The following is a 243,793-nucleotide window of genomic DNA, read 5'->3' as shown; positions in this document are numbered from 1 at the left end:
AATTAAATTCGACCGACTGATCGAACGTCAATTAAGAAAAACGAATATATCGAACGATTAACGCATACCATAGAGGTAACATTAATTGAGACAAGTTTCGTTATCCTGTTATTTCTGATCCTCGTTTAACTTTACGGTATTACGTTGAGACCGTAAACCATCGGGCAAAAATTCTACCGGCTTATTACATTTTCATAAATAAACCGCCGGCGTCGTGTAAACGGGCCCTGCGTATGCAAGACGATCAGTTTTATTTCACTTGTACGTGCACCGCGGTGACCAAAGTTTTCAGCGCAGAACTACATTCAAGTTGGCAGATTTACGACGCCCGCGAGAATTATATCGAGATCCTACACAACCTCTGCAACGTATTATCGAATTCGCGTTTTCGTGCATCAGAAATTTCTAATAAATCTCCATCGACAACGGCAACACGTGGAAAAGAAAAAGAAAAAGACTGATACGTTTCGCGCTGTTTTTAACTTAGAAATAACGTAAAGTTAAAAGAAAAAAATAGTAGTAACTTCTCCTTTTGTACTTGTGTTATTTGCACGATTTCTTTCTTTCGTTCGAGCTTTCCTTTCCTTAAAAGCAATCGGAAAAAGCAAACTTCCATCGAGGCGACAAAGAAAAGAACTCCGCAAAGAGATACGTAAACTCACCGATAATGTGGTGGTACTTCTCGACGAACTGTGCGGTACTTTGAATTCCCATGAGTGCCACGTCGATGTTGGAATACCAGGGTGCGGAATATCGTGGCTCCGACTCGACGCAACCAACACCTGACATCTGCTCGATCGTCACATAATTCCCGTACGGGATTTTACCACTGAACACTTTTCCGGCCACGGGGAACGCCGAGACCGTTTTAACGATCGGCGACTCGCTGTCTGACCACGCACCGGCTTCAACCACTTTCTCCACTGTATCTGAACCGAACCGGCGAGAGGAGGGGGGTTCACACCGCAAGAAAAAAAAAGAAAAAGATCACCTCTCGAAGAACACTTTCGATCTGGGGCGCGCGCGCGCCTCGATCGTTCCAAATAGATGCACTTGTGTCAGGATCGTAAACGAATAAGAAAGGAACCACGCGTGGAATACGCTTCACCGTCGTTGATTCTTGGCTTTCTCGATCGGCGATGCTTTTTTCAATCGGCCATCGTTCACCGCAGTTTCCTGTAATTCAAATACTTGTGGTCAGACACGATGCAACGCGATACTGCAGCGTGCATACGATTTAGACGACTTTCGACCGCCGAACGGTATTAAACCGTGAGGAATCGGAGCGAATCTATTACGGTGGCGGATAAAATTACCGGTAGATAAACGGAACCTATAAATTATCGCACGAGCCACCGATATCTCGAAGATGTGAAATAAAAATACGGAATCGTGTAGGATTTATCAAAGCTGAAGATTATACGAGAGTCCTAAAGGAGCACGCGCAGACTCGCGGCACAGCGAGAATAGAACAATATACAAACGAGCGGACACACGCTGTGGCGTGTTCCGTGAAATTGACCAAGGCTAACATACCGCTAACGATCAACGAAATCCTTTCAAACCGCACGAAATCTCTGGTCGTCTTCGTGTAATTCGAACGCTCCGTAAAAAATACGTTGGCGCGAATTGATATAAAGCGATTAATACGTCACGTGTGCGTCATAAACTTGACACAAATTGGAAAACTTGTTTTACGAATCATCTTTATGAGAAAGTCCTTAGTAGTTCTTTAAACGCTCGTTCAAATTAATCAGGTTAATTCGAGTCGCTCGAATCGAAGTAACTTTACTCCGACTTTGTATTCACGCGGCACAACTTGCCTTCAAATGCAATAGAATAGCGTACACGTGAAATTGACCGTGGTTTTAGATGCCAACATGGTAAATTAGAAATCAGATTACGTCTTTAAGATCGCTAGATTAGTAAGTTAATGAGTCGATGAATCTCGAGTCACGTTTTATAGGTGTTGTCTTTTTCCTTTTTCTTTCTTTTCTTCTTTTCTTCGGTAAACTTCGTTAACGAAATAATGTATCGTTACATCGAAAGATGGTTTTTCATATTTCCTTGAAAAACTACTGTCCTTTGGGTTGTGTCACGTTTAAAAATAAAGGTGCGATATATTCATCTAAACAAAGGAGACGCGGCGGGAGACGCATTTCGCGAAAAACACGCTTGCGCGTTTAATGAAGTGCTACTGGAAACATTGCCCCTTTGATCGCCCATTTGCATCGACCATGCCTTTGTGTACAAACTCGCGCCGCTCTAATATCGCCTCGCGTTAATGTACAAGTCGGAGGAGGCTTTCGCAAGAACCAGCCTTCCTCGTCTTTTGTGAATTTATCGTTTCACTTTCTCCTTATTTCCTGTCCGGTGTTGGGTAGTGCGACTCGTTCTTTCGCTATAAGCATTGTCTTAAAATAACGAAAACACCGTCGACCAAACACGTTCGACGAACGATACCGGTGGTCTGGCTTGCGAGAACGATTTTTCCAACATCTTCACTGCCAACTCAAATATTATGGAACTCCTCCGTTCGCCCGAACCTGCGACAAACTATTTGTATAATAGTAGTTTGCCGATTCTTTCTATTAGCAACGAAATTTCGTTTAAAGAAATTTCGCGTTCGGAAAAGGAGAATCGAGTCGGTGGAAATTCGTTTCGTTTTTACCAATGGAATTCGAATAGACGTATATCTACCATAACTTTTCTCAAGCAGAGCTCGCATTTGGATAAATAGACTCTCGATCGGTGTTATTCTCGCGCTAAACGAAATTCCGTTTCATGAAATTCCCAATGCGATTCTACTAGGTACGATCTCTTTCGACTGCAGTTCACATTCCGTTAAATAAATCACTAGATAAACCTTCGTCCGAATTAACAGTGTCCGGACAAGTAGAATTCTTACAGCAACGATCGTAGTACACCTTGGTCACTTTAAATCGAGTCACTTTCCCAACGATCTGTTCGAACTCGGTTCTATTCGAGACACTGATTACCTCCTATTTTTACTGTTGCGTTCGGTACGCGTTCGGTACGCGTTCGGTACGCGTTCGGTACGCGTTCGGTACGCGTTCCTTCGTAGCTGACACGGGAGTATCCTTTCAAGGAAATCACCTTCTCTGCAACCGTGTGTATCGTATGCACAGCGAGCACAGGTAGCCGCGTAACGCGACGCTCTGTCAAACGCGACTACGCGATACACCCGCGTACCCGTCAACTCTATAATAAATCATTCGCGTGGAACCCGTGCGAATCCGTGACGAGTATCGCCGCCGGACACGACCGACCGGCACCACGTGTCACCTGGCACACAAACACACGCTCGCTCGGATTTAACTTCCACTTGTATTTCGTTCTCTCTGTACCGTTGTACGAACCGTTTACCTTACCGTGTTCTTTATCGTACGGTAATTATCGTCGGCAGAGAAGCGAAATATCGGTTGGATAGAAGATGGAAGGGAAGATCGTTGCACTAGTAGCCGCGCGCGACACGTACAACAACGAGGACGCTCGCTCGGTTAACGCGTCCGGTTTTCTCTGAGCTCGCGCGCGAGTCGGAACAACGACGACAACTGGTACGGTGACGACAAATGGCCGGACGACGAAGACTACGACGACGACGACGACGACGACGACGACGACGACGACGACGACGGTTGTTGCGAGGACGGTGCACGATCAACGACTGCTGAAAAGGAGAGCGCGCACCGACTGGTTGGACCGATAGGCATTGGCAGAGCGCTGGGACTCTCGTGAGCTTATTTTAAAACCGCTGTCCTTCCAACTCGGGCGACCGTCCTGCGGCACACGCTCGTAAACGACGCGCACGAGCGCCGATATCGTGTAATCGGGCTTCTTGGCAGACCGTGGCAAGTGTCAACCGAGAACTGTCGCTGGTTTCCATGGAAGAAACTTCCCGGCCGCTAGCTGGAACGTTTTCTCCTTTTACCGCGCTCGTAGCGAGTAAAGGATGACGCGTTATAACGGAGCCCGTTATAACGGAGGGAGTTCAACCCTGAGGAACGATCGAGTTTCGCGAAAAAGGCTCGTTGGGTAGCGAAACGCGTGCTGACCACTGGCTTCCTTTTTCCTTTCTATTTTATTAACTTTGGATGTTTCTTTTCGTTGTTCGTGTAGGGAAGAAAAGCTCGCGTGTTTCGATCGATAATTTACGACGGGTTGGTATCGTTGACATTTCGTTTTTGCAAAATACCACGTGTTAGGTGTTCCGAACGTTGGATATGTACGTAGTTACTAGATCGATAATTAAAATGAAAATAATACTTTGCTTCCGTGGCCGAGTGTACGATTCTTTTCTATACGTAGTAATTTCATTTTAGAATTTGACGATGATTTCGTGTGTGATGTTATCCTATTATGCAATAGTCGTAGATAATTTGAAAGTTTGGCGTGTAATATCGATTGTTCGATAACAAGGTAGAATCAACGTGACTCGTATTCTTCTTTTCCGTTTTCGTTGGAAATTTATTTAGAAAAAGAACGTAATTATAAACGAAAGTTGTACGATGTTAGATGATCGTGTATTAAACCACGCTAAACGTTATATTGTAAAATGTAAAGGACATAAAAAATGTAAAATTGCTGGCAAATACAGCTTTCTAAAAAATTGTACGCAAAACTACGCATCGGACGTATCGTAGCGAACACGATATTCGTTAAACGATACACAATTGTTTATCGATCGTTCTATATCAATTGTTTCGACCAACGCGGTAGTCGATTGGAAATAAAACTAACGACCTACATCTACATGTTGCACGATAACGAGTCACTGGTCGAACCCTGTGCCGATTACTGTGTCATCGGGTTTCTTGGCAGACCTCGGATTCACGCGACGAAACGCGATGAGTGTCAAGATGACGATGGCCGCGTGATTCTACAAACTACGAGCGATTTCGGGATCGTTTACTTGCGACTAAAAGGCAATGAACGAAAGCCACCAAACTTCTTCTAGAGAAACAAGAACGTGATTCAACTGTTTTCACGAAAAATCGCTCATTTCGACAACAAAAAAAAAAGAAAAAAAAAGAAAGATCACGCTGTTTCAAATTTTGCGCATGAACAAAATTTCTCGTTTCTTTACTATTATGAAAAGACACGAAACACGGATCGCTATCGTTCACAAATATTTCCTTCATTCACGCAATTTTCCTACATCTTTTATATACTTATATACACTTTTATATACTTATATACTCTTTTATATACTTATATTCACCGATATGCATCAAAAAGAGTAAAAGATATTCGATCCACATAGATGAATGAAATCGATTCTTTTATTGAAATTGTAAAATCTATCTGTACGTTTAAGAGGAATGTACGGATATAAGTCGATCTGTTCGTAACATATTCGATTATTTCCTTTAGATCGATGCATCTATATCTATACTATCTATCTATCACCTACTACGATATTTCACCAGGCAATTGTATAACGTGTATACGTGTATATGTATATATACGTAAAGCATATATCAGACGACAAACGTTGGCCAATCAGAATAGCACAAGCAAGCAAGCATCGCGATTAAGCTCGGCTGTCTAGCGAGCAACATTAACGAGTGAATTTCATTCGTCATGGAAATACTTGCGTTACACATGGTGGTTGCATTTAAACGTCCATATTTAGAAACAGTCTAATTATAATGAGAATATAGAAATAGCGTTCTATAATGGAGTTTGCCGTTGGTACGCCCGCTGCGCGTTATCTCGTGTAAACTGGCAGCACGGTTAGGCGAGCTTTTTGGCAGACGTTAAGCGCGACGGAAGACGCGCGAAGCGTCAACCTGTCGGCGAATGCTAGAGGGATCGAAACGGAAAATGTCACGACTGTATAAATAACGAAACACCTCGTGTGTCTATACGCGTTGACGAAGAACGCACGAGCAAACCCGTTTTCCTTTTCCTTGCTTATCTTTTATTTTCCTTACTTTCCTGCGCGAAGGAATGCGATGGATTATCGTCAAGCATCATCGCGCTAACTAGCAGGTTGTTAACGAGGATTTTGGCAAGTCCGTTCGTAACGCGATCCCAGTCGATTTGTCGACAGACGCACGCCTAATTAAATTGAAAAATTGTGCGACTTTGCGTAGAATAAGCAGCGTTGCAGCCGTTAATTAAGCAAGTTGCACATTGTGTTTCGGGTATTTAACTCGTTCCCTTGGTGCTTTCGAAGCAACGATGCTGCGTTTTTCTGACGATAGTTCGTAGACGAAGGACGGAACAACGAGAAGTCGAACAAATCGAAGAATCGATTTTCCATTGGAAGGGAATCTTTCGACGCTCGGATAGTTCTCTATTAATCGAGTCTTCCGCTTTCAAACGTTTCTAAAACGATATCTTCGTGGCTGGAAAGTGGGCACAGCGCGAATAATAAGGTAATTTTATCGTCTTATTATCGAGGATTTAGTCTCTCGAGTATTACGACGAGTACCGAAATTTATATATATGATCCATAAATAGAAAACGCTGAAACAACTATAATAATAATAATTAATAATAATAATAATTTAATGTCCCGACAAACAAGGATTTAAGAAAGAGATAAACTTTATAGGAGACCCTAATATCGATAATTTAAAACGTACAGATTAAGCTCGGTTGTCTTTTCATGGTTCTTCAAAATTCATAGAATCTATCTAAAATTAAAAAGCCTAACTAACTGTCCAAGATAAATGATCGTCTCGTGGAAACGAGCCACGTTCGAAGATCGATCCTCCATTTTCTCTAACCAGAATCTTATTTCACGTGACTTTGATCATTGTTGAAATAATCGCGACACGCTGGGACAATAACCCTGGTTCCGCGAGAACACGTTATTCGTCGAACGATGTTCGTTCACCGAATAATGGTCCATTTGAAAGGAAGAGATTTCGAAAGGGAGTTTGCATACAGTCGCGCCTATGCTTGATCTTGGATGTTCCTCGAAATCCAAAAATGCTACACCGGCATCGAACTCGTATTCCAGGGATTTTGAACCGGCTTACATCGGTGTCCTCACACCAACCGAGTAGTGTTTCCTCGAACAAAGAAACTGAATCAGTTCGCTAGTCGCAAGAAAAGCGACGAAATTCGAAGATATTTTGTGAAACGGTGAACGTTCTAAACGATCGTGCGAAAAGCAAGAATCGTTCCTGAAAATTAACTTCCTCGATGAAGTTGGGATTACTTGGAAGAAAACCTTGATAATATTACGGAAACTAAAAATTCGAAATAGATTCTGAGAAGTATGCTTTGGTTAAGAAAAGATAATCAAGTTATATGGTAAAACGCGCGCGCGTATGTATGCGCGCGTGTGTATTAAATATCTAAATTACCAGCAAATAAATTGAAAGGTTGACAAACAAATTGTAAATATTATTATATCATATTATTTCATCGTATTTATCTGAAGCGCGATCTTCACGATCGTTCGTCAACACTTTCATAATGTTCCAGGAATCATTTCAGTTCGTTGTCCCAATAAGGGCAGTACGTGCCAAGAATATCTAACGCTACTTTCTACGGAGGCAGTTCTGCCATGTTAGCGTATCCTAGAATAATGTTGCCATAATGTAACTGAGACACCGGCCTTAAAAACCTGACTACCCTTTAGCTCTCCTTTCTTACCATTTTACTATATAAAGATATTTACGGAGCAAACGGTGATAAAAAGAATATGAAATGTCCGTGTGCAACGCAATTATTTGTAACACGATGTTTCGTTGTTGGGAAGAGAAACGCACGTTGGCAGTCGTTATTCGCGGGAAAAATTGAATCGAAGGGGAGAAGAGAGTTTGAAAGACCGACGTTTACGCGCATGAATCTCGAACATCTCGCGCGGTACTGAAAACGCGAAAGAAACACGGTTGAAAAACAGGAATCACGACGAATTAATTTGACGGCACGATCGCCCGTAACGATATCAAGTAGTCGTTTTACGTTCAGAGAAAAGGCTGCGGCTGATCCTCGGTGTTACTTTATGCCGAAATTTTGACCATCGGATCGCATTCTCGATTCTCTGGCGAGGCCCGGCGTCCCTCTAAATCAAATGATATTAAAGAAGCGTCGTGTTCAAACCCGACGACAAATTCGAGAACATCGGAGTAAACGTTTTACCGTGAGAAACAAACGTAATTCTTATCCTAAATAACGATAATAGCGGCGATTCGTCTTGACGATCCGTACGAGACGAAGAAAAGAGAGAGAGAGAGAGAGAGAGAGAGAGAGAGAGAGGGAGAGAGAGAGAGAGAAATTGAGAAACGCGAGAAATTAATAATCCAAAGTTCTGAAATTTATTTCTTACTCACTGTGTTATAGCTGATATTTACAAAACCATTATATAAAATATTTCTAATCTATTTTCTTAGTCCAATGTTATAATCTTTTGCCTTTATACCATTTACGCCAAGAATACATGGTATCGTCTGCCCTTTCAAGGATCACGATCAACCTAAAACTCTGTCGTGTCTATCGTTGATAGAAAAAGAGTAGCACGAACCGACTAACAAATTAAAAAGAAACAAAGAAGCATCGTGACTCGTAAAATCGCGATAGAAGCGTCCGAGTAAAAACGATCCGAGTCCAAGCCCGTAAACCAACCACGCTAAGGTGACTAACGAACGATTCTCCAATCTGACTAATCGACAAAATTTACCCACTAAACGTTTACGAAAACAAATTAGAGGAATAAGCAAGAGGCTGTAAGAGGAATAAATCGCTTAACTGCCCGGCACTGATAAAACCATCGCTGGAAGGAAGAAGGACGCGTAACGACGTCGTTAAGAAGGCTGAAGAAAAAGGGCGGCCTTGGCGTGCACAAGCTTTGCCACTGTGGCCGTAATTTCTCGCGCTTTGTACGAAAGGGGAATCGCGTCTGGTTCCGCGAACCTCCGTCGCGAATTCCCTTCTCCGGTGAGTCCCCTTCGAACGCGGATTATTTTTGCCGGTGGCGGCAGTGTCGCGCGGACACGATGCCGGTCGAAAGTCAAAACACGGGGGCCCACCCTATATCAAACGTTTAATTGGGTGCTACGTCGCCGGACAGGAATGCGAACGTCGGTATAAATTTAATGAGACTCGCCTGACTCCTCCCGTTACCCGTTGTCCGCGTGTAAAACGCGAATGATTTTTAATTTAACGCCGCACCCGCCCAATTTGTCTGCCTGGGGCAACGTGTACGAGCAGCGAAGTCTTCGATCGAGGGTGAAACGACACGACGAGAAGCTACGAGTTCCTTGAAATAAAAACGAATATGTTTCGAAACGAAACGAAAATACGAAGGCAGTCGATCGCGATTGTTTCCCACTCGGACGCGATTTTTTATTTAACGCAACAGCCGCGCAATCTGTCTTCGTAAAGAGCGAAATCTTTGACGAAATCCGGGATGATAGGACGGGCGACCGATGGTCAGCTGAAAAATACGAGCTGCGAAAAGCTGCGAGTTGATAAGTTTGCGAGGATCGTTTACTTCTTTGCAATTGCTCGTATCGATCTCTTTAGTATCATTCCCCTTCGAGTATATAAAAGATAATATTTGGTGGTTGGAAGGAGGACAGAGGCACTAATGCACTAATGAATGCTAATGGGTTTCGAGCTATTTCGATGGAGTTGGTCTGCTTCCTGCTGCGGAGAGATGAGTAGGCGACAGTCGACCAGACCACTATCCGTCTTGTTTCTATACGATTTTAGTTTTCCAATTGCACGGATTTCTGGAAGATGCGTCACGTCTGATTAACGACGCCCTCATACTTGGAATACGGTCCTTCTCTAGCGTACCACGACCTCCCGTCGATCCGCTCTGAATCACCCCTTTCGCTCTCGATATAGATACGAGAGGCAGTTATGTAAGCGAACTAACCCTTTATTTCGTCCGAAGAACCAATCTGTTTGTGATATCTGTTTACGGTATTAACGAAAAGTGTCGGAAAAATCTGTCGACAGGTTAATTTATCGAATAACATACATAGAGAAAGAAGAATGTACGAGATATTTAGTTTCATGGTAGAAGTTCGTTTTGGAAGTTCGATAGGAGCAAAGAATTCGTGGGAAGAATGCGAGAAAAGACACGAAACGGGGCGCTTCAGGGTCGAAAAGCCCCGGAGAACAAGTAGAAAATAATACAGGGATTAATTTGAAGCAAGCTGCAGCGAGTCTCTTTGTCAGCGAGTTCTTTCGAGTCAGACGGCGTTCTCCATGCCAGTCCATCGACTCTTTTTTCCCTTGTGCTTGAGTCACCACACCGTAGCACTCGGGAACGCGGCACTTCAAAAATCGAAGAAACGAAAAGCGAGTAACTTAATGGCGTCAGTAACGCCACGTTTCTCCGCGACTTCGTGTTCTCCACGTGCGCTTTTGGTCAGATCTTCGTTGTTGCCTGGTCGTCTTTATCCGACAGCGATAATTCTTTCCGCTAAGAAATTTACGGTTCGGCTCTTGTCAACGATTTTTATCGGCTATGTACGATTTTTATCGTTTATGTCGTCCCCCTGTTATTCTTTTACTTTTCACACCCTTTTCCTTCAGTCTGCCTTTTCGAGCTTGCAAACCGGGAAATTAAGCCACGGAACGAAGAAGCACGGTTAATTGGCGATAAATTATCAGTTGCTAGTGTCTGAATTTGATCTTTCTTTCGTACTAAAAACCTCTATTTCTACTACTTACTTGTAGTAAGGTTTTCGCTTTCGTGTTTGTAGGAAAGATTCTTTGTCGTCCAGAGACATCGTATTTCATATCTGTAATTACGTTTATGAGTTTCGTATCCGATTATCGCTACCTCTAATCGCCGAACTAAGCAAAAACGCTCGCGACTACACGGACAAGGTTGTCAAAGAAGAACAGAATCTAAGATCGAAAGGACTTGTAGCGATCGTTGAGAAAAGAAAAGAAGCTACAAAATCGATACGGATGTTGAAAGCGATACTTTTGCTGTAAAATGTACATTTTCAGGTCTCTGTAGGGACGCTTGAACGAGTATAATTCGACTCGTCGACCTGAATTACGCTTACGAACGTAACAGTTTGCGATGAGAAGGGGACACTTTCTTGTGAAAGAGGAAATAAAATCTGCTCTGTTAAACGCGTGTTCTTAAATTTCTTTGATGACCGAATCTAGATGAATATAAATAATACTCGGCCGGATCTTAAATTCCAAGATCACGAGACAAGATCGAGACGTTAAAGCACACGACTGCTGAGAGATCGATCGAGACCGAAAGTTTTCGTAAAACTTGGAATCGTGGCGTAATCAGAGGAAAAGTAGGAAGCGTTTGGAAGAAAATCAGAAGCACGGAGTGGCATTCGTAGGATCGTGTTCATCGTCGACCTCGAAGCGTATCGCATTGGCTAACTGTCGGTGTACGACGAACCGAAGAGTTAGTATTCGTTCGTCGACGAACAACGACGTCACGGTTCTATTCCTGGCCGCGTGGACGCAGCGATATCTTTAGAGCAACCATCGGTAGTACAGTCCGTTTCCGAGCTTTCCTTCCTACGGGACCGAACGTTTTGCCAAAAGATGAACGAAGACGACAAGGATGATTCGTTTCGACCGATTATTTCGTCGTCTGGGCGTTCGATAGCCTGTGACATCATCGTTTGACTAAATCGAAACAGGAGATGCATCGGATCCTCGGTCGTCCGAGGATCTAACGTTTGTTAAATTAACGTCGAATATTATTTCGGAGACGTTCTTCTAACTTAACGTCTCCTCGGAACCTATAGAAACATTGAAACATTAGAAAGCTGGATACATTCGTATAGGTGAAAAATAAGGCACGAGTCGTAAGAAAGATGCGAACCAATAGTTTTGTATTAATTCTTCGGATTAATTTACAACGAGAGTAATTTATACGGAGGCTAGGATCAAAGGAAAGCTTAAGGTATCCCGATGAGGCAAGTTGTATGTCACTGTCTGGGCAGAATGAGTGCCGTGATTCGAACGGAATCCATTCGTTCGTCTGTCCCCGGGACGGAGAAGACAGCGCGGATTCCGGAAGCAGAGTGACCGAACTTTCGAATTGATGTATCTCTAAATAAAGCGAGCACGACTTTGGTTGTACCGTCGATTGAAGTCGGTAGCCTGTGTCTAGAGTCTACATTGAACTATCTGTTGGTCTTGGAGCCGGGCCAATCGCGATAGAAAAGGTAGGGGTGAGAATAAGATTAATGCCGCGCAGCCGTCTCTAATGTACAAAATAATCGTAATTAAAGAGGAATTTGGTAAAAAGGAAAATATGGATATCGAGTATCTCACGTTGGAACGATATAAGAGAAAAGAAGACGAGAAGACGAGAAGAAAGTTCTCCGATAGAGTCGTCCGTAAGACGAAAGAACATCAAGAAGAATATCTTTCTTTCTTTTTTCTCTTTTCGATGTGATTCGGCCGGACTGAAATATTGACCTGGAAAATGGATAACTTCTATTGAAAGTGGCACTACGCCAAACACAATAATCTTAAACGAACGGTGCCATGTTGTGTGGCATCTTTGTTTGCGATTGCACGTAAACGCGTGAACAGTATCGTAGTCTACGACTATTTATTGGGCAAAGTTTATTTGCACAGCGGACGTTGCAACTTAAAATCGCACGCGCCGACACCGTTCTCCAGACGGGAGTTGTACGACCGCTGCGGCCGTTTGTTTGAACTGGCAAAATTAGTGAACTTTCGGGTCGCTAATTATGTTACGACTGTTACGACTGTTACGACGTTCGGGAACGATGAAAACGCCTGAATGTCGCCAATGGTTCCCCTTCGCTGCCAGAACTTTGCTGCTTAACCGATCAAATTCTGTCAACTTTGTCCGTAAATTTTCCGCCGATTAACATCGACCAAAACATGTACCATAAAACACTACGATGATTAAGATAAAACCATTAGTCAACGAAACGCACGCGCAGATACAAACGACGGAGTAACGTTGGATCATTCGATAATCTCTGAAAGAAATTCTAGTAAGCAAATATACGCAAGATATGGGGGTTAATCGTAGATATCGCGACTGAACGAAGATGTAAGTGAAACCGAACATCGTCACGATCAAACAATTATTCCGTATTAATACTATCTACGAATTTTGATCGTAATTGTTGATCGTAAATTTCAGCAATTGCCACTTGATTTTACCTTCGAAATTCGAACTAGTAAAGCAACGGATGATACTTTTTATGGGATGGCCTGGTACGAAAAGATTCGACGCGAAATTTAATTATAACACGCATGACTCACGAAATATATACCTTTCGTCGAAATTAGACTGATATGAAAAATGTGAGATATAAAAAGTCTATAATGAACCATCGATTCAAAAATAAAATCACCGCTGGAAAATAAGAGGTGAACGCGCTATGGCCCGATACCTTACGACGTATAAAAAGGATTACACGTGGCCCTCGACCAGGTACAAACGCAAGATAACTTCGCTAAGCGAATATGCTTCTTGCAAATGCCACGATCGTCCACGAGAGATAAAGCCGCTGGTACGTTGCGGGGACGATTATGACTGGAGTCGCACGGGTCCCATGGGGCGGCTTCTGGACCCAAAGCTTTATCCTGCAAAAACGGGACCGCATCCGGAAACCGAAGCCACGAGATTCGATCAACCAGCCACGTACATGAGAAAGGTAAACGCAATAATGGTGTAAATCGCCTTACGATCGCATTACGTCGAGACGCTCGTTTCAGTTGGAAGAGAAACATCCTAATCTCTATGGAGTTCTACAGAGTACTCCTATCGACGAAGTAATTAAACGCGTTGACGAAGATCGACTGAAGACAACGTACCAGTTGGATTATTCCGACAAAGGTGAGTTTTTTCGAGAACGCAACCAAGAATATACGCGTATAATTCCGCAGAACGTAATTGTCGGTCGAGATAAAAACGTAGAAACTGTGATCCAGCTGAAGAATTTGTAGAATATCTTGTAATTTGAAAGTCTATACCTGATACGTTCTATTTTATTTCCTACGAACGCGCCGTGCGTTACTTTCGGTGTTATCGGAAAACAAATTTTCTGAATCGTCGTTCGATGTTACAACAGCCGCGCCAATGGAGGATATCTCTACGGGGGCTCCCTGTGCTATCAGACAAGAAGAAGCAAAGGACATAGACTGTCGACCCTCTACTCGAGCTAAGCTATCGAAAGTATCTAGTGGAGACGACAGAGACAAAATAGGAAAGAGGCGGTCGAAGAGAGTGGCCGGGGCTGAAGACGAATCGCAGGAAACGCGATTACTTCCGTGGCGATCGGAATACCAAGATACTATCAGTAAACTAGGTCAATCGATTCTAAAATACAACATTCATCAAAAACACGATAGTGCACCAGCTTGGGCGGCAGCTGCCTTGTAGAAATTAATTGTATCGCTGTGTTCAATAAACGATATTCCATCCGGATCCAGTTCTCGATCCAGTTACGTTTAACGCGATCGCCAGAAAATACTCGCGAAAAAGAATTTATTTCCATTTTCCTATTCACTCCTATTGCCGATACGTGTAAAGGAGAGCGTTCTTATTTCACAGAAATACGTAATGTCCCTTTCCTCGCAGAAATAGATAATATCGAAATATTCGAAGACATTCAGAAATATCTAAAACCTTGAAGTTGCTCGAGGAACTCAGTCAGCCTGCTCGCAGTATGGAAGACGGACAAATTACGTAGAACTAGAAAATAATATAGTACATCAAATTCCGTGTAATAATGCACAAAAGCGCTATGCATCTCTCGACAACGTGTTTCGCAGAATAAATTAAAATAGCAACTTTCTCTTCGAATCGTGTTCGCAACGAACTATCCAACGAGTAATCTCCCTCCTCTAATAACCTACATCTGCTGTAACTTACGAATTTTCTTCGAAACTAATATTATCGTAATTATTTTTTCTTTTTTCATCGTATATTTCTTTACTTTTATCTCCTTTGTTTCTATTTACATTCTATTTACGTCTCTTGTTACATATATATTTATTTATTAATTCTACCGTGTAACATTATGTAACGCTATGATCGAAGGTACCTTCAAAGCGAAATGGACAATCATCGGGAAACATCGTCGCATAGAGAAATACACCATAATTTGCCACGTTATAGTACTTCGAACGCTTATCAAGAGGCTTACAACAGCGAGCACGATATCCGATTACCGGAAGAGAGATCTTCCGTGGAAAGTGTCTCCGAGATTGAGGAACCTGGCATTAATAAAAACAACGTATGATTAAACGGCGTTTATTTTAGCATCGTTGCGTATTTATAAATCGAATTATATGACGTAAGAACGCGAGACATTGTAAGTGCCAAAAATGAAATTTTTGGTATTGTACAGGCGAGTGGTTTTCCCTTCTGTTTATATTTATGTAATTAAGTAGAAATTGAACAGGAAATTAGATTTCTACGATTCTCGTGTGTTCTTGTTATCCCTGTGTTAAGCATGGACCAACGATTTTTAATCTGTTCGACCTATGAATCGAAAAGAAATTACGATTCGTTTAAACGAGCGGTGGGAATTTTTATTCGAAGCTTTCGTCCATTGCAATTTCACCAGGCGGAAAATTTGTTTGTATAGATATATAATCCATACCCGAAGGAACCGGTTTACGGCAAAGTGTTGCCAAAGAGTAACCACGCCACGCTTCGTGAGAGATACCAACGATTCAACGATTACTCGGAGCTGAATATGCCAGAGGCGGTAACCGCGATGCAAAAATTACAAAGGCTGAAGGAGCTGCAGATGAAACGAGACATTAGCGAAAGATACTACTCGCAAGAAATCAAACGATTGATCGGCGAATATTATTTCGGCCCGAGAGTTGCCTCACCGTCCTCCAAGTTCACCACCGGAACGTTGCAAAGTTCCAGTTTTCATCCATCTTCGGGAGGTCGGTTGAAAAACGTATGTAAAGTATCGTCGAGAGACAAACTACTATTTAGACATAAAATATTTTATACGTATAACATTTTACGTTACGAAACTCGTTGCTCGATGCTTAACTGCATCTGTTAACGTATCTGTTAACTATAAACCTCTATAATTATGAAATTAAAAACGAAGAGTAAAGACAATTTGTTCGAGATCGTGGATTTTAGTGTTTGTACATCTATATCCGAAAGGTTAATAAGTTAACAACGAAATCAAATGTCCACTGTAGTTAAGAGTATCTTTTAAATGTAGCGTTTAACGGAATGGAAATATTAAAATATATTTTAATTGTATTTAATCGATTAATATGTGATCGACTGCATTGTAATTGTCTGACGATTCAGAATCTCGAGCCATGTGGCACAATGACGACGATCACACGGTTGGACTGTGGGTGTATTCAGGAGACGACGAGGCCAATTTTTACGACGGCAAGGGGCCGCGTTCAAAGGAGGAAATGCAATCTATCTCAAGATGAGAAGCTTTTGAAGTTGACTTCGTTGAACCCCCAGGAACACTTGTTTTCGTCGTTAGAGCAACCCAAGGATACGTATCGCGCGAAAATGAAGAAACGGTTGTCCCTAGACTCGCGAATGTGCCCGAAGATCTCTCCTGCCGGCGATCAGGAGTTCGAGACGGAAAACGAGAAGAAAAACAAGGAACCGGAACAAAAGATATCCGAACATATTTCGAGAACAACGTCCCCTCAACGAAAATTTAGCGACACATCGGCGACTTCGTATTAAAATGCAAATTTATTTTCTACTTAAACGTACTGTATTTCGTGTATAATTAACAACGATATGTCGTCCTGATGCGTACTTTTATTAACGATGAAAATTGTCATATCGATTACTCTCGTTTCGGGCATCGTGAAATTACCTGAAAGTATTTAATAAACGTGAACTCTTCGAACTGAATCGTTTGTATCAAATATCAGATTGGTAGAACACGAGTCAGTTTCGATAAATCACCAGTGAATTATACAAAGCTTATTACGTCTACGAACATTTTGAAACGACTAAAACGACGAAATAATTCCCAAATTTCAAGATGAACGATTTAAGATTAACAACCGATTCCGTGATCGCGCACATTGGTATCACGTTTTTAAACGCTATATTACATTACGCGCTTTACAGAGCTGTCATTGCCACGATCATGCTGATCAAAGAAACGATTCTTTGGCTGTTCCGGAAGGTGATGAAATTTCGTAATACTAGAACCGACGAATCGATTCAGTCCCCATTGCCATGTAACGTTTAGTCGCTGTTTCTTTTTTTTTTCTTTTTCGCGAAGAAATTTCTGCCGAGACAAATTTTCCTTCGAAATCCGTTGATTTCGTCGATAAAAATGAAGATTAACCAGGTATGACGTAATTCAGAATCTTTTACGAAATATTCCCTTTAATTATAAATGTTTGTTTAAAAAGAATGTTAACCTCGACGAATGAAAAATTGTTGTTTCTCTATTTTTTCTTCTTTCATTTTTGACGAGTTAATTGTATTTTCGTAGGGCGAAGAAATATCGTACATTTAAACGAATATTCTTTCAACAGAGACCCATGTAAATCCTGATTGTATGCTCTAACTCGCGATTAAATTACCGGTATACACGATGAGCACCGCGTTGGAAAATTTTATCACGATCACTCATCGTGACTTTAATTGGCCGTATCCTGTACCTCTTATTACGAAACCGGCACAACCACCGAAGAGTACGGGAATTCGATTATACACCCCCAGAATCGATCCCGAGGATTGTTCGTGCGACGAACATGGCCAACAGAGTAATAAGGATAGGTAAAAGTAAAATGAAAATACAAAGTGATTTGTACAATATGAATATTCTGCACGCTGTATAATCCTTCGTTAAATTAAGACTCAAATTAATTAAATTAAAATCACGACTTTCGACGTCGTTATCCGTGACGAAGGAATGGCAATTTAAAGTAATACTTTCAAAAAATGCATCCAGATACAAATACCTGGCTGACAAGGAACGACAATTTCTGGACCAACTGAAGAAAGTGAACAGTGAAATGACGAATCTCACGAAGGCTATGCTAGACGCTAACTGCGAGCCAATGGACGAGACGATGAAGAGTATTTATAAAACGGATTACGCGAAGAGAGGTATGGACCGGCATCGAAGGAACGTGATATCGTGCAAATAACTCGTTCGAATGAATTCAGGATTGCCTATCAAAGTGTACAGACAGCTACAGGCTGCGGTCGACTCGTCGTACTGTTCACCTTTTCCGGCGGAAGTTACGAAAATAAAGGAGGGTTACAGAGATCCAACGAGATTTCGATACACCGCCATCGAAAGACCGCATATTCAGCCAGCCAAAACGATTAATTTGTTCCAAGGTATGAAATATTTTCGAATGTTCCCGTTCCTTTTAAATCTCCAAACATTGTAGATGAAACGGATATTATTAGAGGAAAAGTGTTATATTTTAATCTAAGAAAAGATATTTAATATTTTTGGCGTGAATATTAAATACCAGCGACTAGACGTATGCGTGTTTTATTATATTATATTATTGATCAATAACTGTTATAACAAAAAATGCTACTTCGTTTTGGCAGACGTTCCTGCTCGACAAAAGATTCCTAAATAAAATACAATTTTTACGAAGGAAAGATATTTTGTAGAATGTTATTAGGCTGCTGTTCACGAATGTTTCTACGATAACAGAAGTTAAACGATGAAAATTTAATATTAGGAAAATTCATTTGCAGTTCCAGAATCTTTCTCTATGTGGGAGACACCTTTCACCGGTCGCTCGGAATACATGGATACTATCAGCAAGATGGGTCTCAGTAACATAAAAAATCGACAACAATATCTGGAACCGCTACCTTCGTCAAGAAGAAGATTTGGGGACTGTAAATTATAAATTCGAATGATAAAAATTTCTCTCATCGACCAGACACTACCGATTTCTCAAATATTTTATTGTACAAATATTCGATTATATGAATACAATTGTTAATTATTCGCTCGCATTCTCGTGTTTCTAATGTATACGAAAAAAAAGATACGAATCCCTTAAATTTCCCCAAAAATTCAGCGTAAAAAAAAAGAGACATACGATTACTAGCATTTATTCGTTATTATAACCAATTAAGTTCAAACCGACGGAATCATATGTGTATAACCTAATTTTTTTGTATCTCGCGTTTTTCTTTCTACTTTTTTTTTTTCTTTTTTATTTTTTTTACCACTTCATAATGACAGATTTATGTGAATTTTTTTCTACGGAATATAGCCGCAACTTTGGGAAGAAAAAGCTACAACCAGCTGAGATGTAAGAAAAAAAGATGTATATTATCGAAATTACAAACAGATGGACAAATTCTATCTAGGAACAGGAATTATATATATTTTCAGAATATATCACAAAGATTATTTTACGGATCGTATAGAAGAAGGAGAAATCGATCCTCGTATAGCATCGATCCCTACGCGATTGGACGAAGCTGCTGAACAATTGGTTCGTAAACATATCCTCGACAGACTGCGATCTGTTTATCAAGTCACCTATAGACATCCTAGTAAGCTAATAACGTATAGAAATGACATAATAAATAGTCGATTTCTTGAAAAATTGGTACATGATGAAGTATAGAGGCTCCGCGCGATACGAGAGAAGTTGGGGAAGAGATCAAAGAAAAGGATCTGCAAAGTGAATTAGTAGCGTATATTCATGATTTATATTTCAATGCTCAAGATGAAAAAGTTCTTGCACCTCCAGTGACGGCAAAAAGAAGCGAGTACAAAGATTTTTAAATATAACTTCAACTTTAACTACTAAAATACATCTAAATATATTTAAATGTATATAGTGCTCGGCTATATAAGACCGAAACTATTGCACGGAGATCTTTCGATATACCAAGATACTTTCAGTCGTACAGGTGCGACAATAATTATAGAAGAACACGAGAAGAAAAAGGCAAGAACTTCCAAAAATGCAAAAATACCGAAAGATCCTTGCGCGGACCTTGATTATAAAAAATAAATAATTTAATTTTTCTACCTTTCTTTATATTTATATTAAATTTGTTCTACATTTACTACATACGCAACGTACACAGTGAAAATAGGCCTCTTACTGCTTTCATAAGTGACACAATTATTTGGAAACTTTTACATTGCACGAATAACCATAGAAAACACTTATCTATCGTTTGGTAATTAAAAGACTTGTGAAGTCATCGTTTACGCAATGTTACATATATGTAGGTATAGCAGAAAAAACTTACAAATGTAAAAAGTAATCGAATTCTTGTACCTCGATTTCTCTTCACTTGTCGAATATGAAACATCACAAAGGAATTTTTACGCAACCGAAACACGCAGACAAAGTATCTATAAATTATATTCTCCGCGAATATATTAATAATATTATTCACAGTAATTTTTAAATAAACTAAATGAGATTGTAAAGTCTTCGCTAAAGTCAGAGAAAATATTGCAGCAAAATTGGCAAACATCGTTTCCACGTAACCTCGATAGATGGCGCATCGATTTATCAAGGAATGACACTCATTTAATGGTATTAAATTTGGTTACATGAATTTCACCAATTATTCAGTACATATGTTTCACAAATGTTATTCACAAATGTTTAGAATGTAATCCAACTTAGAGAATAAGGTTCGATAAAATACTTCTGAAACTTCGTTAATACAATAATTGTAAAAAATATTGTTATTAATTACCAATAGCTTATTTTGTACAATTTGAAATATCAAGACGGGCATCTGCACAAGCAAACTAAGTTTCCTTAAGGCATGACGTGATATAGTCGGCTAGTGCACTACGTAGTAGATAATTACAAGAACCTAAAAATGCCGCGAGGTGTTATAATACATTTAATAATAAGCGTCTTTGGTATGATTTTTGCTATATCAGCATTTATTGTACTCTTTGTTGTGTATGGGAATTTCGACGTTGGATTTTGGTCTATCTTATCAGGTTAGCATCACGCGTTACATGATGAACATCTTATTATATAAATTATCTAATTTTGCAACCTTAAATATGGTTTAAAATTAATAGCAAACGATTTGAAAGTTCACCAGACAAATATTTTACAGTAATAACAAACCATATTCTTCGTTTATTACATACGAAATAAAAATTACCTCTTTATTGCTGTGCATATTTATCTTCTAATAATTATGGTTTTAATTATGGAACTATGCTTTTTCATTCAATAATTAGGCAATATTTTTCGTAATATTTGTAGGAATATTACCCTCTGCTCATTTTTTAAACATATTACAAATAGTAGAAATTATTACTTCAGAAATTTCATATTCTTAATAGTACATAAGAGTTATTCGTATGCTAAGAGATATTTCTATATAATAAATTTAACACAAAATTAATATAAATAAAATCTTGCTTTACTTCACGTATCACATAGGTATGTTAGCTGCGGTTTGTTTTCACCTGCATTGGCTTAAAGGAAAAGAAATTTTAGAAAGATGGCATACCACATCTACATTGAAAAATTTAAATGTCGTTGGTTTTGTCAGTACTGTAGCAGGAACTACTGCGCTAATTTGGTATCTCTTCCTCACATTTTATTACAAGATCCGTATGTATATTATTTAATCTCCAGTTAAAATACAGTTATATATATATATATATATATATATATATATATATATATACATGGCAAAGTAAATGTAAACACGTACACATATTTCTGATATTTTAGCCATTGTACCCATTGGGGAAAGTACAACGATATCAGCTATTTGGTCTATGATTTGTGGAAAGTGGGGAATTTTCTTGATGTACTATTCTCACAAATATGGATTAATTATCGCAATAAACTCTCCAGCCATATTAACAGAAGATAATGCTTAAGAATTTTTTATACAAATGAATATAACAATTTTTATATAGAGTATTTTTATTAAATGTATTTATAAAAAATGTTTTGTTTGCAAATATAAACTTATTTATAATAACATGACATAGAGATAAGTTACATTGTAAATATTATGTAAATATATTTACTGAAATATAATTTTATGATATAAAACGGATTTCTCAATTTTATGTATAGTATTTTATGCTACTTTCATGATACTTTATTTAAAAATTTGCAAAAAATTGGTCACAAAATAGTTATTTAAGTATCACAGTGTAGAAACATATAGTTTTTTTTTTTTAGACGCACAGTAAAAATATATACATCAAAAATATATAAAAATCATGAAAATCCATAAAAAAAATATTAATTTAATTTTAATGATATACTTCCTTTAATTTGAATAAATGCTTTGTAATCGTATTCGTGTACATAAAAAATAATTATGTTGATTAATTTTAAGTTGGTGTTAATTTATACAGAGGATAAGTTAATGTATACAGACTTACAATTGAAGATATCACACCAAGTATACCAATCGTTCCAGGGGTAAATTTGGTAAAACCTAGTGCTGTTAGAGGAATACACAAGTCACATCCATTTTTAATTGTATCCATTACAACATCTTTGTGATTTCTTAAATGACAGAGTAATTTATATCGTTTCCATAAATGATGCGAGAACTTCGATGTCCTCGTTAATACGCTGTCTCTTTCATGTTCAAAAATTTTTATGATTTCATAAATATCTCTTATTAGATTCATTATAATACCCATTAACCAATACTTATTAGATATTTTGCTCCATTTTTCAATATTAACCCTATATAATCCCACACGGCCGACCCAAATTATATGATCCGTTAATAAGAATAGAGCATTGGCAATTTTTGATAGTGTCAAAGTGGCTCTTATAGTTAGATCTGGATATTTCATCATTTTTAAAGCAGAATATAAACTGTCCAAACATCTCCCTAGGCGTAACACTATAAAGAAAATGGGAATAAACTGTTATTATCGATAGTAATTGTATTAAAATTATAAATATCGCTTTAAATACATTTTCTAAAGGAACTAAATGTATATTCTAAACTTCTTAAGACTTCTGCAGAATGTTGTGTACTACGAATATTCTGACCATAATACCAATAAGCTCTGCTTCCATATTGTAGCAATCTGTAAAAGTATTATTAAAAAGTAATTATATAATGTTAATATTATCTATTTACTTTTAATTGTACTAAATTTGTTAAATAAAATTAGTATATTCTTTTCTGTAGAAAATTAATATACAGGTTTTTATGAAATTTTTAATAACATGCATTTTTGAATATATTATGAGAAAAATAGTAGCATTAAACATAATGGTAAATAATAAAATTTAGGTTATGTAAAACGTACCATTAAATTTATATCAATTCAAAATAATTTAGATCGTATAATAAATATATATCAATTAAATCAATTATTCTTAATGCGGTTAAATATGTTTCAGAAGTAAATAAATTATATACCTGATAATTCTGTCTCTGCCTATTGTTTGCTCATTTAGCTTTATTACTATATCCATAATGAGCGATATATTTCAAAACGCAACGATTAATTGCAATAAATTTTTATATAAAAGTAATTTATGAGAGTTTCACCATAGTAACGTTTATTTGTAAGCACATATAAACAATTAATATAAACTATTAATATTCATATTGAATAACTTACTCTAAACGAATTGATACGTAAAATACCGTTTACTAATGATTATCAAAGAATCCACATTGACGATTATTTGCAACATAATGACGCTATGCATTTCCTGCTTCAGTCGCAATGTTTATCTCGTAATATACATAAATTGTACATAAATTATAGTATTAAATGAGCAACTCCCACTTCGAAAAATTAGGTATATATAATATTCTTATTTATACCACTAGCGCCATCGGATATTTAATTTAATTAACCCGCCATTTTCAAACATTTTAAATTCGATGTTCATAAAAGTATAAAATTAACGCTAACATTTAATCCAATCTCATTAACGGAAATCTCATTACTTAAGTAACCACTTTCGTGGAAATAAAGTCTGATGAAAGATGAAATAATTTTATTGTTATCGATGAATGGAGAATAATGTGGAAGTGTATTTATATTATAAAAGTGCGTGTAAAACGAACTGCAATCTTAAATATCACATAAAACGATGAAAATAGATGAAGACACAATTTATATTACAGTACTTGTACGTTTAAAAAGCTGAAAAGCTAGTTATCCCTAACTATGAATTAATAAATTACAAATTAATTTATTGTAGTTAAAGTCAGAGGAAAACACATACAAAATGATGATTATGATTGTCTTTCGTGAAATAGAAATTCGCACACATATGCTATACTAACTGACATCGCACGTCCCTTATGTCTGAATCCTGGTGTAAGTAAAAGGACACTCACTGTAACATTTAAGTAAAGCAAAGTTTACATTAACATACATTCATCTTACAAAATACAATATCAAATAAATTAATTAAAAAATTATTACCTGCAATATAAAATAGAAGCAAGTTATTAACTGTGCTTCCAATCCATATACAAAGAACAAGACAAAGTATTATGCCTGGATAATACTGCAGAAGATAAAAAATAGTTTAGAGCAATTTTTCTTGTAAATGCTGTACTTAATATTTGTTACATAAATATCTTCTAAAACAAAGATTCCTTTTATCTAGGATAGCTTCTTAACTCACCACATTGGGACGATCATTTCGTGTTTTTAACAACAATTTCCACAAACTTTGTAACTGTAAGATTGTTACAGATAAATTTTGACATATCTCATTTAACTTTTTCTCTTTCTGGCCTGTCCATTTGTTGACAGGACTCAGCAATGATAATACAACTGGTACAAGATAATCAACCAAAGCCAATATAAGAAGGGTTATAGATATTATTGTAAGTATAGCAGGTTCCAACATCCATATTAGACTACAAGCAAATTTTTATGAACATTGTAAAATATATATTAACATATAATTATTTACAAATATGTAACATATAAAAATAATCAATGACTGATATAGTAATACATATAGTATAGTATATATTAATATTTTATTCTAAAGTCAATGTTAAGAAACAATTAAAATGAGAAATAAGGAAAAAATGCATTTCTTTTATAGTATTAAAAAATAACACATAAAACAAATAACTTATGACAAAAAATATATATATGGTTATATGTTTTAAAATTTCTACTCACAAAAATGTTATGGTTGTAATTCCAAATATAAGGCCAGGGTACCAGGACCGTTCCCATAATAGAATGGAATTCAGTGGAAGTATTACTTCACGCCAACATTCCATTCTACGTTTTAATTGTTTCATATGCTTTTCCTGCAATGAGATTATGTTGTTTGAGGACAAAAATGAGCGTCACTGTCATTGATTTTTCTACCATAGTAAGACTACATGGTATAATACAAAAATCCGGCATTGATTAAACATTCAATAAAACGCATTGATCATACGTTAAATATTCAACCTTTAAAAGATGTGAAGTCTTACCCTTTCTATCGCTGCACTATCAGCCATCCTGGCTACTAAATAAAGTATTCAAATTCGCTGTGAAGAAACAGTATAATACGACAAAGACTTGAAACTACGCCGAAGTTATAGTACAATGCAACTACAATTTATTCACATCATCTAGGTTTATATTCCGTTTCATTCAAACATTTCTTTGTTCTTTAATTTGATTATCGTGATGTGCCCTCGGTGAAACTCAGAGACGCCGGATGCTTCTTGCTTGAAAACACACGAAATGACGAAGAATCGACTTCTAGTTTCGAGATTATTGTAACTCGCACGCGATTGGCTATCAGTTCAAAATGTTGGTTATTGCAGGCGATACTGTGCTGATGTTGTGACGTTAAAGATTTTCTAACAGTATACTTCAAACAATCGCGTCCTAAACGCGTTTAATTGAAACTTTATTCAAAATTTGCTAAATATGGCTGCTGTGAGTTCTGTAAGTACTCGATGATACGTATTAATTTCTGTCTGCGAACTTTAACAGCGGTACTTCTTGTTTATGTCCTGGTTAAGGGGACAGGTTTCTCTGAATATATCTTCGTTCTCAAATAAATAAATCATCTGTCACCGTCTATTATTTCAGATATCAAATGTCGAAAACTTATCTCCACAAATTATTCGACGTGTGGCTAAAGAAATGAGTGAATTAGCTGAACAACCACCCGAGGGTATTCGAGTTGTTTTAAACGAAGAAGATGTTACTGACATTCAAGCTATTATAGAAGGACCCTGTAAGATTAAAGTTCATTTAAAAAACTCTTCTTGCAAAATTTCAATGAAGTATTATGTACTATATAAAAAATCGCACAGTTATTGAAGTATAACCTATCCAAATGTCAGATTTACATGCACACCTAAATACATTTATGCATGTATACATACATACATACATACATACATACATACATACATACATACATACATACATATATATAGATATAGATATACATATAATTTTATTTCTATCAATTATAAGAGAAAATATTATTTGCATAATCAATTTGATAGATCAACAGAAATAATACTAATAAAGACCTATATATTCTATAATATAACTTTTAATATTCACATCTATTTAGATATAATTCAATGTCATTGAAAGTTTTTATTTAACATTACATATTTCACAAATTTATATACATGTAGGATATTTGTTTCATTAAAATTTATGGAGGTTTGTGTATATTATAATGTTTATAAGTTAAAAGTATAAATTTTCCTAATATTAGCGGGAACGCCATATGCTGGCGGTTTCTTCAGAGTAAAATTAGCTCTTGGCAAAGATTTTCCTCAAGGACCACCAAAGGCATTTTTCCTTACAAAAATTTTTCATCCAAATGTTGCAAAAAATGGAGAAATTTGTGTCAATACCTTAAAAAAGGATTGGAAATCAGATCTCGGAATTAAACATATATTACTAGTAAGCTATTAATTGGTATAACTGATACAAGAGATATTTAATGGATGTATTGAATTAACATATCTATTTTATATTTGCAGACTGTAAAATGTCTCTTAATAGTGCCAAATGCAGAATCTGCTTTAAATGAAGAAGCTGGTAAATTATTATTAGAAAGGTATGACGATTATTCCGAACGAGCAAAAATGATGACAGAAATACATGCACAGGTAAACCTGTTGTCATATACATATATTAAAATTGAGTTTCGCATACATAATAATAAATAATGAAAAATACATTTATGTTTTAGGGAGGCGGGAAAGGCAGCAAAGCAGGTCTGGATAGTTGCACATCCTCTGAAGTCGGAGGACCCCTCCCAAAAAAGCATGCAGGAGATAAAAAACTATCAGCAGAAAAGAAAAAGATATTGAAGGACAAGAAGAGGACACTCAAAAGATTATAAAAAAATCAACACAATTTATCTATCTTTTATAATTTAAAACACTGGTGTGGTAACATTGCCTCATATTGTACACAATTATTGCATAGTAAAAATTTATTATCTAAACTCGACTGATCTTATTATTAAGTATTTAGAAAATTAATAATTCTAGAAGCATTAAAAATGACTTCCTAAGATACAAACAAGTACAACTTTGTAGTGATCTACTTTACAATCAGGAGTGGAAAATAATATAGTCCACTCTGTGGTATCTATTAGCGAATATTTTTACATATGTACAAAATGATACCTCATGTGACTATTTAAATTAAATAAAAAGTGTTCTTCAAATAAAAGTTTTGTTTCTACTTTAATATTTGCAATTATGCACTAATTTTGTATACTTTTTAAATGAAATTTATTTCTGCAATACTTAAGAAAATTAAACATAAATCTTTGATTAGGTGAGAAATGAAGATGGTCATTTTCAAGAACATTATTCTTTATTAGGTAATGGCTCATCAGTTTCTTTGCTTCAGTCTTGTACCACTGCATTGGCATTCATATGCTGCATGAATAAAACCATGTACATTGCCTTACAAGCCCATTACTGCGCAGTAAAATATTTCATTAGTAGATGACTAGATGATAACAGTATGTCACAGCCTTATTCCACTAGAAGCTATTAGCTACATATAGTGGTGCGTACGTTTTGTTATTCATGGTAAAAAACAATTCATTAAACATAATTTACAAAGATCTGATGCTACTAAACATAGTGATACACGTATATCAGTATATAAACTATGTTCAAAGATAGGTTTTGAATATTTTAATAGTTAATTATTCATATGAACTAATTAGATTGTGGGCTAGAAGCACTTCTGTACTTAGATAAACAACAACTTGTAAAGATGAATTTTACTGTATTTTTCATCTGATAACCACACACGCACGATAGTACATACAAATCCATACAGTCTTTACATTATAACTTTTTATTATTATTTTTTTTTGTTCTTGTTACGATACCATAAAAAAATCTATTAACTCCTACAAATCATTTTTCTTAAGTGTCTGTAAAAATTGTACGCCAATTTTCAAAGAAACTGTCAAAAATAAAAAATACCCACTTAAAAAGAATTTCTTACAACATTTTGCTAATGATATATTTATACTTATTTTTATATATTCTCGTGAAAATTAGAGAAACACATTGTATTGTGTTAAGTCAGATCAGAACAAAATCTTAAGTGCGAAGATTTGTGACGTTGTTACTTTACTTCTTTCACATAAGCTTCCAGTTCTGCATCTAATTCTTCAGCCGTAGGAGTTTTCGTTACTTGCCGACTGCCGCCTCTGCCACCACGTCGACCAGTTCCACGACCTTTAAAAAAGTAAATATTAATGTACTTTTTGATAACTCACTCACCTCATTTTTAATATACACCGATTACATACCTCTGACGGATCCTGCTCCACGGCTACCCCTAAAGCGGGACTGAGGTCTCTGTGTAAAATTACTGCCGCTAAGTCTCGGTCCTCCTCGGATAGATGTGACTGGTATTTCAGAGGTAGCAACTTGTATGTTCATTTCACGACCTGCCGATGTATACCACATATTGCAATAATAGATGTGAATAGTTGTGCAAATCATAATTCACAATAACTTCTTTGAAATTTGTTTTTCTTTAATGTCATCCCATGTTGGAGTATTTATGGAAGGATAAAAGAGAAAATGCTCAAACTGTATGTTGCTAGGTATAAACTGGAGACCAGATTAATAAGTGATACTGAAACCCTAAATATAGGCGGAATTTTATAATTAAAAAGAGACATTCAAAGCAAAACTTATAGTACAGACACAAATTTAACTACACACCATCTAAGGGTACGCCATTATATTGTTTCATTGCTTTAATAGCATCTGCTCTTCTTTCAAATATAACATCTGCAGACCCTAATGATCGACCTGATCTATCGTAATGTACTGCTGCTGACTTTAAGGGGCCAAATTCACTAAATAATTCCTAGAACAAACAAATACATAGATTATTGCAATTTTATAGTAACTTTTTAAAAATGAAAAAGCTAAATGATTTTTATGAACTTGAGACTGAAAATTTATCTAATTTTTGAATTTGAAGTAATATTGGAGCACTAGAACTATCACACCAGTCAAAATGGCTGATTTGACAACTTTATTTAAAATTTCTATTTCGTGTTATATTTCTTCTCCGCAATGACGTAATGACTTTTACAGGGATAGCTAAAGGAATAATATAATGAACTTTAATTTTGTTTTATTCATTTAAAATAAAAGTAATTTTGTATCATGGCTACTTATACAAAATTGGAAAAAACGAAAAGGGCCTACCTGAAATGGTCGAATTTTATAATAAAACAAAATTTGGGGTAGATATAGCAGATTAAATGGCGAAAAAATATGGTATGAAGTCGGGATCAAGAAGACAGACACTTCAAGTATTTTTTAATATTTTAGATTTAGCTGGCATAAATGCCTGGATTTTATATAAGGAAACCACAGGTGAGCAGATATCCAGAAAAGATTTTATTTTTCAATTAGCAGATGAACTTTCCACTGACAATGAAAAATCATGGATAGAACAAAGAGCATCCGAGATCCACAATATGTCAAAGAACTTACCTTCTTATTCACACAAATGGCGTCAGATAGGGTACTGTAATAGTAATAAGACCACCGCCATTTGCAATCTTTGTAAAAAAATATGTATGCGGAAGGTACACGCGGAAGAACTTTTACGTTTGTAAGAAATATGACGAATGATAAGTTTTGTACTTAATAACTTAAGTTATATTTGTATTTTATTTATTCCGTTATGCTTATTATTATATTATACTTCTTATATTTACCAATGGAAATTTATTTTAACATTCTTGTTACCAAAGATCTTGGTACTAAATATCCTTCATTACTGTACTTATTGTTATTATATAGTTTTTATCTCAGAACATGGAGTTCCTTTTGCAAGGTAATAATAAATCAATAAATATAAAGATATTCTACTATTACGTATTTTTTAAAGACCGGTCATTTTGCCTGGTTTTGGTAGAGATAACTACATCTCAAATGTCGGTAGTTCCAGTGTGAAATAATAAAAAGTACCTGAATGTCTGAATCGGATACTCCAAAGTCTAGATTTGATACAAGGAGCTTGGTTGTCCCTGCGCTACCTATTGAACTTCGGCCAACCTTTTTTACTCCATCAAACATGTCGTGTTTCCAAGCACTGTTTACATCACCCTATGAATGAAAATTATTTATTACCGTACAAAATTTGTGGTATCTTGCAATACTTAAGGACATAGTATTAGTCGCATGTGTATTTTTATAAACTAAAAAATTTACTAAATCTATAACAATTACATCTAAAACTAAAAACATTTCATATATATATTTTTACTAAACATTTCACATTATTTTATATAATAAGCTATTCCATGCTATTCCATTAGCATTTGAATATGTAAAAAATACACATGGTCGTCTTTAAAATTAACGAACATCCCACCATAAAAGCGCGGACTTTTATCATTTCCGAAAAATTCTAAGTTGAATACTCCCTCGAAATACAGTATTCGTAAAGTATTCCTCATCTGAACAGTATAAGAATCACAGGAATCACGTTTCTATCTTACACAATTATTTTACCTTAAAATACGATCGTTAATCTATCTCATGATTAAACTGTTTCATACATAAGCACTTAAGGCGGAAGTAATACGATAGGTTCTCATATACGGTACACGTGACAAAATTAATATAACATTAATAATGACGATAATAATAGAAAGAAGAATAAATAATTTGATTTCTTACCCTTGTGTATGGAAGAGAATTTCTTGTAATGCCACCACGATTGCGTCCCCGCATGACGCCACCACCAACTCTTTGGGTTCTCCGTGCTCCTCTACGTGGTGAATTACCGGCACCTCTTCCACGTCTGCTACTGCCGCCGCGTGGTCTTGTTCCTTTATTTTGCTTGATAATATCGTCGAGACTCATGTCTATTTTATCAACCATCTTCATTTGTGCTGGATTTCGTATAATGACACTGCCACACGAAAATGAATGAAACCAACCTCTTTCGTCTTCGTAATGATGGCGACGAACGAAGACGAAACAATCGCGCACAGAAGCCTGGGTATAAATGACCGTAACTCACAGAACGATTTCTTAGAACCCCTACGTATTTGATTCGTCGATCAGAGCGCTCTCTATCGGGAAATCAATGAAATAAAATAACGGTTTTAATAAATACTTTTAATAAATATTGTCTTTTGTTATTAAAGTACGTATTTACATTTGTTACTTATACCTAGCATATAAGCGCATTTCTTTCTTAGAAAAGTGAATTTATATTTTAACATTTATATTTTTGTAGTTTATAAACAAAAATATATATAGATACAAATGTATCTCATTTTCCCCTATACATTACTATAATTCATAATGTTCTTCATTTATATCATTTTCCTCATTATCTTCGTCATCCTCATTAAGATCTGTAGAATTACATAGCTTCGAAACATTTGTGCATAATTGTTCTTTAATATCATTTTCTTTGCGAATAAATAGTGAAATCATAGAGTCTTCAAATTCTTCCACTATTCCCTCACACTGAAATAAAGCACATCAAAATAATAACTGATAAAATCTATTATGAAGTATAAATAAAAAGAGAAAACTTACATAATATTTTAAACTTTTATTTAAATCGCCATCCTGAATAATATCAACTTTGCTCATTTCAGGATTCATACTACCAGATGGACTCATTAAATTTAAGATCGTTAATTGACCATTTGATTTATATGTTGCTCTTACATAGTCTGACATTTTTTCACAAATATTATCTAGGATGTCAGATATATGTACCTCAGATTGTGCAAGTGGAATCTTTAAATAAAGGTATTTATGTAGAAATATGTTTTGATTATAATCCAAGAAATATAAAAATGTATTATTACCTTCTTATGAATAGCATTTCCTTGTGCATCTAATCTATAATTTCCTATCTCAATTTCTCTTGAAGGATCAATTTTTGCTAATTCTTCTTCAATTTCTTTTACTGTTGACCTACAAACTACAAATATTACAAATATTAACTTATTATAATCATTTTTTATATTCAAGGTAAATAGCTATAACTTACTATTAACACTTATTTTACATACCTAAACATTTTAAGAGCTTATTATCAATTTCCGCAGTTTTGACAAAACCATTTGTGAGAAAGAGGGAAAATGTTACTATTAGAATTTTCATCTATAATGAAAATATGCATTAATAAGTTGAATTGTTAAAACTAACATAAAGAAATGGAATTGTAAACATTTAATTTATACTTACATCGCATTTAATCAACATATTTAATAATATTTATCTATTTTTTAACGCTGAAGAAGACACGTGTGTATTACTTATAATTTTATACATACGTACTGATGTATACATGTTAACTATCGTATATATACTTAAATACTCCACAAAACACGAATAAGCTTTCATCACGTGTCACTTTGAGAGATACCAATATAAAAGAATATGGACTAAAGACACTATTAAATGCAAAAAGACACTATCGAATGCAACAACACAGTACATTATCGCAGTTTAAAACTGTAACAATGTAACCAGCTATAATCGATCTTCCAAAAATCAACTAATCTTCTAAACAAAATCATAAAACATAAATTTCAATAAATGTATGGAACAGTTTTAAAAACTTTTCATAGCTATCCTTATCTAAACTCATTTTATTTAAACAAATATATACAATATATATGGAAGCTGGCAGAAATAAGAAAATTTATTTATTGTCCCTGTAGTTTTCTAGGATAAAGTTAAATTTAAATTTTAAAAAAGCAAAGAATATTTTAATACTATATTAGCAGAATAAAATGTTTTTATTTTATACTCTAGAGAATTATACACATATATGCGTATATATGTACATATATATATATCAGTATACTAGTGTATATTGTATATGTACATATACATGTGTATGTATATCTATCCACCATAGCCTACGGATCACGGTCGTTGTCTCTACGGATCATCCCATTTGTTACTGCAATGTGAACACGTGCCATTCCTTAAAGTGGGAAGTCCATGTTGCTTTTTAAATTGAACAACCATGCTTCAATGTTTTATATAAAATTACGTTTATATTTCGAAGTCCTTACATAAATAGTGGCTATAATTTCACTCTTGTAATATTTATATCTATTAGTTAGTTATAAGTCTTCAAAAAATAGACAAAATGATTATGCGAAAATATTACAAATTTAATGACGATTACAATAAAAGAAAACATAAAAATGTATGAAACTTCAAGTTATTTATAGTACATGTTCTATTCAGTGGTTCATTATTGAACTATACGCGTCAAAAACTGATTTTCGCTAGTACTATACTACAAAATATAATTTTTAATGTGAGTTTTTCCAATCTGAAAATTGTTTAAAAAATAAAACTATAACATCGTATGATTTAGACAAAGATTAAGACAATCCTGCCTTAGTAACTTGTATATTACAATAATTTATAAGAAAATATGACTTAAGTTAAAAAAGATATAATTGTCAAAATGGAAATATGGTGGATTTCTCGAGTAATAGCTCATCATCCTTATACCATTCTAATGGCAATATTTATTTTTTCTTCAACATGTGTGATTGTTCCCTTAGCTATTAAAAAGTTTCCTGACTTCTCTGATCCTCAGTTAGTAAGTATATAAAATTAAGGTAGAAATATAATATATGTATAATGTTTTTATTAATTTATACCTCATTTATGCTGTTAAGGGTTTTGAGGCAAGAGGCACGATGTTAGCACAAAGACTTATTGCTTGGCAAAACTTATTAGAATCAAATAAGCCAAGCGGTCAATTGATCGATAATCCTTTGGAACATTATCATTATATGCAACAGGTATGTATGTCGAGCTTTGTATGTAATATATTATTTTAACTGTGTATAAGTTGCTTAGGATATTGCACGTAAAATATAAGCCATTGGATTTACAAACTAACACTACAATATTTCAGAACTTAAACGTAAGAACAAAACCCAAAAATAAGAGAAAAGGAAAGAAAAAGTATCAAAAACAAGTAACTGATAAAGAAGAAAAAGTAAATAAAGCTGAAATTAAAGATAAATGGGAAGAACTAATAGAGCTAAAAAATAAAAATGCGAGTCAAGACTATATTGAAAATGAGAAATTTTTTTGTAATCTACCATTACCTGGTTATGCACGCGTGGTTATTGGTAGAAAGTCTGAAGATTCAAACTTATGGTCAATGGAAGGTGTACTAGCGCAATGCTATATTGATGCAGAACTTAGATCAAACCCACACTTTCCTTCTTTATGTCAAACACAAATAGGACATAATAATATAGGACAAAAGTGTTGCAGAAGTTGGTCACCGGCAAATTACGTTGCACTTCTGTCTAATCGAAGTTCTTGCCTGGGTGTAACAGAAAACGATCTTAGCCGTGTAGAAACTCTTTTGAAACAATGTGTTTATTATTATAAAAATGGTCATCTAACATCAAATTGTGAAGAAGACTTAAATTGTCAGAAACATGTTCCAAGTGAATGCTATACGCACAATGCAGCCTATCACTTGTTGCATTACTTATTAGATATTGATTTTATTTCAGATCATGTAAGAGAAAACTTTTATATCATAGAAATTATTATGAAGAATAGAACAATTGTCAATAAAATGTTTCATATTTTGTTCTAGAGACAAGATCCTCAAAATAAACAAAACTCAACGTTGAAGTATGCAATGTTATTTTTACCGATTGCTACAAGCTCAGCAACTTTAGACTTTTATAAAGGACTTGGCGATAATGATCTATCCTATGGAAAATTTTGCGTGAAGGGCATGCAATTGGGTTTAAAAAGTACATTGTTTAACCAATTGTTAGTGTCAGATTCTATCTTACTGCTTGTTGGTTTCGCCTTTGTAACAGTTTGCATATGGGCATATACTGGTTCTTTTCTATTAACTGTCACAACCATTATTGCTGTAATTTTTAGTCTTGGCATTTCATATGCATTTTACACTTTAATTTTACATATCAAGTTTTTCCCATTCATGAATCTCTTGGCAATCGTCGTTGTTGTAGGTGAGAAACTAAAGAATATATGAAAATTGTTAAATTTACGATTTTTAGTAATAAAAGTTATTTAGCATACAATTTTATTTTTTTAAAGGAATAGGAGCAGATGATGCATTTATATATTGTAAAATTTGGGAGAAAGAAAAAGAAAAAAAGATATCAAATAATGGATTGGTCAGACTGGTGCAAGAAACAATGAAACATGCTGTTCCATCTATGTTTGTTACATCTTTAACTACTGCAGTAGCATTTTTTGCATCAGTTGTTAGTAACGTTACCGCTATAAATTGCTTTAGGTATGTGAAATAATTATTTAACTAATATTAAAATATTAAGGAAAGATAATATAAAAATAATAAAGGAATATGAACTTTACTAATCCCATAAATACAGTCTATTTTCAGGAATGACTGTTATTGCAAACTTCTTCTTAATGATTACTTGGCTGCCGGCATGTGTCGTTGTGTCGGAACGATTCAAACTAGGCGTTTTATCTCCTGCAAATTTTATAACACGAAAAATTATTCGACCTTTACGATTATTTGGAGATAAAATGACGATAGGTTTTAATACTATCCTTACAAGGGTAGTTATAAATTTTCGATGGTGCTGGTCGTTAAGTTTAGGTATTATAGCAATAGCATGTTGCATCATTGTTTTTCAATACCCTGGCTTACAGTTGCCGGATACTGCTGATTTCCAATTATTTGATAGTTCTCATCCATTTGAAAAATATGATTTAGTATATTCGCGAAAATTTTGGTTTGAAAAACATGGGATGGTATGTACAGAAAATTACAAAGTTTCTTTTAATGTATCTCTCACAAAAATTTTGAATAATTAATAATTGCAGATTGATAATGAAGATGTGTTACCATTAAGATTTGTATGGGGTATTAAACCAGTTGATAATGGCAATTATTTAGATCCTAGTTTAATTGGTACGCCGGAATGGGATGAATCTTTTGATGTATCTCATCCAGAATCACAAGTATGGCTTGAAAAATTTTGCCGCGATTTACGAGCTCAACCTTTCTATCGCGATACATTAGGACCTTTATTACCCAACTGTTTTATTGAATCGTTACATCATTGGATGCAAAGACGTTGCGAAGATCCCATTGATTCACATATTAATTATACACCGTGTTGTAAAAAAAGTGAATTTCCATATAATGCTAGCACTTTACAACGATGTGCGGTTGAAGCAAATGCAAAATTATATAGCACTCCATCGTATTTGTGGGTTCGTAATGGTGTTTCTGCTGGTTTAAAATTTTTGAATGAACCAAATCTTAAACAATTACAAGTATCAAATGAAACAAATTCTATAATAATGCCAACGCCTAAAATTAAAGCTCTAGTCGTCGAGTATGACAGCATATATAATTATAGCCTTTCATTTGCAAATATGGATCAGTTTTTTCATCAGGTAAAATAAAATCGTATTTCATAAGTATGTATATATATATATATATATATATATATATATGTCGAGTCATGATCCGAGTCACGATCCGAGTCCGGGCTCGAGTCGCTATCGCGGCGAGGGCTTGGGGTAGGTAATGATTCGTCACTGAAGTTATCCATCTTCGTACAGCACGGAAGTGCCTTTGTGCTGTGTAAGTGCCTCAACATTTGGTATTCATTGTCGGAAGGAACCGTTGGCATGTTTTACTGTCAGGTATTTACTGTCAGGTACCTCTATGGGTATTTCCTTTAATGAGGGTCATAACATCACTCCACACCTTTGTTAGACGAAGCGCTCGTCCCGTTGACCGCGGCTACGTTGGGCGACAGACTGTCGCCCCGAGCCAAAGCTCACTGTCACTAATCCCGGACAATTACAATCGGCTTGGGTGACTACGGTTGTTTAATTACAGCTATAGTAGACTAGCTTAGACTAGTATACTAGATAGTCTCCGACATATATATATATATATATATATATATTTGTTTTTTAATATTTCATATTTTTGGAAGCAATCATAATGCTTAGTTATTGATAAAACATTAATAAAAATTATATTTTTTACAGGTTGAAACATGGATGCAAAATCAGTTAAAAAAAGCTCCGTTAGGAATGCGCGGTGGTTGGTTCGTTAGTAGATTAGAATTTTATGAATTACAGAGAACATTGTACGAAGGAACGCTTTGGGCAATGGGCGTTTCATTGGTTCTAGCTCTCATAGTGTTAGCTTTAGTAACATTTAATCCTCTTATCAGTTTGTATGCAATTGTAACAATTGGAGCAGCAATTGTAGTAACAATTGCTGGTTTGATTCTTCTTGGTTGGAAATTAAATGTCCTAGAAAGTGTCGCAATATCTACAGCAATAGGTATTTTTTAATAATAGGTAATTTTAATCTTCATAATGTACATAACTGAACATATATTATTTTTAGGTTTGACTGTAGATTTTAGTTTACATTATGTAGTAAGTTACAGAGCATGTACTTCTAAAGAGAAAGAAGATAAAGTAAAAACGGCTCTTGCACAGATGGCTGGTCCAACTTTAATGGCTTCTCTCACAAGCGGTGCGGCTGGTGTTCTTATGTTACCTTCGTGTGTATTAGCATATATACAAATTGGAATCTTTTTGTTCCTTGTAATGAGTATAAGTTGGATATATGCTACATTTTTTTTATGTTCGGTATTAGCTGTAATAGGTCCATCGTCTCAGTTTGCTCAGTTTCAACATCCCAGGTAAATAACGCGTAGTTGTAATTCGCAAGTAATTTCGCAAGTATCAGTTTAAAATGTTTATATAATTTAACATTTCAAATTCATGCAGATTAAATCTATTATGGAAATATCTTCGCAAGAACAAGTCTGGAGATGTGCCTGAATCAAGTACAGATAATAGTGGAGCCAGAAGAAAGATTAAAGGAAGAGGAATGTGGTCAGAATCTACTTTAAGTACATCTAGTACAGTATGTCAATTCCACTGTAATGAAATAGAAACTTTCACAAGACCACCGCCATCACCATCGCTACCTCCATCACCATCATCAGCATTACTTCAGTAAGATGAAGATTAAGTGATAAGATGGGCATATTTTAGACAAAAGGGGAAAAAATAATTATGATATGATGTATACACTTCCGGATTTTAAACCGATGAATTTACTTGTTCATGTATAACTTATGTCCTATATAATCTATGATAATGTGTGTGACTAATGTGTCATTGGCTGTGTTCAAAATAGTTTTAGGATAATTATTTGTATATTTGCCTATCATTAACATTCAGTGGGCTTCCTATCAGTTACGCAAGAATATGCATATTGTATACATTGTGATACGAGTCAGGCTTTATGTGCCAAATATATCGCAGACTGTTTTATATTTTACGATCTATTTTAGTTTCGGTTTCTAAACAATTTTGAAATTGCTCTATATTCATAGATGTAGCTTTAATGTAATTGTTACGTCCGGTGACACTTTGCGTACCGCAATAATCCTAGGATTATTCCTTGCGGTCCGACTAATTCTATCGACCGCCCCGATCGAGGGATAGATTCTGGACTACGCAGAGTCACCGGACGTAACAGTAACTGATGATACCGATAGATTATTGTACTGTTAGACTTGCATTTACATATCTATGAATGCATTTAAACTTTAACTTTTTTATTAAAACTTTTCTATTACTCGTTTATATTTAATTTGACATAGATATAGATATCTTTTACATTTGAGTATTAATAGGTTTAGTTACCTTTTTTGATAACATTAAATTTATATATTACAAAATAATTTTTTAAAATAAATAGACTTTAATTCTACGAATAATTTAATATGTTAATTATTATACCAGTTTAAGGGAAAGAAATAAAAAAATGTTATTTCCGATATAGGTTTGTAAAATTCATAACAAAGTTTACATATAGAGACTGTTTAGTTTTCGAATAAAATATTACAATAAATTTAATGGAATGAATGAATTTATTACATATTAAAAAATAACGAGGTATCGATTCAGCTGTTTTACTGAATAATGCTTTCAACCTCATAAAAAGATGCGTATGTCTGCAATTAAATTTAAGAAAAAGTAACGAAATGTGGTATAGATATCACACATGATTTTGTTTCAAAATTATCTATATTTATAAACTGTATAAAGTATATACTAAAAAAAAAAAAAAAAAAGAAAAAAAAGACTGACGGGTTTTTATGATTTTTATCAGTAGATATTATTGAATATATAAGACAACATTTAAAACAACTTTTCTTTTCAGAAGCATTTATCTAGAAATATCCTTTGAGCTGTCATGTAGTACAGTTAGTACTATGTATAGCAGCAATATTTAATATTAAATGAATATTTATTATGTTTTTCGATAGCTTGATTAATTATTTTTATTAAGTTTGTAATATTGCAAATTATTGCATTTAACAGAAAATGAAGTTCATCACCTTATACACATTTCGTTATTTTAAAAAGGAAGCTACGAATTGACAGTTTATGTAGTGCAACATCATGCCTTCGAAAACATAAGAATTTATGCTCTTAAAAAACATTCATTTTTGTAATTACTGTATATGTGTTTATCAATTATTTAAATATTTGTAACTATCGTATGTTAGAAATATATATCGATATTAATCTAGAATGCACACTGGCAATCTTTCATCATATATCTACAATAAATATATATATATATATATATATATATATATATATATATATATATACTATATGGATATCTATGTTACAATATATTAGAGCGAGCTTGTTATGTATGTTAAATATTTCATGTTAATATTTATCCAGCATAAGCTGTGGTAAATATAAATTATAAAAAATTACATCTAAGTTTCACTATATCATATCTACATCTACAAAAACTTTTTTCTAGTATTTTAACTAACAATTATTTAGCATTTACAAGTATATTCCGAATAATTGTTATGTTTTATAAGAAATGTGTTGGACCGTTCGCGGAGAGACGCGATCGCGAGGAAGCGCGCCAACGAGAGTCGTAAATTTCCGTTACGATTATACGATCGACGCCACGAAATGATCGATCCCCTATTTCGTTTAGGTCGATAGAGGTGACTAGCGACGTTGACCGAGTTAAAAATGTAAAGCCAGTGAAAAAATGTTGACTGATCTGATGATGAGAAACCAGAGAAGTTCGGTGACGATGCTGTCGCAGAGGAGAACTCTTGTTGGGTGGTGATCGCCTCACCACTGGTCGCTTGCGGGTGGAAATCTATTATGGGAAAACGTTTCCCCCTTTTTACCTGATGAGGCAATAACCATGAGGAAATGCTTTGTTATACTACAGTTTCTTAGGATTATTACGGTCCGAGGGATGGAATTCAGCCCGTATTCAGGGACCTAACAAATGTTACTTTGAGAAATTAGAGATACAGATCTAAGAAAATTGCCTTTACTGACAAAATTTATAGAGTCAAAATGTATATGAATGTGCTACTATATTACTAGGTGTAATATCAAGTATTATTAATTTACATCATTATATAAATATATTTATTTGGAAAGAAGGGAGTAAAAAGAAAAATATCTAATTCAAACGTAATTACTAATGTACTGATACGAATGAGATACAGAATCTTTTACAATGTGCCATACTATTCCCGAGATATATATATATATATTTTAAATATTTATACGCGGCGACGACGTTTCAATACTATCGGACTTACAGGATCGGTTAAAGGTCGTTTTTTAATTTGCGGCAAACCAATTTTATATTTGTGAATTGGTTGAGCTTTATGAACCATTTGTCTTCTTAGTAATGCAATTTCTTCCTCCTCTTGCTTTTTCTTAGCAGCAATTGCCTATTATATATATATGTATATATATATATATATATTTCTTAGGATATATATACTATAATATTGAAAACAGAATATTATTTAATTACAAAATTACAGAATATTATTACCATTTGTATCATTTGCTCTTTTTGTTTGTTCTTCTCCTGCATATTTTCGTCAAAGCGTTTTCTTTCTTGCGCTCGAGTCGCTGTACGTAAAGGTGGAGATTTTGGTGGTGGTAATTTCTGTTTTGACAAATATGGTACAAATGGTGGTTTCTTCCACAGCTGGTTTATTTTAAAAGCAGAAAAATATATTTATTATTTGTTAGTGCGAAGTTTGATGTTGTTTATACTTACGTCGGTACTCCTCTTCGTTTTCTTATTGCAATTATTTGATTTTTCTACCCCCTTCGCTTTGTTCTCATCTTTCAATATCTAAGAATAATACAAAAGTATATATCCTTTTAATAGCCTGTAAGATTAAAGGGTGTGATTTTCATACCTTTTTAATATTTTCTTCTTTTCCCTCTTGCGTATTCTTTTTTTGCAAATTAAAAGTGAAGGGGTATACGACCCCGATTCTCTGCATCATTCTTGTTTTATTACATGCTTTGACGTTAGCTTTAGCCTCCTAAAATGTTAACCTCGATCTTTTACAGATCAATCATAATAATGACAATATCAGCTATGTAAATTGACATACCAGTTTGCCAGCATTATGAACCACATAGTTTTCTTTCTCTTTTTGCCCCTGAGAATCGTCACGATTTACGTATGTTCTTTCATGATTATCAAATGTTATATCGGATAAATAGAAATTGCTTAGAGATCTAAAAGATATTAAGTGACATTTTTTATTATCAGATGAGAAGGAAATAACTTAAATCTGATTTAAAGAAATTCACAATTGTAACCCTTACGCAGTCAACGTTTCATCGTCTACTACCATATTCGGATGTTTTGTGTTTGTATGACCCTGATTTGGCGTGCTTGTAGTTACAATTGCTTTGTCTGAAAATAATAAAGAGGAATGGACACCAGGATTCAAGAATTGTCCGATCTTTATAATTTTTATTTACTGAAAAACGAATCTCCTATATCCGATGGATTAAAAAAATCCACAAATTGCGGAGATTCAATCTCGTCCCAATTGTGATCCTTTCTCGAATCTCTATATTTTCTCCAACAATGTCCAGATCGATGGTTCGAATTGGTGTCATCAGTTTTCGGTTTTACGTTCTCCTGCCAAAATATCCAGAATGGTATTTTCGAATCATTCTTTGTGGCTCCTACCGGTGTTAATGTTTGTTCGAATGTTGCGTCCATTATTATCGAGTATGCCCGTATTATTCTTAATTCGAAGAGAAACCGTTACAAAATGAACTTTGTCAATAAGGGTCAACGATTATCGGTTTCGAAAATTCGATGTAAATGCTTCACTACCCGGCGAAGAATTCATTGAAAACATGCTTCATCTCGAAATCCGCTTTATATATACAAACTATATAAAGGTCAAATTGGATTTAATCTTCGAAGGGAAGGAAACACGCGACAATAACAATGCTTTAAATAGAATCTACCTGAAAACATAGAATAGGAACGTTACCTGAAAACATAAAGTAAGAAACTGAATTTTACGATCGACTCATCGATCTAATCTATCATAAAGATAATCTAGCTTTATCTTATATTGATACCTTGTATTGATTAAAATTCTACGATATCTGTTATATAAATTACTTCTCATTCGTTACGATGTAATATTAAATGAGACGAGTTGCGCGCGATCATTGATATTCTGTGCACGTGAACATTTCTATGGATACAAATGTTCACAACAAAGCGCGATTCATTGGTATTGTTTCATTGTTTAGCGAGTTTTCTAAACAGACTTTCCGATATGATCGATCTCTCCTCCATTCGAAAATTACAATTGCCACGGTGTTCATTTAGATTAATTCGAAGAAAGAATTCTTTCAGCTCAAGAAGACTCATCGGCGTATTAATAACGACATGACGATCTATCTATTATACGCTGCGCTATACTGCTACTGTACATAGAATGCGTATGGGTAAACGTTTAGACAGACCTACTAATAATGCATTTTGATTGAAGATAACGGTTTGTCGTAAACATTAAAAAAAAGAAAGGATTGTCGAACATGCACGGTTTACGGTAAGAAAAAATGATTCTCTCTTTCAATCCTTTCTATTCAACGTTAACTGAATCGCGATTAAACGTGATAGGTACATTCGTCTTTTTATTATTTCGTGCAATTTTTAGAGCTGGACATAACATTGGTGATCTTGGTACCAGTCGATGGTTGGAAGCGCTTTGGGAACCAGCAACCCGATTATACACTTTACCGAATGCGCTCGATATGCTAGATGTAAACGGCGATGGAGACGCTAGACTCGTCTGCGTCGATCTGGGGACCCTCGGTGTCAATTCGCCTAAAGTAATGAAACAGAATTTTCAAAGCTAAACAAATGTCGGAATTACGTTCCTCGATGTTCTAATATTTTATCTTTAGATAAGAGTTTATAAAGGAGGTGACCAGATAACAGAACACAACATGATAGATCCACCCTGTGGAGTGGTTGGATTTTACACAGAAAATGGAGAACCTCGATCGTCCGTACTGGCAGTGGGTGTTGGTTCTAGCGTCTACATCTTCAAAAACATGAGACCGTATTTTAAGTACTGTTTGCCACACATTGACGTACACCCGAAGGAACGGGAGGTACAGGCAATTCTCTGATTTCTTAGTGACCAATTGCGTCTCTGATTTTCAAAGTTGAAACAATAAATTTATTCGTAGATTTGGCATAAGGCTGGAATGGACGAGGAATTGAACGTGTTAACACTGGCCGACGAACTGGATTTATTGTTAAAGGAACTCGGAGCGGGATTTATCTCACCGCGAACGCTAAAATTCCTATCCATGGATCCGAATTTGAGGTCTAGCTTCGCGGAACAATACAGAAGAGTTCCACTGATTAAAAGTAATGCTTTGACCGCGATTTCTGTGATTCGAAGAGACTCATGGAACGATCCAGCGAGTAGTTGTCTCGTGCTGGGCACGGAATTCGGAGAAGTACTTATTTTGGATCCTCGGTACCACTTCCCTTTAAAAACGATTCTTATACGAATAATGAAAAATTATAAAATTAAACGCTCCTCGCTCGCCATTCTTTCGTTGTAGAACATTTTCTGTTATGGATAAACATTTGTTGGAATGGCCGCCGGTCGCTTTCGCGTGTACAGGTTTATGGACCGGCGATGGGAGTGTAGTAATTGTTGGAAGAGATGGTAAGATAGGCGCGATAAGAAGAGGAAGACCCGTGAAACTTTGGGAAAAATTAGCATCGCCGGCTGTAGCCATTTCAGCCCTTAATAACGGAAGCGTCGCGGTTACCATCATGGATAGCACTTTGATCGGCTTCTCTAGGAAGGTACGTAGAATATTTTTACTTCAGCCATGTATATCTTTACTCGAATCGTTACAAATAATAATAAATTATTGATACAGGGAATTAAAATTTGGCATGTTCGTGTTCCGGGTGCGATTTTGGATTCGGTGAGTTTACCAGTTCCGCAAATTGGCCTTTCTTTGCTCGCTGTGAGTACCGCTGGTTACGGCATCCGCGTGTACGACGGGAAACATCACGTGGACACGTTAAAAATCATGGAACCAGTTTCTGCGATGAAGGTAATTTACGAATAATTATTATTCCAAGTTGAATACTAATAAGATAGGAATATTTGGAAACAGTACGGTAAAATGGGTCAAGAAGAACGAACGATGGCGATGGTCACCGTGGGAGGTGGACTGTGTGTAAAAATTCTAAAACGGACTGCGGACTTCAATATTCACAACGCGATATCCAATTTACCGTCAACCGATAGCACCAAATTTTTAGTACCGAAGAAAACGCGATTGTTCGTTGAGCAAACGATACGAGAAAGGTCAGAAGCGAAGAAGATTCATTCTACTTTTCAGCAAGGTCTTCTTCGACTGAGATTGATGGTAGCCAAAAAATTAGTCGAATGTTTGAACGATAGTCAAGTCGCGGGACCACATCTGCTTACCATGGAAGCTACCGTTTTGGGATTGGGACCCAATTATCAGATTCGTATTTTATTGACGAACATATCCGACCAATTGTCCGATACGGACCTGTACATCGTTTGCAGAAGCGAAAACACGGAAGTGAAACCACGAGTGATGGACGTACCTTTGTTACCGAACGCCATTTCGATTCCTATGATGATCAATGCGATTTTGAAGAGTAACATTTCCGGAAGGATAGAGATTTTGTTGTGTAAGAAATCGAAGACGAAACCAGTAACTGTGACCACGGTAGTTTTACCTGCTGCCGAACAAGATATCGAAGTTTAATCTTCTAGAAAGTAGAAGTCTATGAAAAGATATTTTTTATGTGCTTTGTATAAAAATGTTCATATATTACGTTGTAGTATTATAATATATCGTTGTGTAAATATTGATTGGGAAATGTTGAAGAAAACTTTGTAACTGTATTATAAAAAGCCAAGAAAATGTTGCGCTAAGGATATTTCCTTCATTTTCTTTCTATCCTCTTGTTATCGTAATTATATTTTTGTCCATCTCATTTGTGTATTTTATATGTTGTTATTCCTCTCATTACATATTTCATCTGTGCTAAGATGAATACAATGTTTCTTCGAAATGTTTAAAATATCGTGGTGTTGGTGAGTCATCGGTGCATTACCTGTGCAAACATAATTAGTCGGACCGTAATAATCCTAAGGAACTGTCATAAACCTCAGCTTTTCTATTTTACAATTAAGGCCGTTAATTCAGTCATCTGTTTGACTTATATCTATACGTACCGTGCGTAACTATCTTGTCTACAAGTTGTTGGAATACAGTGCATTGTAATCTGTTATTCTCAGTGTTATGATCAATTCAACCACCTCTATTATCCTAATCGAAATAAGGGATCGATCATTTCGTGGCGTCGATTCTATAATCGTAACGGGAATTTACGATTCTCTTTGGCGCGCTTCCTCGCGATCGCGTCTCTTCGCCAACGATCCAACACATGGTATTTTCGTTAGACCGCCACAAAGGTCACTATCGCTCTGTTGCGCCAGCGCAGCTCCGCGTTCGTCGTCTCCATCGCTTTCCAAGCAACACCGCCTGCGCAAGCAGCTTCTGCTGTCAGACGAGGACAAGGAGTAAACGTTATCTCCGGGCGACTGCGCTAGGCAGTTACTATGGTGCTCATCTCGAGTACGGTTGTCCCATGTGCGCGCTTCACGGAAGTTTTTAACACCAACGAAACTGAAGTATTCATGCACTCTTAAGCATTGTGGTAGGTAGTATCACAAATTGTTGTGAATAAAGGTTTTCAATAAAACCAAGTTAGCATTCGTTTATGAGTTTACAGCTTGTATTCATTCCACCCTTTGCTATTTATATGTCGTCCACTACAGCTGATCGAAGGAAACCCATATAGACTAAACACGCAAACATTGCGGGCTAGCTAGTCGCGGTGATTTATCGTCTGTGCAAAATGTACAGTCAACACAGGAATGGGAAAATGATCGATAATTAATAAGAAGTGGATGGAAACATTCGATCGAAAAAAAATTTTCATCTTTCTATGATGTCAAAAAATATTATCATGCTTCCGATATGTTATATTCCAAGGCGATATCTCATGATTCTTCAATTTCACGTCTTTTTAATCTTATTACTTTTTCCAGGTAAATTTGAAAACAGATCTTTTCGTTTACAAAATTGATAATTTCGTTCCTATCTTTTATGTTTTAACGACTTATATCTTTTAACAGTTTATATTCCAACATGATACTACACTTTTTTCTTTTAAATAACGTTTACTTAAGCATGGAGAATGTTATAATTTTCATCTTTATGAAATGTATTTTATGTAAATAAATTTATATTTAACTTAGAACGTGCAAATAATTTATATTGACAGCTGAAGAATGTACTATGCCGGAAGCAAGTCAGGAAGGATCACTACATTCGTTCAAAAGTTATTCAGATATAGCCATGTTTCATTATACAGTTCCAAAAGAGGTGCTTAGAGCTACTTGGCAGTTTGCGGTATTTATGGATAGGCAAGATTGCCCAGAGAGAAAAGTACATATGTAAATATTTGTTTTTGCTATCGTGAACGTATAGGTATTCGTAATATGATATTTACTTTTACTATTATGATTTTCAGATACCTGCAATGGGGCAGTTACCCTGTGATATCTATAAATAATGATACATTTCCTAATGATATGTATCATAAGCGTAATCATACCATTAGAGTTTCTGCAATTACAACATTTGAGCTAAAAATCGCTGCGATTGTACCAGTTTATGGACCAGAAGCTGGAGATTGGTTTGTTGGAGCATATTTGTCTCACTGGGATGAAAAGGTTCAACAGCAGGTATATCTTGATTTTATCTATCTTCCAATGTTGTATTGTTTTATATTAATTCTAAAGTTTTATATACTTTAGGGACTTGGCCATAAATGCCACTATAGTATAGGTTCTATAGCTGTATGGACACAAACCAATAGTATTGAAAATATTCCTATTGGTTACCAACAAACATTAAGAACAAAAGAATCTACTTCTTACTACAAGTAAAGGGTATAACTATCATATCCAAACCATTGTAGAAATTGAGAATTACTAATATATTGTATTCTTATTTAGGATATATGTCCCGTCAGGAACATGGAATTTTCGTGTAGATATTTGGGGTTGCAATTTTACTGTGCATAAATCTCGTAATGTACATGAACTTTGTATTAAAAATATGGCACTAAAAGGGCGTTCTTTGCCCGTTTTCAATCACTCTCAATCATTTGAAACTGGAAACTTAACTATGCTGGGTTCATATACCTTTACAGAATCTTCCCCTTATGAAGATAGTTATTATTATTTAATGATTATTTCGGACAGTATTATTGAAGTAAATGTGAAGGTAGTCACTTCAGGTAAATTTACATTACTTGTGACTTTGTTTAGTTAACAGTTAATGTTAAACTTATAAATTATTTCTGCTCTATCTTATTCTTTTCAGAATGCCCGATTAAAATAACAGAAAAATCTTTTATAAGACAATATTTCGATGCACCTTCATTGTCTAATGCATTAGCTCAATTGAGCATGAAAGATTTAACAGAACATGACGAAGATAAACATAATGAATCATTTTCTAATGGAGATGTTACGAAAAATATATTTCGTATACCGGATGAATATTTTGAAGGTCCATGTTTCCCAAGATTTCAGTTTACTAGAATCAGGCACTCACAAATATTTTCAGGGATCTATTTACTAAAGGTATCGAGCATTTCATGAATATAAATATAACAAATAAATATGAAATATATTAATTATTAAATGTGTTTGTGTAAAAAACTGATCTTCAGAGCGAAGAATGGTTAACTTCTTGGATAATCTTGTCTGATGTGCATCCAGTAATAACGCAGTTTGATATTTTGCCATTAATTGATATTGGTGGTACGCTTGATATAAGTGCTCATTTGGAAATGGATAAAGTAAGCAATAATTACTGAAACTCTTGTATATAATTTCATAAACTATTCAATCTGTTATATATATCTTTCAGAGAGCAACAAGGCAATTAGTTACAGTTACACTTTGCGTTCAGCGTGGGCGAATTCCAGATAGAATTAACAATAATATTATATGTGAAAATTCCGAAATGTCAATAATCTTGTCTTCATTTGATAGACACGATGGAACACTATTGATTCCATATCCACAACCAGACACTTGGTATGTTAGTTTAGATGCAACGTGCTATTTTAATGGGTAAGATCATATTTTTGGAAATATAAATAGAAAATATTAAAATTAAAATCAAACTACAATTACAAAATGATATTATCCATTAAATAGAAAACCTGTAAATTGTGAAATGGAAATAATGTTAGTATCATTGAATATACGAACTAGGCAATGTGTATTTGATGGTAATTATCCATGTGGTCATCACGGAATTTGTGAAGAAGTTCATCGTGATATTCTTCATTACACAACATGCAAATGTTTTGAAGGTTTGATTACTAGTTAGAATAACTACTATTTATAATTTATGCATATATAGTTCTTTCTATTATACCGATATATATTTTATTACACAGGATACAAAGGATGGGGCTGCACTGATGCTACTAGCGCCAATCCAGAATCTTCTCTTCTTATAACAACATTGATACTAACTTTGAGTAATGGTTTCTTCATACCTGCTATATATTTAGCTGTTAAGCGCGGATTATATACCGAGGGATTAGTCTATTTGGCAACTATGCTTTTTTCATCTCTGTACCATGCTTGTGATCAACATGTTACGACTTATTGTATTGCTAAATATGAAGTACGTAAATTGTTTCATAACAATTGTATCATATCTTTTCTTTTATAAATAGTTTTATTAAATTTATTTCAGGTTTTGCAATACAGTGACTTTTTTTCAAGTATATTAGCATTTTGGGTAACACTTGTTGCAATGGCTGAAATACCGACTCGTTTTGTATCATTATGTCATATGTTTGGAGTTCTTATTATAGCTTTTGGTGTTGAATCCAATAAAACAAGTTTAACTAATATATTAGTACCATTGGGAATGGGCATTATGATCCCAGTAAGTAATTTAGAAGAAACATTTATAACAGCGTTATTTCTTTTGTTTTTCATATATTTCCAGATGGGGACATATGCTTATCGTTGTTTTCACTTGAGAAGGCTGAAGAAGCCTGAGAGGATCTCAAAGTTATTAGCAGGATTAACACTAGCTATTGTAGGTTTATTGCTCTTTTCTTTAGTCGAGACAGAAGCCAATTATCAGGTACGTACATTATAAATTAATATATATATTAACAAAGGTGAAAAATTGTCTCTATTATTATAAAAAGTATTTGTATTTTCTTTGTAGTATGTTCATAGTGCATGGCATATGATAATAGCGATCTCATTGATATTTCTTTTACCACCATCGCGGTTAGAACAAGTTGGTTCTTCGGGTACCAGCTCGTTTAGCGACGATAGTGAATTACTTGATTATAAGGACATACCGGGTAGTCCAATTTTTACGGTAACGAGTGGTGAGGAAAATCTGGTAATTGCATCAAATTGAAACTGCAGTAAAAATAGGTAGGGTAAAAACAAACCAAATACGTACTATTATTTAAGTTATCTGTGCCAAAAGAGTGTTCTAATTCTCTAAGCAAAAAGTAGATTATAGCATTATGATAATCAAAATTTAAAAAATGAATGCACATGTACTAGTATCGTGTATATGTACATAAAATATTTATGTATTTTATAATAGTTCCTAAGTAAAGATGCATAATTGATCATAGGGTAATCTATGCCAAAGTTTCCAATTTAACACAGCTCAATGTAATATACAACTAGTTTCAGCCGTAAAAGCTGAACAAACTTATAAATGGTGCTATTCTATTATTACGCTATGTTATTTTTAGAATATAACCAACAACACTAATATTTAACGAAATATTTTTTATATTTTTATTGTTGGAAGTTGTATCGTATCGTGTTAAAGAAGTCACAAAGAAAAGTTAACATCTATTCTTTCTAGGAAGTTACGTAAATCTAATAATATGTACCAGTAAAATATTGATGACGATTTATTGAGTTTATTACACCAGTAATAATTATATTTCTTCATGATCTTCTCTATAGCCATAGGTATGATTTTTAGAGGAAACTTGTTATAAAATTTATTATATACATAAATACACGATTATACATGTATTCTTATATTTGTTGATAGTACTTAATATGCTATTTTGTTTGCTATTTTGTTTTGTAAAATAATTTATTTCTCTCAGAAGCATTCTTATATGTATGTAATTTATGTATTTTATGTGCCTAATAGTACAGAAAAATATTAACTGCATAGATTACCCTATACATATTGTCACTGGCAAATTACATCCAAAAATACTCATTATATTTTATTTCTTATCGTTTAAATATGTTTTGTTATGTATAAAAAAATATAATATATATCGCGTGCATATTCTGTGTAACTACTATAACTTTGGGAAACATGAAAATGTAATGCAGTACATATGTATCTTAAGAACGTAGAAGAACATGTTATGTGTCCAATATTGTTACATCTATTTTTCACATTTAGTGTTTACACTTGTGTAAGGGACCACAGAATATGATAAAAGGTACTAATAGCATATTAGGAAATGAAAGTATGAATGTTGTGCCTAAATACGGGTAAATTATTCGGGAATAGTATTCAAATTTCAAAAATTAAATAATTGAGTAATTACAAGAGTTTTATCGCTTTTGATATTAAAATTTATGTGTAAAAACTGTAACAGTATTCAATTTGATTTATGTTCTAAATAAACATTTTTTTAGAAATTTTCAAATGGAAAGGTAGAATATAGTAAGTAAGAAATTGGGAATTGTTTTAGGCATTACATGAACGTCATATAATATTAAAAATTCCCAAAGTTAATTAGTTTTAATACAGAAGATACACTCATGCTGTCTATAAGTAAATTAAAAGTTTATATATATATATATATATATATGTTTCAATATTGTAATTTCATTCTTTTTTTGTGATATTCATTCATTTTATGTGATATTAATTGCAATATGTTATTCAAAAGATTTTTATAATAATGACTTAATAGAATATAATTTATTATCATTTTCAATTATGACTACAACCTGTATGAATTCAATTTGATATGGTAAATTACTAAAGCATAATATTTACTTTAGTTTACTGTTCAAATACCTCACAATGTGTAAAGTGCCATCTGAGATTTCTCTTTCATCCTATGCCAATTATATTACAAATTTTATTTTTACACTATTACAAAAAGGCAGGGTGATTGATAAGAAGGAATTCATATAATGCAAATCTTTGAAAGATCTATGTACTCTATATTACTCAAGATTTTAAACAAATAAAACACGTAGAATGAACTTTTATCCTGAAAAGTATCAACAATGTGAATTGTGTTATAAGTCTGTCACAAATTCAGAGTGAACATAAATAATATAATATTTCGTATCGAATAAAATATAAGAAGGTATATATTCCGTATTATGTCAGATAGATACTTAATTTTTTAATTTGATTTCCTATCATTTCTTTTAAGTCGAAAATAAAACGACATATATTTTGAAAAATTACGAGTACAGTACCCCGTCCAAAATTGTAGCAATATCATTATTTTGATAATGAAGTGACAGAAGAGGTTCTCGTTATACGAAACTTTTTGAATCAATCTTTTATTATCTTTTCTCTTAAAATGAAATTATTTTTACCTTCTACCACAGTTTTAATAACATAAAATTTCGCATTATATATATTGCGTTCCATTTGTATTGTAAATGTTAAACATCTTTCTTCTCTTGTCAATTACATCTACTACATGTTCATATCGTTGCAAAACACAGCTGAAATCATGCATAATACGTCCTGTTCAGAGATACGAATGTAGAGAAATCATGTTATAAAAAAGATGTTTAGCAGAAAGGAATAAGATATTTAAAGAAGGAAATCTATCATTTCAATAAATCTGTTTGAATAATCTAGATTGCTTTACTCACTTTCCAAAGTCGCAATCCCCTATCCAATCTAATGCATTTGTCATTATAGAATGCTGATTTCTTAAGTATTGTAAAATGCATAACAAAGTTACACCAACATCAGTCTCTTCCCTGGATCGATTAATCGCACTGATGTAACAGTATTCGATTTCGTTATTAAATATTTTCCATATCTAAGAATTTGTTTATTATTATTAATAACTACTATTGTAAATAACGTTTACTAGCGATCAATTAATACACACAGCATCGATATATACCTGTATCCATTTTTTTTGCAATAATTCTCGTAAATTCTCTCTTTTTTTAAATTTTTGTAAAACGTAAATAGCCTCGATACCTTCTTCTATATTCTTTACATTTTTAAATATATCATTAATTAAATTTACTACCATATTTTCTAATTGCAAATCCATATACCTAAATTGTTTGATCTTTATAAACCAAATGGATCCTGTAACATCGAACACGATGTCACGTGCCATTATAATTTCATTTAAGTTTTCGTAAAATAAAGATTCAATTTCCCGTAAATATGCTTCATACTCGGTTCCGTTTGGGCCTCCGATTAATCCTATTTTAACGTCTCTATTAAATCACATAAAAATGATTATTAATTTCTATCTTACTTTTTCTTTTTTCTTCTTCTTCTTCTTCTTTCAAATACCTTCCAAATACTATTAAAGCTTCACAAATTTCAATGACATCGTAGCATCTTTGTTTAAAAATATTAATTTTGCTAAAAACTTCTTGCTGGTTTATGTCCCATTTTCTGTTAAGATTGACACGACATGTAACATTTATCATGACCTGCAATAAGTGTTAATAATCTACCAATCAGCTGTTAATACAAGAAAGTATATTTTATAGAAAGCATACGTTATCATATATTGTTTTATAAACATTACAACAAAATATACATTTCTCTAGCATCTGTATTCCCATTTCGGGATTACTCCCAAGAGCAACGTCCAGTTTGATATATCTTTTACATTGCTCCATTATTTGTGAGCTTAATGCTCGACATAATATTTTTATATTACGCCTAGAAATGTTACTATATAGAAATATCACGTACGGAAATATTATTTTTCAACATAAGTCATTGTTCTTACTTCGTAGAATAGAATGACGATTCCGTCCAAATGAATAATATAAGAAGTAATGCTTCTGTCACAGAATTTTCGACATCTTCTGGAATGTTTAAATTTTTACAGAAACGAAGTAGAATATTTAAGTACATTAAATTCGACGACGCTTCCTCTAATCTTGCATCAATGTGGATAGTTAATTTCTCTAATTCACTCGCGCTTGGAGAATGCAAATTTTTCAAAATGTCGATGATTAATCGAACTTCCGTATTAAGAAGTTGAGTACACAAATGATTCAAATTTGAATCTACAAGGAATTCGAAACAGATACTTTTTATTAAGAAAAGATGTAGTGTAGCTGAAGATAGAAAAGTTAATTTAACTAATGAGAAACTGACGCTTTGCATTCCAATAGTCCACTTCATCTTGTATATTATTAATTTGTCTTCTCATCGACGTCATCGTTGCTCTACGTATCTGTCTGATCCAAAAGCAAACTACTTTCTCTAGCCTGTCGACTAACTTTCGTTTTCTTTCATCTTCTTCGGAAACGGCCGTTGTTTTATTTGTACCCAACAAAAAATAATTGCCTGTATCCGATTTTAAAAATGTCTGAAGAAGACGTTCTTTTGGTACGTATAAGATAGTTCTATCCATTGGTTTATAAACTTCCTCCATTAGATGTACGATAAACTCGTGTAAATTTAAAAATACGTCGTTTCTTAAAACTGTTCGTTATGGGAAATTGTAGCTCTAATATGGGTTATTTTTGTTCGAGATAATGAGGTAATGATAACAAATAGAAATAAACTTTTGAAACTTTGTAATTATTATACCACGTATACTATTCTACACGAACAAAATTAAAATAATAAAATTATAATATTTTATTTGGATACATGAAGCGTAATCTTCGCTGTGCAGCACAATCGGTGCATACATATTTTCCACAAATTTTAGGACATTACTCTTAATATTATTGTTAATACTGCCAAATGAAACGGTCTTTAAAAAATTTTCTGGGGTATAAATTTGCCATGATGATCTTAAGAAATATGTAAATCCCTTAGATGCATGTATCGGGATATCCAACATAGCATTTAATTCATCTTTATCGTAAAATGTAGTTAGCACTGTATATGACGGATTTTTAAAATATTCTTGAATTGTTTCATCGGAATGCTCGTTCCAACTTACGCCATTGCAAGAATATATCGTTAAATCTTTCACATATTTCACCTAAAAGCATATTCAAACGAAAACATTTAATCGTTTCAATGAAACCTACAAAAGTATTTCCACTTCTGTAACAGGATCTTAAAAGTCGCGCCGTAGATGGCATTACAGTAAATTTCTATCATTTAGACTGATAGGAATTTTTCATAATACTAAAGTGTGACTTCTAGTCTAATTCTTTTTCATTCAAACTATAAATCAGTTCTGCAGTAATGTTTCATTAGACTGATTTATTACAATTTTGTAATACTATATAAAATTCGATGCATAATTAATTTAGTATTACTTCTTAGATAGAACGAATCAAACGATAATAAATAATCGTAAGTCCACAATGTTTTTATCTGTACATATATATTAAGTAGATATTAAAAAAAAATATATTTTGCAATAAATTATCTTGTTATGGACTCTGATGACCCGATTTGGGCAACAAGCAAGTTTTAAAATTTCAAATTGCGTTGGTTTACGTTGGTGTTCTTACTAAAGCAATTAAATCTTTCTCGGAGAAAATAGGCTTTTCCGGTTCTGAGGGAACGACAAATTCTTCGCCTGCATCAGGTGATTCTACAATACAATTAAATATCTTAAATTATTTTCTCAATTACAGAGAACAGAGATTTAGATATCGTAACAGAAATTAGAATTATCATGCATATATTTAAAATTGTTTTGCACATTTCCTCAAAATATATTCAAATTTAGTAATTCGATTCAATATAACTAAATCTTAACTGATCGCTGATCTTTTATGATTTAGTCGAAATTTTAAGATGTATGTATTTAATTATCGTACCTTGGTGACCAAAATCTTCTTCATCGGTATCCATATCCAAAAATTCTCGATGAGTATCCATCATCTTATCCGATTTTTTTAAGATTTCAGATTTTCGTTCTTTCTTTACGATCATCTTTTTTTTTTTTTTTTTTGTTCTGTATAATATACGAAGATAAGTATATAAAAACAAATATAAATATTTGTATAGCTTCGGCACGATATTAGTTTTATCTTCTTATTGTTTGTTACATCGATATGTTTTCCGTTACTATACTATAAGACAATACAAGACGTACTATTCAAAGAATATTAATAGGATATTAATAAATAGGTGAAAAGTAAAAAAAATATACAATATTTATTAATGATAAATATTAAGAAAGATAAAAAATTGTTGTAACTATTTTATATTACATTTATCTTATTCTTAAACATTTATGGTGCGCGTTACAGTAAATTTGGAATATTAAGAAAGATTAACACAATGTCTCAGTCTGCCGGAGAAAAAATATTTGTTGGTCCATTTATTCACTCTAACGAACAGGGAGAACTGATTGTCGTCGACCGTGGTATGATACATGTTAAAAACGGCAAAGTATGTATCGGTTTATTTTTATTTATTTTTAATTTGCAATATCATTATTTATCATAATAAATTAAATATTACGCCTAATGTAAACCTTATATTTGTTAAATTATGTAATATACTTTTTTATGCTTAGATCTCTAATATAGTAATAAATCCGAACTTGGATGATATAAAAAACGAAAATGTTAGTGTTCTCAGCAATAGTCAATTTTTAGTACCAGGATTTATTGATTGTCACATTCATGCTGTTCAACTTCCTAATTTAGGAGTTGGATATGATAAACAACTTTTAGAATGGTTGGAGACTTATACTTTTCCTTTAGAAAAGAAATATACAGATGAAAAATTTGCTGAACAAGTATTTAATACAGTTGTGGTGAGTTCAATGTAACGTAATATCAAAATATTTTTTAGATTATATTTTATATAAATGATGATCGTATTATTTCTGAAATTATAGCAACAGACTATAAAGAGTGGTACAACAACAGCATGTTATTTTGCATCTCTCTATCCAAAAGCATCTATAATTCTTGGACAAGTAGCAGCTAATAAGGGTCAACGGGCATTCATTGGAAAAATAAGTATGAATGTAAAACGTAGTGATAATTATTATGAAACTACTGAACAATCTATAGAAAATATAAACAAATTTATAGAAGATTTGGCTAAATTAAATGTAAGGTTGTGAATATCATTTAAATTTATATTTTACTTCTTCTTTATAAAGATCAAATTGTTATTTATATGATAATTATTATAGAGTCCTCTAATAAAGCCAATTATAACACCAAGATTTGCCTTAAGCTGTGATATGACACTAATGAAAAAATTAGGAAAACTAGCAAAAGAAAAAAATCTTCATATACAGGTACTATATATGAGATATTTTTTATGTACAAAATATTCTATGTGTATGAATTGTTTTAACATACATGTAAAATATTTCAGACTCATGTATCAGAAAATCAAGATGAAGTAAAAGCTGTGAAGAATAACTTTCCTGAATATTCTTCTTATGCAGCTGTATATGATGCAGCTGGACTTCTTACGAATAAGGTATACAAAATAAATAATTACATATATACAAAATATAAGAAACTATAAACTGCTTATTTTCAGACAGTGTTAGCTCATGGGATATATCTTACAGATAATGAACTTGTATTATTAAATGAGCGTGATACGGCAATTATACACTGTCCTTCATCAAATACATGTTTAAAAAGTGGTCTTTGTGATATTCAAAGACTGAAAAGCAAACAGATTAAGATTGGTCTTGGCACTGGTATAAATTTATTATTTTTATTTAATAACTTTATAGTTATATGATAATTATACAGTTTACTTCAATAAATCAGTTTTTATTTTTAGATGTATCAGGCGGACAAAGTTGTAGTATTTTAGATGCAATGAGATCAGCTTTACAAGTATCGATCCATTTGTCCTTAATGAAGGATAATTATAAAGCAGTTAATTATAAAGATGTATTTCATATGGCTACATTAGGTGGTGCAGCAGGTAGTACTGTTCTTAGAATTAAATCAAAATTATTCACTGCATCAAGTTACCGAATCTCTAATACAATATTCCTTTAGCCCTCGCGATGGATAACCAAGTAGGGAATTTCGAAGTCGGTAAAGAATTCGATGCCCTTATTGTGGATACAGATGTAAGTGATGGACTTTTGAATAATTTGCAAAGTAGTACCTTGGAAGAACGATTTCAAAAATTCATTTATTCCGGAGATGATCGTAATATTATTGAAGTGTATATAAGTGGTTGTAAAGTTAAATAAGAATAATTCATATTCGTAATACTTACATATTTCATGTTTATTCCAATGTACAATAGTTTATATATAAGGTATATATGACAATGCAATTATAATCAGTGTAATTATGTATTTACTATATCTGTAAAGGAAATTATTTCTTGATAAGATAATATAAAAATAAATTATTCGAATGACTTAATAAATGAAATATCATGGTATATAAAGCTACCTTTATGTCGTTCCAGAAATACTTTTATGCTTCTTGCAGCTTGCTCAAATGCCTTTTCAAATCCAGCGCTGTCACTGTCCTATTATTTTAATCGAAAAATACTTAAATATTTAATAACAACAAAAATAATTTAACGATAATACGTTAACAATTCTTACAAATAACGGGTCTCTTATATTTAATTCTCCATTCGGATCATATTTTCCAAGAAGTTCAATTTTTGCTTGACTATCTTCCGGTTGCATTTGACAGAGGTCAAATACTATTCCACTATCCATTCCAAATATCCAATCGAATTTGTAGAAATCTTCCTTTGTTATCTGAAAACAGAAGGACACGTTTTATCTTGCATTTTAAATAAAACAATTTGTTATATATACCTGTCTCGCTATGTGAGTATAATCTGTAATGCCTCTTTTTTTGAGCGTAGACATAGTTCTAGGCTCTGGACCGTTACCTACGTGATACTGTAAAAGTGCAACGCTATTTACTTCCCAAACGTCAGAAAGATTTAACTTTTTTATTTCATCGTAAAATACTGCTTCTGCTATTGGAGAACGACAGCTGTTTCCTAAGAATTTTCAATACTGGTATAACGAAAGATGATACGCTTACAATATTACTCTGCACAGACAATTAACATTCTTAATATACCTAAACACACCATTAACACTTTTTTTTTTGGTGACATGTTGCTGTTTACTGATTTTAAATTAATTTTCACCTTTAAAAAAGGTATTCATACAATAGTGTCCTTAAGGTTATGTAAGAAACCTTGTAAAACGAGGTAAATACATATATATGTTTTTATCTTAAATAACCGTTGCTTGTACAAGTAAATATGTAGTTACACGAGTATTAAGTTAATAGAAATCAGAATCGGTATAAGTTACATGCATTAGTATGATATGAAACTAGAGAGTTATTTTATATATGAAAGACGATTGAGAATTTCTTTTAAAGAATACTTGTAAATGATAAGTAGTAACGAATCAATACTTTAATTCTGTAATGAATTTTTATTGTCTCTAAGAATTTATACACATATAATATTTTAATAATTTTAATTATACATATTAATAGCTTTTAAGTTTTATTCTGGTTTTAAAGTTTCATCTGGAAATAAGAAGCTTGCTATAATTATATTTCTTTAAATTTAATTTATAAATTATCACAAGTGCAATACATCTTTTGATAATACCTTTATGTTGTTGCAAGAAAGCTTTTATACACCGTGTACTCTGCTCATATGCCTTATAAAATCCATTATTGTTGTTCATCTGTAAATAAATCTGTTTTAATTTAGCTCTTGTTTTATAATAGAAAATTTTAAATTAACATTTCTTATTAAAATAATTATGTACATAGTAAGGATCTTTGATTATGATTTCTCCCTTTGGATCATACTTTCCAAGAAGTTCAATCTTAGCAGTACAATTCGCAGGTTTCATATAATTTAATTCTTCAATATTACTATTATCCATTCCAAATATCCAATTAAATGTGGTAAAATCATCCATCTTGACCTACAACGACAAAATAAATTAATACTAACATTAGACATTTTTTATATAACAATAAATTTACTCACTGTTCGTGCTCTATGAGAATAGTTAGTGATACCCTTTTCTCTTAGCGTAGCCATGGCTCTTGGATCTGGACATTTACCTATATGATATCCTATGATTGCCGCACTTTCTACTTCCCACGATTCGTTCAAGCCTAATGCATTTATTTCGTTGCTGAAAACTGCTTCTGCTATTGGTGAACGACAAATATTCCCTGTAAAATAAAAATAATGTTTTTTACTGTTATGGTATACGATTTTTTAAATTTATTATACACTCAAATATTTTAAAACATACCTAAACAAACCATAAGTACCCTTTTCTTTTGAACCATACTTTTTTTTTTTTTTTTTTTTTTTACATAAATATTAAATTATAAGGGATCAATAAGAATTTACAGCGGTTCTTAACCCTGTAGCTTACAGTATCGTGTGAAAGACGTAGTACGTCGTTGTTATTGATTTATTATTTACTCCAAGATAATAAATTTTCCGTGTTCAATGATCAATTGGTAATGAAATTTATCAAACATCTTGCAAAATAAAATTAGTTGTACGTTACACATGCACTTAAATATCAGAAGACATGTGCGATCTGCACAACTTTGAACGCTCGACGTGTGACCGATCTTGCTTATTGTTTATTGGAACCTAAATCGCAAGGCAAGGGGTTAATTTTTTTCAAATAATTACATTATCTATGAATAATAAAACTATAAATAATAGCCATAGAAAAATGTATTATTTTCCGGTCAGGTTTGCCAATTACGCATTATTCGAAAAGTGTACTATGTTCATCGAATATAGAGTGCGCCATCGCGATATCCTACCGGTGACTTTCCATGTAGCGGTTTGTTACATAGATTAATATCGGGCTTTCTTGATTACGGTTGCTGGCAGTGCTTGTTTAAGAAAAATAAGCCATGTGGTAGGAATGAAATAGGTTAAAATTCGTTTGAAAAAGCATTTTGTAAATATGTCATTCTTCATTCGAAATAAACAAGGTAGCGGAGGAATTAAAAGAAAGGTATAAAAAAATGTGTATATACTTAGAAATATTTGATTTTTGATATATAAAAATTATTCTGTGTCGCAAGATGCAATTGAATTTATTTGTAATGTACTACAAAGGATTACAAATTTATCATATTCTAGTTTAATGGTTATACTAAAACAAAGGGGAAGACAAAGAAGATAAATAAGCCTGTACCTGATGATAACGAAAGTATTGCCAGTACAGACGAAGAACTTGCAGAAGAAAATCAGAGGTGTTTATATATTTCCAAATTTAGATTTAATGATTTTATTTTTAACTGTTATTAATTATTATTTTGCATAGAAGAAACGAAGAATACGAAAGCGAGGAAGAAGAAGAAACTGCTCAGGAGAAGCGCGTAAGACTCGCAAAGAAATACCTTCAGCATATCGAAGAAGAAGGTAAATTATTATATGAAATGGTTCTTCTGTGTGTTCACTTTTTAACGCCAGTTTTGTAAATAAATATAGAAAGAGATAGAGCAGAATTTGAAGAAGGAGCAGTAGCAAGAAGATTACAAGAGGAATATTTAGAAGAAAAGGGAAGATTACGGAAGACTGTAGCTTCAAATTATATCAATCATGGAGAACCAATTGTTCTAAAATGTAAAGAACATAAAAGTTCAATTACCTGTTTGTGTCTCTCTAGCAATGGAAAATTTTTATATTCTGGTTCAAAGGATGGTAGTTTAGTTAAATGTATGTTACTTTTGATAAAACAACCATTGAATTACGAGAACAATTTTACTTAAGCGAATATTACATAATAGGGTGCTTAAAAGAAGGAGCAAAATTGAAAGCCGTTAAAGGAAAAAGGAAATCAGAGGCTGGAATGAAATGTGTACAATGTTTGGCAATTAGTACCGATGGTAAATTTTTGGTAAGATTATATAAACTTTCATTTATAATATATCTGCATTCACAAGTATATATAAATATCTATTTCTTACGATGAAAGGTAGCAGGAGATAGCGGTTGTAAACATATTCTAGTATTTTGTGGAGATACCTTAAATCACATAAAAAACTTGCAAGGTCATAGGGATAGCGTTACCAGCTTAGTCTTCCGTAGAGATACGCACACGTTGTATTCCGGTTCTAACGATAGAAGCGTAAAAGTATGGAATTTAGGTGATATGGCATACGTTGAATCTTTGTGAGTATATCATTATCGTTGTCATCATTTTAACGTAGCTTACTCTATTATAGTCGCATTTTATTACTTTCTTAGATTTGGACATCAAAATGGCGTTACATCGATCGACGCGCTTGCGCGTGAACGAGCTATAAGTAGCGGTGGTTTCGATGGGACGATACGAATTTGGAAAATCGTAGAAGAATCGCAACTTATATTCAATGGACATGGTGGTAGCATAGATACCGTAAAGCTTATAAACGAAGAACACTTTTTTAGTTGTGGAGACGACGGACAATTATGCGTTTGGGGTTGTTTAAAGAAAAAACCTTTGTGTTCGGTGCTAGACGCACACGGAAGAGATGAAAGCAATGATCAACCAATGTGGATTTCGAGTATAGCTACTTTACTCAATACAGATCTAGTTGCATCAGGTATTAAATACTGTTTTCTTTTTTAAATATGTGATTGGTTTGTCTCTATGAAAGAATGTTAATCGTTTATCGTAATTATGGAATATAGGATCGCGAAATGGTGTTATCAGATTATGGCAATGCGGCGATTCCTTTAGATCATTGAATCCGCTATTTGAGATACAACTAACAGGGTTCGTCAATGCGCTATGTTTCACTTCGGATGGGACTCAACTTATTGCTGGAATTGGTCAAGAACACAGACTTGGAAGATGGTGGCGGATATCAGAAGCAAAAAATTCCATAGTTATAATACCGTTAATTCAAACAAAAAATAAATAGTTTATAATATTAAGAAGAAACGAACAGTTGTAAATTGAATATGAATAGTTAGGTAAATAAAGATCGTATAATTTTTTACACGTTTTATCTCGACAAACTTCTTTCTATATTAAACAAAAAAAATATATTGTTTATTATTTCATAGTCGATGTTTGTCATTTATTTTTCACGTAACATTTGTCATCTGACTTTTTGTTATCTTCGAATATCTCATTTACAATGAAATCGAGTCGTAAACATGCGAATGAAATAAAAGAAATATTGGTCCACAGTACAAGTATTTATTTATTCTGTACAAAAGTTGAGTTATAAAATATTATGTCCCCATTTTAGGTCTTGTTCTTAGTCTTGTATACCATGCCGTCTTGAGTTCGTTCGTATAATAACAATGATCGCCGCAGAGGACATTAGCGTTTACAAGAATGAAGTGATTACCGCCATTGATTTATTCGCGTCTACTGACTACGAACCAGAAGAAAGAAACGAGCATCGATTTCGCCAGATCTCTTCCTCATTCATACGTAAATGCACCTGTCCTTGCACGAACCTCGGGCTCACCGTGTACATATACAAATCAAATCGACTTTTTTCCCCTTATATTCGCGTCAACAAACGAGTGTACAGCGATTGTACGCTACTTCTTGTATGCATTCTTGCAGGAATGTTTTTCAAACGAGTGCGACGACCTAGGCCTTTCGGTATGGTTTTCTTCCATCGTTTCGTCTCGCATTATTTAAATTTCTTTGTTCACTCTTACTTAGAACCTTATAACTGCAAGTATGCTTCTACGCGGATGACCGAAGCAGCATTGCTTCCCGCCCGATTAGTTTCTTCTCCATTGGCTCTACTTTCGCGAGAAGTCTATGTACTCCGACACGTGTTGCCTAAAATGCTTTCCTTTTCTCTCGTTTGTCTCGCGCTTCTTTTCTCGAGTTGCGCGATCCTTAAAGTTATGCGCGCTTCAAATCAGGCATCGCTTTCGTTCGATCTATCCGTTTTTCCTTCTCGTTTCTTCCGTTTTCTTCTTTCCGCGAGCTCACCCGATTGTTTCCATTTTCAGCGAATCAATGAAATTTACCAGTGGAATCGTTATCTCAAATTGTTATGCAGTTTAACGGTGAATAATTTTTCTATTCGTCTTACTTAGCTGCCTGAAAAGAAGGAAAGTGATGGCACAAAAATGGCACCTGTTAACGCTAACTTTCGAAACTTAATACTAAAACTTGTGATAAATATAGACCACAGTTTATCGTTGCATTCTTTCCCATTATAGAAGTGCCTTGGAGAAGCGCTTGGAGAAGAAATACGTGCGAGTGTATTTCTTTGGTGGTTAGAAGTAGAATGCGTGCGAACGTGTAAGACAAGACTTATTCAGCGTGACCGCAAACGAATATCGTAAACACCGGAAATCATCATACAGCACACTTACAAGCACACTTAACATTTTTTCGCATCGTTCTATATAATATAAATTCGTTCTATATAAACAATCGTACAACGATTTAGGCTCCAAATCTCGCGTATATCTCGACACGCCACAGAGGAACTGACTTTTCATTTTGCGAAAATTTTGCAGCGCAAAAATATTTCTCGTTTTCATGTGTAACACTCTCGCTTCGGATTTAGAATCGATAAATAGCTGTAAACAACGTGACGAGCGTACCTTGCAGATTCAAGTAGGGGAAACGATTCGTTCGAGCGCATCTTCTTTCTTTTCTTTTTTTCTGCCAAATACTCTGTTTTTTCAACGATTTATAAGTCCTGTCCTACGTGACGACAGTTTTGCACTTAAAACAATTGCATCGAGGGATCGCAGAAACTATTGTCAGTCGCGAGTCGCTTGGTAAGTCGAGAGATTCGTTGTCTGTGAAGCATACACGGCTGAAAGCCTTAGGCGAATCGAATGGGGGCTTGATTAATCGGATCGAATCGATCGAAAGGAAGTGGCATGGTCGCGTGCCCGTGAACAAGCAACGCGGCTCGAAACATAAGCATCGTTCTTTTCGGCATTGCGAATCGTCAGATTTCGTATATTACACGCCATCGCGATTTTTTCTATTATGTATACGCTATGTACATTTGATCTTGTAAAGCACATAACATCCGGATCGATAGTTAACTTTTCAGGTGAAATTATTATTTTATCAAATATAAAATATTCAGACTAATATATAACAGGTTTTTACAACTCCAAAGATGTGGTTCATATGTTACCGAGTAGTTTGAACGATTGAAATGTTCGAATAGAGACAAAATATCTTAGAATTAAATGAAAGACTTAGAGGAAGAAGGAGGGAATGAAGCGACGGATCAATGAATTCAGTCTGAGTAAACAGTCAGTCAGTGTGGATCTTGTTTTTAGATTACTAACATTTCAAACTGGTGGTGGATAAGGTAATGTTGCCTTTTCTTTTTTCCGTATCTAACATTTCAAAATAATATGTTTTAGTATTCTACGTGTTGTATGTCCTTTAATGTCACATATATAAAATATAAAGCGATAAGAAATTTCTGGCAAAGTTTTGTTTAAAATCTTCAATTCTCCATGTATACACACTCCATTGAACGACATCGTGGATATTATGTGCTTTTTAAGATGTACTGCTTGTGAATGTAGCGCGTTCATCTTTGACAGACGGTATTTCACGTTCGATGGAACGTGGAACGAATTGAAACGATTTTTATATATGATCAGCGTCGAAAGACTGGCGAAATTTAAGAATGCGATCGAACCGGACATCCGTTTTCGCTGCGAACTCACATTCCTCCATACTCTATAGCTTCTATCTCTCTTTTTTTAACATTCGTTTTGCAGGGTAGGACAACGAATAAGTTACGGCTACGATAATTACCAATCGCTTTCGAGGCTATCGATTACGTTAATTAAAAATGGCAGTTTTACGTTTTAAATTACATTTCGCTCGTTTCACGCGACGCAAGAAGTAATCGTCGTCTTTACGTCTGTGCGTTTGAATTTCACGCGTTCAACCATTGATTAAAACATATGGTGAATCGATCAAAGCATATACGTGTATATATATAACAATACGAAATTTCATGAAAAGTTTGAGCTTCGATAAAAACGTAATTCAACCTATCAATTTCCTCTTGCATCTCGTGTTTACAGCGTTTCGAAACAACGGTAAAAGATGTGTATACGTCTAAAATCGGTAAAAGCCGAAAAATCAGTGCAACAGAGCGTATATATCGTTTATTTGTGTTCTCACCGTTTTCAATAAATATCCATCGAAATGATCGCGAATGCAGTTTTACACGCAAATCGTTTTCATTCGTTTAAAAAATAGAAACATTTGGAAATGAACCGCGAGGGGATTCACGGATGCGCTTACAACCTTTCGAATCGAGCAGGCAACGATCGTTTAAATATAATTCTTTTTACAACCAATTTGATTCCAGGAACTCATTAATGCCTGTCGAGGGTTCAACGAAAGAGGCGTGACACGCGATTTCCCCAAATTTACCATTCAGCACTGTGAATCCCTCTGGTTCCTATACAACCCACGCAATGGTGCTCGTCGCTGATGGCCTCAAACGCAAAAAAGGAAACCTGATTTCTTCACCGAATCCGCGAACTAGAACTCGATACCCTGGTATCTGAATCGCGTGGAACGTGGATCGCACGCATCTCGTCCATCGAGAAGAACATTTCTTTTTCTTCATCATCATCATCATCGTCGTCGTCGTCATCTTCTTCTTCTTTTCTTTCTTTCTTTTTCTTTTTTTTTTTTTTTTATTTGTACTTAAACGATTCGAGACGACTCGCGCAAGGTACTTTCAAAATGAAACGTTTCGACGCCGACGTATTTCGTCGTACGCGTCGACGTACTTTGTATGTGTTATGTGAGTGAGTATGTACGTGTATTATTATTATTTTATCGGGGGACGCCCGGTCTCCCTGTCCGGCATTTTAACATTTTCCAGTTACTTTTTCACTTTTTTTTTTATTTTGTTTCGTTTGGTTTACTTTCATTTTCCATCGTTATATGTGACCGTATATCGACATGCATAATACAATATAGCTATATAAATCGCGCGACGCCGACGAGTTTACGTTTAGAGCATCGTCGACCCTTTTTCCCACCTTTCGTCTTTCTTTCTTTCTTTCTTTCTTTCTTTCTTTCTTTCTCTGCTTCTGCGAGTGAATTCACGCGCTTTTGCGTTTTACGTCGCGTGGTCGTCGAAGTCGCGTCGCTTTTGCATATGTGTATATCGTGTCTCTGTATCTGTGTATGAGTGTACATTTAAATATATACTTTTTTTTTCTTTTTTTTTCTTCATATCTCTAGAGTAGCGCCGCACCTTTTCTCGCGACGCCCTCGACAATGTTTGAAACTGTTTGTATCGCAATATGTGCCAATATACATGTATATGTGTCGTGTGCACGTGTCGTAGTGTGTACATGTGTGTGCGTGTCTTGCACGTACTTCATGAAGATCGATTCACGTTTACTGTGTACTTTTTATGGTTACCTGTAATTTTTCCGACGATTATGTCGTTTTTCCGGTTCTTTCTTTTTTTTTTTTTTTGCTTGTTTGGTTGTCTGTTTGGACTGTTTAAACACTATTTCGCTACAAGTGGACTACCATTATGAACACTACGCTACTTTGTATTGTATCTGTAATGCTTTGTAATGAACGACTGTACTGTACTGAACGTGCATACTTAGCGAGCACACGCAATCTATAATTGATCGATCCCGTTCACGAATGCCACACGTGGACCGCGTTACTATTTTTACAATTTTTTTCAGCTTTTGCTTTTTATCTGTTTACTCGGTTCAAATTTAGATCGAGCGAAGGTGAGGCAAAAGAGAGATAATGGCTGAATAAATATTGTTGCGTCGTAATTGGAAACTAGGTCGTTTGATTGTCAGACAACGCTAACCGATCGAACTATTCAAACCGTTGATACTTTCTTTCTCCAAGCTGGTTTTCATATTTTCCTTTTTTCTTATCCTCGATATATCGTATCGATCGATCGAATAAACTGTGTGATATCATCTTTCGACATCTTTTTCCCATTTTATAAACATGATATCCCGACTGTTGTTTAATTTATATGTAAATACGTGTACCGTGTTCAGGAGAGAGAAAAGAAATGATCTAACGGTTGCTCCGGTGATAACGTGGCGCCTGCCGTATGGCTTCCGTGACCGTGATCGTATGTGTCATGTAATGTTACCTGTTACAAAATTAATATATGCAACGTGAGAGAATTCATGACCTGGCTAAAAAGTGTGGTTCTGTATTCAAACGCTCTTTTGTTTAATTAGTACTTGTGTTTCTCGATTATGAGTTAATAATCATAGTTTAATAATAACCACTTTGTGTTTTTTCTTATCTTTTTTTCCATCTTGTTAAAAATCTTAGACATCAACGTACATTCACTTTTATAATAAATTGTTATTAGAAACCTATCCTCATACTTGCTATGTATTTAATATAAATTTCATCGTGTTATCGTTATTGATCGTAATCTTTTTCTTGTTTTTCTTCATTTCTCTATTTACAACGACGTACCTACGAAATCATCTCGATCCCATTTTCACGCTCGATAAATCCGCGACGTTGTCAATTCGACGCGGTAAATCTAATTAATCGATCCCTTTATACTTTTCCCTTTCCCATCCCTGTTACTTCTTTCTTTCTCGTTACTGCCCTCGTTTTATCTCATCCCCATTATACCCGCTGTCTCGAGAAGAGAGGAACAAGCCCTTTTCGCGTACGAATAGTCGCCTGCTGTGATCTCCATCCGCGAAGACCTCTAATCTCTTGACATTGTTCCAAAACACGCACACGAGAGGATAACACAATGAAATAGCGAAAATGAACGATAAAAATCGCAATGAAGGGGAGGTTCGGACGTCTTTGGATTAGAAAACTGTGAAACCTGTTCCTCGTTTTGTTCTTCGTGTGTTTCTGCTCGAAACGTGCCATCTGCAACGCGTCTACGTACTTATGCGTAACTGTATATCGGTCTGTGTACGCGATTAAGAGCGAAGACTAATCTTAACGCGCGATCTAATTAATCGTAATCTTCAGGTTCATCGACCTTATGATTATTCCTGTGTGTCTCTGTTATATCGGTGTCGTTAAACTTTCTATTATATCGATTATCTATGTATACTTTCTACTAACGATTTAAATGGTACCTTTAAATGGTACGATGCTTGTCCCTGTTCATGATTACAAAAATAACTTTCGAGGAGCAGCGTTTCACGTTGTGGTCGGTAGTAGTGGTGGTGGTGGTGGTGGTTGTGGTGGGGGTGGTGGTGGTCGGGATTGGTGTTACGGATGGACCGGAGGGTGCTTTCGGAGCGGATCGGTCGAAACGAAAAAAAAAAAAAAGAAGAAAAGAAGAAAGACAAATGAAGGAGAGAAAAATAAAAAAATATTGCAGTGAGTGACCTTGTCTATTTTCTATCGATAGTTCGAGTCTATATTATTGTTATACCGTATCATCTATCGTCCGTAAGAATGAGTACCATTCACATTGGATCTATGTAACTTTGCTGCATTGCTATTGCATTTATGTTTAATTGATTACGGGCTTTCATGCTGGCTCTGATTAATTCGATTAATTCGAGTCGATCGATAATTCGCCGCCCGGAGCAGTTCTATCGATACATCCACGATTCAAGACGTGTGTGCAACCGTGTTACATGGATCGTCGATCATGCCGATCGAAACGTAAACGCACTCTACTATTTGCGTCCCTTTACAAATGTACGTTACTGTATGTAATATCCTCTGAGACCCGCAAAGCGAACTTGTACGAGAAACGTTTTGTACAATCGTGTGTTAAATTACTTCTACTTCGTGTGAGAGGGTTAACGAATCGTATATACCTAAATGATATCGTGACGCTATAGTTGACGACTGATCTACGCAGAGGCGCTTCGAACGCTTTTCCTTACAATGGTGCAGGTGATTGTCTTTGGGTTTCGTTTTGCGGGTTGATCAGCGGCTCACAAACAATTCCACGTGTATACATGTGTGTGCGAACGAAAACGACTAGAGAGAAACTAAAAGAAACTGTCATCGTAGCAGCTATAGTTAACGAAACGAAAATATGATCATTTGTGAGAAATCTACATGCTAAGAATCGTGGAATCGTAGGTATCGTCGCGAACTGCTTTCTCGTAATCGATCGCTCGTACGTGTACGAAATTGCTATTGCGGTTAACACATGGGTAAAAAGTACAAACTGTAGACAGACGAACGGACAGACAGACAAACAGACGTGGATCGGAGGCATGTAATACTTAGGCTTACAATACTGTAATGGATAACATTATACACGCATTTAATTTCCATCGTTTCCCTCAACATTCCCGGCTGATCGTGGTCATTGATTTCCATTTTAATTGTCGCGTATAATTAAGGACGATGAACCATCAATGAACGATGAAAACGAGTCGGTCAATCGAGCAGCCATCAGAATACATCTTTTCTTTATTATCTACGATTCGGAATTGGGGTCTCTTTCTCTCTCTCTCTCTCTCTCTCTCTCTCTCTCTCCCTTGCGCTCTCATTAATCTTTCTTACATTCTCTCGCTCTGCCTTATACAATACGTAATTCTCTCCGCATATTCGTATTTACAATAATTCGTTACTCTAGTTGCCGTTCGGTCGAACTCTTTTTCTCGTGGCCAACGTGAAACGATCATTTGCTCGTTGTAGTTTCTTCCTTTCGCATCCTCGTGCCACGAACGCTCTTCGGTCGCTGTGTGTGCATTCTTACGCGCGCGGTAACAACTATGTGCACTTATTGAAGCTCCATTCACACTGGTGCTCACGGATCCATTTTTAAGACCAGGTTGTATGTAATTATATTCGCCGTGTTGTTCGTATCGTCGATACAGAATCGGTAGATACGTTTGGTATATTGTGATCGGTCGATCGTCAAACTAGACGTCGGACGCAAAAACGATAATTTTGCATTCTGGAAGATGAAATGCGCGTAAATAAGAGTTGTGCAAGTACGCAAGCAATAAAATAGCGCCGTCGTAGCCGTGCGGCCAATCATCGAATGTATTGGCGGGAACGCAATTTTAAAGATTACAAGTTACGTTTATACGATACGATACGCGACATGCGCAAGATGCGCGCGCACTATATAATTAATTGCCGGTACAACGTATTCCGCGCGATAAAATCCGAGATACATAGTTGACGTTTGTCGTGTGATTATGGTAAAATTGTGTGATCGATAGAAATATGGATCCGTGATCGTGATCGAGCGAAACACGGGCTTACGGATACGTACAGGATACGTGTACAATGTTATACGTTAATGGGCGTTCGTAACGTAAAATCGGCTGCGATCGCAGCGTGAACAGAGCTTGAACGTTAGCGAAGAGGGCGTCGTTATCGACGTACGCGACAAATCAGAGCGGGATCGCGTGTAACGATCGTGACCACTGTGCATGTATACATGTAATCCCGTACGTTTTACAAATAAATGCGATTTGCATGCGCGTACGTTCGTCAGTACGCGGATGTAAACGAAATCTGCGTGGCGGTGAACAATAAATAGAGTATAAAAAAAAAAAAAAAAAACAGGAGAATCGTAGGGACAACTGAAAAGAACGATGTACATAGCACAAAAGACGATACCGAAATCGACGAAATGAAACCGACCATCGCACGGCCAATTTATTGAAATAGCGAGCACACGTCGAAATAAGCACTCGAACGCGCGTGTTCGACGTTTTCGAGCAATACAGCACGAGAAAAAAATTAAAGAAAATAGAAGGAAACAACAAATGGCAGATCCGATGATGACAGGGGTCGAGAATTCATCGTTTTGCTCGCGTCATGTCGTTTCTTTTATCATTACCCCGCCGAATACGCAATTTATTCGCTATTAAATTTGATATTTTTTACTAGTAAATATAGAATATCGAGTGTGATTATTCGTAGCGTAATGATAGCGGATAATAAATATAATACAGATCTATAGATAAAGTTCGGTATGGTACAACTATGATACAAAAATTGTTATTTCGTTCGCTCCGCGATCAGTCTCTCTCACGCATTACATACCATACTTTCGTTCGTTCGTTCGTTCGTTCGCCATTTCCCTTCGACGAACTCGGTCGAAGAGAGGAATTTTCGAATTTCTTCGCCGACAATACTTCACGTGTTCGCGAAAGTGTCACGATTGCGAGAATCGCGGGCGGAACTTACAAAAGTTTATCGCACCTTACACAGTTTTGTGTCCTAACCAAATGGGCGATCTTTGTGTTCACGAATGTTCACATACGCCTCGCAATACACCCACACACGTCATACTCTGTCACACTCGGAAATGTTCACTCACGCTGTATCGCACTCTTCCGTGTGTCATATATAAGATTTTACCTAGTATACGGCACTCTCTTAAATTCCTCTGCCCCGAAGACGAGGCAAGAGCCACTTGTACATATTCATTAGGAATTTATTTACACGCGTGCTAATTATCCTGCTCGCGACTGTTTACGCAAACCGAACGACCCTCCGCCATGACTGTTTCCTTCGATAGATTTCGATCCGAATATTGGCGCGACCATCGCGACTAATCGCGGATTAACGTTTGATTCGATTATCGCAATAAGTCACGTGATTGATCTGAAATCTTTAGTTAAACAAATGACGTATCTACATTTGCGTGGGCGTGATACTGAAAATATTAACGGAAAAACGAGTGCTAAGTGATACATCTACTAAGATGGCAAGTTTTAAATCATACTAACCTAGTAAGTAATTGGTTCTCTATATACATATAAGTTTCTAAGTTAACTTAATCGTTTGACTTTTCAAGTACGATACTAATTCTCAAGCAATCGAGGCATAGATGACAGAGGACCGTTCGTCAACCAACGTCGATGTCAGTCGTACGATATCATTATCATTCGAAATCCTCACGCGCGAGGTTATGATATTTAAACGAAACAACTTTCGCGCTTCTCTTTGACGGACGTATTTATTCACTATGCGGCGTATGCCACGCTCGAGGATATTTAGCACGCTGTCCACGACTTCGTTCTCTTTCCTCGTATTTCCAATAAATACCTAGAATTAGCGTAATGATAAGAAGGACAACCAATACGACTACCATTTATAGTAGTGATAATAGTGGGCATACTATAATAGTGTCTAATAGTAGCGTTTCTCCTCGTTTCGTCTTTCTTCGTCTTTGTAATCTTACTATCTACGTCTTCGTTCTTCGTTTTCGAATAGTTTCAATATGGCGTTGCTGCTCGTGTGTCGTGCGTGTCTCTTCTCTTGACATTTACGTTTATTTTCTTTTTTATTATTTCTGCCGACTCTTCGTTCTTCTTATAACTCGCATCCTCTTTTATTTTCATTTAATTTTTCTTTTTTCTCTAAACCATTGTTGTTCGTTTTTGTCTTCGTTCCCTCCCGATTAAATTTTCTCGTTTCTCTTTCTCTCTCGAGGCAGTCCGACCATAAATCGTGCGCGTTTTATTTTTCATTTATTTTTCACGATTGAGGGGCGGCCACGCGAGCGCGCGCGCGCACGCGTGCCTCAAGAAATTAATTAAACGTAGGATAATCACAGAAAAAGGGGTTTCGACGTATGGGATATACGTTCTCGTCGGTAGTGTTGTCGCTTCACCGTAATAATTGCGGCATGATCGCGCTGATAAACAAGCTTCCCGTCAACACCATCACCAGCTGGTAGTACCGATCTTGAACACGGCTGGAACTCGCCCCGTTGTAGGTCAATTCTTCGTTCTTCACAACTTCGTTCGGATGGTCCGAATATTCCTCTGTAGACAGAAAAAATCAATTGTTTATTTCCGGACAATAGCCATTTGATCGTTTATCGTAGTTATTAAAAAAAAAAAAAAAAAAAAAAAAAACGTTTATCCGCCAACTTAATTGATTAACGTGGATTAACAAATGGAAATTTTTAATTGGGAATTCAGTTATCCGATGAAACAGAAGCAAATAGAAATGCTTCTTGCATAATTTGGACAATGTAGAAATTAATACTTTACAGCGAGTAATTCCAAGATCCTGGATTTCTGTTAGCAATTATTAATACTTCGAGCTCTTGAGATTAATTTTATTTTTCTTTGTTATTTTTCCAATAAATAATCACGTTATTCTTGCAGAAAGGAGGTCAACGACGTCTCTAAATTTCTGCTGTTCGAAATGAAACTTCCATGAGCTCCGTGGGAAAAAGTTGCTTCATTACCAGGGCTAGGAAACGCGGCGATATCGGAGCGGAAGCTTCAACTTGCATCTAGGTTCCGGCTTATTGGTGAGTACTTGGAGATTGATGTACTTTTTGCTTCTGCTCGATGCGAAACGCGTCGTAACGGATATACATCGTCGGTCACGAACCAAGTTGTAAATTTCGTGGGACACGATTCGATTTCGAAGGGACGATTTTAATACAGTGGAGAAATTCGAATCGTTGTTACAAAGGAAGGCGGAACGGGGCCGACTCGAGTAATTTCAATTCAACACCTCCGGAACACGAATTCCCTGTTGCGTTTCGAGCCAAGCAGGTTGCCTCGTTAACGTCCGTGTCCTGGCTATCGATGGAATGCAAATGTGTGCATATCCGTGGCGCATTTTCAAGTGAAATTATCGTAGGTGACAACACAAGAAGGGCGACTAGACGACAGATGGTTGTCGAGAGAGTCACCTAGAATCGAGTCGCCTACCGCGTTCGATTGTTCTCCGTCTGGCACGCGTTTTGGGGACCAAAGGTGTTCCTTCGTTTATTAAGTTTTTTACTCTTAATTTTGTAAATAATTTCCTTCGTTCGCGGTATTAACTGATCTAACTTTTATACTCGATACTTTTCTAATTATACGAGAATGAGTATAGAACGTTTGATCTGAACGCGAAAGATAAAGATAGGATGCTCGAGGTATGTTTCGGAAGTTTTACGTCCGGTCAATCAATGCAATTTTCAACGTATTACCCTTTTCGATATTATTTGTAGGATGCATTAGTAGCGATAATAAGTAGAATAAGACATGACGAGGGACAATATAATTTTAAAACCTGATAAAATTTATTTGCTCGTTACTCGTTTATTTACTTTATCCGTTTCAATACGAGCAAACGATAAGCCAAATGAATTACGTAAAATGATTGTTTGGCACGCAGTGCACCGCCACGTTCAACTACATAACGGTAATTTAATGACCGAAGCGACGACGACTCTTCTCTTTGACTTTCGCACTCGCGTCCAGCTATCGTGAAAGAACGATGGAAAAGAAAGACTTTCGCGCGAATATGGACTCACGCTTGCTCCGATCGAAAAGAAGAAATATCAATTATGCGATGTTAATAACGAAGATATAACGATATAACGATATAGCGATGTAGCGATACAACGCGGTAATTCCTTTATCCTGAAAAAACGATTTACACGACGATAACGAGCGGTAAAATCGTCGAGTACGAGTGGTTTATCTTAATTTTATGCAACAGTAATCCCGATACGAAGCGATAATTATCAGCCGGACAAAACGAAAGTAACGATAAGGGACAAGGGATTTAGCGGCACAAGTTAGCGGCTAAGTTAGAAAACGCGTTCTCGCAAAATATAGGCGCGATCTGACGCGATTGTCGTCGACTATTTTATTCGATGATGTTCGAATTTCTCATTACTCTATTCGATAATTAAATTCGAGCAACTCGGCGATGCTCGCAGATACATTATAGACGATCTAATTCGCGTCGATTAATAAAATGACCCTCCTCTTGCATGATTAATTTCGACAAGATGCGACGACGACGAGAGAGATTTGGCGTAAGAAAAGAGAATGAAAAAGAAGAAAGCAACGAAGGAACACAGAATGGTAGAGAAAGAGAGAAGGATAAAAAAAAAAGAAAAAATGAAAGAATCATTGGCCGAGATAATGGTCGCGAGGAGCATCGAGAAACTCGTTTCGCGGCAAAGAGAGCAGGTGGCAAGAGGCGGTGGGGCGCTGTGTTATACGTACTGTTCTTCTTCTTCTGGCCGATCGAGGTCTTGGGCGGCGAGGAGGACGGCGGTCCATTGTGAATCGGAGGCTGATGCGGATGCACAGGGTAGATGGCCGGAGGGGGTACGTGGGGCAGGGTCGGCGCCGCCGTGGCCGGTTGATGATGATCGTGATGATGATGAATGCTGCCCCCTGGGTAGAATCGATCTGGGCCGCCGTTCTTGACGACGCTCGGTGGTGGCGGGGGTGGTATTCCGACGGCTCCTCCACCCAAAACTGCGGTGCTGGTCGAGCTGCTGCTTGGCACGGTGCTGCTGGTTACAGCTACGGCTGAAAAATGACATAGATCAACGTTAACGTATTCCTCTTTCTCTAACGTTCTTATTACATCGTCATGTTCGCGAGGCACGACGCGACGACGCGACGTGCTTTCCAGAGAACCGTACGTACGACGTAGTCTCGTCTGGGCTGCATCGTGCGGCCAGAGCTATACTTTGTTGCGGCTATTGAATTTTAGCGTGTAATCTCCGCCAGTGATTTTTTTCCGCTGGTTCACGAGTTGCGTGCAATTTTCAGCCAGTCTCGATTACTGTTGTTACGCGCGCGCGAGCGCCCGTCCAACATCGTCGTTCACCGGCATTTCCAGCCGGATGATTTAGGATAACGTCGCGTCGACGAGCGTTTCGATTTTAACTCCGCAATCGCGGTCCAAATCGCGCATCGGTTTTGCGTAATTTTCAACAGGGGGATTCAACGACGGAGAACGCGACCGCCGTTCCACGATTGCTCGTAAACGGGACCGAGTGTCCGGTGAATCGACATCGATTTCAATTATCTATGTACATACCCGCGTTCGCCAGAGGTCGATATTTTAAAGCCGGCCCCCGAATCGAAATACAGGCGGTTATGATTGCGTCCGTTAAATTTTATTTAATCGCTCCGGCGATCATTCGCCGATGCCGATCGTACGTAATAATAGAATCGCGCGCAAACCGTTACAATCATAACCGTAAACGCGGTATCGTAAAAGTTTGATCGAACATCCGCGATGATCGCCACGGGAAAACGATGGGAACGTGAATTCTTGTTACTGCGTCCGATGTCCGTTTAAAACGTTTATGCGATATATAAAAGAAAAAAATAATCTTCTTTATTACGCGACTTTAAATCGAAATTTACGCAATTTGCGGTCGAAGTTCATTCCTGAAACCGATCGACTTTCGGCGATAAAGCAAAGAGAACAAAAAAAAAAAAAAGAAAAGAAAAAAGAAAAAAGAAAAAAGAAAAAAAAATAAAAAAGAATAGGAATAAAAGATTGAAAGAAAACACGATAACCGTAATGAATGACAAATGCTTTATGTTCTCGGCCGAAATTCACAGGCACAAAGACCTCGGGGAGAATGAACTTCTACCGGTGGAATAAAGTCGAAGATTAATTTCGCATTTTCGCCGGCTAATTGCCGGCGTAAATGTCTTTCGCCGCGCAAAGCGCTCGCGGCGCAAAGCAGAGGAGCCAGCCTGAAATTTTCCGCGAGATTAACATTTCTCGCGGTTCGTGGCCGCTGATAGTAATCGTAGGGCATCGTACACGAGCGTCGGTGCTCACGGTCTGATCCCGCAACACGGCACGGTAGAAAGCCGCGGAAGGATTTCGAGGTCGGTGGAGAGCCTGCTGGAATCTTGAATGCCCGAGACACCGAACGGTGAAAGAGGGAAAGAGAGAAAGGGAGTTCAGAGTTCTCGGCCGGCGAAATAGCTAGTCATTACGGCGCATGAATCGTCTCCGACGAGTGTTGGGTCGGTGGTAGCGGGTAGGAGGCGGAGGAGGTGTTGGGAGGACGGTTGGAACGAATTAGGGAGAGAAGAGAACGGGCTAGAATGAAATAGTGGAATTTATTGTGTTCTGGGTCAGCGTTGGTCCTCTAACCGCAACAAATGGTGTGCACGGCTAAGAATTATAATTGATAGGGATTATTTAAGAGGGGAGGAGCACGGGCTGGCCGTCTGTACGAGCGGGAAAACAGAGAGGGGGATCGAGGGTGGATCGTGTTCGCGGCGGAAGATGAAGGAATCGGCGTAGACCGTCTGTCGTTACGAGTAGTCCTTCCCTTTGTAACTGATTAGGGGATAATGAATTTATGACACGGCCCTTCTTCCAATCGTTTCATCCACGAGCGTGTACGAAGGGAGCTCGCACGCTCAAGCGAAACCGTGAAGCTTTTAAACGTGATTTACACGCGAAATGAAAAGGCGGCGTAGACGACGTATACAACGACTATAATTTCAGATTATGATAATCGGACCCCATTAGAATAGCGGTCGTACACGCGAAACGCGTACCTTTCGGTAGGACAAAGGTTTTCGCACGTCGAAACGATTTCGGAATAGGAATATTTAAGGAATGCTCGTAAATGGGACCGAAGGTGAAAACGCTGGCAAATTCGATCGTTTCTTCAATGCATGTGCATCAAACGTCTTTAAAAATTTCGCGTCAATGCGAATAGAAAAAAATATCTTCTTCTGGTTAAACGAACGAATCGATATTAACAAGAAAATGGTGATATTTGTGTCGGTGTTTACAATAAAACGAAGGATACTCACAATTGTTGCGCGATGTAGCCGAAGACGACGAGGTGTCAGCCTCGTTGCGGCAGCACACCTTGAAGACCACCTTCATGTTGTTACTGGTGCATCGTCCACCGATGCGTTTATGAAGGTCGTCCTTGGACGAAGTGCTGATGAAATAGTAATCGTGGCCTGGCAGGAACTCTAGGCCTTCAGGTTGCGGTGTGAACGGCCTGAAGGTGATCGTGAAGTACATGGTCTTATACGGGTTGTTGCAAACTGCTATCACCCGTGGATTTGGATTCGTTATCCGACATGTTTCGTATTCCTCTTTAGACACCTGTGAAACATACGATGCAGCTATAAGTTCCCGGTACCAATCGATTCGTCGCGTTAGTTGTTTGTTACGTACGAGTCGAACGTCCTTGAACGTTTTCTTTATCGTTTTGTCGAGTCTATACAAACAAAGATTCTTTACAAAGATAAAGACAAAGACATTTCTTTGCCATTCTTTCTAACGACTAGCCGTGAAAAAAGCTAATTTTCGTTCGTTCACTAGTTCCTCGCTACCTAAACCACCCGCCCTCTCAAGATACGATTAGGGGGTAGAAAGTATCTATCGTCGAGTTCGAACGAGACAATACGAGAAGGGTAGGATAAGATGATTAGATCTCGGCGATGATTGGCGACGTTTGCGTTGCAGCTTTTGGAAACTGCGCTGGAATCTCCGATAAAAGCAAGAACAGGGACGAAAGATTTTCACGATGCTAGCAACGATTTGATTTATGAAACTCTGTAATTTTCGTCTCAAGAACAAACATCGTTATCGGTCTTGTATATACGAGTTTCTCTAATTCGGGAATAACGGCGACACGGTAGTTTGTCATGAATATTTTTAAAAGCGGGTGAAACAGAGTTGGAACAGCCCCTCGAGGGCAACGCGATGTCAAGAGTTGGCTACGAGGCGGAAGTCGTTCTTGGGGGTCCGATATGAGCGAGTTAACGAACGAGTTTCGAGTAGCAGCAGCTGTCTAAACAGCACGGAACGCCCTTTGACAATTTTTTATTTCGCATAATGGGTCGACAGACGTGTAACTCGATTTATCTGTTGATCCCACTATGGATGGCGAGACCGGGGTACACGCTCGGACTCGTGACAATCTTTCTACCAATGTCGAGGGCAAGATTCTTAGCATTACGATTCGATACGAAAGTACTTACGTTGTAAATAATATACTTCTCCGCGTCCTCGTCATACGTTCCTGGCTGGTACACAGGACATATTATGTTCACTTGATCGTACTCGAACGCCGCGTTGTTCTTGTTCACGTCTATTATGTGGTCTGTGTTGTCTATTCGAAATCTGTAACAGAAAACATTAATCATCGATATATATCTAATAATTCGACTCTCGTATCGCTGAATGAAATATAGGAAATCGTATACGCATAGTAAATAGGCGCAAGCATTCATAGGTACGTACATACATACACGAATACAACGAGTAAAGAAGATCGAACGAAGTTGGAACAATAGTCGAGGGAATCATTTATATTTCCAACGCCTGGATCTCGACGCCGCTCAAAACGCATCAAGTAAAAAATTAATCGTCGGATATCATCGGCGCGATTAAACATATTAACAGTCACGTTTCACTCAGCGGTGTTTCTTTCGCCGCGGGATATCCTGCCGTTGCGAGTCGAGTACAATAGGATTCTGACTGGGTTTCCGCGTATCGGAAACAAGGCTATCCGTGAAACGCTCGCGAAATTCCAACGCCCCCGGAGGGTCCTCGGAAGGAATACACGGTTGCCCAGGGTCCGTCCGTCGGTAGCCAGGTCAGTAAAGAAAGAAAAAAGAAACGTCGCGGACTCGCCCTCGTAGGCAGGCACCCAATGTCAGATAGGCAGGCGCCCATGGTGTCGGGACCTCACGTAAGTGTACACTGTACATACAGAGAGAGAGAGAGAGAGAGAGACACAGAGTCTCTACACGAGCACGCACACACGCACGTGCTTGTTTGTATGTATAGAATCGCTTGTATTACGTAGCTGAGCTCGCTGGATACTTGGCGAGGATGGAACGAAAGGTCGACGAATGAGTAGGAAGGAAAGTAAGGAAGAAGGAGAAGAACAGGCAGAAGAAAAGGAGGAAGAAGCAGAAGAAGAAGTAGAAGAAGAAGAAGAAGAAGAAGAAGAAGGTGGAGAAGGTGGAGGACGGTTGCTATATAACCGGTTCTTTCCAACAGCGCTCACACACGCCAAATACACGCGTCTCTCCTACTCCACGTTGCACGGTGTATAGTAAAGTTTCCTGCTGTTCACACCGCCCTATTTTGGGTCTACGAATCGCCGCGCAAACTATTTTCTTGCTTCTCGCGGACGTTCCACTTGTTCCGTCCCGTATTTATTTTCTTTGCTTCTACCACGCTTTACGTACGCGCCGTACGCTACCACGAGTATATTTGTTCTGTGTTACATAAATTAGGCGCGCGGGCGTATGTGATGCGCGCGTCCACGCGGGAATGTTAAGGCACAGACTGAAATACGGTTTTCCCTGTTTTCTCAGCGTCCAATCGGAGACGCGTCGTTCCTTTCTTCGACGTTTCATTTAATTTTATCGCGATGCTCTCCGTCGTACGACTCTGCCCTTGCTCCGTTAACGTTAGACTATCCCAGCGTTATCAGGTTGTGCGCGCGTACACGACGCATTTCGTGGGACCGTTATCGATGTTAAATTCGCGAATACCCTTCCTTTTTCGTAAAACGCCTCTTCTATTCCTCTTGTATTTCGCCTGTCGTCTTTGAAATTCTAATTACAGGCTATCTTTGACGAAAACCTTAAAAACTTTGAATTCCTTTTGTCTAGACGGCTTCTGCTCGTAATTAGACCTCTAGTTAACAGAGTCTAACTTAAAAGCATGCTATTTAAAGTCTTAATAGCTGTAGTTCTAAACTCTAAAAAGTTCTATACGTCTAGAAATGTCCAACACCTGCAGATCCACTACCCTTTATCTCTAAGACTTGCCGCTCGAGTTGAACTCTATTTACCCTTTCAAGTATACACATACGGTACTCTGGCAACACGTGTGTCTCGTATGCAAAGGCTGAGAGCGTCTAAAGTCTAAAGAGAAGCCTCGTCCGAGATGTACCCGTCGGCCGTACGCGAAGTCCGTGAAGCTCTCCGTGGCGGTAAAACGCGGGCGTCGAAAACGCGTCCCGACGTTTCGGAGCATTAACGGACAATCTCGTAAGTGGGCGTGTAAGGGCTCGAAAATTGGAAGGTAGGCCGGGCCTCGACCAAATTAACGTTTGGCGATAATATCCGCTCTCTCTTGGTGCCCCCATGTCGGTTCGTCGGCTCGGTACCCACCCTAAGCGCGCAACCAAACGCCAACAACCTCGGGAATCGAGGCACGCGCGCACACAACCATAGACGAAACCCATAGAAAGAAAAAAAGAAGAGAAAGAGAGAGAGAGAGAGAGAGAGAGAGAGAGAGCGAGAGCGACCGTTGCACGATGGCAATTCGTGTGCGTTACGCGTGGGTGTATAGAACATTTCAGTCGCTGGCTGGCCATTCACGAATTTATTAGACACCGTATACGTACGATCGTGGCCCGAATTACTCGCGATAAAAGCACGGCGTGGCTCCTTTTGGTACTTTGGACCGGGCAGCTCGGTTTCCTCACGAAGGTTGATGTACCATGGCCGTCATGTTCCCCGGTCGTCGACGCGTTAATGGCCGCGATGCGCGGTGAATTGTGATGTATAAATTTACCGGGGCATTCGTTTTGAAGGGGGGAAAAAAAGATTCGCTTTGTATCTACCTTTTATTTCGCGTTCCAACTGTTCCAGTGAACGAGCTGAGATAAGAAGAATACGGTGGGAAGGAGAGAAATTTAAATAACCGAGATCTGTCTGAAATTTGTCCGTGACGGTAATTTGCTCACCTATCTGCATCGTCGGAGATTTTCTAATTCTTGTAAAAGATCTCTTTTTTTTTTTGCGCGCGCGCGAACGTTGATTTCGAATTTTTCATCTTTCATTTCATTTAGGCATAATAAGATACATATTCAACGGTATAATAAGATATCGCGTGAAACTTAAAAGTTGTTACTCGATTGTTCGTTTGGAACGAGACATCGATAGCGTGTCCGGTGATTCTATGCGAGAATCAGGTCCCCTGAGAACGATTAAGAAACTTCGTTTCTTGTAAAAACTTGTTGCTCCACGTCGAACGGTGTATGTTAATTACGACATGCAACACGCGTCGCTCTCTGGTCTATTTGTTATTTTAATCCTGGTACGAATTATATCCGATGAAAGGCTGTTATTGCATGTTACGGTACTTAGAACGTGATCCTTTTAAAGTCGAGGACGAACATCTTGCTACTCTTGCTGGTACAGCGAGCATAAAGGCGGTCTTGTATTATGATCGTCGACGATGTTATTGGTAGCCTCGATGTGTGATTTAAAGGTTTCCTCGGCGGGAATGGTGTCATTTGCATATACCTACGTATTCGTAGGATCTTCGAGGACCCTTGCATTAATGCGATACGTTGCTTTCGTTCTTGACAGTTCTTTTCTGGCCTTAGGTAAATAGTCGGTATGAATATGTATGGGGTGTCTTCGATGACCCCTCCGAACCTAAAAACCTATACGGTTGCGAATATCGCAGGTTTGCTTAGAAACACATTTTGCTTTTACTCGATACAGACGATAAAGCTATTTAATCATCGTTATCGTTGCTCTTCTTTTTTACGGATTTTTTCGAAAGCTGATATCGGTATTTCCTTATGTACATTGAAAGATCGAACCGTTCATAAACCATGTTGAAGATAGATAGAGAAAACTGATAGTATAAGAAATATTATTTTTAGAATTTATCTTTGGAACACACGATACTTTATGTTATTCTCTTGTGCTAAAAAAAAAAAAAAAATTGAGGAAGTAAGATATCCATTCTCTGAGAAACTTGACGCGCATTATATCTAGGTAAAGATGAAAAACCTACAAAATGTCGTAATCGAATTTCGTAACATTTTACATGAATAAAAATGGTGCTTAAAATTTTTGCATCTTCTCAATTTTTGCCCACCTCGATCATCGATTTACTCCGTTCACATTCCTAATTTCCGTCGATCGTATAAACACGTGTATCGCGGATATTCTATTAGCAGTCTAGTGGACCGTGTTGCTGCTAATTGCATTGTCGACTAAACACCTGTAAAATCCGCGAATTTCAGCGAAATTATTCGAGGGCCAATAACTGTTCGGCATATCCTACCCCGAAAACCGTCTTCATTAATTTCCACTACTGTCTGCTCGACACCAATCAACTAGCGAATAAAACGTGCGCGCAAGGGTCCTCGCCTAATTGGAACAGCGAAAAAGTGGGCGTGTACCGATCAAGGACCTCCATCGTTTCGGGACCTCTGGAAATTCTCGTCGATCGTTCAGCCAGACCAATTTTATACGTCACCCTTTCCTTTCCCAACTTCGTGTCCCAATCGACACGGTTCATTGGTCGGCGAACATATCCGTGTCTAACTTTTTTCTCGTTTCTCGACGAACGTTGGATCAAGCTCTATCGACACCTTCCCTCTTTCCAGCCATAGGAGAAGAAAATTAGCCACGATGCCTAAGAGTTATTCCAACCACGTGAATTATGCGAGATTCTTATCGACGTAATTACCGGCGTTCTTCGAGGAATCTAGGAATCTTGGAGCGTCGAGGAAGCAACGGAAACCGCGGGAATTCGCGTCAGCGTGTAAACGACACGCTCTTCTCGCCAACGAATCCTTTAATCGTCGATCCTTGACCCGCGTTTCATCACGTTAGGAGAGGGGAGATCCACGCGTGCATGGTATTATCCTAGCGAGGTGAACACCAAGCAAGGAACGTTTCGCAAACCGTTCAACGTCGTCGCGTCGTCCCGTGGAAGACGGGACAAAGAGTCGGTGAGAAACGTCGAGGAAACTATACCCACGTGTGTTAGAATGTGTGCGCTAGAGAGGAGGAAGGAAAAGCTGGAAACGTATGACAGGGATAGTGCAAGCTTGGAAGAAATGGGGTGCGAGTGAGAAAGGACAATTGGAAGAGAAAAGCGAGAGAGCATGAGATAGAGAAGAAACGAATAGAGAAGAGCAGGCTTATGCGCTAACTATAAGTGGGATATTCTGGCAGGAATATCAAAGCTGCGACTGCATCAAAGAGGGCGCACAGAGGGAGTAGGAAAGGGGAAAAGAGAGAGAAAGAGAGAGAGAGAGAGAGAGAACTGGAAGAAAGCAAAACGACTATGAGGAAGCATTCTTGGACGTTACCGGCTTTGGGGCCATCGTTCGACTCTTTCATTCATCATGTTCATTCCTTAGACAAGCATTGTACCCGTATAATGCATATTTTTCCCTCTTCTTTCTATTTCGTCACCGACTCGAGGCTCGTGGTTCTAACGTCTGCGTGAATTAGTATTGAAAATTGACGGCGTGACTGAGAGACGTCAGGAATTATTTGAAAAAGTCGAAGCTTCGAACGATTCCTGATTTTTTGATTGGTCTCTTTTTTTCTTTCTCTTTCCTTATTCTCGCACAGATAGAATATCTTCGATCTTGTTTGTTTCGTGATAACTCACAGTATTGATCTGTCATTGATTGATTGTCATCGTCTGCCGATATCGAAAATATCGAACATTTTAAATTTCTTTAATTATCACAATACGTGATAACCCAATGTTCAAATCTTAAAAAATCCAGCGATTACTTTTGATAGAGTCGATCGAAACGGTAACATTGAATAACCTTGGAACGTAGAGGAAACATCAATCGCGTTCGGGGCAAAGGTGTAACGTATCGGTTCTCTCGTTTGCACCTGCTTGTCTCCGCGACATCAAATACGCTCCATAATTGGTTCCCCTCGGCTGATCTTATTTTTACATCGTGCACACACTAAGCCTTTGTTCTTCCGGAGCTGGCAACCGCAGCCAGTTCTTCAGCGTTGAAAATCGACGTAAAACAGCCGCGAGACTATGGACCGAGTTTATTGTCGTCGTTTTTATGGGCGTAGATTTAACGAGTCCGAATGAACGCGAACCGTCCTCTACCAAGTTGATTTCCTCGATTCAGGCCATTGCTACACCGAAATCATCGTTTTATGCCTTGTAAGGCGTAACTATTTCCTCGAAGATTTCAAGAAGCTCTCGTAAATCAGCCCGAATTTAATCGTTGCCCTAAACGAATTCTTCTCTCCAACTGTGTTTTATAAAGACTGAGAGCCAACGATTTCGGACGGAATCCAACTCAATTCTAATACGGAAAGTTACATCTCGTAAAAATAGTATTCGGGCCTTTAAAGATGAGGCTACCTACCACTTTTTATAAATTAGGAATAACAAAACCAATCAATGATCGAAAAAGTACTCGATGATCGAAGAATACTTTGATCAAATAATATATTTCAAGGAAAACAGTAGCTTTATTTGTAGTTTCATTTGAAGAAAAAATATTTTACGACGTTTCATATGCATCGACGTAACAATTCACGTCAACGCAACTCGTCAGCGGTAGAAATATAAAGGCGGTAGCTGCGTGCACTGGATTTCCGTCGATCTATTTCTATCTCATAGGGGTCAGAAGCATTTTTGCCGAAACGTGGCCTGGTTCTTTAGCGGGGGCCCCTTGAACTTTTAAATAATTTATAAAAGAGCACCGCTTGCATTCCCGCGGCTTTCCCTACCGTAACGAATTCCACGGTCTCGTGCCGTATTTATAATAACTTCCTGCAAGATGGTCCAGTATACAGCGCAGTCGGTCCATTTAATGCACGACATTAATGCGTTATGTAAAAGCAGCGCGGGTGATTCTCTCGTCGACGTCGCTGGGTAAGACCAGTCGTCGTGGTTGTCTTCGTCATCGTCTTCGTCGTCGTCGTCTGCGTCGTCGGCGGCGGCGTCTTTTCGTCTCTCCGTGCCATTAGAACGTGCCGGCGTTATTATTAGTTAACTTTAAATATTTATCGTATTCTTCCACCGACCATCCGCCCCCTCCTACCCATGAATTTTTCTCGTCTTCGATCTATTTTCGTATCCTGCGGATAATTCGAATCGTTTCCTGTCATCGTACTTTCTACGGTTCCTGAATTTTACGTATCTTTTGTCCTGTATCTTCTTATCATCGTGGACAATTTTTTACGAATTCGTTTAGAAATTCTAGCTCAATAGACGCCACTCACGCAGCTAAAAATCGTATACAAAATTATTTGATAGCTGTTGTTCGAGCGATCAGAGCGATCGCCGCAACTTTTTTCTTAACGGTGCCGATAATCTATCGGATTTACGAGCGCGGGAAAAGATAGGGGAAGAAACGATTCGCGTGAAAACAGAACAGGGAAGAAGACGAAACGAAAGTTAACGAGGCGCCTGGTAATTCTTCCTTCCCTCGGGGCAAAATTTTGTCCCGGCGCGAGCTCGCCCGTTAAAGAGCTCAACGATTGCGAATACGAAACCTGTTAGCGTTGATAATTTCACGGGATTCCGTCGTGACTGTTCTCATCGAGTCGCAGTTAATCGGTTGTTTCGTCGACGACTTTTATACGATCGATCGATTTACTCTGATTTTGAGAGAACTGTGAATATTTAAAGATACACGAAATCGTGACATGTCGATTTTCGAAGAGAAAACGACGAATCGTCCTCTGTTTTTTTTTTTCTTAAAGACACGACCGAAACCGTGAGGTTTGCGGTCGAAGCGTGCGGTTTACATTTACCGGGTCGATCGAATTTGCCGTCTATTTTCAGTTGCGGTCGATTTCTGACACTGAAAATTGACAGGCATCTTCGCTATGTACAATTACGATTTATGATTACGTAGGTATCTTGTTTTCTTTTTCTTTTTTTTATTTTGGTCGATGCATTGGAAATATGGTAAGTGTTTAAAGTAGATTCGATCGGCCGGATTGTATTTCGATCACTTGTCACGAGGTTCAAAGGAGCGGTAGTTTAAAAGTTAAAAAGCCCGCTTAAAATACAGCTCCATCAAACGGGTGGTCGTTAAAAAATCGGCGCTGTTTCGCGAAGATAAATCTCCGAGAGAAAATATAGCGCGTGCTTTATGAATGTAATGGAGGGGACAAAGTGATTATCGTCGACGAGAGCATTTAGGAAATTTACGACGTTCGAAGACATCAGCGACGATTCTCCGTTCTTTCCAATATCAACTGTATTTCTTTTATTTTTTTTTTTTCTTTTTTTTTACAAAAAAGCCTCCTAACCGATCGAAATAACCGACACACGATCAAAAGAAAAAGATACATTACCTACGCCAAAGGAAAAAATTTCGACATCTACGGCACGATCTTTTGTCCCTGGAGCGCTCCAAATTAAATTACCACGTGTTATTCGAGATCGCAGACAATTCGAGGACGTTCGAGGACACGGGGTGAGGAAAAATCGACGAATTGGCGATTCTATTCGAGGTGGAAACTCGCTCGGGGTCAACACAGTCGATCGGTGGCGTACGAAACAGACAACACAGGATTCTGGTTTGCTGGCGTAGCGTGTGGCTTCTAACCGAAAGTTCATCGATCCACGCGTACCGCGACGTTGCGTCCTATTAAAAGCCGTGCACGGTGTACAAACGTTCTCGCCGTTCCACCTCCCTCGCGAGGCGTGGAATGGAGGCACTAAAGTGGCTAGACGGAGTGTCAGAGCCGGCCGAAGATCAGAGGGCCGCCGTTGAAAGAAATAGTCCGCCGGGGACATTATACCGCAGCCACGTCCGCGCACGTGTTTTCGGGGTTCCGTCTCGTAGCGTCGATTTATCAACCGCGTCGAAAGCCGCAACACGATCTTCTTCTCCCGTGGTCTGGCCGAATTTCCTTCAAACAGGTGACGATGCTTTTTTCTTTTACGTATCGTGTTCGTTTAATACGAATTTATCGGAGGACGGTGTTGCTCGACGATTTATAGGTAGAGGAGAGGCTTTGAGTTTGGAGATCGGATGTAATCGTGTTTGCTTCGAGTCGAGAATATGGAATTTGGAAATTTGGGTAGTGCGGTATTTGAGTGGGTAGAGGATATTTGTCGTAATTACGTCTTGTTCTCTTCTTCGTCTCTGTTTGTTCGTTTTTAAGTAGGTGTCGTTACGGATGATTGTAATATTTGTAAAAATTAGTTAGCGTGGTATTATATCATTCAATGAGCAAATTACGGATATCGGTAAGTTCTTGTTGTGCAATGTCGAGTCGTTACACTCGTGGTAAGAGATTAGTTTAGATTTCATTTCAACGGCAGGTTGTATACGCGTCAATTTTATTTAGAATTATCGCCAACTAATTACTAACGAGTATCAATGACGAATAAAATTTCGATGCGATGTGATTTGTACAGTAGCGTAGAGTTGCCACAAGGATTACGTATATCTATAAAAATATTCCAGATACCTTTGAAAAATCGTACATTTTAATTATGTTTTGCAAACTAAAGCCTATCCTGTTTGTTACGCCACGAGGCTTACCACAGGCTGTATTTTCTAACCGTCGCTCGCGGTTCTACAGTGTGGCAGGCAGACCGTCTTATCTGCTCGCCGGATCATATACAATGTATCGACGAGAGCATAGTTGTCGCCAAGCAGCGAGCTCTAGAAACGTCGATTTTTGACCGTTACGTTTTTCACACAAGAAGAGGCATACGTGATGATAGGCGCGAGCGTTGGCGTGACCCGAGCATAGTGGGGGTCGTCTTCCAAATGAGACAAAGGAATAATCGAAGGGCGATCAGTTCCTTCCGACGAGTCAAGCGTGACACTTTGACAAATCTGACGAGCAAACGAATTTATCTAGAGATATCGTAAAGTCGAGTCAAAGTTCTGTAACATACTCATCGTATTATTGTAAAATATATTATTCTATGTTAACCTGTTAATACAGTGTTACATTCATTAAACCACCTCTGTTATCTTAACCGAAACAGGGGAACGACTATTTCGCGGCGTCGATTAACATAATCGTAGCGAGAATTTACGCCTCTCGCTGACGCGTTTTTCCTAGCGACCGCGTCTCTCCGCGAACGGTCGTAATACCGTTTATCTAAAAATATCATCGAACCAATCTTAGAATAACTATTAATTACGGAATAAAATAATGGAAACTGAGAGACGTTAAGACCGAAACATTTCCGCTATTCTCGTTTAGGAGCCGTACAAAGTAACCTTCGAGTATAAAAATGTGGAAACAGGCTATGATTTGCCTATTAGTCTGGTCTGTGTACAAATACGGAGTAACATCGTGAGTTAAACCATGGCCGAGTCTCGATACGATTCAGATTGTCCCAGAGCTCGTGTAATTTATGTGCAACGGCATGCCACTCCTTTGTAATTGGACTAACGGCGTAAGTAGAGGAGTGTCTGTCCCGATCGGAGATCAAATGCTCGTCGTTGAAAGAAAATAGTAGTCGGTCGGAGTCGAGTCTGAAACCACGTGGTTCAGGCATCCCGACGGCGACAACGACGACGACGTGCTTCTCGGAGTTCCGTGCTGGCTGGCTGGCTGGCTGGCTGGCGGGCCAGAGATTTATCAGTCTCGGCGTTTCGAATGTGTCGAAAGCGACCGCAGTTTTCACCCTTTGAACCTTCGAGTTGCAGCCAACTCGGTTAATGCGGCGGAGAAGGTACGCGCGTTGCCGATGCGGAGACGTAGGACGTAGGACGTAGGTAATAGAGCCGTGTGTATCGCCGACTCGTTAATTAATTTTAACTACCAATTAGCGTTCGTAAGCCGCTTCACCTTTGGTTACCATTAGTTCCCGAATATTTTTCTCCTCGAGGAACGAACCACCGGGATAGCCTATAAACGTCGTCGTTTAGTCAAATTCTTTCTCGAGGAATTTGTGTTTCTTGAAAAAATCCGCTCGAACATGAGAAACCTCGTGTGACGTGAACAGCTTTAACCCTTTCACCACGAACGTAATAATCATTTTTACTTCTATATATAAAACAGTTAACTCTCTGTGGACAAACTATCCATTTACGTCGTTTGAAAAGCCTTAAAAATTGTCCGATACTTGAAGTTTGTATCGACAAAATATATCTACATCGATATAATATATCGATTAATCGATAAAAATATATTGTATCGAAAAAATATATATACATGTATACAAGTAGGAGTATGAAGATACGAAAATCAGGTTTTAAATCGAATATCTCAAAGGTTAGAAAATTCGATTCGAAGAAATGCACGAGTGTTAATGACCCAGGTTGCTTATGAACGTTTAAACATGCATATATATCTTTAATTAACGCAAATCCCTTTCATCCGTATACCAGAAATACCCTTAGCCTCGAAAACTACCGTAGCGAAAGGATTAACACAAAGTATTAATTACCATGATTGAAAATTTAGCGACCGATCGCGACCAACAGTATTTAGCGAAATTCTTCTCCGAGTAATTTTTGTTTGTTGTTGTTTCTTCTGGTCGAACGTTGTAATCGTCGTGAAAGCAACGAGAGATCGAGCGACCCTCCGTGACATTTAACGACGATTTAATTTTACGATCGCCAACTTTATGGCGATCTCGAGCGTCGATTAGACGGAGCCACTCTTCGGTCAAGTACCGTTCGGTATATTAGCACTCGAGTTTGGGAAGAAAACGTAGAGCTTGCGGCCTGACCTTGCTACGTTATAGCTTCTTCAGTTTTATAGCTGATACCAGCTTCGGTGTACGAGGGAGCCGATGAAAGGTTTACGATTATGGAAATGTTTGTTCCTACGACGGGGAAACGCAACGTCGGGATCAGTTTTCGAACAGTCCGCAGCCATACGGTGTTATGGCACGCCGGATACTTTGTTTCGATATCTTTCCAGGTAGCGGCGCCTACTTGGAAAATATTCTTATACCCATATAATCTCCGCGTGCTCATTTTTTTTACCGAGCTTCCGAGAACGCGTAAACATTCGATCGAATAGAAGAGAATGAAATAAAGATAGAGGAACCCATATTTTACATAGTGGAATACAATATTTTAATTTTATCTTCTAGAGCTTGGATCATTAAACTTTAACACCTTTCATTATGATACTTCGACCATCGTACCTCCTATGAGGTGAAAATAACGAAAGTAACTACTACTTACCTGTAAGTACATATAACCATATTACTAAGGTACGGAGAGAAAGCAGAATAACATCGATAACAATCGAACGATTTAGAAGGCACATTGGTTATGCGCACAAATTGAGAAGGAAGGGGAAGTGTGCCGATGCCACCTTGGAATTTACTATTTACATCGTTCGCTCATAAGCACAGAAGCTTATGAGCTAAACGACGAACTCTGTCGTGGTTAATGGGTCGATGATATAGGAAATTCAACAGAGTCGCGAGAATTGTCGTGTATTCTGGTAGAGAAATTAAGAATTAAGAAAAGAAGGTTGAACGGCCATTTGTCGTTTAACAATATACCAATCGTGTACCCAAGCAATGAAACGGAGATTCTTCCAAACAATAGACCCGATTGTCTTCAACGCAGTCAGAAAGATTGCAAAACGAAGCTCCGTAATACCTCCAACGCAAGTCCGGTACACATCTTCTCCGCCCTGTTATTGCTTCGGAGTTATCCGAACAAAATAATCGGGCAATAGCAAACCGGCATCGATCAAACGCGTTATCTCGTAGACACGGTTCCACGATGCTTGTTATTAATCTGTCCCTCGGCGGTTTGATCGCGAGGTTCGGCGCGCGTCCGTTTAGAGGATTTCCTTGACAGAGACAGACCGGCTGCGCGGTATTTGCACCTTCGACGAAGATCCGCATTGCGCATTGAGACATTTCTGTCCGGCCGATATGGAAGATAACCCGTGTCCCGGTGCACGTTCGGGGTCAGGGCCCCGTTCCTGGGTCAGATCCACGGCCTGGCCATCGTGTTGATATCCCCGAGATAGCTCCCATTGTTTATGGACATTGTCGTGCACAGGTACGCGGGCCCAACGACAGTTCGGGGTCACTTCCTAGTGCCGTGACGTTTCACACCAGCGTGACACATCGCCGGAGATTCTCGGCATACGGTCACGAATTCGCGTGACTCGCGGAAAATCACCATCCCGACTCTTTCTAGCCGTTCGTCCCTTCCTCCGAGCTGTTTCGAACAACGACACGTCCTTCCAGAGTCTTCTTCGTTCGCTCGGCGTCGCGTCGGTGAGAGATGTATATAGCGTATATCGCGGCTCTGCCGCTTCGTCTGGGAAAACGGGGCGTGTAACCAGCCTCTGTGTCGCTGATTTGCGCCACGTCAGACGCGCCATGTGTGTATACACTTTGGCTCTCCGACTTTTTGCGACGTTTACAATTGCGGCGTTACGGATTGTAGGGTTATCCGTGGATTACCGAGAAGAGAATAGAACGTGTTGCGAGATATAAAAGGTTAACGAGTTTTCCTTTGAACGTGAAATGGAACTTAGAGGAAACCAATTGTAGCCAATCGTATATCTCAATTTCGCAAGAATCACATTGAGCCAGTGTTTGCAAACACGACGCGAGCAGAGCAGGCACCGGTAGTTTCAACGTTCACGAAATTTCAAAACGGTCCAATCGTCGCTATTCGTTCTCGTCGATTGCCTGGTGATCCATGTTTCCACTTAACGCGATAACACTCGGCCGATCATTATCGAGATTTTCAGGCGCGTTAAGTCGGTTCGTGGCAACGGGGCATTCCCGTATCAGCGAATATTTACGATTCATGGGGTTTGCGTCAGTCTGCCGAGAGTCGATTTGCTGTTCGTAGCTGCGTTCCCCTTGAACGGTCTTGCCGACGTGTAAACAAACAGAATTGTATGCGAACGGCATATGTTGGAGCGGCTCGTACACGAATTCCTCGCGTTTGTCGTTCGACCGAGCATCGAATCAGGAAGTTGTCATTATCGTTTACTCTTCGACCGCGCCAGATCCTCTTCGCGGCAGATAACTTTTTCTTCGCGACTCTCTGTTTTTTTTTCGTGTCTCATCCTCCTACTTCGTTCCGCCTCTTTATCATCTGCCTCGTATTGCCTCTCTGTCCTCCCTGTTCCGTTCTCTCTGTCAACAACTCAAGGATTTCTTCGACAAGTCCTCTGCACATACATCAAATCCCTTCTCCCGTTGCCCTGTGTGTCCTCGCCATTCGTTTCAAGGAAATAGACTCGTCATCCCTTTACGACGTGCTAAGCAGTCGAGTAAACACGAAGGCCTTAGTCCTCGTTGAGGCTCGGAGGATCTCTGGCCCAGGCGACGACTTTTACGTTTACTGCTTTCCGCGCGTGACTTTCCTGGCGAAATCGTGTTCGCGAGCTACAAGGTCCACTGGCTGATACCTGGACGCACCGCATGCGGCGTCCTTTGGGACAAAGGGACTTCTGAGATAACTAGGATGCCTTCGGTAAGGACGAGAGGAAGGAGGGGCAGGGGCACTGTTTAGTTAGAGAACGCGGTAGAAGAAAATGTCCGTGCCAATACACGCGAGCGACAAGTGGCGTAAAAATCAACCTTGAGGAACCCTCTTTTCTTTTCGTTTCTCTTTTATTTCGTCTCTTCCTTTTTTCGACGCAAGCACAGACACTCGAGGCAAACGGATGTGAATAGCTAGGCCCGCGGCCGCCGGGTTCAGGGCGGAGTTACCTTCGTGTACGAATCCCGTCGTTACAGAAGACCAACGGTGCAGGGATTCCGTGCGCGCATTGGTATTCGTCTTTGTTCGAACGACGATGACGCGCATTTATCTCGAGCTCTAGGAAACCTTCGACGAGCCACCGACTAAACGAAACGGACGAGAAAGAGTTTAAAGTCGCGTGAAACGGAAAATCTGTCCGCAAGTAAATGGAGGATTTAATCGTGTCGAACGTTATGCTCCATCTTATGGAAAGCTTCGAAGTCGATAAAGTTCATCCGAACGACCCTCTAACTCGTTTTCATCCGCGCTTTTATCCTCGATATATGCATCGTTGAGTCGGAGACTCGTGTCGTTGAATCACGATAGGGTGCACTCGCGATGTACGCGGTTTCTTGTACGCGTCGTCTCTTTCAGTTTGGAGCGTGTTTCACAATTTGTTCCTTCCCTGTCGTAGTCAGTGGTCCCCTCGCGTGTTTCCTGTAACATTTTCCCTTGCGCAACACCACGGAATGGCATCAGCGCGCGACTTTCACCCGGTCCCTCGTGCCGGCTGCTGCTGGTAGTACGGAGCCATAAAAGTAAATCGGTGGAACTCTCGAAGGCCCAAGGGCGGAGTAACCTCGGCATAAATCCTGATGTTCTAGACAAATGGGGCCTAACGGTGCGTATATACTTCGGGAGATTCTGCGCGCTTGCACGAGCCACCGCCATCGTATCGTCTCGCTTCGCTTTTGTCCCGACACGCCAAGAGTATCGGCTTCTTTTGCTCTTTGGTTTCAAGGACCCGCGTAGAAGAAGAAGAAGAAGAAGGTTACGTATACCTGACGAGAATTAGACGAGGAAGAAGTAGAGAACGATGCTCTATGTTGACCCGGAGATATTCGACGAGGATACCTGACGTCTTTTCGCGTCTTTTATCTTGCACGATTTTCTTGTTGGCTCCCCCCCCCCCTCCCCTCTCCCCTATTTTTCTCTTTTCTTCTCTTTCTTTCGACCATCCTGTCGAGTTTTCAACAAATAATAGACTACTTGATTGTGAATATCCTCGATTAGGGTGTTAGGATGGAGAAAATGCGACCGAGAGGGTCGTCATAGTCCATGGCTGATCTGGATCGACACACCGGGAAAGGTTCTCCATTGTGAACCAGATACCAGAGGCAGCAAGGGATAAAAAAGAATTATTGCGGACAGAAGTGCAGCGTTTTGTTTGCTCGGCATTGTCGCCGTGGGTTAATAGTTGGCAGGGTATTTTGTCGTTTGGAGATTCTTTTGGTGGAGTGCTTTCCAGTCGAGTACAGTTTTCGGAGCTGGCTGGGCTCCGCGTAACAGTTTAATGTCTATGAATGGGGGATTAGAGACGGTAATGATCACCGAGGATCGTTTTAGAGTTTGTAAGCTTATGCTCCAAAACAAGTTTAGAGCCGCGGTCGCAGCACGTACGAACTTTGAACGAGGATTTTTGTGTATACAGCTCGTTTATATAGCTCCTTTTGCACGCAAATCCCGACCTCTGATAATTTCATTTCATTCTTCGTCTCTTTTTGTATATCCTTCGTTATTCTTTCTTTGAATTCACGTTGAATCGTACTATTAGCGGCGTAACAGGCATAAATTACACGCGTACATAAAAAAAACGTGTCATGCGAACTTTAGAAAAGTTTGTGAATAGAACAATACGCGTACTCGTTGGTAGATAAAAAGAAAGTATGCCACGCAATGGCAAACGTATTCGCAAAATTACACAACCGATTGATGGAATATCAGAGACAGAGAATTATGTAGCTGTTTAAAATAACTAAGTGACCGTGATATTCTGCTATTACTTGAAACGTTACCCGGCTCCTTATTGGAGCGACGTAGCGCAAATTCTAATCGTGACATGGTATCGCTGGAAAGGAAGCGAAGTCGTTCGGAGGTAAACTAATGAACAATGTCAGCTACGATCGAACCATCGATACTTTTCTAAATCCCGCGACCGGCCGCAGAGATTACCGATATAACACCGGGGGTCGTCCCGTTCGGACGACAAGGAGCCCCCATCGTTCGTCATTAAACGTCCAACTGTCTGTCGACAATACCATGGAGCCACGGTCACCGACGTCTAAGAACGTTCCACGGCATCGATCTTGCCGGTCTCGAAAATTCAAAGAATCCGATTCTCGTTTTCGGAGCTCCTAGCACAGGACACTCACGGGTCTCGCGAGTCTTTCTCGCCTCTTATTCTCTTCGCACACCTTCTTGCACACATCCAACTCCCACCCCTTGGCATTTTTCTTTTCTCTCGTCGATCGTCCTTCTTCCTCTCTCGCTGCCGTTCTCTCCTCCGCCTTTCGAGGATCGACCTACGGCTGTTCTTTTGGAAACCATATATTTTTCGTTTCACAGTTCGCGGCGCCGTTGAATGCCCTGCCTCCATTCAGACGAGGGTGCATCTCCGTAGCAGCCGCCAGGTATAAATTTTGGCGTCGGTTCGAAAGACCAGGGTAGGAGGCTAGTGAAACAGAGAGAGAGAGAGGGGGGGGAGAGAGAGAGAGAGAGGAAGAGTGGGGGTGGGCAGATGAAGGGAAGAAAGGGAAGAGAAAAAGAAAAGAGAGAAAAAAAGGAAAGGAGGAGGAGAAAGATCGGTCCCATGGTAATCGATTACCTCCCCCGTATCCCCAGAATCCCATATAGTGACCGGCCCCATGGCACGAAGATTGAACCTTCGATAGCCGATGCTCCACACTCTCTCTCGCTTTTCTCTCTCCCCCCTCCCCCTCCTCCTCTCCCCCTTCTCTGGATCGATCTCTGTCCACGGGCCCCCGTTACTCGTCTATTTTTCTCCAGCAAGATGCACGAACGCGTAATTTCCAACGGTCTGAGAAACGAGTTGCGCTAATTAAACGCGCACAGATTTGACACCTGCCGTACCTTACTTCGAGAGGAACGCGAGTCCTTCTGTTCTTCTTTTAAGGATTAACTCGGTGTCGTTGGTACTCGGGAAAATTTGTACGTCTCGCGAATAGACATTGTCATTCAGTGTCCGGCAAGATTCAGTATAATCCCGCTGATGGATGTGAACTTTTGTCCACCGTGTACTACCATTTTTACAGTTGTGTTGGGTTTATTAGAAGTGACTAATCAGATCTGCATTCTTCCACCAAAGGTACGTGTTAAACCTCTTAAACTCGTCGAGTTACCGCTTCCCTGTCGTCGCGTCGTTTATACACCGACTCACGATGAGTTAATCGGTACCCGGGTCATGCGTCGTAACGAGCGTAATTTGATATTGCCGCGACACGTTTCTACCGGGCCGTGTTTCTAAATTTTCGAACCGACATGATTGCACGACGCGCGTTCCGATAGCCCGAACCTGCTTCACGGACAAATTGTAAATGTTTAACGAACCCGATCCGCGTCGTTCATCGACAAAAGACAGGCCAATTTAACTTTATTGCAACACCTTTTATAAACATGGTGTTCGGTAATTACCACGACGAACGAACGAGCAAAGAGTTGGAAGGAAAGAGACGAATGGAAGGGTAGGACGAGGCCGAGAGAGCAAAGGGGACCTTCGCTTTTAATTCGGTGTCAGTTATGATTCAGTGTAGCTTGACGATGAACGGAGGAAGAGGGGAGGGCGAACACGAGGAGGGAACATCGCTCGAGACTAACAAGCTTATCGTACATCGGCAGATTGTTCCTTCTCAGAAGCCAGTTATCCTTCGGCGTATTTGATAACGTTCGACGAGAAATATAGCATAAGCCCGCGCACAGCCGTGAGATTACGGATCCGAGATATATTCTTATCAAAGCAAAGGTGGAGCTGGCCAGATGCGCGATTTCCAGATCCTTTGCACCAGGTTCCTCTATCTCTCAACATTTTGCACTTGGCTCGACACTGGTCCAATCCTTTCTACATTTATAAACTGATCAAACTCGATAGAAATTCTTTCTTCTTAGCAGAACGTTTCGATCTGTCTATCAATTGTCTGTGTTCCATGCGTTTGACTTACGTAGTCCCAGTCGTGAGTACATTCCGCTCGATTGTAATGCTTCTGGCTATTTTGTATACTGTCGCTCTGAAAATCCGAATTCGAAATTTTAAGCTATCCGGTATCATCGATTTCACGCAGTTGTTTGGACACGGGATATACCGCAAAAGCCGCGGAAGAAAGCCTTAAGGTACACACTGGGATATTTCGAAACGCGTATCGCTGCCTTTTATTGAAAAGGGGCAGCAGAAGGCGACGCATAGAATCAAAACTTAAGATTCGAGAGAGAAAACACGAAGGAGAGAGTGAACGAGGGCGAGAGAGAGAGAGAGAGAGGGAAAGGATAGTTGGGTGCACAGGGTGCAGCTGCTTCTTTTTCTGGATTCTTGCATCTGCCTCTGCCTTCTTGCCCCTCTGCGTCGGTTCACCAGGTTGTGGTCATCCTCGTTTCGGGCCTCGCGGCGCATTACGTGGCACATTTTCTTCGTAGTACGCGTTACATATACTTTCTCTGGAAGACTCGCCCTTCCAAGGACCGGGACCCGATCTCCATTCTTGGCCTTACGTACGAAGAATACCCGGGACCCGCGTAATAACATCTTTCGCATTTCGGGATACGTGTAATATACGAAATATATTCATGAATATTTCGGCTGATCATACGGTGCGCGGGCATACTGTGCTCGCCTATATGTTTTAAGAAATTCAAAGGAAAAACGTCGCCGAAAGGAAAGTTTCTCTCTTTTTGAATGGACGGAGAGTGGACGGGGTTGGGACTGCGTGGACGATCCTGTTGGCGTTGCCTCAGGTCGGCGCAGTGCAACGATAACGAAAATTCCAGGATCAAGTGACTGACGGGGGAAAGAAAAAAAAATCGTTGCCGAGAGATTAGGGCTGATCGGAGATTAAAATGAAACGGGAAAGGGTGGGCAATGGAGTTATTGACTTGTTAATTTATTACCGTGTAGATGTATACAGGTTCGTTTTATACGATGTAAGCATAATTCCGGGGAGGAATAATTCCTTATGCAAAGCGTGCGATCTTAATTGCAAATACTCCAATGGAATCGGTACACTCACGACTCTGATTGAAATCGTTCTTGTCTATTTTTGCGAGACTATGTCCACATAAATATTATATCACGAAGTAGCTACGCTACAATACGCAAGATGAGATGATTCGATTCTACGATCGTATCTTCTGTTTCTATATTTAACCGTCGGAAGCTGTCACCGCTTTGACCAAGTTATATAACATGGTGGTACAAAAAAGTAGGAGGGCGAAATTTCACTTCCGAATATATACCAGTTCAAAGGACCCGGCTTACCAATCTTGCCCCCTGTCCCACCCTAACGCGTAAAAACTCCCTACAATCTCCCTGATACGCCTTGGAAATCGAACTAATCACCGACAACCCCTCGTGACTTCTTTCATCGGACGAACCGGCCAAAACTCGTTATCGAAGTTTCCTCTCAATCGACGCGGTTCGTTCCTGCTTTTTCTTCGGATAGTCACCCAACTGTTACAAGAACGAGACATTCTTTTCTCAAGAGGATTGCGTTTCAACGTTTCAACGCATGCTGTTTACACTGTGCTGGAGAGCACTTTGTATCGGTGCGTGCGAATCGTGCGCACCATAAGACGGTCGAAAGTCGACGAAAAGCAAGAGGAACCCGAAACTTTCGATTCGTGCATTGTAGAAGAGGAGGGGCACTGCGTTTAACCTCCATTGAATGGCGCAGCGCGCAAATCCCCCGTCGCCGGAGTTCCATTCAGAAAATGCGGACATAAGTCGCTCAGCAAGCACTTCAGCTGCACGAAAATCTTGGGACGGTAGTAAACACGCACCCGGCCGATCTTCTTTATCTCCGTTGTGCCCCAGGGTATACATGGACGAGGAAGTTCCGCGAGAAAGACCCGGACGAGAGGATGACAAACGTGACACTCGAAAACCAGTTTTCGAGGACGCGTGAAAGTCGGCGTGCCTCGCCATGGAGGAAAAAGGATTTTTACCACTTCCGCCGTGTACGTACGCGTTCCGGTGCTTTCTGACCGTCTCGACCTTTCGCAGCATCGCTTCGTACATCAGAATCGCATTAGGCCGTGCCACGTTTCTGGCACGCAACAAGACGACGTTTTCTGGCGGATCGTTCAAGTGGACCAGGGTCGAGAGATGCACGAACGGGGCTTTCGAAATAGAACGATTTCATTTAACTTCGACGTAATCGTCGAATTTTCGTGTCTCGTTCTTGTTCTCGTTTCTACAGGCGCAAAGACTTTCGATGTGCGAACGACATTGCTGGCATAGGTTTCAAACTAAACGGTAGACACGTGGAAGATTAGTTTGCAGCAGTAAACAGACAGAAGAGAGAGAGAGAGAGAAGGTTTTCAAATGAGATTCGAGCATCGTTAATCGTTACTAGATACGATAGACACTCGCGTTTTGCGGAGAGTGAATAATTTATTATTAGAATTATCAGAATATAGCGTATTTGCGTGCGCTCGATGGTACGTTTGTCTATATCATCGTTTGTATGTATGACTAATTAATTGATCATATATATATATATATACGTTAAAATTATTCATACGTAATATATATCAAAATATATCCTGACGGGGAATGGCAATTTTCATGTTTCCTAGAATTTCCAATCCGATGTAACGTTTCCGACTAAATGAAAAGCGTGTTAGATTCTTCCAAAATTCTATCGGTCGAAATTGCAGGAAGAATTTTCAACGATCGTAGAGACGTTACGATAATTTGCGGAGATTACACGATACGCGGTTCTCTGACGTTGTTTCCTCGAATCCGGGGAAATACTTAGTTTCCATTGTCTTGGCGCGTTCAGGGATCGTTTAATAAGAAGATCTAGGAAATAGCCACGGGAGAGGAGAAAAAGGAAACGAGGGCGGGGGGGGGGGGGAGAGAAGAAATAGAGCGATACGACTTTATTAGCCCGAGGATAGGGGCGCGTATTGCTCGAAAGTGCAACTACGTAGGATCGCGTATCGAGTTATAAGTACGAAAAAAAGACGAAGATGAGATGGCGAGGACGTGCGAGACGGAGAACGAGATTTTTCGTCATCGGGTAACGTCTACGTACGATGGGGAATTACAGTCAATCGTCGATAAGTTATCGATAATTTTAGAAGAACGCCGCTGAAAAATAACGCTGCTTCGCATTTTGCACCGGGCATACCCGACAATTTGCCCGATATTATGGACTACTCATGCTACGGCTTTTCAACACTCGTGGCTGTCGTCGTTACCGTTACAGATACGATATCCAGTTTCGTACGATCAATACGTTTTTATAACCCCGAATTGGAGGTTCGGAACGTGGATTCGAAAAAGGTGCGAACACTGTAACCAAGCACTTTGCTCCGATACTCTCACGAGTCTTCCATACTTTTTGGCCGAACGTGATATTTAATATAAATTAGGTCCTGGTCAACGATTGCGATATTATACTATAGTAATGAGAATAACGCAATTCGATATCCTAAGAAATACCGGAGTCGAAGGAATATTAAAATTGTTGAAGCGATTACTTCGAGGAAAACTCTACATCTTTACTTTCGTATATCCGTGACCTGGAGAATAGAAGAAATATTGAGAGTACGAAGAGAATAGAATTTAGTGAAACAAAAAAATTCGAAGCAAGGAGAGGTCCATATTATTGTGTCCTTGAATATAAATTATGTTTTGGGTTACAAGGTCTAGAAAGAAAAGAGCTATAGGTAGATTTCTATTGCAGTTTCTTGAAGCCTTCAGCTAGAGTTACAAGGTTAACTTTTTGGTAATGTCCTTTGCTATAAATATATGAACGTGCTTCCTATCGTAGCTTCTTCTATTGTATTGTAACACTGTAAGAGTAACGGTCTGGATCAGCACATATTATACTCATACTTATTTCAATATATCTTTCTATTACAAATTTATCCAATCGTTCTTCTATCAGTTAACCTCGACAAAAATTACAAAATATTTAGCCTGGAGAGTTTAAGGAAATTGAAAAGTCTGTTTTTTCGTGGGAAGCGCGAGAAATATTTTATCTTGGATGCTCGAAAGCTTTATTCCTTTGGAGATTACTAAATATCCTTGGAAGCACGCGATCAACCTAAATGCCTGTAAGAGATACGTGACCTTCGAGACAGAAAGGATTTCGATTATTTCTTTTAAAATAGAAGAAAAATTGCTATTAAAAATATTTAATAGATTTAGAATTACATAGGAAGAATTATTCGCATATAGAGTTTAATTGCGCTACAATTTGTCCGAGGATAGATTCTGTCTAGTATTCCTGAACTATATAAACCGTTTGGTAGTGATCGGTGAAAGTATCTTACGTTATCAGCACTCGTCACTTGCCGCCGTCTAAATGACAGGCAAAGAAACGAAATCGACGGCCGGAAGGAAGGAAGGAAGGAAGGAAGGAAGGAAGGAAGGAAGGAAGGAAGGAAGGAAGGAGGGAAGGAAGCTTACGACAAGAAAGAGCTTCTCCTCTGATCTAAAGTAGCGACACAATCTTCCCCGCGGACTCGCCCATAATTAAATATTACAAATGATGGCGCATCTGGAGTCGGCTTGCTCTTTTTGCGTTTTTTGTCAGGTCGAACTGAGAGGGAGGACTGTACTCTTCCACGCGATAACGATCCACGATCGCCCCGAAGGGAACCGTTCCGGCTTTGCGAGAGCGTAACTCGCTCTCGCTTCTCCTTCTCTTTCCCGACACGCTTCCAACAGACCCCCTTTTACGCGCCTCTGCCTTTAAATGCAAAAAGTCGGAAGAAATTAATATCGAACCGTGTATCGAAATGACCTTTCCTGCTCCGTCATCTTTTCGCGCTTCGCTAATACACTTACAGAGAAACATTTCCTGTAAAAACACGTACATGGCGATGCCAGCGTGGATTTTTTAATTTCCAAGATTAATAAGTAGCGATTAGTATAATTTGATTGAAAAATGCACGAAGAGTCGGTAGTTGAGTTATGCAAAAGGTAATTATCGATTGGTAATTTTGTAAGTGGATTGATTTCCTTCGTGGGAGTCGTATGTACTTTCGCCGAGATTATGAAATCGCGATCTGGTAACGGTCGTCCTAGAAAAAGTTTCGCACGTTCACCTAAGCATTCGTTGGCCATTTGGCGATCATGATGATCGTACGAACACCGGTGTAATCGCTTTAAGAAGCGGTACAGAGCATCGTGTTTAACTGTAACTGGATGTTGTAACCGTACTATATACCATTTGGAAACCAAGTAGGATATCGAAGAACATTAAACGAGAAAAGGAGAAAAAGAGAAGAGAAGGTCTTGGTGCAGCTGATTTCTTTCGTATATAAACTCTCCTTCAAGTTTTTATAGATTTCAGTTCAAATCTCTTCAGTTAAATCTCTTTCGAATCTCTCGCGTAATTTATACATCGTTATTGTTGCTATACAATTTATGTTAAAAATGTTTTTGTTATTACGCTCGTATCGAATAATAAATCGTCGAACGCGAACAGCGGATGATCATTACAACGACGAGAATAGCTAAGGTGACTCGTTAACTGCGTCATAATGATCGCTAATGTTCGGTATTATTTTGTATTTTGCATAAAATAATGAGAATGAAAAATAATATGATAACGATAATACGGTGATACAGTGCGAGTAATAACGAGCGTACGGGAGCATAACAATTAGACGAAAGCTATCTGATTACTTCCAAACATTTTATTTGGCCCTGGAAACGTCATTACGGTGTTCGTTAAAATCGCATTGCGCAAAGCTTGGAATTACTTTCATTGCGCGCTCGTGTTAAATAGGATTCGCCGTTAAATTCGAAATATTCTGTTCCACATAACGCGTACGCACACGCAGTCACGCATATTGTCAGGTTACGCGCTTAATTACGCGAGTCACGTACCGTTGCTCCACGCGCCTATGGAATTCTATGCGAGGTCCATGAGCGTTTTGCCGAATCAAGGATCATCGACAACCTCGGAATTTCCACATGGAAAATTTACGAGACGTCCGATCGAGAAAAATCTAATTTCATCGCATGTAAATTATCCTTTGTTCGTTTTACTCACGAACGCTTGCGGAATCTCCGAAATTCTATTTTATCTCTTATCGTTCTTCTGAAATTTAATTACCAAGAAATTGCTAGTTTTACGTGCGATTACACGTTGTATGATTCCAAATTCGACGTTTACGAAATTTTATTTTATTTCTTATTGTTTCCATTGTATCGGAGGATAGAGAAATCATTATTAGACTTACATCAAATTACTTCGTTGTACGATCTCAAGATACCGTCAGCCTTACATAAATACCTGTTTACACCAATGTCAAAGTACACGCAGTCCTCTAAGAACGTCATCTTCAAAAGCGAAATCGTTGTTGCAATCTCTGGTATCGAGTTTCTCCAATTTCGATAGGAACAAACGCGGTCAGTCTTATTCTACAAATCCATGACATCACTCTGTCACGAAGATACGTTCTTAGAAAGGAACATCTGGAGCGCTGGACAATCACAGAGACCATCGCACGGCTGTATTCTCTGCCAGTCTCTAAACACGCTTCGATATAACTCGAAACTCGTCCTTCGTCGTCAAGAAGTTCATTCTACCCATACAACGTATGCGCGACATGGTTAAACCAGCGTCGAAACGAACAGGTTTCCCGCGAAAGATGCGAATGGACCCAGGTGCGAGGCGATCCTCGCCCCGATCGTTCCAGCCTACTTCCTATATCAATGTCATTCGCGACCTCCATTCGACGTTTCGCTTTATCAGCATAACCGGAAGGGAAACAGCGAGAACGCGCGCTTATCGGCCGGCACTGATTTCTAGTTGAACGTTACTATACTCCGCAGCAACTCCGAGTAACTCGATCCCCTGTCCGTAGGCAACCGGTGTTGCGTTTATTAATGGTCGCGCGTCGCGAGAAATCTCTTTTGCGCGGGTGCGTTTAATTACAATACTTTTGCTTTTTCTTCGATAATCTCCCGACGTCGTGAAACGAAACCATGACAACAGAGAAAAATACAGTTTGATCGTATTAGGTCGTCCAGAAAGTTTCTTTCGTTTTATAAGGAAATCGCATATCATCGAAACTGTTGTTTCGTTGGTTGTGAGATTTTCGATGAAAACATCGATCTCGAAAGTATCGAAAGGCATAGTTTAGGTTTTTGGTATGTCGTTCCTTCTAACCACGAAATAGTACAACAATTATTATTTTCCTTATGTTTTCTCTCTGTTTCCCTCGAGGTAATCTTCGAACGTAATGAAGCAACGAATGCAAAAGAGGAATAAGAAGAGATAAGAGAAACGGGGGAACGGGGGAACGGGGGAACGGGGGAACGGAGGAAAAGGAGAAGGAGAGCTTTGACCTGTTTGCTAGGTTCGTGGTTTCGAGGTACGGCGCGGCAAGTCGAGATCCATCTAGATAAAGGCTCGCGGGGCAACGATCCGTATCGACCGACTGGAAGGACAATTGGAACTGAGATTTCGTAACGGCGACATAAACGTAAAGGCAAACGATCGCGGCACGACGCCTTCTCCTTGTAGACACAATCCGGGAATGCTGCTGTATCGTTCGTTCCGGCGTGCTCGGATACGAATTAAAATTCTGTGAATGCCAGCTCGTTCGTGAACGGTTCGTTAATGGTACGCGGTGAGCGGTGTCGAATCGATTTTTTTCGCCGGACCTCCACTTTATTCCCAAGATGTTCTCGGGATGCGAACAGGGAGACAGAGAGCGAGAGAGGCAGAGAGAGAAAGAGAGAGAGAGAGAGAGAGACTGCTCGCGGATAATCGAACGCCAAATCACGTTTCCCTCGTATATACTTTATCGTACGCTCGGAATCGATTCTCTATCGTGTGACTAATTTCTGTGAATTATCCTGAAAGATGAAAGACACGTGAACAACGAACAACGGAGAGATCAAACTATAATTTTCGTGGAGCGTACGGGCGAAGAAAAGGAGAAGTTTCGACGAAAGCTGCGTGCCACCGCGGGGTCCAATCCCACGGCGGCATGGACGTTGAATTATCGTCGAACCGTTAACAGGCGAAGAAATAACGAAGACTGGCTGCCCGGCGAGTTCTCATCAGGACATTCACGAAATTTCTCCTCTAGGATACGTGTATATATATATATATATATGTGTACATGTATATGTATGCACATGTGTGAAACAGAGGTCAGGTTCAGGCTGCTGACGTAGCGGACAAAAATTCGATACGATCGTAGTTTGGTGGGTCTGTCGGTGCCGACAGCGCTTTTCCTTGTTACGGTGGTCGGTAGTCCGGCGGAAAACACGTGTTCCAGCTACAGGACGTACAACAAGAGGGTTGTTCCATTCTCCTTCTGTGTTTCGGCATTCCTTGTCTCTTGTCGAGCACGAGGAATGTCTTCCCTCATCCTCGTGTCATTGAGGAACACCGGGAAGATGAAAGACGTATCCTTACGTCATCATCATTGACGATCACGTTGGAAAAGCTGGACCCTGATCAGCCAGATGCTGGACGAAGGGAACACGAAGCGGAAGAAGAAGCAGAAGACGAAGATGAAGAAGAAGAAGAAGAAGAAGAGACGAGCACGAGAGCGAAGAAGTTGAGAGAGGGAGGAGCAGCGAAGAGGAGTGTAGGGAGATACGAGCTGGCACTGAGAAGGGAGAAAAAAAGGTGAAGGTGCAACGAGGTAGAAAGCAACCAGTTCAGGTCCAGGTATTCTATTATGCTCGGTTATCTAGATTATGGCATTCCTGCTTCGAGGAACCTGGCAACCTGGGGTGGACGGAATGGGGTGTTTCAGGATACCCGACTTCGCTCCGATCTCTCCCGTTCTCTCTCCTTCTGCGTCACGGTTTCGTTGCTTCGGAGCACCCATTAATCCTCTTCTGTCGGGTGAAACTCCGAAATTAAAAAAAATATATGTGTAGATATGTACGAAGGAGGATCTCCGGGCCAGGGAAACGGTCGGACACGAGGAGGCCAGGGACCCAGGTAGGCCGTTCCGAGGCGATCCCTCGATTTTCTGACTTGGAATCGTGGAATTTGTTATATCCCATTGAATTACGTTAAACCTTTTTTAAAACCGAGTGGTTCTGGTCGTTCGGTATAACCTTTGTACACAACTCGGTCCTCTTTCACAAAAGAGTCGTTCGTTAGGTTGACGTTATTAGCGAGAAACGCATCGACGGAACCTGGCCGTTTCGAAGGTGGCGCGATCCAGCCAAATTATTTATTTGTCAATGACGATCCGATAACGTCGTATAAATTGATACGGGATACGTTCTTCGATATTCAAAGACCTATCTACACGGATTCTCGAGGAAATATCCGCTCTTCATCGTGCGAGTGTGCGAATAGGTAAACGCGTGTAAAGCAGGAGTCCGGACAAAACGGTGAGCCGAAAAATCCAGCAGCAGGTAGCCAGGTCCAGGTGTTACGTTGCCGTATCCTAGGTTTTTACGTCTTTGTTTTTAAAACCTCCTATCGTGTTACACTAGTAGATTCCTTAGATCCGCGATCAGATCGTTCCAACTCGGAGCACATGGCGCCTGGCTGTAACTCGCGCGCAACCAAAATTTTCAGGCGGCCGGCGGAACAAACATTTTTAGGTAGATCGTTTGTCGAGATAAACGAACAAGGAGGCGCGCGAGCCTTCTAAGACGAAAAAGCACTCTCGCCAGGTATTTCCATTGTTTTACCGTGTGTGGGTATAGGATCTTGGGAACTCGTGATTAGTCCGTTCGCAAATAACCTCGTGGCGCACGGCGCCTCTAGCAAATCGTATTCGTACAAATAGACCGAACCCGTGTCAACACGTCGTTCCATTAGCAGGCAAAATTCCGGCTGTTTAGGGTGTGTCCACGTGAATCCACGATTGTGGAGACCGTGGCCATTAGCGCGGATCGGAGGAACACGACCGCGAGAGTACCGGTTTTCTCTACGTCATCAGATAACTCTGTTAGATTTCTTTGTCTTGTCGGGGAATAGATAAGGGAATATGGAATCTAACACGATGATTAGAATGGACGACGAGAGCCGGCTAGAACAATGGACGGGGCAAAGAAACTCCGGGAAACACGATGCTCGTTGGAGAGATTAGAGGCGTACAAAGTACGGCCAGGTATGAGGAAGGAAAATTCTATGGTTTTTTTTTGAATCGAGGAAAACGATGTACACTTTCGAACGAGTAAATAGAGGGAACAGATACGTCGATGCCGATAAGTAAGGGACGATTCGTGGAGCCGCGGCAACGACGGAATTCGAGGTATTTCGAATCGAGTGGATTCTATGGAAACGCACGAAAGTTTCGCGATGCTATCTTCGGACGTGTTCGGTTTCGTTTCGGGATTTCTGGATATCTTGCTTTTTGAATTAATTGAGGATTCGATAGGCCGAACTTTTCACGGGATAAGTTTAACGTTCTATGCGAATTTTGCTATGTTTCTTAACAAAAACGTACGATATCTCGTACGGATAAGATATTAATATACCCACTTATTTTTCAAATTCGAGCTAAATCTCTTTCTAAATATCGCATCGTTGATCCCTTCGTATCCATGGACGAAGCGTTTCTCGGTGTCAATTTCGAAACTGATCGTTACCCTTATCGCTGCACTTGGCACCAAATGAAAAATCTCACTCAGAGCGTAGTACGATCGATGCGAAAAGTCCTATATTCCTCGGCTTGTTATTTCGAGAAGAACGCCGAAAGAGACGGTAGATAAACGCATGGCATCCTGAGAAGCTCGCGGAAGTTGGAACAAAGAGACGTAGATCGTCGAGGATCGTCGATGAACCTTCGTTAACGAGTAACAGTATCGACATGTTTGCTCTTCGATAACCGCTATACCTAATGAAAATCCCGAGAATCCTGTTTTCCATTCTCATGCAACGGCATCATTGCGGAAAACATCGCGAAACTCGCGACGAGATGGGATCGAACGATCGTTTCGGGTGTAACGAACGACAGCGGCGTCGCTCGGAAAGGCAACCGTGCCCGTTCCTCGAGGTGGATCGATTAATGAGGGCCGATAACGGGGATGATTACTTCATTACGCGTCGCCGCTTACCGTCCGGTAACGCGAAAGTCGTACCCCGTTCGTCGAAGGTATGTCGAGGACTTGGAGGCGGAACAGCAGTGAACGCCAGCAGCGACGGCAGCAAGGGAGCGGGCACACGGTGCCAGGCGGCAAGGATTTAGTGCGACCAGGTCCTTGAAAGAGTCGTAAATGAGCGGTCCAGTGGTTTCTTGCCTGCCCCAGAGATGGCGCCGGTTGTATCGTTAAGAAACGCTTCGCCAAGGCTTCTACGAGGTTCGAAGACCTTCCGAACTGTTCCATCCACTTTGCAAATTATCCTTGCACCCACTTGCACCATAATTTACAAAACTAAGGAGTTTTTTTTTGTAAATGCATTTGTAAGAGAGATTTGTAAATATTAGATTGTCCGAAATGTTTCTTTCGTTTTATAAGGAAATAATAGACGCGGAATGGTTTCTGTTTCATATTAGTTTATTGAATTACGCACGAACATAATAACAGAAATAGAACGAAATGGATCATATCTAATTCGATAAAATAACGTAAAACAGAAATTGTCGTCCGTTTATTATCACCGATATGAAATCGAAAGAAACTTTTCCGACAACCTAATACGTATAACGTATAATTTCTCGTATTAGCAAATTTGTTACTGTTACGGGAGATTTATTAGTATCGGCGAGTTGTAAGATTTTAATCGATAATCGATAAAATTAATATCCTTTCCGCTCCTTGATCCAGCTTTGTACGATCTTATAGAGTAAAAAGACTTTTTGAACAGGTTTAAGCGAATTTTGAAGCAAGAACGTAGGGACGACCCTTCCAGTTGGACATTACTGGAATTGTGGTTTAACGATAGAAGATCGACAAATTCTTAACGATTGATTACGTTTGATTAGTTCTAGGAATTGCGTGACTCACGTTGAGCTAATAAAACAACTGTTGGTGCCACTCGTGTTTTGGGGGAGAAACAGGGTAAACTGGTAGAATAATATTTCGGGTGGACTATGTGCGATCGAATACCTGGTTCCCTGTGACGAAAAGTCTTCGATAATTTCGAAAAGCTAGCACGCGTCGTGCAGAGATCCCATTCGACACACGGAAAGAACCGATTAGAAGCTAGAAATCTAAGAAAGATTAGAATATGTAGCTTGTAACTATCGATCGGCGTTCATGTACTCTATTCGTATCTGTGCCGTATGCATTCCCCTTCCGCGAAGTCTATAAAAGTAGCTGTCTGCTAGCTTGATAAAAATAGATAGCCATATCTACGTTTAACACGGAATAAACAAGTATTACTCGTGACCTCCTGTAACGTTAAAACAGTCCACGTACCAAGAATCCGTCGTAGAATGGTATTTGCGATAGTCGCGTCATCTAGCACGAAGCATTATTTAACGTTTCCAACCAAGATGTTGCTTCGATTCCATCGAAAGGCTACGAAAGAACAAACAAGCGCGCGTATTATCGACATTTGACGAAGAATTTGTGGTTAGAGGATACGTCTTCGAGACACGCGCAGCTCCTTACGGACGAAGAAGCCCGTAACAGCGTTTGCACGTCGGCCGAGGCGAACGACTCACGAGCGGTGACTGTGTAAATGTAACATCGTTGCGTGGCGTGGCCGCGTGTACGCGAAGAAACACGTATGCACACGTGACCAGCGCTGCGTACATCCCTGTGTGGACGTGAATGCACCGCTCATTACGGGATAATGGGTTATTTCGATCCTCCTCGAATTACCGAGTCGACAATGAGGGATTCGATTCGAAAAAGCCTCGCTGCTGTGCCCGCGCTCCCTCTCCTTTCTGTCTGACGGAGCCGCGAGTCCTTTCAGGGTCCCAGCAGCGAGCGATGGATTGGAAGCGAGATGGCGTAAAGAAAGAAAGAAAAAAAAAGGACGATAAAATGAAAAGGAGGAGGAGGAGGAGGAGGAGGAAAGAGAAACAGACGAGGAGCGGCTGGTGGCAGGGGGAGAGAGGGAGAGAGAGAGCACGGTCAGACGAAACAGGCCGAAAGAAAGGCACGAAGAGTTTTGGCCGGTGGCTCGAAAACCGAGGAGACAAATGAGGACGAGCGAGCGAGGATACGTCGGTAGAAGGGACCGTGAGGCAGTTGCTCTCTCGTTCGTTCTTCTCCTTCATCCTCCTTTTTCTCAGCGTGTTCAACGTCTCTTCATGGAACGCGCACCGCAGGACCTCGAGGTGCAATCTCCTGCACGGTTTTGCAGACGAAACGTGCACTTATACGCACTCATCATGTGCATATGCTTCCCGTCTCCCCTCTCTCTTTCTCTCTCTCTCTCTCTCTCTCTCTCTCTCTTTCTCCCACGCAACACGCAAATACGCATGTTCTTCCGTAACACCGAGCGAGTCTCTCCATTATTCGAAGCACGGAAATCATCGACAGCTCGACGACTCTCTTGCCGGTGCGGTGAAACGGAAATTGGTATTTTACGAATCCTTTCGCGGTCTCGAGGATGTCCAAGCGACGCGGCAAAATCGTTCGACAAAAGGTGGAACGGAATTTAGGACGTAGGAAACTGGGAACAAAGGGTACGGTTAACGCGATTGGTATCGATTTAACATAGCCGACATCGCAGTTTTTCTTTTTGGCGAGGAGGGCGATTTATGACTCTGTCCTAAATTCTCCGAGTTTTGGTCCGTTCTCCTATTGGTCTTTCACGCTCGAACGAAACGTTTCTTTCATTCGGCACCGATGAATTTGATTTCTACGTAAAAAAAGAACGTACACGTTACGACGAAGGTCCCGAAAGCTCTGTCAGTTGGAAAAGTAATTAAGTAAAGATAAAAATAAAGCCGAAGGATACGGCAAGCGGCTTTATTAACTCGATCCAGTACGGCCGTCGTTTCCACTGAATTCATAACCGAAGCGAAGCCCGTTAGGTATTTTAAAATTCATCCTGGAACGTTGCACCGGGCCGCGAAACGTGATGTTTCAGAAACCGGACAGCTTTTCATTCTCGTTCCTAACACTCCGTCAATTACGATCGATAATTGAGCCGCTATAGCCGCGCCCGGGGCCCCATTAAAATGCGTTAAAATTCTCAGCAAACGAAGGGAGTACGAGGCTCTCTTCTGGCCAGAGACAAAAAACGAACGCGTCGATTACGAGCTAATTGGGCCAACGCGGGACGACTTATCCCGCGAGTTCCCGTGGGAATAAAATTATTCGTCCGTTCGGCGCACACCTACGGCCGAACAAATATGCGGCTTCGTCTTCACGCAACCCACACAAACGCCACGTGCCTCCGTGAAATACTCGTGTGTGCATACACGCTGCTCGGGCCCGCAATTATTTTAAGTGTATAGCGATATCCGAGCAGCTATTAATGACGTTCCTTCGCAGATGAAATCGCGTGCTGACCAGGGATAACGCGTCCAACAGCGTATAGTGTATACACGTAGGCGCGAATTAATTGGTATAATAATGATCATTACGGTGCACCGTCTACAATCAAACGATACACTTTTTTTTCTGGCGGACAAACGTGTAACGTAGTCTCGTGCAAATGTTCGCCACCTGCTGAGCCGTGGAAATTTCTCATTGCGCGTATCCGTTCGCCCTTCAGGTGACGAAACCTATGGGAACGTCGCGATTCGCTACGCCCTATCGACTGACAAACGCGGACGCGACCACACTCGGGGCATCATCCGGGAAAAATGGAATGCGTGGGTAACGCGAAATATCGTTCACGCTCCGTGCTAGATGATGGCTATCTGTCGACGCACAATACGCGATTACTTCGTAAGTCTGATATACGACCGCCGGTCCCCATCGATCGCTCCCCTACCCTCGGTTCTTCTTGGGCAAATATTAATTTCCACAGGCGGGAAAATTGATTTTAACCGCTGGCAGGATTTCGGGGTGGGCGTACGCGGTCTGTTCGTTGAAATTGCAACGTTACGAAGAAATTTTGAGAACGTACGAAGCTTCGATCGAGCACTAATTCGCGTATTACGCTGTTCTTTACCTAGTAAAGATTTAGGATATCGTGATATTTATCCTACCGTAAACTCTGACGCTATTTTCCCTCTTCCTTTCTATCCCTCTAACCGACAATCCATCCATCGCGTCCATTTGTAGCAATATAACGAGGCGCACGAGGAATTGGGACATAAATTCCTGTGGTACGCACGCGTTTTACGGATTACGGTGTGTCGTACACGCCCCGCCAACAACATGTAATCGCATGTAAGTCCTAACCACGATGTTACAGGGGTTTTTCGCTGTTGGCGAGGGTGCCCCTCTTCTTTTTCCCCGAGTATGGACCAGAGACACGGACAGCCGTAGAGGGGTTTTGTAACAGGAAACAGCTGCCGTTCGAGAAGGACACTTTTCTGACGATTTTACCGGGGTCCCTTTCCACGGATGCGATGGGCGCCGCCGCCGCTGCCGCTTTCTCTCCATCTTTCTTTCTGGACGTGTTTTCTCGACGCGTCTGGTTTCCAGTTTCCAGACGATCCGTAGCTATTGGTCGAAGGCTCGGTTCGCGTTTAATTAACCGTAACGCGGTCTTCGTAGCTCGTAACGCCCCGACGTACGCTTTTTCTCCCTTACGCTGGTGACTCTCGAGCGTAAGGCATCCGTGTATTGTTGCCGGAGCAGCAAGCGGGAGGAGAGAGCACCGGTTGCATGGGACACACCGAGTAATGATGTACACGCGTGCTTACGCTAATAATGATCTTTTGTTTCTCGGCCTCTTTGCGGATTTTTACGAAAGATATTTAATACTGATAACGCCAGGATTTATTGCCAGCCGCCAGAGTCTGCTGGAGATAAACGTGCCTCTTGGAGCAGCTTCTCTCTCCTTCTCCTTCTCTCTCTCCCTTTCTCTCTTTCTTTGAGCTACTCACAGGGACACAAGGGGTGGTGGAGAAAGAGGAACTTTTTCCATGGTTGGAACTCTCCGAGTCGCTTCGCCAGTAAACGCTAACGACGAAGAGAACGGAATATTCCTTTCGCTTACGGTTCCTCGACATCGAGAGACGTGGCCACGGGATTATCGGTGTAACTCGCGTTAAATTAGTGGATATCGAGTTCGGTTAACGACAAATCGTACGCGCGATTCCGCTTTCCTTTTGCTGTGCGTCTTTTATTGCCTAATTAATCACGATGACTTCCTCTTAGTGAGACAGTCGCGTTACAAAGCGGTAATAGTCTCGTCGTCGAAAGTAAATCACGCGCAAGTGGATGGATGTAACTTATAATTCGTAAATCAGTCGGGAGAGTTTTCCGATCGGCGTTTCGCGCCACGTTTTCGCACTTTTTCGCGATCATAAATCGTTCTCCGCGAATACCACATAGAGGTGTATAAGAGTGTATTAGTGGTGGAAGAATTAAGAGAAACTCTCTCTCTCTCTCTCTCTCTCTTTGATCTGTGCGAGTCGTAGAACGTTAAACACGTGGTAACAGGAAGAAGGCGTCCTGCAAGTTCATGGAGATATTTACGCGCTGTCCGCGTACTCGTAAACGTCACCGGTGTGTCTTGCGTCTCGTTTTTCTCGCGTAGACCCGCGTTGACGCGATGCCACTACGGCCCGTTAGCTTTTAACGATGAATAATTAATTTGCCGCTCGTTAAGCCATGCGCCACATTCTCCAGACACACGCGATTTAACGATGCTCGTAATCAGCTGATTCGACAGAAACATTTCCTTCAAATCGAGTTTTCTTCTTCTACAATTACTTTAATCATAGGAAAATGACGCGCTTCTGTTCGTCGTGGTTTCGTCGTATTTATGTAAAGACGAAGAAGCTCCGAGGCTTCCTTCCGTAATTGCATGAAATACCATTTTATCTGTTTAAAATAAATTCGTCGTCTTCTATTTTCAATAGCTAAACTACCGATCACTCGACCGTCGTTAAATCGGGAATAAAATGTAAGGTTATTAGATGAAACGATTAGACTGGGATACAAGCGATTTTATAGGTCGTTATTCACCCGCTCCGCGAAGCGGATTTCAATTTTCCTGTAGAAAGGGCGTCGCTTTAACGAGAAGGGAACCGATGACTTCAGGCTGGCGGTACTCGCGAATGTAGAGATTTCACACTGTTCGTAATGATACTTCGCAGAGCGAGATATTTGCAGCGTACCATTTGACTTCTGTGCAATTTGCCTTCAGCGTAGTTTCGTCGTTTATTTTCCCACGCGTGATTAAACGAAGATTTCGTTTTTCCCGCACGAAGGCCGCAACGTGTCTCCCCTAAAGTTACATTTTTTTGACAACAGAATTTTAACAGAAATTCTTGTTGCTATTTTCGTCGGAGTTAGCGGAATAATTAGGATCGGTCGATTCGTACGTGATCTCCGGGTTGTTTCCTATCGTCCCGTCGTGACGAAGGTGTTTCTTTGTTTCCGCGTGATTCGACACGGCAACGGCGTGCCGGCCGTCGGTTATTTCCACGAATCGGGCAGCGAATTCTCGATCTTCGGTACGAAGGGTACTAGTTTCCTCGGGGAAACCACTGATTTGTGGCTGCTGCAAATCGATGTTGCCTTAATACTCGAAGCTATAAAGCGCCACGAAACGAAGCTACCGAGAGCCGGATAATAGGAATCTTCGGTGGTTTTCAAAAACGAGCTTCTTGCTGCGTGTACACCGGCAATTTAATAACGGTACCGAGGCCGTGTTAAAGTGTAACGGTTTATGAAATCTACACCGCGCCGAAATTAAGATTTTTCGGGGTAACGCGCCACGCTGCACTCTAATTTTAGGCCGTGGCGCATCGTTAACGCTCGACTTGCTAAAACCGCCATTTTTCGTACAATTAGCAATTTCTTCGCGTACATATTTATTACGCATAGATATTTCGTATGTAACGAACATGCCATCGCGTATCGGTTTCGCGGACGATACGTTCGATTCGCGATTGTATCGACGAAATCCGTCACGCTTGTCGCTAGCATTACGCGTTATAATACGGCATAATTCTGACAGTCGTGAACTGCTTCGAAACTGCTGGTTTCTCAATTTTTCATACTATCGCTTGCAAAGCGACAAGCGGTTTTCATCGACCGTGATTTTTCGACTCGAGTTGCGAGATTGCGAGTAAATTAAAAGTAACTGACGAATCGATGGAACAGGTGACTGTACGGAAACGTTCTCTTATCAGATCCAGATATATCGCTTCCTCTCCACTGTAGACTATATAATATAATATAATAAAAAAATAAATTTACACGATCAGGTTATTTGACACTAGCTCGATATGTTTACGCGAAGCTAGGTAAAGTGCGAAACATTTTTGACACGCTGTGACGAATATCGTTGTTCGAATGCCATAAAGTGTCAGGGACGTAGTACATATCGTACATAGTACAAACGAGTGTCATAAATATATTCTAATACGAACGAGTATAATCGTCTCTCAGGTGTCGATAATACCGGCACCGTTATCGTGAAATATAAAGTACAGTTTGATACTTTGTCAGCACGTTGGTCTTGTTGCGGAATTAACGACGTGGCCGATCAAAAATACGACAGGCCGTGTTACGCGTATGTGCGAAACAAGTCGAATACGAAACCGTAAGCGCAACGACAGGCAGAAACACTTATTGCACGGGCCGTTCCATGCCTTCCTCGACTCGATAGAATCGTCTAGCCGTGCGCGCGCGCGCGCTCCGAAGAGTAGAGAGTTCAATAATCTGCCGCGGCAGATCTTCTTGTCCGGCATTGAAGTCTCCAGCGGCGCTGCAGCATCTGCTGCCGCGATCGTGCCTCCGTCGTCGTTATTTCGCCAACGACATCGTGATCGTTTAAAATTCTTCTTTAAATCAATTATCTCCGCGAAACTTGAACGAGTAATTGATCCCATGACGATTTAGATCCATTGCCGCTCCGATTAAAAGAATAGTTTGAACGTTTCGTCGTCTTATTAACCAGCAGAATTATCTTTCACCATATTTTCAGCGAGTATTAAATCGTTTTAACGTGTTCGACACAGGCAAGTAAAGAGATGCCAATCGTTTTTAATACGTTCCACCATAGTTACAAAGAGTCGAATTCTCGTCGAAAACACAACGAGGTAGTAAACGTCAATGCTGGCGCGCTCTGGCCCGCCAGTAGAGAATACGCTTGCCAGCGTAACATCGTGGAAACGGATTTATGATAATCAACGAGCCACGGATCTCCGTGCTTCGCGTGACAGCTTTTTTCTCTCCGCACTCCCTCCCTCCTCTACCCTTGTTTTACGCTGAATTTCTTCAAGCGAATTTCGATTTTCCAATAAGCGGCCGAGATTTACACCCTCTTTATGCACGCGGTCTCGCTTCTTCGACGAGAACGCACTCTTCTCTCCAGCAGTATATTTTCCCTCGTTTTTCTCTCTTTCTGCCCTATCTTCTCCGTTTCCTTTTTGCTCGCTATATACGTGTTACTTCCTTTTCGATTTTTTTCCATGCGGGACGTGTTTTTTACTGCCCTTCGTACGTCCCTTGAAAAAGACAGTCTGACAACGTCCTTCTCCTTCGCGAAATGGATTCTCACACGTACGGGCACGCACACGTTCCAGAGTCCACGTCGTCCTGGCTGTAAGTAATGCATGCGCGACTTCAAACCGATCGTCAAAGTCAGCCGGACGTCGGGGCCTTATACGAGAGAGGAGAATAGGGTGCCCGGATTTCGTTGTACGATGCGCGCTGTGCACGCACACACCGATGCGCCGGGCAACTTGAATACGCGCATTCAAGTTCTCGAGCACACCGTGCACGATAAAAAGTTACGTTAACTTACCGCCGAATATCCACGCGATACCTTTCGGGGCGTTCCTTCGAAAATTTCGTTCTACCGTGGTGATTTCGAGATATTCTTTACGGCAGAACTTCTACAAAATATCCTTCGCGATCGTGCAATCGAATTTCTGGTAATTTTTCGTCCAAGTTCGACCGATCTTCGGGCCGCGTCCTTGAAAGTTCGATGGCGAGCAAAAATTTCGTTTTACGAGCGTTCTTTCTCGGACCGAATTAGTTGGCGGGATGTGCGGCGACAACGATGGCGAGATCGAGAAAACGATCGGCCAGAAACTACAGACGATCGAGAAAATTACGAGGCTGGCAAGTTTTTCACGCTCGTCGAAAAGGAGGCGAAGCGAGCGAAAAAAGAAACGATATCGCGTCGATTATAACGTTGACGCGAATCACGAGCGTGTTTCTTGTCCAACGCGTATCGTGCGCGAATTTACGCATTCACCGCCGCACCGGCGAGGATACTAAAAAGTAGTGCGAACTACGCAAATTGCCGGGCAAAACCAGCAAAAGAAATTGCTCGGCTAACAAGCTGCTTATAAGGACACCGCTTCCTCGAGTAACAAGAAAAAGAAAGAAGAAAAAAAAAAGAGAAGAAAAAAAGAACGGGAACGTTACGAGCCTCTTACTAGCACAATTCGTCGACAGGGTACTGTTACGGTAGCCCAGGATGATTTTCACGCGAAATCTAACCAAGTTACACGCGAATTTTCGGTACGTTCTTGTACACGACGAGAATATGATTTTTTTACCGTTGTCTCACACACGAAACGAGTTATCCGGGACAAGTAGAAAAATACCGTGACAGATTAGATTAACTACGTAATGTGGATTTAATTGGCAGTGTGGTGAATCGAGCCTGCCGCTTCGGTTTGACGAGCGCCACTTTGATTTCGCTCGTCGTCCGAGCAGGAAGCGAGCAACAGAGAACGCACTTATAGATTTTTTTTCCAGATAAAATAACGAGCCTCGTTACCCGGCCAGATTTACACGTTTCGCGTGAAACTATGCTTATGCGCGATACAAAACGCGTGACGCGTAAATTCTGACGAGTATTATACACCTTGAATTACCGTAGCTTCCTTCATTCTCCACCCTTTCTGCATGGATATGTTCTAGTTCTCGCGCTTTATAGCCGATCGTTTCTCGCGCACGTTCGATGACGACTGCGAATATCGAATATTCCGCATAAAGCAACGCGTCTGTCGTAATCTTTCTCCGCGCGAGAAGATCGGTCGAGTTGGGAAAAACAAAACGCGATACTTGGTAAAATATTCGTTGATAAAGCCGAATAAAAATTCCCACGGATAGCGCGTTTAGAGGTAAGCGCACGCGTTAACCTATTGCCCTATAATATACAATCACAGTGGCGCCGCAAATTATGGTCTAAACGCGGTTTAATATATCTCGACGTTTTTCACCTGTCACCGGTGTTCGAGCAGTTGTTATATAGGCGAGACTGACGCACGGAACCATTAAAAGGAACCGTACGGGTTTAACGGTTTAAAGTCGCAAAGAACATCGGTACCGAATAAAAACGACGCAAGGAAGTTGACACTCGCTAACGAATTTTACAGCCAGTTAGTCAAAGTTCAAGCACTCCTGTAGAACGAAGAAAATTGATCGGTCACGCGGCTACGCCGAAAGCAATTTCCCGTGGTTCTAGCCGCTGGAAATCGCCGTTTCTTCGCTTTTATCGTCGGCGATTTGGACCGAGTCGACGTCGGAACGATCCCCATGGCTCGGTCCATTTCGCGAGCGCATTAAAGCGTGGCCGGCGTCGCGATGCGCCCCTGTAATTTTGGCAGACACGATACCGCGGCTTCGTCGCGATAAAAGCTCCGCCGCGCCGGAAGCGCAGGATCGTTACTCAAAAGGCACGACGCCGCGAAAAATCGATTCTCCGGCGAGCATCGCTACGAGACGCGTTTGGCACGCGTGCCAACGCGTGTACGCGTGTACGCGTATTTGCGCGAGACCCGACGAGCACAGCAGACGCGAACAAAATGAATCTTTCACCGTCTCAAGGTCTGGGAAGAGTCACGTGGCGGAGGATTTTCCTCGCACGGAGCAGAAAATTTGGATTTGGCTTACATGGAATTGGTGGTGTTCCAGTACATGCTGATCGTCTTTGCGCAGTTGCTCACAGTGGAGAGTAGAATCGTTTGCAGGCAGACGAAGAACACCAAAGTTACAAAGGACGTGGAAACCATCGTTAACAACGTGGACGAACGAGCAGCGCGCACCGCGTCACCACTGCTCACCAAGAATACAACAATCAACAAACAACCACGACAAAAACAAGAATAACAAACAACGACACCTGCACTTTTCTTGTTGTCGTCCACAACCACCTTCCACCACTGTTGCACGGACACCACATCCACACTTCACTATTTTCGTTAGAATCGGTTCTCGTTTTCTTTTCTTCTTCTTCTTCTTCTTCTTCCTGTCTTATCTCTTTTCTTTCCTATTTTTCTCACGTCGAAGATCGAGATTCTGGGACTCGCGTATCCTCGTTCGTCCCTCTTTATCCTCGATACATTCCTCTCGCGACTCTCAGCTTTCGTTCAACTTTCAACGACCGACAAATCTTCCCACGTTTTTCGCACGCTCCTCTGGTTCGGTGTGTTCTACCGGAGCGTCTAACAGATCGAGAAAGTCGTCGAACGTTGTTGACTCGACGAGTGGCGAAATTCTTTGATGAAATCGTCGGTGATACGCGATTGGTCGTTAGAATCGGCGAAATTTCTCCGGTGTTCTGTTTCCAACGGTGTCCACCGTGGTTCGCGTTCCATGGGTCCACCCCGTGTTTCTCTCACCTGGAGCGCACCTTACTGGCCCTCTCATTGGTCTAACTTTGCCGGAATCCGATAGAAACGACGACGAACTGTCGATAGAGGATTCTGTTTAATAGCTTCGTCGAACATGCGGCGCATCGGAGAGATGATTTTACGATAAATCCACCGTTCGATAGATGGAAGGCTGTCGTTCGCGGGCAGTGAGGGTATCCGACGCTCAGCGACGGGATCACGCGAATCACCGTACGATCGTGAACCTGCCAAGCATCTCACCAGCGACCCTTTTCTCTCGGAACGACGTTGCTTCGGATGAATGAAAACCTTCGGCTAAATAACTATCGAAGATTTCTCACTGTAAACGCAAACTCTCACTGAACGATAAAAGCACCAGTGTCTCCTCTGTGACAATCCTGGCAGCTACCAGGAACAAGGAACAAGAAACTCTAGTCGTCAGAGATCGCACCGTGAAATCTCACGGATGGACCAGCACCAGAAATCTAGCGAAACGGAGCGGTGCCCTTTTACACCCGGAACACACCCCCGTATACTTTCTCACGCACTTACGATCCGCACGGGTCGCATAACCAGTGAAACGGAGCGACGCTCTCTCACTTGTTCGATCGCGAGATCCGAACCGATATATCGGTTTCTGTGTAAATCCAGGAGGACGATAGAACACTGAGAAAACTTCTTCGTCGACTTCTCGCCTCGATACGATCGTAGGCCGACACGCGTTACTCGCGTCGAGGAGCGACTCGAGCAATGGTTTAAGAGGCACTCGCTGCGTCGAGACGAGCCCCGTGAACGCAGAGAGAACGGTACCTTCCTGCACGGTGTCGCGGACGCGTCTGTCGGCCGAGCGGACTGTCGCGGCCGTTCGTCTCGCGTCGGCAGACTCGAACGACGACCGGGGGTGTCGGGGAGCGCCGAACGTTGCCGGAAACGCACGAAGCCCGAGGACCCTCGTTCCCTCCGTGGCTTCGCCGACGTGTCTTGCCTTGGTCCGCGACTACGCGGTATTACGCCGCCTGCTCGCGAGACGCGAGTTTCCGAGTGGCTCTCCCTGCGAGCGTGTTCCCGTCGCTTCGCTTCGTCTCGAAGCTCGGTTCGAAGCTGCGGATACGGAGAGTGTCGTCGGTACGCGATGCGAGATTCTCGTTTCTCGCACGAGTTGCGATCGTCGCGACCACCCGTGTGGATCGCACGCGGTGAATTTTCACTCTTTGGTCCGTCGCGTCGCGCCAGAAAAGCAGTTCTCAGTTTCGAGTTCGTAGTTGTTCGAGTTTTCAACCGAACTCTCTCGGTTGACAGGTTTATTTGCAAACTGATCCACGTTGTTCAGGCATCCATGTATATCTTCGAAGAGAAGGTGCAGATCGATGTCGACGACGATAGGTGATTTCGATAGGAAGGTGGCGGAAGGTTGGGTAGGAGTTCGCGGGCGGTTGGGCGCGGACCGTGAACGTGAGAGTATTTGATCGGGGCGGCACGAGGAGGAGAGGCGCGAATTTCGGACAAATTTCATCGCAGCGAGCTCACGAGGTGCGGGAATTGGATTTTTTTAAAAGCAATTTTCCCGTGGAATTACGTTTCGTGGGGCGTTAGTGGGAGGCGGGGGGGGGGGCAACTTTACTCATCGCGTGCCATATTTGGCCCGTGAGGCCCAAATTTTCGAGGTCGATCGAACACTATTAAATAAATTCGCATAATTATCGCGCCGTTGATAAGATACGTAATTTCCTGTTTAAGATCCTTGGTTATCGTTCAACGCACTCGTTTAATATCGCCTCGTACACGGATGCACGGGGTGTTTCGGTCGTGCGCAAAAAACTTTTACCGTAGTCTCTGTAGTTGTCGAAGGTGTACGATTACCGAAACTTTGATCGCGATCGTGACGATCTCTTAAATTGTATCACACTTTCGACAGCGGTAAAAGCTCAATATATAAATTCTCAATTGTACGTTGCCGAGGTTCGAAGTTAATAATTAAACGAGTTATCAATTGCCAGTTGAATATCGCTTTATAATTATTTGCCATTCTATTTCTCGGATCTTTCTAGTTTCCTGAAAAGAAACCTATTCTGCGCTTTATTGCGTTACATATCGATAGAAAATATCCAAGTATTTAACTTAAACAGTATTCATTCGCAGTTTAGGTCGATTGTGTTTTAGTACTTACTATTCCAGTGAAGTTTAGAAATTTGAAGTTTACGAAGTGTGACGTATTTTTTATTTCAAAGTTTCCAGTGTTTTTGCAATATCGTAAGCTCTTATTTCCAGCTACGATATTGCGCGTAGTTATAAAATTGCCAGTGTTGTAATTTTCGTGTTATCGTTCGATTTATTCGAGAGATACGTCAACGTATTTAGACGAGTTACTACGTGCAAGTAGCTTATTGGACGTAAATCGGTCGAGATAGAATGTCAAACGGAATTCGGATCGTGGAGGGTTAAACTTCTATCATTACGTAAGTAGTATCAAGAAAATCTATCCACGTAATCCTCCCTTGAAATAATCTCTCAAAAAATTTCCTAAAATTCTGCAGACGCGTGTCAAAACACCTCGTTACGTATCCGGCACCGACTTTCTAACTTAAAAACAAAAGCGATTCGTTTTGAGAAGTAATCGATTCCTTTTATCGACTATACCGACCGTGACTCTTCTATTTTTCGTGGCGATTTAGACGAGACCCTCCGCAATTTAATGAAAACGGCAACGAACACGATGATCGAGTTAGGGAAAGTTCGCGACAATGTGTTTTCGTTTAATCAGGGACCGGAGGATTCCGGGGTGTCCAGAAACCGTTCTGAGATCGTCGCGGCCGGCGTTGCGGCGGTACGCGCCGGCAAAGACAGTTTGACGTTCATTAACAAAAGCAAGCGGCGTGATAAATAGCAACGCGGCCAGTGTGGCGCGGAATTGCGAAACTCGGATGGAATTTAATTTCCAGAACGACGAACGGCGGCCCTCACCGTGCACGGCAACATTGTTTCTATCGAGTTGGAGCACACTGATTACACAACCGTCCCTTAAGCCTCATTACCGTCGCTGAAAATTTCCATACAGCTGTAGGCACGAGCGGGCGAATGCAGAACCGCGCGTGGTAGAGAGGAGGCTCGTCCGGATCACGATTCGCCTCGAGTCCTATGAATTAGCGTCCCTCGTCGTTTTCTTTTCTCCCATTTTTATCATCTAGACGCGCGGGGGCTTTTAAACGAGCGAGAGTGCTTTCTTGACTTACGATCGTCGTTAGTCCTCTCGTTTCCTGTTTCAATTTCGGCACGCGCCCTCGTCGTTTCTCTGCTCTTCGCCGCGTTTCCCTTCTCCGACGTGTGGCGCTTTCGCGTCTTCCGAAGATTTTAATCTTCGTCTAGTTTTCACGAGACTATTCGCGGGTGCAAATAATTCCTCGTGCTCGGTAAAAGGGATGTCGCGTAGAAAGCTTCTTCTTGTCTAAGTGTCTATCAAGCCGAGAGAAAAAGCTGTCTCTTTTAGAACAAGTAATCGATAGTGGTTCGTTTCGTATGGAATCTGTAATAGGCACTTTCCTTTGTCTGCCATGACGATTTCGTTTTTCCTATGATTCTATGTTTAAACGGCTCATCCGTGTATGTAGATATTTTCCAAATCGTGGACTTACGGAAGAGGACGAACGCAGACGTTTAAACAGACTACGTATTACGTTCAGATCGGAATACATGAATTGGAAAGAAGAGAAAGGACGATAGGGCGCATAGTTTGCAGCGTGTATACGTGCAATCGCGTCGAATGTGCTCGAGTACGTGGCGCCCTCCACGTAAGCCAGACACGGTGATCATCCTCTGCGTTGCTCTGCCGTCTACAACCATCTTCTCGAGGGCATGGTTGTTGGTTCTCTTGGATCTCGAAGAACCGGTATCTACCCACGGATAGTCATGTCGGTCATTAGTTGGACTAATGTAACGCTTCAAATTCTATCGGGCCACGGCGCCGGGCTGCATTGCATCCTCCCACTAGAAAGTCGATGAATCGTTAATATAGAACAAGGAACACGCCCGATTCTAGAGAGATTCCGTGCTTTTCACTCGGTCCATTTTTTTTTTCTCCCCGAATGGAATATAGATTATGCCGAACTGTAATTTCTTTCGACCGTAACTATTACTCTTCTTTCTTTTTTCTCCGCTTGTGTTTTTATGTTTCAGCGTTGATTGTTAGTCGGACTAGGTATGTTTTGAATTAATCGACGATGGAGAAGAGTTGATGTGACTCGTTAGTTAAAGAGGGTTCCCCGTTGCTTGTTTTCTCCGGGTTTTGTGACGGAATGAAGCGATCAGGAACGATAGAATCGTCAAGAGAGTGGAAGTGGAAATACGGACAAGGAGTACAACGAATCGATTATAACCGCCGGCTTGCTTTTTCCCTCGTTATGGGTGATTAAACAATCGTGTTTCGTCGCGTCTGTTCGTGTCTGCGGCCAAGTCTCGAGTGGCTCGTTAATGTTCGATGGTGTGTCTCTGTTTTATCCCACGAGGCTATGACTGCTAATATGCTTATGTGAGAAGAAAGTCGTCGCAAAGTGTATTCGTCGTGTAAAATGCCAAGGAGAAATTTGTGTAAAAGTGTTCAACGATAGGTTACAATAAATCAAAGAATCTTTGTGAAACATCGAGCGTTGTTTATTCTATATCCATTCTGTCGAAAATCCTCTTCCTATTCACAGCTTTTCCTAACGACCGTCTTTCATCGAACTATTGTATTCTTTCTTTTCCGCTACTTTTTAATCAGCGTATCAACATCATGGGAAAAGAACGTTAAAAGCAGTGAATAAATTGTCAATAAAAAGTTGAAGCAGTCTGTCAAACAATCTATAAAGCAGATGGAATCGTGTCGTTGCATGGAAAACTTAGCCTAAGAATCGCTTTCGGTGGACCAATAGAATACGATTATTATCACCTTCGTACTTTTCGGTCAATCGGTTTATCAACGTCCCAAAGAACCTAAATATAACTGGACGAATAAAAAGAATCTGTATTCAACGAAGGTAAAGAAAGGAGGAAGAGCCGAGTTTAGGATTAACCAGGGTATTAATAGAGTCAAGTCACGTTCCATACCGCGATATCCTTAAATCGTCTTCAAACAGAGAGAACCGATCGAGGTCTCGCGATCGTTGATCCACGATCCGTTTGTTACACATCTTCGCTTACCGGCTACTTTCTTCCTCGTTATCGTTCCTTTTTCTCCGGTGTATGCGGCTTGATCGTGCACGATCGACGAGGAAAAGGCACGAGAGAGCTCGACCAAGGCGATGAAGATATCAAACGGATGCACGCCGGATAAAGAGGCGAAGAGGTACTCCAATCGGTAGGTTGTATAAATACCAGCAGTCATGGAGACGAGAGTGCTTCGTAAATATTGATCGTTATTCTTGCGGTTCTCGCGGACTCGAGGAAAAGAAACGTCGTTGGATAAGCCAAATCCTATGTACACACGAGACGAAGGATGCCCATTTCGAGAGCCTTCTGTCGAACGATTGATCAACAACTGCTAGACTCGTGGAAACCGCAGGCATTCCGGAAGGCAGGTGTGTCCGCCTAGTTTCGGGAGAAACTCTCGCTCACCGTTTATACGGAAAACCTGCGAAATGTTCGGTTTGTGTTTCCATCCCGAACCGGGATTCATGCTCGAACAAATTTCCTACCGAGTTTATGATCGAACGCTTTCTTTATTTGTCTCGATGTTCTGTCTTTCTGTCGATCCACGCGCTTGTCTCTTTACAAATTTTTCAAAATCAACTATTTCTTGGAATATTTATGTCGGTTGCGAACGCGATACTTTTCGAAGGAAACTCGATTTTATACAATTTAACCGGTCGTTAAAGTACCTATGATTTCCCAGATGGTTTGAATCAGGACGAATTTGCCACGAATTCGCCGATCGAGTTCGTGCCGCGCTACGTAATCCAGAAACATGTCGCTAATGTAGAAAAGATTCGGTGAATCAGATGATTTTTCATTTTGACTTTTCCGGTACAAGTTTTACGTCTACCTATGTCATCGGTAATTTAGCTTTTAATTTTCAACAAAAAGTTATATATACCTAAATCGAAATCGTGACGACGCTGGACCGTTTAACCTCGAACCGACGCACGGTTCGCCGACAAAAGCATCGGGGAAAGTTTGGAAACGAGTGCAGCCCCATAATGAATTTTCGAGTGGTCGCCGTAAAAGGAGCCTGTGGGACAGTGAAAATCCTGCGCACACATTAGATCCTACCAGCAGGAGGTTTCAGGGTTCTTCGTTTCTCGAGGGTCTATCTATCGAGGCCCGAACGAATCCGCAGTCATTCGGTAATGCAGGTGCAACGATCCGGAAATGGTAATTCCATGGAAAGTCCCAGGGCGGAATACCAAATCGGAAAGTTACACTTACACTTGGCCGAACGTGGTGCATCGGTGTCGATAATTCACCGGTGTGTGGCTCGTATAATCACCTAATGGTCCTTGAGTTTAATATTCCCAGCCGGTTTGATTATTTCCCCTACTTCTCTGTTCGCCCTGTCGGGGTCGAGTCGCGCGAATCAAGAAAGTTGCAGCATTATTAATGCATCGGTATCGATGACGTTACCGCTGGAAATAAATCACCCTGAGGCGCGGACCGATGATAAATTAATCCATCGCTGTTGCAGCGATTTATTACACGGATTTCGACGATCGATCTCGCGATAGCGGTTTTCTAGCCGGCTACCAAGCTCTCGCGCGTCTCCGCATAACGATCTCATGGCGTAGGTACATAAGTAACCATTACCTCGATTCGTTCTTCTGGTTCCGTGGTTTCCGCGTCGATCGTCGGAGCACCGATTAATATCAGCGAAATTACGAAAGATCGTTTTCAGGCCCGACGTCCTTGGTTTTTTAGAGCCGTTGGCCGGTCGGTTTCGCCGAATTATCATATTTTAATAACTTCGAATACCGAAAGCGACCGATTCGAGGAGTCGTATCGTTGCTCGATGCTTCGTGATTCCTGGTTCTCGCGTTGTGAAACGCTTAACGCCCATCGATCATCATTATTCAACGGCGTTTGCCGAATTCACCAGCTGTGTTCCAACGTGCTCGCACACTCGTGTATACCCGTACGTCTCATCGAGTCGAATCCATTTCGCTTCATTACCGATCCATCGCGGCGATCCACGTTGACCCTGCCTTGAACTACGATCGAACGCGCGTCGTCTCGTCGAATCTCCTGTTTGCGATCCCAGACGTCCGTCGAACGCGTAGACGCGTCTCTACCTTCGTCAAACGGTTTATTTCTGCGTGCAGGAATAGAAAGACAGGGATCCGATCGAAGATGATCAAAGATGAATCTTCGGTGTATAGACGATATCGTCGGGGTGTTATAGCCGGTGGGAGCTAATCGATCCGGGGCTTCGACGAGATCGACACCTGTGTGTGACTCGAAAAATTTTCGGCAAGGTGCGTGCGCGGCGATCGTGAAAGATCGCAGAGATCCATTAGCCATTAGCGAACGTTTACGCGCGTCAAGGTGTCCGCTGGAACAATGGGAGCCACCGGTATAGGAATCGATTTCTACGGCTTTCTTTTATCCTATCCGGTTTCTCGCCTCTCCGGATGAGGGAGGAGCGTTGCTTTTCGCTATCTTTTTCGCATAATGCATTAACTCCACGGCAGCCGCGGGTGTACGGATTTAATTTGTAAAACGATCGACTGTCCTTGCCGATGAGGCCGAGAACACTGGCGTCGAAAACTCGCGAGATCAGATCCGATCGTCATCGTTAAGAATTACTTCTTATATTCGTAGTCGTAATCGTTAGGAAATCTCTTTTCAGACGAGATCGCATACATTTTTAACCGTCGAGATATCTACACGACGAACATCGAACCGATCGAATCGATGTACCGCTTCGGTCAACGAGTTTACGAACCGAATCGTTTATGAATTTGTATCGTCGTAATTTATGCAGATTCGGTTTCCCACGGCTTGCCACCGATACACCACCTTTCCAGCCGAACCGACGCATCGCTTTGAAAACTTTCCCTCTTCTAAAAGTCTTAAAAATTACACGTTTCGAATCACTCGCAGCGAAATACTCCTCGATCTTAATCTGCGTTTTAACAGACAAAGGATATCCCGGCAGATCTATCGTCGAGACAGGTCGGCTACGCCACTGAGCGTATCCTGGAATTCGACACACGGGCGATCTCGAGGCGCCGAGACAATGGTCCCTCCCCTCATCCCTCATTGTTTCGACCACGTCTGGAATCTTAAAAGACTATCCATTATTATACTACCATCGAGAGGAGAGAAGCGAGAACCACCTCCTTCCTTCTCTGTGGCCGCGTAATAATTGAAAGCGACACGAGACACCTGCCCATACGAAATCGACGCGGGAATGCCCGTGGAAAATCGTACCGCGGGGCCGTCTCCTCGGACCCGTTCTCGCTTCCTTACGTTTCCATGGCTCGCGTACTTCGTCACGAGCCGCACTCTCGCTCGTAGTACGTGCTTAACTCGCGTCATTACGCATTTCAATGGCCGACAAATTATGCTCGTGGCGCGCGTGTGCGTCCGGTTTGTTCGCGTGTGTCTCTTGAATCCGCGGCATGAGACGAAAAGAAGGAGAGAGAGGGAGAGAGAGAGAGAGAGAGAGAGAGAGAGTGGACATCGATGTGGAAAGCGACGGCTCCTTGAATGGGGACGCCTTTTCAGGAGTTCCCGGGTTCGAAGATACACGGGTTCGAAGGACGGTACCGTGGATTCCACGGGAATTGAACGGCCATAATACGGCGGACATACGTGTGCGGGCTGCATAATCTTTGGTAAAACGCGCCGACCAGCATAATGCCTGTTGCCCACCGTAGGTGTACCACATTACAAGGGAGGAAGGTGGCTGCACTTTATCTAGGCTCTCACACGCGTCTATTTGTGTCTACGTTTATACACTGCGTAGCGTATACATATATATACAGGAGAGAGGTGGATGTGAGAGAGAAAACGGGGAGGTTGAAAGGGAAAGAAAGAAAACGAGAGGTACGTACGTAGTGGAGGATAGAGAAGCGGTGAGGCAGAGAGAGGTAGTTAGCGGCGTTGGTCGAGAGGAAGAGAGACGGATAGGAACACAATAGGAAATGGTATTCTATTATTCCAGATGGGCATCGCGGTATCTCTCTCGCTCTCCGAGGAATGCCGCTATGAAATCATTCTCCGATATTTCACCGTGGCCTCTTGTTTCCTCCCTTCGTCCTTTTGTACACGTCGCGTAACCACTGTCATCGGCAAGTAAACCCTAAACTAATGTCAACCCTCTTAGAATCCGTAGCCGTGGCTGCGATCATTCATCATCCGGCTTTGGTAATCCTCTTTCATACGGCGGTGCATATTAATCGCGAGCTCGATCGCGCGCACACGTGTCGTTTGTAATCAACGGGATTGATAGCGTTTAGATTGAAAGGATTAATCAGCTGACGGTGAACCTGTCTGCTCGTCGCAAAGTCTAGAGAATTCACGAGGACGGTGTCAAAGGAGGTAAGAGATAAGAGATAAAAGAAAAAGCCATGGTAATGAAATCGATTTCGATGGTAACGCGTGGCTGTTGTTTTATTTATGAGCGCTGGACAGGTATTTCGAGTCACGAGGCGACGCTAGACGATCGCTCCTTTAACGCTTTCGTTTTATCGTTACCCGAAGAATCACGGTTAACCTATTTTCTTTTTCAACCCCTTGCACAGGTTTCGCGAGGTATATTTAAAATCACCGTGCACCGTTTCCTTCGTTGGCTTTTTGTTTTCTTTTCGGAGACTCCTCCACGAGTCTCGCTGTCCCTGCGGTTACGAGGGAATAAGAAATTGCGGGCAATGATTCGGAACAAGTCCCCGTCCATGGTTCCACGGTGGCGTTTTTTCGTGTCTCGTCGTTTGTTTGGCCCGTTACTTTGCGCGCCGGCACACAGGAAATATGCGGTCCACGGAATGAACGCCTGTCGGAGAGGCGGGCCCTATGCTCGTTTGTAACGCAACATTTATGCTTTCGATCCCGTAAACTTTGGCAGATACGCGCGAGCAGCCATCGTTTTGCCCCGTTTTTTCAACTGCATCCGCTCTGACGGGATTATCGACTTTCGGAGTTACTTTAAATATCCCTTTTCACCCGTTAACACATTTTTCATCGGAGATCCACCGTTGTCACCAAAAATAAGACTTTCGCTGCGGTAAGGATATCTCTTTCATCGAACGTTTAAGCAACTTGGATACGAAAGCAAATTAAAAGCTATAATATTCGCTTCTACTAGATATTAATCACAAATTTTAGACGGATTCGTAGATTTCTCGCGATAGGTATGACGCGTGTCGATAATCGATGTCGCGAGGATTACAAAATTGATTTCGGGATGATCGAGACCTTCTCGATGAAAATCAAGAGTAGCATAAAATTATTTCAGAATGTTTGGTAGCTTGAACATCGTTCGAGGACATTTTTAGAAATATCCAAAGATAGCTTTGCGCGCGACGTTGCTTCGCACTGAGACGGCATTACGAATGTTTGGCATTCAGGGATTAACCGTAAGACATCGGAATGGAACAGGGAAACTAACGGAACTCTCGTAACTTCTACCAGAACGGATTTCGAATCGATTCAGGCTTCCAATTTCCTATTTTTTCGTCTTAAGGCAACAATTGCCTTATTTTCTTCTATTTTAATCGTCTAAAAATATCGTCATCCCTCGGAACCAAAATAAGATACAACGTTAACACTTTGACTGCCACGTTGTTCATATATGACCCGCCACGGTGGTCATTGGTGACCGGTGCGCTTGAACTTTTTACGATCGTAAAATTTGTATGAAAATTGACAGTTAGGGCATTTTGAATGCCCTAACCGAGAAATAGAAAAACATTTTTGTTAGAACATCAGTAAAAAAAAAAAAAAAAAAAAATGAGAACAAATCTTGCATCTAACGGTTCACTGTGTTTGCATCCATATCTTTGAGGGGTAATCTACGAACGTTATTATAAAATATTATATTAGAAAATAATCGTAAACGCTGCCTTGTAATCATATAATTGAAGTTAGAAGCGTGCACATAGCTTACTATTATATATACAATAACGAATGCGAATGGTTTGTTGAAATAAACGAAGCCTCGTTACAATATGTCGCTATCGAAATTATTTTTAAAATTGACGACAATTAGGTATGGGGCTTACACTATCGTAAATAATTGCGCGAACGATAAATCTCATCGAGAAAGGAATAACGATCGAGGCACACTTTGGTTCAACATCCTCGTTTGCAAGCGTAACGATCGAAGATGAACGTTGAACAGCTGAACGTTTCAACCCGTATAAGATTCGAGTGGCTCGCTCTTTCGAATCTATTATGCCGAATAAGTATCATTCCGTGTGTGCGACAGGTGTGCAATGCGCTAAACAAGAGAGTTCGATAGCTTTCTCGCAGAAGGCGAGTCTAAGCCCAATTTCACCTGCTACGGACTGTGCCAGTTGTCTCTCAGACACATACGGAAGTGCGAATCCGTTGGTCGACGCTTAATACCTGTCTGCGTGCCGATAAATCGTGCCACGTGCTCCGTTTGCTCGAAAAAGTCACGCGGATGTACAAAAGAAGGGAATTATACTATCTAATTCTCGATCTTTTCTCTTCTCTTTTACAAACTTCCAAGCTACTTGCTAACCTTCGTTTCGTAATTTCTCGAACAAATTATTTTCTTACGCTATTAAGCTACAACTTCTATAAAACGAAGGACGTAATGATATAGCGACGTAACGCGTAGTTTCGAGTACTTAACTTTTTGAAAAAATCCGCTTTTCGACTAAACCAGTCATTCGAGTTCTACCAGACATCTCGGCGATACCTCGTGAGTTATCGCGCTGCTGTCGAAGTTCCGTCACTTTCGTGAACTTTTGCTCGAGAATCTAAACAAGCATCGTTTCCTTGGAAAGCCTCGTACTCGTAAATAGAATTCTGAATTCTGCAGAGCAATGTCGAAAGAGTGAACGGGAGCTACTTTCCAAGTAGCCGAACGAACAAGCGATTCCGCGACAGGTAGCGATCAAGCAGCTCGGTGGTTGGCAAGATTTACAGTCAGTCGATACCATCTTGAACGTACCGTCGTTCGCCGTAAGTAGTTAAAAACAATTACGTTAATTGTCCGCGGTAGCAATTAACCGGGATCGGAAGCGAAAAGAAGAGCGTTCCCTTTTCCGCTGGATCCACTGGTAACATTTGCCCCTTTTTACGGGGGGCCCAACTCCAACTTCCATCTTGTCGCCTCGATCTCTGGTAAAAGTTCGATTCGCCAACGGATAACGACCGAGAATTCGCACTGCAATTTTCCCTGTTCAGGGATTCCATAAAGAGGCACGCGAAGGGCGTGTGTGCGCGCGTGCAGCGAGCTTAATGTCGGTGCACCATGACCGACTTCGTTTTCTTCGCAGAGTAGTAGCCTTTGTGCTCGCCCACGCACAACTGATTTAGCTTTAATTAGCTTAGGCGCATGTTAATGCACAGCCATGAGAATTTTGTGCTTTTACCTCTCTTTCTCCTTGGCCCTTTGTGTTCAACGTAGAACGTAAGTACTTCGAGACGTGTAGAGAACAAAGTCGAACGGAGGCGGTGTGTCGCACGATGGCGTAATATAATGGCGATCGACGCGACGGAATATCGAACGCTTTCTCCCAGTATCGATAATGCCTCGATTTATTGACCGGTGTTTAGCCGGTGGCCCAGATTCCTCTGGCTCGGCTGTGACCGAGTCGCGAGCGGCACAATGCGAATTAGCTTCGCACGTTAATAGTCCGCGTAAACCGTGGGCGTGGTAATAAGTAAGGTTTATGCCTTCTTTCGGCTATAAAGTCGATCGATAAGGCGAAAAACTACATCGCCACGGTACGCGCGGTTCTCTTTTACCGTTCCTCTACGTTTGATTCGTAATGGCCGGCTCGCCGATATTTATCTTCTTCCGCTTCGAGAATCGGTCTGTCCTTATCTGCCAAGGAAACGAACGCCTTTTAGCGCTCTACTGCGTATGCAAATCGATCGAACGATCGTGGTAGCGAACTTGGCTGCTAGCATAGCCAGATCTAGTAAAAGCGAATCGTCTCGCGGATGAAACGGCGAGACTTTTTTTGCAGCTTCGCGAGACCGTAAACAGAATCGAACGACGTTTGAAAAATACGAGCAATTAGAAATAAGATACAAGCGTTTACGAAAGGAATAATCCTGTTTGTTCGGTTGTCGTTCGACGATATTTATCAGAATATTTCAATGCGTCCGTCGGATGAACCGCGATGCTCGCAGGGATAAGCCGAAATCCAATTGGTTTCGAATTATTGGAGTAATTATGGTGTTTCTAATTGCGATCGTGATAATGATGCCCGATTCTAAACGAGTGATCGTAAATAAACAAATGACTGAAAACCGAGGTAGTCGGTGCTATGAATTAGTTAGCTGTGTAGAAATTAACGCGTCGATATCGAATCGCGTTACATTGTTACGTTGTATCAGGCGAGAGAGCCGGCATGATATATCCTATAATAACAGCAATATTCAATTGTCAGGATAACGTTTAATTAATTACATCGGCGTGGAGCGAACCTCAACGAGATACACACGGTTTCGCGGTGCCACGCACGTTGCGACTGTTTGAAAATATTTGAGCAGAGGACAGGATCGGTGAATTGTACGCGGTGAAATTCTGGCCGCAACGAATACCCCGATGGGGCGTCGAGGTGGATGGTAATAAAACCGATCCGATGGATTTGTTTCGACCAGAAAATTGGATCAAAGAACGGTATCATTATGAATTTTATCGAGCCGGCGCCAGCTGTTCGCAGCATATGCACGCTTCATGAACTAGAAACCAATCATTCGGACTCGTTATTGTCGCCCGGAAAGACAATATGCATAGGCGGCATCCTCGTTGAGGATAAACGAATCGACCGTCGCGTCATCTGGGGCTTTTGCGCGCAGCAAAAGTTACGCAAGCCACTAGCAATCGCAGGTGGTGAACGTGAAATTGGCCAAGTAACGAATAACCGATATACATGATACGTATATTAGGTTGACCGAAAAGTTTCTTTTTGTAAGTTTATTTCGTTTTGGAAATAATACACGCATAATGTTTTCTGCTTCGCGTTAGTTTATATTTAGTTTTATATTGTACTTGACTCTCAGGCAAAAAGTGTGACGAGTCATTTTTTGTTTTTTTAGCGAATTTAAGATTCCGCGGACTGTGTTAAAACTTGACAGTGTTACCGAAATATACATCGAAAATATAATTATATAAATATAAGGAAATATATATTGCTTCTACCCACTTAGATATTAAAAAGAAGTCGGTATGTTATCAAAGTTAATGACAAATATTCTAACTCGTAAAATCCGAAGGAAACGAATCTGTTAAAAACTCGACGAATCGATCGTACGCCGAAATCGAGTAGAAGGGAAAGGAGAAGACCGCAATCTCCTCTACTCGACAGTTTTACGCGAAAGCGATAAGTGGCCGTTGGTTGGTGTTCATAAAAGGGAGTAAAATTTTGTCCTGTTCGAAGTACCCGCAGCGGAGGAGCAAATCCTGGTGCGAAACGATTCCCGGCGTGGACGACGTTAACTTGGTTCGCGTTTCGGCTGTTCCATCCGACGTTTACGACTGGATGGCGATGGGCGCGTACTCTTGGAACCGGTTGCTACCGAGCGCGAGCTGATTTCGTCGGTTCGAACCGTTTATGATAAAATAACGCGAATCGTTTCGCAGGTGGGTAACGTTTTAAGAGGCGACGATCGGACCACTTGCCACGCGGCCACGTTTCCACGGAGGATGTCTCGTCGTGAAATCGCGCATCGAACGGTCACGAGCCCGAAAATAAAAGGCGAAATTGAAATATCGTCGGCGTGGTTTCTTATATAAGTTTCACCTCGCGGCGCATAAATTATCCGCGTTATTACGCTGACAGAAAGTAGAGGAGATAAATTCGCCAGATAAATAGCGATACGCCATAAAGCGAGTCGTTGTTTTACGAGGCCGGGACGTATCTATAATATTCAGACCGTATTTCACCGGCCGGTTAGCGCGACGAAAAGTCGACCAACTTTTTAACGATCACAGCGCGAAAGCTTCTCACGGGACCCGCGAGATCCGCATGCGATATGCTGATCACGTAGCCGTTGGCCGCTGGCGTGATGTTTCTTTCTGTCTTGCGTTGCCTCCAGCCCTTTTACGTCGATAACGTTTACGTTTAATCTCCCTTCTCTGTGAACAAGGTGCTTCCGCAAAAAGTTCCTCCCTGTTTCTATATAAATCGTAACGGTAACAATAGAAGTTGAAAATAGTGCTCGTTGAATTGTCGCTTCCAAGAATCGAACGAACCGCTTTCACCACGGGCCATGCCGAAAGAACGAAATATTTTCACGGCTACGTGTCCGCGATTCTGAAGCAACGTGGTTGATTCGACTCCTCTGATATCGCAAAGACGAGCGACCTCGAGACGTCTTTCGTCGTTGGGTTCCACGGACCTTCTCCGGCTCGTGTTCCACGCGAACGCGCGGAGAATCACGAATTTTAGAACGAATACCATTCGGAACCGAGCTTTGTGGCCCCTGTTCTCCGCGATTATTCGTGCCTGCTGTCGAAATACGCGTGGCCCTGACCGTAGCCTAACACCTTCTTCTTGTCTTCGCGACGATTGTTTCGTACGTGACGTGAAATCAATCGCTTCTCGTTGTCGTTACGCACCTACACATCGACTTGGGACGTTTTTATGCATCGTTTAAGTCCCTTTAGTCGAGCTTGTTGGTAACGTCTACATTGTCTGGCTACTGAATGACGACTGGCGTTCCCGTTGAATTTAAATATTCAATTGGTGACACTTACGTGAACCTGTTAGCTTTGTACGTTTACAGAATTCTATATACATAGTTCGTTCAAATTTGTCTCTTTTCGAGTAGGTAAAAGATGTAGCAGTAGGAAAATAAAATTCCCAAATCCTATGGGAATTCGACGTTCTAAGCGAATAAACGATCAACCGTCTATGATTAACGTTCTATTCGCTGTTGGAAAAAACATCGTAATTAATTACTCTTCTTTCTTACTTAGGTCTGCAAAGTTGCAAAATAGCAGGTAAATTAACAGAAAGAGAGTATTTGATAGTATTTTTGTGACGATGCGAAGAACCAACTCCGAGAGAATATATAGCAGAGAATTAGCAAAGAGACTTTTCCAACTATCGACTCCCGACGTAAAAAGCATAAGAACAAGTAGCTGTACGATTCTCACGAAAGAGCGAAACGCAGGAAAGGGTAATCGATAAATTAGCAAGCAGGGTGACGTGCATGCCGGAGCACACAACGATAACAAGGTGGCGGACAAAGAAGAACCTTGGTAAACCTGTCCGACCCTTTTTACCCCAGATTCTCGGGGTTCATGAGACGGAGCGCGCAAAGTCGGCGGAATTTATGCATCGATGGCAAAAAAGCCTTCTCTCTTGCTCCCCTTTTCTCGCGTTTCTCCACCCCTTGACACACGTGTTCACCGTTGTAGGAAATCATCGCAGATGTACTTTTCCTCGTTCCTGGAATCAGCGTGCCGCAGATGTCGTTTTGAAACAAGACGACGAAAGAGAATCTAACCGGATTCGTCGTAACGCGCGTACACGCGCGCGTGTCATGCAAAGTTCACGTACCACGAGCATCCTCTCGATGAGAGACGATTGCGTAACGAGGTGAAGCGGTTGGACTCGAGTCAACGTCGGGTTCAACGATGCTCGAAGGCTCGAAAAACCGCAGAAGGGTGAGAGAGGCGAGCTGCCTCCGCGACGAAACGCGTCGCTCGATCGACCTTCTTAACGTCGATAGGAAATGACTCACTTCTTAACGCCGCAATGATATCATTCTCTGGTCGTGCGACTGTCGGAACCAGAGTCAGCCCGCTGTTTCACGAGATCGCGATTCGATACGCAGGGATGTCGATGCGACCTCTCTTACGACAATGTGTTGGCTGAGTCGTTATCGAGGGAGTTTAGGGGTTTCAACGGCTACGATATCGATTGCTTTGTTCTAACTTGGGGTGATTTCAATTTATCGTAGGTGGATATTGAGAAGAGGGACGAGGAATTGCCCTTTCGCGATGCAGAGAATTTACGTTCTGTGGAGGAGTAGAAGCATAAGTAATCCACCGATGCGACGAATCGTGCGACTCGAAGAATCGTCTCTTACGATTGTGTTGGTAATCTAGAAACGAATACGTACGATACAATAAATAAACGCAACTTAATTTCCTCGATCGCCTGCCGAGAAAAACGACCAGAATTTACAGCGAACGCGCACGCACCGTACATCCACTGTGCTTTCATAATACGCGGAAATTTATAGAAGAAGTCGAACGAAGTAAAACGCGTAGCTACGTATAAATGCAGAACACACAGCGCGGAACACAGAGCAGAGAAAAAGGTCGATCGCGTTTACTCGCGAGCTTTATGATGCTATTTGTCGCGGCTAATTGTCAATTAGAAAGCGCGACAAGCGTAAATTATTCATAGAGCGGCAAGATTTAGAGGCCATTGAATCGCGGCTGAGTCCGATGGTGCGCTGCGTGCGCGAAAACCAGAGCGGTAGACCGTCGAGAGAGGCCGTCCCGTGTATCTACATAGAATGGAGAGGCCTGTACCTTTGGAAAGCTCGGTCGAAAAATAAAATAAAGGGCGGTTACTATCGGTTGTAGAAGGGTGAGCTCCGGGCTCTATCGTTCGCACCGATCTCTATTGTTCGTTAGATCGAAGCCGCGGTCTAATGGCGGGGAATTCCCTCGAGCTTCTCCGCGGCAACACCGAATCTGGGTCACGCGGCTCGCCTATCGAGAGCAAAACGAGATAAAACGAGATAAAACGAATGCAAAACCGTGTACAGCCGGTCTAGCTACGCGGAGACTATACCGGCGGCGTAGGTGTTTCTCATAGGCGTCGCTAGGAATGCCGATCGTACGGTCTTTGTAATTATTTAGGTCGTCGAGGCTCGGATTGTGCAACGCGAAAACGAGACGAGCGACTCGAGGCGACATTTAAAAAGGATCGTCGTCGTCGCCTATACAGGCTTTCATCGAAAAACCATCGACACGATGGATGAACTTTTGTCGCTGTCCGCCATTGTGGACGCCGTGAAAGCTCGATCGTGATCGATTAATCGTTGGTCGTGTCTGGCCTCGTGTAAGAAGGCGCCAGGGCGTCTTGCGGCAACGAGCAAGCAAATTGCAAGCAGTTACGATACGAAGGAATAACCAGATGGTTCGAATTTCATACTGAAAGTCATCTTGGTTTTCTATAGAACGAGAAGGAGATCGAAAGGGAAAGGGAGAGTGGTAAGCACGGCGTTTACGGGCAAGGGGAGCGCGCATTTAATAAATTTCTTATGTAAAACGGCGATCGCTTGTTTGTCAAAGTTAATTGGCAACTTTCTACGCGGCGCGAGCAACTTTAGAGATCGAACGAGGAGCTGAATTGACGCGCGCAATGGCGATTCAGCGTCCGAGGAAGATGGTTTTCGCGCGATCCGGCAATAATCTCTGCTACTGTTTGTTTCTACCGTTCGATTCGAACGTCGTTCGCCAGCTTGAATTTATTCACTTTCCATTTTACAGATATCGCACAGCCGAGAACCAACTTTCTAAAAAATCTTCGAGTTTCGTTGTTTCCTTACGAGATTTCAAATTTACGAGATTATTAGACTATAATCTAGCGAAATTATTGTCTCTAATCCTTTTCGTAATAACGAAACGTACACGCGTATAGCGTGCATACGTATCCCTGTTTAAATCTCACGTAAATTACCCAGGAGCGAAAGGAATCGATCGAGGCTAAGCTCGCGGACGACAATGTATCTCTCGTCACGAGCGCCAGCGTAACGGGTGTCGCGTCTTTTAAAAGAAGCCGATTTCTTGCGAGTCTCGCTGTGTGAAACGGTGGATCGTGCGCGTCCGATGGCCCGAATCCGTGCAGCCGGCAAACGAGCTTGGCTAGAAAGACGAGAAAGCGCAGCGTGTCTCCAAAGATCGCCGGTATATCTTGCAACGAGATGAGGTAAGCGAGCGATTCCGGAGCAAGAACGATCGTAAAAGCGGCAGCAGCCGGCAACTAGGGCTTAGAAACAGCGAAAAGGAGGAAGACGAGAAGCGACGAGCGAGTATACACAAAGTGTGACGATGGTGTTAGTCTGAGACGCGGAGGAGGTGGTGGTGGATGAGGAAGAAGTAAGTAGATCTACATAAGAGATCATGACTCGAAGCTAGCCGAGTTTCGCCGCAGCCGAGAGAGGAGAAAGTTAGCAGGAACTGCTTGAATCTGCCCGATTGGCAGCCTCCTTTTCCACGGGGCCGGCTATTGTAGTCACGAGCATGCAACTATAACGGCAACGATAATGCTCGACGACAACGATGACACAACTACAAAGAGGACGACGAGGAGGAGGAGGAGGAGGAGGAGGAGGAGGAGGACGTGTCTTTTGTTTCAAGCTCTATTCCTATCTTCGTCGATTCTCTAGCTGTCGTATTTACACGGTTCTCGATCATCCTTCGTCTTCGTCTCTCCGTGTCGTTTTGCCGTGTCGAGCTCCCGTAGCGACGCCTTCGAATCGGTTTTCGCAATCGATCCAACTGCCAGCTTAACCCCGGCTGATCCTAGTCCCAGGCCATTAGTCGCAATTAGTCTCAACGATGAATTTTCTATGAGCGAATAATCAGCCACGGTGTACACGTAACGTGTAGCAACGGGTTGTCCCTGTTGCCCCGGCAATTACACTTTCATGATCATGAGAGTGGAGACGCGAGGAGACGCGGCACGCTGTACGCGGAACGTCGCAAAGAAATCGATCCATCGAGAGCTAGCAACAACCGAGTCTCGTCCTTCCCAGCTACGGCTTTTACGCTCGTTTTCGAAACCGACTGGCGGCATTCTCGATACTCCCGGTTCGAAACCGATTTATCGGGAGGCGATCCGAATCGCGGCTCTAAGAATCGTTCCGCTTAACGAGCCACGATTACGATCATGCAAATTTTCTTAATTAACGGCGACCCGTCTCGTGGCCGGGTGTTTCAAAAGCGAAACCGTTTCGTGCTGGTCCGTCTCGATTTCAATTTACCTCTGGCCGCTTGCCTCGACCTATTGTCCACGAACAATTCGCCAACACGGATAGATCGCGCACAGATCCCCACGATATCTCACGCCTTCTCGCCGCCGTCAATCTCATCGCACAGCGTCACGAACACTTTCGACGTTGCGTAAAGCGTAATAATCGACGATACTACCGATGCGTCGGATCGCCGGAAAATCGAGAAGAAGCAGAAACTTTCTTCCCAGAAAATTGCTAACTGATTTACCGTAAATCTCGTCGTTGAGGGAAGATCGACAAGGTTGATAGGATCCACGTGATTTAATACGACGTTCACGCGTCGGAATATTAAACGCGGCTGAACCGCGGTGAACGGAGGTTCACCTCGTGTACCAGTTTCTCAAAGAAACTTCGTCGCGTTGCTCGAGATAAGATAGGGGTGTTGTAGGAGTGGTAATTAAAACTGCGACCGAACGTCTCGTACGGCAAACCCAACGATGTATTCACGGTCGATAATGAGACCCAAACAGCGTTATAAAGAGCCAAAACAACTGTGTATCGAGATAGCTGACGCCATGTTTTTTCTTTTTACATTTTAAGTCGATCGTTTTCTCCACGTTCCACCAGCGAACGTTTACTATAAATAATGATTTTTCCTTTTAGCGTAGTTAGTTTAATTAGGAATTACATTGAGAAAAGAGTTGTTAATAACGCGATTAAATTAATTGGTATAAAAGTAAAAAATCCGGATTCCAGTTATAAGTCGACGAGTTGGCAACTTTTTGCTATTTAATTCTTAGAAGCGTAATTATTTTCGTGTTTTTGCGACGAACTTATAAACGGTAGCGATATCGATCGAGAAACTGATTGAAAAAAAATGTATGCTCGACCTAAATAATTTAATTGGCACGAGATATTTAAATATATTTCTAGTTTCGATACTGCGTTTAGTCTCACGAGACTTTCGTCTGTCGTGTCAAAGGTTTAGACAAAGTTTTAATAAACAGATCGTTTATCGTTTATTAGCAGCTACAAATGTCGCAATTGGTAGCTTTCATCGGCAATCAGCTGTAAATCGCATGCAAAACTAAAAAGCGTGTTAAATGTCGATGATCGCGGACTGTACGAATCAATAAAAAGTGATTGGGACAGACGGATATCTTAATTAACATAAATCCAGCAGCTTGTTGCTTCGTAAGTGTTTAAGTTTTTATAGGAACACCTGAATATGCGACTGCTTCGATAATATCATACGCAGACTACACGCAATGAAAGTGGCAGAAGTTTCATATACTTTCGACTCAGTGCGACATTTATGAGAGAGGATGTTCGGAAACGAGGCGACGTTTGCTCTCGGAATTTACGAAAGTGTCGATCTAACGAGTACCGAACGAGTATAACGAACATCTGAAAATTTTCTAATAAATACAAAAAATCATAAATAATTATAACAAACTATAAAATTGTAGCAATTATAATAATTATAAGAGATATAAAAAATTCAAAAGATACGGGAAAACGAGAAGCAATAGCGTATTAAATTGACAATTCAGAGAGACATTTCCGATAGTTCAAAAGATGTCGAGAAAAGAAGAAGTAACGGTACGTCAAACTCGCGTTTCACGATCCAGAATCAATTGTACAGAATTTCTTCGTTCGTTTCGCCATTTCTTAATATTACTCGCTACGTAGAAGATTCCGTAGATCGACCTTAACTCGCGCGCAGTTCACGAACCGATCGGTCTGCCGATTGCGCATGCATCTCTGACTAAGGCGTAACAATGCGAATAATTAATCGTGTAATGTCGCTGTAACTGTGTAAGCGCGCGTTGCGCGTCTACCACGCGCAAGAATCAGGCCTGTCACAACGAACGGTTATTAATAATTACTCTTTCCAACGTGGCTTTGATACATTCGAACGTCTGGGACTACCGTTGAGCGAGTTTTGATGTTTGTATCGTCGCGGCGCGAACGCTTAATTACGAAGTAATATTTCTACGAGATGAAACGATCGTTTCGATCGTTCTCGTTGGTCGAATCGCGACGTAGCGAACGTTCGATGAAAAATGCATCGCATCAACGAATAGAATGTTGCCGAGTTGCATTAGTTGTCTAGCTCACGGACTGGTTTGGTACTTATGCCGCGTTGGTCTTTTCATTTTCGCACAACTGGCATGCGCTACGCCCGCTTCTAATCTAATTAGCATATCCTAGCCTTTGCCCTATCTTGCGTCTCTTATTCAGACGTTTCTATCTTTCTCGCTCGCTCGTCTCTCGTTAAATTAAGCAAAAGATTTAGAACAACCGCTACTATATTTTAGGCTATGTCAGTGCCGGTACAGCGTATTTATACGACGTGCTATAAAATAATCGACGTATCGCGGGCACAAACCACGCGATAAAGGAGGAATGTGCAGGATGAAAAGAAAAGTCTGCCAATGAGTCATCGAACGCTTTCTTAACGACCATTGTCGAACGTGTCGTTAGTGGGCAGTCGGTTAGAATTTTTCTAACGCCTGCTGTGTCTCGCTCGGTGCTTGGTGGGCTTCGTACCTGTTATTCTAACGCTCACAACCCTATAGGTTGCTTTATGAGAACGATTTCTGTGATAAAACTTTTTATCCTCGATACATCTGCATTTTGCCTTGAAACGTGTGTTGCTAATCTTGTCAGGCAAATAGCGGATGCTGTTTTAGTTTTTTTTTACAGTTTTAGCCGCGTTATATAGCTTTTGGTGAGGTCAGGTTTGGTTTATCCAACATGAAAGCCGATAGTAGCGAGTAGTTTAAGTTTATTAATCCTCGGAAGATTTTATACTCTGTTCCTTTGCCTAGCGCATGTTCTACCATTAATGATATACAATTCCTGCATGATTATTCATCCATCGCCCGACGAAGGAACATAATTCACGCCCATTACGATGGCAAGCGTAAGTACCAGCTACGCCTAGCTACCGGGTCCGTGGAAACGGGTCAAACGGGCGACTTCGTCCAGCAGGGAGGACATTAAATATGCAGGAAAAGTCGCGAATGCAAAGTATTCGAAAAATGGCAAACATACGGCGTAGAAGAATTCGTGTTTCGCGTATATACGTACGGAGCCCTTGGCATATAAAATATTCAACGAAAACAAATTTTTAGAAGCAGGAAATATTATTCACCTGGCGATAAATAACGCGTGGTCGGTGGTGCGAAAAGTATCAGGGAATCGCTGGGCATAACGGCTGGTCGTTCGTTAACGTGCAGTTTCTCTTTTAAATAAAAAAAAAAAAAAAAAAAACGACGAATCATAAAACGCGCATAAAGCGTTGGTTATCACGCGGTGAAACGCGACGAGATCCCGCGTGCGTATCGATGGCTTATTAATAATTTACGCGATCGTGTCTAGGTTCGATCGACGAATACCGAACGCTTGAAAATGTCAATAAGATCGGGTGAAATAAGCTTTTCGAATATGGTAGTACGCCAGTCGAGCCAAGTTGGACGTTCGATATTTATGTCACAAGAACGCGAACCGGTAATGTACTTTCTCGATAATCCGTAATACACCGCGAAGAAAAACCAGGCCATATTTGAAGTCAAGATATATGTAAATATCATTGGTCGTTCCAGCTACCAGTAAGATCGTCGTTACGCTGTTTTGCTTTGGCAACGGTCGTGTTCCATTCTTTTTTTCCCGTTTTTGATTAGCACGTTTTCGTTTCTTATAGAAAGTTTGAGATTAAGGGGCGAGTTCGAGCGAAGATAAAATCGCCGTTTGCCATTTGCATTAGGGCGGGACAAGGTAGTAACAACGGGTTAAAGTGGCAAATGATAAGTTTAGATCAGGATAATGTTTCTGTGGATCAAACGAGAATATTGGAAAGATAGAAAAATAGAATAAGGTAGTTTAGTTTGGATGTAGATCGTAAATTCTTTTTGTTTCGAAAGGAACTTGCGATGGTAACGCGAGAATAGATATTGATTTTATCAACATTTATGAGATTGTTCTTGTAGTTGAACGATATTCGATATTTATCTGTTTTATTTACCAAACGCTATTATTTGTAAAAGATTTCGAAGCTTTCATCGAGTCATATCGTTTCGAAGGTTACGATACGAGTATAGCTCGACGTTCTGTTAGCGTCGTATACATAGTTAAACAGCTTTTTCAGGGGTCGGACGACACACTGGCAGTATGTTATTATCGCAGTATGTTATATCGATGCGTCTTTACTTAATCTATCAATGTCTCTGTATTTATTCATCGTAAAGGTATTCGATCGAGTCGAAGGCCCCTATAACCGCGAGAAAATAATTCAAGCTGATTAATTCATTAAGGAACTGGAGACGTTGAACAGTAGGAAACGTTTGGTTCGCCACCTTTGCGTAAGAATGGTCGGTATCGGTCGCCTCCGACTCTGTTATTAATAATAACGAACATTAACGATTTTACGGCCGACAGTTATTAATTCTTAGAGGTTCGATTCGACGGCCGTGTCAACGGATTTGCCTCGTTTGTCTCCGCGCGACGATTAATGCATCGTTGGTTACAAGAGTCGATCGGGCTTGGAACTTTGATATTCCGCTAGTGGTTGCGAAACTGTAAGCCCTATAATGTTCTTAAGCGATTACCAGACGTACCTGTCGTACCGACAGCGAGATAGGAGCCAGTAGTCATGGGTATTTAACGAGCCTTTGCTCGACCTGTAAGATCATCGATTTGGAATGACGTAATTAATATTGGAATTCCCTCGGCCAGTTTACCGGGCCATGAAAACGAGTATTAATTGCCGAAACGAACTGTAATGTCCTTTTTCTTCCATATCATCGCGAGAGAAAGTAATTGGGATAAATCGTATTTTAACATATTATTAACGAGCCCCTTTTAATTGAATTTTATTACATGATGGAACTTTTGATGGAAATATATTTCCATGAAAATTTCGAGTTCAAAGAATTACTTTTAAAAGCGTTTTATTACGGTATAATTAAGCGTCCAATCATCAATTATTCTTTATCAAATCGTAATGACTCTTTCCAGATTTTATGCTTTCAATATTTCACATATTTTCAATTCGTTCGCACGTAAAATGGCAAAAGATCAACATATGTCGATTTCGTTCAACAGACTCGATAATCCACGCTGTAATCAGAAAGAGGAACCAAATAAAGTGTATCAAATGCAATTACGTACTTGGAAAGACCCGAAGCGATAATATACCGTGAAGTACAATTCGCCAAACGCCAACCGGCAGTCAAGGTAAGAATATCACCTTTGCTGTTATAAAACCATCGTTTCCATCTCATCGACGCCCCTTCTTTTCGCATGGTTTCGTGATCGTAAGAAAAGATCGAAATACCACGCGAAACCTTCTTTCTATCAACTATATATACCACTTGTACAGCCGATCTTCGTTAAATGCGCATCGGTTTCGCAAGATAAACCTATGGTTATCGATGCTCGCACGATACACGGATTCCGCGGCTTTGTATTTAACCGCGATACACGTAATGACATCCGCGCACACTCTTAAATCACATCTTCCGTCAGCCCGCTGAACCCAATATTTGCTTCTTTCCTCTGAAATGATATAATAACATGGCTGTCCGTCGTGAGACAATTTACCCGAGCATATTTCCACGAGGAAATCATTTTTTCGCCGATCCTAAAGCCGTACACGGACGATCGTTGAAACACGAAAGCTTAGCTTGGGTCGCCGAACACGGTTAACCGATAATTACACCAAGTCTAGTTCTGCCAATGCGAGTCGAGTCGTCGATTCGACCTCGATCGCTCTTTTTCTACGTTTCGCTCGTCTTCTCTGTGCCGACGTAGAACAACCTTTCAGGCATATCGAGCGATTGTATCGGCTCGTGTATCGTCGCATGGAAACGAATTGTAGATCTCTGGATGTGTCAAAGATAACTTTAAAATTTGATGAACGAGGAGAAATTTTAGTTGGTTTCGTTCGGTACCTACGTTAGTGATTCGATCCACTCCGAAGGAAATTTAACACGGTGTTAAGGTGTTTTTACTGCGAGAACGAGTATTTATCGCTGTCTATTACGCTCGATAAGTACGTAATCGAGTAAGTTGTTACTCGTAGTTGAACGAAGAAAATCGCTTACTCGTATCGAAATAAAGGATAGGAAAAACATAGTTAAAAGCTGTAAACGTTGGGAAAGAATCGAATGGAAGAGATTCGCCATAACTACGGTACACGCAATTAGAGATACTGACGTTTTAAACTGACCACTCAAAATGCCAAGAACAACCAGGTACGATTCGAGCAAGAACTGTTCCACTAATCAGCGTAAAGCTGCTCAGCCACCTGCTCGATTTGAATTTAAATAAGATGGCGTACAAGCGGAGCCATAATGCCGAGTGCGAAGCAATAGCTGGCGTAACGAACATGTCGCGATTCAAAGTAACACGTGCACACGAGCTGCATTCCTATCCAAAGGTTCGACAGAAATAGTTTCTGGAAAATAGCGTGTCTGTTCGGTCGAACTCTCCGACCATTCGATTCGAGTAAATTCAACTTCGTTTCCGCTCCGTTTCCAAGCCCTTAATTCTCACGAAAACCATCGATGTACCGACCAAAAAAGAAACGATTCGTTTCCAACGAGCTTTCGGCCGAGACAAATGTTCGTCACCGACAAAAATCCGCATTTCTTGACAGAGAGATACGAAGATACGGGCGTGTGATTCTTTTGGCTGAAAGTCAGAAACCCACGTGTCTCTTCCCACGTCGAGATCGGGGCGCGATCGTCGATTCGAGTGCACGGAGTTGCGGTGCACGGAGTATCCCTTTTCTCATTCGACGATCGTGCCGGCACGTATGCAATTAGAAATTTCCTTTCACTAACTCGTTGACACTAATCGCACGCGGGTCTCTCTCTCTCTCTCTCTCTCTTTATCTCTTTCTCTCTTCCTCCCTTTCTCTCTCTTTCTCTTACTCTCCTCTCCCACACCTCGACGAATCTGACCTCGGCCGTCCATTCCGTACTCGCGCGCCGCTACCAATTGGCTTAACGATCGCCGCTAAATACCAATTACGAAACGCTTAATTACGTTTTCCGCGTAAAAGGATATACATATTGGCAACCGATGCCCCTTTACGTCGTCGACACGCCTTCTGCTGCTTCTTGCCCAATCGAAAACACATCGAGAATACAGAGAACAACGAGTCTATGCCGAAAGAACCTCCTCGATATATTCCTGCATCGAGAGGAACCAACCACCTATAGAATCACTCGGAAGGAGCAACTCGTTTCTAACGAATACCTCGCGAGCTTCTTCTCTTTTCATCTGATTTAAAGGCAGGATAAAAGGGAAGGTTCGAAAACGACGCAGTCTCGAAGGATTCTCACGGCACAGGTCGAACTCAGCCCGGTTCACTGACTTTGGCCCCTGCTACCATAATATACATTCATATGTACCGGACAAAGAAACGTCAGTCTTTCTTCGTCATTGGTTTCCAAGACGAATAAACGTAGGAAGCAAACGAAACGAAAAGGACGCGAAGAGGCAAAACGAGTGGCGTGGCACGCTCTAATCTTTGGTAATGGCTAATCGTTGGCGAGCCTACGGGCCACGGAAAGGAAAAAGCAGCAGCAACAACGATCACCGGATAGGACTAGATGGAGCGCGGGGCAACAGGTATTAGCAGCGGGCTAAAGCGAGGCTGTGAGTAGAGACAAACGGTTGGAAACGGGACGAACGTATATTTTGACGACTGGAAATCGGCGGGTATCGGGCACGAGCCCCCAGGCCTATTCCACCACCGTCTTTTCGTGGTGGATACAACTGTACCAAAACCATGAATTCGAAGGATATTTTTTCAGCGGCGGAATTTCATCGGAACGACTCGCCGCGCGGCCCCCGTGTTCCGTTTAAATATCAGGATTAACAGCAAACCGGCGAACTCTTCTCTATCATTTCCTCGGAGATGGTCTAAACTGCAGTCAGTCGGTTACGTTTCCTTTCCCTCTGTTTCGTCTTTGCTTTCTTCCACGTTTCGTTTCTCCTTTCCAACCGATTCCAGGTGCATAAAATCGGGCCAATTCGGCGCCATCCCGTGTACGCGACGGCGGTAGATCGCATACATAAACCGATTGGAAATTACACACGAACGAAACCGAGAATTTTTTGTCTGTTTCCATTCGGCCATCCTGAACATGGTAGTGAAACGAAATTAACCGGGCGCATCCATGACTTCTACGAAATACTTTGTTGCTTTCTCTTCTTGTTGCTGTTCGTCAGTGTCAGCCACTTTCTTCGTCCTGTTTCATCGTGCGAATCGATCGCCCTCGTCGAGGGATCGAGTCAGTGTAGGGCTAGAGCAACTGCGTGTCTGTAGTTTCAAACATTCGTTTCTTTTTTTCCGTCTGGAATGCTACGGGTTATAATGGCGCAGGTAATCGATCGTTCGAGACGATTTGGAAACCTGAGAAATAGAACGTTTCAGTTTTACTGCCTGTACTACGAACGATTCGTTTAAGGTAGCTAATTTGTAGGTATTTTGAACGATCGTATAGAAACGAAGATAAAGATAAATAAGAGTAGTAAAAGTAAAATATCAGCTTTTGCGATTCGCTTTTCAATCGCCAGACTATTAAAACACAAAGCCGAGACGATTTAATACGACTATGTGCCATATTTGCGCTGTTTCTACATATTCCGCGGACTATGTATTTAAACAACAATGCAATTTCACTGTCCACCGGTATATCGTAAACCTTTGAACCTTTGCAATCCTTAACATATCGATTTCGTAATGAACTTGTAATAAATAGTATTAAGGTTGTAACTTGTCAGACGATTTACGATTGCTTTAACGACTCGTCATAACCGACTATCATAAAGCTTCTCTTCCTCTTCCTCCTTGGACTTACGACCTCGGCGAAGCTCCACGTTGATCGCCCATCGATGAACTTAATTTGCTGCTAGATTTCGTTGCGATGAAATTGAACGGCGCGCACGGTGCACGTTGGACAAACGATAAAGGAAGAGGAAGATCGTGACACGGTGGTAAGGGGCGGCGCGGGGAGAAATCCGCGGCTCGATGAAAGTACGATTGCCACGACATCGGGGACAAGAATCGGCTTGTATCGGGTCGTATGGATAGATACTCGCAAGAAAATGTCGTAACGATGTTCGCGACTTTTTTCCGCGGTCGTAGAAGGCTCGCGTACACGTTTCGAAACAACATTTTATGTCGGTTAATTCTCTGCTCGTTGCGAGCGTCCACGATATCGAGACCGAGAGAACAGAGGAGGGAAAAAATAAGCGACGTAATTTCGTTATTCTCGCTTGGAAAGGTGTACGATGGTTAACGAATAGAAGGTATAAAGGACATACAATATAGAAATAGGTAGTAATTGGTGGCGAGAACAATCGGTGATTGAAATCTGCTAGTAGGTAAGTGGCTTTCAATCAATCAAATTACTTTGGCCGTTGCCTGTTTCTTTTTGTCTCGCTCGCAAGGGTTAGCTTGTCCCTAAAGGATCGATTGTGCTCCTTACTCTTTGATGTTGCCCTGGAAATTTGTTACGTTCGCGTGACTCTCGAAGTTCGTGTCGAAGCTTGCAAAGATTTTAGTCAAAAAAGAATTTACCATCGAACGAAATCTTTTGCTTTCTAATTCCTTTCGCAAAATTTTCTGCGAAAGAGGAATACGGTGGTTCGACGTAAAGAGGAATGGTGTGTTCGATGATTCTTATTCAAATCCAGTAACTTATCCGTTTTGTTTAGCCACTCTCGACACTTCGTTTAAATACCGTGTTACGCAAGATCGCAGGTTCGGCGAGTTGTCACCCGATCGTGAAACCTAGGAGGAATTTCAATCGGGATGCTAACGCGATTCCGCCGAGTTATCGCATGGCGGTAAATAAAGTTATGCAAAGTGTATTAGAAGTAGAACTCGGGGAACGCTTCGAGTGTCTCTGAATCTTCGAAAGCGGCGTTCTACGACTTATGAAAAGTTTCGTCCTTCGTTGCTTCATCGAATCTGCAATTTAGAAATCCGAAGCGTGCGCCGTATTAAAAGAGCGATTAAACTTTCTCTCCTTTACGGTGTACCGATTTCGTCAACATTTTCTATCTGGAATTTATGCGCGTACCGCGATGAAAAGCGAGTTTTTACAACGATGTCATCGCGATTGAAAACTACTTGGTCGTCGCCTTTCCTTTCTTTTTCTTTTTCTTTTTTTTTTTTCAAATTAATACTCGATTTCCAGCGCGCCATACCGCTCTTTCGATGGGATTGTCGGTCCGCGCGGTTCGTGTAAACTGTCACTTCTAATAAACGAGAGCCGAAAGCTCGACGCCTTGTGGCCGCCGACGAGGTAGTCACTTTCCTTGCCGTGATTTCGTCGAAGGATTTAGAGTGACCAGGAGGCATCTTCGACGCCGGTGGTACTTCCAAGTATCTAATTACGGCCGCTCCGAATACACGAGTTTCTACTTGCGTGATGTTCTAAACGGCTCTACTCTCCCTCCGACCATTCTTCTCTTTCTCCACTATTCTCTCTTCCTTTGTCTTAGCAGATTCGACGCGTCTCCCTGGACGGTCTTGTCCGATTCATTCGTCTTGGTTGCGAATTAATAATTAATAATTCTTCGTTAGCACGGTGAAATAGAAATATATTAATCGCCAGGTCGAGTTTCTCAAGATAAGCCAATAGACATTTTTACGTAACACGTTACTAAAACGTACGTAATAACGTCTGAGTTATTGTAGGATTCCACCAATAACAATCAATATCGTACCGCGAGTTACTCTTGGAGGACTAGAAATTGGTATTTACTGGTGTAGTGGTGTCGGAGTTGTATGTATGGAGTTTATCGCGGTACATCGCGCTAGGTTTCGATATGTTATCTAATAGACAATAAGTCGAACGTTTTGAAAATCGAAAAGAAAATAAACCAGAGTAAAAGCTAGACTCGAAATAACCTGAAATCGAACATCCGGTTGATCGTAAATTCCACGTGCCTCTTTGATTTTCAAATCGTGTATTAAACACGCGGTTCGCGCGATAAATTACGAAGCGATTAGGTAACTACGTAATTCGACGAGGGGCTCGAACGAAAGTACACGGCGAACTGTTCTATACCACCAAAGATGACAAGTCGTATCGTTCCTATTGATTTTAATTACACGGCATAGAATCGTCCGGAGTCTACGGAATATCGTCGCGCAATCGACGACCCGGTTGGGCATAATTTGTGAACGACCAAGTCGATCCGAAGAACGAGAACGTTCGAACATCTTGTTATTCCATACTAAAGCGAAGGTGTGGTGGATTAGGTTTTCGTAATGTCTCGAAAAGAGAGAGAGAGAGAGAAAAAAAGAAAAAATAAAGAACAGCGGAGGACCCTACGTGGTTGGTTATTACACGTTCGCCGACGCTTATGAATTATTACCCGCCTCGAGGACGTTTTCATACATCAAAATATACGCACGTAAAATTTCACGTAATATTTTGTCCCTCTCTAACGTTTCGAAAAGCCCGAAGCTCGAAGGAACGCGTAGATTCTCGATCGAGTTTCGCATATTTCATGCTGTCCCGGATGATCGGCGCTAAATGTCGCGAGCGTCGATTAGAAATTAAAAATGGCCATAATTAAATCAGTCGTTAATTAATTCCGAATATGAATTTATTAGCCACCGCGCCAATGAGAGGGAAGGACGCCGCTCGTTAGACCCATCCAATTTCTCGCAGCGTCGTTAGGCCGGTCTGCCATGACCTCGACTCTCAAAGAAGAAATATACGACTGCCACCGGGAGACGAATTCCTTCGATTCGTCGCAGTCTCCTTCCTCGTCTCCTTCTGTCTCTGCGCCGAGTCGCACACTTTCGCTTTGAAAATATTCAAAGCTCGAAATCGGATCGGACCGAGGGGAAGAAGAAAACGAGAAATAAGAGCGAGAAGAGGGAACACGCGGAACGACTCACCCACCCTTTTGTAAGTCCGACTTATTAAGAAATGTTTCTTCGCGATCTTTCGGCCGCCTCGTCACCTATTTCCATCTTCTCTTTTTTCCTCCTTCTTTGCACACGAGTTCGAAGACACAGAGGGCTGCCGGATTGAGAGAATTTCACGCTCGAGCTGCCCCTTTCTCCCTCGCTAATTTCTCGTTTCGAACGAACGTCAGGAAAACCATGGGTGGTGGAAGCAGAGAGAAGACGAAGGGTGCGTATACTCGAGAGTATAGGACGGAGAACGAGAGGGAATGTAGGGTTCGAGGGACACACGGAGGGAAGGTGAGAGAGGCGGTCGAAGCTAAAGGGCAACGCGCTGTATTCCGAGCGTGCGAGGGACGAGCGGACCGTGAGCGGATTCCTTCGATTCAGTTCGGCTCGAGTTAGCTGGATTTGGCGAATACGGCTCGTTTGTAGTCCGCCGAGGGGCCCCGCGGCGACTGCAGACCGCTGCCGTTGCCGTGAAGCCGAGCCGAGCGGAATGAAACCGACTCGAAGAGAGCTACCTGGTCGCGACGACGTGCGAGCCAAGAATCGAAACGAGACGACAGCATCCGCGCAGGCGAACCACCGACCAACCGACAGAGACAGGTGAACACGAGGCGAACAGAGAGCCTCGGGAATTACGAACGGACCTGTTGTTCGTAACACGTGTTTGCGCGAACCCGTCCGCCGTGTCTTCGCCGTCTGTCCGTACGTCCGTCTGTGAGAGGGCAGCCACGAAGGCGACGATGTATTACCATCGGTGACAGTCCATCTTCGTCCTCCTCTCTCCTCTATCTCATCCGTTCGTGACGTTCTCCTTCCCCATTTCACGATACCCTTGTCGCGGATCCCTCGTTTCTCGCACATCCACGCTCCAGGGAAATGAGCAAATAAAGGCGGCACCGGCGGGCGCCTCGATTCGCCGCCCTATTCCCAATTTCGGAATGCGGCCCTAAGGAAACGCCTATACACCTATACGTCGTACGCTGCACGTTCCGGCCGCGTCGAACGGACGTGGCCAGAGATGCAGCAGACGCGATGTTCCGCGTTCGGGAATTATTCTGTCGGTCGACTGGCTTGGGATAACGAAGCCGATCGGCAGACCGGCTATGTCTCTGTTTTCGCGCGCGATCGCGAATCGGTTCGATCGGTTGGCCGAGACGCTTCTTTTCAATGGGACTTTCAGGGGATTCTTTTTCAATCCCTGGATTCAGTACCTCGATCGTTTGACTGGATGTTCTCGGTAAATTAGTATATAAGCGGCGCTAATAGTATGTGGGAAATATAGAAGCATGGTTTCTCGTACGATGTATCGTTTCCATTTTGTAAAAAGTAGATCCGATCGTGGATCCAATTAAAACTCGCAGCCGTTCGCACAACCACTCAATGGGTTCTACATAAAAGATGGGCGATTTTTCCCGGCGAGAGTCGTAAACGACGATGAAATCCTAGGGTTGACATGGACGGCGATCGAGTATACAGTGACGGCCGGAAGGGAGATTAATTTTTTAGAATCGGCCGCTGAGTCAGCCGAGTAGCTTCGAATCAAAACAAATTCTCCCCATCGCGTTGGCTCAAAGCGATTTCTTCCTCCTACCCATTCTATTCCTCCGTGTTACCGATCCTCGAGGAGAGGACTCTCCGTAGGCGAGCGCAAAGGAGTGCCCTCGTGTAAAAGCTCCCTTGGAAAAAAAAGCAGGGATGACAGGCACAGTGCATGCAGGCTGGTATATGCAGTCGTTGGTCCGTCCTCGACAATGAAGCGTGTTCTACCGTGGCAAGGGTTGCGAAGGGGCGCAGGGCGGTAAAGGGGAGGATCTCGGCCAATGAGAGCTCGCCGATACGGCGGCCATTTTAATGATCGGCCCTAAGGTAAACAAAAGGGGAAAAAAAGGGTACCGAATGACTTCCAGCCCCTCTTTCTCTCTCGTGGGGTTGTTGCATGCACGCCCGAGTATACTAACCCCTTTTCTTATACCGGGTGCGCGCACGACGTAACGCTACGGAGGTGCGTGTACGCGGCTGTCACACCGACGCATTTCAATACCACGTATGCACGCCCACGTGCATGCAAGGGGTGCGCCATCGACCAATCGTTGGCCCGGATCTTCTTACAGGGCCCATGTTCGAGAACACCATGGTTTCTCGTACGATATTCTCGCTCTTCCCTTGGGTACGCGTTACGTACACCGGTGACGAAGCTCTCTCTTTCTCTCTCTTCCCCCTCTCTCCTCTCCTCCCTGTCTCACGCAACACCCTTCTCTTGCCTCTTGCCGTGTGTCTGTATGCGTATTTTTTTCTCTTCCCTTCCTCCACCCCGTCTCCTTTTTCCTGTCATTCGTTATACATTTTATACCTATGGGAGGAGGGGATCATCGAGCTACGGGGAAAGTTTGATTGGAAAGCCAGGATCACGAGAAGTTCTCGTGGCGGACGTCCCACGGCGGCAGTGAGGGAAGAAAAACTGAAAGGGCTTTCCATCCAGGGGACCCGATTAATTAATGCACGCGTGCCGATCCTAACGAGAAAGAGACAAAAATGATCGGTTAACGTCAGCCGTTCCTCTCAGTGGCTGGTGATTATTATCGAAGCTAGGGAACCGTGGCTGCTCCGCGCCTCCTTCGCCTTTCACGGCGTACGACCGAAACAATGATTTCTTGCTACGGGGCTTCTATGGTGCTTGATGCTGCCGAGTAATGACTCGGCGCGGGTTGTTACCCGGATGGAAAAATAAATAAACCGGCTGAATCGACCAACGTTCGAACGAGACGTTTCTCTTTGGCCAAGTGTCTTCGCTCTTCTATGAGAAACCAAGCTTTGTTCGGTTTTTCTAATTGCGTCTGAGTAGTTCAAAGCATTGCAGCATTGCCTGGGAGCAGTTGTAGCTTACGTAAATAGGCTGCTTCCACGAAGTTTCTTCTAAAATTCTTCAAATCGGTAATAAAAGAAATCTTATCTTCGTCTTTGTTTCGTAATCAGCTGTATCGTAAAAGGCCTCGTAGTACTACATTTCGCTTCTTGGCTAGCTCTACTAGACGACCTCCATATACAGCTTCTCGCGACGTTACCAGGCCAGGCGATCGAAAAAGAAGGCAGAAAACACGGGGCAACAGTCTCGCATGGAGATTCGAAAGAGGGTCGCCGACGAGTCTTCCGACTCGCTTGTCGGCTAGGTAAGAAGACGACCATGGAACAAAGCCGACCCGCGAGCAGCTCACGAGAGAGGCGATATATTTTACGCGTCTACCGGAAGTGCGGTGGTATGCGTCAGGAGGGACGCAGGAAAGGAGGGAAAACACAAGAGGGAACGGTGCACGAGTACACGCGCAGGGTTTCTAGAGAATACGGTGTAGAGAATACAGTTGTTCCTCGTGAGAATGGCGGATATGGAGGCGAGCATAACGGGAGTGGGGGCGTAAGAAGGGCTCGAGGGGGTGCGTTTCTTCGCCTCCATCCATACATCCTCCCTCCTTTTACCTTTTCTTCTTCCGTTCGAGTGTCGGCCGATGCGAGGCTGATGTGATTTGACTACATTCACACCTATGTCGACGTCCTGCTCCTACTCGTCTCCTTTGATGTCACACAAGCCAGACCATTTCACGTGCACCACCCGATTTACGACACGAAGCTGCAGCAGCAGCAACCTTCCAACTTGGAAAAAAAAAAGACCGTCGGCTGCAGCGGCTTTCGCAACCGTGGCCCTTGCTTGTATAATACACCTATAGCGTACCTATAATACTCCTCTAACCGAGGCCTGACCGAACCGAGGTATTATGGTGGAGCTGTCGCGAGCTAAGCGTATACACGATCGAGGGTCCAGCACTGCCATGGGTTTCGCGCGTTGTCCGCGCGAAGAATGCGCGTGAATCAAGCAAACCCCGGGAAGAATACCAAAGGAAAGAGACGAAAGACTTCTGCAGATCCAGTTACTTCCAGTTTTGCCCGACGACTCTTTCTGCCCCGACTCTTTTGCAGATATGTCCAAACTTCTTCTCTTTTTTCATCTCCTTCTTTGTTTCTTCTTTTCTTCTTTTATTCGCTCGCTCTCTTCGAACAGGTTGATGTGGTGACAGGGGACGAGCTCTGGGGTCACGGTCTCGTAAACTTGCTTCCTTTTGTTACGAGAAATCCTTGTAGCGGTGTAAATTATCGCTGACATTGGTCATAGATAAGTAGGAAGTTTTATCGTCGTGTTAATTGTTTGTTTCGCTCCTTCTTTAAAAAAGCTCTTCGCTACAGTTGGAAAATGGAAGTATCGGTATATATTGGTTTGGCAACCAAGTTATTGCGAATTTTGTCATTACCACCTAATGCAAAATCCATAGTCGCTTAGTTGCCAAGCCGATAAGTAGGGATTTGGTTTCGATATGTCCATTCACTTTCTTCGTTTCGCGATGCTATATGACACAACTCTTACATTTAATGTAAAGCCTTCGCAGAAGAGAATACACCGACCGATGAATTATCGTTTGAAAAGAAAGCGTACACTAAATTTTCGCAATCTGCGATTTTATAAATTCGTTTTCCCAAAAATCATTCATTTCTCGCGATACACTGATTTTCGCCGTTTCGATCACCGTGATTCCCCGTGATTCTCCGATGCTCTTTCATAACGCGGATAATTCCTACTACAATGATACCGAGAATAAAGTGTATAAACGTAATCGTGGGAGTAGCTAAGACGATTTCACCAGGTAGGTCAACGTGACCCAGCAACTCGCGGGAAAGGGGTAAAGCTTTTATTACACGGACGAAACGATTGCCCGGCAACAGTAAGAGGGAGAGAGAGAGAGAGAGAGAGAGAGAGAGAGAAAGAGCAACAGCTAACGAATGGCCGCCAGAAGCGTTTCCTGACGTCTACTCGACACCACTTTGGTCAAGATTTTATTAATCCTATTCATAAAGTAGTTCAAGTTTCATCGAGGGAGGTGAGCGAAGACGGAGCAGGAAAGTGCTACTGCCTAGTCCCGTATAATCTTCCTTGCGGCTGTTACTTCGTGTTTCATGGAAACGCGTCTTCATTAAGCTCCGTTCTGACGCGTGTACGCGCTCCAAGTTTCCTGGAAGAGACTATTCGACCAAGTGTCTAGTCCGAGCGCGTTGTGCTTTCGTTTTTTAACGAGCTCGCCGTCGTCCCCCGGGTATCAATGGTCTGACAGACGGTCTCGTTAACATGTTCCATAACACTGAGGTCCATTGGTGGTCTACGATGAACAGATGTAAAACTTACATTAGAGGCATTGAGTTATGTGTACTTTTTCCTATCAAATAAGACGAACGTAAGACAAGATAAGAGTGTCAGGTGCGTGGTACAAGATTTTCTCGAAGTGTGATTGATCTATCCCACTATTTTCGATCGAAACCTGCTTTTTATAATGATAGTACAAAGAATCTTAACAAATCAAGGCATTACGTAATTTACTGCACCATAGTTATAGTTAGCTGGTTCGCTTTAATATCCACACGACTGAAATTACTTTTCCATCAACTGGATGTAACGAAAGAGAAAAAAAAACACGCTAACTAACGTAACGTAACTTTTTTACTCGAATTTACATTTCTTAAAGGTGAAAAGTGTCATACAATCGAGTTCTCTTCCTCGCATCCATCATCGAGTCTCTAGTTTCCCATCTAGAAAAACCGTAAGTAATTCCTAAGAAGTTCTTTTACTTCGAAGAATCTCATTACACATAACCTAGTGCCGATCTCGCGTGACCCATGTTCCACGTTCAAATACACGCGTCGACCGCGCAAATTACAAATTGTCTGCTTGTAGGAAAGATCGTATTATCGTTAATTTTCGATCGCGATAGGTGAGGCCACGGCTCGCATATATTCGTCCGGCGTAATGGAACGAATCACGAGGTCGCGTTTTAAGACCACTGTGGCGTTCAAGGCGTTCAATTAAGACTTGAACGCGACTTCGCGGATCGGATTTCATTCGACGATGGCACGCGGTTCGCTTCTATTATGCCCGCCGCGAGTTCGTTACGATGTTTTTCTGCTTTTTCGCCGGGCTAATAAACTCGTTTACAGTCCCTGTCCTGAGCACCGGGCTCTCTCCTCGGCTCTTTTTCTCTTTCTCTCTCTCTCCCTCTCTCTCGCTAGATTGCACGCCGATTGTACTCCGCTATCCTTGATTTACGTCCCAAAACCGGTAGTGGTTACGCGCACCCACCCCCTCTTTCGCCCGACACCCACACATTTGTTCGCCAGCTCTCGAGTACCACCGTCCGTAGGTACCGAGTGCACAGTTCAGCCGCGAGTACATTTTACAACGCTATTCTTAGGTTTCGATTGCGAAATCAATCTCGGTCTCGCTCGTAACGCGGAGCGTGTGCTCGCTTGCTCGCTCCTTCGATCGGTGGCGAGTGAAACGAAGGAAAAGAGAAAGAGAGAGAAAGAGAGAGAGAGAGAGAGAGGTAAGAGGACGAAAGGGAGGAGGAGAGCGATCGCCCACTCTCGTAGTATCAGCCACGTCCTCGTTCGTTGTTATATAGCCGGTACACGCCGATATAACTACTGTACGTCTCATAATTCATTAAAGCGGTATTCTTGCCTTCAGAGTTCGATGGGTAGAAGCTGTTATCCTACCGAGCTCTCTTCTTCGGTTCGCGTGAAAAGAGTACAAGGCTCGGGGCTAGCGTGCTGGCACAACGAAGAAGGAGCGTTTTGTATTAATTAGTGGTAATATTGCCAGCCTGCAGATCGTTTCCGAGGTTAAAACGTCGTGTAATAGCCGCTCTTAATCCGTTCTTGGTGCTATCCGTTATTACGACGTAAAGTGTTTTAATAAATGTGCAGAGGTTTATGAATGCTAATTGTCCCTCTTTCCTGGCATTTACGTCTATTCATGGTCTCTAACGTGTTACACAAGTTACGACTAATTTATTTGAATCACAAACGTCGACACCGACGCGATAGCACAGCTTCGCAGCGAATTAGGCTTGAAAGTTTCGGTTCAAGGAAGATACACAGTGGCCTCTTTTTCCCGCGTCTAAAGTACAAGGGCCAAGACGAACGGTTGCTCGAACCTTCGAACACTCTAAGATCGCGACGAGAAATCAAAAAAGGTTCGAGTTACGATCTGGACGTCGCTTAAGACGAAGGATCAGTTCGCGCGTTAGTTATTCGCGAATGGAAAACGAACAACTCGATCTCGCATCGTCGATACCTTTCCGAAAACAAGCGGCGACTACATCAGACCTCCCATACGGCACTCATTGATTTACCATCCAATAGCAATGGCTTATGTAACTACCGTACACCGCGTGATTCACCGTAGAGACGTTCTCGATCACCCACGGTCCATAGTCTCTTATTCCGCCTCGTCTGCTCCGTAAGGAACGACAATTAAAACCGACCGACAGGCATACAAAGAGAAAAAGAGAAAAAGAGAAAAAGAGAAAAAGAGAAAAAGAGAGAGATACAATGCATGTATTAATTATCCGTATCATCGTACGCGTCGGGCTCGAAGTTTCTCCTTTACGATTCTATCGCTCGACACGCAGATATTCCGAGAGTCGTTGCTCAACGCACAGCCGAGCCGGATATCGCGTGTGGCAAATTGAATCGATACACCGGCCATGCGCTAAAATACGCTGTTCTCGGGGCGAGTAAATCGAGGGTGACGTCACCCACGCAAAATCGCGACCATGTCCGACCGATATTGGTCATTCTGGTGATGAGCGTGTAGGCGTTAACCAACGATGTAACTACTGTACGATCTATAATTCATTAAACCTTGGAGATCCTTGGCCGTGGATCGCGACCTAATGGGGCGGCTATCTGGTCGGCTTTCTCGTGCCTCGTCGTGTACGATATTCTCCAGGGACCTACTAATGGAGAAGAAAGGGGCGTGTTCGACGGAGGGGAGGAAAGACGAAGAAAAGAAGGCGCGTATTAATTATCGGTATCGTCGGGTCTTCGTCGTTTCTCAAGAACCAACAGATAGATAGGAATTATATAGAGCTATTATAGAAGCAGGAATGTAGCACGTAGAGTGGAAGATGGTCAATAGCGGAGACCATATCGACGGTGGAACGCGTGTTCTCGCGTGTTGCCCCGTGGGTGAAGATAATTCTCCGTGGGGAGTTTTTAATTCCGTATCGGGTCACGTCCAAGTATTTCAGATAGCCTGATAGGGCAGCGGGTAAATTGCGCAATGTCAAATGATGCAATCGATGCCACGTAATAAGGGTGATTGAAAATTCAAGTACAGGATAGAGGCTGCGCGCCGCCAGACCTGGTTTTCCCATCGTTTCACGTGGCCAGCGTTTTATCTACCGTTGCCGATTGACGAAATGTCAGTACTTGAATGCAAATTACCGTAGATTACCGGTTACCGGGAATCACGCGACCTAGCCGATACTTTTTCTACGACCTTTCTCCTTCAGCCACCTATTTCACTGGAAATTCCGCTGATAATCTTCGGCGAACGAGACTAGAGAAGCAACCATCGCAGACTCTACGTAAAAATGGTAACATCAAGGGGATCGAGACTTTCTGTCTGTCGTTTCTGGTATTCGTCGTACTCTCGTCCCAAATCCTCGGGGAAAGAAGCACGCAAAGATCCCAAAGATGGCTGATGCCTGTAACTAACACCATCCAGGGCAGCCATTTGCGAGACATAAGGAATCCGATACGGGGTTTTGATCTCCATAAGCCCACCCTCGATCGTGTTACCCGCGGACACCTCTCTTGCGACCAACGAACATGGCCGTGCTTCTCACTGCGATATTCGCCATTATGCGAACGACGACGACCAACCGCTCTGGAACAACGTCGATGCCCTTTTTTGACCTCCGCTTTCAGGTTAATCATCCTCTTTGTCGTCCCAGCCTTCGTCTCTCGGTTACGAGATCCTCGGAAACGGGCCGCACGAACGAGGAACTCGGTCGAATCGCTCGTTACCGGGAAACGAACGTAAACCAGGATGTGCCGTAATTCTTTTCGCCGGTGTTTCGGATTTTTAATAAAAACCAGCAACGCGGATATAGAGGATTCTTTGTGACAAGGGTTCCTCGTTCTAATTTTTCCATTTTCTAGATGCGTCACGGTTCGATTTTCGAATACTCGAAGTCAGCGTTAATATCCTGACCGAGTAATAAAACCGAAGTTTCTGGAAGAGTTAGGGTTAAAAGTGGCCGATCAATTGTAACGCGAACATGCGCGGTTGAATCCAATTAGGTCAACAAGGGATAATAAAAGAAAGCAGAGATAGAAATTTTATTACCGGTAGAACCTAATTTTATCGAATAAGAATTAAAGTAAGGAATTAAAACTGCAACAGTTCGAGCGAAATTGAATACCTAGTCCCCTTCGACGTAGAATTCGACCATTGAAGAGGTGTCTAATCGGTTTATCATCGTCCGTAGCAAGTTGTCCAAGCGACCCGTTATTCAGCGATCGAGCGCGATTCAGCGTAGCGCGGCGACCACGAAAGGTCACCAGGCCCGGTCTCGTTTTATTTCGTACAAGCGCGCCGGCAGCAGGAATGCCCCGGAAAATAATCCTTTAATCTCACGGTCATCGTTTTCACACGGCGTGCCATTAAAACGAGCCGGTAATTTGTCCGTCGATACGCCCGGTCGATTTAGCTCGCGTACCGCTTTTGCTCGCTCTTTTCTCCCAGTATTCCCGTTACTAATACCTTGACTCACTGTAAAACAGCAAAAACAGAAAACTTCTTATCGGTCGTCGTCGCGGAGGAGACCTCGAGACCGGTCGTCGCGGAGCCGGTTTCTCTTCGGCGTGCCGCACCGCGCCGCCGCCTTAAAAAATTCACGAACCCGTTCGTATTTTCGAGACGACAACCAGCTACTCGATTAATAGAATTTTCGTACCGCTGGTGCGGTCGAGGACGTCGCGAGGGTATTTTTCTTCTCCCAAGGTTACCGGTGTTGCGTTCGTTTCTCGTGTCAAGGGATGAATAAGTTCGACGGTGGTGGATTAGGTCGCTATTTTTCTTCCGATACCATACGTTGCACACTGAATTTAATAAAAAATTTGTTTGATCGAAGGTGTGGGGTACGAAGGATTATTTGCGATTGAGACGATCGTGAAGTAAAAGGATGGTACGAATGTAAGAAATTGACGTGTAGAGGAAAGTTTTTTGCGGAGGATTTTAATTTTTGTAGATTATTTGAATTCTTGGATCATAGAGATATTTATGAAGTTGATTCCTTGATATTTTTTAGACATTCCGACATCCGCTAAAGTTCAAGAGAGGGATCAAATATCCACTTTCGAATATTCGTGTAGAACAAACAAATAAATTTACCTTCTATAATTACAACAAATTTATTAGCCTGCACGCGATTTATACGTTGTTCTTGCACGTTTCAAAAAAATTGCTTAAAAAATTGCTCACTTCTCGATATGATCTACCATCGAAGCCTCTCCGACGCTAGAATATCCGCATATTTTCACTTTACGCTTGCACAAAGCCGACACAAATAGAAAAGATACAATCGGTGTAACAATATACGAAGATAAATAAAATTCGTCTCTCGAGTGCCGGCCAAATCTTTGAAAATATGCAACATGTGACGAAATTTATTCCTATCCTTGAAAATAAACTCGAAGATGACGAAACTTGCATTATCGCGTGTTCGCATCGATTCCATTCGATTCGTTCTCGCGCGTATCTCTATCTCGCGGCGAAACGTAACCTCGATTTCTAGAATTAATTAAACCTCTAATCGTCTCACCTTTGTAAAACGAGATCATCCATTCACACTCGTTAAACGCGATCGTTAAAACGATTCGTATCAGCCATATTCTCCTATTCTCTTGCATCTTCTCATACCTCGCCAGTCAACAAATTTCCTGTGTGTCGAGATAACACGTGGCAATACGAGAGAAATCGCGAAGCCTCGAACCAGTCTAATTATCCTCGTAAGACGATGAAAACCGCCCTCGGAAAGGCGCGAATACGAATCGGTTCGCCGATTCGATTCACACGCGATTTCTCGTCGTTCTCGTTTGCTCGATTCCATCCGATATAAATATCATTGCCATCGATCAGACTCCCTCGCCGATTTACCTTGCCGATATTCGATCGGCGACGAGTATCGCCGTCGCTCCGTTAAAAGTTCCCGTTAGGCGAGTTTCGCGAAATGAAAAGCCGCCGTTAAACGATAAGGCTGACTCTGGCCGTTAAGAGATCGCTCGCGCGAGCGTTTTTCACGCTTCGCTGGACCAGTCGTACGCCACACGTGTCGAGATAAAGGGTTGCCTCTCCGTTAAGCCTGCTTTCGTGTACCCTGCCACACACCTACGTAACCAGGCGTATATAAAGTCGGAATATCGCCATCCGCTCGCATTATGCGACGCTGAACATCGGCCACGGATATGTAATGAGGTCGCCGAAGGAGCCATTAATACCGCGATCTTATTACTCGCACGAAATTTTTACCCTACGATTTTTCGGTTGAGCGTGGTGTTACGTCGACACGGGTTCTCGCGTAAGAAACGCGTTGTTTTCGCAGTGAGAAATATCGGTGGTGTTGGAGCAAGGGATTTAAATAAATTTTCCGGATACTCGGCAGAACTGGTTGAAAACAGATCGAATAATTTTTTAATTGCGCGCGATCCACCGTCTATAAATATGGGATATGGATCATATAGAAGATATTTACGTTCGATGAAGCTATATGGAACGTAAGTGTAACAAAGTTAGATACAAGTACCTTTAGAGATCTGATCCGACGAGCGTAAACTAAGAAAACCTTTAAATCACTTTACTGCCGCTAGAAATAATCTTAAAATAACGCTTCGAAGAAGACGGTATAAAGCCAAATCAAATTGAATCTTCCGTCAATCAATTATACGAAGCAACTGGGTCTCGAAGATTTAATTCTCTCATCTATCACGATAGAATCTACCGGAGAAGTACGGCAATGGACTTGCAACTCATACTCGTCCCAAGAAACGTATCGTTCGCCAGTCTCTACTCTATTCCCGAGTCAATACGACTCGGACTATTTTTATCGCGGATGATTCCATCGAAGAGAAGCTTTCTCAGAGAAATTTACTTCTCCTAGTGCGACGCTCGTAAAACAGAGCACCGTAGTATCGATGGTTCCGCAGTCGCCACGAGCCAATTTTCCAGAATACTCGTACCGTTCGAACTTCTCTCTTTCTAAGAGAGCTCACGCTTCCGCGATCGTATTTTACGATTCCCAATTGCGGTAGAAAATCGAGAAAACGCGCGAGCATCTCGAAGAGGAAGACGTATCGCGCGAGAGAACGCAGCCGTGGAATTCTTGTTTCTCACGTGTCGACGTGTTGCGTCGATTTCCTTTTTTTTTCTCTCGTCTCTTCCTTTTTATTTCCACCTTCCTCCAGTCTGGTCTGCTGCACACACATAGCAACGTAGACAATTTTCACCGTTCTTACGCTCGCTGGTACGCGGTGTGTAAAGCGCACCGATAAACTGGAAGCTTTACTTGGTATTACGGAGGTACTAAAGCCTTATTCGCGCCCTGACTCGATGCCACCGTGGCCAGTATTACACCATAAAACCACGCAGGAGTATATCCACTGGCGCGTTATCGCGTGATGTACCTAGCGATGACGCGTGGATGCGCTAGCGATACTTCTGTATATTTCGATACTTTTGCCTATTACGCTGTTACGAGGAACGACCGGCCGTTTTTTCAATGGATCGTATGGAATATCGTACTGTGATTGCTCCTGGGATATGTATTGTACTGTGAGTTTCTTTTCACGGTTGAAGTTAGATTTTCCGAGCCGTTTGTTTCTAGCATTTTTTAAAGAGCTACATAACGGTGCACCACAAGCAGGTAAAATGTTCCTTTATGTCTCTTATCGATCATTACAGTGGCTCGTAAAGGTATTTGGATTTTCCATAAAAAGTATTTACGTATATGTTATATGAAATGAAACGGAAGTCGTTTATTAGAATCTTTCGTATTTCGGATGTTCGATCAGCGCAGAATAAATTTGGTGCTGTGAAACTGAACGTCGTTGCTATGCCGACATGCTTACTGGGACCGATATTTCTAGTTCAAAGTGCGTGGAACTCCGATATAAGTCACCGGGATACGATGTACTCGCGAAATAAACGTTTCACTCCGAATAACCTCGTAATTGCAGAAAGACGAAATACCTATACCGACATCCTCTTTCACAAACTTGAGTCGTCTCGAATAAAACATTAACCTATTTATCGTATTAGATTCTGGTTACTCCGAACGCGTATTACGTGTTGAGGATTGCGTATAGTAATCGCCGAAATAAATATGTAAGAACACTTTTAATTACACGTAGAGATTATAAAATAGAAAGATTTCCGATGTACCGTACAACACTTTAGTATATGTACTACCGAACGATTAGATATGTTTTGTTTCCCGTATATAAGGTAACGTACTACCTTTGCGACAACTAGCGAGAAAGCAAATATTTTATAGGCTACCTAGCGACACATCGATGTGCTACGAAGAACATTTATTACTACTAGCAAGAATATTTATTATTTACTACATTAAAGAGCTACATAACGGTGCACCACAAGCACGTAAAGAGTTCCTTTATGCCTCTCGTCCCTTTATTAGCATATCCTGCCTTTTGAGTAGTACTTAATAGCACCATCTAATCCATATTTTCTACCTGTATAGGTTATATTCGCATCGTGTTATTCGCCATGATTACCGCATTACCTTTTGTGCGGTAATAACGTGTATATGAAGCAATATCGCGTATATCGTGATAATACAATAATAAAAACCCGATTAAAACAACATCGTAGAATATTTCAATCTCTTTCGTAGAATTACAAATGACTGAAATCTTTTATTTCGCTAAAATTTTCCAAAGCGAAACTTTCCAAATCGATGAATTTAAAGAATATAGTAAAACATTTTATTTGCTCTTCGTTTCCTATTTTGAAGCGACATTTTCAGGTTAAAGATTCTAAAAAATTATAAGGATACAGATCGGCGTGTTAAAAAGAACATCTAATAATGGTACAATTATTTTAACGGAAAGCAACAATTGATATCTGGACACTGGCATATCAAAAACAAGGACTATATATTCTTTGTATATTGTTAACGCTGTTATGAAACGTTGCAAGAACGAAAAAAGTGTGAAGCAAGACAAATGAAAAAGATCATTTAGTTCGAACGTTGAGCGAACGAGTGGTACAGTGTGTCACTATAGTGGCGCATCGTACCCAAGATGCTAAGTAGATCTTATAGATGCGAATGGTTCGAGCGTATGGTTGAACTAATTGGAGTATTTCTTAAAGTACACGCGTGACTCTGTACAGTGATTTAAAACGATCCTAAGACGGAAGTATTATTCGCTATCCCAAAATCGTATTTATCGAAGCACGAGTTTATCTCCGCTAACGAATTAGGAAACAAACTGAAAACTTTCTGCGCAAATCTAAAATCACCATCGTGATCTAATTGCAAGACAATTGCTCGCTGTTCAATATATTCCCGATGCTATAAATCTTCTTCCTTTCTCGTGAAAAACCAAATGGCACAAATTCTGGTCTCGCATAAGCGCGATTTACGTGTCTAATTATTCACCCAGTTAGACGAGCGAGAATCGCAGTTGAAAAACTTAAATAGAAACACGCACGGGCGTTAAAAGTGAATGGAGACGAAGAGGTGGACGAGAAAGAGCGACGAGGCGGTTTCGCGTGGTGGTTGCTGAATACGCGAAAGGGAAAAGGAAGAAAGAAGGTTATGGAGGAAGAAGGGTGGTAGTAGGGACAGCTAATACATTATTGCATTACGCACAACTAGGTAGGTAGTTAATTTAACAGTGGCATGCCTCCATCGCCGGCCGATTGCTTCTTGTATTGCCTTCTACCAGTCATATGCATAATGTAATTGACTTCATCCCGCGCTACCACGCTTTTCGCCTCGTCGCTCGCCTTTATTCTCCTCCGTCTTCCCCACGCGCCAACCCTCACCATCTTTTTCCCCCTTTCCGTTCCTCTCCGACGCCAGTTCCTCCGTCGATCCTCGAACGAAACGAGCAGGACTCGAACCTCGCGATTCCAAGCGGAAAATGGATTCGCCTGCGGTCGAATATGGGTGTTTCGATGTTTGGTCGGAGAGTTCAGTTCGAATCTATCGAAAGATGCACCAAGTCGAAGTTTCAAATTGTTTCTTCTAGCGTTTCTTCTAGCGTAAGATGTAAATGTTTGGGATTTACGAATGACATCGGTTGTACGCCGAAACGTAAGATTTTATGGCATATGAGATAATTAGCTACGGAGTTTTGTTTACTATTCATCGTAAACGTTGTTTCCTTGCTACGAGTTTCCAGTCGTCTGAAATTTATCATTGACAATAGCTTACGCACTGGTAACTCATTATGGGACTGTTACTTCGATTTACTTCTAATATCGACCGTTAAACTTGTTTTTCCTCTACGTGATAACAATTTCTCGTTTAAGCCTTTTAATCGACGCCTCGCTCGAGATCAGCAGAGTCGAAAGGAGACGATGCACGATAGAGTTCGTGCAGATCGATTCTCAATCTTCGGATATATTCAGACTCTATTCATAGATAATACTCCTCTATTCTTTTTCTTTCCTTCAATAAGCAGTATATTACCCAGCGCCGTATCCTACAGACGTTTACACCGGCGAGACGATCGTCATCCAGGATTTTTATCGAATTCCATCAATTTCTCTGAAAACCCTCGATTTATCGCGCTCTAGAACGAGTTTCTTCGTTTAAGGATGGTGGACGCGCGTACGCATGCTGTTTCCAAGAAACTCGACTAATGCTCTATCGATTATTTCCGATTCTTCCCGTTAAATCAGCGTTTAAACGGGCTGATAAGACACACAGAGAGAGAGAGGGAGGGAGAGAGAGAGAGAGAGAGAGAGAGAGAGAGAGGGAGGAAAGCCGAAAGGGAATTTCATCGAATCACGGTTATGCTCACGACGCGTGACGGAATTCTGATGGATCGTGGTCGCGGGTCGTTACAGCGTAATTGTCTCACGGGTATATCGGCCCGCGGCCCGATATATATGTCCAATGAACCGGAAAGGTCAGTTTAATGTTTCAACGACTCTTTACGCTGACGGATATATCAGAGGTCCTGCGGCCGGACGATGCAACACAACGATTTCTCGTGATCTCCGTCGATTGCGGCAATCCCGAGGTCGTTCGTCGAGATGTCGGCCCGATTTCGTTCGCTCGTTTATCCGCCATCTCTGTCCGCTGACACGAACGAAACGACGTTTCTTTGCGCTTTAAGAGCGTCGATCGAATCCCGAATCCATCATCTTTTATTATTTCTTAACCTTATCCATCGTGAGAGCGTGGCCAGCTTTGGCGCCGTACCGTTCGAAAACGGGCCGCCGGATTATATCGTAAAACGAGGGGTAATATAGGTTTGAAAGCGTATCGAATATCCCTACGGTAATAAAACCGCGTACCAAGCTTTAATAACGATATGAAAGTTTAATGTAATTGATCTTACCTACCAACTATCGTATATAGTCTTTCGTACGTTTCAATCATTACGGAGAAATCGGTTCGGATAATGGCGCTTTGTATCTCCCGCAAGATATCACTAACTATTTGTAAACACCTTCATAACCGTTTCATTTATCAGTTTCAATCCGTTCCCGCGGTTAGAACGGTCTGACAGTTAACAATTTCTAATAACGTTTACCGCGAAGACAGGCAACCAAGACCGATATACGGACAACGAACGAGAAACGGGCTCGACAAGCAGATCAGATAGGACACGACCGTTTCGTATATACGTACATACGTTTCTTTCCTCCTCTTATTATTTTTCACCTCGGCGCGAACGCGTCCATATTTTACGGTGCACCCTGGTACAATGCATTCCAACGATAGCGATAAGCGGCCGCGTTTCCATCGCCGCTTCTCTGTCGGTCGTCGCCCACACGAAGCCCCGCCACCGACAACATCGTATCGCTAATTATACCAGTTAGTCGAGGGCCAAAGCGGAGCAACCTTTCCCTTTCGTTTCGTTTTTCTTCCCGAGAACGTTTCATCGATGCTCGATCCGCGATAAATGTCTTTATGCGGTCCGAGTGGAGACGCGGCAGCGCGCAACCGATGGTCCCGGCGTATCTCTCCGGCGGCCATTTCTCGAAACGTATCCGAAGTAAACTGTTGCAAATTAAGGTTGCACAAGGAGCCAGCGGTCATTTCTCAAGCTGTCTCCCCGCATAAATTATTGCAAACGAAACCCCGCGACGAAAGAAACGCATAAACCTCCTCCTCTCCTCTCTGCCATCGAGCCTCGTTCCTCTCTCTCCCTTACTCCACTGACTTTCGTTTCTACCTTTCCCTTTCTTCCAAGTTGTAAGTTTTAACTCCCTTCCATCCTCGTGGTTCCTGGACCGCGTAGCCAACATGGAGGATGGTGTGCACGCACCGGTCGTAGCCGATATCAACGCTAATCCGGCAGGTAAAAAGGAAAGAAAATCGCGACGGCTATTTGGACGACGTGGTGCTGATTATCAGGGCGCTTCGGTGGCGTCGTAAATTAAGAGGAAAGGAAAAAAAGGAAAGACGAGGGCCCTCGAACTCGGTGGTCAGGCACGGCTCTCTCTCTCCCTCTCTCTCTCTCTCTCTCTCTCTCTCTCTCTCTCTATCATTGTTTACCTTGACTTAATTGAGCGTCGACGGGGAATAGGAATGAATGGGCCTCGATTTTCGAACTTACGCCGTTACGCGGGCCGATGCTCTCTTCTAAATGACTGATTGGATTTACGTACCTGGAACAGAGAAAAACGGACGTCGTAATTAGAAACGTGCCTCGGACACGAAGAAATTTTTGGGTATTGTTGTTTATGGGACTGGAACTTCGGGCTGGCAGCTTATTACCATAAATTTTGTGGGTGGGTTATTTATGCAGAGAGACGGGTGAGACTCGCGAGAGACGCAGCAACGAGTCGCGTATTTCTGAAACTCGTTCGAACAGGTAAGATTGCCGCGTTGCGTAATTTCGGGCGCGATTAGGTCACGTTCCAGGATGATTAACGTGATTAATGCGTGGTGAAACAACGAGTCGTTAAGGAATAGGAAATTCACCTTTCAGGAATTTCATCGGCTTATTAGCTTTGTAGTTTAATGTTCTAACGAAATGCCACAAGTACTCTGGTCGATCGTTGTTAACTTTCTGCGACTTAAGCGGTAGTTGACATTTGATCCGAATTAGTTCGTAGAAAACTATTCTTAAGAATTGTTTAGATTTTTCGTGTATCTTTTAATCAAGATATAACCCGTTTTTATGTTACAACGTAACTGAAAAAGATCGATCGAATATTCGATAGGGTTAAGATGGTTTTGAAGGTTACGATCGTAGATAGAAAGTTGTAGGTATATTTGCGAGAGATACGATATCTGTTAAAAAGTACGAGGGAAATAATTTCCTCTCACTCGGTATCGCGGAATTGGAAGGAAGAGATACGAGGAAGTTAACGTTAAAATCGTATAATGGGAGAAAATCTTGCAGCAAGGCCGTGGAACTTTTTAGCGTTAATAAATTTGCTTCTCGTTATATCATACAAGATAAGAGCTGAAAGTGCTATTAAGGATAAAACTAGCGCGTGCTACCTCAAGATATCAGCTCGTTAGAGGAAATAAAAAACGAAACTCGAATATTTTTGTTACTAAAGTTTCGTAAATTCGAGTGGAATAAAGGATGATTTTTCGCGAGAAAATATTTCTAAAAATTTGGAATATTAGGAAAGTACGGTAGAAAAATTGGAGAAGGAAAATATTTGAATTTCACGGAGGAATATGCCAATAAGGCTAATTTTCTTAAGGTAATACGTCGTCTGCGGAGAAAAAGTTTCGTATCATCGTAACGAAGAGCATAAGTGAGAAATAAATATAAAAGTCTAATCTTTCGTTTAAATACTTTCATATCGTTGATTTGATTGGCCTTTAATCCCATTCAAATTGCGTAAATATCGTTTTATGCGGTAGTGTCCTGGATTCTCGTTATGAACACTCCAAAGATTACAGAACATTAAACGAACGGACAGAAATTTTTCTCGTTAAGCTTCGGCCAACAAAAGACGAGGGAACGCAGCGGCTCTGTAAAGCGACCAATCTCCCAAAGGTCCTTTTCATTTCCGAAACTTCCTGGATTTCGTTTGCAATAACTGCAGAGTTCGGATACGAATAATTACAACTCGTTAAATCTTTTTTATCTTGATCGCAGTATAGTCTTTGCTTTTCAAACTGAAGCTGGAAAGAATACTATAAAATCGAAGAATAATTCCACGGTATAACTCAGTGTTTTATACGGGAAAATTGACCAAACCACTTTCAAAAGCCTCGTCCACTCGATTCCCATTGTTCATCGATGAGAAGAAACAGCAGATCGAGGCACGTTGTAACGCAAACGCGCCATAAATTAATTATTCCCCAAATAATCAACGATTACGCGACGCCGTGTAACAACGCCGTGAACGAGCGATCGTCATAGCCATAAAAAAAGGTGGGGGAAGGAGAAAAGGAGGGGGGGATAGTAGACGAATATTCGATGGAAGACGAAAGGTCCGCGCGTGAACATGGCAACAAGACGCGACGTAATATGGCTCGGCAGAAGGTTAATTCGATGAAAATTGCGAGGCCTGTCTGCCCTTATCCATCAATTTTAATTCAGCTGCAGGCCCACCCACCGAGGGTGCGCCGCCCCTGGCAACTTCCGTTCGCGGTCTTTCCGTGAAAAAAGCCTCCTCTCCTTTCGCCTCCACCCCTTTCTCGTTCTCCTTCCGCACTCTCATTCTTTCTCGACCATTCAGCGCGTTATGCACGGATGCGAGCAGAACGGACGAAGGTGGGGCGACCTGCCATGAAAAATCGTTATTAATCGTCGGGTCGCCGACCTAAAACGACTACCGCGACTTTCATAATGCTCCGTTACCAGACTTCCAAGGTCCCGTGTGTGTCATCGGAGGATTAAAGACCGCGAATTGTATTTACGAGTTATCCGTGACTGGCGTTCGTCGAGCCATTAGCAGAGAAGGTGACGTTGAAATCGCCGGATGAATATCTCGCTGTAACCATCGTGATTCGCGAGCGTTTGAAGTCGAGCGGGACGATAATGGTTTTACACGGTCGAAACGTTTCATAGACAGGAGATGGCTCCTCACACGATGACACTGTCTCTACTAGGGCTTCGTTCTAACCTATTTTCCCGTACCTTCGAGCTCTCACGCGTCGCGGTTCGCTGTGTTTTTGCGAGCTGTTTTCATCCACTTGCCTAAAAGACTCGTAGTAACACGGGACGAGCTATGGTTTAGTATCTTAAACGACTTCTTTCGGTTTTGAAGTCGCGCACACAGGCGTCTGGATTGGCGCCAGGTGTCGATGCGCGCAAAAGATTACTTAAAAGCGATAATTTTGCGCCTGGCTTTGTGACTTTTCAGCTTTTAAGACTCATAAAGAGAATAAAAGCGTGCCTTTCAAACAGTTAGAAAAACTACGACAAAGATTTCCCGAAGATTGTCAAATTTGTTGATTTACAGTCACTTTCCGAAACTACCTTTTACAGGTCTGCTGTTTCCTAACAGTAACCGGACGGATTTACGAGGTCCAAATAAAATTACCCTTATCGACGTTTGTTCATCGATGACGCGCGTTTTTACATGATTTATAGACACCGGAAGAAGCTTTGTCCCTGGTACAGGTCGAGAGTTTCGAGGTCCTGGCTCGTCAAGAGGATTAGGACCTAACGTTTTCGAGCTTACCAGTTACTCCGGGGGCGTCTACCTGCAACACATTTTTCTCTCTTGCACGATTCACAAGACAATGTCCCGGTCCCCTGATCGTCGATCAGCATAAATTAGAATAAATAACGAGCCTTACAATTCATCGGAATTAGCATAAACCGTGAAATTGGCCGATAAAGGGAATCAGTCTCGTCTAGATGCGCCCGATAGTTCCGCCTCGCGTTTCCCTTTCCTCAAACGCTGCTAATCCTTTGAGATTCCCCTAACGTTAAACAAGGACAATTCGAACGAAGGCAATTCTCGTTCAATTTTGTTTGTCTTTTCTGTAACGAAAAAAAAAAGAAGAAAAAAGGAAAGAAAGAAGAAAAAAAAAAGAGAGAAAAAAAGGAAGGCAGAAGAAAGAAAATGGCCCTGTTTGAAAGAGAGGAGCGTTTCCTGTAAAAGAAGGCCAAGCATTGTCGAGGTTGTAAATATCAAGGTCGAGTAACTTCTCGAAGGAACGAGCGAATTAACGGGTCTTTGCTTGCCGCCGGATTTTTTCCACAGCGCCAGTCGGTCCAACACCTACAGCACCGACCCTTCCAAAAAATCTCTCTCTTCTATAGTTATAATACATCGTAATTCCCCGGGATTATTAGGGCCGGTAATAATTTCGCGCGGGCAACGCTTGGCAACGCTTCCACGCGTTATGTCCATCGCCGTTACGAGATGCTAGGAGAGCGTTCGAAGGGTGATCGACACACTTTGTCCCATGAGAGGCGGCTAAGCTCGCGCAATCTTCTTTGCACGGGGCGGCGGTTACGCGTCACACAGCGGAAAGCGATGGTTATTAAACACGAACGAGAACAGGCTTCAACCATCCGCGCGAATCCATCTTCTCTACCATTTCCTGAATCCTCGCCGCGCGATGGTTTACTGGATGACAACGTGCCTGTGATCGTATCCGTGTCGTGCACCGAGCGCTGCACCCCTTGTCCTCCCTCGATCTCTTCCCTGTGTCCCTAGGCTGGTGATGGTTTTTAGAGGGACGTCGAGAAGGAGAACGAGAAGTTCGATCACGACAGTGCAGGATATCTCTTGTTCGCACCATCGGACCCCTTGTCCTTTCCGGTTGTCAGAGAGTTCACGAGTAGCGTGTACGAGAAAGAGAGAAAGGGTTGTATCGATAGGACGAGGACGGGCGACGTCGTTAGCGAGAAAGAGAGAGCGAACAGAGAGGCTCTTTGAAGCCTTCGGAGCGTAGACAGTGGTAGGTGCGAAGTGCGTATGAATTTCATACGAGGGTTGTAAATCTTTCTTCTTTTATAGTCCCACCTCCTCCTCCGCTGCTCTCCCCTTCCCTGGACTCTCTCTGTCGTTCTTTCCGACTCTTCAACGGTGTACTCTCTCTCTCTCTCTCTCTCTCTCTCTCTCTTAGCTGGAGGGGGTGAGACGCGAACGTATCCACGGGGGTTGAAGTCTGTCGCTGAATGCGTTCGAGTTCACCGTAGGGTGCTGTTTCTATGTAAAATAAGAAGGGTTCGAAGCTAGAAAGCATCAGCCTGCGCGAGGAAACCAAAAAGTTGAAGAGGGACGAAGGTAACAGGAAGAGTACGCGCATCATGGCTACCCCAAGACGTCGTTCCGTACACACCGCTTCTTTTTCCATCCTCTGGATTTCCAGTCCCGTCGTTTCTTCCCACTGTCGTTCTTCCTTTTCCTCCCTCTTTTTGCTCTTCTTTTCCTCCTCGTTCAGCCACTGACGCGTCTCAATTATTTTTCATCCTTTGAGTCAGCTCGCTCAAAGTGGAGTCTGTCCGCGTTAATGAGGCACCGTTACTACGTAGTTTTTATCCTAGGCCAGCACGGGCGACGACGAGTTACGTACCCTGAAGATAACCGCTGCAGAGGCTCACCGGGTTTATGGGTCATACAGCGAATGGGGACTTGGACACAGGTTTTATCGGCGAGCCTTTGCAGTTCACAAGATACATGTATATCTCTCTAACCGGACTCTCCTTTTACCTTCATGGGGCACTAAACGGCTGAAGATGGTGAAAATTGTTAATAACACCGACGCGCCCGTAGGCGATTGCGTCTTTCGTTTTCTCCTCCTTTCGTCGAAGAAACGTTGCTTCTTTGATAACGAGTGAACGATAAATTCCTACGATATTTGAACGACTTTTTACCAGACGAATTTCTTCTAACGATAAGTTTGATCTAGTGCTACCAAGTCTACTAATGAATTTCTTTTAATAAAAAGAAACTTTACCGACCGGCTCTGATATTCCGCATATTTTGCATATACGTACAGTGAATCTTGTTACGATCGCAGAGTTTGGAAAATTCATTTCACGCGCGGCCGAAGAACTGGAAATTTCATGTATCGGTGACATATATGGTTCGGGTAAAATCAACGGGATTTACGGTTGCTGTTACCCTATGTTAAACATCGAAGGAACGTTTTGCGTTAGTCGGAGATTACCGTGACGCGGAGTCGAGTCGCACTCGCGATGCGTTCGATATGCGTGGAACTTCGAGTATAGAAGCTCGTGTCATTTGCACACGAAACTCGTTACTATTATTTCTCAAACAACGTTTCTGAATACCTTGAAACATTCAGTCGCATAAGTTTTTCCAACATTCGTCTACCCTAACAGCTTGTTGAGAGAAGAGACCCTTGTCATAACGTTTGTCATTTTAATATTTTCAGAGGAAACAGGAATTTCTAGCTTTTGTGGCGCGTGCTCGACGTCCGTTGAATCATCAAATATTCGCTGGTATTTCAATTTCCCGTTATAACTGGTCAGATTAAATTTCGTCCCGTCTCTACCTATCGATAATGAAATGGTAATAAATGATCGCATAATTAGTTGCCGTCGCTTACGACTAACGCCGGAGAAAAATACTAGGAAATATAGAAATAGCATTTTTAGCGTTTACTTGGGAAGTCAAGTCCGGCGAAATTATTCTTCCAAGATCTTACCGTCTCCTATAAATTATTTTGCCTCTGCTACTTTAATACAAATTTAATAGGTAGATAAAAGCTTTTAAAGCTTTTCAGACTAAAGAATGCTATAAATGGATTCGAAGTAAAGGGAAGTTATTCTTGTAGGTCTAAACCGTATTCAGACGCGAACACTAACTCTGGCAACTTCATTTTCTTCATTGAAATTATTCGACATTTTTCTTTGGAATTCGTCAACCTTTACGGGGACAAAAATATTTTTCTATATTCGCACCATGTTGAATTTAAGAAGTATTTACATCCTCGTCAAGCTATCTATATAAATATACAGTATATTTCGTTATTTGTTAAACTTCCACCGTTTTCAAGTGCAGTTTCGCTCAAACCTCGTTCATAAGCGAGTGTTGCGCATTGTAAAGCAAATTGCTCGGGTGGACTAAAACGTTCTTTCGATCCAAATATCCCTATCTTGCTGTACAGCTATAGAGGATGTTAGGTCGTGTTCAAATCACGTACTTCTATTTCGTGTGTCTCGGAACAACCGCTCGAAGATGGTTCAACTACGTTTTCTTGAGTTATCGCTACTTCCTCTCGGGACTCTGATGGAAGTATATCTACATCTTGCTTTTCAGTTACGCGTTGCTCAGACCAAGGAACTGTCAAATTCGCCAACGGCGAATCGTATTCGACGTTGTGTTATTATCTGTGAAATTGTGGATGTTTTCGTAAAATATTCTTGCGTGCGCGATCGTCATAAATTAACGTTTAGTTATGTTACAAGAACGCGACGTAGATCAGCCTCAAAACGTAATAATACGTTACGGGTATCGCGGTAAATTGATAGACGCATCTATGACACATACTCTGGTACTTATCGACCCCACAGATAACTCTGATATTGATTTATTCGTCATTTTAAATATACTTGACGGTTTCAACAACGAACTATCTCGTCTTGTAAATCTGACGATCAACCACCTTCTACCACCGGACTCACCTAACCGTTTGTAAGCTGCAACTTGCAGTTGGAAAAGGAATGTCGCGTGCGCCGAAAGGGAAAGTAAAAGTTGATTGGGTCCGCGATGCAAGTGGCAGAGTGACGACCTTCGACGAAGATGACGCTCGGTTCGCGTGAGAAATCAATTAATTCAATGAATATATATTGGCTATTAGACAGTGGGTATCTGCAGTATGCTCGCGAGAGAGCTCGAGCGCGAGCGCGAGCGCGCGTACGCGTTAATAATGTATGACATGTTCTTGCAGTATTGCTTCGGGCGCGCGGCAATCATTTCGAGCCACTCTACCATCGTCGCTAATGGGATGCACCCCTCGAGACTCTACCATTGTTGCCCCATAGGTGCGTGTATCTTCCCTGACCTTCGACATGGGTTTGTACACCGGCCGCCAGATTTTCCCCTCGTAAAAGTTTGATCTGGTGATTACGGTTCGAGGAAGCGAGAACGAGGAAACTCGCGATAGCCAGGCGAGGGATCGTTTCCTAGGGGTTGTTGCCCGCCACCGGTTGCTAAATGCTTTCCGAAGGAATTAAACGCGATTTTCTTTCGCCTTCGGAGATCTGTTTTCAAGCTTGCAGCTTGAAACATCGTCGATGTTCACGTTTTAACCCTCGTCCGGTAGAGGTTGAATCGTCGATGTCACGAGCGTCGAATATTTTACTTTATAAAATTGGACACTGAAGTGTTCTATGTCGTAATTTTTAGTTGGGAAATAATATGGATTACATAATTCGATGGAATAATAGCCGTTCGTACAGTTTGATACGGTTCTCATCAGTCTCGATGAAAAAGAGAATAACAACAAGCGTTTGTAGTAATTAAAATTCTAACCGTTTCGTCGAAAATTGTAAGGGCCACGTTTTCAACAGCCCCGAACCAGTCAGAGATGCTCCATAAATATCAGTGTTATCTCGTTCGAATTTTTCAGTTCACGTGAAATGAAAAGAGAACTACCGAGGAAGAATTCGAGGCGAGGGGAAATTCGTTCGATTAGATAACAGATGGAACGGTAGTCCCAGGAGACAACTGGTTCTCATATCCTAGGGGAAAAGTGGAATGTCCTGTAAGGCATCGGTGAGTAACTTATCTGCATTCGTTGTGCTCCATGACGTCGGAGGACCGCACGTCGGCCATGGTTTCCTCGTAAAAGCACAGCGGAGTGCTATTTTATGGCAGGTTAAATATGGTTGTCATTCCGATGATAACTCAAACATTACTCGAGTCGTCAAAATGTCAACTCGTGGGGTATCTGTACCTTTCACTCGTCGCTATCTGTTCTTTTGGTCGCACATCCAGGGGAAGAGGAACAACCGGCGAACCCTTCCGTTCCATAAACATTGTATGGGACGAAAGAATTTCAATTTTCTGCCAACGCTTTATGTACTTATCGCCGCTCGTTCGACACTCGGTATTTCAAGACGTATCGACACGCTGGAAATGGATATTCGACGAGGAAAGCATGCGAACCAGCTGGAATATTTTTCACGAAAACAACGTAGCATCTTGTTATACGTTAAAAGATTTATTTTGTAGCGAAAGAGGAAACGGTTTAACTTTTTCTGCCCGATCTGTCCTACGAGCTTGTAACTTGTATCTCCCATTCGCCGTTCGAAGATATTTTAAACAACTATGTCAAATGTCGTATCTAAATAAGTATGTCACATCATTTTTAAAATATACATCTATCACCGGCGAAAGTTACATATTGTGTTATCCATCGGTGATAAATTTCCACTCGGTATTTCATATTCGCTATAATAAATGAAAACTTATTTTTTGAATATCGTATTTGCAGTTAATGTCTTGGAGACATATACGTGCATATCGTGTATCCAGAAATAGTTTTGGCCGATCCGTTGACTTAACTTTTTAAGAGTCTAAATTCGAAAATAGTGTTCAAAGTATTTGATTGTCATTTAATCTTGTTTCCAAAGTTGGAAGAGCTAAAATAGAGAGCACACGGCTGTTAATTTTCGTACTTGTCGCTTAAACTTTATGTGCTTCTAAGTTTTAGTATCTTTATAAATTTAGAAAAAAAAAAGATAAATAGTGAAAAATTGTAAATCCGAAAAATTTCCATGAAAAGTTATAAGCTGATAACTTACCGACTACTCTGATAATTCCAGCGTTAAAGTTGTACGATTACAAAGGTTCAGGGAGGCCTATTAAAACGCAGGCTCGTCATAAAACACGAACCCGGCGTCGATTTCTCTACTTTCCAATACCAGGAATTCCGAATATTTTATTTCCCTTATCCGTCCCTTTTTATTATCTTCCCGAATGTGGATACCAAAAAGGTATCGTAGGACCGAAATCTGCCCGAGTTCCTCGCTATCTTAGACCTCTTGGTCTGACCCAATCGCGAGAAGCGAGCTAAGATTTCCCAAGTTCCATTACAACAACGAAGGATGGTCCAATAGACGAATGGACAGCTTAGCGGTTCCGTTATCTGGGGAAGGGTTTTAGAGCCTAATCTCGGTTCTACGAGGATACGCCGTGTTACAGCTTTGCTCTGCTGCTCCGCCGCTACACACATATACACGTAGGTACGTGGAACGTAGGTACCAGAATAGCCAGGTATATCCTTAGGTCCTGCCTTCGAGGACGCATTTGTCACTCTCGAACTGACACCGCCGAGACAATGCGAGATTACCGGCCAATACGATCGTTCCATTCGAGTTCGATGCGTCCTGGGGTGATGTGTAATTCTGGATCGGCTATCTCGTGTAAGAAAATGTGCGAAATGTATGTTCGTTCTGTTACTCCGAACGTATCGTGCATTCCTTCGACAGGGGTTAAGTGTAGACGTTTTTGCGATCCTTTTCTTTTTTGTTCGAACGTGTACGGCTACAGGTATGTTGCGGCCATTGTTTCGAGAAGTTTGCTTTTTGCTTCCATTTTTAATGGATATCTTTAATTGTATTTAGTGCGCTGCATTTATAAGCGAAAACCAGGATTGCTTTTATGGAAGAGCGATTTCAAAACTTGGTACGTCGTCAACCAAATTTCAATTGTTGCGACACAATGGAAATGTAATTGTCGATATGAGCATGAAAATTAGAGAGAACTAATCTAACTATACGTATCATATGTTTCCCCTATCGTGTTTGCATTTCTTCTTTCTCTCTTCGCAAACTTCTCTGCTCTTTAATTCTCTAATGCGATATAACTGTCTCTTCCTCGGCAATGACTCGCGTTTTCTTTCAACTAATCGAACGTTCCTTCCGTCGTTTTCTTTTCCCTTCGCCGAGCGAGAGAAGCTGCTTCTAGCCGGCGTTTACTCAAAGAATCAAACGTATTTCGATCATCGAGAGGGAGACCATAGACGTCGACCAGAGACGAACCGCCATTTGACGAAATCATCCGTCGATACGATCGACCGATAGCCGACCGAAGAGTGGCTCAGAGAGGGATAAAACATCCCTTCTTCTGGTTTTCCGGCGACATCGAAAGGAAACGGCGTACCTAATCGAAAACAAAAGGTCTCCAAGGCTTCGATCCGTTTCGCTCGTCGAACGACAAAGACGAGCAGAAGGGCCGCTGTGTTCTCTGATTAATTTCTCCTTTCCACGTAGCTGTACGTAATCCGCCTAGTCACGGAAGTCTATTCGACTCGACTCCCTCTAATGTTCGACGGCTCGATGACGAGAGCATAATAACCGAAATCGCGAAGGGGAACGCGACACGCGTGCAACCCTCTATTTCTCTTCTACTTCGATCTTTCCCTCAAGATGAGACAGATTCCCTGAAAAATAGGCTGGCCGATTTTCCACGAGGCAAGATCGCAAAAGGACAAAAGATTTTTTCTTGGTTTTCAGTTCGAAAAGAGGGACAGGAGGGCCAGTGCAGCCAGAGATAATTCCGTGAAATCCTTCTGGAGCGTAGGTTGATACGTTTCTTTGGAACGAAGAGAAAGAGAGGACAACACGACATCCCTAAACAGCGTCGAGTCTCGAACTTTCTTCAATATAGGGGAGGCAGCTTTTTTTCAGTAGCGCCCCGACAAATCAGGCCTCGCCACCGTCCCGGCCTTCCGTACTAGTCATAACGATGCCTTGTTAATAATCTTGGACGATGTGCTTGGTCGCAGGAGGGTGGACTCGAGTGCGTTCGCGGCATTGTGAACGCGGTCGGACCCCCCCGCGAATCCTAAAATATTCAAGGATTCGTCGTGGTCGTCGTCGTCGTCGACGACGTTCCGCCCCTGGCGCTTTCCACGACGTCTATCCTTCTCCATCTTCCTGTCTCCTTTTTTCTGCTTTTTTTTCGTCCTTTCTTCTGCTCGCGTCCTATCGTCCCGCTTAGCCGAAAGAGGGGTCGGTAAATCTGATAAGGGCTCTCTGATCCTTACCACGACGATGCTGGCCGCCGGCTACGAGGATCAGAGCTCGGCTGGGCTTTCTGTTGGTCCGGCTCCTCGTCCAACCTAAGCGCCCTCTTCCCTTCGTTCGGCCTACTCATCCGTCTACCGCCATTAAATTTTTATTGAATTAGAGGTTTGACCATTCGTGCCGACCACGCGGAGAAAGAAAGCGATCGTGATTAGGTGTTCGAAATTGTTTCACCAGAGGTAATACACCGTGGCCGGACGCTTTTTCTCTCGACCAGGATCGAGCTGATAACGCGATGACAGTAATGACGACTGTTTTACGCTGGAATATTGGTTTCTTGGTTACTTTTTCGAGGACAGGCTCCACGAGATTAACACCCGGACGACGGATAAGTATACGGTTTTTAGTTTCAGCCAGTGGAACGATAATTGGCAATTGCCGAGCAAGAGCTGGCAACTGTTTGTAATCGAACTGTTTGCTCTGTTGCGAATAAAAGTTTCAAATATTGGTGGATTAATTACCTTTTCGCTGGTTCAGAGAATCGTAATTTCCAGGAAAATTTATTTTGTTCGCCGATTAAATGCACCGGAATGATGCCATGAGTAATTAAATCGTTAAATACCGTGTAATCCGATACTATTTTTAATCTTACCGTGTTTTAATCTTAATCGTGTTTTGCATTTGCATAAGCCGATATAGAAGAATCGACGAGTTTATAAATCGGTGATTTATATAATTTCATATATTGCATCGATCAAGCCGATTCAATCATTGTACGTAGAAATTTTGTCTTTTACACATTCCAGCTCTTACCTCTTTCGACCAATTAATTAATCGTCGACTGTTATTGGTTAATTAATTAATTTCATTAACAGAATCAGATCGCTTTGCAGTTTCCACGCGGCTCTTTTCTTTCGAAGCTTCTCGATTTCACAAACAAACGATTCGATAATTACAAATGAACTCAACCGAATCCATACGTATGCGGTTATATTCGCAAAATTCGGAACGCGGCAGATTGCGATAGAACGTACCGTGTAAATTCGCCGATGAATCAGAGTTAATTAACCGTTATCGTCGAAGCCAACACCGTGATCCGTTCGCTTAAGTTACGACGGCTCGGTGCCCGCGAAAGGAGCCTGTTTAATTGTTGCCAGGAAACCTGACGCGCGGTCAAGCTTCCCAAGCACGTAAAACGAAAGCAATTAGGGATGGAGAGCGAAGGGCTTCCGCGAAGACTTAGCGGTGTCGCTTCGGAAAATTAATTGCCGGATTTTCCTCGGAATACCAGCGTACACAAGCCGGTAGAATAATTCTTTGCGCGATCGACGCACAATATAACATGAAATTATAGAGTCAGTCGATGTATCAGATAATCTTGCGAAAATTTAATTAAATTCAGGATAAACATAGTTTCCGGAGATAGTATAGAGAAACATTGCGTCGTGATAGGTAGATTCCGTCGACGTCATAGATATCTCCATTAAAAAGCTTCTTCTTAATAAACGTCCAAATCGTATTTGTTTGAATTAAAAAAAAAAAAAAAAAAAAAAAATTGTAAAAGCAAATAATACTCAAACGATGTAAAAATTTCTCGGCGAAATGTTATGATTTACCGAAAGACTATGCAATTTCGTTTTCACGTTCTGACCAGTCGTAAAACCATTCACGTGATATTGACATGGAATTTGCAGCGCTGATGGAGCGAAGTGATTGGCAAGGCGCTCGGTGAACGAGTCGGGTTCCTGTACACGAGGTCGTTCCTCGGGATTCGTAACGACGCGGGAACGCCAGCGTCCGCGGTGGTTGAACGTTAATTTGAGCCGTGCCGCTCGTTTAAGCGTCCACGAACTCCGACCTGGGCCGGTTCGTTAGTAATTTCCCGAGCGATCCCATTTCAAGACCTGTTTTGCGCCGAGCGATTTATCGAGGACAACGGTGTCGCGTGATTATTCCTGGGGATCGGCCACGGACAACGATTCCACCGTACGACAACGACGACCACGTCGCCAGCGGCGACCAACAGCCGAGGAAGAACATCGAGAAGAAGCGAAGGAAACGGACGTTTCTCCCAGTAAAAATATTTTACACGTGACAGCCAGTGGATCTACGTACTCTCGCAGACAGGTAGGTCTTTCTTGCGTATATCTCGACTGGTTTAAAATGTTCACGATTATAAGCATAAAGTACTAGAGAACCTGTATACAGGTTCGACCTAGGATCTCGTTGTCTCTCACATTCTGTTTCCCGTTTATCGCAATTTTTCCTTCGACCAGACTGTTTAAATAGCACCGATATCCCGTCTCTGGTAGTACTGTCTCCGCTAGCGATCGCTCTTTTTGCATAACTTCCCACGCTTCTCGCGACCATGGCCGACCGAACCGGCTGCTTCGGAGTCCAGTTAACTCGAGTTATTTAGCGTTCCGTTAATATCATCCGCTTGTGCAAGGATCGCGAGCGGTTCACTTTTCGGGGTTGTTCGGGTTCCGCGTGAGAACATTTGCTCGGTGGTCTGCATACTTGAACGAGCCTTTTGTTACGGAGGTCGCGTTCATTGCGGCGAGAACATTCTCGGTAATATTAAATCTAACAAGTTCACGGAATCTTAGAATATTATAATTTAAGTTTGAAAGTTTGGAAGCTGAAAAATTTAATAATCGTATAATCGTAATGAACAGATTTCTCGGGATACGTTTAAAGCTTCAATTATCGGCTTCCATTGCTAGAAACATACATCGACGACCATAGAGAACCGATCTCGCCACAGAGATTTCAATTCGATTCTCGAGGATAGTAACACATAGCAACCATAAATTCAACGATCGGCTCTGAACAATTTCCGCGCGTCTACGATCGTTACACAGACCGCTTCCACGTACCTTTAACAGGAAAAATGGAGACCTCGCGCCTCGCTTCGGGTGTTAATTTCTCGCGGACAGAAAAAACCAGAAAGCTAACGTCTGAGAGCTGGTTGCCGGTTGGTCTGACACGAGCCGAATGCGTAGGTGTGGCCATATTTGCACAGCGCTAATTTCACGTAATGAAGATCATACGCGCGAACAAACGATCCGGAATAGCTCGAGGCTTGGGAACGTTTATTCAGCGGCGTGGCGAAGAAAGAACGAAAGGCAGGAAAGAGGCTAAAAGGAACTGGCGGCCGTGAAACGCACGGTCGTGCTCTCCACTCGTAATTTTCGCGTGTGAAAAAGCGTGAAATCGTCTGGCTCGCCTCGAGTCTAGGAATTGAGCGATCACCCTGCTCGCCAGTCGCCCCATTTGCATACCTATGTTCTTGGCGATTTTCGAGTCCTCGTCTTACGCGTCTTTCCTTTCCGTAAGGTGTAATTAGGCGATTGGTAACATCCTCTTCGAGGCTGTTCCACGTGGATAAGGTAATTCATGAAGCATCAAAGCGATGAGAATTCAATAACGGTTGCGAAACGATGATCGGGTAGAGTGAAATGTTACTCCGGTCTGGATTCAAACGTGTAATTTGATAGCTCGTTACTAGATAAAGTTGTAGCGCACTAGTGTAGCGATAGGTGGTTTGAATATATGTAACTATGTACTATGTTGTACACGAGGCTTTCGTAATGGCTGCTCATTTGAGGTCTGATCGAACGTTCGTGTATTACATCTTCGTTTTAGATAAGACTAATATAAGATCGATATACCCACTATAAAGATACCGAGTTCTCACGAATTAATATTTTCTCGTCCTTCTTGTATTCTCATATGTTACAACTTCTCCGACGTATGTGCGAATAACGCTTGTCTCTGTTCTTCAAACATCTTCGTCATAAACTTACGCAAATATTTGCTACATGCAAATTCAAAACTTATTACCAATTTCAAAACACACGAAGTATAATGAACACGAGCCGACATAAATACGCGTAGCGCAACAAAACTGCGCGCTTTCCACTACCAGGATTAAAATCACATACATCGAACGCGATAAAAATTTCACGCACCATACTTCTACCCATCGTTCCCATCGACTTCCAAGAGAGGAAACTCGGTCCTCGCCCGCTTTTCCATCTTCCTTGCTTATCCCACTCTCCCGTGAGATTCTCGGTTAGAAAAATTGTACGAAGAATTCCCTTGGGTCGACGGGCACGTTCGGAAAGTTTACGCGGGAAACACGTAGGAAATTTCCTCGGACGGGACGCGGAAAGGAAACTCGTTGAAATGGGTCAAAGCGGATTCAGCGCCAACCCACCTGTTGCCCCGTTCATCTTCGTGCGTCCGCGCGTGTGTGAGCGTGCTCGTTTCTGTCCATGTTTGTGCACGTATACAGGCACGAACGAATGGTGAAACTGGCGGAGGTGAATAGTCGGGACGTGTGCGGGTTAGACCAGCTCGGATTGCCATCGATCGAACTCTTTCTCCCGTTCCGAGCTACAGGTGTACCGGATACACAGTGCAAACCGCGTCATCCCCCTATTGTGCGAGTGCTTCGAGCGGAATGCACCGAAATTGCACGTTGAAGGTTGGCCGGCACACAGCGTATTCACAGTGTCGCGTGATCGTTGCGATTACCGCGATTGTCGAGGCTCTGCACGCGGAATCGACTAATGCAGGAAACGTTCGTGATGGGAAATGGAATCTTCCCGAGGACTGAGGTTTCTTTCGCTCGGGCTTATGATACGAACGGTTAGGCTTAGTCGTTGCTTCGTAGAGCACGGAGACCCTGGAAAATTTGTTCCCACCTTTTTGCCGGTTACATGTGCTTTTAATGTCTTGCTCTCACGTACCGAGTAACGAGCGTAATAAACTCACGATGCGTCGGTTGTACTTAGGTAATACAGGAGGATGTGTTCTTCGAGACTGGCTCTTAACTTAGCTTTTCGTGTGCCTCTTCGTGGGTTGTTAGACGACGAGGATTCCGAGACGGGGATATAGAGTCAGTGGTGGAAATTTTTCTACAGTCGATAGCAAGGTTATTTTTGTTCAAATAAAATCTATTAATATTCACTGGGAACTTGGTGTACTTATACGTATTAAAATCTATACAAGATTCTCATAAAGTGGGAGGGCTTGAAACGGTAAAATTGCACAAACGTATCACACATTCGTCTCCGTGGAATAACACGTTTTGCTGTAAAGAAATTATCGTTACTTCGAATGACGATGAGAGCAGTCTTTTTGTAAGATGCGCGAAAACTTCCGTAAATGACCGGATATACAAATCGATAAGTTCACCTGTAAACGAACTAGCACAATCCCCTGTATTTAAACAAACTATTGGAAACAAGTGCTTTCGATATCGATACACGAAACCACAGTCTCATCACGAGGCTGTTGGCAATTAAAATTGTCGGGTGCGGGCGGGAAACGCAACGAAAGCGCTGAAAAATCCGGACGGAACAGAGCATTTCTCTCGTCGCGTCCGCTTAAGCGACGGATTCCTCGACACGGTGCACACATTATGGGCAATCTTGCAAGAAATCCTTCGCGACGCGTCTCCGCTGCTTGTAAGAATACCGTCGGTGCAGCAGTACGTGGGTTCTCGAACGATCGACCGATCTAGAGGCATCGACGCGAATGCCCGTAACTCAGCTGGTTAAACCATGCTCGGGGAAAAGAACAGAGGACTATTAGTTGCATGGGAGCATTTCAATTCCGACGATCGGCCAGCCGGCCCACGGTAGAGGCAGCCTTTCTCGGCCTGTAAACATGCATCACCCGTAAGCTTACTACGCAGGTACGCGGCCTCGCGTTACTCGCGTCTATTCGAGAAAAGACCGTGCGCTTGGCCGGTTTTCTCGATCGTCTCGATGGCCGGCTGCGTGTCGTCTGAAAGAACGGCCATGCTATTCCGCTAATTACCGAATAACTCTTCGCTCTCTGGCCGTTGTGCCGCGTGTCGAGCGTGGCTGCTTTCGAGTGTCGCGCGCGGCAAAGATCGACGTCCGTGCCACGATCGTCCTTTTTCCGATCCGATGCTCTTTTATCGATCGCATCGATCGTATCGTCGCGCGCGTCCTATCGCGCCGGGATCGTGAATCTCGCAGCCGGTCCGCCGAGACAGAGCTATTGCCCTATTCGAAAGCAGCAACGGATAGAGACGACGGTTGCAGCGGCGGCGGAACGTTTAGTACCGCGGTCGTTCCTCGCGGGTAATTAAATCATGCCATAGCTCGTTCGACTAACATGTCGGCGTCCCTCAGATCCTTCGTACGGCGTTCCCAAGACTCGACGTCTATTCGAAGGCCTCGTCGTTCTGTCGCGAAACGATTGTAGGTGGCCACTCACGTGGGCGTGACGGACTACACCGGAGATTCGATTCTTCCTTCCTGACGTTGCTACGGTTGTGTGTATACGAGTTGATTGAAACGATTGCCAGAAGGAAATAGGGTATGGTGCGGTGGAACGGTATGTGGTTCGCTCTTGCTTTATGGGGAATAACGTCGAATCTTTGTAGTATTGTTCAGGAAGTTGGGTATATTTTGCAGTTACTGAAAGTATACAAAGGCTTTTGATAGAATCGATAGAAACGCGGACTTTTACCAAGAAACACGACTCGCCTTCGCTATATTCGCTACGCCTTAATTACGATCGTTCATACACATACGAGAAACTCGTACGGAGTATGGAACTTGGGTACCTAAAGAAATAGTTATCCAGAGACCGAGTTGCATATCATTTCAAGTCGCAACCGTAAAACGATAACGCAACCTCGCCTAAAACCATTACACCTTAACCAAACGCGAACCAACGATATCTCGAAACTTGATTCGTCCACCATGTGTATGACCAATACCAATGCTTGTTAACGGTTATCTTTGCAGCTTACATCGGAATCTATTTTCGCGCTTAGAGTTCGCGTTACGAAGTATCCGAGCGTAACGAACCGAGGTCTCCGAATCAGTTTCGCCGTATCATTGCCACGACTTTACAACTTATCCGAGTAATCCGTGCGTTTATCGGAGAAAATATGACGGACTGCGGACGGAATGGTTCGCGGTGGAAACGGGATCGAAAATCTCTTGGCAACGAGATTCTTCGAGGCCGAACCACGGAAAGGACCAGAAGTAATTAGCGGTAATTAACGACGCTGCTTGGTCAGATACGACGGTTTTAATTACTCCGCGAAAGGCAGCGCTTGCATTTCCTTTCTTTCGTGGCTGACCCGCTCCGATACGGGCCCGAAAGAATTAAGTGGCCGCCACAGCGAGTCGATCTCCCGGGACCGCAACGACTTTCGACGTGTGCCCAGCCGAAGACCCTCATTAATGGCGGCCAAGTAATTTGCGTGGATGACTTTGGCCTCGTGGCTCTTCGTACAGCCTGCAACGCGTATATATGCTTCCCGACACCCACGCTGCCATTCGAATCGTTCGTTCTCGCGTCCATGACACGCGACGCACTCGCGGTTAGTTCGTGTCTGTTGTTTCTAGTTCTATTGAGATATTAAAAAAATAAAAAGTGTCGAAAATTGGCCGATGTATGTTTGTGAAAAGGACGGATGATTAAATTCCTTCGAGGATATCGTAACCGCTGTTAGCCAGCCGTAAGCGTTAGGATACTATCGACATATTTGAAACGAATTTAAAATACCTAACATATTTAAAATTCCAAACGAAACGAAAATACGTTAGATTTTTCCAATAAATTTGCAACAGGTAGATATTCTAACGCCTATGAGCGACAATGTATTTTCGCCATACTCCATCTTGTAGCCTCTGCTACAAAAAGTATTATAACGGTTCTTACGTTATACGGACTGTACATGTAAAAGGAAGGGTTCCATGATCGGCACGAAGGTTGCCAAAAGCATGTATCGGTAATAAACATCTTAGGGTCCAGAAAAGACTGGAGGGCGCGTAGATCGTCGAAGGGATATTTTACGCTGAGCCACCGCGAAGAGGCGTATTTTAATAATGCGAATTCCATTCTGCGCTCGAAGCTGGAGCGCGCGAGGGTCTGAGGATCGTGTGTAAACCGCGCGTCGGTGTTCGTGGCTGCGCTTCAGATAGATAGGAGCCGAAGGCCGGCGACTCTTATCTGGTTAATGTCTCGTTACTGTAATGATTTCGCCTCGGATCTTCGCCTCTTCATTTATTCCCGGCAGTATTGGCCGATCGGAGCCTGATAGCCGATCCTCTCGTTATACTAACGGTATTAAAGGGCCCGGCTCTCTCCTCCGCCGCTTACGTTCAAGCCCGGCCGCGAATTTCGTGGACGGCCTGCCTACGAGAGATGATTTATCATCTCGCTGCACCAGGCCACCGCTGATCGGACGTTGCTCCCGTTGTTAATTATAATTGAGAATTTTCCGCCACGTTCGACGACGTGCCGCGATTTCGGGTACCGTCACGGTTGCTACCGATCGATCGGTTAATCGGATTCGAAGTTAATGAGTTTTGACGAGCCATATTTGACGTTCGAGGGACATAAAGTGGGTGGCTCGCTGGAACAATGGTATAAATGTATTTTTAATAGCCTAGATCGTCCTATCATAAATTATTACGATATTAAAATGATGAAAAAAACCGTACGAAAGGATCGGTTCCGAGGGAAGTCTTTGATTTTCAAATTGATAATGATTTGGACGGTGAAGAAATATCGCTAGATTCCGTAGAGCTGTTTCATTTGGTGGAAAAGTTTTCGCGAAAAAATCCACCTTCGCGTCCCCATTTTCGAAGAAAATTAATTTAACAAGATGAAAGTAGATTTCGCCTTTCAAAATAGGTCCAGATCGATTATTGATTCGAGACGTTAGCGTAAAAATTGGATTCTTCGATATAAGTTCGACGATTCGTCGATCTCATCGCCAAAGCGTAGATTATCTTCGACACGACGTGAGAAACGATGATTGCCTCGCGTCACCAACTAAAACTATTCAAGTGGAAATCCTTGTTTTCGCAGACTTATCAGCAGATATTCGGTATCGAGATTTTATGCAAATGTTCGATCGTCCTCTTATATCGCATTAAAGAAACACGAATCGCTTAAATTCGAAAATATCAAAAAGTGCCAATTTGACACTCAATATCAAAAAAGTCATCCTTTTAACCTCCACCGTCAATTTCACAATTACTTTCAAAAATAACTCGAAGAATCATCCAGGCAATCCTCTCTAAGGAAGACCGGTTGTCACGACCGTCCGACTGACTTCATTCTTCCCGTTACTTTCGAAGCGCAGAATCCTTTAAATCGAAAAATATCGACAAGCGTTAATTTGGTACGTAATAACATCGACGCGAAACTCTTTATCTTCCCAGCGAAAAACCCAGTCAGAACGTCGTTGGAAATGCTGCTTGGTCAGCACGATTGTCTTAGTAACTTTATTCTCGCTGTTGCTTTCGAAACGCAGAAACGCGTCGCGCGGTCGTGACGGCCACCTGTTACGCCTTGCGATCCACGTAATTGCGAGGCGATACCTGGGTCCCGGGGAGTCCCGTGCCTCCTCGAGATCTCTTTCTCTCTCGTGGTACCCATTGCCGTGACTTTTCAGCGACCCGGACACCCGTACCGTTGGTTTATCACCAATTTACAGAGGTGTTTTAAGAGCGGTACGCGACCGGATCGAAGGGCGCGGGGTGGGCGGCGGATGGCGAGGAAAGGGTCAGGTAGGTGATCTTGTTTGCTAATGGCGTACTCGTGTTCGAATGTAGTTGCTCCGCTATGTCCATACGTCTTCTGATTAAGATTAAAGAAACCGCGTATCTCGTCGAAGCCGCGCGCTTAATGTATTCACGCGGTCGTGTAAAAGTTAAAAGTCGCCCGGGGCACGATAGAGCTCACGAAACCCTTTCGTTCGCCCGTTGTCGCTGGCCATATTCGGATATCGATCTAATGCAATTACCACGGCGGCTACCGCGGCTACGTGCCGTATCGGTTATTTTTGCTTTTCGCTTCTTTCCTATTTTCCTCGTCCCTCGACTCTCATTTCGGTTTCTGTCCTTTTGTAACCGCTTTCGTTGCAACCGTTTCGTAACAAGTTGTTAATACGATTATTCGATCGTGACAAATTTGACGCTCCTGTGATCCGGCCGACTCCTGCGCGATCTTGTTTCTCAGGGATGTAGCTTTAACGAAGCTTTTGTTCGAAAATGCGTTAAAAATAGAGTGGAAGGATGCGTCGGATCTTTCAATCGCACAGCATGGTTTGCGTTCTCGTCACGCTAGGATTTACCATCGTTCGAGAAAAATAAATTGCTGGCTCGTTCTCATCCACCGATGTATCGTCGACTGATTCGTTTCGTCAGATTGTAATTGGAAACGATATTTCCAGAGAACGGGAGAACCGAAGCGGTGACCGAAAGTATGTCGCGCAACGTGTCAAAGTTCGAGGCAGCAAGTTTTCATCGAGGCTCTTGTAACCGACTCGACGAAAGATCTCTTTTTTCCATTTCCCCGGACGAACTTGAACCATAGAATCGCGAGAACGAAACCGCGGATGAAAAGGCTCGAAGATTCCGCGCACTTGGTTTTCCTGTGTGTTCCCGCGGTAGCCGGGCGTTACTCATCGAGCGTCGATCGCGCGCATAGCCGGCAGCGCAACCCCATAATAGGAAAGGGCGCGATTCGAAGCGGATCGCAATAACGAGGCGAAGTGCTGCGCGGGGCTCTAAAAAGCGCGCACTAATAGGTCAATTACACCATTCACGACTTCTCTTTCTATTGGAAACCGTGCCCCTCGACACGATTCTTCAGCCATGCATCTCACGATTGTAGAACGTGTCGAGCAGAGGGAAAACGCGTCGCGTTTCATCGGGTATGAGGGTCTCACGAGGATCTCGATCCGCTTGATCGCCACCCGATTACACGGCCTCGCTCCTCGAGAGCGTATCGACGCGTTGTAAGTACGCTTGCGTGGCTGTGTGCCTGTTTGTAATTGCACGACTCTCTTGGTAACCGAGAGAGACGACAGATGAAAAAGCGCGTTACGTGGTGTACGTTCGTGTAGGCGCGTAACAGGCGTGGTAGGAAGCACGATGGAGCGGACGTGTGCGACGGAAGACGCGTGGTGGTGCAGCAGGCGAGCTGCGAGATCACACCTCGAGTCCCAGCAAGCGGACCGCTTTGCTCGATAGGGAGCGTACGACGAGAGGAGCCGTGGCCCGGTTCGAGTAATCGTACAGGACAGACAGAATTTCTCGCCTCGCTAACAAAGACGCGAAGAAACCCGCACTCGAGAGACCGCGTTCGACAAAGCAGCCCCGAGTGAAATAAAGGAGGCCCGCGCCCACCACCCTCTGTCGTCGCTCCTCCTCATCATCGTACGGTGTACATCCATGTACAGTGGCGGCGAACAAGAGAAACAAGGATGGATACGAAGGTATAAGGGCTTGTCAGAGAGGGGAAGGTATAAGTAGAGGAGGAAAGAAGGAGAGTCGGATGGAAGGGTAAAAACGCGAAACAAGGACGATATACGAGGGAAGAAGAGGAAGGGGAAAGAGAAGCGAGTTCGTAGATGTGTTCTCGCATCGAAAACATTCTGGTACCGAGCTGCTGTGAAAAGAGATCTCCGCTTTCTCGTTTCGTTCCTTCGGCTCGATTATAACAAACGAAAAAGGGACAGAGATGGAGAGAGTGCAAAAGGGGGTGGAGGAATAAGAGGCCCGGTGGGGGGGGGAGGGAGGGAGAAAAACGTAAGAGAGAACCGGGTGTGACATCAATGGCCAATGCCCGCTCCAGAGGAAATATCCCGCTAACCGATGTTGACAAGCATTGCGACCGCGAGCAAGGACTCAACTTCATAGACCGTGCGCGTCGCGCCATTCAGAGGAATCGAGCGAGAAACTCAGGAGGAAGGAGACGAACGGGGATACGAGCCGGCGTATTGTTTTTTCCAGGTGTCGTCGCGGCGTCGTCCACCGTGTACGCAACCACCTCGACGCTGCTCTCTCTTCCTCGTCCTCATGGAAATCCGTAACGATGGATATACGCGCCGCCAAGAAACCAGGAGGAGGGTTTCTCTCGTCTTCCCTTCCCTCAGCCGCGCATCCGTTCTTCGCGCTGCTCACGCTATCGTGTTACGCGCGTGAAATACATCGGCCAGGACGAAAAAGGACGAAAAAGGACGAAAAAGGACGAAAAAGGAGGACGAGGACAGGACGAGGAAGAGGGAGGGCACGATACCAACTTGGTAGGCGTGTGATCGCGACCTCCTGCCACCTCGATGGCGACCAAAGTACTGGTCAGACCCCTAACCCGCAATCATCGAGCCGCTTCGATGGATCATCCTACTCCGATGACCAATCGGCCTGACGCGTCGTAACCCGGAGGGAACCAGCTTGTCTCACGTTTCTTCCAACTCTCGCCTATCTGCAGTTCACCTTCTCTAGCTCTGGTTATGTACCAGTTTGGTTTTTTCGATTCTTCGCGGAAGCGCGAAAACGAGGTTAATTGTTCTGGTCGGATGACTCCACTGTGACGGAGAACGGTCTCGAGAGACTTTTCGCCGCTTTTGAAAGTCCCTCGCGAGATACTTTAAAGAAGTTCTCGCTAGCGTACGAAGCTTTTTTTAGCTTGAAATTCTCGATCTTCGGAAAGTAAAATGCAACGAATGTAGATCACACGTAGATTAATTAATATTAATCGCAGGCTAATTGATTAATTATTCGTCTCTTAAACTTCAGAGTTTCGTTTCTAAGATAAACGAAACGTTAATCTTTGTACCTTTCGAGTTCCAAGCAGATCGTCGCGGACAGTCTTATGGAAAGTTCCGGTGAAAAAGAAAACTTGTTCGATCGTGAGCTCTCCCAGAGTAGAAGCCGGTCGACCAACGAAGCACGACGAGCTAGTTCAAAGAGGATGTCTCGGACGACGAGACGGCCACGTCGTTGGAAAGTCATTAGCGGACTACAAGACGTTCGGCGGACGGTTTCCTTGAAAACAGTCTCCGTGAAACAGGAGGTTGAGGCGTATCTTTAGCCGAAGTTTCATCAGCCGCTACTTTCCATATTGATATGGAAATTCCTGGGAAAGGAGGGAGGTTCCGAGAGATTACGATTAGTCTCGATGGTCGAGCAAACAGGTGTTTTCGTCGTATAATTTCATGGAGTAACTTAGCCGAATGAATACGTTGCGCAGCGATGTTGGGAAACTTTTGTGGAGAGAGTTTGTCGGCCAGTGCGATCAAAGCAATTGATCGCGATAAAATTTTGAATAGACGCACGAACATCGGATCGATTATCGTTTTACTAAATACTAGATTATCAAGATTTAATTGAAATCGCGCGACGTATACCATCGGACGAGAAGGACAAAGTCACCGGGTCTTTTCTTTTCCAATTGCCTCTTCCGAAAGTTATACGATCAACTAAGGAATTTTATAAATGGAGAATTCTTTAATCCCCACGCTACAAACTGTCAAAGACCGAGCAAAAAGGATCTTCGTGATTCTCAGTTTCTTCCGATTCTCATCGTCCTCCATCGTATTTATAATCGAACGGTTTCGATGAAACGATGACACGCAAGCTCCCGTTTGGCACGCCGCCACGGTAATCCACTAACTTTCTCCGAGGAATGTTTCTGCGGAGCGTCGATAACAACAGATGCCGAACTCTCGAAGAAACAGGCCTCTCGATGTACAGCCGGTTCGTCGATCGGACAGGCAGCGTTCTTGGTTGCTAAAGTTACAAAGAAGGAAGTATAAAGTGGAAGGATTTCGGGAGGAGCCGAGAAGGAAACGGGGACGGGGTAAGAAGAAAGAAGCGGAATCAAGGAGGCGCTATCGGTAGATAGGTAGTCAGCCGGGTACGTACGCTGGTGCGCCTCTGAATAACTCGCTGCGATGATATCGAAGCTACAAATTACCAGGGGGCGGGGGGGGGGGAGGGAGGCCAACCACGAACTCCTCTGTTTCCCAGTTCCTTCTTCGTACGGTCCCTTTCTGTTCATCCTCTTTCTTCTTCTTTCGAACCGATCTTCGCTGCCAACTTAAGTTTCTTTCTCCAGCCATATTTTTCTGTTCGTTGTTCGCCTTTCGAGCGGAACTTCGCATCGATTCATCAGCCACGCTCACCGAAATTATAATAACGGTGATGATAAAAGCTGGAAGAACGCGATATACGCCGTGATGGCCGACGCACGAGCCTCGAACGATGGGAAAACGGAGAACGAGCACCACACGGAATGAGAAGAGAGAAGGAGTGGAACCACCTGCCGCCCGGAAGCTATCGTAACTCCTCTTCGCTGCTGCTCTTCACCGTCGTGCTTCTCCTTCGGCCCGTGTTTCCTCTTTCCCTCTTTCTTCTTACGGGTCTCGCAACGGCTCGCGAATATTGCGCCGTCGTTCGTAGAGCCATCAGGCATCGATAGCTTTGTGATTGCATCGGTGGAAGAGGCGGTATAGTCCGCATCGTTGTACGGAGAAGCGCGCGGCAAAAAATTTATATTGCGATATAAATCGTCAGAGACCCCTTGCTGCTGTCATAAATTCGTAAACCGTTTCCCTCTTTGTCCACTCGTATCTCTCCTCCGCCATTTTCTCTCGTGAACTTTGGATCGTTCCATTCGCTGGAATGTTTATCGACGTCCGTACGATTGAAAAAGCACGCGATGGGTACGATCGTTTTCGATCGACGATCGAACTTGGAGGTTTGACTCGTAGCTAAAGGATCGGAGTATGGAACCCGCAGGAATTCGGGGAACAAGCCACAGGCCCGATTTCGATGCGTACCAGAGCGCCTCCAGAAAGCCCGCTCGGACGTCTAATAATTAATGCGGAGGCGTTTGAAGAGCGGCACACCCATCGGAACTCAATCAGCTTCGGCTGGAAAGGTAAGGGGCTTTACACGGAGAAACGACGGGGAACGAGCTTATCTCGAAACACCCAGTCATCCTAATCAATAGCTGGAACAACATCACGCAGCGCGTCTTCTTTCTCGCGTACATCTTCTCAGGAAACACGATTTCTGCTCAAAGTCTCTCCGTTTTACCATTAGATCCCTCGCGATTAATCTCAACCGTTAATAGAAGTCGTTGTGCTTGGTCAATCGAAAGTCATGTACTACGAGACTGACTATTATATCGTACATTATCCGGTGGATTTATTATGCATATTTGTCTGCTACGAAGACTTTCATCCGTTCTACTTCAAACCAAGTAGAACAATGTCCGATCGGCTATCGAGACACTGTCCATGGCTGGTTGTTCCGCTTTGATAAGCGGGACACACGGCAGTTAATCCTTGGCGAGGCGTGCCAGCTAAAGCTGGCTATTACGTAGAACGAATGTTCTTTACATGGAACAAGTGCAGGTATTCTACTTCCGAGAATCTTAAAATTTGTCATACATAGTTACATTTACCTCATCCTTGTATGTCCATTATCAAACTTGCGATTCTAAGGTAGATTTATTTAGAAGATCGAAACCGATGCTTTTCACCGTCACGAAGTTCTCACGTTTACGATACGATAGTTTCTTCAACCAAGGACCAGAGATAGCATAAAGAAGAGGATTAAAGATGCTCGGCCTCGAGCCTATCCTTCACTCGACTGGTCGAACGAGCCACGAGTTTCCATACAAATGCTGTAAATGCCAGTCTCTCGTTCTTAATACCCGAAGTCAGTGCGGTAAAGAGTATCGATGGCACGGAGGAAACGTCCGGATGGACGTTCTCGTTGGCGTTCGTAAACGAGTGGACGGCGTTTCCCGCCGCGAGCCTTCACCGATCAGCTCCGAGCCCCGAGAGGCCTCGGTCACCTCGACAACTTCATTAATGCTTCGGACTATCGCGCTGGCAGGCGTCCACGACGGGAAATCAATCAGTTTCCGCGTCTCGTTATCCGGTTTCGCGGCACGAAACGAACTTCGAACGAGAACGACGCTGAACAGCGACGTTCGTGAAAGGGAGGAGAGAGGAATTCTTTGTCTTCGCGCACAAATTACTTAGCCAGAGGACGGTGCTCCTGTTCGATCGCGGACACGGAGGAAGAAGAACGAGAGAAGAACGACGAAGATGAAGGGGAAGAAGAGGAGGAGGAAGAGAAACGAAAGAAGAAGGAAAGAGGAGAAGGGAGAAGGAGAAGAGGAGAGAGAGGAGAGGAGAAAGAGGCGCATTCTCGACGGAGAGTCGATCCATCTCGCGGCCTCGTTAGGTACGTAACTGGTCGAGGAAAGAGAGGCTATCGAAGGTGGGACGGGAAGGCGGGCCAGAAGGGTGAAACGGAGCCTCCAACTTCTCTCTTGGACCTCGTCCTTGCAACAAACAAATTGTCCATCGTGCGGCGAAACACGCGGAAGTCCCCTTTCGACGTGCCGTCACCGGGGCCCCCTTTCGTCGAATTTCGTATGTACACGAAACGACCGGGGGATCGAACTACGGATCACCGCAGGATCGATGGGGTGGTCGACGAAAAAGGAAAGAGGAACGCCAGCCTGATCGGAATTCGAGCGTAAACGGGCAAACGAGACGAACGAGACGAAGAAACGAGAAGGAAAATTCTAGAGTAAACGCCATTGAATTGGATTTTCAATCGTGAAGCGATTCGCGAAAATGGTACTACTTGGTTAAAGTAAAATTACTTGGTTGTAAGATTTCTTGCGAAAAATCTAGTCCAGACGAATGTTACAATGTTGCACTGGCACTTTACGACGATGATGCCCTGATCTTATATTTTTTATCATACGATGTACGGAAGCTTGTGACAACGCTATGGGAATTGTATCAAGCCATAACGATAATGTAAGAAGGCACCAGTTTCAACCAATCGGGGGAAACTAGTTACCTCGTCTAGGTTCGAACAGCGTGGCAAGCGTGGAATCAACGACGCTCGAAACAACGACGCAGTGCGAGAGATTCTCGGTGAGGAGCGGCGGCGGGGGATTTAAGAAGTCGAGGGAAGAGAAGAGAAAGCACAATGGCCGCGAACGAGGAGAACGAGGCAGGTAAGAAGAGGCCAGTGCTTTACCGCGTCGCAGCCGCGTTATTGTCATTTGTCATTGTCCCTTATGTTAATGTTTGCGAGTACCGGACTGGTGGGGAGTTACTAATAGCGGTAATTAGCGCCGAGAAGCCAGCCACTCGGTATACATCACTTTCAACGGGCCACGTTACGCTTTGGCTCCGGCAACCTCTCCCTTCGTTCATCTCCCTTCTTCCCTTCTTCTTACCATGTGCGCGAACACGGAAAAAGAGAAAGACGAAGAAACATAGAACGAAGTCGATGATTTTGCACGCGTCCGCGAATCATCCCAACGTCGTTACGATGCGTCGCATGCAGACATCGTGCGTTGGTGTACGCGCGCGTAATGTGGTTGCAGCAGATCGAAGAGAATCGTTACCGATGATGACGCGCGATCGATAAATATCGAAGGAAAGCAGGGATATTCCGAGCATCCATAACACAGCGGATTGTAATTATTCGCGTGGTTCCCTTGTTTCATTCAGCGAATTACATTCGTCCGGGCTCGAGGATCGCGCCGACTCATGATTACCCGCTCCTTGCTAACGTTTGTAAAAACATCTTCCCGATACCGAGCCGGTAACGGTCAGGTAATTAGCGGCCGCGTGGGAAGACCGATGCATCGGTCCTCCTTCGCGTCTTTTTGCTTTCCTTCTTCTTTCAGATACTTTGTAAGCCGAATGGCGCTTATGCGAGGGAAAGCCTGGTAATTGTTTTCTTCCAGGGCTAAAGGTTGTTCTTAGACGAGGGTTATTCGTTTCTCCAGGTAATTTAGAATTTATTAAAAGTAGTTGGTAAGATTCTCGTAGATTCGAGATAAACAGAAAATTGAAATTGATCGAGGATAATCTGAGAGCAACGTATGGTCGAAAGCTACGTCATTTGTCGATGCAAACAAATTTCTTGTTAAGCGAGAAAAACTGAAAGCTGCTTCTTTATTAGTAGAACTCGTTGCTCCGAAAGTAGAAGGTATAATTTTACGGATGGAGCGAGTCGACGATTCGATAGGATGCTTATTAATGAAATTGAAATGTCACATTGACAGTTACCAACCGAACGATAATATATCAAATTTCAGGAATATCAGAAACATCTATTGCACGGTACAAGAACGAAACCGTTGTGCATCGAGCTTTCCAATCGAATTCGTATTCTCTGTTCCCAGCGTTTCAAATTACCAATGGGAAAGAACGTTGTATACCTTTGCAGCAGCAGCATTTTTAGCCGCTTTTAATTATCCCATAACCGTAGATTCATTACCGAAGGGGAAAAACCTCTTGCCGTTCTATGACTCCAATATTCGATTATTTAGCCAGGTTCGCAAGCATGAAACGATGGATATTTAATTACCAGGCACACCGTAGCCGCCTCGTCGCTAGCAACTCGTCGGGCCGCGCGAGTAAAATGACATAGAAACGACGCGCGCCGCGGGAATAGACCCCATACTGTTCTCGGGGCATCGATTGCAAACGATGACCGGCAACAATCTCGGCAATGGTAATCTCTCGAGCAGCTGGCCAGCCTAATGAACGAACGATGATTCGTACGACTGGCGAAAAATTCTCGCATCGGACCTTCGACTACCGAAATAATCGGCCGGCCGATTAAATTTGTATTCGCCCCCGCTGATCGAGAAATGCCTGGTCAGTGGATCAATGGAGCAATCTGGCAACGTTCTTTTTCTCGTTATTACACAGATTTAACGAAAGCGTCGGGCAACTCTTTATTAGCTACGATTCGGACCAAAAGAATCTGCGCTTTTTTAATTGTATCGTAAAGTAAACTCTCGAGTTTAGATCATTGAGACAGCTTCGAGTTTCTTGATGAACATCGTGGCAAATGAGTACGCGCTTGCCTTCCGGACGCTTTCTTCGAAGCGGAAAATAAGCGTAACCGTGTTAGGTGCATGCCCGTTGTCCATTACCAGGGTTCCCTACAACATAGTCTAGCCGCGTTCGCTAAATATGGCGCGATAATCGTAGCGCTCGACTCTAATTATCCATCACGTAAGTTTACAGAGTACGTGCGCTTGCAGGGATAAAGATGGTAGCTCGTAGGACCGTCGAAGGATCGTTCGTGCTTCGCATATTTATCCTCATCTACTTTGCCACCGCGTTTCCATCTGTTGCCTCTGCTAACGCGCTCCTTCCTTCCAGAACAACTTTTTCTTCTCTTTTTCGTATACGGCCACCTCGTTTTTTCCTCTCGTTCGCCTCTTCCTTTCTTCGAATGCGCTGTTTAAACTCTTTTTACGTAGATCCCTCCCATTTGTTAGCTATTTTCTGGCTATCTCGTCAGATCGGTTTTGGATATTATCTTTCTTGTCTCTTAGGAATCATATGATTTTAGATTCGCTATTTTTGGAGATCACCAGACATTCGGATCGAGCATTAATATTCGTCGGATCGTTTCGCATTGATCGAGAAAGCGACTTAATTAGGGTATATCGTTATTCATTCGTGCGAAAATGTAGGACATATTTCCAATTTTAGCGATTATCGGCTAATAACAGATAATTCAGTCGATAGCTCTGGCTTCGATATGAAAATTCATATGCGTTATAATATAATCCGAAGATTTGCAACAGCGTTTGGAACAGTTTAATTATTCGCGTTTTAATTAATTTCGCTACTCATAGGCGATGCAAAGAAGCCTCGCGGGACGACGCAGCTGCAAGGGTGGCACTGGTTTCTATAAAAAATAACCAGTCAACGTCGCATTCCTTCCACAGACTTTCCTTCCATCTCCACACAGTAGAGACAGATAATTGTTTCGAGTCAAATTTCTAAGTCGAATTTCGAATCTACGATTATCTTTCGTCTTTATTTCATCCACGCTGAAGCTGTGAACGGACAGCGACGGTAGAAAAAATTGAAATTTTCGTTCTCGCGATCTGTACCGGATGCTCAGGCGGTCAGACGATGGCCTCGTGTAGCCAGATTGGTAAACAAGGTCGGCGCAATTATCGTGAAAGAAGTTGGTAGTAAAAATTTGGCCCGTATCTCTCGCTAGCTCCCTCCCCTTGTCTCTTTCTCCGTTCCCTTCGATGGAATTTATCGCGCGGAGGATGGGGAGGCCCGGCATCGCCTCCTCGCGCTCGCAAGTGGCGATTTTCGATCATTACGGCTGGTTAAGTAGACCTCGAGAGGCGATTTTCAGGCCGAAAATGCTGGCGCATAACAAACAAACGTCCGTACAAGTCGATGCTCTCTACCCTCTCTTCGAATATTATATTTCCTCCGCTTTCTTTTTTGTCTCTTTTAACCCCTTTTTGTTTCTTTGCAAACGCGATGATTTCGGTCGATCACGCGGTCTCACCGTGGCACAATGGCGAGATGTTTCTCGTGCTCGTTCAATTTGTCACGTTTCCGGTGTGTCGTCGACAGGGATATTCTCGGTGATCTTGCGTTGCTCGTTTTCCGTTTTATAATTTACATCCTTTAGAGCCCGCGAGAGAGTTAGAGGGACCGTGAGATTGCGGGTGATCGATGCACACCATCCTGAAACCGACGCACGAAGACGCTTGTAAGTCGTAAGAGCATTATGAGAGACGGAGGACTCGCGGCCAAGCCGACCAAAAGGAGCGGAATAAGGATCGCGTGGGATGGACCGAGGTACGAATGAATGGATAGACGGACACGGGCATTATGTTGTGACACGCGTCCTTAAATGGTCGTCACTTAACATCCTAATTGTTCTATATCCTGCCTCGTGATCCGTGTGCTCCGTTTCGTACGATTGTCTCTTACGTTCCTCCGCCTCCGACTGTCTTGCATATCCACGTGCATAACGTATCTCGCCAAGAAGCAAATACTTTTTCATCTGGTTGTCCTTTCACGCAGATATTTCTAAGGTCTCCGGGTGTATATGATAATAAACGTTCGAATTCAATAAAATGCCATTGATCATTTTTTAGAAAATCCTGGTCGAACAGTTACACCTACGAACTCGATATATGCGCACGTGTAGACCGACAGGGTACTATTCAAAGGCTTTCCTCTTGGAGTCCTTGTTCGGTTGGTCCGGCCGAAGGAGATAGGGGAAAAGAGACGTGCAATATGACAGTCCCTTTATGTTCGTCGCGCGCTGAAAGTACTTAGTGGCGTGTATTTATGCGGCCCCGGGTTATCTGTCGGTGAAACCGGTTCCTATTGCAAAATGCACTATTTTTCGATAAGCGTATCGCGTTCGTATACCTTTCAGCCGTCGCGGTTGGGGCCAGCTGTCGCGCGACGCGTGAAAATTCCCCGAGTTTCCATGGTGAGGGCCCCGTTCTAAAGACAGTCCGCGGTCGGTCGACTGGTCGTTAAGTAAGACGGTTACATTGAGAGATGGCCAATGTAAATTGCGATGACGCATACATATGTGTCGTGTGGCCGTGTAACGATATATCAACGTCAGCAAATTGTGATAAATAAAGTGCAATTGGAAGATGGCGGGGAGGGCAGAGAAAGAAAGAGAGAGAGAGAGAAAATACCTTTACGTTTTCTTGCTGGCTCGGAGATGTTCGGGAGACCTTTCGTAAAAAAAAAAAAAAAAAAGAAAAAGAAAGGCAAAAAGAAACGAAGAAATTCTTTGAAACGTTAACATAGTCGGAGATTATTTAATTGCTGAATAATTGCGGGTTATGATAATTTTAAAGATCCACTTTATCTCTTGGATTAAGTTTCCTTAGAGAATTATCTATGGGAAATTTAGTTTAATCTGTATATCTGTATACACGCTATAATTGCAGAATGCATTCTGTATATATTCTGTAATTAATTATTCCTTGGATGAAAGGTAGATATAACCTTTGTGATCTTTGATAATAACGTTGGAAGTTTAGTCAATGTTTTCACAGCTGTTGGAAAATTAACAGGGTTAGTTGATGAACACGGTGCAGATTATCAGGATTGACGGAACTGCGACATACATATGGATTATCGATTGTCCGCTATAAATTATAGCTAAAACGGAAGAACGTATTTGTAGGGTTTTTCTTTTTAGTCGGAATTACATAACGTGCGTAACGAGCTGGTAATTAGCCTTTGTTGATAAATCGAACGTACAACCAGAATGAATCTTGTTATACCTATCGCGCGACATAACTTGTCCATGTAATACATGTACTTTGCAACGTGATACCGTGCGATTTACGATTATGTGCCGAGGATAGAAAATAAAACCAATAGTTGGACGAAAATGATTCACCGATAGTTACGTTAATAAAATCGACCGCTGACTTTTTCATACTATCGAAGCACGTTTGTACCATGGATTTCAGTCTCAATACTTCGGCGACGATCACCAAACATGATTTACATGTAATACTTATGACAGATTACATTTGACGTATAACAGGAGTGTTATAAGTAACAAAAAAATTGTAACGCAAAAGGTTAAAAAACGTCTATTTAAAATTTAACCACGGGCAAAGAAAGATCATCTATCGTCGGTTCAATAAACCAGCATCGAATACGATCTTCGAAGAAATCGCCTCGTGTACCCGTATCCGACGAATATCACCGAAACTAAAACGAGCCACGAAAAATAGCCTCCAGGACTCGTTGACAATCATTAATAGCATCCTAGCCCTTATCGCAATCAGGAACTGGGAATCAGACGCACGAAGCGATTCACGTTGACAAATCTAACGTCAACGACCGGTGATTATCGTAATTGGACGAGTTGGCTCGGCTGTAGCTCTAGGATCGATTTGTCGGGTCCGTGGTAACGGTAAACAGCAGTGTAAATAGGGGGCCCGGTTAATTTTTAATTTTCACCGATTCTTCACGGGCGTCTCGCGTCACCGACAAATCGAACGTCGGTCGAATCTGATCTCCAGCTCTCTCGACGGGGTGCTGATGGCCTTCGTACAACGACAACTAATACCCTCCCCTTGACGTATCTTTTCAAGCGAGGGAATTAAAATCGAGAGAGAAAGGATCACGTTGGATATTATCGTATGGAAGGAGAAGGAACGATGGATATGAAAACTCAGAGGGGGGAAAAAAAAGGGACTGTGCCACCGATGGTGGCGTATCGATGGCCGCGTGAAAGTTGCATCGCAACCAACCACCGTAGGCAGAGTCGAGGCAATAATCGGTAGAAAGGGGCTGACGAGGGGCATGGGGATTCCGCCACTATCTACGTAATATATCGTCGGTTAATTAATCGTTTAATGAAACAGTAGTTAGCCGTGATGATTGTGATATTTTATTATTATCCGTCGGCGTGGAAGAAAGAGAAAGATAGAACGAATTCAGAGGCTCGAGAGGTGGATGGCTGGAGAGAAGATGCAGTGGAAGAGGCACGCATATAAGAAGAGAAAGTGAGAGGATGTTGAATGAAAAAAGGAGAGATACGACGGAGAAGGACGAAGCGAGAGAAAGAGGGATCGAGAAGCAATTTACAAGGAAATCGACGCTCGACCTCTCCGCTCCGAGACGATTGTTCCTGATCGGCGTATCTCGTTGTATCGCAGATGGATTTTGTGTATTATCGCGGACGTTATTTATACAGCTAGCGTTTGCTGCGGCAAGGCGCGATCGGTTGTTGCAGTACCGGAACGAGAGAATTAAAGAACGAATCTGATAGTGCGTTCCTCTTATTCCGATAATTTAGGCGGAGAATATTACCAAAGTAGATCGTTTTGCTTTTAGTAGAAATAATTTCGTCTTTGTCCGTTTATTTTCAAGGCATCTTATATAAAAATCTCTTTGCGTTTGTTTCTTTGATTCGCTGCCGCGAAATACTACTACGTCAATTTTACCATTTACGCGGTTGATATTCGCGAAAACGTACAGTCAAATGGATACAAATCCATTACAACGTAATGAAGGACCAAATAAGAATTTCCGTCGGCTTGTGAACAGCGGCCCGCATCGTCATTGTCCTACACGAAGGTACACGACACAGCGTTTAATAACGAAGATTCGCTGTCCGAATGCAAGCATGCTGCCGATTTCTCGCTCCTCTCTTCCAGCCTCCAGACGTTCGTTCGTTTTCTCTCGTTGTCCACCTTCTTCCCCCTCCCCTCCCCCCCTTTCTAACTTACTTCACGTTTCGGTAGGTGGGATACGTACTTCTTGTAGAACGGGTGATTGATCGCTTAAAAAACTAAACTCCACTCAGGACCAGAAGTCTCAACGGCCGGTTCGTCTCGCTCTATCCTTTTCTCGGCGCGATTTCGGTTCGTTCGTTCTCTCTTTCCCTCCCACTTTTCAACCTTCTTCTTCCGTTCAGCCTTTTCTCATCCCCTTTCCTCGGTTGCCAGCGGCTTGCCGGCTTCTTGGTAGCAGCGCCGTATCGTCGTCGCTGCAGCTTCTTTCATTATGCCATTTTTAATCAGCCCTAAGAGCGGCTGCACGAAGAGCCGATGTCATTAGGTAGGCGCGCGCGAGCGCAAACACACATCGCCACCAGAGGCCAATACACCCTTCTCGTCTTTGGCGAGACGAGTCATCGACGCGCAGGGTCCACGGTTTGAATCGACTGAGATAAATCAATCGATATCGATAGCCGCGTCACGGTGTCGATGCGTACCATATACGCGCGAGTGCGCGCTTCATTTCCATTGCAACTCGTCGGATTCCAAGACGAACGCCTCCTCTCGGCTTTCTCCCTCTACTCTGCTATACCAACCGCGTGTACAGTTTCTCTTCTCCACCTTCTCTCCAACGTGTACTTTCTTTCTCCTTTTCTTCTTGTTGTGCATCCTCCTTGCTTCCTTTCACCCGACGTCGATCGCTACCGCGATTTCTTGCTCCGGCGAAGCGCGTATAATCGAGCGGAGGCGATAATCGGCGTGGAATGCGACCGACAGAGTTTACTTTCGTTCGGATGACGCGCTCGCCCAATGGAAGAAGGAACATCTCGTTCGATCGGTATTACGAGTCGATGATGTTTTTTCTTTGCGCTGTTATACGTTTTTCGTATTCGTCGTTCTTTCGTCGTAGAACTTGTCTGGCAATTAGACCGATATAAAACCGTATGGATTACGTATGGTGGCTGGATCGCGCTCGAAAGGACGCGCGATCTCCGTGAAATGATAACTTAATATTCGTCCGCGGAGAGATGTATTCACGGCGATCAATATCTATCGCTTCTTGCTGAAACGAATCTATATTCATTAGGTCGAAGAAGTGGGTCCCCATTCGGCGTCGTCGTTCCATCGACGTCGTCGAGCTGTTACTTTTTCTGACGTTGATCTGTGGACCGTTCTCCCGCCATGCGTCTCTTGCTTTCTTATTACTTTTTTTTATCCCTTCTTTCAACGTATCGATAAACCTTTTCTCGTTCTGTTGCTCTTTCTTCCTCTTTCGTATTCTAACGTTTCGCTTGCTCCATGTTATTAACATGGTCCTTTGAGAAAAAAGAGAAAAAGAAAATGTCCGCTTGAAAGTTCATACGATATCCCATCCCGAGGCGAAGACTAATTTCTAGCTATCGATACCTGTTGCTCCTTTCCAGCGCGAAGTCGTTAAGCGCTCGTGTACTGACAAATGCCTCCGTTCCCAGCCGCGCGGCACGGCCCTGTTATCGCGCTCGAAATTGCGCCGCATTGTTCTCAGTCGCGTTTCTGTTTTTCCTCTTCAAACCGAACGCACCGCGGCCTCACCGTGTGACTCGTAACAATCGCCGTTCCAAATACGGCCACCAGCCTCTGTATAGATATTAGGCGCTGGTAATTTCAACGGCACAATAAAAGACTGGACTGTAATGAAAAATTGCCCACTCGATCTTTGCCCAATGGTCCTTTCGTAACCGATGGGATCCCCCGATTAGAATACGAACACGATCCTTTCGATAATCGAACTATTGTAATAAGAAAAATATATTTATCCGCGTTACAACGCTCGAACAATTTACATATACGTACATGCGTATACGTTGCTTCTATGTATTTACATTATAGCGGATCCTGCACGCATCTCATCAGGCGAAAGACACTCGTACCATAAACACGCAGCGGTATATTTCCCCGATCGTCTGGGGGGTTCCGTTAAAAAATGGAGGGACAGAAACATTAACAAAGTTCGCGTCTCCACGCGGGAGGAAGAAATTGGCCGGCAGAGATATCTTCTTGGTTTCGTTCTCTCTCCTTCTTCTTCCTCCTCGAGACAAATATCTAGTCATCGATATCCGTTTCGCGCGCGACTACCAAATCTACATTCATTAAGCGAAGGCCGGACGCGATCTCCCTCGTGCGTTCGCTGCCTCGCCGTCCTGGTTTGCCGATTCGTCGCACGCACACTCGCGCTTCGCCTAAAAGCGCGTAAACTGGCACGGTTGCTGAGTGATAAATGCCGGAGAGAAGAGGATTCGCACGCCGCGGCACCGCGTCGTCGTCTCTTTCTTCTTTTCCCCGTCTTTCGCTATTTTATCTCTCCGTTTCTGCTGCTCTACCGAGCGTCAACTCGCTCGTTACCTCGCGCGCGCCTTTACACGTGTATCTTATGCGCGTACACGCGGAAATATTCGCGTGTGCGCATGTTTCGAAGACGTATCGCGGTCGTCGTCGCGAAAGAAAGGCCGTGGCTGCGCGAATGCACGCACGCAGTCGCGCACGCACGCATGCGCAGCGAGCCTCGTTGGTTCCGTCTGTTCGCACGCACGCATGCGCGCAACGATGCACGAGGCTCATCCTTCTTGCGAGCTACTGACGCGCCAATAAGAGCGCGCGTTTCATTTGTAATTAGGGAGAATGTAAATCAAAGTCTTCTGGCCGCTGCTCGGTCTTCTGGCCCGAATCTGCCCCGCGGCTCTGCGTTTCTCTTTGTCTTTCAGAGCCGCGCTTTTTGGACTCGGCCGCACGCTATTTGTCGCGTTCGTTGCGGATAACTTCGAGATCTGCTGTAGAATGGTGAATACGTCCCGAGCACCGAACGATCAATCTTAGTATTAAAAAACGTCCCTTTTCGCAGTTATATGTAACTGTCGTGCGTGGACGTTTGGAGATCGCGCGGAATGATTTTTGCGATCGACCATGGCACGATTCGGTCGAGTAATTAAAAATATTACGCTTCTCGCGACATTCAATGCAAAATCATTTAAATGAACCCTTTGTGAATACATTCCAACTGTTAATGAGACTGACAGATATTTCGCATAAAAATGAATGATTTCCTTTTTGCGGTAGATGCGATTAAAGGCATAATGGCGGTATGAAAGTAAAATTTATCTTTTATACCGATGACACATACTAATCGATGCGGTTCCGTCATTTTAAAAAATGCACTAGCTGTTTCTGTGTGAAGAAATATTAATTTAAGGACTATTTCAATTTCGATATTTAAATTCAAATATACAACATTATTATATAATTATATTTGTTGTAAGATCGATTATAAACACGAGAAATGCGAGAAACAACAAACGAATGATTTACCATTACCGCATAATATACATAGATCCTTTGAAACGCATCTCGTGCACACTTTCGAATATTCGTTTCCACTGAGAAATTTCGAAACTCATCGAGCCACTCAGTTTCCTATTAACTCCCAAAGCGGGGCAGACTCGTTGATTTAGAACGTAACCGGCATTCCATCGCCCAAAACGCAAAATCGCCCGGGGTAATCAGCCAGACTGAACGCCGTGGAATTACCTAGCTCAGAGACAACCTACAAATTTCATCGCTCGCTTTTAGCCGGCTTATCGATTCGACGCGAACGTTTGCGCCTCGGAGCGTCACGTAGCATTGCGTGAACTCGACCGATTTGCTCTCTCTCGACTCACGCTGCCTGTTACACCTGGTCTTTTTGTCTTTCGCAGACCTAGAACAGCGGTCCCAAGAGTTGTAAACACCAGGGAGAGGTCGTGTGCCGTGCTCCACACGCACACGTTTCGCGGTTCAGATAACGCGCGTTGCGGTGCGTGAAATGCTTGGCCCTTGCGTCTAGCCGCATACGGTCGACCACTATACATACACGCGTGTTTAGGTTCGTGGAACTGTGGACACGCGCTCACTCATGCGCTCCGCTGTTGCGTTCCAACCCGAGCATTAGTTAGCTGTCCGTTCGGGTTCCAGGTGTCCAGCCCGTTAAATGTTAATTTCGTGGCCCGACTCGAACTTGCTCAATTAGAAACTATCCCCTTCGGTATCATTCCCTGCCAGAGGTTCGTTGTAGGGATCACTTCATTTCACAGTGAATCGCATGAATCGCGGTGTTTCATCGGAATGCGACTGGGTAGTTTTCTGGGAATTCCAGAAAATTAGAATTAGAGAATGGTTTCGTTCTCAGAGTTCAGCGTGGGTAGGATATCGCGATATTGCCGACCATACGGAGTTACCGTTATGGAAAATTCCACGGTGGAATTGAATTAGAACAGAGAAAGATTTCAAATTCTTTCTACATAGGAAGAGTAGCGGTGATATTACGAATGTTCACAACGAGATACAACGCACCAAGTACCGAACAACGTTCGTTCCTACGAAACACAAATTAAACGTAAACGGAGGAGCAACTCGTTCATCGAGCGCCTGTCTACGAAACGTCCTGAGCAATTTCTGGCCGCGAACGCATTACGCTCTCACCGAAAAGTCTGTCTCCTTTCTCTGAGAGATCTTCTGACTGGAGGTAGCGAGTCAGAAAAGCGTTAAAAAATCAGCCAGAATTCTATTCAAGCAGCCGTCTATTTGCACGGAGACCTGTAGAGCGTGGGAGCCCATACATCAGAGAGAAACCGAAGAAGAAAAGCAAATCGCCGCGAGGGGACAGCTCGGAGTTTTGTCGGCCGAAAAGCTCCGTTCCGCTCTGCCGTGTCCGCCGCCGCTTCTCGCCCCAGCGCCTATTCGTGCGAAAGTGTCAGTTTCGCGGCGGCGATAAACATGTGCAAGAGTTGGGCCGAACAGGACAGACGAATGGAAACGATTCCTCGGTTTGGTCGATGCAAAACAACAAGAGTGGAGAACGGCACGGCGGTGTGGCCGAGAGAAGAAGCTTTCGGTCCCCGAGGAAAAAGGGACAGGCCGAGTACAGGCTTCGGGGCGGAGGAAGAACTCTTCTTCCTTCCAGTGGGGAGGCCTTGTGGAAGGCGCGAGAGGGCTACGTTTGCGCGCGTCGGGGCGCTTCGTGAAGCGCGCATACCTACCCGCGGAATGCGCGTCCACAGAAAACGAGGGGAACAACTATTGTCTTGTCAGCGGGAGCCGCTAAATCTGCCCGCGGATCTCCTCACGATCGTACCTGCCCCCTTCCGCCGATTTCGCCTTTTTCTCGTCCCCTACCAGCGCGGTCCCTCTTTGCTCCTTTTCGTCGCGTCATTTTGTTGCTCGGTCCCTGCTAGCTTCCGAACACACCGAGATTTGATTTGAAAGTGGAGAGGGCGGCGAGTTTGGGGAAACGTGGGATTCGATGGGGTGAGATTCTGAAGGGATTTCGTATTGGCGTAATAACGGTAGTGGTGGATGGGAAATTAGAGACGGAGCCCGTTAAATCGATCAAGAATTCTTTCGTTACATTTTGCAATGTAACATGAATATATATGTAAATCGATACGTTCAGAAATTTGCGTCGTTTATTTTGAACAAGAAAGTTTGCTCAATATCTTTTCCCATTCGATACTAAAAAGTTAATTAAGTTGGTTCGACGATGGTTAAAAGTGAATATATATTCATGTGTTTATTCGAAGTAAATCTTCACTAAGGTTTCAAATGGCCATTAAATTTTCATCCTGGAATAATCACTATCGGATTAACCGACCATGAGCGCTTTCACGCGAAAGCAATATCCATTATGAATGCAGAAATAAGATAAGAATTACAGCTTTGACATTTTTTATAAGTCGATGAGTCGAATATCGCGACACATTCTCACACCATTTAATTAAAAACAAAAAAAAAAAAAGAAAAAAGAAGAATAAAATAATTTTTCGCAGCAGCATCCAATAGATTTCACACGATCGTAAAAATTCATCATCTCAGGAGGATCGCTAACAAGGGTCCTAAGAAGCGAATCTTATGCCAAACCACTCTCAACCAACGATTCCATATATAGAAAAGACGGGCCAAGCGATACATTCGTTGTAATATTGTCAGGCAACGGAGTGTCGAAGGATGTCCGGGGGAGGCCTAGGAATGTCAAAATAGCGTCCAGTGTGATCGACCCTAAAGTGGAAAGTATTTATCGCCATGCGAAAGCTGTTGGCTATAGGACGGGGATAATCGTGAAACCGAGAATGTTCCGCGGATATTTACAGACGATAGCGGTTTAATGATTCTCGTGGTAGGCGCTGGACGCGAGGAAAATGTCGTGGACGTGTGTCTCGTGTAAAGTTATTATGCCCGGTTTTATGCGTGCTCGCGATATAAAGACCGGCCACTAACGCTGATCTCGAGTCGTACAGGAAATATTGAAACACAGTAGGAGAGTGTGTAACGACGACGGACCCTCGGTCCTCGTGCCTTTACCATCGCACGTTGGATTAGCCCGTTCGCTGTTTCAGCCCCGCGAATATATCAGTCGACGCTACCACGTCGAGGACGCGTGTTCGTCGGTGACATTCCTTGCCAAAGTTACGTCGTAACGCGAAAACGAGGCAGACGCCTGAGGGAAAGCCTCGTAGGATGGTCGTTCGGCGAACTTTCGAGAATATTCGAAATACTCGAATGTTCAACGTTACTGTACCGTAGTTATACAGGGGCAATCGAACGTATTCTCGTGGAAATGGCGCGCGATGAATACCAATCGTGATGCGTGCAATGCTTTTGGTAGGTAAATTATCGCTTTCTTCGGGGTCGTCGTACATATATCTCCGGTGGAGTCCGCTGAAACGTTCTAACGATTTCTGCCACGACATTCATCAACCAGGCTGGTTCGCGCGGACTAACTAACAACGGTTGATCACAGATGAACAACGCCTTTTCCCCTCTAATACATCTAATGCTCGCCGTGGCCCTCCGCTTCCGGCAGGCTCCTCCTTCAACGCCAATCGCATTTGCAACATGCTTACAGGGAATCGAGCGTGTATCGATCGATCGTCGGGACCCGTAGCGATCAGTTACCCTGACAAAGCTCGAATGGAAACGTCCAGAGAAGAACTTGGCCACAATGAGAGTTAGCGTGTGGACGAAGAAGACGAACAGAGGAACGACGACGAAGACGAAGCGGTCCACGAAGAAGAAAAAGATTGCTCGGACATCAAGAGACACCGACGATCTACGTGCAAACTTAGGTTGAACATTCCCTGCCCGGGTAGACGCGAGAACGTCGTGGCTATCGTAGAACGTCTAATAGGGCGCCTGATACCTTCGTCACGGATGTATCGCGGCGAATCGGCCGGATATCGATCTTGTGCTCCATATGCCATCGATGGTCGGTATTATCGTACGTACATTGTACACAGTCAAGGGGAGACGAGTTCGCGGCAACGTGACCGTTGTCTTGCCTGCCCACGCCTCGGACAACGTAAAGTCAACTCGTTCCCTTGGTCCATTCTTCTGTCCCAGGGTGAGCTCGTGATCCCCGCTGACGCTCCACCGTGAGCTATATTAATTTCACCAGTCAGCATTGATGAATGTCAAGGTTCCGCGCGAACCAGGAACGCGAGTAACTCTTCGAAGGGATCCGAGGCCAGTGGAATCGCGTGCCAACCGAAGATATCGCTCTGACCGATGCGAGACTTCGATCGATGAAATAGTAGAATCCCCTCGTTTCTTCTGCTCTCGACTCTCAATTTCAGAGTTTCAAAGAGCACGTTCGAGTCAAAGAGTATATGGAACGAGTATATCGAACAATGGCGATGTTTCGAAGGTACCTGACCTCGCGTGTCGAATCACGAGGACAGACAAGTGGTTTGGTCTCGATCGCCTGGTTATCGTTGGTATCGTTGATTAGCGTTAATTAATAGGATATTAACGTTTCGTTGGGAAAACACAAATGCCAGGCTGGTTCGTGCACGAACACGATTAGCTCGTTTACCGTGTCTACGCGAACGTTGAATAGAATTCCAGACGGTAAGCTTAGCGTGGCCTCGAAGCTGGATTAATAAGCGTATAGATTGGAGTGTGTATCGAAACTAGTCTAACGCGGGTAGCAATCGAAAGCCCTGCGATTACGAAGTAGGACGAGCAATTATATTGCTCTTATTCATCGGAGCTGCTCGGCCGCTGGCTCGATTATCAAAACGTATACACGATGGAGGAGGTAATACCGTTCCAGTGTTCGTTCAATTGCCTATTACGACACTTTAGTCTTTTGCCCGGTTTCACGGTGTAGATCTTGGTAATTTGTATTAATTCGCTCGAGTACTCTTGTTTTTATTCGATACAAGCTGTGCTCGGTGGCGTTCGGTGATTAGGGTTGCGCGAGAAATTACTTGATAAGGTACCGCAAATTGTGCCACTGACGCAAGATTAAATGCCACCGGTACACCGTAATGGAATGTTCATACGTGTTTCTACATTACCAGATTCGATTAGGATTCGGAGTGATTTCTGTTAGTTGATACGATATTAGACATTCTTAGACATTGTTTTCCCAGGACTCGTTAATCGATTTCAGAGAGAGAGAGAGAAAATGGTCGAATATATTGTGTAGGTACATGTACGTTTCATAATAATATCCAAATTCGTTCTACGCTATTAGCAGTACTTGTATGAATTTTATCAAATAACAGAAACTAATGGCAAGTTAACGACTAGCATCTAATATCTTCTTATGAAATCACTGGATTCAAAATACTCTATTTTCGAATATCGTTGAAGTAGACTTTCTATCTTGGAAAGAAATATCCGATTAGTAACTCGGTGAACGTTCCAAGTAATAAAAATATAATACTTCCATGAAGTTTGACAACGAAGAATTTTATTATTGCATGCTGTTTTCTACGAACAAATTTCATCCTGTTTATGCGATGATCGTAAAGAATGACCACCGCTTCGTAGTTAAATTACATTCTATCAACGCCAAACGAGTACCCAGATACTTCCCGGCAGAAAGAGTCCAACCATTTTCTCTCCCACGAAGTATAATTTTAGCGCCTGTCATTATCTCATAAATTCCTGGACAATCACATCAATGGGCAAAAAACTTCTCACCATCTCCCATCGAAAGATTGCCTCACTGACCGTCTACAATGTCCGCCTCGCCCTATTAAAACCAACAAACAAGGAATGCATATCAATAGGCGACAAACTGGTAAAAAGCCATGGCCGTAATAGGCTCGATCCTAATTACCGTTACAAAACCTAGCCAGGAGATTTCAGCTCGTCAGGCGAGACGAATCGGGATTCAGCTTTGCCGGTAATAAAGGAACGGAAGACGCTCTGGTTCCTGCGAAAGTCGAGCACAGACGATGGCACGCGAGGGGACTGATTACGATGTGCAGCTTCTTTTCGGAGTCCGGGTCTGGTTTCACGCTTAGAATAAGTTAACTTTTTCCACGACTGGCTGTCAGTGAGTAACGGAGAGCAGAGCTGGTCTGATCCTCGTGCTCATCGGATGAGTTACGGCCGATCGTTCCGGGCCTCCTCGCCGCGACCGCTAATGGTGGAGTGTGCCAAACGTACTTTTTGTCTGCTGTCTCCCTCTGGCCGCGGATTCGGCGACGATCACGGTCGATCCAGCGCGTATAAATGCGCCAGTTGCCCGAGTTTTGTGTAAACGCGGGAACTGACCTTCCGTCTGAATATTCGCCGAGAAGAAGTGGGTCATACGAGAGGATCGAATGTGAAGCTGATGGATTTTTTTCGAGGTGTAAGTTTCGAAATGAATGTTGTATTTGTTTGGGAGAGAGCGAGAGAGAGAGAGAGTAATCGAGTTGGCGCGAATTTCCCCGGTACTTTGAATTTGAAATCACGCGAGGTCCAGACGTAGCAAATTGAAACTTGAAATATCTGACATTCGAAGGGAGTGAATTTTATTGAAATATATGAAACTCGAATGTTTCCATAGCACAAAGAATTTGGATGCTTTACTAGTTCATTATGTTTAATTTTTAATCGTTTCGTATCTCAAATACATATTTATCTCACAGCCCAAAAAAGAAATTGAAAATATCCTCACCTTCAACACCTTTAACGTATCTGTTATTCTCTCTATAAATGAAAGTGTCAAGTGAAAAATCATATTCAACGATTCTTCGCATCGAAGCATCCGTTTCTTTCGTCTCACCAAACGCGAGCGTTGATCGCGAGGAGCCGGCTACTCGGAGCCTCAGAATTCCAGAGCGGACTCTCGGTTGGCGCATTACGCTCGCTCGGATCCACACGCGTTTTATGCACACGTGGACGTATTTAGCCGTAGCAACGGCGTACACACGCCGCCGGTTACGAGGCCGCGAAAGATAAAGGATAGAGAACAGTAGCGGCAATCAAGCCGGACATCGGACAGTGACGAATGCCGCGTATCATCGCGTATCATTAACCACAGGCTCAAAGCGTTCTCTCAGCATCCCCTTTCACGTTTTCTACGTGCACCTAACATCGAGACGCCAAGATCCGGTACGCGTCGCCGATCTTTCCTTCTTTTTCTTTTCTCTTCGTCCACAACACCACATCCAGCTCTCCTTTTATTTTCACCTCGACACCGAACGATCCGGTACAATGTACGTAATATACAAGAGGTTCGGGTTAAGTATACCGAGTCCGTTACCGGTAACACCAGCGACAACCACCCGGGACGATATAATCTGCATATAGACCATACGGTTCTCCTGATTCATCCAGTGTGTCGGCTATTTTCCTTGAATTATTTCCACCGGGAAATTTGACCCCTCTCTCGCGCCACGACCTTCCAATATAAATGACTACGTGGACAGTTTGCCAGGCTATATATCTGCTGTATCATCCTCGTTACATGCTTATGTCCTAGGAGGTAGATCCGTGTTCTGATTCGGTGTAACACGTCTTTCGCTGGTGATGCTATTCGTATACGGGTCTTTTGATATCGTCTGATTGTTTGATAGGTTTGATAGCTTGATGGTTCCGTCGGGAACTACGTTTCATTGATACGATACAGTAAGAGTGGTATTATATAGAGAAGCGCAAGTTTCTTTTTAGATTTAGTTTTTTTCTTCGATAGACCTGTTATACAGTTGGATATTTTCGTGTGCAATATTTTTCAGTTATTTCTAATTGTTCGCATTCATCGTTGAATTCCAGTTGCTATTGATCGATGTGAAACGTGAAATGTCTTGTCAAATATATCTAACGATGGAATAGAAAACGCAAGGTATCTACACGTGGCGAGAAACCTTGCCCGTACCGGTGAGAAAACGTTCGAAAAGCAAAAAGAAACGATGTATCGATTACCATTACCATTATATCTCCTTCAAATACCTCAATTAACTACTACCACACCAAACACCTATTGAAAATTTACAATTAGTCCTACAACACTTTGCTATCCTCAAACGAAGAAACTACGGTTTGTCTTCCTATTAATCATTCCCCTTGACGTGCCGTGAAATCCAAGGAAAGTTGCGCAAAGCGTTAACCTCGCGTTGGAATGGTTGGTTCACAGAGAGACGCGGTTAAGTATCGTTTCGTGTCACGGAACGGAAACAATCACGGGTTCGATCCCTTTGAGGTCCAGGTGCGTGAAGAGATATCGGGGAAGCCACCGAGCGTTTGTTGAAAACGAGGCTGGTATGCGAGAGTTGGAATTCGGGGCGTTGAACGTTTCGTGAACGGTAGCCATAGGACGTCGATGGTGAAACGAACGAACGGACGGACACAGAACGCGTGGAAAGGCTATATGACGGTGATTTGTGATGCATGCACGATGATCGCCACCCAAGTAGTTTTTCGGTTCTTGGTTAATAGCGCGAGATACTGGACTAAGGAGTCTTTAAAAGTTTACCGAGTAGCGGGGGAAGATAAGGCAGAGAGCTTCCTCTGTTTTCGTCGCGTTTATCAAAACTTCGTTCATTCGATTTACACGGAATAGAAATTGCTTTATCTCGCTCGACCTTAATACAGTTTCCGGTGAATTTGTAGTCCGCTAGCCGCCGTATATTGTTATTCTTTTAGACGTTAGGTTGTAATACGGCGAGCTAAAAATCATAGCGGTTTTAAGTCAAATTATAAAGCAATAAACTTTATCGTGCAGCAACGAGCATTACCACAAGAACTTTCCATTGATCGACGAATAAATAATCCCAATTATCGACATAAGCGCGTAATCAAGACGGAGCTTTAAATCTAAAATAACGTCTGACACGGACTAGAACTCTCATCGATCTCAAGAGACATTCTGCATTATTGGCAACGAACCATTTTACCAAATCGACCCACGTTACTCAGCTAATTTATCTCTCTTTATACAGATGACGATGTTTTAACGTACACAACCGACGGTATGTAGTTTAAAAAGAATAAATTTAAAGAAACGTTACGCGTTGTTCGACGTTTCTAGTGTAGCGATCGAAGCGCAAAAGTCGATTCCGTTGGGTCGTGAGAATGCGAGCGACCATTGGCCTCTCGAGACTGTGCCCTCCTTAGCAAGCTTGAAATCCTCTTCGCGGCTCGTTCCATCAACGAGCCCTGAAACTTTCTCATACAGTTTAAACGTGGCTTTTTCAGGTCGTCACTCGCGATCAAGCTGTCCGGTAATGGTATGCACGAACGACTCGGTTACTCGGAGGTCGTTTCCGTGTCCTCAACGAGGAATTTCGAGATCTCGCATCAGCGCTGCCTCGTATACCTCTTACGTCGCCGTGCATGAGAGAATTTAATTCCGTATAGTGCGCGCAGCTCGAGTAAAACCCGACGACAATGCCCGCCTTTCTATTTCCCTCTCTTCTACTCTCTTCTTCTTGTAATTGTCCTTTCCGGTGCATGTTCCACGGCCCGCTTCGAGGAAATGTTATTTTTTAATCTCGTCGTATGTTCCTTAAGTCGGCAGGATACTGCTCTCCCTTGTAAGTTTAATACCGCGAAAAAAGATGATAGGGAAGTTGATTTTAGTTGTAGCGCCTGGGATTTTAGCAAATTAAATTTTTTATTTATTATTTTATGGAAAATTTTCCTGCCTTCGTGTTAAATTCATCATCCATGAATTTTCTTGTACAATCGTATCAGTGTTGTCAGTAAAATTTTACAACACTGTTAATACGATAAATTCGTTTAACGGTAGAAATTTTAGTAATAAAGAGAGTAAAATTTTGCAAGTAAATTTTACGAATCGTATTATCTGTTTATCGTGTTCGACGTAAAATCATAAAATTGCAAAAACAGCTCGCCAAAAATCTGTAATCAACTTTTCCAAATAACAAATCAGCCGAAATAGTATGGTTTTTTAAAGTTATAAAAACTGTTTAACAATTTGTCTCTAAATTTACTAACATAATTACCTTACTATATAATTACATATGAAAGCCTTGCTCCGTAATTGCTATCAAATTACAACTCTCGCTAATAACTCGTATCTCTTTTATTAAAAAACATATATATATATAGACAATCATATGAAAACGTCGAGCCCGAAAAAAGTTTCTCGACCCACGTAACAAACCTGCCCGCGACCACATGGACGTGTATTGCCACATAGACCAAGCTGCAAAATATTGCAAAATCCTCCTTCGCCCGTCCATACATCATTCTATTGAAACGCGTACAAATTTACACGCGTTCACCGCGTTTCTTCTCGGTCAGTCATTATAAACAGACCGTGATTTAAGTATCGCGAATTCCGGCAGTCTGATTGCGTTACGCTCGAACCGGATGCAAACGCTCGAATCGTTAAACGCGAATTAATGACGGAACACAATTGCGCGCGTCTGCTCCGCGCCGCTTCTGTCCGGCCGAGCGATTAGCGGCGGATTACGTTCATGTCGGGGATAATGCGAGTACCATTGAACACCGGGCCACAAACCAAATTCGTATCGAAATCGCGAGGCGCGAAAAAGGATTTCAAACTGGATTTCGCGGTTCGGAGCCAATTTTCGATTTAGCGCGAGGACTGACGAACATCCAGCGATACTCCCGAGCGCAATATCACTTTGATATTTGGCGCAGCCGTTACGCGAAATTCTATCTCATATAATGCAGAATTTTAATGACGAATTTTAGTAACGACCGCATGGCCTGCGGAACAGTATTGTTCGAGACGTGTTACGAATTTCAGTGTCCGTCTACTGTTATTGAGATTTCACTTTGTATAAAATTTGGATTACTTTGATGTTTCATTTGGATTTTGCGGATGTGATCGATAGACGAATCGTGAGAATGGTCGGGAATGTTGGTTAAGAATAATCGATCAATTATAATTTATTAACTCTTCGAGTATTTAGTTTGTACGCGATGCGAGTCACTTGCATCCTGTCTTCGAAGAAAAGACATTTTCTAACCACAAGTTTGTTGCTTGTTGTGCTAGCGATATTGCAAAAGAATCGCGAAAGAAAGAAGTAATTAGTTTTCGATCTTTGACGTTATACGCGCTGTCTCGTTCGAAAGAAAAAGAATTAATGTATATTAATGGCACACATAGTAGTGTAATGTTTCTGAAAGTGGCAAGTCATACAAGGAATGAATTTCTTTTTTGCTGTAATGTTTACAACCTAGTATAAAGAACGGTATAGTTCTAATACAAACACATCAAAGTACTTGAGAAACTCTCGAGGTGTTAAAAAACCGCACTATTTTACCGAACCTTCTTTTTCTACAAAGTATCCGCTTGTTTTCATTACACTCTAGCACGGAAACAATTTACCAACCGCTCAACCAAGAAATCTGTGCGGCACTCGAGATCATAAAACACCCTCGCTCCAGTTTCCACCGAGTTAGCTAAAATTCGTCACGGTCGCGGCCACGATTTTCGTTGCACGGGCCTCGAATACCAACGAAGATATATCACGGCTCGCCTACGTTCCGCTAAGGACTCTGTACTTTCCCTCTGTCCTCCTCGTCTCGTTCGCTCGCGCGTATAAGCATACAGAACGAGGAACGCGAAACAGAGTGGCATTGACGGCGTAACGTTGCTCTCGCAAGAGCAACGGTAACACGGCTGGAAAAGAATGGCCGCGTTGTCCGTTGCTTTCTTCTCTGTGTCAGAACCGTGGCACGATCCAGGTTCGCTAATCCTCGTCGGGTATCGCCTTAGGCATCTTTTCTTATTGTCCTAATTTTCGGGGCGGTCGAGAGCCACGCTGCCGTCATTCATCAGCATCCACTTGTAACAAATACCCTCGGGTTAACGAGTCTGCCGCGCAGGAAGCATCGCTTCTTGTCCGATACACGAAATTAAGCCGCGTCCAAGGCATAGTCGGCCGGCCAAACAAATGATCGTGCTGGAATCTTGCGCGCATTTCGGGTTGCTGGTTCAAAGTTCGTGCAAAATCACTGAAACCGGCGATGTGATTGATACTAATTATTGCCAGGAAGCGGAAGACAAATTTGGGTACCATTTCTTTTGCGAATATTTCAGGCAGCTTAATCTACCGTGTACTTATGAAAAAGTAAGCGGAACGTTCCTTTTAAGTAGAATGCACTTAACATCGAGTTATTTTGTTTTACCGTATACCATCAACTGGCAATTCGTTTCTACTAGTTATTAACATAGTGCTGTACTTTAATGTTTTTCTTATGAGAAATATATGATAATAAGGGATTAATTAGAGAAAAACTTGGGTCTGAGTTTGTAACAGTTTGATCTTCTTCTGCCAGATTGAGAAAAAATTTCCGCTTATAACCCCGACGATTGAAATAAGAAAATAGAAAATGCGGAAGCAACTAGAGACACACCCACGTCTGAAAAATCAATTAACCATCCTAGATAACCAACTTGCAAATCACTTAAACATCTGGACTTTGACTGGCAACGCAAACTGTATTTTCTCCCATATTCGTATGGTCGACGGTGTAGCGCTTCTTTGTAGCTACTCTCTAATCTCACCATGTCGATGAAACCGGACGCAATAGTAAAATCCACGGCACCTCTTCGAGCTTCCTCGTCTATATAAAAAGGGTGACTCGGCCGAGACAGGACGAAATCCTGTGGTTCGTTTCACCGTGGATCGCGGATGAATTCGCAAAAACCTGCTTATTATTATCTCGTTAGAATCCGCTCGCGGGTGAAAGTTGCCACGCGATCGAGGGAAGCGGGTACAAAGGTGTCCTGGTGAACGACTAGCGGCAAGCAACGGCCGACCGCCACGGTCTTCGCGATCGTAAATCCCGTGGAGCGTGTCAGCGACTCGGAGTACACACGCAACTACGTACATTATACGTAAAGAGGCATAGTAAGTCACCTGGCAAGGAGTATCTCGCCGCGTGCAACCACCAGAGTCAAACTACTACACGAGTGCAGCTATAGAAGATAGAAAGACGAAGGAGAAAACGAAATAAAAATAGATAGCAGAAGAAAATGAAGGAAGAAGGGACGAGTCACGTCGCACGCAGGCCACGGACTCATTGATCATTTCGATCACTTATGCTAATCTCCACGGGGAAACTGGTTTGGATGCCATTCGGAGTAATTATTTCACACTCGCCAAGTGGCTGTTATTAGTAGTCGAGCCCCGTGGTACAGCGTCCGTATACACGGTGTACGAAGCTTCGATAGAGAGGGAGACGGACGAGGCGGAGAAGCGTATAGAGCGGAACGGGGTGAGGCCAACGATGGCCTGGCGTGTACCTGGGCGAGCGTGGCTCGTTGCACATAGGGTGTCTCGTAATCAGAGATCGATGTCGCTGATATCGATATAGTTAGCGTGGCGGTGTGCTATGCAAAAACCGATTAACCTACTTTGTTAACGCGGTGGCGGACTCGGTTAGTGTCTTTATTACGTTGTTCACGGCTGCCTTTGTCAGAGAAGGGATTTTTATCGGTGCTTTGGCTCGAGGAGTATTAATTTCGTCTCGAGGATTATTCCGCAACGACGTCGAGTGACGTGAAATGTCTACGAGTGGTAATTTTCCACGAATGCTATAAATTCGTATAAAGGTGCTTTATCTTCTCGGTGAAATGGCTTCATTAACCGAATGATTGATAATCGGAGTCACAGCGATTTTGCTAATGAGCGTCGTGTCAATTTGAATCCAGCTGCGAATCGTTTCGAATTCCGATTCGAACTTCCTTTCACCGATTCCAGATATTTGCATCCTTTGTAACTTCATACATTCATGTATATGTATATACCGACGAAACACGTTTAATGCTCCCGGGGCGATTTAATTTCAGGATTCTCCCTCGACAGTAACAACCGTCGGCCAATAACCGAGCGCGTTAACAGTAAATTCGACCGAATTGATTCTGAGACAAACAGAGCATCTTTATCGAACTGGGAACATTTTCGAGCGGACATCTCGTATGTTACCGTTCCATATAATCGCGCGAGAGTAATCGAGCGATCGATCGAAGTGTCGCTTTGGGATACGCTAATAACAGACGGGACTTTCGCGAACGTTACTGTAATTGATAAAGGATCGGGGATCGTGCGCATCTCCGAAAGTAGCGATGCATTCCGGATCATTAAGTTAAGGCGTTAGGGTGAAGTATCGAAGGTACAAACAGCAGCCAATCAATCTCCTTTCTCCCTTAGGAAATGAGACTGAGAGCTCGCGTCTTTTTTCACGCCGATATAACGCCCGTTTCTCGCCCCCTTCCTTTCTTCCTATCTTTCTCTCTTTCCAATTTTTTTCCTTTCTTTTGTTCCTGGTCCCATTCTGCAGGTTCGAGCATCGCTACACAAACTAAATATTAGGACACTCGCGGAAAAAAACAAGATAGACCCGACAGACTATCAGGAAATTATTAAACCTCGTTTAGAACTTTAGACTATAAAGAACTCGTACGTTCAACATCGTGTATTTTTTGCATTAACATCGTTATCGCAACAAAGAACGCGCGTTCCGTGGCAATTTCGCGACAGGCTTTCGATTTTCCCGCACATTACGCGATCGAAAATCAATTTCCGTTGGGCGAGCAATTTTTTCCCGAACGCTAGCAAAAGGTTTGAACACGGTAACACGTTCAAAGGACGCTGATGAGTGATATACCGGTGAAAAAGAATTTTCTATTAGGCGTATATCGCACACGCCGCGTTTTCCACGTTTTATCGCCAGATCCTTTGCGCAATCACAGAGAATTATCAAACTTGCGCCGAAATATAATATATCGCTGGATAGGATGTTCATTTTCCGAATACCGTAATCGGGGAATTATGAAAGTTCCGAGGGTTAAAATAATTTCAGCGCTTTGTGCACGCCGATGACGCTTTGAACTTACGTTCTAGCGTGTTAGTGGCGGGAAAAAAGGATCGAGCGAGGAAAAAACGTGACAGGAGTTACGTATCGTTCCTTTGTGGAGGAACGTCGAGTGTGACGTGACATCATCGTTACTGTGTGAAAGCCCCGAGTCACCGTTTAGGTGACAAACCTGTTCAAATTTGCGATGCTGTCATCGATATACGTTTACGTTTGCACACGTTGTTCGCTGGTAATTTTTTTATTGAAAGGTCTGGATGAAAAAAAGAAAAAAAATTAAACTCATCCTTTTATAACTAGATAGACTTTTCAATCTAAAATTTAATCGTGAGATTGTAAATTCGACGATGGTCTAACGGTGACGCGTCTGAAAATTATATTTCCTAAAAGAACGATTCAAATTCGAATACTCCAGTGACCAGATGTTAAAAATTTATGGCAAAATACTTCGAACCCGAGTTCTCTAATTACGAAGTAACAGAGTAGAGATTTAAAGAACTTTATTAATCAAATGTTGCAAACTTTCATCCCCTAATCGCGAAACGATTAAAATCTAAATAATTTATTAGAGAAATGATATAAAGTTGAATGTACTAATCACGCGATAATTTCTCCATGACGAAATATTTCTAATTTGAATCCTTCGATGTGAAATCGACTCACATCTAATTCCCCACTAAGGAAATATTTTAAATTCAAATGCTCGATTTTTTAATCACAACGGACCACGGAGTAACGTAACGTTATTCACACGCGCAGTTATCTGAGGCAAAACGGAGTGCCATTCAAAGGCCGGAAATAGCGAGTCCAGTTAGGACAAGCGACAAGAGGAGGGGGAGGGCACAATAATCTACGAGCGCAACCAATTAATAACTTGAAACATCCCCTCGTCCCTGTTGGTCGTCGTATAATCGTACGTGCGTCTCGTACGTATGCGTTGATTAACTAGCTCCCTCCCAATCCTTTCGCTTTCTGGCCGCGTTCTCGTCACCATCCTGCTCTGTCCGTTCGAAGGTGCGGCAAACAGAGTCTTAACGACAACCAGCCGCAACGAGAGACAAGAAAGAAGAAAAATAATGTCGATCGACGCTATCGACCGTCCGATGATTTAACGACTCTCTCGAAATTTCGATCGGATCTCAGTCTCGACCGAGAGTGAAAGAGATACAGTGAGAGAGAGAGAGAGAGAGAGAGAGAGAGAGGGGGGGGATGAGAAACAAACGAGAAGGCACTGAATGTCGAACAAGAGAAAGAGAAAGAGTGGAAACTCGAAACGCATAGTCGCGTGTTCCGATGATTTACGAATCGGTTTTGCTGAGTATGAATCATGAGCGGTGTAATAAAGAAATGACCGCGGACTATGTATCACATTGTAGAGGTTTTCGGCTTTGAAGCGTCCCGGAAATGAACCGATACAGCCGGTCGATAATGGGCGCAGAAGACGGTTCGAATGGCACAAAGTGAATAATGTTCTTGAGGAATGGTTCTGGCTCGGCTTGTTTCATGGGGAAATTAAAGGCGTCGTTTATGGGGTGAGCGTTTCGTCGAAGGAAGGATTAAACACCTGTGAGGGAAAAAAATTGTCTTTGAACGTAAATTTGTCAGCGAGAAGAATAATTCTCGTAAAACACGTTCTCTCGATAATCTTAAAGAGTTGTAGAAAATTTTCTCGTAATACGATTTTCACGATAAACATTCAGGTACATTCAAAAAGGTTTATGATCACTTCCTTCGATTAAAATTGTCCATTGTATTAAAATGAAATATTCTTTTATCCTTCGATGGATTTATCGAATTACTTGTTTCTAATCTCGACGATAAAATCTGAAACGATTTATTCCACGAATCATCTCCGTAACCTTCTCAATATTAACGTATAATTGTAATTTCTAAATTATTAATAAATAATTATAACATACGACGTAAAAGCCAATCTATACCAATAAATAATCAAACAAGACAGACTAATAGAATCGTAAATACTTCACGCGAAAAGATTATCGATTCATTAAGATCCCTTAAATAAAACGCTTCTTTCAAAAGACGCCTTAATTGGCGGCAATATCGTCTCGATATTCTCGCGGGAGAAAAGGAAACGCTGTTATGGGGGAGCGGAGCTGAACGTTCCCCGCAGGGCTACTGGCGCGTTTCCACGAGAGACAAAGCTATCTCGGTGTGTTTACGCCCATATACCGACACAGGCCACGGTAGGTATACGTATTTGTATACAATAGGGCATCATAATACGTAATCTGCCTAACGTATTCGCGACCAGAGCTACCTGAACATCTCCCACGTTCGAGTTGTGCGCGCCGCCTCTCCGCCACCCCTTTTCTTCCTTCCTTTCTTTCTTTCTTTCTTTCTTTCTTTTCGCCTTCCTTTTCACACTTGTTCGCGCGTATGAACGCGGCTGCATTCGCGCACACACACCCCAGACCAGCATACAAGGCTGCCGACCTTACGCACCTTCGCCACGTGTGAAACACGCCCCATCCAACGCGAATCTCTCTCTAAGGCTCCTTCTGTAGTTCGCGATCGGTCCGATTCCATTTATAATTTGCTCAGGTCACACCGCAAATCAGACGCCTGGGCCTCCGATGCGTAGGCTCCATCGAGTTCGTATCACTTTCGCCTCCTTTCGTCTTTCTTTCGTTGCTCCCTGTAGACGAGTTTCGAGTCGATGGGCGTCTTGGTGGGTGGTCTTCGAGTATTCCATTGATGGGAGGCATGGGCATAGAGATCACCTTGGGAATCGTATTGTAGAAATGGTAACTTGTAGTATACGTTTGATAGGTGTTATAGAATAGGTGTTCTAATGGAATTTAAAACGAGGCTTTTGAGATTGGAGATGATCGTAGAAGGAGTCGAAGGAAACAGGAGAACGATATTACGTTTGATGTTTTCGTGTGATTTAATTTACGGAAGCAACAAAAATTGTTTTGTAGAACAACTTTGATAAATTACTGTAGCAACTATTGCTATCATCGGCGATTATAGGAATAATGACTATAATTACGGAATTGGACTTCCCTACTTCTTTAAATAATACAATAGAAGCATAGCGTTTGCGCTATGGAATGTAACTTCGTTCATCTCTATTTATAGCTTTCATTAAATGTATTTTCAGCTGGCGGCAAATGGTCATTAGGTACGGACAGATGAATATAAGAATTTGTGTTAACACACAATAAATGAACAAATAATTCTTCCGGAGAATCCACCCTACGTAAATTCCTTTGAAAAACCAATAACGGAGTTTCTCGCTAAACACGATTACTCTTACTCGTACGCACTATCCAGTCACCTTAGCCGTAATCGAAGGAACCTGATCGTATCAGATGCATCAACGACATTTCATTGTGAAATTTCGATATGAATTTCCGCGACAATGGATCCCGTTTGCATGGTTGCCAACGTGAAGAACTGCGGCCAAGAACGAAATGGAACGGGCGGAATAATATCATTGAAATGCGGCTTATAAATATTGCAAAACGTGATCTCGCGACCGTGCCAGCGACTGGCCTCTCTACGGTCGTACCTGATCCTAGCACCGATGAACCGCTCGCCCTTTTATCTTTTCTTTACGCTGCATTACAAATGCACCTCCGGCCAAATCACGAAACCGCCGCGGAACGTCGTCGTTCTCTCTCTCCCATCGTCGCGGATCCCCCAGCTGTTAGCATGATTTTCGCGTTACTGTCAACATTGTTGCGCGGGAAACCGCTTATTTATGCAATGATATTCGTCGGAAGTAAGAGATAAAGGGCTCCATTGTAAAACGCTGGCGTAAGTGAAATAGAGCGTCGAACGAGAGTTCACGAACCCTGTGCAAGGTTCACCCGATACACGGTCCTTTCGCGTCTCGATCGGGGAATCTAGAAGCAGGAAATGGCAAGCCACGGGATTTTGATTGTCCTAAGGGAAGGAGAAACATAGGATAGATTTTTCATTCTTTTTTAGAATATGTATATCTTTTTACGATGGAATTAAAATGTGTTATATCCTTCTCATTGTCTTAGACGGATTCAACGTGATATTGAATATGAATAAAAATATCCGGATAATGAGATAACTCTCGTAGATGAAAACTAGTGACGAATTTGCAAAGAGTAAACTTTCTATGAGATAATTACAAGACAAACGTTATAACCTTCTAAAAGATTGTTATTTGTGTATGAAGAAACCAATTAAAGGAAATCTCTATTGGCGTTTCAAATGCTTAGTAACGAAAAAGAAAAATATCATCGAAGGAATACGTATCTGATAGTAATCAGTACCGTAATTAACAGACCATCGTCGAAACACCTTCCAACGAAGACGCTTGCAATCTGAATGAATCCCGGACACAACCAGTTTGCGAATTATTCGAGAAACCTAATTGAAACACCGTTCGAATCTCTCGCTGACCGTGCCCGGTTAAAAAGGCCAGCAGAACGACGACTCGATGTAAGAAGAAAAGTAATTCGAGTTTATCGACTGGTCGAGTCGAGCGGTGCCTTGGTTAATAAAATACGATTGACCGCGTATTGCGTCGGCGAGCGGCGTACACCATAAATAAGTCTCTAAACGTGGCACGAATTACGGGAGGAACAAACCCCCCGTCCCTTCTTTCGTTGGACGACCTTAAAATACAACGACCTCGAAACCGTGAATTAAGTTATTTCCACTAATCGGCTTCCGAGCGACGTATGAATTATACTCGATCGTAAACTCCGACTTCATTTCGGATTCCTTCTTGGCTCCTTCCTTTTTCCACCCTCGAATGATCGTTTATAGCTGTTTTTGTTCCACCTACGTTCATCACGTTTTTCCCTTATACCGTTTTACGACTGTGTCAACCCGCGACAACGAGGTTAGGAGTCGAGAATGAACTTAAACGTCAGCTACCGGACCGTGCCGGACATTTCACGTTTTATGCTCGTCTCTAAGCCGATCTTAGAGCCTTAAGACGGGATTAGTTTTCGAAGGTGTGCCGAAAAGTCAAGGACCTCGCTGTATCAAGGCTGACAGAGAAACGGTTCACCATCGAAACTGTCGAACAAGCCTATATTTTCAAATCGAATCGCTGTTTCACTTTATTATTTCATCCTGGGTGTGAATAAGCAGCGTTGGAAGGAAAAAAAGTTCCGACGAACGAATGGCTCGTTCCTTCGGACCCTGCGAAGAAGACGTTTATTCGAGGACGTTTTAGTCGGCGCGATTCGTTCGAGAACGCACGGTGTACGATTGGGTTGCCTTTTTACCGGTGAACGGCGCTAGATTTTAATTGACATTATATTACGCGGCGGCTAATAAATATGTGAAAGTAAACAGAGGCCCATTAAGCGAGTCGTAACGCGGCCGATTTCAACGTCTTCTTTATCATTTCGTCCTTTTTAATGGAAGCGCCACGCTGTATTTCACGTGTCCATTTAGTCGATTGCTTGGTCGATCGTGAGATTTACGACGTTTGCGTTCCGCGTTTACGGAATTTATGCATCCCAAGGGAATTGCATTTTTATCCCTGTAACGTTGTTTCGTTGAAGGTTGAACGAGGGTCGCTCGATGTCCTCGTCAAATTTAATTCAGCTGCGATCTTCGAATTCCAATAAAACTTTTAACAAGTAAAAATCGACCGAATCTCCGACAGGTTTTTATCTGTTTTTAACGAACTTATAGAGCTATATCTGGTTTCAAATAATATGTACTTAGTTTCATTTACCGCTGGGCGTTCGTTGGATCGTCGAAGAAGAACTCGGCGTATCTCGAGTCCTCATCGATTTACCGTTTCTTTAATTACAAATTACGCTCCTCTGCCGTTGCTTGCCAGGCTCTTTCGTTGCAAGAAACGCAACACGAAGTTCTTATTCAACCAACTTCTGAACAGTCTCCGCACGTAGTACTTATTCGATTCTGCTAGTTTCTCGGGACTTTAAGCTTCTTCGTTAATAGTTTATGCGGCTTTCAGAGCTTTAAAGGCATTTTCGCTTCTATACATTCGTTATAGACAACGTGAAATAATAACATTTTAAGCATTATATTTCCGTCGAAGAGGGACTTTTACGATTTTTCTAATTGGTTACGTGGAAACAACGGTCGAAACTCGTAATAAAGTGTAAATAAGCAGATACAGCAGATGTCTTCAGCCCTGCGGTTTAAGAAAGGTTAAGAGTTCTATTTCTGTACGTGATTCAACATGGGGTTTGACGTTACTGCAAGCCGTGTTCCAGTAAAGAAATCAAGCTTTTTTCACAGGTTCGGATTAAACAGAGGTGGTACCATTTTCTTGCCACGGCAATATTTGCATTTAATTAAATATTCTTGCACCACAAATAATCTTTGCGAAGTAATAACTTAATCTCTATCTTTTATTCGTGACATTCCTAGAAAATTTAATTTCCCTAACTTGTGGAATTAGTCATGCTTTTAATATCAACGTATCGATGTAAATACACTACAAAACGCTTAAACAATTTTATTTTGCCACTGAGATTATACCACAACTTTATATAGCAATATATCGTGTTAAAACAAGTGATTCTACTGTATGAAAAACTGACAGAATTCTCTCGGCAGTCAATATGATAATTTTTCCATTTGAATTCGTAGCAACGCATACAGATTACCTATATTTACGATTCATTATACTTCGGTTTGCCGGAAAATTGTTGGGAAAATTGTTGGGAAAATTGTTGGGAAAATTATCTGTTTCGTTGAACGACAAGTTCGTGACGATTAACAAGGAATAATCAGTAACGATGATAGACGTTGCATAGGAGGAAGAGCAGCACGTGCACCGATCGCTTGTTCACTGCGAGCGAGTGTCATAGTCCTGACACGGAAGGGTTTCTCACGGTAACGAAGAGAAACGCCTCCGGCTGAAGATTGGCTCGTTACGAACGAGCGGAAATACCCACGTTCCGGATGGATCTTTCGGTACGTGTCGATTCCAGCCAGTTTCAGTGGAAAGGTAAGCTTTTGCTGGACGAAACGCGCCATTCCATGGAAGCGGACGTCGACGAACCGCTGGATATGGACAGTTAGAGGGATAATGACCCGCGCCACGGTGTGTTATTAATCCTTTAAGAGTAAACGTTCTCGAGAAACGTTTAGACGGTAAAGAGACCTCAACGAAAATGCTAGACACGGGTACGGACTGTTGCACCTCCAGTTACCGCCTTCGTTCTTCCTTTTCTTTTCTTTTCTTTGTGGCGAACAATCGGAAGCTAGGTTTTGTGGTCGCTTCTGTTTACGACTCTAGGGACTCTACGACGGTAGGAATTTCTATTATAGTATCTTTGGAAGGGTGAAAATACAGGATGAAACCGTTTCAGTAGCAAGGCGAAGATATAATCAGATATATTAAAAGAATTCTGAACTACGTAACGCGTAATATATCGCGACATAACGCAGGATAATTCAACGATCATCGTTCAAAAACAAACCGTGGAACAATTTCTTCGGTAGCGTTTCGTATAGTCCTGTTGGCTATATTTAAGATCTTCGTCTTTCTTATCAGTGCGCAGAGGTGGGGGTAGAGAAATTTTTCTAGGTATTAAGGAGAAGAATTTTTTTTTATTAAAATTCGAGTAGCAGAAGATTTTGAGAATGTTTTTGTACTGGCGCTTCGAAGGAAAGAAAGCTGGCCGCATATGGTGGATTACGCAAGATTTACGGCGGTACGTAAAACTCGAAATTCTCGCGTTCGTGCCCTCAACGGAAGAAAAGTTGGCCAACGTCACATATTTCATCCGATTTACATAATCCGACTAAGTATCAAGACACTATTAAAATTAATATATACCCGCGATACCACCCACCCGGACACTTTTCTAATAAAGTCAGTCTCCGAATCATCCCATAACGCTGTCCACAAATTTCAACCCTCTCAAACCTAACCTATAAAGCACGAATCAAACTGAACCTCTATAAACCTTCATCTTCTTTATCTTCCACCAACCAAGGACCTCGAAGAATCCTTCGCGAACTACGTTTATCTTCGCGAGAATCGATCTCGACGTGTATTGTTTCTAAACGATGTTCAAACAGGAAAAGAAGAGGACAAACGAAGCGAAGGCGATCAGTCCGAGTCGGTGGAAAATAGAAATTCATCCTTTCCAAGCCTAACCTATAAAACACGATTTTAACTCAACCTGCTCGAACTTTTTTCACGTTTTGTACAACCAACTACAAATCGAGAATCGCTCACGAACCACGAACCACGAAGCACCTTCTGCTTTGCGAGGATCGACCTTGGCATGCATTGTCTCTAAACGATGCTGAGATAGGAAAGGAAGCGGACGAACGAAGCGAAGGCGATCAGTCTGGGCTGCGGGAAAATAGAAGGAGCTCCGACAGAGATGGATACCGGTCGATGGTGGACCGTGAAATCTCTCAGCAACACGGGGGATAGATTGTTCAGAGGGGGTAGGTTCGCGCAACGATATATAATTCATTAACAATTCGATTCAGCGGGAACAATCGGATTCATTAGTAGCGCGGCTTGGCGTTCCCTTTGATCGACCTGTCCGTCACTCCGTTCGTCTTCGCCCCGTGAGAGGTATAAATACGTCTCTTATTAGCCGGCTGGCTGGATTATTCGTTCAACCAATCAACACTCTGGTCCTGGGCCACACCACGCATCGAGCCTTGTATCCACGGAATCTCCAATCGATGAACAGAAACGAACTCCTCCTCTCTGTCCATCGCGCGTTTCGTCTCTCGTTACATAGTACGTCCTGAGACGAGAGTCCCCTCTTCGTGGTCGTCGTCGTTCACGTCGTCGTTCACGTCGTCGTTCACGTCGTCGTCGTGGCCCGTTCTTCTCACCCCGCGGCCATGTATGATAGACGCGGCAAGGCGAGAGAGACGAACGATACATCTTGCGCGAGGAAGATAAATCCTCCGACCAGTACCAGCTGGACTTAGACGAACAATCGACTAATGATGTCAAGGTTGAGCGGCCGCTTCGTTAAGGTAACGAAGTAATCCCAGAGAGCGCCGTGGACTCCGAAGCGAACCGTTTTCACGCGCTACTTGGGGTTCCTCCCTATTTTACGGTGATTTAGCGCGAAATTTCAGGGCTTCTAAAAAATTTTGGAAGCTTCGGAATGGTTTTAAATTCTCAGTGATTTTCTTCATAAGAGAATCCGGATTCTTTATGTTCAAAGTTGAAATATTCACTGTTTTAGGCTTTCAACAAGTTTGCAGAAATTCTGAAATACTTGTGTACGTCTGAGCTATATCATATAATCGTTGGTTAAGTCAGATATTCAAAACTTTTCCCAATAGTAACAACTTAGGGCAAAGTAATTAAAAGGCAAAATTCCAACAACTTTATATAACGAAGGGTGATGGTAAATTTTAACTCGAGATGAAAAAGGCTAAAGATTCTCTTTCGCCTTAAGGGTAGAAAGTTTGGATAAATCATCGGCAATTATTTCGGCTCTGACGATATACCGATTTTAACGAAATTTTCAACAACCACTCGAAAGAGCTATCCGTTTCAGAGGGTGGAACGAAAGAAGCAGCGAAGTTGGTGGTGCGAGACGCGGCAACCTGGATCCCAAGGTGAGACGTGGCGGGCATGAAGCGAAAAGTATGGCGGTAAAAATGCGCAGGTGGGAGGATTAGTTGGTTAGTCGAAATGGCCGGCGCCGGTGAATGCATTTGGATTTCGTCCAGACGTAATACTTGCGCTCTCGTGCAATGCCCACCCGTCCATACACTACCGTCTGCTCATCCATCCGTCCATCCGTCCATCCGTCCCATCCATCCATCCATCCATCCATCCATCCATCCATCCATCCTTTCCGTCCATATTCTCGCTCGTGGCCCATTCGCACTTTGCCAAGCAATCCTCATTCCCATTTATCACCTCTTCCATGGCTCTTTTCCTTTTCTATCTGTCTGCCCTGCCTTCTCCTCTCTACGTGTCTCTCTTTTTTTCGCCGAAACCCTTCGACTCCAATTGGTTTCTTTCCTCTACTCCTCTCTTCTCTTTCTTTCCTTCCACCCTATCCCTCTGTGTTTCTATCTTCTTCGACTTCATCGACGACCTGCACAGCCTACGTATAACTAGCCGTCTTTCTCTTCTCTCTCTCTCTCTCTCTCTCTCCCTGCTTCTATCTTACCACTGAACTCCGGTGTTTTCTTGTTTCTCAACGGTTACCTTGAAGGGCCAGATCCCGAGGAAGGGGAGATCTTGAAAGAGCGGCCCTTTCTCAACCGAAGAGAGTAGCAGGCAAAGCCCAAAACACTTTGGTTCTGACCAAATAGACGCTTGCTCGCTGGCTCGTTCGCATACGCTTTATTACACGATGAACAGACGGTAGACGAACGGACTCTCCCGCGGTCTCGCCGCTTGTGTATCTTTCGCGGAACGTCTGATAGTTGCGCGTTCGATCCGTTTAATGGCGGCCTTTCAATGCGAGCCCTTGCAGCCCGGACGCAATTCAGAGGGGAGAGACTCGCGTCTCCTGGAACAGGCCAGACTGGTTAAACGATAAGTTGATTAGTCTTACTAGGGGCAGTCTATGAGTAGAAAAGTTTCTCTCGAATAGAGTTAGTAGATAGATGGTTGAATGAAGTGTATTGAAAAGTACAGTACATTTGACTATCTGGTTAATACATTGATACGAACGAATGCTGTAATTTAATAAAATTAATGCTAATTCATACGGAATTCATGGAACTTTCTATCGAACAAATATACCTCCGATAGGAAACTTGGAAATTTATCTTTGATAGAATCGCTGCTTTAGATTAATTTGCGCGGTACGAACAATTCTATATCAACGTAACAAATTGTAACAAATTTCTATCGAAGGTATCTGTCCCATAATAAATAATAATTCGAATAAATTATTATTTAAAATGCGCAATAACAAATTCGTATTTTTAAAGAAACATATCCTTCGTAAAAGCGGCACGTTCCTATAACACTTCGAGAGTGACGTATGAAAGAAAATTCACGATAGGACGGGTGTTCAAAGCAGTAGATACTCCAAATGAATCATTACTTCCGTCGTTTAATTTCCCACAGCTGCAATTGTCCTCGGCTCATTTCGGCAGGGGTGTGGTCGCGGAGCAACCCCTTCTCGTGATATATCATTTTAATATGGCAATATTCCCGCGGTCTTCCGCCGTAATCACAGACGATTATTGTCATGTTGGCCACCTACCGAGTATTAATAAAGCCGAAGAAAGGTGGCAGCAGGTCGCCACGTTAACCCCGACTGCGCGCCTTGACATAGAGGAATCGAGATTTCGGCCTGTCCGTGCCACCATCGGTGGCTGACCCGCGTGCAGACCGATGTGTATATTCGGTACGCGTGTGTGTAGCGAAAGGGAATAGCCTCTTCTCCCTTGGTTTGGTTTCTTTGGACCTACGACGGACCTTCCAGGAAGGAACAAGCGAAAGAAAGAACGTTATCGGTCGCGATCGCTCGGTACACCATGGGCCCCATCGATCGATACCCGGGTTAATAATGACGCCGCGGTATTCTCCGACATTTTATTATCATTATTATTTATTGTGAATTTCACTCTGCCTGAATCATCCCGCCATTCGGCACGGCTGGTAATAACGTCCGGGAACAATGTGTGCCTGGCCCGTCTTGCACGGTGGTCCGTAAAGGCCCGCGTCAGAAAACGAATACGAATCCACTGTTTATGGATTAATCTGCGTTTTGTCTGTTCCTTGTATTTTGTTGTATTCTCGCGTACACTTGCAAATTGGTTTGATTTTTTGATCGTAGCGATCGACGAAAATTTCGATCTAACATCCTTATTAGGATCTGTCCTGAGCAAAATTTTCTTCGATACGTGGTAATCCTCGCGAGAATGTAAACTACAAAAGGCTATTCCTGAAAAAGTTGGCTAAAAATGATTATCCCGCACGTTTTACAGTCACTTTCAGAGCAAAACATAGTGTCAGAATTCTGAAAATTCATTTCACATTCGTACTTTATGCAAATCCTCTGACCTACCTTCCACTATCGCAACAGACTTCAGTTTCAACGTACTTAACATACACTTTACCTTTCCTTTCTCTTTCTTTTACTCTTTGCGTCCTATTGTTACAATTCCACGTAACCATACGTTATTAACTTTTTAGGTTACGCTCTGCCAACAAACTTTATTTCATACTAACTGGTTGCAAACTCAATTTCCAAAGCACAAACCTCCATTTCTATTTCAGTCCTCGACAATCCAACAATGTCGAACCGACACTGTTCATCAGCAACGATTCTAACTCGATCACCGATGGATCTCTCGTTTACTGTCGTCTTTTCCTCTCGCAGCACTTTTTCTAGCACCCCCTCCCCCCGCTGCTTAGCCGCGTTCGCGGAATATCGCTAATCTGCTCCTTTGTGCCGTTTCATTGTCCGGCACGCGGAAGGCGGCGCAACGACGTGTCTATTGTGACCGCCACGTCTGCGAACGTCTCGGGTGCTGCGTAAGGAAAGAGCCGCCGCAACAGCAGCCAGCAGCCTCTTGCACAAAGGCGACGCGAGAGTCCTGGACCCAGGCCTGTTACCACCTCAGTTCGCCGCTATTGTGATTACGCTGCTCGTTCTGTTGGCGTACGGCCGAACCGCGAAATTTATCGCCGTCGCCGGATACGCCGCTCGAATATCCAAGGACGACGTTTCGCGTCACGTTTTCGCCGTTTTAGACCTGACGCGAATATTCACCCCAGGATACCAACTTTCTTCGAACTCGGAGGAGCACTGCGGCACCGTGAAAGCTTCGCCGCCCCCACCCTTCTTCCGTATTGTTCGCTAATTGCCGTTGGATTCCTCGACCGCGCGATGGTTAACGGTGAACGTCCGACACGAGCGATCAGTGGTTTCGTTTCAAAAGCTTCGACCGCGTGCGCAAATCCTTTTACGATACAGGATTGAGGAATTGTGGGAGGTTAGTGTATTTCTTGGAAAGTTGTATTTGAATTTTCTTGTGTAGATTTATCTCGCGCTTGTCGGCTTTGAATCGATCGTCAAAGCGATGTAATAAATTTTTATTTTAGCGAAACTAGAATTGAGAAGTAACAGAAATACTCGCTGCGAACAAAATACAGCAGAATTCCATTTAAGCCACTTAGTAGTATTTAAACAGTATTGATCTAATCTATAAATAGAAAAGTATATTGTTTTTTAAAATTACTATTAATCGTGTCATCGCAAGAAGATGACACTCGAGGAAGTAATTTATTTCTTGGGAATTTTATATTAATCTCACGCGATGAAATTAAGAAATCAATAATATATGGAGATTACTTTGACTTTTGAGAGACTCGTATAATATATACTAGAATATCCACCATTTGGCTGGTAACATTTGAAAGCCATTGTATAGTTGAAGAGGAGCGTGCTCCGAACTATCGACAGATGCAAACCAGGCTGGATCGACAACCCGCGATTTCGAGCACAATGATGATTTACATTTGTAAATAATCGAAAGGCCGCGTTCGATGTGGGGTAAAGGAACAGAGCAGGAGTAACGTAAGCTAATGAGTACGCGAGGCAATGAATTAACGAGTGTAAGAGTTAACGAGCATTAGAATTAATGAGCGGTAACAGCTAATGAGTATCGAAGATTGGAAATGGAATTTTTGACTTTTGCCCGGCGAAACCGAGGCTTATTTATGGATTAATGCCTGCGCGTTCTACTCTGTTCTGTTCTACTCTTTACTCTAGGCTATACATAACTCAGCAGGCTGGTTTTTTCTATTCGTTCGCGAAGATATCGCGATTGTGATTCAAAGTCAGTGAATTAAAAGGGACACTTCGCGTGTCTCGTGCACGCGATTCAATGTCCCAATCAACGGCCAACCGGTCTCGTTCTTTCTTTCTTTCGACCTAATGCGCCCGGCTGTCCGACCGCCTTGCTAATAAAACAGTCGGTGAAAGTTTCGCGAGCAGTCCGCTTCTGTGCGACCCTCGTAACTCCTACAGTTCACAATAAACCGCGTCTCTTTCAATTTCACCGTCGAGTCTCCTTTTAACAGAGAATCCCGCAAACTTTTCTCTATGAAAGTAAATTTTACTGAAGGACGCGCGGTTCTTAACCCTTTCGTATAATACAAACGATGTTTCTCGCGACGCTGTAGACAAGACATCTCGCGTGTCTTTTCATTAATTTAATCGTGTTTAAACCATGCAATTCTATAGCGGGCCACTGCATTCCCCACTCATTTTTATTTTGACTAGCTCTGAAAGATGGCTGCGCTTTGTTATTTATGTTCCCAGATAACTCCCTGGCATGGAGAGACCAAGAGTATTCAGTAGCTGGCCTGAAGTGGCTGTTATATTAATAAAGTTATGGTTTTCAATCTTATACAGTCTACTCTTGCTTATTTTCCTGATTGTGATATTTAATTTCTTAATATAGTCTTAATGGAATTATGTGTAGTAACGCGGAATTAACGTAGCAGAGAAGCTTTAATCAGGATTATTCCAAAGAAGAATATCTTGCGTAAATGTAACCCGAAATGAGTGTAGTATTTCAATAGACATTATTAAAGTGTTAATAGTTGGACGTAATTTTGCTATCTATTGCGCATGCCACGTTTTTTTTTTACCTAAAGATATCTTCAAGTTACAAGCGCGAAGAAGAAGCGAAGAGAACAACAATGTTGATCAACTTGCTTTCCGTATAAAACGTAAGATATATTTCGCTCGTATATTCCACTAAAACTCAAATTTATCCTCGCGCGAAACAACGTCTAACCGCATCCATCTATTAAAAATTAAATTCTTGACACATTTCGGCCAGAACGTCATACACTGGGGAAGATCTGCGCGTTTAAAGCTTCGATCAAGCACCGGTGACACCGCGTTCGATTTTTCCTTCCTGTTCAGTACGTTAATCGAGAATAGGAGTTTGTGCCGGACTCGAATCAACGCAAAAGGAAGCGGACGTTCCTCTTGCCATCGCGAGGATCATTGTACGCGCGTCGAACATCTCAGCGACGTGGGCGTGAAGTTGCATCGCGCGACGAGACTTCAATGTCCAATCAGCTCGTGGTTGGTTATCCTCTTTTTCGCGGCGGATACGACCGGCGGTGCGCGCGTTTGCAACGACCGCGGTAAAAGAAAAGTCAAGAAAGCCTGTAAACCTGTTGTGCGAGGGAGAGATGGCATTCAGCGACTTTTACAAATTGAATTCTTGTCCGCGACCGAGTCGAGCCGTCGTTTCAGACATCGCGCGATAATTGTCAGGCCGGATAATTGAATATCGCGTGTGCGATGCAGCGTTCCTCCGGATCGATAGTCCAGGTGCTATCGGTTCGTAGCCCTTCCAACCCTACCGGTTATCGTTAAACGATTTTACGATTTTACGAACCATAGACGTTTGAGAAAAATCTCAAGCGATACCGCAAACTTTCTCCCATCGACGTACTTCTGCTCGTCGCTGGATGCGATATCGTTTAATCACCTTGCGGTCGCTCGTGAAACGCTTCCTTAAGCAGAGCGACAGCGGCTTTGTGCGCGAGAGAAAGGGCGAGTCTTACGGAGACGAAGGCGAGCAGAAACGAGAAAAGAAGAAACTCGACCCGTTGGTGGACGTCCATTCTTGAGAATTAATAATTCATTCTACGCCTAATTGATATACGCGCGTATGAGCACGATTAATTTATCGATATCCTCAACGAGACTTGTACGTAATCATCGCCCTCGGGGTCCTACCCGGTCAAGTAATAATTATTACCGACGTGTTTACGATAGGAAGTTATTTCGCATTCTCATGACGGACGCCCGTGACATAATTAATAATAATGACAAAACGCCGTCGGTCACTGGTGCCGGGAATAATCGAACCTGACGATAATCGCCACCCATTAACATAAAGTATTAATCGAAACCCGGTGTGATATCGATTAATGCATATGCAACGATCATACGCGATCGCGAGGGCGTCCGTCGTCATTATGCTGGGATGCGCTATTGATTTCCCTCCGATCGTTAATTCCATGATGATTAGTTTTGTTTGCATTTTATTTCCTTTGATTGTTTCGTCGAAATTCTTCAAAATGTTAATTAAACGATCTATAGGCAATTCGACAATTAGATTTATCATCTACTAACAATTTAATAATGATAAAGTACGACGAAGTGTTGCTTTTTCTAAGTTTTAAATATTTGGCCGCTGAAATTTCAAACTGAAAGTTAATCGTGTAATTTCAATAAAAGACGCTTCCTCGCCTCACTCTCATCGGATATAAAAATATCAGTTATCCTTTGGTTGAGAATCTCCCAAAGGTAATGAATATTAAACCGAGCTCCGTTAAAAATAAAAACTGTAAATTTAACAAACAGAAAGAACAATTTAGAAAAGAATTCCAAGGAAAAATCGCGTCTTAGCGTTTCCAACGGACTGCAATTTACTTCGATTCATTAGTAACCCAGCAAAGATAAGTACTTTTGATGCGTTTCGTGCGAAACGTTGGCGTCGTCGGAACAAAAGGACATTCCGAAACAGAAGAAACACGAGCGAAACACGAAGATAATATCCTGGTATCGACTAGCGCGTGTTTGGTGGCAGCCGAGAAGCGGAGAAGACTCGTCGTTGCATAGTTTCGCGACATTAATTAACCATAGTTACGCGGGAGTGTAGAGCGCGGCGCAACAAAGAATCTTGTTTCCGGAAATAGCTGGTAGCTAGGGTTGTCGAGACGGATGTTTTCTGGTCCTTCCACGCTAACTATAGCACGCTTTTCTTTGCCACTTATTTTCTGCACGTTTCGCGTCGCTTTACTTAATTAACCGATAGCCGTTGTCTTCGTTTATTACTTACACCGACGGTTTCTCCCACGTGGTATAACAAAGACACATCTCGTCAGGAAGTAAGACACGCTGTATGAACAATTACGTCGATCGAAACGGTGTCTTTGAAGTTCCAACAGCGATACGAGGTTGTATACAGAGGAAACGATTCTCGAGATAATTAGCTACAGAGGAGGTATAACCGAGCGAGAGTTTCCAAAAATACCGCGTCTGTCAAAGCGTCGAATTCATTTCATATCCTTTTACCCTTTCACTCGCGGAAGGATCACGACGAGTGGTCGTCTGGTTTAAATAACCTGGAAATAGCCCGTCAAAGAGAATCTCGGCTTCGCGATACGACGTCTGTTCCTTTCTTACGAGCCGCGACGACGCCTCCAGCGACTCGATTTAACGCGTTACTTCTCCCCTTATACGTGTACGTGTCAGCTCTCATCCCCTTGGTACCTCCCTCTTCCATCTTTTCTTTCGCTGGATGGTCGTTCGAACCTTCGGCCTCTTATCTCGTACGCGCCATCATTACTCAATGACCGATGCGTTTCACGGCGAAAAAATCATTAAGAACGCTCATCCATTATCGCAGCTGTGAAAGGGCCTATGGCGTACGTCGTGGTAACCGTAGTTGCGACTTGGACCAAGATCCAAAGCGCAACCTCGTCGCAAGCCCTCGTCGTAAGCGCTCGTCGCGTATCCTTCTCGCGGTCGTGCAACACCTCGAGGTCTCCATCGGTGGCTCTTCGCGTTCCGTACATCTAGAATGCATCTTTCTTCGTAGGACAACCACGCCTGCTCTTCGATGCGATCGTCGAGGAATCGATAGTCTTGGAACCTCGCGCGCTGGGAAACGGTCTCCCGCGGACGCTGTATCTGCTCGTTTCTTCCTGCACACGAGCCATGGAATGCGGCAAGAAAGTCGGCCTCCGCAGAATCGTTCTTTATTCTTTATTTATACCGTCACTAGCCGCTCCAGCCACATTACCGGCTCGATTTTTTTTAGCGAGTTTCGTTGCTCAAAGTCGAGAGAGATATTGCTATGGGTTTCAGATTCGAGGTTATTTTCGTAGCAGCGGAATTTTGTGGATGTTTAATGCGAGGAGTTTGTTACAGAAGGAGTGGGTAAAGATGAAAAGCGAATATAGTCTGCAGGGTAAGCATTTGTGATATCACGTTGTGAGAGATCGATTGATTTCTATTATATTACGGTATCGTTGATTTATCAGTATTTACTTTTCCAATTATATTATAATCTTTGATGCAGTTGTTCCAAAGCAATATGGTTACCTTGTAAAGAATTGGAGAAAGATATTTGATCTTTGATCGTGCTATTTCTCAAAGGGAAATCGCAATTCGCACAGGTTCCTTTTATCTTCCATTACCGACATTCTCCATGCCAGAGTTTCCAGATTTTCCCTGTAACCTAATCGGACACTCTCGCTTTTATAACGGCGCGTAATACGTTCGCGCCGCCTTTGAATCTTTTTCCTTCGGCTCTGTTCTCTTTATGAACACATCGTAAAATGATTAACAGGAGACTACAGGAAAAATAATTATCCGCTGGTTGGTAAACGCGTCTGTTAACGCTTGCAGCCGTCTGCGAGTGGCATCGAAGGATCTCGAGTTACGTGGAAAGCCTGACGTTAATGAATAGTGGTAAACCGATCCAGAAATAATGATTCTCGAAATAGTCCGCACGTACGGTTACCAACACTGGTTTCCACCTTTTCTAACGGCAATCGCTTGTTTTCAGGTATACAAAACGCATCCCTTCATTACGCTTTTTTTCTTCTTCTCTCTCGATTTTAAATTCTCTTCCATCTGCTTTTATTTTTTTTCCCTTCCTCTTCGAACGTTCGGTTGCCACTCGGCCACGTGTTTCGAGTTAACAGCCTCGATCGTGATTTCGAGATAACGGCCGGTCGATGAGGTTACGCTATCTTAACTACTCTTTTTCAACGAGTCACTCTGATTAATGGGATTCCACGCGAAAATTATTTCCCACTTGCACCCCCCTGCCCGATTTTCAATTCAACTTTCGGATTCTGATGCTATCTGAAAGCGGATTGAAGGGAGAAGAGTTCGATTTGGATTTTAAAAGCTGTCGGTGCCGGAAGTAACCAGATTTCTGTAAAATACGAGACATCGCGGAACGTGGAAGATTCGATCAACTATACAGCCTCGTAGGTTACAAGTTACACTTCCTACATTCATGATCCATTAGTTACCATCTAGAACTGTTGCAACAAAGACTCATCCTCTATTGCAACCATTAATCACCTTCTTGTTCGACTTCCTACCTCTTCGAATGAGATCGATCATACCAAAATTGGCGCTGCTTCAAACATCTATTTTTGCGATATCCTTTGTTTTCTCCTTTCGAAATATCCAACGAAGGAACCAGGAAGTCATCTAGACTTCCAACTCGAAGACAAATTACGAATCGCGTTTAGTCTGCGTACCATTCTGTATATTTTCTCGAACGCCTGCTTGCGTGTTTCGCGTCTTTACAACTATAATTGGACAAACGCAACCTAAATAAGGATTTGTTTCTCCTACTAAATAATCCAACGACTGTCTTTGCACATTTTATATATTTCTACACGAACGTGTTCTATACATATATCTTTTTAAATTTTCCACAAATGCGCAAACATTCGCATTGTGCCAACGAATTCGCTATCAGCATCAGGATAAAACCCACCGTCTCTTTCATTTTCTTTCCAACTTCTTTTTCCTTTGAATCCTTACAGTGCCACGCCGCAAGCCAGACAAAAGTCAGGCGAGTCAAAAAGCTTCCATCCTCGCGTCGAGCGCGACAGCGTGCTCGTCTCGGCATTTATCAAGAACATCAAGAATCTCCGAGCCTGTTCGACGAGCTGTCCTCTCTCGAAATTCATTTTGCGCGAGATTGCCGGATGGCCAGGGTTAACGGACACCGGCAACCAGGGGAAAAAGGAGCGCGAGGAATTCGCGGTGGTTTTCGGTGTGCCTGAAAATCCGCCCCTCTTTGGCGTGTTGCGAGGCGTTGCGTTCGCCGGCTTTCAGTGCCGAAACGGCGGCCCTCACGTACCAACGTCATGGAATGAGACGCGTAAAAGATGAGAAGTCGGGGGCGTGGCACGAT

General features: G+C 42.2%; 18 protein-coding genes and 1 long non-coding RNA gene across 26 annotated transcripts; 10 read left to right on the top strand and 9 right to left on the bottom strand.

Moving 5' to 3' along the window:
* Positions 1–13,105: 13,105 nt before the first annotated feature.
* Positions 13,106–14,392, top strand: LOC117211292. 2 transcript variants are annotated; one of them, XM_033455002.1, is made up of 3 exons: positions 13,106–13,625; positions 13,726–13,807; positions 14,043–14,392. In XM_033455002.1, the coding sequence occupies exons 1-3, from the start codon at positions 13,350–13,352 to the stop codon at positions 14,351–14,353; spliced, it is 669 nt and encodes a 222-aa protein (XP_033310893.1). In that variant the 5' UTR covers positions 13,106–13,349; the 3' UTR covers positions 14,354–14,392. The 2 variants fall into 2 exon arrangements, with proteins under 2 accessions (XP_033310893.1, XP_033310892.1); XM_033455001.1 differs by having other exon boundaries at positions 13,687–13,807.
* A 543-nt stretch (positions 14,393–14,935) lies between these two features.
* Positions 14,936–16,684, top strand: LOC117211301. The gene is made up of 3 exons (XM_033455013.1): positions 14,936–15,209; positions 15,564–15,890; positions 16,262–16,684. Exons 1-3 carry the CDS (start codon positions 15,030–15,032, stop codon positions 16,661–16,663), a joined length of 909 nt encoding a protein of 302 aa, XP_033310904.1. The 5' UTR covers positions 14,936–15,029; the 3' UTR covers positions 16,664–16,684.
* Positions 16,685–17,243: 559 nt separating this feature from the next.
* On the top strand, positions 17,244–18,885 carry LOC117211295. The gene is made up of 5 exons (XM_033455004.1): positions 17,244–17,285; positions 17,476–17,719; positions 17,895–18,052; positions 18,113–18,289; positions 18,665–18,885. Exons 2-5 carry the CDS (start codon positions 17,535–17,537, stop codon positions 18,820–18,822), a joined length of 678 nt encoding a protein of 225 aa, XP_033310895.1. The 5' UTR covers positions 17,244–17,285; positions 17,476–17,534; the 3' UTR covers positions 18,823–18,885.
* Positions 18,886–20,516: 1,631 nt separating this feature from the next.
* LOC117211299 (heme transporter hrg1-B-like) lies at positions 20,517–21,991 on the top strand. Its single transcript, XM_033455010.1, has 3 exons — positions 20,517–20,906; positions 21,361–21,534; positions 21,658–21,991. Exons 1-3 carry the CDS (start codon positions 20,780–20,782, stop codon positions 21,807–21,809), a joined length of 453 nt encoding a protein of 150 aa, XP_033310901.1. The 5' UTR covers positions 20,517–20,779; the 3' UTR covers positions 21,810–21,991.
* Positions 21,992–22,191: 200 nt separating this feature from the next.
* Positions 22,192–23,549, bottom strand: LOC117211294 (peroxisomal membrane protein 11B). The gene is made up of 3 exons (XM_033455003.1): positions 23,330–23,549; positions 22,876–22,991; positions 22,192–22,801 (listed from the first exon to the last, which is right to left on the bottom strand). The coding sequence occupies exons 1-3, from the start codon at positions 23,383–23,385 to the stop codon at positions 22,275–22,277; spliced, it is 699 nt and encodes a 232-aa protein (XP_033310894.1). The 5' UTR covers positions 23,386–23,549; the 3' UTR covers positions 22,192–22,274.
* A 355-nt stretch (positions 23,550–23,904) lies between these two features.
* Positions 23,905–25,432, bottom strand: LOC117211298 (ADP-ribosylation factor-like protein 6-interacting protein 1). The gene is made up of 5 exons (XM_033455009.1): positions 25,376–25,432; positions 25,071–25,204; positions 24,559–24,796; positions 24,354–24,438; positions 23,905–24,264 (listed from the first exon to the last, which is right to left on the bottom strand). The coding sequence occupies exons 1-5, from the start codon at positions 25,400–25,402 to the stop codon at positions 24,161–24,163; spliced, it is 588 nt and encodes a 195-aa protein (XP_033310900.1). The 5' UTR covers positions 25,403–25,432; the 3' UTR covers positions 23,905–24,160.
* A 22-nt stretch (positions 25,433–25,454) lies between these two features.
* Positions 25,455–27,602, top strand: LOC117211296 (ubiquitin-conjugating enzyme E2 S). 2 transcript variants are annotated; one of them, XM_033455006.1, is made up of 5 exons: positions 25,455–25,838; positions 25,986–26,133; positions 26,632–26,822; positions 26,903–27,031; positions 27,115–27,602. In XM_033455006.1, the coding sequence occupies exons 1-5, from the start codon at positions 25,821–25,823 to the stop codon at positions 27,265–27,267; spliced, it is 639 nt and encodes a 212-aa protein (XP_033310897.1). In that variant the 5' UTR covers positions 25,455–25,820; the 3' UTR covers positions 27,268–27,602. The 2 variants fall into 2 exon arrangements, with proteins under 2 accessions (XP_033310897.1, XP_033310896.1); XM_033455005.1 differs by lacking the exon at positions 25,455–25,838 and adding an exon at positions 25,840–25,888.
* A 787-nt stretch (positions 27,603–28,389) lies between these two features.
* LOC117211291 (THO complex subunit 4) lies at positions 28,390–31,471 on the bottom strand. The gene is made up of 5 exons (XM_033455000.1): positions 31,109–31,471; positions 30,395–30,532; positions 29,129–29,276; positions 28,708–28,848; positions 28,390–28,633 (listed from the first exon to the last, which is right to left on the bottom strand). Exons 1-5 carry the CDS (start codon positions 31,316–31,318, stop codon positions 28,521–28,523), a joined length of 750 nt encoding a protein of 249 aa, XP_033310891.1. The 5' UTR covers positions 31,319–31,471; the 3' UTR covers positions 28,390–28,520.
* A 210-nt stretch (positions 31,472–31,681) lies between these two features.
* On the bottom strand, positions 31,682–32,777 carry LOC117211297 (protein seele). The gene is made up of 5 exons (XM_033455008.1): positions 32,642–32,777; positions 32,467–32,557; positions 32,260–32,375; positions 31,982–32,188; positions 31,682–31,909 (listed from the first exon to the last, which is right to left on the bottom strand). The coding sequence occupies exons 1-5, from the start codon at positions 32,657–32,659 to the stop codon at positions 31,730–31,732; spliced, it is 612 nt and encodes a 203-aa protein (XP_033310899.1). The 5' UTR covers positions 32,660–32,777; the 3' UTR covers positions 31,682–31,729.
* Positions 32,778–33,306: 529 nt separating this feature from the next.
* LOC117211274 (protein dispatched) lies at positions 33,307–38,775 on the top strand. Its single transcript, XM_033454977.1, has 11 exons — positions 33,307–33,731; positions 33,846–34,022; positions 34,102–34,227; positions 34,344–34,964; positions 35,046–35,433; positions 35,522–35,723; positions 35,821–36,208; positions 36,281–36,859; positions 37,466–37,766; positions 37,833–38,133; positions 38,222–38,775. Exons 2-11 carry the CDS (start codon positions 33,885–33,887, stop codon positions 38,454–38,456), a joined length of 3,279 nt encoding a protein of 1,092 aa, XP_033310868.1. The 5' UTR covers positions 33,307–33,731; positions 33,846–33,884; the 3' UTR covers positions 38,457–38,775.
* Positions 38,776–43,303: 4,528 nt separating this feature from the next.
* Positions 43,304–45,797, top strand: LOC117211276 (Bardet-Biedl syndrome 1 protein homolog). The gene is made up of 7 exons (XM_033454980.1): positions 43,304–43,395; positions 43,504–43,678; positions 43,754–43,963; positions 44,042–44,337; positions 44,426–44,675; positions 44,753–44,932; positions 44,996–45,797. Exons 1-7 carry the CDS (start codon positions 43,382–43,384, stop codon positions 45,620–45,622), a joined length of 1,752 nt encoding a protein of 583 aa, XP_033310871.1. The 5' UTR covers positions 43,304–43,381; the 3' UTR covers positions 45,623–45,797.
* LOC117211284 lies at positions 45,781–46,478 on the bottom strand. The gene is made up of 2 exons (XR_004488242.1): positions 46,096–46,478; positions 45,781–45,974 (listed from the first exon to the last, which is right to left on the bottom strand). It is a non-coding gene; the product is annotated as an uncharacterized LOC117211284 (long non-coding RNA).
* Positions 46,479–46,589: 111 nt separating this feature from the next.
* On the top strand, positions 46,590–52,380 carry LOC117211275 (transmembrane protein 8B-like). Of its 2 annotated transcripts, XM_033454978.1 has the most exons (13): positions 46,590–46,974; positions 47,211–47,382; positions 47,460–47,673; positions 47,746–47,873; positions 47,947–48,230; positions 48,317–48,579; positions 48,669–48,797; positions 48,869–49,074; positions 49,162–49,319; positions 49,407–49,639; positions 49,712–49,906; positions 49,970–50,110; positions 50,198–52,380. In XM_033454978.1, the coding sequence occupies exons 1-13, from the start codon at positions 46,872–46,874 to the stop codon at positions 50,396–50,398; spliced, it is 2,427 nt and encodes an 808-aa protein (XP_033310869.1). In that variant the 5' UTR covers positions 46,590–46,871; the 3' UTR covers positions 50,399–52,380. The 2 variants fall into 2 exon arrangements, with proteins under 2 accessions (XP_033310869.1, XP_033310870.1); XM_033454979.1 differs by lacking the exon at positions 46,590–46,974 and having other exon boundaries at positions 47,235–47,374.
* Positions 52,378–56,306, bottom strand: LOC117211283 (dynein-1-beta heavy chain, flagellar inner arm I1 complex-like). Its single transcript, XM_033454993.1, has 11 exons — positions 55,999–56,306; positions 55,687–55,769; positions 54,866–55,205; positions 54,365–54,694; positions 53,991–54,273; positions 53,755–53,920; positions 53,543–53,685; positions 53,136–53,463; positions 52,876–53,048; positions 52,626–52,722; positions 52,378–52,593 (listed from the first exon to the last, which is right to left on the bottom strand). The coding sequence occupies exons 1-10, from the start codon at positions 56,111–56,113 to the stop codon at positions 52,626–52,628; spliced, it is 2,058 nt and encodes a 685-aa protein (XP_033310884.1). The 5' UTR covers positions 56,114–56,306; the 3' UTR covers positions 52,378–52,593.
* On the top strand, positions 55,377–58,394 carry LOC117211278 (guanine deaminase). Of its 4 annotated transcripts, XM_033454984.1 has the most exons (10): positions 55,378–55,638; positions 55,719–55,763; positions 56,525–56,575; positions 56,703–56,945; positions 57,030–57,248; positions 57,333–57,440; positions 57,521–57,628; positions 57,692–57,857; positions 57,944–58,090; positions 58,168–58,394. In XM_033454984.1, exons 1-10 carry the CDS (start codon positions 55,618–55,620, stop codon positions 58,365–58,367), a joined length of 1,308 nt encoding a protein of 435 aa, XP_033310875.1. In that variant the 5' UTR covers positions 55,378–55,617; the 3' UTR covers positions 58,368–58,394. The 4 variants fall into 4 exon arrangements, with proteins under 4 accessions (XP_033310877.1, XP_033310875.1, XP_033310878.1 ...); XM_033454986.1 differs by lacking the exon at positions 55,719–55,763 and having other exon boundaries at positions 55,377–55,525; positions 56,434–56,575; XM_033454987.1 differs by lacking the exon at positions 56,525–56,575 and having other exon boundaries at positions 56,836–56,945.
* On the bottom strand, positions 58,380–59,479 carry LOC117211282 (low molecular weight phosphotyrosine protein phosphatase-like). The gene is made up of 5 exons (XM_033454992.1): positions 59,230–59,479; positions 58,956–59,146; positions 58,734–58,895; positions 58,576–58,654; positions 58,380–58,485 (listed from the first exon to the last, which is right to left on the bottom strand). The coding sequence occupies exons 1-5, from the start codon at positions 59,264–59,266 to the stop codon at positions 58,469–58,471; spliced, it is 486 nt and encodes a 161-aa protein (XP_033310883.1). The 5' UTR covers positions 59,267–59,479; the 3' UTR covers positions 58,380–58,468.
* A 185-nt stretch (positions 59,480–59,664) lies between these two features.
* On the bottom strand, positions 59,665–60,833 carry LOC117211281 (low molecular weight phosphotyrosine protein phosphatase-like). Its single transcript, XM_033454990.1, has 5 exons — positions 60,441–60,833; positions 60,167–60,357; positions 59,940–60,101; positions 59,777–59,855; positions 59,665–59,691 (listed from the first exon to the last, which is right to left on the bottom strand). Exons 1-5 carry the CDS (start codon positions 60,475–60,477, stop codon positions 59,669–59,671), a joined length of 492 nt encoding a protein of 163 aa, XP_033310881.1. The 5' UTR covers positions 60,478–60,833; the 3' UTR covers positions 59,665–59,668.
* A 137-nt stretch (positions 60,834–60,970) lies between these two features.
* Positions 60,971–63,151, top strand: LOC117211277 (U3 small nucleolar RNA-interacting protein 2). 2 transcript variants are annotated; one of them, XM_033454983.1, is made up of 8 exons: positions 60,971–61,169; positions 61,298–61,410; positions 61,485–61,579; positions 61,649–61,876; positions 61,948–62,057; positions 62,136–62,332; positions 62,408–62,745; positions 62,834–63,151. In XM_033454983.1, exons 1-8 carry the CDS (start codon positions 61,119–61,121, stop codon positions 63,064–63,066), a joined length of 1,365 nt encoding a protein of 454 aa, XP_033310874.1. In that variant the 5' UTR covers positions 60,971–61,118; the 3' UTR covers positions 63,067–63,151. The 2 variants fall into 2 exon arrangements, with proteins under 2 accessions (XP_033310874.1, XP_033310872.1); XM_033454981.1 differs by having other exon boundaries at positions 61,482–61,579.
* A 3,665-nt stretch (positions 63,152–66,816) lies between these two features.
* LOC117211279 lies at positions 66,817–121,751 on the bottom strand. Its single transcript, XM_033454988.1, is given in 6 exon segments — positions 66,817–73,864; positions 76,064–76,375; positions 78,647–78,950; positions 79,832–79,973; positions 120,125–120,350; positions 120,353–121,751. Coding segments are annotated over 6 exon segments (1,203 nt in total). The 5' UTR covers positions 120,414–121,751; the 3' UTR covers positions 66,817–73,706.
* Between the last annotated feature and the right edge of the window lie 122,042 nt (positions 121,752–243,793).

Source organism: Bombus bifarius, unplaced genomic scaffold (genome assembly GCF_011952205.1).
Source record: "Bombus bifarius isolate JDL3187 unplaced genomic scaffold, Bbif_JDL3187 scf7180000008227, whole genome shotgun sequence".
Lineage (NCBI taxonomy): Eukaryota > Metazoa > Arthropoda > Insecta > Hymenoptera > Apidae > Bombus > Bombus bifarius.
Note: the sequence above shows the minus strand (reverse complement) of the source record. Positions and strands in the feature narration are given on the sequence as shown.

Bases quoted from the DNA above. Each gene is read 5' to 3' on its own strand.
- LOC117211292 (XM_033455001.1), top strand. From the start codon at position 13,350: ATGGCCCGATACCTTACGACGTATAAAAAGGATTACACGTGGCCCTCG. The intron at 13,626-13,686 runs GTAAACGCAATA...CGCTCGTTTCAG, and splicing joins CAGCCACGTACATGAGAAAG to TTGGAAGAGAAACATCCTAA. The intron at 13,808-14,042 runs GTGAGTTTTTTC...ATGTTACAACAG, and splicing joins GTTGGATTATTCCGACAAAG to CCGCGCCAATGGAGGATATC.
- LOC117211301 (XM_033455013.1), top strand. From the start codon at position 15,030: ATGGACAATCATCGGGAAACATCGTCGCATAGAGAAATACACCATAAT. The intron at 15,210-15,563 runs GTATGATTAAAC...TTGTTTGTATAG, and splicing joins CTGGCATTAATAAAAACAAC to ATATATAATCCATACCCGAA. The intron at 15,891-16,261 runs GTATGTAAAGTA...CTGACGATTCAG, and splicing joins CGGGAGGTCGGTTGAAAAAC to AATCTCGAGCCATGTGGCAC.
- LOC117211295 (XM_033455004.1), top strand. From the start codon at position 17,535: ATGAGCACCGCGTTGGAAAATTTTATCACGATCACTCATCGTGACTTT. The intron at 18,053-18,112 runs GTATGGACCGGC...GAATGAATTCAG, and splicing joins AACGGATTACGCGAAGAGAG to GATTGCCTATCAAAGTGTAC. The intron at 18,290-18,664 runs GTATGAAATATT...ATTCATTTGCAG, and splicing joins AACGATTAATTTGTTCCAAG to TTCCAGAATCTTTCTCTATG.
- LOC117211299 (XM_033455010.1), top strand. From the start codon at position 20,780: ATGCCGCGAGGTGTTATAATACATTTAATAATAAGCGTCTTTGGTATG. The intron at 20,907-21,360 runs GTTAGCATCACG...CGTATCACATAG, and splicing joins ATTTTGGTCTATCTTATCAG to GTATGTTAGCTGCGGTTTGT. The intron at 21,535-21,657 runs GTATGTATATTA...CTGATATTTTAG, and splicing joins CACATTTTATTACAAGATCC to CCATTGTACCCATTGGGGAA.
- LOC117211294 (XM_033455003.1), bottom strand. From the start codon at position 23,385: ATGGATATAGTAATAAAGCTAAATGAGCAAACAATAGGCAGAGACAGA. The intron at 22,992-23,329 runs GTATATAATTTA...ATACTTTTACAG, and splicing joins GGCAGAGACAGAATTATCAG to ATTGCTACAATATGGAAGCA. The intron at 22,802-22,875 runs GTATTTAAAGCG...TTTTCTTTATAG, and splicing joins ATTTAGTTCCTTTAGAAAAT to TGTTACGCCTAGGGAGATGT.
- LOC117211298 (XM_033455009.1), bottom strand. From the start codon at position 25,402: ATGGCTGATAGTGCAGCGATAGAAAGG. The intron at 25,205-25,375 runs GTAAGACTTCAC...ATCTCATTGCAG, and splicing joins ATAGTGCAGCGATAGAAAGG to GAAAAGCATATGAAACAATT. The intron at 24,439-24,558 runs GTGAGTTAAGAA...TATCTTCTGCAG, and splicing joins GAAATGATCGTCCCAATGTG to TATTATCCAGGCATAATACT.
- LOC117211296 (XM_033455005.1), top strand. From the start codon at position 25,850: ATGATACGTATTAATTTCTGTCTGCGAACTTTAACAGCG. The intron at 26,134-26,631 runs GTAAGATTAAAG...TCCTAATATTAG, and splicing joins AGCTATTATAGAAGGACCCT to CGGGAACGCCATATGCTGGC. The intron at 26,823-26,902 runs GTAAGCTATTAA...TTATATTTGCAG, and splicing joins GAATTAAACATATATTACTA to ACTGTAAAATGTCTCTTAAT.
- LOC117211291 (XM_033455000.1), bottom strand. From the start codon at position 31,318: ATGAAGATGGTTGATAAAATAGACATGAGTCTCGACGATATTATCAAG. The intron at 30,533-31,108 runs GTAAGAAATCAA...TTTCATTCATAG, and splicing joins ATTCTCTTCCATACACAAGG to GGTGATGTAAACAGTGCTTG. The intron at 28,849-29,128 runs GTGTGTAGTTAA...ATACATCGGCAG, and splicing joins TAATGGCGTACCCTTAGATG to GTCGTGAAATGAACATACAA.
- LOC117211297 (XM_033455008.1), bottom strand. The intron at 32,376-32,466 runs GTATGTAAAATA...TAATATTTGTAG, and splicing joins TAAGCTCTTAAAATGTTTAG to TTTGTAGGTCAACAGTAAAA. The intron at 31,910-31,981 runs GTAAGTTTTCTC...GCTTTATTTCAG, and splicing joins ATAAAAGTTTAAAATATTAT to TGTGAGGGAATAGTGGAAGA.
- LOC117211274 (XM_033454977.1), top strand. From the start codon at position 33,885: ATGGAAATATGGTGGATTTCTCGAGTAATAGCTCATCATCCTTATACC. The intron at 37,767-37,832 runs GTATTTTTTAAT...TATTATTTTTAG, and splicing joins CGCAATATCTACAGCAATAG to GTTTGACTGTAGATTTTAGT. The intron at 38,134-38,221 runs GTAAATAACGCG...AAATTCATGCAG, and splicing joins GCTCAGTTTCAACATCCCAG to ATTAAATCTATTATGGAAAT.
- LOC117211276 (XM_033454980.1), top strand. The intron at 43,679-43,753 runs GTAATGAAACAG...TTTTATCTTTAG, and splicing joins TCGGTGTCAATTCGCCTAAA to ATAAGAGTTTATAAAGGAGG. The intron at 44,933-44,995 runs GTAATTTACGAA...ATTTGGAAACAG, and splicing joins AACCAGTTTCTGCGATGAAG to TACGGTAAAATGGGTCAAGA.
- LOC117211275 (XM_033454978.1), top strand. From the start codon at position 46,872: ATGATGTCAAAAAATATTATCATGCTTCCGATATGTTATATTCCAAGG. The intron at 47,383-47,459 runs GTAAATATTTGT...TATGATTTTCAG, and splicing joins CCAGAGAGAAAAGTACATAT to ATACCTGCAATGGGGCAGTT. The intron at 47,874-47,946 runs GTAAAGGGTATA...ATTCTTATTTAG, and splicing joins GAATCTACTTCTTACTACAA to GATATATGTCCCGTCAGGAA.
- LOC117211278 (XM_033454984.1), top strand. From the start codon at position 55,618: ATGACCCGATTTGGGCAACAA. The intron at 55,764-56,524 runs GTGATTCTACAA...TCTAACGAACAG, and splicing joins AAATTCTTCGCCTGCATCAG to GGAGAACTGATTGTCGTCGA. The intron at 56,576-56,702 runs GTATGTATCGGT...TTTTATGCTTAG, and splicing joins TACATGTTAAAAACGGCAAA to ATCTCTAATATAGTAATAAA.
- LOC117211283 (XM_033454993.1), bottom strand. From the start codon at position 56,113: ATGATCGTAAAGAAAGAACGAAAATCTGAAATCTTAAAAAAATCGGAT. The intron at 55,206-55,686 runs GTAAGAACACCA...ATATGCTTTTAG, and splicing joins AGAAAGATTTAATTGCTTTA to GTGAAATATGTGAAAGATTT. The intron at 53,686-53,754 runs GTATGCTTTCTA...CACTTATTGCAG, and splicing joins ATAAAACAATATATGATAAC to GTCATGATAAATGTTACATG.
- LOC117211282 (XM_033454992.1), bottom strand. From the start codon at position 59,266: ATGTCACCAAAAAAAAAAGTGTTAATGGTGTGTTTAG. The intron at 58,896-58,955 runs GTATATATAACA...TTCTGTTTTCAG, and splicing joins ATACTCACATAGCGAGACAG to ATAACAAAGGAAGATTTCTA. The intron at 58,655-58,733 runs GTAAGAATTGTT...TTAAAATAATAG, and splicing joins ATATAAGAGACCCGTTATTT to GACAGTGACAGCGCTGGATT.
- LOC117211281 (XM_033454990.1), bottom strand. From the start codon at position 60,477: ATGGTTCAAAAGAAAAGGGTACTTATGGTTTGTTTAG. The intron at 59,856-59,939 runs GTACATAATTAT...ATTTATTTACAG, and splicing joins TAATCAAAGATCCTTACTAT to ATGAACAACAATAATGGATT. The intron at 59,692-59,776 runs GTATTATCAAAA...TCTTATTTCCAG, and splicing joins TTTCTTGCAACAACATAAAG to ATGAAACTTTAAAACCAGAA.
- LOC117211277 (XM_033454981.1), top strand. From the start codon at position 61,119: ATGTCATTCTTCATTCGAAATAAACAAGGTAGCGGAGGAATTAAAAGA. The intron at 61,877-61,947 runs GTATGTTACTTT...ATTACATAATAG, and splicing joins GGATGGTAGTTTAGTTAAAT to GGTGCTTAAAAGAAGGAGCA. The intron at 62,333-62,407 runs GTGAGTATATCA...TTACTTTCTTAG, and splicing joins ATGGCATACGTTGAATCTTT to ATTTGGACATCAAAATGGCG.